This window comes from Oryzias latipes, chromosome 12, assembly GCF_053564925.1.
Source record: "Oryzias latipes strain Hd-rR chromosome 12, Olatipes_Hd-rR_3.1".
NCBI lineage: Eukaryota > Metazoa > Chordata > Actinopteri > Beloniformes > Adrianichthyidae > Oryzias > Oryzias latipes.
In genome coordinates, this window is record NC_136248.1 from 2,830,886 (window position 1) to 3,119,243 (window position 288,358).

General features: G+C 42.6%; 8 protein-coding genes across 29 annotated transcripts; 3 read left to right on the plus strand and 5 right to left on the minus strand.

The window, feature by feature from the left end:
- Positions 1-2,314: 2,314 nt before the first annotated feature.
- Positions 2,315-10,584, plus strand: txnl1 (thioredoxin-like 1). Its single transcript, XM_004075145.5, has 8 exons — positions 2,315-2,583; positions 3,763-3,859; positions 6,353-6,526; positions 7,327-7,449; positions 7,527-7,596; positions 7,680-7,852; positions 10,135-10,239; positions 10,310-10,584. The coding sequence occupies exons 1-8, from the start codon at positions 2,486-2,488 to the stop codon at positions 10,337-10,339; spliced, it is 870 nt and encodes a 289-aa protein (XP_004075193.1). The 5' UTR covers positions 2,315-2,485; the 3' UTR covers positions 10,340-10,584.
- A 10,479-nt stretch (positions 10,585-21,063) lies between these two features.
- On the minus strand, positions 21,064-98,943 carry rab27b (RAB27B, member RAS oncogene family). Of its 3 annotated transcripts, XM_023960639.2 has the most exons (7): positions 98,646-98,943; positions 73,029-73,134; positions 29,835-30,006; positions 26,611-26,699; positions 25,355-25,458; positions 25,004-25,127; positions 21,064-23,498 (listed from the first exon to the last, which is right to left on the minus strand). In XM_023960639.2, exons 3-7 carry the CDS (start codon positions 29,985-29,987, stop codon positions 23,312-23,314), a joined length of 657 nt encoding a protein of 218 aa, XP_023816407.1. In that variant the 5' UTR covers positions 29,988-30,006; positions 73,029-73,134; positions 98,646-98,943; the 3' UTR covers positions 21,064-23,311. The 3 variants fall into 3 exon arrangements, with proteins under 3 accessions (XP_023816407.1, XP_078811726.1, XP_011480417.1); XM_078955600.1 differs by lacking the exon at positions 73,029-73,134 and having other exon boundaries at positions 98,646-98,896; XM_011482115.4 differs by lacking the exons at positions 73,029-73,134; positions 98,646-98,943 and adding an exon at positions 48,800-48,960.
- Positions 98,944-104,171: 5,228 nt separating this feature from the next.
- brcc3 (BRCA1/BRCA2-containing complex, subunit 3) lies at positions 104,172-108,174 on the plus strand. The gene has a single exon (XM_004075144.4). It carries the CDS (start codon positions 106,874-106,876, stop codon positions 107,813-107,815), a length of 942 nt encoding a protein of 313 aa, XP_004075192.2. The 5' UTR covers positions 104,172-106,873; the 3' UTR covers positions 107,816-108,174.
- A 314-nt stretch (positions 108,175-108,488) lies between these two features.
- Positions 108,489-134,145, minus strand: cfap44 (cilia and flagella associated protein 44). Of its 14 annotated transcripts, none has more exons than XM_078955597.1 (35): positions 133,753-134,145; positions 133,583-133,663; positions 133,329-133,482; positions 131,861-132,023; positions 130,566-130,668; positions 130,262-130,475; positions 129,435-129,549; positions 128,314-128,478; positions 128,077-128,232; positions 127,937-127,984; positions 127,738-127,837; positions 127,573-127,667; positions 127,308-127,499; positions 124,593-124,703; positions 124,346-124,507; positions 124,132-124,278; positions 123,911-124,053; positions 122,867-123,146; positions 122,657-122,712; positions 121,178-121,340; positions 120,957-121,081; positions 120,183-120,379; positions 119,971-120,115; positions 118,768-118,921; positions 117,345-117,580; positions 117,048-117,258; positions 116,765-116,968; positions 113,020-113,215; positions 112,843-112,947; positions 111,548-111,678; positions 111,362-111,478; positions 110,270-110,471; positions 110,020-110,180; positions 109,794-109,928; positions 108,489-109,199 (listed from the first exon to the last, which is right to left on the minus strand). In XM_078955597.1, the coding sequence occupies exons 2-35, from the start codon at positions 133,638-133,640 to the stop codon at positions 108,960-108,962; spliced, it is 5,184 nt and encodes a 1,727-aa protein (XP_078811723.1). In that variant the 5' UTR covers positions 133,641-133,663; positions 133,753-134,145; the 3' UTR covers positions 108,489-108,959. The 14 variants fall into 14 exon arrangements, with proteins under 14 accessions (XP_078811723.1, XP_078811721.1, XP_078811722.1 ...); XM_078955595.1 differs by having other exon boundaries at positions 117,339-117,580; XM_078955596.1 differs by having other exon boundaries at positions 122,657-122,715.
- A 73-nt stretch (positions 134,146-134,218) lies between these two features.
- Positions 134,219-144,629, plus strand: pum3 (pumilio RNA-binding family member 3). 3 transcript variants are annotated; one of them, XM_004075143.5, is made up of 18 exons: positions 134,219-134,355; positions 136,111-136,199; positions 136,272-136,466; positions 136,571-136,739; positions 137,303-137,378; positions 137,483-137,576; positions 137,691-137,757; positions 138,767-138,941; positions 139,046-139,149; positions 139,336-139,414; positions 139,493-139,591; positions 140,106-140,159; positions 140,233-140,313; positions 140,438-140,580; positions 142,866-143,088; positions 143,158-143,245; positions 143,320-143,410; positions 144,034-144,629. In XM_004075143.5, exons 2-18 carry the CDS (start codon positions 136,133-136,135, stop codon positions 144,161-144,163), a joined length of 1,935 nt encoding a protein of 644 aa, XP_004075191.1. In that variant the 5' UTR covers positions 134,219-134,355; positions 136,111-136,132; the 3' UTR covers positions 144,164-144,629. The 3 variants fall into 3 exon arrangements, with proteins under 3 accessions (XP_004075191.1, XP_020563569.1, XP_078811725.1); XM_020707910.3 differs by having other exon boundaries at positions 134,303-134,351; XM_078955599.1 differs by lacking the exon at positions 134,219-134,355 and adding an exon at positions 134,878-134,919.
- Positions 144,630-146,222: 1,593 nt separating this feature from the next.
- Positions 146,223-159,773, minus strand: kcnv2a (potassium channel, subfamily V, member 2a). Its single transcript, XM_011482139.4, has 9 exons — positions 159,335-159,773; positions 158,909-159,046; positions 154,099-154,277; positions 153,859-154,030; positions 151,463-151,660; positions 148,955-149,209; positions 147,687-147,803; positions 147,481-147,606; positions 146,223-147,409 (listed from the first exon to the last, which is right to left on the minus strand). The coding sequence occupies exons 1-9, from the start codon at positions 159,470-159,472 to the stop codon at positions 147,065-147,067; spliced, it is 1,668 nt and encodes a 555-aa protein (XP_011480441.1). The 5' UTR covers positions 159,473-159,773; the 3' UTR covers positions 146,223-147,064.
- Positions 159,774-160,941: 1,168 nt separating this feature from the next.
- vldlr (very low density lipoprotein receptor) lies at positions 160,942-192,052 on the minus strand. 2 transcript variants are annotated; one of them, XM_004075142.3, is made up of 19 exons: positions 191,540-192,052; positions 187,322-187,441; positions 185,390-185,512; positions 184,014-184,136; positions 179,869-180,077; positions 177,374-177,536; positions 176,076-176,198; positions 175,736-175,858; positions 175,208-175,327; positions 173,872-173,997; positions 172,579-172,750; positions 172,276-172,500; positions 172,084-172,202; positions 171,722-171,861; positions 168,384-168,525; positions 167,812-167,961; positions 162,434-162,511; positions 161,991-162,160; positions 160,942-161,689 (listed from the first exon to the last, which is right to left on the minus strand). In XM_004075142.3, the coding sequence occupies exons 1-19, from the start codon at positions 191,619-191,621 to the stop codon at positions 161,654-161,656; spliced, it is 2,544 nt and encodes an 847-aa protein (XP_004075190.1). In that variant the 5' UTR covers positions 191,622-192,052; the 3' UTR covers positions 160,942-161,653. The 2 variants fall into 2 exon arrangements, with proteins under 2 accessions (XP_004075190.1, XP_011480414.1); XM_011482112.2 differs by having other exon boundaries at positions 176,076-176,201; positions 191,540-192,019.
- A 10,716-nt stretch (positions 192,053-202,768) lies between these two features.
- sh3bp2 (SH3-domain binding protein 2) lies at positions 202,769-227,364 on the minus strand. 4 transcript variants are annotated; one of them, XM_023960914.2, is made up of 13 exons: positions 227,232-227,364; positions 208,210-208,349; positions 208,032-208,134; positions 207,557-207,674; positions 207,401-207,468; positions 206,866-206,951; positions 206,700-206,780; positions 205,945-206,620; positions 205,209-205,332; positions 204,954-205,009; positions 204,641-204,716; positions 204,407-204,466; positions 202,769-204,324 (listed from the first exon to the last, which is right to left on the minus strand). In XM_023960914.2, exons 2-13 carry the CDS (start codon positions 208,343-208,345, stop codon positions 204,187-204,189), a joined length of 1,722 nt encoding a protein of 573 aa, XP_023816682.1. In that variant the 5' UTR covers positions 208,346-208,349; positions 227,232-227,364; the 3' UTR covers positions 202,769-204,186. The 4 variants fall into 4 exon arrangements, with proteins under 4 accessions (XP_023816682.1, XP_023816681.1, XP_023816679.1 ...); XM_023960913.1 differs by lacking the exon at positions 227,232-227,364 and adding an exon at positions 221,633-221,962 and having other exon boundaries at positions 205,209-205,329; XM_023960911.2 differs by lacking the exon at positions 227,232-227,364 and adding an exon at positions 221,633-221,962.
- Positions 227,365-288,358: the final 60,994 nt, after the last annotated feature.

Here is a 288,358-nt window from a genome sequence, read left to right on the forward strand (position 1 = left end):
GGTGCCACCGGGTTCTGTTTTAGGACCCCTTGTATTTGTCATGTTTAACCCTTGTGCTATCGTAGGCACTTTAACATTGGGAGTTGGGTCATCTAGACCCACTAGACAGTGCTCTGAACCTTTTTTCTTCAATGATTTATGATCTTCACTGGTGTCCATGGATTACGGGAAATCTTTCCACCTTTATCCACCTTTGTCATGGTAGGGAGAACACGTCAAGGAGGGGGTCATAGGATAGCGCAAGCGATATTAATGATATAGGTCAAAATGTGTCAGATGCATTTTTATGCCGATGACATAGTTATTTATTGCCTTGACTCATCCCTACTACTGCTGTTAAATCTCTCCAAAAACCTTTTGAGGCGGTTCAGCACATATTTCTCCAGCTAAAATTACTGGTTAATACAGAAAAAAATAAATGAATGTTGTTTTCAAACTCTAGAAAAACACCAAAGGTTTTCCCTACAGTTTCCACTCTGGAGAGAAATGAAATTGAGGAGGTCCATGTGTACAAATATCTGGGAATCTTGATCGACGTCGTCATTCAAGCCCCACATTAAGATATTAAGATCTTATGAGGAAACTGACATTGAAACTGAGTATTTTTATTCCGAAACAAGTGTTGTTTTTCTTTTGGGATTGAAAGGCGACTTGTCACCATACCTTTTTGATCCATTTTAGATTATGGAGACCTTTTAAATATGAATGCTACAGCTCAATGTTAGACGGATTCTGGGTATCACTCTGCTTTGAGGTTTGTAACAAACTGTAAGGCCTCGACTCATCATTGCAAAACCTGGAGTGGGATGGTCCTCTGTGTCCACCCAGAGGTTCACACACAGGTGCATTTTTTTTGACAAGTCTCTTCTTGGAATTTTGCCTTCCTGCATTTGTAGCTTGATCACGCTGAGGACTGTAGAATGATATGGACTGCGTTCCAATGACCGTCTTTTGCTTGCTGTTCCATCTGCTCGTACTGACCTGGGAAAAAAAGGCTTTTGTCTTTTCTGCCCCCTCCCCATGGAACACTCTACAAAATATCTGGAAATTAAAAGAGCTCATTCCTCTGAATATTTTTACATCCAGGCTGAGGATTGAGGAGAAAGTCACTTTTAACTGTACCTGTTTTACATAAGCTCTAATTTTTAGTTATTTTAGGTTTTAAATGTGTACATTTTATTGTAGATATAATTTATTTTTTTCCTCCTATAGCCAGGACTACCTTGAAAAAGAGATTTTTAATCTCAATGGGACATTTCCTGGGTAAATCAAGATTAAATAACGGTTGAATAAAAAACACAACATTCATCCATCAGACTTTATTCATGGTGGCATTTCATAAAATTGTTCAACAAATTTACAGACATTTTGTTTACAGTGCATGGAAAGACAATGGTTTTACAAACCCAAATTGTAGAAACAAAAATGTAGGATGTTTACATCCGATGGAGTGTTTCCATTTGGTAACCTCATGTAATTATGCTCTGGAAAAAATATCCTTCTTTGTGGGAAAATCTGTATTGCCCTTTAAGTGTTGTCCCTTTTTAAAGAAGTCAGTAGTGATGGTCTACATTTAGTCAGTGACGTGCACAAAGGGGGCTGCACAGTGGTAGAGTGGTTGGCACTCTCACAAAAAAGGCCCTAGTTCATATCCGAATTGGGTATTTACTGCGTGGAGTTAGCATGTTCTCTTTATGCATGCATGGGTTCTCCAGGCATTCAAGAATGGTTCTTAGGTTCTTTGATATTTCTAAAAAGAAATGCCTCCTAAGTACGTGTGAAGTTGTCTGTGTGGGCCTGCAGTGGACAGGCAAACACTAACCCCACCTTTACCTGACGCTCCAGCACCCCATTTACCCCAAACAGCAATAAGCTATAAATATTTAATGGATGGATGTTTACAGTGCTATCTTTTGGTAAAATAGGTCTTGTAAAAATAGTTTATTTGCAATTTATAAAATGACAATACTATGACGATCAGTTGCTAATTAAGAGGTTTCCAACAACTAAATATATTGATTTCTTTAAATGGGTGAAATCAAATCCAGTATTGGACCAGCCTAGATTATTTTACACAATTGTTTTAGCTGGAATGTGGTTGTAAAAAAATAAATAAATAAAAGAACAACAGCAACAGTGATTGCTTTATATCAACACGTTTTTTGTTAATTGTTTTTAGCAAATTACGTACGTTTTAGACTATCAAAATAGTTTTTGGCAATTGATTTTTTGATGACTTGTATTATTTCCACCGGCCGCTAGATGGCAGGACATACATTTTAATGGTAGCAGAAGAAGTACTTTCCCGTTGGTTATTGGCCAATCACAAGTCTCCATTCTGAAGCGTGCCGTTCACCACTCAGCAGCTAACCAGCTAATTTATTGACAGAAAGCTAAAAACAAAGCTGTTTATTCTATTTTGACCATTCATGCCTAGTTTATCACCTCGGAAAAACAAAATAGGAATTTAACCGCATCCGGCACCATGGTGGGTGTTAAAGTGATCGGAAGTGACCCGGACTTCCAGCCGGAGCTAGCGGCCGCCGGTTCCAGACTTGTCGTGGTAAAGTTTACAATGGCCGGGTAAGCTGACCGAACCAACCGTGGGGATGAAACGGTGGCGCAGTTCTGCCCGTTGTTTTACTGTAGAGATATTTCGAGCAGAATGGATGGCAGACCACTGTAGCGACGCGGCCCGTTCATTTTAATAGCAGATCATGAGCGCGTTCTAGTTAGCCAGCAGAAGCTAACTAAGCTAGCAGCCAGGCTTACAATGACACGGCAAATATCACAGGAATCGGTTCAGGCTCATTGACGTGTAATGAAACTGGACGAGTATCAAAATAAGTGGCGTCTGGTCGCTTGAAACAAATCGTTTTGTTTTTAACATATAAGAGATCAGTTTCTGCTAAGCGTATTATTTTACATTTTTTGGTAATAATATATACTATACTTAACCACTTGCTTTTGTCGTTTCACTCTGTGTTCTGCTGTGATATGTAGCTAAGTGTAAGAAAATAAAATAAATAAATTTGAGTAAAGCTTTGATTAAATCTGCTGCCTGACAAATGTTAGTTTATCAGACTCTACGGAAGCCGTGAGGAATTTCGTTTTTCCCATCCGCTGTATCATGAGAACCATTGACTGTATACGAGACCCCTTCGCGTACCGCACAGGAAGTAACTGCTTGTTCCATATAGCCAAAATCCCATAGACAGCTATAGAGAAACAAACAGATGGTATTCAGTCATTCTAATATCCTTTCTGAATCGGATGCCTTTTTTTTAACACCTTCTTGACGATTCTGTTTTTTTTCTTCACATTTTTTTTTATTGCGAGTAATTCCAGTTACACTCCAACCAATCAGATGCTTTAATAAAAGTAGGCGGTCTCATGTCAAATGTTTGGATACATTTGATCGACAGATTTTGTGTTGCCCCCTTTCAAGTGGTAGGGATGCAGACTTCCAATAAACTCACTCCTGATTGGTGAGAGTGGTTACCATAGAAACGAGGACTCAGACCAACCACTGTTCATTGATGGCACTGTACCAACGTGGCGATAAAATGGCTCCCGAATGGACTTTGTTTGGTTGGAGTTTGAAGTGAACCATAGTCTGTGGGTGACGGCCCACTCAGTCGGTCAGTCAGTCAGTCTAGTTCTGTGGTACAGTCAACGGTTTTCCCTCTGGGGTGTCACACAGGCGTTTGACAGCCCAAGAAATCAGGGCAGACCACTGACTCGCGCCTCTCTCCCTCCCAGGTGTCGGCCCTGCGTCAGAATATCTCCCGCTTTCAACGCGCTGAGCAACAAGTATCCTCACGTCGTCTTCCTTGAAGTGGACGTTCACGTGTGTCAGGTGAGTCAGGCTTTCCACCGCACCACCAAAAGGTCAAGTTTCACTTCTCACCAGTTGAGATCTGCCAGCTAAGTTATGCTGAAAAGATTTTCTTTTTAGCTTTAGTGCAACGTTGCCTTTCTGTTAGAAAAAATCGCCCAAAAATTAAAAATGAACTTGAAGGAGCAGCATTTCCAGAAGATAATACTGGTTGAATGTTATATTGCTGAATGAAAATGAGACTTAAAGGGTTAAATGGTAAAAAATAAATAAAGAAACGATCCAAGTTGACCATAAATGCAGTGTAAACATCACAACAATAAGAAAGATATTTTTATAAAAAAATGCCAGAGCCGGGTATCGAACCAGCGAGCTTCTGCACCAAGGATTTTCCATGTATTCCAATGAAGGCAGAAATCCTGGAATATCTGGAGGAGTTCAAGGGTTTGAATGAACCAAAAGTCACAGCTGGAAAAAGCTGAAAGAAATGAACATTTGAAAAGTTGAATGGTTAAAATAGATGAAACATTATAGGAGGAGTTAAGCGGCAAATATGGAGGAAAATACAAGAATAAAGAGAGAGAAACAGGAAAACGATTGGTTGGATGAATACTTTATAGCATTCAAACAATTACCTTTAAATTTACATTTCCACTTTGGTGTTATTTTCAAATTCTTCTATTTATCCTGCTGGTGTGCAAAAACCCTCATGTCTTGTTGGATATTTTCTTATTGATTTAGAGTAAAGGTGCACCAGGGTGACGCTGGACCCCTAAGAAGCAGACCATTTACTAAAAGTCACATGAGATTCCCCACAGAAACCCTGAAGACACTTCGTAAAACATCTCAAACTGTCAGTCATTGTGAGGGAATGATTCCCAACGTTTTTCTGCTCAGGAGGCAGATCTTGGCTCCAAAGAAATTGTCTGTTCCTGAGTCCGAGGCGGACGCCATTTTTCATGTCAGCTGATCTCCTTCAGCTGGACAGACTCTGGCAGAACAGTGTTGTTGTTGAAGCGAAGGAAACAGTGTGGAGTGCTGCGTGCTAAGCTCTTGAACAGCAGTTCATTAAGATAAATACCACTGGATGGATGCATCAGAGCTGCTGGGGCGGAGCGGACAGACAGGCACTTTAGTTTGTGGCCGTGTTTGTGCCGCTGCAGGAAAGCGTCCCGCTGGGGAGTCTTCAGAGCGTCTTCTGATACGACTGCACTCAGGCGTCCGTCTCTGCCTGTTTCCTAAGTTTGAACAAACATGATTCCTTTCTTTAAACGCAGCAGCTCAGAATGAAATCCTCTGACTAAAATACCTGTGGAAAACAATGAGAGACGTGCTTAGAGAACAGTAGACCAAACAGGAAATAAGAAGGAGCGGAGGTGAAAAGACGGACCAGAGCACCAAAATCATTTCGTTTGTTAAAATGAAGGATGTTTTTTCTCTACCATGTGATCAGCTGGAAAAGCTTCATTTATACATAAAAAAATGCTTTTCATGCTTTTAGCAGCTCAAAGATGAAAAGTAACAAACAAAAAATCACATCATTTACCCAGCTTTGTTCCCAGGAGTGAACAACGTGAGAGCGCAGGACGCTCTGTGCCTCCCATCCTGTGATGGAGGAAAACAGTTGGCATGAATGAACTTCAAATGAAAATGACAAAGAACTTAATGGGAGGATGACGGCCCAAAAGGTCTGTCAGCGTTAGGAGACTGTTCCTCCATTCCTCCTCTTCCTCTCATTCTCCAAGATCTAGTCAGAAGCTCCACTGCAACCGCGGTGATGAACCAGCAGGGGGCGCGGTGTTGCCAAACACAAAATCCCCCAGCGGCTGCGTCGCAAATGAATACAATTACAACGCAGTATTCTTTACTAACAAATAACAGTAACTACTAACTATCTAACTAATGAACTAACTATGTAGGTGTTGTAGAATGACTATGTGTGTGTGTGTGTCAGCGCGCTGCGTGTGTAGGAGGAAGGAGCGCACACACGTGTGTTGGGGGTGTGTGTTGAATCTTCTGCAGTGGACCGCTCTCTAGCTGCACGCGAGTTTCACCTGTGCTCTCTGGTACAGACATCTTCTCAGAATATTAGATATTGCCCAGTAATAAACAGACTGCAGACACTATGTCACCTTTCCGGCAGCCATGAAGCCTGACACCCATGAAAAACGCGTGGCAGGAGGCTCCGCCTTTATTTATGCAGACACATAACACTGCGCTGCACAAAATAGTTCCCAAACCAAACATGTAGTGATATTCATGGAAATCTAACAGTGCAGTTCATCTTTGGTGTTACGGAGGGAAGGAGAACAGTAATAACCCCCCTAACCCTAACCCTCTGGTAAATGCACCTCAAATATTTGGTGACCACATATCTAAAAAAACCTCTTCGGCACAGAAACGGGTGTTAAATTCTACGTTGGCCCTTTCACTCGACTGATCAGCTGTGGCAAAGAATGTCGTTATGAAAAAAAAAGGCAAAAGCAATCAAACCCTCATTTCTTTCTGTTTCAGGCGACAGCAGCAGCCAACAACATCTCAGCCACACCTACGTTCTTGTTCTTTAGGAACCGGGTTCGAGTGGATCAGTATCAGGGAGCAGACGCTGCAGGTCTGGAGGAGAAGATCAAGCAGCACACAGAGAACGACCCGGGAAACAACGAGGACTCCGACATTCCTAAGGGATATGTGAGCGCACTGTGACCACTTCACCTCGAAGAATGAATGTTTTTACGTGACATCTGAGTCCGGGAAAGGTTCTGCAGAACCTTTTGCAGAAATCTTGGGTTTGAGCAGAGCAGCTGAGAAAAGTTCCCTAAATATGTTCAGGATGGCCTGCAGGCTTCACAGAAATGTTGTTAAAGTCGTTTGCAGCCACTCATCTTCTGTCATGTTAATAGCGGACGATGTGTTCATGATCAAGTGTGTTGATCAAGTGTGTTGTAGTAGTCTGATCATGCACACTTCAAAGGTCATTGACCCCCTCATGCCATGGTCACTTACAAAAGAAATAAATATTCATCCATATTCTTGTTATTCTTTCTTCTGGATCGCTTTTTTCCCAAAAAAACAGACTATTTGTTACGTACCACTTTGCCCTCAGCCGTGACAGTGGATAATCACTTTTTAATGCACACCCAGCAGCCAATGAGAATGAGTATTCACCCGGACCGTGGTATAATGCCTTTGAACTGCTGCTGCTGCTGATTTCCTCCATCAGCTGTTTGCTCAATAGGATTGCAGTGATGTTTGTAAATGATGCCCCCCTCCTCAGGCCTGCAGTCGGACGCTGTGGTTGTCCTGAAACTGATGGACAAAATTGATCTGGCTAGGTGGAGTCAGAAGCTGATGGGTGACTCCGTCTGAATCCTGAGCTTTTAAGTGGAAGGGTTTATGATATCACGCACTTTTAAAATCTCAAAAGAGTCGCAGCCTGTCGTTTGCGGCCTCCTGCGACCTCCTGACCTCTTGCCTGCCGTGTTTTCCAGATGGACCTCATGCCTTTCGTGAGCAAAGCCGGCTGCGAGTGTCTGAACGAGAGCGACGACTGCGGCTTCGACAACTGCCTAATCAAGGACTCGTCCTACCTGGAGTCTGACTGTGATGAGCAGGTACACAGCCGACCCTTTGGCAGGTCTGTGCCGCGGGGGGACACGCGTGTGCGATAAGGCTCTTTCCTTTTGTGCAGCTGTTGATCACGATCGCCTTCAACCAGCCTGTGAAGCTCTTCTCCATGAAGCTGCAGTCCTCGGAGTTTGGTGAGGTTTCTCTGCTGCTCGTATCCAATCCAGCCTGAAATCAGGAATCAGAAATGACGTCCTGTGACTCCTCTCTGCCCCAGCTCAAGCCCCGAAGGTGGTGAAGATCTTCATCAACCTTCCTCAGTCTATGGGCTTTGATGATGCTGAGCGGAGTGAAGCTACTCAGACTCTGGAGCTGACTGAGGAAGACTACAAGGAGGACGGTCTGATTCCTCTGCGATACGTCAAGTTTCAGAATGTGCAGAGCGCTACGGTAAGAATACTGGACACTCTAGCAAGAGGGTTTTGTAACACAGGCAGCTGCATTTGGTTCCTCTGAGTAAAACTGGGTTTTAAAGACTTTACTTACAACTTGATGTTACATGAATGTTCCCTGCTGATGTCCCTGAGTTTGCTGCACGCTCTGCTGCCTTTTGTCTCTGGTTAAAGCAGATTAGATGTCTGTTTGGGTGGAGGAGCGTTTGAAAACACTGAGATGGGAGGATGTCAGTCCAAACTGAAAGCAGGATAACACACGACCAACACCTCTGCAGGAACAGTTACGAATCAGTGCTTGAGTAAATCTGTCACGCATAACGCCGCGTTAATACATGAAGGACTTTTCCTCATTAACCAGCTCGTATGTCATTCTAGCCACATAAAGGGGCGGGCAAACTACAGCCTGGGGGCCATTAACTATTTGATCTGGCCCCCCAAACTAGAATAGATTGTATTGATAGTTGGTTGAATGCTATAAAGTATTCAACCAACCATCGTTCTCCTGTTTCTCTTTCTTTATTCTAGTGTTTTCCTCCATATTTGTCGCTTAACTCCTCCTACAATGTTTCATCTATTTCAACCATTCAACTATTCAAATGTTCAGCTCTTTCAGCTTTTTCCAGCTGTGACTTTTGCTCCTTCAAATCCTTGAACTTTTCCAGGATTTCTGCCTCCATTGAAACACTGGGGAATCCTTGGTGCAGAAGCTCGCTGGTTCGATACCCGGCGCTGGCATTTTTCACAAACATGTCTTTTTTGTTATTGTGCTGTTTTCACTTTATTTATGGTTAACTTTGATTGTTTATTTATTATTTATTTGCCAGTTATTACCCTTTAAGTCTCATTTTCATTCAGTAATACAGTCTTTAATCTGCATTTTCTTCTGGAAATGCTGCTCCTTCCAGTCTGTAATAATGTTTTGTTATTTCGCTGTAATTCTGGTGATAGTGCACTTTTAGAAGGAGAAAGTTCTTCCTCATTGACGTTGTGTCTTTGACGTTTGTGTGTTTTCTGAGTCAGAAAGGGCATTTTTACGATCCTTCCAGCACCACCTGAACGCAGCGTTTCTTTAAGGGTGTATTCAGACCCAAAGGCAGAAAACCGTTTGTTCTGGACCCAGTCCACTTAATTTGTTCCGGACCGAGTCCAGGACCTCGCCTTTTGATCTGCATTCAGACCGCCGTCAAGCCGATTTTCCTTATAAACACGTGACTAAAGATCTCTTCACTTATTGGTCAGGAATTAGGAGGGCGGGGCAAAGCAACTAGAGGCAGAAATGATGGAAGTCCTGCACTTCTTAGTTCATTCAAACTTTACATTTCGCTCACAGCTTTTGACCGTCTGAATCAACGTCAGGCTCAACACTTTTTACACATTTTTTTGGGTTTGGTCGAGGCTGCAGGGCGGTTCCTGGTAAGAAGACAGCTAAGAGAGTACATTGATAAGTGTTTATGACAAATAGAAGTGACGAAGTGTGTCACATAAAACTTGTTTTAATGAGTCTGAATTCAGTGAGTCGCTGTGTCTCATTGTTGGGGCGTTGTTTTAAGAAAACTCTGTTAAGGAACTACCAGCTCTTAGGATGACGTCACAGCGGCGCGTGCCGCATAACGAGACACGGAAAAGCGTGTAAGAAGCGTTTTCAGCGACGTCAAAATAAATTTTGTAACAACGCTTTTCTACATCGCCCGTTTTGGTCCGGTTGTTCCGCTCAGAGGACGGATTCTATTCAGACTGAGGAATCTCAGAGCAAACCGAAGCTCAGTCCGATTACAAACGAACCAAGACCAATCCTGGTCCCAATCCAGGTCCACTTGGACGTATTCAGACTACAAAATTGAAAAAACAAACTCTGGTCACTCAAAGCGGACCAGATGGGTCCAGTCTGATGAAAACACCCCTTAGTTTGCGTTTTTTCTGCTGAGTCACATTAACCCATTGGTGCAATTGGCACCAAACTAAGACAAAAATCTGTTAAATGTTTTCAAATATTTATATTAATTTAGAATAAAGTTAAAGCATGTTTTTGTCCATAAATCTTCTTTGTCTTATGACATGGATGACCAGAACTGTGGTTTCTCTGTACGCCTACAGCCAACAACAAACCTGCATTTCTCGCCTGTTTCTGCAAATATTTGTCAGACTCCCATTAGGGGAATGTTGACGCTGATTCAGGCGTTTGCTGTCCTGCTTGTGGGGTTCTGTGTGTTGCAGAGACACTCATGACTAGTTCATGCATGTCAAAAAATGCCGTTTTTTCTTTCTGCGTTTAACCAGCTGTTTGTCAAGTCCAACCAGGGAGACGAGGAAACCACAAAGATCAACTACCTGACGTTCATTGGGACTCCTGTACAGGCCACCAACATGAATGACTTCAAACGGGTGAGAACCAGCAGCAGCTCCTCCCCCCCGTCTCTGCCACTGCATTAGTGACACTGTTGTTGCTCTGCAGGTCGTGGGGAAGAAAGGTGAGAGTCACTGAGCGGAAGAACCAAGGAAGAAAGGGAGAACGACGAGACGAGAGGAGCAGACGGCTGCAGTCCATCAGTGGAGTCCGTCTCTGCCAAAGCCGCCGCATACCAACCTGTCGACAAGACCACGCCCAGATCCTCCAGCGCTCCACCTCCGGCTCTCAGTGTCTCTCTGAAAACGTGCTCTATAAATCATTTATATTGTCATTCTGATGAAATCTCTGTAAATAAAACACAGTCCTTTTTTCAAAGGCAAGGCCTTCAAGTCTGCTTCATTCACTCAGCTCCTGCTGCTCATGCTATGCAGGAGCTGCATGCATGCAATGCATTGAGCATTTAAAATAGCCCCAAAACTAGACAACAATAAGAGGGAGTTGAGACTAAAGTCAAGTTCTTCCATATAACAAGTGAAGACGCTCTCACATGTGGACATCCAAAGACAGAAAGTCTGTTGTGTTAGCTTTAAAAGGTTTTGAAGGATTCATACAATCCTAATCAATAAACCCAGCTGGTTGCTGTAAAATTTCATAATGAAGTAAAGAAGATTCTCTGTTAATTTATCTTTTTGAGTCACTGTTAGAACAATAAAAATATGAGTGTAATAAAACAGGCTGAGGATTCAAAATACACCTGGTGCAAAAAGAAAAGATAAATGTCCTTAACCCTTGTCCTATCCTAGGCACTTTACCATTGGGAGTTGGGTCATCTAGACCCACTAGACAGTGCTCTGAACCTTTTTCTTCAATGATTTGTGATCTTCACTGGTGTCCATGGATTACATGAAATCTTTCCACCTTTATCCACCTTTGTCATGGTAGGGAGAACACGTCAATGGAAGGGGGGGGGGGGGGGGGTCATCTAAGATAGCACAAGGGTCAATGCATAGTAATGGCATATGTGTGTTGTGTCGTATGTCACGTGACTGCCAACCCAGTAATCTGTTTTAATCTCTTACCTTTTCAACTAATGTAGCACTAGAAGTTTTCAGTAAAAACTGTGAAAATGAGAGAATCAAGCTCTTAGAGGTGTTGTGGGTGGCTCTCAAAAGAGCCGTTGTGGGTCAGTCCTTGGACGACAGAAACTGGATTCTGGAGCTGCCATGGGTTTCTCCCTCTGCAGGAAAGTGGATCATGAAGGAGTCTCTCAGCTGGAGAGCGTCTCTGTTGACAGCAACCTATTTGATCTCGTGCAGCAGCTCGTCTTCAGTTACCACAGCCTCATCACTGCAGGTTTCTGACGTGCTTTGGACCTGATGAAGCTGTGCAGAACACCAGAACTTCCCCCTCTGCTCTGGATCTTCAGTCAGGTGCCAACACAGACCCCACTGTGCAGAGAGCAGGCATTCTTCACAAGCAGCCGGGCTGGGGACAGGTCGTAGGTAAAGATGCACCTCTATTGGGAAAGGAGGCGCCCAGGGAACGACGGCATCGGGTTTCTCTGCAGGGGGAAGGCCTCATCTGCCACAAAGACACCGGGAAGGAGATTGTTGTTTTCTCTGGGGATGGGGGACTCATTGGAGACAGACGATTGAGTGATCCACTGTGAAGCGTCTGACCAAAGGTGGATAAAGCCAGTGTCCCACCGTTGCTCGTCCTGCCCCAACATCCATCACCAACGAGCAACCAAAGCCACTAGAGGAGCTCCAGAAAAAGCTCCTTTGCTTTGGGGAGCCTCAGGACAACATGCTTGCTGTCCACTGCACCGCTGTCCACTGCACCGCTGTCCACTGCCCCACTGTCCACTGCCCCGCTGTCCACTGCCCCTCTGTCCACTGCCCCACTGTCCACTGCACCGCTGTCCACTGCACCGCTGTCCACTGCACCGCTGTCCACTGCCCCAGAGCAATTAAAACACACCAGACAAGAACTAACTAGTCTGGCTCCAGGGTGGGGAACTGTTAACTCTTATTGGGGGGAGTAAGTGGATCTAGTAATGAAAAGGTTTTTGTTTGAATCGCCCTTAGTCTGGCCCGTCCCCCAGGACCAGTTTGAGGGGGATCAACACCCGGCTACTGGCTCCTGGGATCACTCGGACACGCAAACCCCTCCACCACGATAAGGTGGCGATTCAGGGAGGGGGTATTTATCAGTCACTAGCCAATCCCTAACAAGTACTGTGGGGAAAGCGAATTATTTTTTATGGCGTTTCATGGCTGCCATTAATTGAACGAGCAGAAAGACACCTGAGCAAGTGTATTCAGGAACTGAGTGAGCGAACCTCACAACCCCGCAAGCGCAATGCCAACCGAATGTTTAACCACTGTTAGGGGGGGGGGGGGGGGTGTCTTGCCAGCACAGAGGTGCTGATGCTTTTATCTTCAGGCATTTAGATCATTGTAATGCCCTGCTCTGTGGTTTACCCAAAAAGTCTCTTCAACTTCTACAGAACTCAGCGGCACGAGTTCTGACGAGGACCAGAGGAACACATTACACCCATCATAAAATGGCTGCTGCATTGCCTTCCTGTGCATTTCAGAATTGATTTTAAAATTATTTCAATGATTTATAAATGTTTTTTAGGCCTTGTCATTTAAATGATATTCTTTTAAACTATGAGCCCTCGCTGACCCTGAGGTCCTCTGGTGCTGGACTCCTTGTTGTCCCTAAGCTGAGGACCAAAACTTATGGTGAGGCTTCGTTCCACCATCACGGTTCTCGTCTGTGGAAAAGTCTGCTGGAGAACCTCAGGGCCGCAGAGACTGTAGAGGTTTTTAAGAAAAGGCTCAAGACCCACCTATTTAATTCCTCTTTTAGTTGATCTTATCTACTTATTTATTCTACTAGTTTTAATAAATATTCTTTTATGTATTTAATTTCATTTTTTCATTTAGTCTTATTCTCAATTTTATGTTTTTGTTTACATCTTCTGTATTTATTTTAGCTCCTTATCCTGATTTTAGCCCCAGTGTTTCTTTCTTGTGGGGATCTTTTCTGCCAGGACTTGCCGGCTTGGTCGGTGGTTGTTGCCACAGTTGTTGCCCTTGCTGGGGCAGCTGGACTTTAACTCTGCAGCCTGTGAAGTGGACCCTTTGCTGTCCCGGTCTGGGGGGGGTCGGTGGAGATGCTCATACAGCCGAGCTGCTCCTGGTATGAAGAGACTCCCAAAAACTGTTTCCTGACAGCAGAGCCAAGCCGTACTTTTCTTTTAGAAGTAACTTTTATCAGTATTCATTTTGTGTGGGGGGGTCATGGCTCTTATGTTTTAACGGAGTGGGAAGGGTGAAGGGTGGGTTGAGTTTTTATTGTAATATTGTGTTTTTGGTATATTTTTTTGTTTTGTTTTTTTTGAATTGTAAAGCGCTACACGTTGCGCGTTGTATGAGAGGCGCTTTTTTAAAAATAAATAAAGTTTTATTGATTGAACAAACATTTTAACCATTTTTTTTTCATTTCATTTATTTATTTGTTCCTTTCATGAAAATTGATGTTCAAATGTTTACATGTTTCTCTTACATATTGAACATTTTCATGATTAGAAGGGAGCAGAATTGAAGAACACAATTCTTATGATTGTCTGCTCCCTTTTAAACATTACATTTACATTTCTCACACCATCACCTGTGCTCAGATTTCACAATATACAGTTCCACTACACAGTAAATACATTCCATTCATTTAATACATACATTCCAAAAATTCCATTCAACAGTCAACTTTGTACAAACTAATTTGTTTAGCTTTATACATCCGTTTAAATTGAATAATATTTTGTAATATTCTGTAAATAATAATATTTACAGAAAAAGTTAGTATCATCAGCAAATAAAACAAACTGTAACAACTTAGAAATATCACAAATATCATTTCTATATAAAATAAAAAGTTTAGGTCTACAATTGAGCCTTGTGGGAGTCCACAAATGATATTCATGAGATCAGACTTCTACTACTTCCTCCAAACTGCACATATTGTTGTCTGTTTTGTAAATAACTGGTGATCCAGTTCAGGGCGATTCCTCTAACCCCATATGAATATAATTTAGAAATCAAGATAGAATCATCTATGGTGTCAAAAGCCTTCTTTATTTATCCATAACTACAGTCCCTTGTGAAAGTATCTGACCCCCTTGAACGTTTCAACATTTTGACACATTTCAGGCTTCAACATAAAGATATAAAACTGTCGCTGTTCACAAACAAATCCATCCAACCTCACTGAGCTCCAGCTGTTTAGGAAGGAGGAATGGGCAAAAATCTCACAATGTGTAAAACTGATAGAGACAAACCCCAAGAGACTTACAGCTGGAATCACAGCAAAAAGTAGCGTTACAAAGTATTAACTTAAGGGGCTGAATATTTTTCACGCCCAACATTTCAGATTTAAAACAAAGCAAAAGCTTATATGTATTCAAAAAAACATTTTTCTAGTGATACAAGTATCACTAATAAACTGTAAATAGAAATATGCACAACACAAGGTGTTGTAAAAAAGGGTGGAACCATACATGATTTTTCTTCAACCCACTCCTTTTCAAGCAAACTATTTTTATCTGTCTATTTTAAACCCTAGTGTTTATTTTCATTCTGTCTTTAAAATGAAAAAATGAAAAATTAAAAGAATGACTTAAAACCTACAAGCTAATTTCAACAACCCAACATAAATTAAATAAACCCCTTTGAACCAAACAAAAAAAATAAAACAAAAATAAATACAAAAAAATTAAAAAACTATTTGAAAAACACAAAGGACCATGTAATTGATGGTCAGTGGTTCATCCACCACAGTGTACATGTTTAGGTGTTTTGGGGTCTTATGTGCACTTTTCATACATAAAGATTGTACCATTTTTCTTTATGTCATGAAAACAGTTTTTGGATCCAAAAGATATCATGTCATCGTTGGCTTCAATAAAGACTCCATATTTTCTAATAAATGTGTAGAAATGAGCAGATGAAGGACCAATTCTTTCGTGACAAATCACAGTGGCCAGGCGGTATTTCTGTTTGACATTATTGACCGGAATATTAATGAAGGCAGCCGGTGTCACATACCTTCTTTTCACACCCGCCTGAACATGTCTGGGCAGATACAAAGTTATCAAATCACAGTCTCCAAAAGATATTTGTCGTTTTACCTCTGCAAAGCACATGTTACACTGTTTACTTCCACAGACGTTTTTGACAGCTTCATTAAAAAGTGCAGTAAGGGAAACCTTTTCATCGGAATGCTGTGCTAGAAAGAACATGTTGTCTTGGTAGAAATGGTTTATTTCCGTCTCCTTGCATTTGCCACATGTGTTTTTACACGTTATCTCGAGATAGGTTTTAACTCCACAAATATGTACCCATTGCAGAAAAGGTTCCATAAAGTCAGCTACATCGCTCTCGTCCCCTACTTCAAAGCCTGGCATCAATTGACTTATTTCTGATAGAACTGGCAGAATATCTGACTCATCGAAGTACTCTCCTGGATTGTGAAGTGCTGTCAGGAACAATTCTGCACATAGAGGTGTTTGAGAGTACCTCTCCAAGTCTTCTCTGGGCATTGGAATAAGTTTCTCTCTAATTCTGTCAATGTTTAATGCTGCCTGGAAAGAGGAATTCAGCCAACAGTTGTTGAAAGAGTTGGAGAATTCACAAATTGTAGAAAAGAAAAACATCTGCAAATCCTGATTTCCACTTGAATTTGTGCTCCTCACTGATATTTCATGGAAAGGCCTTTCTTCCTGACCTTGTGTTGAATTGGTGGTCAAGATAGATATTTCAGGTGGAACACTTTCATCCTGACCTTGTCTTGACTTTGGACTTTCAACTGATATTTCAGGCAAAGGCTGTTCCTCCTGACGTTGACTTGAAATTGTGGGCAAGATCGATATTTCAGGCGGAAGGCTCTCATTCTGATCTTGTCCGGAATTTTCTGGTGATGCATTTGTAAACCTTTTCTTTAATTTTACAAACGGCATTTTCATTCTGCCAAAGATAGCAGAAAAGAAGCCTTTGCAAGAGGTAACTTTTCCAAAACAACCCATCGTTTCTTTAGAAAATCTCAACAGAAATCCTCAAACGTGTCAAAATTTTTATAATGTCAATGACACAGGATAAAGATTGTATATGTGGACTTATTCCAGACATTTAGGTGACATCAAGACACATTCCAGTGACGTCACATGACGCCATATTACATCATCATCATGTAATGTCACATCAACATGACATAATGATGTCACATGACATCCTCTAATGACATCATCATCACAGTAAAGATGATGTCACATCACATCATTATATGGGTGACATCATCATCCTGATGAAAATTTAAATTGTAATTTAATTGCAATTGTGTTTTGTTTTTTGAAAGATGTTTTAATTCTGAAAAGCACTTTTGGGTTCTCTAGTATGAAAAGTTCTTTATGAACAATGTTGGTTTGGATGTCACATATGTCATAAAGTTGACATCAATAACAGATCATGGTTTGTAGCATGCTATGCCTTCTGAACTGTTACATTTCTCAAACAACAAGAAATGAAGGAGAACCTTTGAAGAAAGGCCTGCCAGTGCCATAAAAACCTTCTTTGGGGATCTATTAAAAGATTTGAGGATCCGGCTTCACTTTGGATGGTGAAAAATCTCAATGTGACCTAAAGCCACCAAGAGCTTTGCTATTTCTCAAAATGTATTTCCAGATAACGAAAACGACTCCAATGAAGGATTTATGGGAACGGGAATTGACCTCAAAGGTCTTCAAAGAACCCTCTGTCATGACTTCTGATGTCACAGAACTCAATAGGAAGCATGTGACATTTCCATTATAATCTTTGTGATGTCATGAATATTTCAATTACAGATTTGAATGTGAGTTTAGAAGAAATTTAATCAGTTATCCATCAAAAAAATGTTAAGATTTAGTTGTGTTAAACTCAATTAAAGTTTTGAAAAAAATATTTTGACAGTAAGAAACCATGAGAAACTGCGGCATTGGAGTTGATTCACTTCAACTCTATTTTATTTACAAAGCTCAATATTCCAACAATAGTTGCCTCAATGGGCTTTATACCGGTAATTGTAGAAGAACATGAAATCAGTCATAAAATAGAATAGGTTATTACTAAACTGAACAGATTAATCTAAACTGGGCATCCCTGCCCTTACACCCTCCTTCTCAACAAGAAAGAAAAAAAAAGAAACCTCAGGGGTGTTCACATGAAGGAGGTTATGGTATCGTGGGGTCCTCTGGGAAGAGCTTGTCAGGCCACACAATGAATCCAGAGGAGCCAAGGTTTGAGTTTTCTCATTTATTTTGTACAAAAAAATACAATACAAAAAATAAACATTTTCCATCTTTCACCCAAAGAAACATAATCTATGTTATTTATAAAAATCCCAAAAATCTCCCTTAAAATGAAAAATACAAACTATGTCAGGTGAGTAACATGACCTGGTCTGCCGGTCACTGCTTCCGGATAAATAAAAGAAACTACTGATGACGCAGTATGAGCTTTGGGTAAGTGTATGCGTGAGAATTAGGATGACGGACAATCAATTTGTATGGTTTTTATGGAATTTATCCATGTAAGGGCCCTGTGGTCTGTCTCAAGTTCAAACTCTCTGCCAAGTAAGAAACAGCTCAAGCTGTCAAGTGCCCACTTAACCCTTGTGCTATCCTAGGCACTTTAACATTGGGAGTTGGGTCATCTAGACCCACTAGACAGTGCTCTGAACCTTTTTTCTTCAGTAATTTGTGATCTTCACTGGTGTCCATGGATTACATGAAATCTTCCACCTTTATCCACCTTTGTCATGGTAGGGAGAACATGTCAATGGAAGGGTGGGGTCAGATAGCACATAGTGCTAAGATAGCACAAGGGTTAATGGCGAGTCCTTCCTTTTCAACTGTGGACTACATGGTCTCTCTCGGTTGCAGTTTATGACTGAGGTACAGGACTGGTTGCTCTCCCCTTGGGTTTCCCTGTGCCAGGACTGCCAAGCCTGACTGCAGAAGCATCTACTTGAACCAGGAACCTTTGGTTGATGTCAGGACTCTTGAGCACAGGATATGAACACAGTTTAGATTTTAATGTTTGAAAGGCCATTTCACACTCATTTGTCCAGGTTACTGGGTTTTTCTGCCTTTTCTCTGTCAGGGCAGTGAGGGGAGCTGTTGGACAAACCGCTGGTACCAGCCAGCTAATCCCAAGAAGGGTTGTATCTATTTTTGGGTGCGTAGTTGAGGGCAGTTGCGGATAGCTTCAACCTTATCCACTTGTGGACGCACTTCACCACCTCCCAATAGATACCCCAGGTAGCGGCTTTCTTTCTGGGCCCACTCACATTTGGCAACATTTATGGTCAGACCGGCTTTTTGAAGTTTACCAAGGACAAGACACAGGTGTTCAAGGTGTTCCTCCCAGGTGTGACTGAAGATCACCGCGTCATTCAAATAGGCTGCACTACAGTGGTCACATCCCTGCAGCATCTCGTCCATCAGCCTTTGGAACGTGGCTGGTTCTCCACGCAGACCTAAGGGCATCACTGTAAACTGAAACAGTCCAGCAGGTGTTTTGAATGCTGTACATTGTTGACATGTGTTGGTGAGAGGTACTTGCCAGTAACCCTTGCACAGGGCGAGGGTGGTGATGAAATTGTCGACTCCCATCTTCTCCAGCAGATCATCAATTCTAGGCATTGGATATGCATCGAACTCTGAGATGGCGTTCAGTTTCCTGAAGTCGACGAAAATCCGCAATGAGCTGTCTTTCCTGGACACCATCACAACTGGACTGCACTATTCGGAGTTGGAAGGCTCGATGACACCTAGCTCCAACATCTTTGTCACCCCATTGTTCAGCCTTCCCACCAACTCCTGTGGTACTCGATAATGTAATTGCCGGATGGGTTGTCCATTTTTGAGTCGTATGGTATGTTCGATGAGTGTGGTTTTTCCTGGCTGTGCAGAAAAGAGAGATGGAACTTCATGAAATGAGTCAAGTAACTGTGTGGTCTTTTCAGGGGGTAAATGTGACAGAGATGGAGGGGTTGAGTTTGTCAGCGTTTCAAGGTCAGACTCCAATTCCATCTTCAGCAATCACATTTCTGACCAGCAAAGCCTTCTCTGAACAATGGCTAAGGCCTTCTCTCCACTCCTTGAGTAGGTGCACGTGGTAGGTTTGTTTCTCTTTCTTCTTGTCGGGATGGTGCACCTCATAGGTGACAGGCCCCATCCTGCGAATAATAGTGTACGGCCCTGGCCAGGAGTTTGCTGGAAGAAGAGGGGAGATGTAGCAGAACCTTCTGACCTGGTTGGAGTTTGCGATGACGGGCCTGCTGGCCGTACCACATCTTCCGGCTCATTTGAGCTTTTTGCTTGTCGGTTTCTGCCTCTTCCCTTTATCTTGCCAACCATTCTCTCATTTCCAGGACAAACTGGATCACACCCCTCTCTGCTGTCTCAGTTGGTCTGGCCTTCCAGCTCTTCTTCTCTTCTTCTTCCCAGCCATTAAGGAGTTCGAATGGGGAAAAACTTGTTGAAGCTTGAGGGGCTTCCCTGTAAGCAAACAACATATGGCAGCCAATGATCCTCATCCTTCCCCGTGTCACTCACAAACTTTTGGAGCATCCTTTTCAGGGTTTGGTTGAAACGTTCCACCAAGCCAATTGGTCTGTGGGTGGTATGGTGTTGCCTTGATTGCATAGATGCCAAGCTGCTGTTGTAGCAGTTTCAACCGGGAGGTGAAGTTGGTTCCCTGGTCTGTCAGATTCTCATCAGGTATTCCTACTCTGGAGAAAAACTGAATTAATGCCCTTATAACTGCAGAGGCTGTAATGGTGCGCAGTGGAAAAGCTTCTGGAAACCGTGTAGCATAATCACAGACCACTAGGATGTACTCATTACCACTGCTGCTCTTAGGTAAAGGTCCGACATTGTCCATGGCAATTCTCCTGGAAGGTATGGAAAATCGTGCAAGTTCCTGGGCGTCCATCTGGACAAACTAGAGTGGTCCACAAACACTGAAGCTGCTTACAAGAAGGGCATGAGTGGACTTTATTCTTGAGTAGACTCGAGTCCTTCAATGTTTGCAGCAGGATGCTCCACACGTTCTACCTTGTGCAATGGTGGAGCACTTAGCAGAGGGGGGCACTATAGAGGTTGCCCGGACTACGCTGACACTAGTACCAGGGTAGAATTACCTGTGTGGTTAAGAAACCTTGAATCCCTTTGTAAAAGGGTGCAAAGAGGTTTCCCTTTGTGAGGTGAGACACAATCCTGGATGAGGCACAGCCGCAATCTTTCCTCGGAACAACAAAATAGCAGCTGTACCAACCTCTGTTCGTCTCCACAGTCAGGACCACTAGTATTGCACCTTTAATCAACAGCAAGTTTATTTCCTCTCCCAGAAGGGGTGCCGTCGCCCTCTGGAGTGGTGGCAGGGCATGGCGTCATGCAGCCAGTCGTGCACGGCAAAGGGAGCTACCCTGCTGATTCTTTTTTTTTTTTTGGAAGACAAGCTGGATCTGCAATTCAATAATGTGTTGTTTCAGCAACATGAACTATGAATCGCCACAGAATTCACACACTTGAGAGAATTGTTTTTCTCTGTGAACAAGGTGTTTAGGCAAGATTAAAGGAACTCTAAGTGGACCTCTACTCCATTACAGTTTGCTGAATTCTGGACTTCTTTATTAAAGGACCCAGTCATGCAGATTTAAATGTGTTACTGAAGCCTTTTTAATGTTGTGTGGATGCAAAGACTCGTTTTAAAGTTGAAACACTGTTCTAAGAAAGGAAACCAACATCAATATTAATCCAACAAACATTTATTTGCAGCTCTGTATCCGGAACACTGAAAGCATCACGGCTCATTCCATCCTCAAAAGTGTCCAGCATGCTGACAGTGCAACACACACACACAGTCATCGACACACACGGTTAAAACAACTGAACAAGTGCATCTGCAGACATCAGAGGAAATCGCACAAAGAGGAGTTTTCAAAAATAAAAGCTCTTGGAGGTACTCTGCTCTTGTTTGCCTCTCCTCTGTGACCTAGGATTAGTTTTGCTTATAAATATTCAGCAGCTCATAAACTTCAAGCAGAAGAATTTCAACAGGCACAGCATAACTGCAAACAGTGTAAACTTTTAATTCAGAAGCTACGAGTAAGACTTGGTTTATGGAGCAGATCTCTGAGAAAAACCTCATCCAAAGCAGCTAAGTATCACACAGAAAATGGAAATGGATGCAGAAAATGATCGGCTCAAACATTTCAAGCAGATTTTAAGAAAAGGCAAAGCAAATTAGCATCAGTTAGCTTCAGAAGATTGTCGCAGTTAGGGGTATTGGTCTGTGGAAACTGCGTTAAACAGAAGCACTAAAACTGTTGCTCAAAGGCTTCTGTGAAACAAACATTTCTTCTCAGTTCCTACAGATAACAAGACTTGTAAATGTCAACGTTGGTCTCCACATCAAATGCACCTTTTCAGCATTTTCTGCCAGAAAATCTCTCTTCTCTTTTTACCTAAACCTAATCTCCATGAAAAGCAGGCAACAAGAGTTTGCAGCAGCCCAGACCTGCTTCGTTTAGCTAGGAGACTAAACCACCATGGCAAGAACTTTTAAACAGGAAGAGATTTTGGCGGCACTAGTTTGTTTTTTGCTGGAGTTCTGACATATTTGTCACCTTATGAGAAGGATTTCTAACATAATTACTGATGTTTTTGGGACCATCAGGATTTGGAGGGACTTTTGGATGGTCTCCTGCACCAGATGGCAACTCTAGCTTCAGTTGATGGCTGAGATTTTAACAGAGAGTAGATTAGAGGTAACTGTTGAGGTTGGCGGTACAAGTGTGTATGAACTGCAAAAATATGGCACTGTTGTTGTGAAAAACTTTTCATCTACCCGTTGAATCAAATTCCTAAATCTGAGGAAATCCTAGATATAAATGAAATAACAGGATGTGAAAAACAGAACACAAATTAAAGTCATGGCAAAAGAAAATTCTTTGATGCATCATTTTTATAAGGTTATTTTTCACAAAGTGTTCACTTGCAATAAAACAATGAACTGTCTTAATCTGAGAGGTCATGTGGTCGAGAGGCTAGAGAGTCAAAAAAAATCTTGTGGGGCTGGGACAGAGTCAATATAAAACTAATTAGCTTCATATTTAGTTTTAAAGTATTTCAAATAATTTCAAAAGTAAAGTTTACTCCACTGTTGGCTGTGGCGTTGCTCACTGAATGACGTTTAATTGCAGACTTTGTTAAATAATCCCCAAAAAAGAAAATATGAAGACTATATCAACAGTTAGTCTTAGAGAGAAAGTATAAACCAGGCAGAATTTTGCTTCAAAAGGCTCCTGCAGCTCCCACCCGGGTGTCAAATCCCTCCACCTCAACACCACAGCCACTTCAACAAAACACAGTTTGGCACAATGTTTGGCACACTCAGGAGCACAAGGTAACACGTGGTTCAGGTGATTCTTCACGGCCTTCTGGGAAGAGAAGCTTTCGGAGAAATAGACTGAAACTGCACAGAAACTGAAACGAACACTGAACTCTTCGCACCTCAAATAGACCCAAAAGCTTTGATTTTCCCTGGTTTTGAACATCTTATTAAAATGGTTAGCATCATGTAAATGTAGGTGTCAGTTTTGGTCCTTTGCAGCCAGTTTTTGTCCACAGAGAAAGAAAGCACAGATTGATTCCCAGCGTGCGTGTATCCAAAGAGGCATGTTCATTTATGACAGCAGTGAAGCCGTCCCATCCTCTTTTCAATTCCACAGCTTGATGCGGTAACAGCAGAAATGTCCACTAGAGGGAGCCAGAGCTGTTTCATTGTGGGGTCTGCAGACAGTTGTGGAGAATGGCGTATATAAAAAAAAAAAGAGCCAAAGAGTACGATAAATCCTTTCAGAAAAAAAACATACAAGGAGATGAAGAAACATGCAGTCACAAACTGGCAGACAAGGGCGAGTTAAAAAAAACAAAAGCTGTAAAGGATGTAACAATCGGACAGAGGAGAATCGACTGGTTGATGACTTAAAAAAGACTTAACATGCACATTTTTTCTCAATAGGCTGTGCATCACTGAGCTTAGTAGCCCCGTTTCCATTGGCTGAATCTGCAGGTGGTTTGTCGACACACTGCTCCATCCTCTTCATGACCAGATCCAACAGCGTTATCACCGCCTTGTCCACTTCTGCTCCTGTTGCAGCGCTGGTCTCAAAGTACGGGATCCTGTAAGGAACACAAGTTTAAATGGAGATCCTCTGCACACCAGAAGCACCTGTTAAAGCCTTTACTACTGAAATACAGTGAAAAATAAAGACGTTCCACCCACACTAATATTTTATTCACAACGAAACCAAAATGTACAAAGTTTCTTCAAACTGGGAAATATTCGAAAAAATGTTTTTACACTAACGGAACTCATTTTGAATGTGATGCCAGTTGTGGGTCTCAGACTGTTGCATGTATAAAGGACGTCCTAGAGAGGCAGAGTCCCATAGAAGTAAAGGAAGGCACAGGCTCTTCAGCCCGTAAAAAGGTGAGTGAAACAATAAAGAGAAAACGTTGTTATGTAATGTTAAATTGCAAAGACTTTGTAGATCTAATTATGCACATTATCAAAGACTTGGAGAAATCTCTGGATGCCAGCGACAAGGCTGAAGAGCCTGTGAAATAATCTACACACAGATTTGATACGTGATCTGCATGTAATATGAAGAATTCTGAAACTGGGTTATGTCAATTTTTTCGGATATAGTGTTATTTTTGATCATCCTCATGACTTTTTCCAATGAAAATATTCTGCACATATTTTTGATACTTGATCTGCATGTGCTATGCTGATTTATTGCATAATAATTAAGTAATTCATCTTTGTCATGTGATCTATTGATACTTAAGGATTCTTAATTGTTTCTGATAGAAGTTATGAACCGGATAATGATAAATGTTGTAATATTACGGTAGAACAGGGGTGAGAGTGTATAAATTTGCTTCCTTCCACTCCCTTTCAGGCAACCTTTGATTTAATGTCTAATTATCCTATGTTTGATACGTCTTTTTATGAATGTATGATTGTTTTGTTTTGTGCATTATTCTTGCATTGATTGCTTGAAATAAACCATTTCAAATCAAATCAGTGGCCTTTAGACAACACTACTGCGCATATTCAGTTGATACCATTAGTTACTTTGAAAACTTATGTCGGTAAATGTTTGAATTGTTTTGCTGATCTCCACATTGTAAACGTTGCAAAAACTCATCAAAATTAATTTTTTATTTGATTTGAATTTGTTTTAAAAAAACAAACAAAAGACAACGACATTTGACTGTTGCTGGCTTTAAAAAAAAACCTGTGACCTTCCACTGCCAGAACCTTCTCATTCCAGTTTCTAGTGACAGTCCTTTTGGGGGGGGTACCAACCCCGGTCCTCTGGATCTACCACCCTGACTGCTTTCCAGCTCTTCTTGATATTCTTGCTGCTGATTACCTGGACCAGACGTACTCAGTCGAGAGGAACATGAAAACACTTCAGTCAGCTAATCAGCAGCAAGAATTTCAGGGAGAGCTGGAAAGCAGGCGGGGGGGTAGATGACCGGATCTCTGGTTGGGCCGCTTTGGTCCTGTTGATGTTTCAGTGTAGCTGGGACCACAGACCTGGACTTCACCCATCAGCATCTGTGTGACAGGACGGACTACCACACAGGAAACCATGTAAGTCAGTTCCACTTACCCGTATTTATCTGCCAGCTCCTTGGCTTGTTTCTCCTGAACCTCCCGCTGGTCAGCCAGGTCCACCTTGTTCCCGACTAAAACAATGTCTGGGTTCTCACAGTAAGCATTAGCCTGAAGCTGGCCTGGAAGTAGAAGAAACAATTCCTGAGACCCATGCGAGTTTCAGAGGAAGCATTTAGTGATTACTTGAATTTATCCTACTCTATAGTCGCATTAAAGACTGATGACACAGTAAAATATCTTGAATATCACGGTATGGTTGTGTCAAGTCAAAATCTTCCTGAATTTTTCTGAGCCTAGTGACCATCAAGCACTTGTGTGTTCCTGACAGACACGTGCAGAAACCTACTCATCCAGTTTCTGACGTTGAGGAAGCTCTGCTGGCTGGTGAGATCAAACATCAGCAGGAACCCCATGGCATCCCTGAAGAATGCCGTAGTCAGGCTGCGGAACCTGCAGCATGAAGACACCAGAGCGAGGGGCAACAGAAACACAACACTGAGCCATGATGTTTGCATAAAAGGCAGCTGTTGATAACACTGCGTCATGCATTAACATCACAGAAACCAAAACACACACAAAAAAATAATCCTCACCTTGTAAAGAGAGCTCATTTTTATTTTATATGTTTACAAAAAACATAACGGGCATTTACAGGTTTCACTACCCCACTCTTCCCGCCCTACAGCCCTACAGCCATGTAGATGCCCCTGCACCCTTCTGTTGGCTTGAAATGTGTCAGTGGGTTGTTACAACCATTGTGCAATAATACGTTGCAAACTATTGGTCCTCTAAAGAGGCAAAACATAGTTCCTGGGACCTCATTCAACTTGTGACAAAAAAACTTCAAGCACAATGACAAAAAGTTGGGTCTATTGGGTCTGGAGCTGAAGCTAAGTGTTACTCCCATATTTGTGACATGTCTGAAGGCAGGCGAGGAAGTAAGCATCCCCCAAGAGTCAATATAGTAACGATTCCTGTGCACAAATGGTGAAGGCGTCACTGCAACCAGTGACAGCAAACAGTCAACACCCGGTTGCATATTGTTGGCACAGTTCGGCACAGATGGTGTGCTGTGAATCGGCCCTACATTTCTAAATCTGATAAACCCAGGAGACCCCAAGGAGGAAGTTCAATACACTGCAGGGGTGGTTACCAGAGCATTTACCTGCTGTGGTGTTTAAGAGGAGCAACAACACAATATCTTCTCTATTCATTTTAAAGGGCCCATATCATGCAAAAATCAGCTTTTAAGTGTTTAAGAAGGTTCATTGCTCCCAAAAAACAACCCGAAAGCGGTATTTTGGATCTATTCACGTATTTCTGAGCATTCCTCTACAACCCTGCTCTCTGAGCAGCAGCCCAGATTCCAGAAACCATCATTGTTGTAAAATGTAAACTGTGAGTTGGGTTAAAACAGATCTGCTCAGGCTCAGAACTCTGACAACAGGCCTTTCAACAGCTACCTAAATATGCATCATGGTCGTTACTTGAAGGCTGTGTTGGTAGGTGATCAAAACAACAACAGAGAAGTCATAGTAGCAGTAACATGACATGAAACCTGAAACCTGCTCCACATCCCTCAGAGTAGAAATGACAGCCCACCTCTCCTGTCCAGCTGTATCCCACAGCTGAAGATGAACCTTGAAGGTTTTTCCTGTTGTCGTCCCGTTGGGGTTGGATGCTGTGTAGACCTGTGCAGGGAAAACCATATTTATGCTTAGACGGGTTTTGTGGCCCTGTAATGGACTGGACACCAGTCCCCAGAATGTGATGCTTCTGTCTGGAGACGGCTGGAACAGAACCCGGCTGATCGGTAAAATTCTACCGTTTCAGATACCCAAATGCAGGCGTTTCTAAAAACTCAGAATGTAAGGCTGTACATGAAGAAAGCTTGACCAGAGTATCGCAGTTTTCAGTACAAGACCTTCTTCTTCAAAAAAAAAACCCTCCACATGTAGAGCAAAGATGGCGGCCACATCCCTTTTCATTCCAACCAGCTCCCTACTCAGGTTGGGGGGGGGGGGGACTCAAGGTCATTTAGCATCAGATTTGTCTCAAAGACTATAGACAGTCAGTTCAACAATTAACATTTTTGACACAAATAAAAAGTACGGGGGAGTTCCAAAACCAAAGAGAGACATTTTATAAATTGAATCAAACTTTAAAAAGTTTTAAAGTAGCCCAATGAATGCCAACACTAAAAGTGGGAATAAATAAATGAGATGGTCTGGAAGCCACTCACTACTTAAACACCAAAAGCTTCCTCATGAAGCCATTTTCAGGATTTTTTAAAATTCCAATAAAGCTGAAATTTTATTAAAATGCTTAAATCTTAAAGTCTTTAAAATATTAAGAACATGTATTTGTTCTGGAAGGAGATAGTGCAGCTTCACGTGAGCAGTCGGGGATACGCAGCCCTGGTCGCTCAACAATCCCCTCTCTAGGTTAGCTAAAGCTCCTTCCCCCCCATCCTCCACAGTGCCAGAAGGCAGCGGCTCCCTGAAGCAGTGAGCGGGGGCCCGACACCGTGCTCTGTACTAGTGGGGTAGTGTCTTTTTTTTACCTACACTCTAGCCAAAGTGAGCAGAGGGCAGATGCCTGTTTTTCTTTTGGCCACCAATGTCCTCTTTCCTCCATCAGATAATCCTCTTTTTCTCTTCTAAGCAAGTTTGTTGTACTTGATGCAATGACAATAAGTGGATACTAGATTCTAATATGTCGGTTGTCAGATGTTGTCTTCACTTTTCAATGTTTGTGTTGTGAAATCCAAGCCAGACTGGGGGAACTGGAGTGTCCGTGGAGGAGGCTGTGGTGAGGTTGGCCGTGTTTGTGTAGATCCGTCTGATGGTCTATACACTTCTGGATAACAACTTCTCAGTGAAGTTCATGAAAATGTTCAATATGTAAGAGAAACATGTAAAGATTTGAACATCAATTTTCATGAAAGGAACAAATAAATAAATGAATGAATGAATGAATGAATGAAAAAGTTATTAATATTTGGATTGAGCTGTGGGGGGCAGCAGTGGTGCACAGGTAGAGCATTGACCTCTAATCGGAGGATCACAGGTTTGGTTCCCGTCCTGCCCACCCAAGTGTGCTTTGGCAAGACCCCACATTGCTTCTGGTGGAGCTGTAAAGCACTTATAAGTATTCAGTGGTCCTTCGCTATATTACGTGACACTGTGATACTGTTAATGCAGAACTCATTAAATCCCAATTTAACCACAACCGTGATTGATGAAACCCTTTTGTTTTTCACTTCTTTTTCTTCTGTTTAATCTAAAGTGTTCTGCATTCACACTTCCAGTTAGCATGGCCACAACTTGAAACATATATTCAAAGACAAAGAAAAAAACCTACAGACTCAAGGCAAATAAAGTCTTGCACCCTGTCAATCATCCTCCAAAAAAGAAAAAAGAAATAAAACTCCTCCACCTCCCAGCCCAGAGGATTAGAGAAACTCCATATTTCTGCCCCAAACGATTTTAATGAGACTATCTGTCAACTTGTCAGGATGTGTCAGTGTCACATTTCCCGGATCCATGACAAGAAACCCCCCAGAGAAGCAAATGTTTTACTTTGTACTATTTTTATAACTGTGAGAAATTCAGTAAGTGTAGTACATAAAGGAACTTAAACTCTTTAGTACAAGTAACAGTTATCAGTTGGTTAGGATATCCAAATAAATCAACCCTTTTACACCGGCGAGACCTAAAATAACACTTTCTTTGACATCCTGTAAATCTTTTGACCGTTTATATGATCAATGTGAGCCAGCTGGTTCTGACACAGAAAAATTAGCTTTTCATTTCGGTGCAAAGCCGATATGGAAAGCCACTAACGTAAAATGCTGTATAATGGTGCAAAGCCGCTTTTCTCCACTTCCAAACCTGCTGGAGTTATGTTACTTGGAAAATGGTTTTAAACCTGGGCTTTAGCTCCATGTTTGCAGTCTTTCCACCACCGTAACTCTCCAACCGTTTAGACAGTTACCGTAATTCCAGAGGATTCTGAATCAGAGAAAAGCAGCTTCGCGCTGACGTGTAAGACTTTACGTTAGTAATGTCTTTAATATCTGTGCAAAGCCGATATGAAAAGTTTTCCTCTACATCAGAATCGGCTAATTCACGTTGATCGCATGAGCATGTTGAAGATACAAAAAGTATTGGCTCACCCATCTAAATGAGTGAGTAATCTTTCCAAAACCCTTAAAATGTCATCATTTTGTCAAAAATGTTGGAATGGATATTGGAGATTTTGACAGCGCCCCAATGTTGGTGAGTCGGCTTCCCTCCACAAGCTTTTCTCTTTTCAGATATTAGGCAAAGCCTCTATCTGCCAACAATGCAGTCGTCCATTTTTCAGTTTTAAATTTGGGAATTAACCAAACCTAACCTTTGACAATGAGTCACTGTCCACTCAGTCACAGGCAAGATAATTAGGACCTGGAGAGTACAAAAAACATTCTTCAGAAAAGAGTGCCACATCATCTGAAACTAATTAGTCAGCCGACCTTCTCCTAGATCACGTGTTTTGGATTATTTATCCCACTATAGATCAGGCTCATTTGATGTTAAAATATCAGTGATGTGACTCAGCACTACGCTGGGTTAAATGTGACCCACACCAGGAGTTTGTTCTGTCTAAGTGCAAACATGTCGAGACAAATGCCACTGTAACCATGGCAGCAAAACCTCCATCACCTGCCTTTAACGTGCATCACATGACAAGAAACCCAAGAAAATATGACACTTATACAGAAACAGGTGCAATATCATGCTGGAATGAATTGAAATGATGATACAAGTAGGCTGATGACTTACCACTCTTTTTTCCCTGAAGTCGATGCCGACTGTAGTGATGAACTTGGGGTTGAACTTGTTATCCGTGTATCGGTAAAGAAATGTGGTCTTCCCTACTCCGGAGTCCCCCAGGGCAAGGAGCTTTATAAGGTAGTCATAATCCCCGTCAGTCATTGTGATGACTGCAGTAAACCTGCAGAAACAGACGGAAAGGCCTGCTCACTCTCAGCTCAGATTGTAGTTTCCATCTGAGGGACTGTGAGAACTGTACCGACATTACACACTCCGACACACTGAGGAAAAAAGGTGGGAGCCGTGGGGCTGCTCAGACCACAACAAGACCGGGTAAATCATGGTGAGGGGAGAGCACAACAGACAGATGCCCCAGAGAGAACAAGAGGAGGAAAAACAGTCATTCACAAACTTTATCAGATCTGAATTCCACCCCAAAAAGTCAAATACTCTAACCATAAACCTTAGGTTTGTTTGTATTACAGGTCATCTTTTACTCTGAAAACCTTTTAAACATGTGACAAATCAACCAGCAACAAGCAGCAAAGACACACGTCATGCCCAAAACCCCTTTTAGCTTTTTTGGTGGTACATCACGAGTACAATTACATATGAAAGGTGCTTATATTGTACAGACGTAAGTAAACTATGAACAAAGTTAATATAGAAGAACAATTTCTAGCTACATTTGAGTCTATTATTGCTTTTGGCCAAAAATATTCCGAATCATAAGACTGCTAATTGAGTCAGCTGAGAGGATGCCTGTGTAACACTGGGCTTTGTTCCACAAGCTCTGCTTTCAGAAACCTCACCGCACCAAGACTGCACACGGAGTCTCACAAACAATGTCACTTAGTATTCCGGCTAAAGCAAAAGGATGGAGCTGACATTTAGCCCACAATTGCATCAATTAGCTGGAATGTTGTGACACTGTTTACAATGAGGCTTGTTTGGGCGTTTTTACAATTTCCGTGCAAGAGTTGCAGAACCTCTGTCATACTACTAGAACAAAGAACCATTTACAAAAATAAATAAATACATAATAAACTTCTTCACATTATTATAGGAATCTCAAACTTATCTCCCAAACTCAGTATAGCTTTTATGCGTTTGGAAAGTGCAAGAAATGTGAAACAACTCAGCCATCTCAAACAAACTCAGCTGATGTTATTTCAGATGACCTGGACGCTTTCCTCCCCCTCCTTACTCTTTTTTTTTCTTCCCGTCTTCCCTATGTAACGTAAAAAAATCAGTTACTAACTTGTACATCTGTAGCTTTATAGCAGCTGTTCCAGTGTTAGTTTCATACATGTTCTATTGATTTCAGTTACTAATGTATTCTTTATTTTTGCAATTTTCCTCGTTTTCTCACCGTAGCAGCATCTGTGTTTTCATTGACTATGAAATTGCTCAAATTGGATTTACAATAATAAATTGGCGTAATGGAAACACGAAAATTTTGAACTTGCATTTATCAAAAAATGTTTGTGTGCTTGGAGGAGGTTTTGGAGGCGTATTGAAACTGATATATTTCTCAACACTGTAATGGAAATAACTTTTTTTCCAATTAAATGAGTCAGGTGAGCACAGGTAGCCAGTTTGTAGACAGCAATGTAGAGCTGTGACGGTGTGGGATTTTTGATCACCACGGCGATGAAGCTGCAGGAGTCGCAGTGTCGCGGTTAACTGCACCCCCCGCCGCCGCCGCCGAACACAAAATCCCCCGGCGGCTGCGTCACAAATGAATACAATTCATAATTACAACACAGTATTCTTTGTTGACAAATAACAGTAACAACTAACTAATGAACTAACTATATAGGTGCTGTAGAATGAGTATTGTGTATAACGCTGAGGGTGTAGGAGGAAGGAGCACGTGCCACGCAAGACTGAGTGACAGCGCACACAAGTGTTGGGGGTGCGCGTTCAAGTTTGTTGTTACGGAGTGAAGGAGAACAGTAATCTTTATTAAACCGCTATTGAGCAGCAAGAGCGGCAGTTTAGCTCAGGCGGTCCAGTAGGTCGACCAACAACCGAAGGGTTGGCGGACTGATCCCCGCTCTCCCCAGCCAACTGTCGCCTCCAAGGGCGGCTAGTCTGCAGCCTACCGCTCCCCCAGGGGATGGGTCAGAATGCGGAGAAGAATTTCCCCATTGTGGGATAAATAAAGTATCTATCAATTATTAGCATTATTACTATTATTAAGAGTCGCAGTGTTGGGACTCTTGCGACCCCCCACACGGGTGTGCGCCACGCGGGCGGCCGTGTCGTGCACTCAAGCATGCTGCTTGTAAATGAAATGAATACAATGTAAATTCCCCCAGAAGCCATTGAAGTGTGAACACAGGACTTGCGGAAAAAATTAATTATTAGCAAAGATGAATGTGTTTATTATAGTTCAAATCCCACACCACATGCATAACTTTAAAAAAAACAAAAGAAAAAAAAAGAAGAACAAGCGGTGATGAGATGCGGTTATCGTTACACCCCTATAGCATTGGTGATTCTTGGTAGGAACTGGCGGTATTGGGTGCTGCACAGCGGGCACCACCAGGGGTCCCACAGCGTCACACAGATCAAAGGTTGAGCGTGTCGTGTGGAAAAATCACCAACCACCAAAAGGGCTTGATTTGTAGCCCCTCCCACGCGTAAGGAGCTCGCCGCGCCACAACCTGAAGAAGACGCTGACGACTCCTTTGATAGATGATGATGAGCGCTAGCGGAGTGGCAGAAATGTGAAAGGATCTGCTGTCAAAGTATTGGTCACATGTTTCTGAATGACTTATCACGTAAGTTGGTTTGTGTTTTTTCACATAATTAGGATTTAATGGAAACTGTGTCAATGTTAAATTGTGTTTCTCTAACGTTTCTTGAATATCGATAAAGTTTATCATGGAGCTAGCCACCAGCTTCTGTCTTATAACAGCTATTTCAATGATTTTAAGCTCGTTAGTTCTCCTTTTCCTACAATGACCATCTGTTTTTCTGCCTTGTAATAGATGATTCCGAGTTGGACCATCTTTCAGTGACTTTAACTCCTACATACAGATGTTCCAGTCTGTGTCTCTGCTGATCTGATGAAGGCAGAAGGTTCTGCTGCAGGATTCTTCCTCAGCTTCCATTTGGAGTGAGTTCTCCACTGTACCATCTCTGTGAAATAGCTCATGATTCTGGTTCTTTTTATAGAAATCTATTTCTCAAACTGTCACCCTGAGCTGACTTGCAGTCCAGAAAAATGGTTTGTGAAAGTTTGTGGAATGAGAAACACTGACAAACAGTCAAGTGACTGAAAAGCTGCATTAAATATAGATCAAATTCACTTCACATGTTGCTATTTTTTTAATTATTCAATGTTTTGGTTTTAAATTTGTTAAGTGGATTTGGGCTCATCTGAGAATTTCAGAAAAAGCTGTGAGTAAGAGTAGGGATGATCTTTTAGTGGGGCTTTTGCTTTTGTAGGCACTCATAAACAGTCTTTTTTTCTGTTTCTGATCTTAAGGCTCTTGTGCTTCTGTTGGATTGATTGATCCAGGATGAGCTCAAGTCTTGCAGTGTAAAAATCCCAATACTTTAATTTTGCTCCTTTGTTTTTTTATTTCTAGAACATCGAGGAAAACTGACTATATATAAAAAAAAAAGGTTTCGTGTTACTTGAACCGTTTATCACATGCTGAGAAAAAACAAAAATGCTAAGCTACGGGCAGAATTTTATGGCCCAGAGGTGCTACCTGCCCCGGCGTTGCTGCCCTCTTTGCCCCGCCCTCACTGGCTAAGTGGTTGATACATGCGTCTTACCCTCCCTCTCTGCCCCTGCCAGCCTGTTCAGAGCTGCATGTCATAAAAAACTATATATTTTTAGTCTTTGGAATGCTTCTGCCAGGATTTGAACTCACAACCTTCCAGTCTCAAGGTGGACACTGTTCACTGAGCTACAGGAAACAGCTAAAGGAAATCTTTGTTTTTGTGTTAACCACGCCCACTTTCCTATTATGTCATATTGTTTTGTTCATCTTGAGCAAACGATTTGTGTATTACATTTCTGCAATATTCCGGGAAAAATATGCGAGCAAGAAACTAACACCACTTTTGTGAGATCGCCACGTGAGCGAAATCTACAATTTCTAATTCCGACGTTTTATCCCCAGCAGCTTCCCAAAGATTCTCGAGTAGCTAGGAGGCAAAGATCCTAAAAGGAGTATAAATATGTGAAAGGCACTAACGTTTTTTTTTATTCAAGATGGCGGTCTCTTCTCAAAATCAGAGTTCAAGGAAACTTCGATTGTGTTTGTAGACTTGAGCTGATGGCTTCTGTGAAGATTCAATAGAAGTTTCCTTTTCCCATATCGGGAGAAAACAGGAAAATCTACAAATTTCACACTTTGCCACAAAATTGCCACCAAGCCGTAGGTCTAGGGGCCATCCCATAATAATAACAAAACTTCCTTTGGATGTCCTTGACACATAAGTTTTGGATGGTTTGTAGATCTTGATTTTTTTTTGCCCCCCATTCATTTTTTTGAAGGTTTTGTGATGTCATCATTTGTTTAGGGGTGGCCCAAAATTCATTTACATGTACTAGGCTATTACAGGTCTTCATGAACCCAAAGAGCATCAGTTTGACAATAAATGCTGCAATTTATTTATTTATTTGGCACCAATTAAGAGAAATTAACCAAAAGTGGATGCATACTACAATGAAAGTTTTCTTTTTCTGTTATTGATGAGTTAAGTTGGACTGACACGACAAGTGAAGGAAAGTAAAGAAAATGAAACAAGGTCATGAATTTACATTACATCTTAAAAATAGATGACCATGTCTGTGTTTCTATCACGATGCTGATCAGGAAGTCGTGTTTCTCTCTTCTTCCTCTCTGAATGCATCACATCATGATAAGAACAGAGCGTTTCAATCTGACTGATACCCAGCGGACAAACTGTACACAACTCATTTAGTCAGTCTTAAAACCTCTTCAAGGTACATTTCACTTCTTTCCAAATCCTTGTTGATTTTTCTTAAGCTAATAAAACATCACTAATGCCTCTTTGCAGCTTTACAAGCCAAGACAGAGTCATAAACAAAAGTGACTTCCTGTTCTACAGAAAACAAGTTAGCAAACTGCTTTGGCATCTGATAAAAAGCATCATTATGAGAGCGAACGCCAAGTTTTTCAAAGAAACCTTCCATATCATATGCGTGCAACAAACGAGCACTGACCACAGTCGTCTTCCTTCTGCATTTCATATCACTGTAAAGTGAACAGAAAATAAAAAGATCAATGCAACTATGAAAAATACATTTCGGAGCGATGTTCCTCACCGATCAGCATCTTCCGCTGGGTTGCTGCAGCAAGTAAAGGATCTTTGTGAGCAGATACCATCAGAGAAAGCATTGGTGGGTTTCACTCCAGTTTTTCTTCTTTTCCTCATGACGAGTTCTCAGAAACCAACATGTTTGCTGGTCTAATGAGAAGTTTCATGAGTAAGAGCAAAAGAGAACGTTTGTTTCATTTTCTCCATTCTTTAGTATTTTAAAGACCCACTTCTACTTTCAAAGCATTCCTGCTGGTCTATTAAATATAAATACATTAATAATAAACATAGTTTCTGATGAGTGGCAGGAATTCATCAGAAATTCACCTCCGAGTTGTGGGCGGGACTGTCGCCGTGGAGTGAGCGTGCTCTGACTTCCCATCATCCATCTGTTTCCACGCAGTCCTGCTAGCCTACAGCCCCTCACAACTCCAAGCTAACATTAGCGGTGCAACAAAAACGGCCAGCGATATCGGAGCGATCCAGACTCCGGGTCAGAGGAGGAAAACAGAGACGTTCATGGATCCGTTGGTCTGCGGGTGGATGCATCAGCATGGAGTGGAGCAGGGGGCTTGTGGCTCCGCCTAGCGTATTTTTTTTACGCCACACTAGCAATCTTTTTCAAACAGCATTTTTTACGTCTGCTCCCGATTCATGACTTGAATCAAGAAATACACAAGAATTCAGTTTTGAGCTTATTTTCTTTATAAATGTCCTCGATCATCAGAAAAATGCAACGAAAAAATGTTAAAAACAAAAAGCCCACCATTTTCATCAGAGTGTCTCTTTAAATGCTGGGAAACATTCCCGGAGTGGAATTATTTTGCCATTAAAATGTTAGGCTTGTCTTTTGCTAGTAGTTATGTTTTTACAAATATTAAGCTTTGATAAATAAGAAGGAATCGAAAAAGCTTCTAATCTCCTAAAAATCTGATTCCTATATTATCACTCAGTTAAAAAAAAGTATTGTTTTCCTGTTTCTCTTTCTTTATTATATTGTCTTCCTCCATATTTGCCGCTTAACTCCTCCTACAATGTTTCATCTATTTCAACCATTCAACTATTATAATGTTCAGCTCTTTCAGCTTTTTCCAGCTGTGACTTTTGCTCCTTCAAATCCTTGAACTTTTCCAGATATTCCAGGATTTCTGCCTCTATTGAAATAAATGGGGAATCCTTGGAGCAGAAGCTCGCTGGTTCGATACCCGGCTCTGGCATTTCTCACAGAAATGCCTTTTTTGTTACTGTGCTGTTTTCACTGTATTTATGTTCAACTTTGATCATTTCTTTATTTATTTTTTACCAATTATTACCCTCTAAGTTTCCTTTTCACTCAGCAATCCAGCCTTTAACCTGCATTTTCTTCTGAGCTCCTTCTAGGTATTGACCTTTTTTCTATCATTCAATCCAACAAACAAGAGCCCAGACGAGCTGTTTGGCAAAAGATCTATTTATTTATGGGCACAAGCTACAGACTGAGCTTTACTGCAGATTTCTTACATCATAACAGGAAACAAAGAGCTTCTCCATCCAATTACGATTTATTGCCTCGAGGCATTGGTACTACAAACAAAATTCTTCTAAATACAAGCTGTATTCCTTTTAATCATAGTCTAGGTTTGGATATCGAATGAACTGCAGCAGAATATTTTCTGATCCAAGTCAAAGAGAGCCGTCTCCTCTGAAGTTACAATCATTACACCATCCGCTTTGTTCGCCACTCAAGTGAGTAATGGCTGCAGCACACACCTCTGTGAAGCACACAACATCAATTCTGCCTTCCAGCGTTGGGTTGTATGAGCAGTTCGTCCCATGCATGAGCTGACGGCAATCATTTCCACCACCAGAGGAGTCGCCACCTCCACAGCCAAGGCATCAATTCACCCGACAGTGGAGTGGGATTTCCTCCGTTTTGGAAACACACAAACTGCTCATTTGCTCTACGCTCAGACTGATCAGTGCAGAAACAGATGATTGTGATGTAATTCAACAATTACCTTGGATGATGCAGGTTAAACACTCCAAGTTATCATAAGAGGCACTTGACCACCTCTGTGCCAACATTAAATGTTTATATCAGGCTGAAGACCTTTAAATATTCAGCAAAGGAAGGTTTAAGCCCTAAGAAGTCCAGGCTATAATTGGGCATTGTCTATTTTTGAGTTTCCTTTATAATTTCAACTTAAAATAAATCTGTCTTCAAATGGACTCTTTCTTCCTTCCAAAAAGGTTTCACCACTCATCCAAGTGGCTTCATCGGTCGAACCCACCTGAATGGATGAGAACATTTATCTATACCTTAAGCTCCATTTATCCTGCCTCACTTGGCATCTTTTGTTTCAGCACAACCTCACCCATGTGACTTTCTATTTGTGTCCTTGTCATAATGCAGTAACACACTGGACCTTAAACCACACAAAACAAAATCAAAATAGGAAAGTTAATGTATTTTTTCTGTGAAAAATCACAAAAACGTTTAAAGAACTTTTTAAACTTTAAATAAAAAAACTTGCATCTATAACATTTATATAAAAACAAGTAGAATCTTTGCAAACAAAAAGGTTGAAGGCAACCTTTTTAAATTAAAGGGTCTCCAGCATTTCTTTTGTACTGCATTTTGCACTACAGAGACACAACTGTGGTCCTCCCCAAAAACACGCTTTTAGCTGAAAACACATAACATTAAAGTATGTTCAACGTTTGGCAAACCAAAAAACACAACTTTTGAACCCAAACATTTTATGTATAACTACTAACAATGATGAGGGGAAGACATGATGACTGCTTTGCTCAGCAGGACAAAGGCTGATCCACACGCTTTACTTAAAAAGTGTGGTGGACATTCCTGGAACAAATGTGCATCGGGTCTGGAACATTTCTGACGGTTTTGGCCTCAGACTTTTTCTTTTTTAACTGTTCAAACAACTGATCTTTTTTTGTTTCGTCTGTTTTTTGGTTCTCGATCGATAACTGCCAACCTGGAAGAAGATTGAGAATAAATGATTCAATCTGCCTACACGTCCACAGGCCCTTCCATCAGCAGCAGTTAGCATTACAGACATAGAACCAAAAGTGACAGAGCCGCAAGCTCTAACTGCTGAGCGTGCGCATGCCAGTGCAGAACTACAGCTGAAGTTGTTCTGGCAGCAGACCAACATGTTCTGAAGATCCAGAGGACCTTCAGCAGCCTTGCTGTGCTCAGATACGAGTGGTTTTTCCACACCATCCTCTCCTTAATCTCACTGCAGGAAGCTGGCCAACATCTGCAATGACAGCTCACACAGCCGGAGCTGAAAGGTCGGCATGGATGCCGGAAAGCAGACAAACTGCTCTCAGAGTGACGGGCAGAGCCAATCTCTTCCTTTTGGAAACCGGCTGTGCAGTGAACTCCTGTCAAATCCAGGCTGCTTCAGGCTGATTTTTACATGTCTGAGTCTCACAGTGGTGGACAAAATAGTTGTTACCCCTCAGTTAAAGAAAGAAAGTCCACAATGTTCACTGAAATGACTTGAAACGTTCAAAAGTAACAATTAATTCAAATTTATTAAAAATTAAATAATCAAAATCAGCCTTTACTTTAGGGTTGTTGATTAAGAGAATTATTTAAAATAAAAAACTAATGAAATAGGGCTGGACAGAAATGATGGTACCTCCATTAAAGACTGAGAACTAATTGCCCAGGGGGTCATGATGAACTCAGGGATGTCCTTTAATTGACATCACAGCTGTTTTCAAACCCATAATCAGTCAGTCTGCCTATTTAAATGGAGACAAATAGTCACGTTGCTGTTTGGTGAAAAGGTGTGAACCACATTGAACATGGACAACAGAAAGCCGAGGAGAGAATTGTACCAGGACATTAGAAACAAAAATATAGACAAACATCATAAAGGTAAAGCCTATAAAACCATCTCTAAGCAGCTTGAAGATCCTGTGATGACAGTGGCACATATTCAGAAGTTTAAGACCCACGGGACAGTAGCCAACCTCCCTGGACGATGGAAGAGGAACATTGATGACAAATTGAGGAGACGGATAGTTGGAACTGTATCCAAAGAGCCCAGAACAACCTCCAAAGACATTAAAGGTGAACTCCTAGATCAAGGTACATCAGTGTCAGATCGCACCATTCATGGTTGTTTGAGCCAGAGTGGACTTCATGGGAGACGACCAAGGAGGACACCACTGTTGAAAGGAAATCATCAAAAAGACAGACTGGAATTTACCAAAATGCATTCTGGGAAAATGTCCTTTGGACAGATGAGACCAAACTGGAGCTTTTTGGTAAGAAACATCAGCTCCATGTTGGTAGACTCAAAAATGAAGCACCCAACCAAAAGAACACTGTCCCTACTGTGAAACATGGAGGAGGCTCAGTTCTGTTTTGGGGCTGCTTTGCTGCATCTGGAACAGGGGGTCTGGAAGTTGTGAAGGTCAAATGAAATCTCCAGATTATCAAGGCATTCTGGGTAGAAATGTGCTGCCTAGTGTCAAAAAAAGCTTGGTCTCAGTCTTGGGTCATGGGTCTTCCAACAGGACAATGATCCAAAACACACAGCCAAAAAACCCAAGAATGGCTCAGAGAAAAGCGTTGGACTATTCTGAAGTGTCTTTCTATGAGCCCACTCTAATCATCTTTTTCGAAGTATTTTGAAGTGGATGATGCTGTTTTTAGTCAAATAAAAAAGAACTGTCATCTTCTAGTTCCCAGTTTCTGCAGAGTGGCAGGAGTCGATTATAAACTCACCATTTTCCCATCATTCCTGTGTTTACACCTCTCCCCCTAGCTTACAGCCTCTCACACCCACAACCTGACATTAACGGTGCAAAAAAAATGGCAGCAGTATCAGAGCCATCCAGTCGTACAGTTTAGATCCAGATCAGACCAGGAAAACAAATACGTCCATGGATCTGTTGGTCTGACAGTGGATGATCAGAATGGAGCAGAGCAGGAAGCTTGTGTCCTGCCAATTATGAGAAGTACACATTAACTTTTTTAAAACAACAAACTGTTTCAATAATCTGGCATAACCAAGAGCATTATCCTCCCACTTAAAGCTTTAAGGGACCACCTAGAAAACAAAATGCAAAACCTGAACAAGAGAATTTGCTTTTTTAGACTGAAATGGCTGCAGATGAACCAAACAAAGTTGCCTTTTTGAACTTTTTTTGTATCTCTATTGAAAATAGACTGAGATCACAGAAGCAGAAGGAAGAAAATCATGAAAGTCTTAGGGCTTTTTCTAAAAGGAGTATATGGACAAACAAATAGTGTTTCCCATTTGAAGTTATTCTTCAAACTACCAAAGATAACAATTATAAACATTAAAATAAACCTTATTTTTAAAGTAAAACTTTGCCAAGAAGTCAGCAACATGGTGGGTGTTCCCTCCCCATGAGGACTGACTGGGGGTGAGTGGATTGTATTTGCTGCTTTGTGACTACAACGGTTGGTTTAGCAGCGACAAGCCGCTAACACCGCAGCAGAAAGGGTGATAAGAAGATGACTGACTCATGACAGACCCTCCATTTGTTGAATACATGTCTGAGCAGGAAAACAAACCGAAAAAACACCAGTCAGTCCCATTATGCTGGTCCAGGCGCTGGCAGTCATCACATTCCAGCTCCTCGGAAATAAATGAATCCTTTCAGGAGGAAGGAGCGTAATTTCATTACAGCCAACCTCATGAAACCTGATCAAATAGAAGCTGAACTACAGAATTCAAGCTAATGTGGAGAGACACAACCGAGCATTGTGTTGCATCCTTCCCTCATGACTCCAATAGTTGGGAAGCTTTTACCGGTACTTTGTTGGGGTTGCATCCTTTTAGATCCTTCATATAAAACATGAAGAATCATTACTCTTCTTTCAGATCATAGGCTGCATGTAGGACGGGAAACTAGGGATCGATTCCCAGGGGGGGCAGTTAGGTTCATCCAGTGTGGGTCCTTGGGCCAGACCTTTCACGCTGCTGCCCAACTATGGCCCAAGTCTGGGTTCCCCTGTGCCGGTCCCCAGCCCGGATAAAAAAAAGGGGCGTGTCAGGAAAGGCATCTGGTGTAAAAGTCTCAGCCAAGGCTGTGCAAAGCAGTGAAAGCTGATTGGCTGTGCCGACAGGTGAACTTTCTGCTTTCCTTTCATAGCACTTCATATCATTAAAACATTGATTCCTCATTTATTAAGTGATGGCTGAGAATGTGTCTGTCTCTGCAATTTAATCCAAGAAAACCATGATGTATTTTAGGCTTAAGCCATTAAAAGTTATTATTAATATTTTTAATTAGATTATTAAGAAAAACTCCAAAATGTATTTAACAAGTACAGTTGGAATGAATATTCCCTCTGCTTTTAAATTCTCACATTTTAGATCAACCGTAGAAGAAGATCTAACTCATTCCCCTCCTGATTTAACCAATGAGGTAAAAATGAGACATTTAACCATGAACCTCAACAACAAGCAGCAAAATAATGGTGGAAATCACCATCAAAGCAAAAATGGTCGAATAGCAAAGAATGATCCAAGTATGTATCTCAATTAATTTACTATATTTTAAGAAATACAGGTGAGTTCAAATGCAATTTTGTTCAATTATTTAAAATTTAATTCATCTCATTAATGAAGAAACATTTCACAACCAGTGACCTCAGGAGTTAGGAGACAAGCAAAACAGAAAATACAGGAACTTCTAGGCAGGAACTTCTAGGCAGGCCAATGGAGAGACGCGAAGACATATGATGATACAAAAGATGTGATAACTTATGTCATAACATTTATGGCTTCACTTATGAATCATGCAAAACTCTTGTTTATGCAAATCTACGTACAAATGTATTAATTTAATACAAACATTTTAAATCTACATAAGAAAAACTAATCATTGAATTTTATTCTAAATTGTATCCGATGACAAACTTGTGAATATTATTGATCCAGACATTTTGTAGTAATCTTAGCCCTGGTGAAGCGCAGTGAAGAAAAAAAAAAGGACAACTTAAGATTTGTTTTTGGTGTTTATTAAATTTTTTCTCTGTCTCTAAATTTCAATTTATATTGAATCATATGAAAAACATCTGAGAAAAACCTTTGGATTTTCCATGTCATGAGAATCTGATGCCTGTGCTGTGAAAACATGGAATGGGGGGGGGGGCACAGTTTGCAGATCTGCATGCCTGGATGCTTAAACAGTTTTTGCTTTTTAGCTTTTTTTTTTTAATAACTCCCAATACCGCTTAATTATCTTCCCACCTTGTCTTAAAAAGTCTCATGGCGTGTTCAGACCGGAAGAGTTTGTTGGGCAGGACCGACAGAGTCCACTTAACTTGGTCCTGATCAAGTCCAGAATGTTGCATTTGGTCTGGATTCCGACTGCCGTCAAGCGGCCTCTTGCGTTTTAAACCAAAGCTTGTAAACAAAACAGTTTGTAAAGATTTCTTCAGACATCGGTCAGGAATTATGAGGGCGGGGCAAAGGAGAAATGATCTAAGTCTTGTGCTTTGCAGTATTTGTCAGGATAGTTCATAGATTCACATTTACGAACACCTGCATCAACACTTTACTTTGGTACGGTGAAGGCGTGTTGTAAGGCGGTTACTCAGGAGACAACGGCCAAGAAGGTTCCCTGATGATGCTTATGACAAATTGATTTTCGGGAAAACAGCATGAGAAGCAATGTGTGTCACGTTACTAGTTGTTTTTATGAGCCTGTAATCTTCTGACCACAATATAATGAGTTGCTGTGTCTTATTGTTGCTTCAAGTTTCTCCGCGGCGCTCTGTTTACATTGTCATGCCCGGCTACGGTGGCCATTTTGGTTCAGTTGTTCCACCCCAAACACGGAGCCTATTCAGAATGAGGCACCTCCAAAGATGGGTCCAGGAGCAGTTCCTGGTCCCAGACTAGGGACAGAAAATGACAGAAAATGTGTTCCGGATCATCAGAGGAAACAGACTCTTGTACCACTACTTAGGTTCTTGAAATCGCTTTGCTAAGTCTGAAGGCTTAGATATGGTGGAAAGCGGTCTACAAAGCAGGACAAGATGATTCTAATCATAGAAACAGTCAGGTTAGAATGTGACGTTTTCTCTGTTCTGCTTCATTTATCCCTGTGAGTCTCCCTGTTCAGCTCTTCTCTCTTGTATTCGCAGGTTTTTCACTTTTGCCTGTGGCCAATCAAAAACATGATCTCATTTGTAATGGCTCCCTTTCATTGCTTATCATGTTGAAGGTTATCATGTGATCAGTCAGCTGACTGGGTTTGTGGTGCAGTTTGCCCCGGGACAGCAAAAGCCGACAACATCACGTTATGTGCAGGAGTGTTTGTGCAGATGTGTCCTGAAGCAGAGCAAACGCGTCACAGGCGACCTCGATGGAGTCATCAACGAAACTATACGCTGTGTTCTTTTGGGTCCTTTAAGTTTTTTCTTACAATTCATTTGAACAAAATAAAGCTATAAATATGAAGTCTTTGAACCACCAACGTAATCAGTTTGTGTGGCTGCAAAGAGCTGTACTGAGGCTATCTGCAGTATGGTATTACAGCATTCATCATAGCATGTTCATTACATGATGTTACGCATTAAAGGACCTTTTTTGTTTCATTTACAGCAAAGACATTCACATTTCTGCCACGCCACTAGCGTTCATCATCATTGATCAAAGGAGACATCGGCGTCTTCTTCAGGCCGTGGAGCGCCGAGCTCCTTACATGTGGGAGGGGCTACGGATGAAGCCATTTTGGGAAATGGTGGTTGGTGATTTTCCAGAGGATCTGTGGATCCAACAATTCCACATGACACGCTCAACTTTGGATGAGCTGTGGGACCTCTGGTGGCGTCCGCTGTGCAGCGCCCAAGACTGCCAGTTCCTACCAAGAAGGACATTGCTCCGGTTGTTGTTCACATGACTCATTTAATTAGTTGTATGATATAAAGCTTTGTTTTCCTGTTTCTCTTTCTTTATTATAGTATTCTACGGCATTTTTTGCACTTAAACCCCCCTACAATTTTTTAGCCAGTTTAACCATTCAACTATTCAAATGTTCAGCTCTTTCAGCTTTTTCCAGATCATCTTTTGGTCCTTCAAATCCTTGAAGTTTTCAAGTTATTCCTCCATTGAAATACATGGGGAATCTTTGGTTCTGAAGCTCGTTGGTTCGATACCCGGCACTGGCATTTTTCGCAAACAGATCTTTTTTGTCATCGTGCAGTTATCACTTTATTTATGGTCAACTTTGATCATTTCTTTCTTTAATTCTTTATTTATTTTTCCAATTATTACCCTTTAAGTTTCATTTTAATTTAGCAATACAGCATTCAGCCCTGGATTTTCCTCTGGAAACGTAGCTCCTACTGTGAAAAAAGTGTTTCCATTGCCGTTTTCCAAAATATGTAAATTTCTTTCTTATTTCTTTTTTTATTCTAAGTTGTCCTGTCCAACAGCTGGGCGGGCAGATTGTGTTGGACATATTTTACTTTAACAACAGGGGTTATTAATCTTCAGACAAACCAAAGGTATGTCTGAATAAACCCCTTTTGTAATTAAGGCCAAACTTTATTGATTTCAATAATGTTTGAAAATCTTTGGTGTTGGACCGGACGGAAAAGGAAAAAAGGGAAGAAGAGAGAGGGATGTTAGAGAGGGTGGGGGGTTAAGAGGGTGATAATAGGGGGGGAATAAGACCATGAAGCAGCATAGAGCAGCAAGTTTGCTGGTTGTTTATCATTACGGTACGGTTCAAATGTAGTACAAAAAGGGCGGGGCCTGTCCACACACACACTCAAATGTTATCAACACACCTGCTGGCTGCAAAAATGTCCACATGTCAACATGTACACAAAACAGATAGTGTTCACACACGCATACTTATGCCTTCAAACCAACTAGTGTGAAATATTTCATTCATTCAATCATGCAAACTATTAGTGCAATGGTGAGCTAACACCAGTGCTCCGGTGAGTGTTTATGTTCTTCTAAAATGGACGGTGGAACATAAAAAGAAGGAGGGAGAGTGCCCATCCATCCCCACACCAAGACCCCCGCCACAGCAGCAGCGGCAGCCGGAACCCCCCAACGCCACACGGCAGCAGGCAGGGAACAACCGCCCCCCGGGCGATCACATCTGCCACCCAGGCCAGGGCCAGCAGGACCGCCGCGAGGCCCCCAGAGCCAGAGAGCAGGGAGGCACGGGGGGAAAGAGAGCGCCGCCCCAGCCCAACCAGGAGAGCAGCCCCCCCGCCGCGCCGGCAGAGTCCAACGCAGGGCCCCACCCGAGAACGGCGCCCACAGCCCCAGACGAGCACCCCATCACCACCCAGGAGTTCTGGGCATCACCCCGCCCCAACCCCAGGACCCCCCAAGGGAGACCCGCTCCGCACTCCAGGCAGCCACCCACCCAGCCCACGGTTGGTCCAGGGAGGAGCAAGGCAGGGGCCAGCCGCCCCCATCCAAGAGGGGAGCACCCCGGGGAAAAAGGGGGCCCACCAGGGGTGTTGTAAACTTCAGGGGCAAGGAAACCCACCCCCCAGGCACATGGACACCCCCGGCTCAGGTGTAATGTGAACCCCCCCCCGCGCACGGAGAGAGTACCGCCCAGGGGAAACGGCCGCCGTTGCCAAGGGCCCCGTAACCCCCACCAGGGAAGGGGTAAGGGACAGATGGTCCCAGGTCCCACCTTCCTTGCAAAATGCGTGTGCGTGTATGTGTGTGTGCTTGTGTTGAAATGTATATTATTATATACATTTTATATTATATTATATATTATATTATATTTTGAGGGGGGAGGGGTGTGTGTACTAAGGGGGGTGCAGTTAAAATTGGCGGGTAGGGCACTGGGGGGAGCAGGGCCCCCCCCCAACCCCCCCCAGCACAGGCAAAGAGACCAACCCCCAAGCCAAGCCAGACAACCACTCCACCCCCCACCCCGCACCCCCACTCCCAAGCCCAGAGGACCACGCAGCGCCCCAGAAATATGTCAATTTCAATACGCCTCAAAAACCTCCTCTGCCAAGCACAAAAATATTTTTCGATAAATGCGAGTTCGGAAATTATCGCAAATCCAATAAGCGCCGTTTCACAGTCAACAGAAACAAAGCTATAGTTGATTTGTCAACTCTGACTCTGAAGGCAGAAAAACCTCCACCCAAGTCCCAGTGGCTTCACCTGTCCTGTAACCAAACCCGAAAGATGCTTTTTCTTGTCAATTGGCTTAACTTAAACACACTACTCATGTAGGTTTGTCACCAAAACTAGTATATTTTAAATCTGGCTGACATGCAGATACAAGATGAGGGTTCTAGGAGCTCCCAGAAGTATTTACAATCTGAAAGATAACACCGACCAACAAAGAAACTACTGAGTTGTAAACGTGGACTTTATTAAAGCTCTGCTGTTATACTTTAACCTGAGTTTTTGACTAAATGCCATTAGCCATGTTTGCTCACCTCAGGGAGCGGCGAGCTGCGGCCACAGCCGAGGCTCAGGACCGGGTTGGCTGCTTAGCAGGAGTCCAACTGACAATGCCGAGTGTCAAGAGGGGATGTGTTGGGTCACACCAGCAGCCATTACTCACCCGTTTAAATGCTTCTATTCTTTTTTTTTTTGTTGCCCTTTCCTCTGAGCTGGCTCTCTGGTATGAACAGTCGTCTAAGTATGACTTCCAAAAACAGACACTGTGCCTTCAGAAACCCAAAACTTGGTGCAAAAACCGTTATCTGAAGATTGTGGCCTGGTTCATCATCATCTGAATGTCCTCTTCCCTCATACATGCAAAGCAGCTTCTCACAAATTCCTTTTAAGCTTAAAACATTTAAAACTTGCTTACACCCCTGACTGTTTCTTGACATTAAGTGGTAACCCAAAGGCGATGGAATAACTACTACCAAAACTTCTACTTCAGCAATTCAAACCTGTACTGTGATGATCTTTCTCTCACTTTGACACCAGACTGATCTGACACAACAACTCGTTGTGGTTTCTGTGGGAGGAGTCTGTTTGTGGAGTAATTCAGACTGGTCTGTAGAACAGAGGAGATCTAATGAGGAACACAAAGATCTCAATTTCATGTTCTGAATCTATGTTCCCACCCCCATCTGTAGCTGTGAGCTGTGTATGTGGATCATCCCAGACACTACACTATTGTTTGATCAAGCAGGCGGGGATAAGATGGTTTATGAGCTTTAATGACAGGCAGGACTTCAATCAAAGCAGCTTTAGATCTAAATTTGTGTCTGGAACAGTGAGGGGGGCCTCTGGCTCCACAGCATTTTTACATTTCTAGCCCTCCAGCTCAGCCTTTCTATTCAAAAACTACGGGGTTGAACCTAAGAGAAGAACTGGGTGGGGTTCAGGTTCGATTCACAGTGTTTGTGTTTACTGCCAAACTATACGTCTACCTGCATGAGCACTAAGTACACAGACTCTGCTCATCTTCTCATAAATCACACCTTAGAGCAAGAGGGAGCAGCAAACCAATTAAAAATAAAGTTAATGCGTTAAAGTGCAACCAAACCAGCCCAATTCAAATGAGGAGAAAAGCTCTTTTGCAAAAGGTTCTTAGGTTTTGATTGATGTTTGTAACTACAAGTAATTTACTAGAAAGGGATGCTAGGAATGAATAAACAGGACAATTGAAGCGAAAGAACATCAAATAAAAACTTCTACAACTTGGACTCAAAAAGCTCTTCCTCATGCCGGCATGGCTGCTTGGGAAACTTGTGACTTGTGCTATTTTTACGAAAGCAATAAAAAAAAACCTCTGCTTCCAGCTGCAAACACTAAATGAGTGTGTTTTCTCAGAAATGTTACATATTCTTCGTTTTCGCATAGTTTTCCTAATTTTAAGTACAGCAGAGTTTTCTCTCCTTTTTTGTCTCCACTGTTGTCTAACACAATTTCCCTCTTTTAGTTTTGGGTTCACCACGTTACTGATATTTGCGTTTGGAAAAGGTCTGTGCAGTAATTATCTTTAGAACTTAGTTAACATTAGCTCTTGGTTTCATAAACTTCTTAAAGTTTTCCTGCACATTATTTAGGCTTTGTAATTATTAAAGACGGACCTTTCCAGTCACAATCCAGTCATGTAGGATTTGTCTGAACATCACGAGGCTGAACCGTGTGAGGGATCCAGACTCGACTGCGTGTGGACTCAACTTCCAGAACCTCCACAGACCGGCGTCCTCCTTCAGAACACACCTGTCTCCCTGCGTCCTCCTTCAGAACACACCTGTCTCCCTGCGTCCTCCTTCAGAACACACCTGTCTCCCTGCATCCTCCTTCAGAACACACCTGTCTCCCTGTGTCCTCCAGAACACACCTGTCTCCCTGCGTCCTCCTTCAGAACACACCTGTCTCCCTGCATCCTCCTTCAGAACAACCCTGTCTCCCTGCGTCCTCCTTCAGAACACACCTGTCTCCCTGCGTCCTCCTTCAGAACACACCTGTCTCCCTGCATCCTCCTTCAGAACAACCCTGTCTCCCTGCGTCCTCCTTCAGAACAACCCTGTCTCCCTGCGTCCTCCTTCAGAACACACCTGTCTCCCTGCATCCTCCTTCAGAACAACCCTGTCTCCCTGCGTCCTCCTTCAGAACACACCTGTCTCCCTGCACGCTCACACAGAAAGCCAGTCAGCCGCAGAACGAGACGGAAACAAACGGCGAGCGTCTTACCTCCGCGGCTCCTCAGCTGATTCAACTGTGAGAGTTTTCTGGGGGAAACCCGAGGCGAGCGAGCAGCTGACCAGTTAACACCCAGCGACCGGCCGGCCGGCTGACTGACTGAGAGCAGGGGGGGGGGCACCGACTGACTGCATGAATGACTGCTATTCAGTGAAGGCAACAGAGCAGAAAGCCACGCCCTTCACTCAGCTGCATGGATGCTCTACAAACGGAGTCACTTTTAACTAAAAAAGTGAAAACTTAATTTTCAAACTGAAAAACTTCACAACTAATGAATTCCAGTTATTTCAGGTTGAATTTAATTTAAAAACGAAAATCTATAAGCTCCTTTAAATCACTTTCTGCCCAGTTAGCAAACTCTTTTGTGATGGTTTCTCCCTGAAATCTTTTAATAACACAGTCCAACCAACACTCGGTAACTCATTACTCCTTAACCAAGTGTCACCTGAAATCCTCTCCATAATTTAGTTTAGTTTTGATTAGCTTTCTTATCTTATCATCAATATTATTACACAGCAGCCGGTTCGTGTCTTTCATCGCTACTTTTTTCTTTGCAGCTCGTCTCTGTTCCAGGAGGTAAAGATAGGATGGAAACCAGCTTGAAAACGTGCAAATGTACACACAACACGCATGTACACACGCACACACAAACAAACACAGCCTTATCAGTTTGTAGGAACAGCTTCTGGCTTTGTCCGTGTGAGACACAGTGAGCACATCTGTGTTTTTCTGTCTGTAACGATGCAAACACAAACCCTTGTTTCTGTGTTTTTGTTGTGTTGTTGCTTAAGAAATAACTATTGCACTAAAAGAGTTTTGGTGATTCCTTTGCTGCACAGCAGTGGCAGGTTACTGAAGCTCCTCCTACTGCTAGAGAAATCCAAAAGTTTAATTTAATTCAAATTATATAGATGTAAACTTTATCAACCCACAAGAGGGAATTCATATTTGGAGCAACTTCTTGTTAAACACTTCAGATTAGGAATCTACTGATGATCTTCCAGGGCCGATTATTGGGCGGTTATTTGTTATTTTGCAGTATATTTATCTTTTAATCTGACAGAACAACACTGAACGGCTTATTCTGGCTCTGGTGCAGCCGCTCCGTCTCCAGCATCATGTTATGCAAACCACACATTCAGTCCTCTGCCTGTCACGCTGCAAGCAACTAGAGCCGTCACTTTTTACACGTTACCAAAATGTCTTTTAACGCCATTAACTGCATGTTAAAAAAGTTATGATTGTCCCCGCCCACTATTTCTGAGAAAAACAGCACAAGTGCCTCAGCTGCTCTGTGGGTGGAGTTAGCACAGCCCCTCCCTCCTCTGTTTAGCGCCAACATGAACGGCCATTAAAGTCCCCCTCCGAGTAAAATCCTGTTTTTGGAGTTCTGGACATGTCCATGTGGCATTTGTCTCATGAAAGAGAACACATGTATTGGGAAATCATTACATTTTTGCATTTCTGACTATTTCTCCGCAAAGACGCTCGGCTTGAATTAATGAGCTCATGTGATGTCACAACAGCACATGCTCCCAGATGTGGCCCGTCCAGCGTGAACATCAGCTCAGGTGTGAGAGAAGAGAAGATATCACATTGCTGCATTCCCCCTAAGTATTTTAAGTGTGTCCAAGGCTGGATTTGGTTGTTGGCCGCCCGTATTTCAAATGAAACTTAAAGTTAAAGTTCCAAATGTGTTCTCCGCATTTGTGTTTTCTCTCTGACCGAGTTTGAAGGCTCGCTGTCTGCATTAACCAGAGAGGGTAAAAAAAAAATGAAAAAAGTAAAATCAGGGGATCTTTTTATTATTGCCTCCATGGTAATAAGAAAAATATCCTGAAGTTCAGGGGTCTGATCAGGCTGGCTCCCCATCCTGCAGTGGGTCCCTGTCTGGCAGCCAGCTTGCCTCCCGGGAGCCGCCATAGTGATCGGAATCGCTCCATGGGCCCTGGGACTGACTCTCCAGGTGTACCCACCTTCCCCCAACCGTAGGCGCGAGGGTACTGTTGGGCGATTTGGTTCAGACGGTTCAGGCAGGTCCCTAAATTGTGCTTCTTCTTTCTCTTTCGGCTTCTCCCATCAGGGGTCGCCACAGCGAATCATCCTTTTCCACCTCACTCTATCATGAACATCTTCTACCCTAACGTTAGCCAACTTCATGTCCTCTGTTAAGACATCCATGTATCTCCTCTTTGGCCGTCCTCTTGCCCTCCTGCCAGGCAGCTCCATCTCCAACATCCTTCTACCAATATATCCACTATCCCTCCTCTGAACATGTCCAAACCATCTCAGTCTGGCTTCTCTGACTTTGTCGCTAACACAGGCAACGTGAGCCGTCCCTCTGATGTACTCGTTCCTTATCCTGTCTAACCTGGTCACTCCTAAGGAGAACCTCAACATCTTCATCTCCGCTACCTCCATCTCAGCCTCTTGTCTCTGTCTCACTGCTACCGTCTCTAACCCATAGAGCAGAGCTGGTCTCACCACTGTCTTGTACACCTTTCCTTTGAGTCTTGCTGGCACTCTTCTGTCACACAACACTCCTGACACTTTCCTCCAACCGCTCCAACCTGCCTGCACTCGCCTCTTCACCTCTTTTCCACAATCCCCATCACACTGAACTGTTGACCCCAAGTACTTAAACTCCTGCACCTTCTTCACCTCAGTCCCCTGTAACCTAACGCTTCTACCTTGATCCCTCTCGTTCAGACACATGTATTCTGTCTTACTACGACTGACCTTCATACCTCTTCTTTCCAGAGCAAACCTCCACCTCTCTAGCTGTTCCTCCACCTGCTCTCTACTCTCACTGCAAATTACAATGTCATCCGCAAACATCATTGTCCAGGGAGATTCCTGTCTTACCTCGGTCCCTAAATTGTGCTGTCTCTCTGAAATCCCACCACTGCCAGACCTTCAGACCTCAGATCGTTTGTACCATCGACTTAACATTAAAATAGTCCCCCCCATCCGCACAAATCATGTTCAGTGTGAACGCATCTTCACCGAAACACGTAACCCTGATCTTAACTCTTCCTCTGGGTCCTTGCAGCCAAGAAAAAAGTTCAGCACTGATCAAACATATTTGGAAAATTACGTGCAAATAGTCACTTTCTACTGTCTTTCTGACATTTCATTTTATCTGCTGTTCAAATTAATTCAACAATCGGCATATACTAGCATTGAGGTAGCCTAAATTATTATGCCATTTAAAGCATTTTTCATGTTCTTATCAAAGTTCTTTTTGGTGTGTAATTTTATTAAACAGTGGGGTCTGGTTCACACATTCTACGGGTGTAACGGTACACTAAAATCTCAATTCAGTTCCGTTCAGAATTTCATAGGGGTCGGTTCGATACATTTTCTGTATTTTTGTGGTACAAAAAAGGCAGAAAAACATTCTTGCAAAATAAATCCATTGGTTTAAATAACAATAAAAAAATTAAGCTATGCAAGTGATCTGCTATATAAATTAATACAACTATTAGCTGTCAGGAACCAAAAACTTTTACTAAGAGCTGGAATCTGGATCAGAACTGGACCGTTGGATGGCTCCGAAACTGCTCGTCTTTTTTGTCGCACCGGTAACGTTATGTTGGGGATGTGAGGAGCAGTAAGCCAACAGGAAAGAGTGTAAACAGATGAATGATGGGGAAGGGGACAGGCGTCCACACCAACAGTCCCGTCCACAACTCGGAGGTGAATTTTAATGAAAACCTGCCACTCTGCAGAAACTATGTCCTGGAAAACGACACAGGTTTAGGTTTTTAGATTTTGGCTAAAAACAGCAGCATCAGGATTAAAAGACCACTGGGAACGCTTTTACAACAGAACAAAGATGACCGGAGTGGGACTTTTTCCATCACATGTTGCATTTCCACTTTTCCTAACCAGTCGTGTTGAACGCAGGTTGGGTGTTCATGCGGGTGGAACGCAGCTCCACTAAGTCGTACTACCAGCGGGACATTCTTGATCTGCAGTGCTTGACCCTCTTTTCAGATCTTAGTATAAAGCCCAACTTACTAACACAATCAATAAAACAAAAGCAAACACTCAGTGCAGCCCCCTGCAGCCTTAATTGTGTGCCTTGGTCTCTCCTTAATAGGTGAACAAAGAAGTTTTAAAGTGTAAAAATGTGTACATGAAAGACAAAAGTCCTGTAGTTGTTCTTCTGCGCTGATCTCAGGGATTTCTATTTGAATTCAAACTGCACCACAGGCTGTCTGTTTTCAAACCCAATCCGGTGGGACAGGAGCTTTGAGCGCCACATTGGATTTTTTTTTTTGTAAAGTGTACACAAGGTGGCAGCGCTGCTGCGAGACAGTCCTAATGTTTGCAATCCACACCGTTTCAGCAGGTTCACATGCGGCCTAAAGAGACCGAAAGAGGCCAAGACCTCAAAGCATCACGTTCTTGTCTGACACCAGCAAAAGCTAAGAGGCTGTGTGAATCAATGACTCTACAGTACAAATAACCAGACCATGTAAAGCCACCAATGCAACAAAAGAGGGCAGCTAAAGTACACAGGATTCAGTGGTTTTTTTTAGTTTCACATTTAGGTTTCAAGTCTCGACTCTCCACGTTTCGTCTCTCACAGATGGTTTGTGTTGTGAGATTTTGCTAGCTCAGTTTTTTTATTTTTTTAAATACCACAAAATCTCTTTTAACCCGTCCATCAGCCGACAGAAACCACACCTTCATGATCCATCATACCTTTTTCCTTTATTTCACATTCTGGAATTTGTATGTCGACATTTTTTATCTCTGTTCTAAGGAAAGGTTTGGTTTTTGTCCTGTGGGTCCAGACGACTTTCTGCTCCTTCAACATCTTTAAACCATTTAAGGCCTCTCTCTGCAGACTTTTTGTGATGACTTTTATTATTAAATGTTCTACAGAACACAAACATCAGGAAAATTCAGCCATCCTCTAAACCCATTTTGTCCCTTTTCAGCCTATCCTGGCCACTCGTGGGCGAAGGCAGGGGACAACCTGGACAGGTTGCCAGTCTGTTGCAGGGTCACAATCACAAACCAGTCACACCTAGGGACAATTTAGAGTAACTGACTACCCATTGAAGCATGTTTTTGGACAGTGGGAGGAAGCCAGAGTCCCTGGAGAAAAGCCACGCATGCACGGGGAGAACATGCAAACTCCACACAGAAAGTTCCCCCACTGGTGCTCTGGTTCAGGTCCCCCAGCCGGGACTTGAACTACGGGCCTTCTGGCTGTGAGGCAAGAGCGCTCACCACTGGATGAAAATTATCTGGAAAAATAACAGAAGATTGGAAGTCTGGATATTATTAGATTATTCTTGATCAATAGTCTAAAGCCAACAGAGCCGACCTTCATGATCCATCATGCAGAAGGGAGCGGTAACCACGATCTCATGCTGACTTTCAACAACAGGAAAGAAAAATCTAGAACTTTTAGGACAATTTTGAAACTTGTTAAGATTTTCAAACAATAAATATGTCAGTTTTCAATACTATAGCAGGTCTGATCTGGAAGAGGAAGCAGTCGTCTTTAACAGGCAGGACCGAGTGGAAAGCTGCTGGAAAAGCTCCTCCATGTCCAGACGGGGAGGAAGCACGCAGCTCCTGTTGGTGACATTTCCTCAGCGCTAAAGGCCAACTAACCACAACACAGACGGTTACCATGACAAACACGGTCTGTCAGGAGAAGCCCAGCATCTGTGTTTTTGTGGCCACGGCTGAAGACCTTTAAAACATTTGCTCTGTCAGAAACTGGAGATGTAACATAGATGATGTCTGAGCTGCAGGATTCTACAGTAAAGTGAGTATTTAAGAGCTGGAAGACTTTAAAAAGCAAGAAAGTTTATGTTTTCATGAACAATGTCTTCATTGAAGCTTATTTATATGAAGCAAATGATAAAAATCAAGTGAACGATGAACCGTTTGGGATCGACTCATCAAATTGGTTGAATTTAGATGAAATCAGAAAAGCTAACTGGAAGAGGAGATCTTTCCGTCGTTATCTCTTTATGCCGAGTGACGCAGCAAGTTTTCTTTTGAGCGTATGGAGTTGCGTGTCAGATCCATACGTTGGGGAATATATCCAACGTATGATTTTAAAAAGGATGTTTTGATACAGTTTAGCAGCCATTTCTCATTCATTTATAAAAGTCAACATTTTGTCAGTAATTGTCTAATTTTGTACAAATTTGATAGAAATAAAAAAAAGAGACAAGAAATTTGTTTTTGTTTTTTAAAGATTTAGAAAATGTAGCACATTATTTATGATGTGACTAAAACAGAACACGGATGGGTTGGTTTATCGTTACTTGGTTGGTTGGTGGCGTCATGGCATAACGCGTGAGTCATGGTGCACAACTTCACTGGTTCGATTGCATTTTTAACCAGCTCAGTGGCCTTGTGGAAGAGTGTCCGCCCTGTGATTGGAAGGAGTTCAAATCTAGGTCGATGCATACCAAAGACTAAAAATGGGACCCAATGGCTCCCTGCTTGACACTCAGGATTAAGGGGTTGGATTGGGGGGTTAAACCACCAAATGATTCCCGAGTGCGGCTGTGTCTGCAGCTCACCGCTCCCCCAGGGGAGGGCTCAAATGCAGTGAACAAATGTCACATACCTAGGTGTGTGACAGATAATTGGGACTTTAACTTTATTAAGAAAAAATACTTTTTCTGCTCACCATTAATCTTCTCGTCACCAAATCAAGTATTTTAGTGGAGGTTTTACATTCTTTTAAATTTCATTTATTTAAACAGACCCTTTTTTACAATAAACTCATTAATATTTTAACTCGTATAATATTTCTGCTTCTTCAAAAAACCCAGGTATGCCACCCTGTCCTGCCTGTAAGTGGAGGTTATGACAGTGAATCACTTCTCATTGTGTGTGAAGACAGCAGAACCAGCAGGATCCTGACATCCGCGCCTCTCCCCGCTCCACACGATGTGTTTAACAAGAAAACCCTCCGAGGACCCACCAAAGGCCACTGGACCCAACAATGGTTGCCAGGGCAACAAGAGCTCTCACATCACCGCGATCAATGCAGGCCTTCTGTTTTTGTCTACATCCTTACAGAGAGTTCACGTGGTTACTTGTCCGGGTTTACTTTGTCTTTTAAATAGAAAAAAGCAGCTGAAGTGGTGAAGTCAGGATAAAACAGAATCCAGCAGTTCCCAAAAATCCTAAAAATGAATTCCTAAAATACTGGACAGACCAGAGGTTCAAAATAAAGATGCACAGCTGACACAGAGGCCGAAGCGAAAGGGAGTCCGTACAAAGAATTATGCAGCTCCCAATATGGAGACACACAACGATCTCAGAACATCAATGACCGTGTGACCACATGTTTGACTCTGGCATTCACTCACACAACGACACAGACAGCTGTCGGTAAATAAGGCCATAACAAGGTCTTTGAAATCAGACTCTACAGTCGTAGATTTTGGGGGTAAAGTAGACTTTTTGAAAAGGAAATTAAAGAGAAAAAAGTGTTTCTTTTTACAACAAGCCTCTGCAACATTCAGTGCTTATGGGTTTACAGCTGTGGTGCAGAGGCAGAGCGTTCAACCTCTGATTGGAAGGAGGGTCTAAGGGCAGGTATGCCCAACTTCGTTTAGTCTGTTTAGTTTATCAATCATCTATTGAATTCTATGACTTTATGATTCATGTTTATTATACAGTTACCGGTATGAAGCCCATAGAGACGATTGTTATTGTAAATATTGGGCTATGTAAACAAAACTGGATTGAATTGAATTGGAAGTACAGACGTTTGGTCCCCAGCACCTTGGTCTACCATTTCTTTAAGAGTTCTTAGGCAAGACACTGAACCAAACATTAACCCTGATGGCTATAGGTTGGTGCCATTGGTGTGTGAATGTGCGTGTGAGTGGAAAAAAGCGCTATACAAGTATACATAGTTTACCAATTATTTCATATTTAGAAGTCCAGCCACACCCAACACCTCCACCCTGTCCTTAATTTTTAAGTCAGAGGATTTTCTGTATATTGCTGCTGAGGTGAACAAATATCTGATAGTGGCAGCCCAGTTGGGCCAGAATGTGAGGATGTACCACTCTAGTCCGTCTCACACAGTGGGGCTCACTGGGCAGGAGGAAATAGAGAAATTTAGAAAAGGCAGACGACCTTGATCAGTCTTAAATGGTAACATAAAATCCTTAGATCTAATTCCAGGAAACAGCCCATTTATGACAGAGTCAATGAATGAATAAACCTGTCAGTTTTCTCCTGCTGCTCAGTGAATCGACTTTATTTTGTTCAGGCTTTTCTCTCATTATTTCTCTTCACTGTGTGTATGCTCACGATGCTGGGTACAGCGGTCAACCATTGATTGACAGTTGTAGGTTCTGTTCTCACCTTGCCTACCCATGTGTTAAAATGCCCTTCGGAGAGACACTAAACCCCACATTGCACCTGGTGGTCATGGGTTGGCGGCACTGTAAGACAGCACACATCAGTGTTTGAATGTGTGTGTGGATGGGGCCGTGACTGTAAAGCAAGGTAGTCAAGTGCATCTAAGTAAGCGCCATTTAGGGCTGCACAACATGAGGGAAACCTGCAATGTGCGACACCGGTGATCAATATTGTGATGACAAAATCATTTGTGATACATGAACAAATACGGAGCAAAACCAAAAACAACAAATGCATAATTTCTATTTTACTGTAACAGTTTTATTTAAATAGAAGTAAACTTCCATGCCCAACTCTACACACCACCGCCGCCGCCCTCACCAGCCTCACCGCCCATCTTTGATCAAGGCTAGTCAAAGCTGTTTTTTGCTAATTATGCTAACTATGCAAATGTGGCTAAAAGTGCTAGCATTGCAATCAGCATCATCAACTCTCTCCGAAAAACACATTGCTCAAAATGCTAATTATGCTAACTAGCATAACTAGCATAGTTAGCATAGCTAGCATTGCGATCAGCATTATCAACTGAGTCAGAAAAACACATTACCTTAAATGCTAATTATGCTAACTAGCATAACTAGCATAGTTAGCATAGCTAGCATTCGATCAGCATTATCAACGGAGTCAGAAAAACACATTACCTTAAATGCTAATTATGCTAACTATGCTAGCTATGCTAATGTTGCTAAAAGTGCAAGCATTGCGATCAGAATCATCAACTGACTCAGAAAAACATTGTTTAAGATGCTAATTATGCTAGTTATGCTAACATAGCTAAAAGTGGTAGCTTAGCGATCAGCATCATCAACTGACTCAGAAAAACACATTGCTCCATTGGTGAGAGCTATAGGTCAGTAAAAAAACCAACCTTTTTCAAAATAGCGGCTTTCCTGTTGATTTCATCTCCATAGCAACCATTTTGTGTTTTGGTCACCTTGGGAGGAGGAATAGATTGACATCAGTTTCAGGCGAATCGGAAAAAGTAAACTTTTTGTTGTCCTTAGTAACAGTGGTTTTATGCTAACCACGCCCACATTCCTTATATGTCCATATCCAGTGTTTTTCAGTGTATTCAGTTTCAGGCATGAATGCATGCATTAAAATTTCACAGTATTCCATTGAAAAACATAGCAGTAGTAACAGTGGGCAACTTTGGTAGCTCGCCACGCGCACGTCGTTCAAAATCTACAAATTCTAATTCCAACATTTTTTCCACAGTAGCTTGCCATTGATACCCAAAAAGTTTCGAGACGATCGATGAAAATTCCAATGACAAGTGAATTGAATTCGGTGGTAGAGGTGTTTTTCATAGAAAATTCAAGATGGCGGCCTTTTCCCGAGGTCTAAGGTCAACAAAACTCCAGGGGTGACTGTAGATTTACGCTTGGGACATGTGAGTCAAATTTCGTGAAAATCGCTCGAAAAAAAGTTCATTTTTCCATATTGTGTAAAAACGCGAAAAACTCAAAATGGCAGATTTTGACACAAAATGGCCGCCAGACCATACGTTGTGTCGCCTACACGTAATGATTTCAAAACTTTGTTTGGATATACCGAACAAAGTTATCTGGTTTTGTTAGCCGATTTCTTAAAAAAAATCCGATTTTTTTTTTTTTTTGCCGAGCCAGCATTTTTTTTTGCGATATTTTTTTGTTTACCACGGCCACATTCCTATATCGATTTTGTCGTATGTGACATCGTTTTGTTCAGTGTGGGCCAGGGAATCGCATATTTCAGTTTCAGTACATTACGATAAAACATGTGCGAGCTAGCTAAAATCGCAACAGTTGCGAATTTGCCATGCGTACGCCTTTCAAAATCTACAACTTCTAATTCCAACATTTTGTCCACAGTAGCTTGCATTGATGCCCGAGAGGTTCCAAGAAGATAGATAAAAATCCGTAGGACGAGTTTTCGTTTATATCTGGTAGTAATGGTGCTTTTTTTTGAATATTCGAGATGGCTGCCTTTTCCCTAGGTCAAAGGTCAACGAAACTTACAACTGGTTATTGTAGAGTGAAGCTGGCGGCATGTGTGTGCGATTTCGTGAAAATCGCTCAAACAAAGGTGTCGTATTCCCATATCGTGGAAAAACACAAAAATCGCCAATTCTCAGAGTTCGCCACAAAATGGCCACCAGGCCGTAGGTGGTGTGGCCGTCCCATAATGATTTCAAAACTTCTTTGGGATATCCCCAACACGTGTGTTTGGGTTTCGCAACTGCCTTTTCAAGTACATTTTGTTCGGCCCCATTCGCGATTTTCGGCCCATTCCTTTTTTTGACGGGATCGCTGGCCGTGATGTCATCGTCTTCGGGGGGGTGACGTTGACTTTGTGGAAAATTCATTTTCAATTTATCCCAGGTGTGTGCACATTTTGGTGACTTTTCGAGCATGCGGCGGGGGTCACATTTTCGCTGAAAGGCGGTGAAGTCGTTCCAACTGTGAAAACAACATGGTCCTTGCAGTCAGTGACTGCTGCTGCGGGCCATAAAAATGCTGCAAGTTGTCTCAACAGGAGACAGATGAGAACTTGTATGTTGAGGAAACACACCAAAGTAGGTAGTGTGCACTTAGGATTTTTCTTTTTCTTTTTAGAAACAATGGTTTCTTTGTCTATGCTTGTATGTAAACATTAAAGCTAATCAATTGACCCATGAAGCATGTTTTTGGACTGTGGGAAGAAGCCAGAGATCCCAGAGAAAACGCACATGCATAAGGAGAACAAGCAAAGTCCACACAGAGAGAACCCAGCTAGGATTTGAACCAGGCCCTTCTCGCTGTGGCTAACCACTACACCACCACGCACCCTCTTTAAGCATCAGCTTTCCAAATTAAAAACGATAAAACAGGGACTCTTTTTTTTGGTTTGTGTGTGAAAGTGCCTCCAGGATAAAAAAACCCGCCTGCTGCCTTCTTACCTTTCTGAAATCTACCCCACCAAGAAGAGAAGATTGTAAGAGTTACAATAGAAAACTTTTCAAAGAAGGACAAACATTATTGCATTGACAATAAGTTGGAACACTTTATTAATTTAACTCTTCCTATTTTGAAGTTTATCCATTTTTTTCTTTTCTTTCTTCCCTTGTGTAGTTTATTTGACAGGGACCATGTACAAGATCGTTCATCAAAGAAAAGATGTGATGAGATCGAGTCGTCTTACTTCCGGGATGGAAAATGAGCAGCAAAAATAACTCATATTCAATAAGAAAATTGGTTATTTTGTGTGCTAAAGGTAACATATTATTATATAAACCAACTGTCTCAAAGAGAAGGAAACAGCCAGTTAATGCCACAGGTCCATAACTCAGTTCAGCACTATCAAAATGTAGTCTTCTGAATGTTGTTCCCTGCATGAAAAAATAAAGTATAGACGAAGACTTTGATTCATATGGATAAAACTTCAGTTTTATATTCAGAAAAGAGATTTATTTGCATGAGAAAACATTTTCCCCGTGTGGTTTTAAGGAGGATTTAGATTAAATCTTTTTGTGTGGATTACAGAGCAGCAAAGAAAAGGAGGAGAACATGCTCAAATGAATATGTCTTCTGGTCATTCCAGCTGTTCCATCTCTCTGCCAACCACATTTATTTAAGCATAAAGTCTCCCAGTTCTTTGGATTTAAAGGGTTTCTAAAAATATCGTAGCAATGCTCCGCGTCCTCTAGAAATAATCAAACTGAACCAAGAAAAGCTCACATTTCCTGTCCATCCGAGACAAAAACTATCCTAACCAGCACCGTGCATGGTGGGTGAAAGAAAATGTACGAGTCACTTCCTCCCTCTTCATGCACTGAGAAATACTTGTTACTTTTAACAAATAAGACTTTATGTAATATTACTCGCCTGTCATTTTGAAAATGATCTTTTTGTTGGAAAACAAGCAAAGGCTGGTTTTGGTGAGCGCGTGAGGATGACCACCTGTTGAAACATGGCTCAAGCTGCAGCACGACTACATACATGGCTGCTGTTGCATCCATACATTTTATAAAGATAATTCTTCAAAAGTAACACTACGGGTGTTTTTAAAATCCAGTTGTAGACAAACTCCTGATTTTCTTTTAAACCATCAGCAGCTTTAAATCTCGGTTTCCCCAAAGGAAATCAAACCTGACATCAACACCAGTGAAGAGCTTGTAGCTCCATCTTCATCACTGAGAACGTTGGAGTGTGATCCTTCCTGGGCTGTGAAGGACTTTGTCACTGTAATGCTGGTCTTAGGGTGTTGAATTATGAGCAGCTCACAGTTTAACATCAACGTACGGATGATGCTGTCCTGCGATGCCATTACGCCTTGCTCTAAACATTAGTAAGGTTCCCGCACTGGCTCCTGGCCACGCCCAAATGCTGCGTACAAGGACCGTGCACATGATACACGAGTAGCAGTGGGATGTCAACACAAACTACACTCTGATTAATTTACTAATTCTTTTACATTCAGGCTGCAGCGAGGACCTCCTGCTTGTCTCTCGAACGGCACAAACTGGCTCCCTGTGCAATACTGAGGATTTGGGGCGGGGTGAAAACTCCACGCGAAGGGCGTGCGTCTCGTCTACATCACCCTTACATGCTGTGTTCACTACAACCTGTCGCTACAGCATGCCTGTAGAAAAATGTGCATGAACCTTTTTTTGCTCTATAGCAGGGCTGGCCAGCCCTAGTCCCCGCCCCTTTTCCACTTCTCCCCGGATTGCTTGATGCTGATTACCAAAATCAGGCGTGTTCAGTCAATCAGGATGTGGAATTACTCGAGTCAGCTAATCAGCGACGAGCTGATCAGTGAGAGCTGAAAAACAGGCAGGGTTGTGGCTCTTGAGGACCAAGGTTGGCCTGCCCTGCTCTAACAGGCTCACCAAGCGAGTGTACCACCTGTGTGCTTCCTACAGGTGTGCCCATTTTTCCCTCACAGACAGCCCACATCCACCAGAAAGGGCAGTTGTGACAGGGGTGTTAGGCAGGGAGCCTATTAGTATCTGTTCGGCTGATAAGCAGCCCCTTGTGCGCCTGTTGCACGCTCATTACCGGACTCTTAGAAGAAATGATGCAGTGTGGCCTGCGTGGACATCCTACAGGCACTTGGGTATCACATGCACACCCAGTGCATGCTCCATTTGTGAGTGGTCAGTTAGGACCCAGTATTCGCACCTTGCCAACTACTACAGTGCTGCATTAGGCTACTGTACCACACCGTCATCCGTACATCGTGGGTACGTGCAATTTACAGTAACCTTACAAATACTTCATGATAGACGTACCACAATGGTGCAGTCCAATTTCATGATGTACCTTAAGGTGGTCGTATGAGCCCCAAGGGAACTTCCAGAGAGCAGGTCAGCTGCTGCTCTCTGAAATAAAAGCACTGAAGCAGCTAGTGGTGCTTCATTTTAAAAACAGGGAACGGATTTTCTCTCTATGCAAGCTTTTGTTCAAGAAAGAAAACTGCTTTTCTCTTGACTTTAAGTGCATCTTGTATTGGAGTTCTTTTTTTGCTCCGTTCAGCTCTGTACACACCAGGCATTTGACGGGCGTATAGCTCATGGTGTTCACACTGGACAGACCTAGGGGAACTACTCTTTTTCTATTTTCTACTTTTCACCAGCCAATGCCCACCACCTACAGTTGGAAAAGGCTTGGAGTGAAATGTCGAAGCAGTGCGGTTCATAGATGGCGTCCTTGCAATGATGGATATGGATTACCATCGTGTTGGTTTATCTTGATCTCAAAAACAAATACAGACTTTGCCAGGCTAGTTGCAATATCAGAGTTCACCAGATAAACCAAATCCACACGTTGGTACCAAATCAGAGTCCCCGATTGATCAAACTTTCACCTGCTTTAACCAGCAACACATGTTCAGTGGCCAGACATTTTGTAAGTAAAGCCCAAAAATCGTCATAAAAGCTAGCATAATAGCTACGTGTGAATGTGAAACATGATTGCAGAAGCTTACGCGGGTTTACAGAGACTTTTTATTGGAAGTACCCGCTAGATTGGGAGTTGCAGAGGGCGGTGTTAATTTATGTTTAAAATCGCAAGTTCATTTTTAAAAACGTAATTATGTTACACAATGTTATTTTTAAAATGAATCTAAATTTGATTGAGTGGTATTTCATTGTAAATCTATTCAAGGAAACTTAAATTGAAATCAAATGAATGCAGTGTTTTAGGCGTGACCTGTTTTATTTATATTTATTGATAAATATAACATTATAAATGAAAACCAGTATGGTTTTAGAGAAAACAGATCAACCTCATTGGCTACCATTGATGCTGTGGAGGAAATCACAAATGCTCTGGGCAAAAAGAAATATGCAGCTGGAATTGTTATTGACTTAAAAAAAAGCATTTGACTCTCAATCATGACATCCTACTTGACAAACTGGAAGTGTCTCGGATAAGAGGACTAGCGCTAATCATCAATTCTGGGCCCGCTGCTATTTAATACATACATAAATGATATATTCAATGTTTCAAAGCATATGAAACTCATTATTTGCTGATGACACAAACATATTCTCTTCTACAGACAATCATAGGGAATTTATTAATGCGGTGAACACAGAGTTAACCTAAATCAAATCTTTAAACCTAGATAAAACTAAAGTGATGTTTTTTGGTAACTACAACGCCAATACCGAGCTCTCAATTGAAATAAATAATGTCTCAATCGAAAGTGTTCCAGGAATCAAATTCTAAGGGGTTTTTATCGATGACAAACTAAGTTGGAAGCAACACAGACACATACAAACTAAAGTATCAAAAAGCATTTCAAATCATAAATAAATCTAAACATATATTAGAATACAACAGTAGATATTTATTGTACTGCTCCTTAATATTACCATATTTCACCTACTGTATAGAAATTTGGGGGAATAATTCTAAGAGTTCACTACATCCTTTTTAGTTCAAAAACGAGCAGTCAGAATATTACATAAAGCCGGCTATCTTGATCCTACAAACAATTCATCAATTTAGACGATTAAAACTGTATGACTTTGTGGATTTTTACACCAACAACTTCTATACAGAGCCAGTTGGAAATCGTTACCATTCAATATTCAGAAACCGTTCTTAGAAAATGAAGGAGGAACAGACTGAGGGGATGTAGGAACTTCAAGATCAAACTGATAAGAACCACAAAGAAAAGTTTCTGTGTGTCGGTGTGTGGCACTAAACTTTGGAACGGGTTCAGTAATGAGCTCAAACAATGTTCAGATATTCAAGAAAAGGTATAAAGAAACTCTGATCTCATGATATAAAAATAAGGGGAGTTAAGGATCAACAGATGTTTGAATAATTCCAAATACATGAACTTGATTGTGGTGAAATAATCAAAGCTCTTTTAATTACAATCAATGAGTTTTACATTGTGTAATGTGTTATAATGATTACTGAAATGTTTAAATTACAATAAAAAGCTATTGATTTTCTGTACTTGATCTGCAATGTGTAGCAATAAGTACTGGTTTATTGTCATCATGTGTTCTAATAATAATCAATAATTATTATATATAATGGTTACCGTTCCTGTTTACTGAAATCATGAATGAATGTTTTCTGAAGATCATCAATCATTACTAGACACTGGATTTTGTTACTTGAAAAGAATCTATCGGATCAGAACCGGATCAAAAGACCTATGTAAAACTATCAAACGAATTAACTCAGTGGGATTATATAAATTCACTTCTTCCTGCTCCTTTTCAAGCAATGAATCAAGCTCTACTTGACTTTAGTTAATAATCACTGTATTTAATTAAGCAAACGTGATTTAACTGATGTTTTTGTTTTGTTTTATCTAGTGTCTTTTTAATCTATGCATTTCATCATTTCTGTAATGAGTTTGATGAATATGTGTAAATGTTTTATTGCTTTGACTGCAATGCCTGAAATAAATCAATAAATCTAAATCAAATCAAATCGTTGGCTTTCAGAGAAACTGCTGTGATGGTTATCCACTTTTAGGGGGCTTTAAAATTTGCTACTGTTATCCTGATATTGAGTTGATTTAATCCTGTTTTCTGGAGAAAACGCACACCTGCACGAGAAGAACATACAAACTCCACACAGAGAGGTCCCAGTTGGGATTTGAAGCTCTCACTGTGCTAATTACTACATCACCGTGCAGCCCCAAATGAGCCAATACTTTATCCTGCAAGTACCATGTAAATACCCAGTAGATTCAACTAAAGTACTATGTAATTACCACTGACATTCCCATAATAGAAATTAAATCCAACGTAATTATCGTAATCTTACTCCAGATTTACACGGGTGCGTCTGCTGCGATTCTACGTTGCACCAGAGGTCTTAAGGCCGTCAGTTTACATCGTCTTTGTTGTCATCGACATCCAAAACTTTAGCAATCAGGACCCATGCCCTCTTCTTCCTCACAGTCGTTCTATGCATGTTTTGTGCCACAAATGATAATATGTTTTTGTACTTTCAAAATTAAACTTTTGTCGTCCATGGCGAAAATGCACACGGTTATCGGCGGCGTTAACGTGTGTAATCATGTGGTCCTGCCACCGTAATACATGTAATAAAATTTATAAAGTGTTGTTTTGAAAGTACAACGGAGGTTTTTATTTTGAAACCCACATTTGCTTCCTGTTTTTCAGCGTTTGCTGCCAAATTGACACGTTGACGGACTGGAAATGGAATTCCTGCGTAGAACTTGCGTTGCGTCGCAGAGGGCCGGTCTTCAGACGCAGACGTGATGGAGGCAATGTCAACTCTGATTGATTAATAAAGGTTTTATTTTTCTGTGTCAACGCAACACGGACGGTCCAGTGGAAGTCAGCCTTTTATCGGAGCATCACCGCCTCGGACTCACTTAAGGAAACACAGAGGACATTTCTTTCTGGCTTCTTCACCAACTGTTGATGTCATTTCTTCCAATTCATTTCCATCCACTCATCAATCCAAATGACACCATGTGACCTTTTTAGGTGGAACAAGATGCTTAAGGACGATGAAAGTAAGTGAGGAGAGGAAGTGCAGGCTGCTGGCACCAGGGCTTTTTAAAAATGGATGAGGGTTCAGCCTCAAGCAGAGAGCTTAGACATGTGAGCGTGAAACTCTGGCATTTAGAGCACAAAGACAGGAAGCGGTTTTGGAAGAAGCAGCTCAGGTGTTTCTGAAATAGATCTCATCGCCATCACACAGTTGCTTTATTTGCCTGAAGATTGCATGTCTCAAACTGCTGCTGATGGTTTTTACACATGTGAGAGAGAAAGAGGCGCCTCTGTTTCACGTTGAATAAATTCCAGTCAGCTGATTCTCAGAGAATGACTCACGGGTCCTCAAATGAGGAGGAAGAAAGACGACGGAGGAGAGAAAGTGGAGGAGGAGAATAAGGCAGACAGGCAGAGGGAAACGGAGACAGAGAGCACGGAGCAGGAAATGTGACAGAAGTGCCCGAGGGAGGGTGATGAAGAGGTGATGGGAGCAGGATGAGATGAGGTAAAACAGATGGAAGACAAATATGGAGTAAAAAGGCTCTCCAAGAGCGGGAACGGTACAGAGCTGCTGGATCCAGGCACTGAGAAGATGTAGAATAGAGTTGGGAATCGATGCTTTACTGGTGATGCTTCTGAGCTCCTGAATGACTTTTGAACCCGTTACAGATGTGCGGGGGGCCCCGCTCCAGGAGACCCTCCTTTGCCGTGCAGGGGCCGGCCTCGCTCCGGTGCAGCTGAGCAGCTGCTCCCTCCCAACATCTGCTGAGATCCCCTCAGACATGTTGATATGAGCAGAGACAGCAGGAGTGAAAGTCCAGAAAGACCATCAACAAGTGGAAAAATATCCACAAAGCTCATGTGCAAAAATCTTCTCCACCTTCTTCAACACGAGAGAGGAAAAACCTCAGACCTGATGGAGGAACCAGTCAAAGAATTTGAAGAATTTAGGTTCATAAAACAAATTAGGGCGACACGATATGAGGAAAACTCACAAATTGCGTTATTAGTGATCAATTTGCGATGACGATATAACTTGCGATAGATGAACAAATGACAAAACATTTTCATTTTACTGCAACAGGTGGGCATCTAACATCAGATCGGTCCGTCCCATTGGTCAAATGCGTGAATGGATTCCTTTGATTCGTTAAATACTTTATGCTGCCATAAGATTGTTTTCAACATTTATTGAAATTTACAACGACTTTTGCGATATGCTTATGGCACAACTTGACATAGCGTTAACGATAAATCTGCAATTTATTGTTGCAGGCCTAAAACAAGTAATCAAATTTTACAAGTTTATGGGGCCAAACCAAACCGAACAGCCCAGTTGGAATGAGAACAAACACCACTAACACTACATATACACTACCATCGTGGGATATTGCTTCACTTCACAGTTTTTGGGGATAGGGAGACAGCTGTATCGGGGTGAGACCTCATTTAGTGTTTTCTACAAACTTTTATGCCTCCACTTTCCAGGTTGTTATTGTAAATAAGAACATGTTCTTCATAGCTTACCTGGTTAAATAAAGGTTTAAAAATTGTCTCACTGTGGTCAGTGTGTCTTTGGGAGCCAAACCAAAATGTGACCACGTTAAAATATGGCCACCAATGACCTCTGACCTGAACCCCATTGAGCATGTCTGGGACCAGCTGAGGCAGAGACCGGATGATCGGACCCCACTCCCAAATGGCCTGGTAGAACTGCTTGTGACAGAATGGAAGGCCACAGAACCACATCATGAGTCTGGTGAGGAGGTGGAGACGCCGCTGTCAAGCCGTCACTGCAGCAAACGGTGGAAATATCTGCTATTGACACGGTCATTGTTTGTCATTTGGGTCCATCTTTATTATGGTCTTAATTTTGGGGGTAAGAAAGATCAACCCAAAGAAAAATGGTGTTTCTCCTGATTCTAATATCAGTAATATCAAAAGTAACTTTTACGCGTTTCATTAAAATTTCGACCTAGTAGGAAAAAACACTCCCTAAGTTATTGTGAGTAGCGTTTATTTGAAACTCCCCTTTGGCCCATGTTGTCCTTCTTTTAAACCGTCCAGGGACTGCAATAACTCTTCAAGATTGAATGCATAAATGGCACTGCCCTAGTTTCACATAAGAGAGCAGTGAGAGGGCTATGCTAAGACATCTGAGAGAAAAATAAGGAACAACCACAACCTGGAAACCAGAGAGGATTTCCTGTTAATTTGGAGGATTTATCTGCTTCCAAACCAACACCAGGTCTGTGTTTCTCTAACAAGCAGTTTCAGAGGAAATGATGCAGAACTGTAGTTTTGCGGCTGTGAAATAAGCTCCTGAACAACGATGTCCTCCTCCGGAGGCTCCAATAAAGAGGAGGCCCAATTCCTTTCCTGGAGCAGTGTTTTAAAGTAAACATCATTGGGACTAATGAGCGAGTGACGAGGGTGAGGAAATGAAGTAAAGGGAAGAGGGTGCCAACAGTCGCTGGAGCATGTGAAGAAAAAGATGAAAGAGAAGAAGAAAGATCAGGATGCAAAGAAATGTTTTTTCTGTGATTAGAAGAAAGAATTTTCCCTGAATTCCTTTTGTGTCTACAGGAACAAAAAGGTTTGAGTCAAAACAAACTTCAGTGGAATTTGTAGCAGAAGCCGACTTTTCCCCAGAGTCGGTGCAAAGTCTGCATCCTCTAGAAAATCATTTGATGTAAAAATGCCTAAAGGCTACTTTCAAAGCTCCACAAAGAGAGAATGTGTTGTTCTTCTAGGCTAGCTCAGTGGGGTTTCAACACAGATCGTGGTCATCCGTCACTGAAATTAAGCAGATTTTCGTCTCAGATTCACTTGGTTGAAGGAAGGACTGTGGTTTTTTCCAGCTAGAAATGGTCCACACAAGCATCAATCCGGTCCTTTGAATGGGTTGCGGATTTTCTGCACACAATCCTATTCTGTGTTGTAGAACGTGGATGGAGGTTTTTCCACAATACTGAGGCACCAGTTGACCTGCTGCCATAGAGCTTCATCTTTCCCAATCTTCCTGTTGTTTGTGATTCATGAGCTAACATTTTAAATGCATTCACATTGAAGCGTGTCGTCAGTGTGCAGGTTTGGCAACACGTGAACAGAGTCCTTAGAAAAGATGTGTTACTGTCTCTGCACAAACCACGACTGCACTTTCAGGACAACTGGTGCGTGATAATCCCACTTTTCAGGAGCGCATTAGGAGTTATCGGGAATTCAAAGGCCTCCGAAAAAACACCAAAAGGTTTAAGGAACAGCAAAAGTAAAAGAGTGTTTGTAAAGACTGTTTTCTCTCCAGTCAGTATTCCTGTTCTCCTGACAAAACTTTATCAACTGTCCATAAGCAGCTAACCTGCTATGAAATTACAGTATTGTTTATTGTTTCATGTCCCACTCTGATCATCTTTAAAATCTATTTTCAAAGTGTTCCTAGTGGTCTTTTAATGATGATGATGCCATTTTTAACCATAATGAAAAAAAAAAAATTTTGGGACACCACTACAGTTTATACAGATTAACATAGATTATATGCAATTATTACGTACATTTTACGCCATTGTGTGGGATTTTTGGGAGCTGTATACGCAAATTTGTGGCTTTCCACAACCGTTCCACGGATGTCTAACGGACTTTTCAAGCATGTACCACCGATGTATTTATTATATACTTTTATATCCCGTATACTGCACACGCATCACGTTCAAATTACGTAATCGACACACAAATCACTAACGAATTGCATATAAACAGCGCAATAATCAAGCTCGGTCCATGTTCTACATTGGTCTACGTGTTCTTTGCAGGGTTTATTCGTACTTCTTTGGTGGTTTTAACGTGGTTCATTCATGACACATCTGAAAATTTCATGTAAAGACGACAGCTTTTCTCTCTTTATCCACATTTGTTCACTTATGACCAGTTTTCATCCAGTAAATCTGCACAAATTGCACATAGTGGCTGTGTGTCATGGCATTACCAAGAGAGAAAGTGTAAAAACGTTCTTCTCTGTCTGAGAAAAGGTGTATAAAGTATGTGGTGTGGGGTTTAAATTAATACAGCATTAAATTAATTAAAAATTATTTTTAGAACGTAACCCCCGCGATCAATGAAGGAACACTGTAATGTTTCTAACATTTCGAGATGAGTTGTGTGAGAAAAACAGCAGATATGTAAAGAAAAACTTCAATCATTAAGCTTCTTCCTAGAAGAAAAAATGAAAAATTCCGCATCAATACCAGCCACTGTGCACATGTTTGGTATGAATTAGCATCAAAAAGGTAAAAGACTGGAACATACTCATTCAAACTAAAACGGAGAGGCAGTTTTTAAACCTTTAGGTCCAGCATGACTGTTTCTGAGGCGAAGAAAGCTTTTCTGTCGAAGAAAGACGTTTTAAATGATAAGCTAATGACCGCTTTGAATGGATCAAAATTAATTTGCTCAAAGCTTGGATTTTCAATGACTTTGGACAACCAAAGCGACATAAAGAGACTTCAGAGTCGACTCTTCATCCCTTCTGCAGGCCAAAGGAGCCGAGTGGGAGAGATGGCAGCAACAGATGCAGCATCGTGACCAATAACTCTACTCGCAACTCCTCACCTCTACTCCTCCTCCTCCTCCTCCTCTTCTTTGTCCCCCCCCCCCCTGTCTTAGCATTCCCTCTCCTCCCATTTCTGTCACCAGGCAACTAGCCTTTCCTGCCTCCCTCTGTTCCTTCTCTCTCATTCCTCCTCCTTGCAGCATTGGTTTGTGAGAGGCCAGGTTTACGTTGTGGCTCTCAGTCTCTGCTTTCACAATTACTGTTATTTTATAAGAAATGTCACATGGATTATTTTTCACCAATTAACAAAGATGTCATTTTAAAACAAAGACATGAAGAGTTTTACGACTTTATGTTGGTAAATGAAGAAGAAAATTAGCGGATTAGAAATATTCCTATTTATATTATTATACTTTCATAAGAAATGTGCAAACTTAGATGAGGCAGAACAGCAGTAAACTAATCTTCTGGGATCTAGAACCTGTCTATTAAATGCCGACTTTAAGGACTGCAGATCTGTAGCTCATTTGAAATGATTCAGCCTATCCTCCCATAACAACACAGCTGGAGTTGAGGTAAACGAAATGCATCGTGACCAATGACTAATCCCACATGTGGGCATGGTGGTGGTAGGGTCATGAAACTCTCCAGAGTCCAGACTTAAACCTTACAGCAAACACGTAAACATCAGTAAAAGTTTGGTTTTTACATCTACTTTGCTGCTAAAACTGGAGTGAAACACACCGGGCCCATCACAGAGGCACACTGATCCGTCTTTGGTTTGTCAGCGCTCCCAAATCGTTGGAACAGAGTCTACAGAACTTTTCAAATGAGAACTCCCAAAGCATCAAAGATTTACTGGGATGTTTTTTTTTCCAGCAAACTTTGCACCAAAAAGGCATGAAACACTAGTTTTGGTTTTCATCAAATTCAGACGTTCATGGATCCATTTGTCTGCAGGTGGATGATCAGAATAGATCAGAGCAGGGAGCTTGTGACCCATCCAACATCACCAACATCACAAATACAGTCTTTGATACAACATTTTTTTCCATTTGATTCTGATTCACAACGATTTTAATAAAGAAATACTCTGAAATGCAATTTTGAGCTTTATTGTCTTTAAATGTGTCCTCTACTATAAGAATAATACTGCAAGAACGTGTTTAAAACATTTTCATGGGAGTGGGTCTTTAAATTCAGCAAAATGAAAACGTATTTATGAAATTGTAACATATTTAATGAAAAACTAACATTTTTCAATTTTCTTTAAAAAAAACACAAGAAATTGCTTAAAAAAACGGAGTTATGATTAAAAGTTACTGAACATCGGAGTCATTAGGACAGGTTTAGAGAAAATAACTTTTTTGTAAAGAAAAACATTTAATAAGTTTACTTTTTCTATAAAACTACTTAAAAGATCTGACTTGTGTTTCCCTTGTGACCTGACCCTTTTTCTAACCAGTCTCCAACAGGACGTCCATGTCCATCTTTTTGGGTTTCTGTTTGATATAATAAATGGTCATCACCAGTAAAGTGAGTGTTTATTATGTCTGACTGGAACAAAACAATGACACAAAGACAAATTCATTTCCTAATAGAAGAATTAAAAAAGGATTGAACAGATTCTGTTAAAACGTCCCAAAAATCTTCCCGTCGTCTGTTGTCTCTTCAGCTGCCATGTTCTTTGCTGCAATGTGACCATTTAAAAATTATTACCTTAAGGCATTTTGCTTTGAAATAATTTATTTTTTATTGTAATAAAAGTTGTGTTTGGTGCAAACGGACATTCAGGGCAAGTCTGGAGAAGATATACAGCAGCCATCATGGTGGCTGGATAATAGGTGGAAGATTAATGTCTGGCATTCTTGTCTTGGGAGTGACTGAAGTGACAGAACAGTTTAAAGAAATACGAGAGCGAGGGATTTGTTTCCTTTCTAAATTTCAGAAGATAACCTGATGCTGTAAAAACCTGCTTCAATGAGGGCCATCATAGACACTTCTGGAAAGCTGCAATGGTCAAGCTTCCCCTACAGCATTCAGAGTCAGACATTAAGGTGGAACAAGTCCACATCAGGACGGAGCTGCAGGACTGAAAAGCCCAGCTGCAAAGCAGCAAAGAAAGTGGGTGAGGTAGAAACTTTACTGCTGCTAAAGTGTTTGCGAACACCAAGAAGCGGAAGAACCAAACTGGATTTTAAAGAGCCGATTGGTACATTTTTCTGTTACTGCAAAGACAAGAGCGAGACTGCAAAACTAAAGCCAGGAAATGCTGGATTTCTTACCAGAATCCCAAACACAAGTGAAACACAGCTGTCTCCACAGCGCGGTGAGATGCCGGGTCGTCAGGACGTCAGCAGGGGGCGCAAGAAGCTTCCATCCTGCGACAAACTGCAGAAGAGACAAAGAAGAAGTTACAAGAAGAAAAACAGAAGATCAAGACTTCATTCAGAGAATGGATTCCTTTGGGAATGAGCGGAAACACAGACTCACAACCTCCTTCCCTTCATCCATGAATCTCCTCCTCTTCCTCTGGTAGCTCCAACATCAACTTTCTTCCTCCAACAATCCACTTTGGTTCAACCTGTCGAACATGTCCTCAGAAGGCCTTAGCCTTTGGTTCTGCATCTCCTGGTGCTCCTGTCTTCCACTTGTCCTCTTCATCTTCCTCACCACCATCCTCTGCTGCCCGGCTTCCCTCTCCTCAGCTTTGCCTTTACAGTCACTGATCTTTCAGGTTACATTTGCACAAGATGTAATCAACTTGTGTGCTCTTTACACAACACACACACACCAATGTCATCCTATGCTTCTATTTTTTCTGGAACAATGTCTTGACCACTAACATCTCCATCCTTTTGCCAAAGTCTACCCCCATCTGTCCTTCTGCATTCCTGTTCTGAACACCAAACGTCTCCACTGCCTCGGTTTCCCTCACCCACATGTTCAACACCTCGGGGAACACTCAAACCCACCTGCCTTTGATGACGGCCATCATCAGGCTTCAGCAAAGTTTGATGAAGAGCTGAACCACAAAACATTTAGGACACCGTCACCAGAGGATCAGGATTGGGTAACACTGTGTTAGGCTAACCCAATCACCACTCTCTACCCTCTGGGCATATCCCGGATCACCTCATCCATCCATCCATCCATCCATCCGTCCAGTTCCTTAACCCGCTTTATCCCTTTCGGGGCCAGAGCCTAACCTGGCTACTGCTGGTCAAAGACGGAGTACACCCCGGACAGGTTGCCAGCCTATTGCAGGGCAACACAATCACACACCCACACACAATTGCACATGCACACCACACCCATTTAGTCACCAATTAACACGGAGCATGTTTTTGGACTGTGGGAGGAAGCCAGAATGCCTGCAGAAAACACACATGCACAAGGAGAACATGCAAACTCCACACAGAAAGGTCCCAGTTGGGATTTAAACCGGGGTCTTCACGCTGCGAGACCAGAGTGCTAACCACTGCACCACCGTGCAGCCCCCTCCTTATCCATCTGCCTCCAAAATTTCTCCTTCAGCATCACACCTTCATCTTCAGACTCATCACCCTATCAGTTCATGATCAAAAGTCTTATGGGAAATAAAGAAAGATGAAAGAAAGCATAGCGGTTTTGAGCACATATGACCACAGACTTGACAGACAGACATGATATTTCTGAGCACAAGCCTCACAGTATCTGTCAAAGTGTTTTTCTTCCTTTATTGTTTTTTTTGTTTTTTTTTTCATTTCAATGATGCGGGGGGCCACGCAGATGCTGTCATGTGCTGACATTGGTGGGCTGCATGCAGCTTGACAGCAGGAACACTAAACCAGGCGCCTGAGAAGCTGAATTATTCATAACAAACAAAGCAAAAACCTGAATGTTTCTATCATCTCTTTTCTTCCCATCTTTCCCTTTTTGGTCTCTTGAGTTGTTTAAACGTACAAAAATGTCATTGTGCACTTTACTGTACACAAATGTTGCAGCTTTATTGACAGTTACTGACAAAAGGGCAGCAGAAACGATGAAGACAGTTTATCAAATGATGGAGGGAAATCTCAGTCACAGTAAACGGTCAAAGCTTTTGTCAGACTTTCAGGTTCTGCAAAGGAGACAGTTTGACGGATGATGGATTCTGGGAAATCAGATGAGGCCTCCCTCCTCCAGATTACCCATGAATTTCTTAGAAAGCCAGCTGAAAGTAGCCCCCGCAACCGCATTACAGGCTGTCAGAGACAATGCGCACTCCCCTGTGTGTCATTTTGGTGAATAGCTTACAGACACTGGAGCATTCATTATTGATAGGCTGCAATTAGCTTCTAATCTGATGCTTCCTTTTGTGGCACCATGACGCCGCGTTGCACCCGAACAAACGAGGGCCGCACTCATTTGTCTGCAAGCCGGACGCAGTTCCGTTGAATTGCAGTGATCCATAAAGAGGACTGATGCCATCGCAGTGCAAACTGCAGAGGCGGGAGCAGATGTATTCCTGAGGCCGTTTGAAATCTCCGTCCTGGCACTTTCACGCCACACTAACTTCACTGATCACCTGTTACTACAGCGTGTGTGTAGGTGCTGCTTTGTGCACACAACGTTGGAACCTTTTACAGAAAGGTTTCCTTGAGGCAGTGATTACAGCAAAAAGAAAGATGAAAAGCTTGTATTTAATTAGCCTTTGCCCTTTTCATTTACTCGCTTGCACCTCCGACATCGTACAGCAGCAGAATTAGGCTGTGAGTGTTTTAAGCCCACACATTGTGTCGCGCTCCTTAATCTGACGCACAATTGGCAATAAAGACTCATTAGAGGCTTTATGTCTTTAACAGAATCTCCTTCACATTTGATGCAGCACAACAAAAGAGGAGCCTGGAACATAAACCTGCTACAGACATGAATACATTTATGAAGGCTTGATTGATTGATTCCAGCTGTGACCTTCTAACCATTCAGATAATGGAGAGTTTCCCATTAATCTTTTTCACACTCGATGCCCTTAGCCATCCTTCATTTCCTCTCGAGGAGCCAGACCTTCTTGTTCTTCTTGTAGGTGATCCAGAGATTTTCTAAATGCCTTTTAAAAGCGTATTACCATATTTTCCGGACTATAAGTCGCTGCGGAGTATAAGTCGCACCAGCCCAAAAATGCATTATAAAGTAGAAAAAAACACAGATAAGTCGCACTGGACTATAAGTCGCATTTTGACGGGAAATTTATTTGACAAAATCTGAGACCAAGATATAATTACTTGCACAAATTCTTATGACACAATCATAGCAGACTGTTTATCTCATAAATCCACAGTAATTCTTTCTCAAACTTATTTATTTATTCCTTTCATGAAGCATCATTGGCCAACTAATACTCTGTTTTCATCCTGTATTTGTAGAAACGGTTGTCATTTTTATTGCATTTCTGAATCTATGAAATCATTGGAAGATAGAATATTATGTTGTTAGCCTTCAAGATCTTACTGTAAAAAAGGTTTGCTGATTCTCTGAGTCACTTAACATACTCTTAACACTTAATATACCTCATACATCAAATTGACCCAGAAACATCATCTCTGTTCCTCACAAATGAACATAACAGGAGGGTTAACAATGTATTTATTTCAATTTATTTCTAAAATAAGTCGCTGCGGAGTATAAGTCGCACCCCTTGCCAAACTATGAAAAAAAGGGCGACTTATTGTCCGGAAAATACTGTATGTGTTCACTCCCCATCACTAAGCTATTTTCATCCCACCACCTCCAGCAAAGTCCCTTTTTTCCCACTTTTCTGTTTCTTCACACATTGGAATGTCTCTATATAGAACCAGGTCTCTAATTTTACTTAATTTGATGAAAAGAAATATACAAAAGGAGTCATAGTAGTAGGTTTAGGGGCTGTCATCTGGACTTAGTTTTAAAGTTAGAACACATTTCACCTGCCAATTCAGAATTGACAAAGCCTCTTGGATAAGAGGTGAAACCTCCTCTAACTGTAAACTAAGTCCAGATGACAGCCCCTAAACCTACTACTATGATGGAATCAACCTGGATGGATGAGTCTTCATACAATAGGAGTGTTTATTTATTTGAAAAATGCATGTAATAGTACTGATTAGGCCTGCACAATATACCGCAAATTTATCGTTATCGCAATATCCAGCTCTGCAATATGCATATCGCAAAAGACGGCGAATATCGCAATAAATCGCAAACCCAAAATGTGTTAAAACAATCTTCTAGCAGCTTGAAGCATTTAACGAATCAAATAAATCCCTTTATGCTTTGACCAATCAGATGGACGCCTTCCCATTGTTGACCAATCAGATGGAGGCCTATTATGTTTACCCTGGTCCTGAAGAGCCTCAACCCTGCCTGTTTTCCAGCTCTCCTTAACCAGCTTGCTGTTGATTGGCTGACTCAAGTGATTTCACATCCTGATTGACTGAACACACCTGATTTTGGTTATCATTATTGAGCAGTCTAGGGAGAATTGGAAAACAGACAGGGTTGAGGCTCTTGAGGACCAGGGTTAGCCACCCTGACGTTTGTCCCCCATGTCGATGAGGGTCATTTGGAGTATAATTTTTAAACTGTTGCAATGAAATGGGAATGTTGTTTTTGTTTATTTTTCTATTTGTTTATTTACCGCAAATTTATCGTTATCGCAATATTGATCACTAATATCGCATATCGCAAGTTTTCCTCATATCGTGCAGCCCTAGTACTGATTATTCTATTTTTAAATAGAATGATCTATTCTGTTTGGGTTTAGTAGCTTTCAACTGGTTAAACAGTTATGGACATAAAAGGCAACATTATGTACAGTTTGCATATCGTTCCTCAAAATACGTGAACATTGAATGTGGGCTTCCAAAAGGGTCAATCTGGGGTCTCATTCTTTTTCATTTATTTATAAATGACATTTCCATTGAAACCTGTTCTTTTTTGCTGTTGAAAATAATTTTCGTTCAGGAAAAAACTTAAAACATTTAATAGAAGATATAAAATGTTGGTTAATTAAGCCTTCATTGAATTTACAAAAGATTCAATGTATGGTTTTTGCTAATAAAACACAGGAGGAAGTAAAACTGTCTATTGATGGAGCAAAACTTTAAAAAGTTTGAGTTTAAATTTCAGATGAAAATTTGTCTTTGAAGCCTCGTATTGCGTATTTTAAAAGTAAAGTGCCTAAAACTATGTAGGCTTTAAATTATACTACGTATTTATCCTGTAATGTGCTAAGAATGTAATATTCTTTTTTTTGTGGCCTAAAAGAGTGGGCTAATAGATATAAAACCAATTTAATGCCATCACGTTTACTGCAGCAAGAAGCTATTCAAATAATTCATAATTCAAATATGTTATTAATTAAGTTAAAATGTTTCAAATGTGAGGATTTAGTAGAGCATCCAACTTTAATGGGGCCACGCCTGAAGTTAAAAACAGAGAGGTGCCAGAGAGTCTCCAAAAGGTAACGCTTTTACTTCAGATGAGGAAAATAACAGGCAGAAACATGATGTTGCTCGCATAACTTTAAGCAAAACTTTTTTTTTCTCATAAGTTTGGGATTCCCAACAAAGTTCTGAAACGTTTTTCAAATAAACTTTTATCTAAGACAATGTTTGTAAAGTAGAAACTTGAGGAATATGTTGTATGTGGTTAGTGTTGTGTCAGTGTTGTGATGATTGTATGTTTTGGTTATTTATCTTTGGTGGCCTGGAATCTACCCTCATGTTCTTGAAGATTGATCGGTCGAACGCGATCAACATAATGAGGTCTAAATGAAGTAAATAAGCTCAAGAGACAGTTGCTCTTGCTGCTTTAAACATTTTGGGCCGTAAGTCTGTTGTAAACAAGAGTTACTGAACCCGTAATGGGTAAAATATTATCAGTCCCTCTAAATACCATTATGCTTTTAGTAATCAAGATGACTAAAGAAGAATAAAGAAATTGTGCAAAAGCCCAAAGACCTGCTGCAGCTCTGAGACAGGGTCCAAAGGAAGGACCACTGCCAGGAGGCGCATGAAAGCTTTGAACGGATCTTGGCAGAAGAATCCATGAACCCCCTGTGATGGTTGGTAAGTGCAGCTCAACTGTGAAGGGAGGAACTGGGCAACGCTTTCTGGAGCTGGGGAGTGGACGCTGACGGCCTTTCTTGATCTGCAGCGACGAGCAGATTCATGACAGTTTAGATGAATGGAGGTGAACTGAAGGGGTTTTCTCCACAGGAGACTAAACACCACCAAGACACAAAAGCAGAAACACTTCGGTTCTATTCAGTGCAGTAATCTGTCTAAACGACAGTAACCCCCCCTGGATGCCTACAGATGTAAATTCACATCAAACCACTTCTGGTCTTCTATCCAAACGTTTTGCAAAGATTTGGTGAGGTGAAAGTGTTTTGAGACCCTGATGTTCTTCCAACTGTGAAGCAACCTGAAGCGTATTTGGTCAGATCAAGACAGGAATAGAATTGTTTTAAGCAATTTAGGATTATGTAAGTACTTAAATTAAGCGAGTTTGTTCTGGGAGTAAAGAGCCGTCTGAACTAGTTCAATTAGGTGGCTTTATGGGATGTTAATTTTGCAGGTGGGAGTTTTCTGCTGCATTACCCATTTTAATCTTTATCGTAAAGTCGTCACTCGTCCTCCAAGTGGTGGAATTTCACTTCGTTTTCAAACTAGACTTAATCTAAATCCTTTTTTATTGTTGCTTGTAGAATCTCCCCTGCTTCGCTTACATGTGGGTTTGGTTTGCTCTTCGACATGCAGCACAGAACAGCACTGAAAGGTAAAACACGTCAGTTCACATTTAAACATATATGTTTTTCTGAAGTGCTTCTACTTGACTCATTATTTGCATGCACCAATGGGTCTAAGGAACTAAAGCTGTAAAAGTTAGAATATTTTCCTCCCAGTGTCACATAAAGAAAACTCAAAGACGATGCTGAAGGACAGAACATCAGTTTATTAGGAATCCTCCCTCAGCAAACGCAAATGCAACGTGGAGACAGAAGCAGAATGAAATGTCAAGAAGGGAATAAAAAACATTATCAATACTTCAGCTCCATCACACCTGTGTGTGGCAAAAGTATCACAAAACTGGAACTAATTTGTTTTTTTTTTTTGAGTTTAACACAAACATATCAAAAGAGGACACGAAAACAGATTCCTGTTGAAATAATTATTTATGATTTTAAAGACAGAGATTAAGTCCCTGACAGCAGATTTCATGAACACGTGTTTCAAGCCGTCATGATCAGTTGATCTAAAAATGATCTCAGTTCTCTTGAAGATCAGTCAGACGCTTTCCTTTAATATTTTTTGTCTGCACCCAGACTCCATAACAAGAACTATAGCATTAAACAGTCGGAAGAAGATGAAGCAATATATCCTGCTTAAAAAAGATGCAAGTCTTCTGTCCCCAGTACTACTGATCATCTTCACATCCCGTCTACTGATCAGAGTTTCTGCTGTCAACTTGAACCAGGAAAAGTCAGCATCTTGCAGCAGAGACCGTTCCGAAGCTCTGCACCCCGGCTGTAGCACCTACCCACCCACCCATCCACCTACCCATCCACCCACCCATGACTGACGCAGCTTCTTAATAATTAAACGAAGGGAGACCCCGACCCCTTTTGATATGGAGAAGAAGCGACTGAGTGATTCTCAGAGAGTAAAGTTGGCCGTTTTTTCTGCCGACACGTTTGTTTGAGCCCTGGGTGGTATTCCAGAAGACGCGTTTAAACTACCCTGACTTTAACCCTGAACTCTGGCTGAAGTCTTACTCTGGGTATGTCTGTTCCAAAAGACCGGATATGAGTAATTACCCTCGACTTGGTAACCCTGGGTTAATGCACGTGCACGGCAAGTACATAAAGACATTCTCAATGGATCACTGATTTCAGGAGACACCATGGAAACGAGTGGTGAAAAAAAGGGAGCGCGACACTTCAGTGAGACGGAGTCTAAGATTTTAATAACGGCGTATGAAGATTATACGTGCATCAACAAAGTAACACGGCTGCATCATCAGCAAAAGAAAGAGTTTCTGCTTGTAGAAAAAGAACAGACAAAGTAAACGCACAAGTTTCTGATCTTATTTCCATTTTCCTTGTGACTCATATATATATATATATATATAAATTATCCAACTTAAATGAATTTATTCAATTGGTAACAAGTAGTTGAATTAAGTTTATTCAACCAAATTCCTTATGTCTATCGAACTCAATAATTGTTTTTACAACTCAAATTTACATATTTGACTAAATGTCATTTTACTCCAATTCAGTTAAATGTTTTTCCATCTTAATTTATTGTACTTCTTGAAGTTTGAGGAGGCCACAGATATTCTCCATTTTATAACATTAAATGACTGCTTCCTATTGCAAATCCACATTGAATCATTTATTCATTTAATATGACTCTGACTTTAACTGCAGTTCTTCCAACATTACTTTGCAGGAGGAGTGTTAAATAAACTCATCATCCTCTCCCTCATGGTGCAGAAAGAATTACACATAACAGGATAAAATAACTAGACAAAACACAGTAAAACAACTAAACACATTTGGTCAAAAACCCACACTTAAACCCAAATCCGTCCAGACAGGCAAATGGAATGGTATCCCACAATTCCTTGTGGTGCCGATCTAACAGCAGCACCAAAGTTACACCTACTTTATTGAATTAATTTGAATGAAAGCAAAATAACTGTCTGATAACTATGTGTTATTTTTAAACTGACTTAACCATACATACCATACATACATACCATATATACCATACATACATACGCTAAGGAAATTGATGTTTAATATATATATATATATATGCGCATATGCTAAGGAAATTGATGTTTAATATATATATATATATATATGCGCATATGCTAAGGAAATTGATGTTTAATATATATATATATATATATATATATATATATATATATATGCGCATATGCTAAGGAAATTGATGTTTAATATATATATATATATATGCGCATATGCTAAGGAAATTGATGTTTAATATATATATATATATATATATATATATATATATATATATATATATATGCGCATATGCTAAGGAAATTGATGTTTAATATATATATATATATATATGCGCATATGCTAAGGAAATTGATGTTTAATATATATATATATATATATATATATATATATATATATATATATATATATATATATATATATATATATATATATTAAACATGGGAGAGCTGTGGCACAACACTACAAAAATGATGCACTCAAAGATGAACCAAGTTTTCTTGGCATTTCTTAGTCCTGGAACATCTGATATTGTAGAGTCTCCTTCTATGAAAGCTGAAACGATCAGTGGAAGTGCAGAGGCGTCCGATCCACATCAGTCTCTGTCGTTTGCTTTATTTGTTGAAAGTGTGACGGCTGGCTGTCAGAAAAGAAGTGCTGATTTTCGTGCATATGAACCCGAGTGCAGTTCAGAAAAGTATGATTGCATACATTACTGACAAATGACAGAAGGACATGAACGCTTTCATTTAGGACTAGAACAGGATTTTTTTCTTAAAGAAAAGACCAGACTAGGATTTTGAAGAACTGATTACAGAAAATGTTTTACAATCTAATTTAAATTCCATCTTTTAATTTTTTCTCAAAGCGTTCCCAGTCATCTTTTAGTTATGATGTTGTTTTTTTGGGAAAAATCAAAAGCCGTTTGTTGTTTTCTAGGACATAGTTTCTGCAGAGCAGCAGGAGTTCGGTAGAAATTTACCCCTGAGTTGTGGACGAGATTATTGGCACAGAGTAAGCCCAGCCCTACTTCCCATCATGCCTTTGTTTACGGTCTCTCCCGCTAGCTTACAGCACCTCACACCCCAACATAAGATTAGCGGTGCATCAAAAAAGGCAGCGATATCGTAGCTATCCTGCTGTACAATCTAGATCCAGATTCCAGCTCAGACCAGGAAAACAAAGACGTTCATGGATCCGTTTGTCTGACAGTGGATGCATCAGAATGGAGCTGAGCAGGATGCTTGTGACCTGCTGTTGTAAGTTCTACTTCACGCCTACAAACTTTTGCCAATGTCATTTTTTTTAGCTTTTCATTCAAAGCAACTTGAATAAAGAAATACTCAGAAATGTTCTTTGTAAATGTCCTCCGTCATCAGAAAAATGCCAGAAAAACATGTTAAAAACACAATTTTATCAGAGTTGATCTTCAATGGAGCAAAACCTACAGTACTTTTTCTGTTCTTGACAGGTCTACAGGCTTACCTGAACACTGGAGTGCACAACACAAATTAACTTTGGTTCGCTTGAAATGTAGAATCTTGGTTCATTAACAAAAAATAATGATTTAATTGTGGAAGACTATCCTGAACCAAAGAACGATTGGGGCATTAAAAAGCTGCAGCTCAAATCAGCTGTAGGACCTTTTAAGATGGTTTGGTTCTCTGCTAAGAGAAAAAAAAAAGAGTGAAAGATAAACAAACCACATAATGATTATGATAATTAAGTTTAGTGTTGTTCCTCAGCTTTCCTAAGGAAACGGTCTACATGTAAATCCTTGACCCTCCATCCTACAGACACTGGCTCAGAATCACTTTCAAACATTCAAAGAAGTCTAGAAAAAGAATAAAAGAGTGGCTGTAGACTTTTGGACAGAAGTGTAAATCCAACAGGGTCTCAGAGAGGCTGTACATGAATCAACATTAACCTCCATCATTAAAACTGTGGAAGACAGAGAGGGGCTGCCCATCATGACACGTTGTAATCTTGGTATTTATGAGCGCGGATAAAAGTGGCAGCAGCGGGAAGAGAGTGTGCTGCCAGGCTCAACAGTTCTCATTACTCATCCGACGGGCCTGTCAGAGGAATTTCCAACTGAAAATTTTGTTTTTTCCCATTCTTTGTTTAAATGCTGTTTTTGGTGTTTTAACTTGTTCTTGTGGCATTTCTCTCATGATGGAGAACATCTATAAAGAACATTCTGATTAAAATTGCATTTCTGAGTATTTCTTTGTTCCAATTATTGTTAACCAGGAGCAGGGAAAGAAAAAGGCAGTTTGAAAAAGCAGGAACATCTTTGTTTCCCCCGGCTGAGCTGGAATCGGGATCTGAACTTTACAGCTGGATGGATCTGATGTTTGTCACCAATTTTGTTGCACCACTAATGTTGTGTTGGGGGTGTGAGGGGCTGTAAGCTAGCGGGAGAGTGTAAACACAGGGATGATGGGAAGAAGGGCTGGGCTTACTCTGTGGCAATAATCTCATCCACACCCTGAAATCCTGCTGCTCTGCAGAAACCGTCCTAGAAAACAACAAATGTTTTTTTTTCCTAAAAACGACATAACGTAAAGATCACAGGAAACGCTTTAAAAAAGGTTAACAGATGGTTGGGACACAGAGTTTTGGATTTGTCAAAATAACAGCATCATCATAATTAATAGAGCACTGGGAACGCATTGAGAATAAATCAAATGTTGATCGAAGTGGAATGTGGAATATTTTACTCTACTTGACTATGTAATGTATTAAACGATAATAAGTTGAACTGATCGACACAAACGACTACGATCTCCTTCTGAAGAAATTACATTTTTGAATTTTCTAGTGGAGTCAATCACCGGCCGGTATGGACGTCTTCTTGAGATCTGGGCCACCATCTTCAACACAGCAGAGTTTGGTGACACCGTCCTGAACATGCTCATGACCGACATTCATCCACTTTTCATGGTTTAAGGCAACGACTAAAGAAAGCTCAGACCTCCACTTGAACTGCAATCCTAACACACTTTATAAGAAAATGAAGCAACGGTACAATGACATCAAGGACAAGCTGACTGATGTGATTAAAAGGGATTCAACTGCACTCCACACTGACATTTGGACAATAAAAGCTGTAGAAGCATTCGTGGGTGTGGCATGTCGGTGTGTGGAGGACATTTGGGAAATGCAGTCCTTTATTTTGCCCACACTTTCCCTGGAGGACAGACTCACAGTTGCAGATATGATTTTGATTGGATTTAATTTGATTAAAAATGGTTTATTTCAAGAAATCAGAGCAAGAATAATGCACAAAACAATTCAATCAGCAGTTCTACATACAAAGACGTATCAAATTTAGGATTAAAAGACTTCAAGATGTTAAAAAAAAGTTATTGAAGTTGCAACTGAGCATGTCAAGACCCAATCCAATGAAAATTGTGTTTGCGGCATTTTTCTGACGATGGAGGACATAGATAATGAAAATTCAGCTGAAAATTGCATTTATGACCATTTCTTTAATTTTAATTATTGTGAATCAGGAACAGACGAAAAAAGCCATTTAACAGAAAAGTATTTGTGACTTAGAATAAACGCTGGGCAGAACGCTTTGAATACACATTAAAAGATGATCGCGACAAGCCACTGTGAGAAAAACAGGAGTTTTGTTTGCATTTTTGATATGAGGTGCCGTCAGACTCTTGATTATACAGTTAGGAATAAAGACAAAACATCTCGAGTACTAAAGCAGGGCTAGTAACTATAAGTTCATGTGTGGTATTTTTCAACCCCTTACAGCAGTTGGTTCTACGGAGCCCATGACCTGACATGGGTAAAATAAGAAATATCTCGTTCCCACAAAATTAAATCTTGTTCCCACAAATTAATATCTTGTTCCCGAAAAATAATATCTCGTTCCCACGCAATAATTATGTTGTGCAAACGAAATAATATCTTGTTCCCACAAAATAATACTCCGTTCCCACTTATTAATTAATTTGTGTGAACGAAATAATTATTCACATCATAAGTAATTCCTAAACATGGATGTGAGCAATATTTGGATTTACAGCAGATAACTTCACTTTTCTGTCTGTGTGTGTCTCATTACCTCGCATGGAAAACACGGAGGATGTTTAGAGATCAGATTTATTTATTTTAAAAAGCACAAAAGCATCTGTCATCAGGTCTCCTTGTCTGGATTCATTCACATCCCCACTCCATCCTGCTGCAAAAGTCGCTTTCTGCCGGTACTTCCCTGTCTCTGTGACCATTTAGAAAGAATAGAATTTTGTTTTTTTTTCAGTAAGGTTACAAAAAATTAAACAAACTGGAGGGAAACACGACTACCTGGGCAAATTTTCAGCTAATTTTGTTGAAAACTATTATTATTATAATGACTTTTATAACAACTTTTAGGAAAAGCAGCTGTAATTATTATTGCAAACACTACACGTAAGATCATGGAGAGGCTGTACATCGATAGAGACGACTATAAACTTTCTGATTTTTTGGTTGAAAAACGCCGCTTTAAACAAACCACCAGTTCAGTTGCTACGGTTACCAACAGTAGTTTAGGCCAATGCCGTCATATTTGGCTTTAATGACTAAAAATTGTTTTTTTAGTTGTACACCATCACTGTGGATTATGACTTTTTAATCCACACCCTGGAACCAATCAGATTCGAGTATTCACCTGGACCATGGTATAAAGGACAGCATTGAAATGGGAGGAGGTTTGAGTCACACTCCTGTTTAATGTAGGCTTTATGGTTAACTTTTTTTGAATATATATACACAAGTTTCTGACCAAAACACTCTTTTACTAAACCAGATAAAAACCAGGACAGAAGTTTCATAAAGAGTTGACCTTCTCTTTCATCAGCATTAACAGTTTAAATAGTTAAACTAGCAGGAAGTGCTGTTCTAAAATAAATCAAAATGTTTATAGAGAGGAAAGAACATGATAATACACCTAAAAGCTCAAAAAGTTGATTTTGCATGACATACTGTGGGCCCTTTAACTTATCATGATGGCAACTTTCCTTTAAAGTTACAGTGAAGTCTGCTGTGGGCTCTGTAGCGGTTGCCGTGACAATGCATCGCACCACGCAGCAAATAGTCCTTTTATTGCAAAAAAGTATTTTAAACCTAAAACAAGATACAAGTACAAAAAATTGATTGAATAGATATTTCTTTTGTGAATGACCATGATAAAATTGGAATAATGCCTCTCGAACGGTGTATTGGCAGAAATTACACGGACGATGCGGAAGCCGGAACCGTCCGACGTGTCGTCCGTTAATTTCTGATAATGCACAAGTGGGCGGGCATTAACCGTTATGTAAAGTCAGAGCAGCTCACAGCTGTCGAACAGGCTGCACATAAAAACCATGCAGGGCAGTCCTCTGGGACTCACCTCAACAATACAGTGTGAATGTAAGGAAGTGGAACCACTGACAGCTGTAAAGTCCACCTCCTTCAGACTGAAGGAGTCCCTCAAATAAGAAAAGAAAGGGTTCATCTCCATAAGATGTCTAGATCAGTGTTTTTCAACCTTTTTTGAGCCACGGCACACTTTAACCCTGACAAAAATCCCGCGGCACACCAGCATCCAAAAAAAAAATTAAAAAAAGCAGAAATTCATGGTCTGTATTGATCGACCATGAATTTCTCCACGGCGCACTTGACCATCTCCCACGGCACACTAGTGTGCCGCAGCACACTAGGCACACTGGTTGAAAAACACTGGTCTAGATAATCCCAAAGGATGTCCAGCACAATTTGTCATCCTAACGAATCCATTTTCCCTCTCTGCCCCTCTCCTGTCTGCCCGGCTGTAAGTTATAAACGCTGAGCGGCTGAGCCGAGTGAGGACCGTGAACTCAAACCGGTAACCTCGATGTGTCACAGCATCTTTACTCTGAGAGTGGAAGACAAACAATGACAAACAGAGATTTCAAATGTTCATGCATCACAGAATCTAAATGCCTTTTTTCTGCAAACCCACTCAAAGCACAAAGCACACATTGGTGATGTGTTAAGAATCTCCAGCCTGCTCCCAACAGCTGAATCTGTTTTGGTCAGAAGACACTGACCTAAGATTTGAACTACCAGAACAGACAGACAGAATCCTAAAATCATGGTGGAAACACGAGCAGTGGTGGGCTAAGAATTCTGAATGATAAAGCAAGCTTCCACAGCTGCTAAAGCCGTGGTCCCAACTGCCCCTACGGGTGGATACGGTCTGTCTGCAGGTGAAAAAACGGGAAGCACAAAAAGCCCGCGGGAGATATGGTCATAGACCGCTCAGTGAACCTGCAAAGCTGAAATATTCATGCACATTTTTTCTACGGGCATGCTGTGAGCGACAGGAAGGGAACATTTATACAACACGTAAGGGTGTCGTAGGTGAGTGACAAGCACGCAGTACGGATTTTTTACTTTTTTAATCCCCCTCAAATCCTGTGCACTGCTCAAGGAGTTCAAGAGATAACAGCCTGGCTGTTAAAAATGAGGAAATTAAGCATCACAGTGTAGTTTTGGTGGACATCCTACAGGCGTCCTACAGGTACTTGCCTTTCACGCACACACACCGTGCTTGCACCAAGTGAGTACCGTCTGTAAGGAGCCAGTACTAGCACCTCACTAACGACTAAAGCGTGGCATTAGGACACCATACGACACCATCACCTCAATAAGTGCACGAAACTTCAATTAGCCTTACGGATACTTTACAACAAACCTGCAACACGCACAACAAAGGTACGTTCTGTTTTTAGGGAGCTGCCAAATGGGAACTGCAAGACACACCTTAGAATCCAGCTGCTGCTCTCTACGACCCTCCATGTGTAACAGTTTCGGTTTCTTTGTGTTTTGTTCCTTGATTTCCTATTTTATTATGTAGTACTTCCTGTTCTGTTGTTGTTTCGAGTTTTGCCCTTCCCCATCAGTCCTGAGTGTTTCCACCTGTGTCTTGTTGCCTTGTATGTATTTAAGTCCTGTCCTTCCCTTCTTCCTGGCTGGTCCATAGTTTGTAATTGTCTCGCTCCCCCGTTTTCAGAGTTTTTCGAGTCTCGAGTTTTGCCTGCCTGTTGCAGTGGTTTTGTTTTGTAGTTTCCAGTTTTGTTATTAAACCTCCATTCCCTGCATCCTCCTGCCTCCTCTCCTCTCTGCGCCTGGGTACCTCCCATTCCCCCCGTATCATTATGGACCAGCCATATATGTACCCAGCAGAGAGTGACGTTGGGGGTTTTGGAGCATTCTGCCAGGAGGCAGACGAATAACGGCCGGACGAGTTCCTCTACCCGGGCATGAAGGACATGCGGCTCCTGGAGGCGTATTGCCAGGAGGCAGAGAGGACCAGATGCCCCTGGTCCCAGGTCTCCGGTTCCATTTTCGAGGGGAGTCGCCTAGCCTCAAGAGGAGGTCCCCATCAAAATCATGAGTCTAAAACCAGGGATGCGTTTTTTGGATTAAGTCATGAAAAGTTTCACTGATCCATCTCACTAATTCCAGTAAAATTAGCTGAACTTTTTAAAACTTCTGAAGCAAAAGAAAGAGCAAAATATGACCAAACAAGCAAAATGCTTGAGATTAATATATTTTTCAGATTATAAATCACTGCAGACTAAACTGATTGACTGAAAAGAGACAATAGACTTAATGTTGCTTGAGGAGTGAGTGATTTAAACTGTCACTTTTCTGTCTGAAGTGTACTTTTTATTTTCTGATGTATATTTTCTTCTGCTGGATACAGAGGAGAATGTTAATTAATGAAAATATTTTTGCATTTTTCAGCTTGCTCTTATTTCTCTCCGCTAAATTGTTTAAAGCAGAAGATAAATATGCAAGGATATTATATTCTTTCACTGCATAACTAAGAGGAAAAATAAATAAACACAATCAAATACAAGTATCACTGGAGTACAAGTCGCACTTTTGGGAGAAATGTATTTAACAAAATACTTGACCAAGAACGGCAACTTCATCTTGAAAAGCAAATTACTGAATAAATAACAATAACAGACTGAATGTATGCACACTGACGCTTATTCAACTTCATGAAACATAGGAGGAATCCTGAATATCATATGAACAATTATTTCTATAACAATAACAGAAACATGCTAACAGGGCATCTAAACTCTACATCATTTCAAATCACTTCTTCATCCTTTGTGTCACTTCAGAACAATTCCGCCAAGCCAGCCATAAAACTAGGCGATGCTGTAACGACTCAAGACCAGAGGAACCCAAACGCAGGAATGACTCGAAACCAAAAGTAGACGGTCACAGATTTACTCAGATTCACAGAAGTCAAACATCCAGTTGCAAACAAACAGGACTCTGCTACACTGAAAAACACAAAAACAGGAACTTACATACCTGACACATAATCAGAACTGAAAACAGCTGTGAAACCAGGTGAATGCACAGGGGGGGGGGCAGCTGCCAGCTGTGATCATCACAGATGCTTCTTGTTCTGCGGTGCTGTCAGTAACAAATACTGATACAGACGCCTACAATGTCCTCAAACGATCGTTGCTATTTATCAAAAGCATGTCAGTTGCACCCCTTAGCTAAACTATGCACAAAAAAAACGCAACTTGCACTCCAAAAAACAAAGTACAGCACATGTTAAAGTTCTAGTATAAAGCATTTTACTAGAAAAATACCCATTTAAAAGCATTGTAGTAAACATCTTTTCACGCTGTGAGTTTCTACTGTAGGAGAGCTTTACACACAACACAAAAGTTTCTGACATTTATAAGTTCATTTAAAAATGAGCACAGTTCATAAATGCAGCTGTATTTTAGGGTTAGGGTTAGGCACGTCTTTTAGCATCACACGAGTTGTGTGCTTCCCCACAGTCAAAGTGTCAGACAGCGTCTAATCATCACACTGCAGACGACTTGGTTTGGTTTTTGTAAGGATGAACATCAAACTGCCTAATTATCCATCATTATTGCTGTGAGGAAAGTCATTTCCTCTCTAGAAAAGCACTAGAGTTCTGTCTCACAACAACAATCCCAAACGATTGTGTACACAGGGTCAAGAACGACCCGTCCTCTTTACGGTGTGGGACAGTGAGACAGGCGGTCCTCATCTCAAAGTGGTTTCTATGGCTTCATGACAACACATGCAGATCAAGTGGCCTAAGTTCAGTCCTACGGTGCATTCAAACAGCTCTCACCGGTCATGTTTATTTGAGAAGGGGAAAGGTTCGCTGAAAATATTATGGCTTATGGCTTTTCTGGAAGTGACGGATGAATAAACGTACAGAATCCATGACATAAATCCTAAGGCCAGACTATCACCATGGTGACATTGATGGCCCAAATACCACAAACATGACTGTGGACAGTTTCATGCTGCAGCTGAATCATAGATAAATAAGAACAAGCAGAATGGACGTCTTCAGTGAATAATGAAAGCTAAATGTATAAATGATGGGAGAATCCATGACATTTTCCAAATAAAACTAATGTGGGCCTCAGCCAGGCTGAAATTGGGATCTCAGGAGTTTGTCAAAAAGCTGAAAGATCTTCTGAAAGATGTTTGGTGAGACTTGCAAACAAGGCAAAAGCCAACAGACTTCTACTCTTTTACGTTTCATGGAACCTGAAAAAACATAGGGAGAGGCTGAGCATGTGCAAAACAAAGTCTTAGTCCTAAACTTGATCTGGCATTTGTCTTTGTGCACTTTATTTTATAGCTTAAACTCCAATAGATCATCTTTTGATCTATAATTAAATCATACCCAGTGGTTTTTTTATTCTGATTATGCGGTTTTCTTTTGTTGTTTTTTTGCCAAAAATCACTAAACGTGTCGTTTTCAAGGACATAGTTTCTGCAGAACAGTTAAAAATTCACCTTTGAGTTGAGGCAGGACTGCTTGTTTGCAGTAAACCTGCCCCCACTTCCTTACACCCATGTCTTTACTAGCTCTCCCACCAGCTTACAACCCCTCAAACCCCCAGGCTAACATTAGCGGTGCAACAAAAATGGTGATCAATATCGTAGCTATCCAGGCGTACAGTTTAGCTCCAGATTCCAGCTCAGACCAGGAAAACAGACGTTCGTGGATCTGTTGGTCTGCTGGTGGATGATCAGAATGGAGCGTCTACGTCGCACATACAAGCTTCTGCAAACTGCATTTTTCTATTATTTGCTCCTGGTTCACAACAGTACGGTTCTCAGACAGGCAATTTGAAGTTGAAATAGAAAAACATGTTCAAAAACACCCATCTTCTGCTAACTGGCATGTGCAAATATGCAGCTCTGACAATTTCTTTTTCTCTTTTAAAGGATCTTTGCTGAGAACCTGGAACTATTTGAGGGTTATTTAATGAAAAAACCAGACTGTTCTTGGCTCAGACAGATTTCTGTTTGCCAGTGAATCTATGAGCTCAGAGAAAATCAGGTTGGTTTTTTTTTCTGGCCTGAGCCGGCTCTCGATCTTCAACTCAATATTATTCCTGCCAAGAAATCTCAGTGGAACGGAAAGTTAATTCTCCTGACAGCACGTCCTCTTGAGAGTCCACACGGGACTTTGAAAGGAGTGTGACTGCAGACGGTCGTCCTCATCCGTGTGGAAACTTTCTGTGTATTAATCCTCTTATGGAAGCTGAATCCTGCTGTTGCCGGTCAATACCTAGCAGGGGGTTAGCGGAGGATGGAGAGAGCCAAAAGGAAGAGGGCATACTGGCTAGAAAGGCCACCTTTAAGCCGAAAGGTCATGCAGAATTATCAGAGCAAAGCCGTGAGCACACGTGCAGCAGGTTTCCTCAGTTAAACCACAGCGGTCGGTGCCTTAGGTTTCACCAGTTTTACCATGGCAACTGCTGAATCATCTCCTGGGCCGCCATGATAACTGCAGATCAGTCCCAAAAGCACTGATGTAGAAATGACACTCAGCCTCTCCCCCCAAACAGAATCACAACCTATCGCAACACGGCTGGAATCAGGAAACCTTTAAATTCTAATTGAAATGTTTAGTGCTAAAAACATTTTGTGGTTCAGCAAACAACACAGAACCAGACACAAGGAAGGAAGGAAGAACGAAGAGAGCGGGCTTATCCTCAGGAGTTCCCACATTTCTATAAAACCTCTGAGACTTCATTAATTATCAGCTTTTCCAGCACAGTTCAAACCGCTTTGACACAAGCATCATCCAAACGTCTGATGATACCGATGCCTCCATCCTGCATATGATTGAAACGCTTTATGTTGTCGCTTTGAGCGACCGTAGTGGCTGTAGCTGTAGGGGTTACTAAGGTTTTAAAAATGAGCTAATAAGAATTGATGACTGCGCCGAGCTTCAACATGAACGCCTCTGAAGATGGTTTCAGCTGCATTTACTGCAAAAGCAGATCAAGGTGTTCCAGGTGTTGGCCAATTTTACCAGCTGTTTGAAAGTCTGTTTAAAGGAATGAACACAGGGGAGTGTGACGCCACTTGTTGGTTGGTTCTGGGCCCATTCAATGTCAAATAACATCAGTTACTTTTCTAAAATGGGGAAATTGAGGGAATATGTCGTCGTTGCATCCCTCTTTGGGGAGGAGGGAGGAAATGGGTACCAAGTACAGAAACAAGAGGGAAGAACATGTCAGCACATCGACCCTCAAGTGACACCCAAGGTAACAGCTGATCCTACCCCCACTTATGCTATGATTCTAACCTGGGAGGAGGGAGAACAGAAGTAACAAAGAATTTGAATAAACTGGGGGGTAAGTATTCCACACAGACGTTTATTAGGGTGAAACAAAAAACAAGGATACTAAAAACAAGGTCTGGGTTGATAAAGATCAATGAATTGATCCAAGCGTAGTAAATCAATGATCCATAAAAGTACAGATCGATCTTTTATACCTTTCCTTTTCCGTTGACCTAACGCATAACAGCAGCAAATCCAAAGTCTGCTAGCTTGATTCTAACTAATTCTAACGAGTTTTAAGCAAAGATTTGTGGTCTAAATTGTGGGGCGGCCGTGATGCAGCAGAAGGGCGGTCAACCCATTATCGTAAGGATGCAGGTTTGATTCCCGCCTTGCACACCCATGAGTCGATGCGTCCTTGGGCAAGACACTAACCCCACCTTGCCTCTGGTTGTAGGTGGGCGCCTGTGTTCGGCAGGGGAGCCGCCACCAGTGTGTGAATATGTGTGCAACTGTAAAGCGTTTTGAGCCTTGTAGGTAGAAAAGCACCATTTACGCCATTCAAATCACAGTTTTTTGCTATAATCTTCTAGAATAAAGTGTAATGCTATAGTGTGAGCTCCACCTAGTGGCCAAACTGAAACGCCCTCCAGGAGAGGCACAACATTTATTTTTGTACCATGTAGTCATTAACGTCGTCACAGTCACCAAAACACAACAACTACTCAAAATGCAACCAAAGATTAAATCTAACAGGGGAATTATGACCCTTGAAAATAAACAACTAATTATAGGCGGTCACAGGCTTCCACAGGCAGACAGCAGCGGCTGAAAAAGAAATTCCTCCCAGGAATTCAGCCGCCACTGGAGCAGGGGATTCTGGAAGCTTTTAAACTTCCCTCCCAGCCTGGCGATTGGTGGGATGAAAGCCTCAAATCAGCTCTACTGGAGGGGGGGCCAGCAGCAGTGGAGGGGCTGGACCTCTGCAGGAGCTGAAATTCACACAAATGCACACACACCAAACAAATGCAAATGCCTTCCCCTATCACAGCCCAACTTTTGTAGTATTGCTGCTTCGTGGGTTTTTTTTCAGCGCGACTTTGCATGTTTTTTTTTTTAGAAAGTGCAAAATTTCTGTGTCCTGCTTGGCAGATGATCTTGTCAATAAATCTCCTCCGTGCCGTGTCTCCTGTACAAATATGTGCAGCGTGTGACATTTGCATAAATCTGATTGCAATCAAATCTTTGTTTTCATTCTCCAATACTGGAAATATTTTTCTATAAAGGTTTAAACTTTGATTAAAGAGTAAAAAGTGTGAAAATGTTTGTCTGTCTGAGAAAACTCTATAAAGTGTGTAGTGAGGACTTTAACTGCCCTAAAACATCTATAATCCTATTTTGCAGATTTCACCTACAGCAGGTTATGTATGGAACAACTCAGACTGTACGAGGGACCACTGAATTCCCAGCTGTTCTCATTTCAGCTCAACATCTGTTAGAACCAAGTTCTCACTTTTAATTCCCAAATTTGACTAAAATCTAGAAATACAAAGCATTGCAGTTCCTCAAAAGGCACTAGGGGCTGGCTTCCAAAGCATTTCCCTAATACCTCTTATGCTAACGAAAACAATTTTACACCAAAAATAAAAATATTAACAGTCTAGTTTCAAAGACTGGTTCGTCTGCTTTCTTTTCCATTAATGACAGCATCTGGAGTCTTTTAGGCGACAGGAGTTATCATTTTGTCCTGTGTTTATACGTCTATTGTATCAACTTATCACAGGCGAAACTCTTCCACTCACTCAGCTACAGCTCTGTTGCCATGATAGTTTTTCCCCAATTGTTCTTTCCAGAATGCGTGGATGTAGATTTAAGGAAGAGACTGGCGTGAAAAGAAAAACAAAGATGTTTCCTTCAAAGTCTACAAATCTACAAAGTCAACAAGCTGCAGCAGCTACTTCTTTCAAAATCAAAGCCCAGAAACACGCCGACGTCTTAGTCCAGGATTGATAGAAAAGCAGAGGAAGAAGGAGCCTTTGTGTGGGCTCGCCTGTTTGAGCTTCTCAGACTCCTTCCATGGGTTATTCTCTGTAAGTGAGTCTCTTTTAGGGTCGTGGAAAACTGTGTTTTTCTGTTCTTTTCCCATCAGAAGGGATTTGAATGAGTATGTCGTCTCTGTTGAAAAGTCTGGAGTTTTCCTTCCACCAATGGTGTGTCCCATCTCCCCATGTACCCTTCAGGGGGAGCAGCAATCAACACATATTTATTTGATCACATTTATCTACAGTGTCTTAAAATTAGACTCAAAGATTCCATTTTTTATTCTTCCTGGCTTTGCCTGCTAATGTGAAAAGACAGTATCATTCAAACCTTAAAGTATTTCTGTAACGATTCATTTTAACAACAATTCTATGCATATCACTCATCTGTGGTTTACGGTTTGATTCCGTCTATATCAAGTCTTTTTGAACGATCCGATTCACCGACCTAAAGTGGATCCAGATCATCTTTATCCAAACTTCCACCAGTGTGACTCAGAGAGAAATTCCTGCTTCTGAACAGTGAGGTTTTCCAGATTCCTTGGGTTTCTTTAAGATAATCAAGTGTAGATGAAATATGGGTCCAAACAAACGAGTAAACTAGAATGAATGTCAAATCCATTCACATTTTAAAATGATTCGATGTGTCAGACAGACCGATCTGGTCGAATAACAGGAATAGAAATTGATTCTTCGATCAATTTGATTAATCGTCACACCGCTAGTTAAAAGTGAAAATATTTCAGACATTTTAACTTAAAATGCCTACTATCAGAAAAAACAACTTTGTTTAAATTTGTAGACCAAAAGATTTGGGTTCGGTTGATAAAATTGATAAATTGATCTGAATCGATCTCTACTTTAATGGATCAATAATCGATCCATTAAAGTAGAGAATCTTTTATGCCTTTCCTTTTCATTTAATACATAACAGCAGTAGAGCCAAAGTCTGCTAGCTTGATGCTAACGTATAATGGAATTTCCCATAGGACGGCTAATGCTAACGCTCGGTAGACCTAAACATACATTGCTGACTAAATAAACCGCTTTAAATTTTAAGGAAACATTTTTTAAAAATTAACCATTTGTGGTCTCAATCACTGTTTTTGGTCAAATCTTCTAGACTAAAGTGAAATGCTATAGCATGAGCGCCACCTAGTGGTTTAACTGAAAGCCCCCCAGGAGAAGCGAAACATGTATTTTTGTAACATGAGCGAGTTTGGAGCCTTTACAATGTTCTTCAAAAACACGCAACACTGCATGTTAACAATCTCATTAGATCATTATTTCACTCGTACATTTTACAGTATGTGAACTGTGTTCTATTAATATGAATACCTTCAAAACATATTTAGAATATTAATGCGTTTCTATACAAACATACCTAAATGTTTAAATTCAATCGTGTAAAGTCAAAATTGAATCGAGTTGATCGAAAGAATAGAAAAAAATGGGATTTGTATGAGCTTGTCGTCTCCACAGATTCTGAATCATCCGGGCTCTTGTGAATCGAATCCATTCTGGAATTTATTATTAATGATCTACAGCTCTACAAAAGATCCGGTGGAAAGGAGCTTAAACATCTCCAAATGTCTGAGTTCAAACAATATCCTGACTTAGGGAGTTTTCTTAGTTCATATCCAAAAGTCTAGAAACTTTCTTAGCTTCTGTGTTTCTCTTTTTCCTAAACGCCTTCAAAGATCTACCAAAGTTAATCTGAACACAACCAGAAGATATTTCTAAATAAATTCAAATTATTCTGGGTAAGGTTATTTTTGTGGAGCTTTGATCTGAGCCACTTTAGTCATTCAGAGCTTAGATTTCTAGAGGACCACATTACAACCTGGAGACAGAACTGCAGGAACATTTGTAAACTCCTAAAGTGACCAGCACATCAGTAAACAAGGTTTTTATGTGCTAAAACACAGAATAATTCAGGTTTAACCCTCCTCTCCAATCCTTAAGGTGCTTTTCCAGAATATTCCACATATCCTTATTATCCTAGATCAGAGGATCCAACAAATGAGTTTACAGGACTAAATAAGATCCAAATTTTATCATATAATGCGGATAAAGTTCGGATAATAAAGCTCAGTTCGTAACCCTTGTGTGAGCGTTGGGAGTTGGGTCATCTAGACCCACTAGACAGTGCTCTGAACCTTTTTTCTTCAATGATTTGTGATCTTCACTGGTGTCCATGGATTACATGAAATCTCTTCACCTTTATCCACCTTTGTCATGGTAGGGAGAACATGTCAATGGAAGGGGGGGGGGTCATCTGGACCCCACAAGACCGCACAAGCGTTAATGTTGGTTAATTCTTTTGGGTTGCAGATGAGCGATGTGTCACTGTGACCCGTTTCCAGACTGGCACCCTCTTTCCTGCTTTGGATTCATCTTATTATCCATTTTCAGTATTTTCCAGCCGAAGTGTGGAAGCACTGGCCAACCGTCCAATCATTAATATGATGTAGGAAGCAAAACACCAACAACAACAACAACAACAACAACAACAACAACAACAAAAAGACTTGAGTGTCAGCAGGCTTTTGTTAAGGGTTGTGGGCACCAAAGCCCCACAAGTACGGCAGCTCAGAGAGGACGGCAGCATGTGAGCTGATACCAGATCCCGGCCTGTGATGGGACAAAACTGTGCAAACCTGATTTCCATATGGAGGCGACCCAAATGCAAATGTGTTTCCAAGCAGCAGCAGTGTTTTTTTCATTTATTTATGTAGAAACTATGTTTAGTTTCCTTTTATAGGAAACTGGTCCAAATCCTGATCACAAAATCTACAGAATCCATGTTTGACTGATTTAACGGTGAGCTAATGTATGACCCTCATGTCATGTCCTACTAGGAAACATTGAATGAAGGAGACAGAATGATGAAAACATTGTTTCAGAGATAAGAAAAGTTTTTCCTGCTTATTTATTAAGACAAGTGAATCCTTCACTTGACTGTCTACAACATATCAGTAAAGAATTGCCCGATCCTTTTTGTCTTTTAGATCAGAAGTTCGGCAGAACCGCAGGTAGGACAAGGAGTGAGAAAGTTAGAGGTGCTGAGGATTCTCCTCCAGGAGAAGTTCTGCTGCAGCTTCTCCTCCAGACTCCCTCCGTCTCCCCCACCCTCACAAAGTTTGCAACTGTTGGAGCCAGCAGTCGCTCCGGAACCAGAACCGTTCCTGAGTCCCGTCAGCGTCCTCACGCGCTCAGCAGACCGCGTGCTCCCGCAGAAGCCGGAGCGCAGAGGAGGCGCGCCTCGCACGCGCCGCGGCTGCAGACTGTCCGGCAGCCCCGCGCCGGCCGGGCTATGACTCATCCCCGCCGCTGCTGCTGCTGCTGCTGCTGCTGCTGCTGCTGCTACGGGGAGCGCGGAGATCCGCCGCCGAACCTCCGAGCGCTGCGGACACGAACCCGCAACCGGCTTTCCTGCGAGACTCACCGCTTTGTGACGAGAAGAAGCCCCTCAGATGCGCTCAGGCGTCTGCTGCGTCTGCTGCCCGGACTCCTCTCCTCCGCCTCCGAGACGTCGCATCGCTCCCCCCGGTCCAGACCGGAGGCAGAGTCCGCTCACAGGCCCCCACACCGGGCTGAGACGGCGCGGGAGGGAGGGAGGGGGGTGCCGGCTGACGACAAGCGGGAGAGTCCCTCTGAGAGGCCGACCAGTCCGATGGACGCCGCTCTGCTTCCTCCGGGAGGGGGGGCGTGACGCCCGCGGTGCTTTTACGGACCTCACGGAGAGCGGGATTACCCTAATTTTCTCAATTTGGAGTCAGAGCACACTCAAACCAGATTTAAATTAAACATTGACACACTGTAGTTTTGGTTGTAATCCCCCTGAAACAGTTATCCATCTTTTTTGGTATTGTCCCAAAGTTAAGGTTTTTTAGCAGAAGATGTGTGATTTTATTAATGATAAAATTGATTCTTGTTTTGTCCTTTTTTGGAAAGATGTCTTGTTGGGTCTAATATCAAAAAATATGCAAAATTTGTTACTCATTTTGGCCAAATTCTATGTTCATAAAAGTAAAATTTATGGTAGAAGACCCTGTCTCACTGTATTCCTTTCTGAATTAAATCAGTATATCAACAGTATTCGAAATTCAGAGAAGCAAAAAGCAATCAGAACATTGTCTGTATGTGATAGATTCAGTATTTTCTCGTAGAGTTTAACCCCTTGGCTTATTTATTTCTATCTCTATTCTTGTTCTTCTGTTTGTTACAGACGTGTATTTGATATTTGCAGTTGTGTTTTTTATTGCATACCTAAAAGTACATCCTTGTAAAATGGCATAATGTGCAATAAAGTTTATTTAAAAAAAAAAGGAGTCAGAGCACACTGAGGAGGAGAGCGGAGTCACTGCATGAACAAAATGAGCTTTAAAGTCCTGACAAAGACATTACTGACATGAAATTCTCTCAAGACACAAAACAAACGACTGACTACAATGTATTCACTGGTAAAATGACTTCACTACCCTGAGCAAAATGTAGCACACTTGATTTCTCTAAGTATACTTGAGTATAAGTATAGTGTACTACAGACCATGGATGCATAGTGTAGAAAGTATACTATCTGAATAATTCTACAGAACATTTTACATTTACAATATATCGATCGAGACACTGCAGTCATCTGACATTGAGAAAAACCTTGTAAAGAAAATATTAGAATTACATTAAATATTTAAATTAGGTAATGTTTTCCTTTGGGTCTACTTTAAATGGGACTGATATGACTGGATGTCCACAGTGTAGTTGCAGCTCCTTCACCTGAACTCTAACTAACTGGATGTCAATTAAAGAATTTCCAAAACAAAGAGAAAACTTTTATTTAATTTTATTTATTTATTTTTTGCTAAAGCCAATAATGGTGCAGTATAGTAAGCATGTTTGCATCAGAAATGGCAGTTTACTAGTAATTCCCACAGTAAGTGAATGCACCAAAGGAAAAGAATTGCAGTTCCACGATACAAACTGAAGTCGAAAATGTTCTTCTGGGTCATAACGTCCTCCATATTTCTCCACTTTCAGTTTACCTGTAAGTTCAACAGGTGGAGGCTCAAAGCAACGGTTCTGACATTTAGCAATTTTTTTAATCATTTAGACGCAGCAGCAGATAAGACCCAAGAGTTTTATCATTTAAATAATTCACTTCACGCAAAAACAACAATTAGAAACAAAGTCCATGATAAATGCAATGCAAAAAAATAACACTAAGACTGTAATTAAGGATGAATCAGGAAACATCCATCTTGTCTGCATCTGCACAGCATGGTCAAAGCCTGCAGGAGGCCTTCAGTGGATGCTGCTCTTCTCAGTGACCTCATTTTAGATTCACTCATTCCTGCAACCTTGAGTGAAACAAGGAAACAGAAAAAATTTAAAAGCTCGGGAACCTGTTTCTTTGAAAAGAGCCATTGTCTCACGTTGGAAACTCCACCATGAACTCTGGTTAAATGTGTTGGAGCTCACAGCAAAAGGAAAAATAGAAAGATTCATGGAAATAAAGAACACCTATCCGGAATTTTAGTGTAAAATCACATTCAAATTTAAATTGCACCATCCTGGAAAAAGCGTGTGCTCAATGAGAAGATGTTTGTTTTATTATCCTGAACGACAAACTGCAGCATCAGTGGCTGTGCTCCTTTTTCTGAACATTCATTTGCTACTGCAGTTCAGGAGCAGGACCCACTGTCTGGATTCTCTAACTGTCCCTTCCATTGTTTCTGCAACTGAGCTCAGACCAGCCCAGTACAGAAAGATTACAGTCTGGTTTGCATGTTGTGCTGGAATCCTTTCCTCTCTGCAGCGGGTCAAGTGCTGGTTTGCTCAGCGTTCATCCTGAAGGGTTTGTTTCAGACAAAAGAAGTGTTGGGTTGGATTCTGTCAGAGCAGGAACCCGTGGAAGAAACTAACAAAGTGTTGCTTTTCTGCTTTGAATTGTTGATATTATTGCAAACATGGATCTTTTTTGGTGCGCAGAGATGAGTAAGGGTCATTGGCCTCCCAAGTGTGCATTATCAGAATTCTGCAAGTCCAGAATTACAGTTTGGATCAATTTCTTTCTCATAAAGCAGAGTGTTTGTTACGTGGTGCGTTGTCACGGTAACGTGACAACCCGCCACACCACTGCTGCAGTCAAGGTCTGGCGGTATAAAGCGATATATCAATGCTGAAGGTCATGATGGGTTAAATGAAGCATCAGTTCAGAGAGAAAGTTCACCCCTTACCGCTTGTTTTTGTCCAGAGAATGAAGCTAAAGTTTATTTTTAAAGAAGCTGGCGCAGTGATACAGAACATGTAAGCTATGTGACCGGAACTTATTTTTTAGGCGTGCATCATCACTGTGCATTGTCACTTTTTAATGCACACCCAGCAGCCAATGAGAATCGAGTATTTACTATTGGTCTAATAACTAAAATAGCACCTCATTGATGTGTTTACCTCCAGAAGAACTCACTGACAGTAAACAACGTGTGGAAAAACTTACTACTCAACCCCAATTAATCACTCAGTCAATTCTTATTGGCTCCCATGTTAGTTGTCATGGAAACCAGGCATCTCTGCAGGCATGTTATGTGTACGATGCTGCATTGTGAAGAGAAGCACAGCTCCGTGCTGGGAGTGTTCGTGCTGCAGATGTGGATCACAGGGAGAGTTAAAGAACTGCCTCATGTGTGACCTCGAGTGTCCAAACATCAAGGCGCCGTCAGGACTAAACCGCCTCATGCTGCCATAGAGACATGAGTGTGGATTCAGAATGGTGGGGGTTCTCTTTTTAATTAGTCAGGACTTACAGAAAGGGTTAAAGCAAAAAGAAAAGAGGAAGAAGAAGAAAGGATGCAGACATTCAGTAATGGTGGTTGAGGAATGCTGCAGAAGTAAAGGTGTCCTGCACAGCATGAACTCTGGACCTGCAGAGAGCCAGAACAGCCCAGGCTGGACGGCTGCTGGGTGTGTGGCTTTGTACAGCAATCTGGGAAGTTTATGTGTTTCATTTTTTTCCCGCCATCACAGTTTAGTGTCCAGAGTGACCGTACTGCTACAAATTACAGTCTGAACCGGTTCCAACAGCAAAGTGACGAAGGAAGTTCCTGTGAATTTTGGTGCAAACGGTGAATGATCTTGATTTTGTTTTCTTTGTAACCCAAAGAACTATCGTGGGTTTGAGGAAGCTCCTTAAGCGAGAGGCTCTCACTGACAGGTTACACAAACGGAACTCAAAAATCCTTTTCTCACGAAAGTTCATTTGGTTCCGGATCAGTGCTTATCTGGATCTGCTCAAGCTTCCTAAAGAGCCTGTTTTCCACAGACACAAGCCTAAGTCAGAACCACATTACTGCACCGTCCGACACGCCGTGGTCTGCAGAGAGGAAGAGGGTAGGACAGCTCTGGAAGAGGAAATAAACAAGGTCGTCGTTTATAACTTGGATGTCTACGTTGACCATCACACATGGTCAAAAGTCCACTCCATCTCATCTTCAGGCCAACTTTGTTCATGTAAAAATTCATTTCTATTCAATTTTATTTGTATAGCCCAAATTCCCAACAACAGTCGTCTGGATTGGCTCTGTAACGGTAATTGAAAGAGTAAAACATAAAATCAAAAGGATCATGAGTACATAGAACTCAATCAGAAAAAGCTAAATTGAACTAACTAAACGAAACTGGCATCCCTGCTCTTAGACCCCCCTTCGCGGTCAGGAAAAACTCCCAAAAAAAATGGATTCTGGAAAAACAAAGAAACCTCAGGGGTGCCCACATGAAGGAGGGATCCTCCCCCAGGACGGACAGGCGATGTACCAGAACTCATAGAGAAGAATTAACTTATCTAAATCTACAACTACATGGGTAACCCTTGTGCTATCCTAGGCACGTTGACATTGGGAGTGGGGTCATCTAGACCCACTAGACAGTGCTCTGAACCTTTTTTCTTCAATGATTTGTGATCTTCACTGGTGTCCATGGATTACATGAAATCTTTCCACCTTTATCCACCTTTGTCATGGTAGGGAGAACATGTCAATGCAAGGGTGGGGTCATCTAAGATACCACAAGGGTTAAAGTCCAGCAGATGAACTTCATCCAGACGGAGTTGGGGGGACAACCGGGGGCGCGAGACGAGCCGGAGGCAGGATCCACAGCCAAGTGTTTAACCCAGGTAAACCCCACAGTTCACCACAGATGTAATCGGTCTGAAGTGGTTCTTCACTGTGGCCGTCAAAAAAACTGGTTTCTGTGAAGAACAAGTTTTGTGAGCCAGAAGCTGGTGCTTAGATGGTGGGACACCAAAGAACTGAGGCTGGGTCAGGGTCTGACACAGAACCTGAACTGGAGCCATCTCCAGAGAAAAATGGGCTGTAGGTTCAAGAAGAGAGCACCTGCTTTCGGTGCTGACCACCAACAATTTGACTACAGTTGGTGGAAGAAGGAGAGGAGGCAGTGACTGCAAAGCAGTGTTCCAGGACAGCAGTGATGGAAGACATGAAAGTAGCTGGCGTTGGAGTAGAGCAAGCAGAAGACTGGGTTAGATGGAGGAAGCTGATTCGCTGTGGTGATCCCTGAAGAGGAAAACTGACTCATGCCAGAGACGATCCATCCATCCAGCCATCCGTCTTCTGAATCCCTCTCAGGGTCACAGGGTTGCTGGAGCCTGTCCCTGCTACAGTCAGGTGAGGTTCACCCTGAAAGGGTGACCAGTCTGTTGCAGGGGCCACAGATGGTCTTTGTAGGTGCCATGAATTAACTTGGGTTTTTGTTAGGGTGAATGAATTTTATTTTTTGTTTATGTTTTGATTATAGGCCATTGAGTAGGCAATCAGCTGGTGGGTCACATGTTTGTGGGCGGTGACATTAATTGATTTTAACTCGCCTGTGGTTTTTCCCTGTGTAAAATGGAAGGGGGGGGGGGGGGGGGGGGAGCTGGGTTGCCGTATTTTTTGTTGACTGCTTTCTAGGCTTTTTTTTCACTTTTGTGCTTTTTTTAATTCTTTGTTTGTTCTCTTTTTTTGATCACAATATAACAAGTGGATTAAAACTTCATAATACAAACGTCATTATGCTTCCTGGTTTTTGAGCGCGTCATTCAACCCGGACCCAGCATCAGCCTCTCAGCGACTGGTTGGTTTTGAAGTCGTAAAGAAAAAACGTCTCAACAGTCAGTGGTTCTGTTTAAAATCCTGCAGCTTTAGAGGATCCTTTGTCACCACAGTTATCACAAACTGAGGCAGCGATTGGACCTTATGACAAACTCTATGAGATTTCCTTTAGGCCTCTGACTTACCTGTGACATGAGTGGCAGTGACTTTGTGAGTCTGAGGCATTCAGCTTCAGAGATTTGGCACAAAAGATAAAATGAAAAAACTTGAAAAAGTTTACATGTAAACAAACCTGCAAGATGCCACTGATGGAACTGTATGAGGCAAGACATGATCAATAAATACAGAAATGTCACTTCTGCATAGCACCTATGCAGAAGTGACATTTCTGTATTTATTGATCATGTCTTGTTAAATGAATGTGTAACAGGTACAAAACTGTAAATGAAAATACACATATCATCGCTCCTTTTGTCTTGTTTTATTTGTCTATTTTAAACTCTTGTGTTTATTTTCATTTGTGTTTGAAATAGAGAAAATTGAATTGAATTGCAAACATTTTTGTAAAATCCAGTAGCAAGAAAGATGATTAGTTTCTTTAGTGATCCTCAATTCCCTCTTCTTCACACTCATCCTTTATCCTTTTCCTTTCACAGCTTTCTCCAGTATTTAGGTATATCTGGAATACACTGCAGAAACAGGCCCCCTTAGAAACAGTCTGACCCTATTGGCACATTTTATCTAAATAATCAGGAAAATCTGTCAATGAGGTCAGAAAAATGTATTTGCGCTTTCTCAGAATGTATTTTTTCCTGAATTGACTTCATTCAAAAATCTATGAAAGCATAAATTTCTAAAAGATTTTCACCTAGAAATAATGTTTCCAGAATTCTTGATACGTGTTTGCTGCCTTTGGACTTCCTTGACGCTGCAAACATTCACTTCTGGAATCTGTTGATCTCTTATCACACAAGTTTGAAACAACAAGATCAGCTTTGGTTTCGTTTGAGAAATGAGGGGAAAACAGCAGGAAGTGTTTGATCAGATGACGGGAAAAGCTGTTCTGTAAACAGCAGAAAAGTCGGAAATAAGAATAATTCAAACAAAATAGATCTAAGGGCACAAACTGCAGCTTCTGATGGGTAACAGTAGATGGGAAGGGACTGTTGCAGGGAATGGTTTTGTACAACCCGTGCCGCTGAGAGGCGTCGCTCACGGTGAGCAGCATTCCCCTTCCTCGAATGAAACCAAATTCCTTCCAACATTTTCCCACAAACTGAGTGTGTCAAAGGTCTCAAGCTTTGAGGCATCAGAACCAGCATCTGTTCCGCATTCAGGACCCACTCCAAACCTGCCGGGCCAGAAAAACCGGATCTGTGATCCATCTCCGATGGAATGCTGACTCTTGTTTCTTGCACACAGGTGTGGTCCAGGTATGAGGAGGACCGGAAGGAAACGTAGGGATTGGGTCCGTGGATTCCCTGGTCTAAGGACTTGGGTTTCAGGTGTTACCCCTCAGTGGGGTACCATACTGTGGCTTATGTTTCCAGTACCTCCTTGTCTGTAGATCCAACTAAGCAAAGTCAGGTTTGACACCATCAAACGACACGGACAAGAGGACCAGCGACCTGTTCCAGAGTTGGATTCAAACCAGGAAGTACGTAATGTTACAGTTCCAAAAATGACCGTTGCAGGCTGGTTGCAGAAGAAAGTGATGCCCCATTAAATCCGATGTTAAAAAAACAGATTTTACTCCCAAAATGAACCCGTTTACTTTCTGGTTTAGAGAACATTTTCAATGTACTTTGTTTTACTCTCTCTTAATGACAGCTGTGTTTGTGATGGTTGGGGTAGAGGTCCACTCAAGGTCCCATGAGATGGTGGACCCTAGGAACCTGTGTGAGTCTGTTAGGAGGACAGTGCTGTTGAGAATTGTGAGTGGGGTAGGGGGGTGGATGTAGGGTAGATGTTGTGGAGATAAAAGAAGCAGATGGTTTTGACACGTAGAGGAATAACAGTGATGATGTTGGTGAAAGGATGATGAGGTTGGAGCTACCAAAGAGGAGGTTCATGGACGTAGAGGAGGAGATGCAGGTGGATGGTATGAGTGAGTGGCATCAGCTGGTGGACTGGATCAGGTTTGTGCTCAAGTGGAGGAATTTCTGACCAATCAGCATCAACCTTCAAGTCCATGTCTGTGATTGGCTGGCTTTTGTGGCACATTTGTGAGGCAGCTTACTGCCAGAAGAGAGTTACATTTGTTTGCACATATTTATGAGGTTCAAGTGCAAAATAATTTTCTGAGCACACATTTTTTTTACAGATTTACGCCCAAAACAGAGAGTGTTGCGCTTGGAATAATTGACTTACTATTGATTTTTTTATTATTCAATATTATTATTATTGACTCATTGTTGGGCTTTTCTAAATAATTTAAATTACATGTCAAAGAGTTCTGTGTAATATTTATATATATATTTTTGCAAGAAGTTCTTACAAATGAAAGCTACTTAGATCCCACTAAGGGCAATGAAATCATTGTCATGTGGGCGCCGACGACCTCACCAAGATGGCGTCGCGCTCCGCCACCGTTGGCCAGGCTTCCCAAGTGGGCGTGTCTCCTCTAGCGATAAATCTCATTGGTCCTCCCTTCCAGCAGGGGGCGGTCACCGTCGTACCCGGAACCCGGAAGTGGTGGACGGGAGCTCCGCGGAAGCGTCGGAGCGCCATGGCGGTGAGTTCGGTGCACCTGGAGTCCGACGCCTTCCTGGTGTGCATGAACCACGCACTGAGCACGGAGAAGGAGGAGGTGATGGGTCTGTGCATCGGGGAGGTGGAGGAGGCGCGGATCGTCCACATCCACTCCGTCATCATCCTGCGCCGCTCGGACAAGCGGAAGGACCGGGTGGAGATCTCCCCGGAGCAGCTGTCGGCCGCCTCCACCGAGGCGGAGCGGCTGGCGGACCTGACCGGGAAGCCGATGCGGGTGGTGGGCTGGTACCACTCCCACCCGCACATCACCGTGTGGCCGTCCCACGTCGACGTGCGGACCCAGGCCATGTACCAGATGCTGGACCAGGGCTTCGTGGGCCTCATCTTCTCCTGTTTCATCGAGGACAAAAACACCCGGACGGGTCGAGTTCTGTACACCTGCTTCCAGTCCGCGCAGGCCCAGAAGGGCTCCGAGTACGAGCGCGTGGAGATCCCCGTGCACGTCGTGCCCCGCGAGGCCATCGGGAGGGTGTGCCTGGAGTCCGCCGTGGAGCTGCCGCGCATCCTGTGCCAGGAGGAGCAGGACACGTACCGGCGGATCCACGGGCTGGCGCACCTGGACCCCGTCACCAAGATCCACAACGGCTCGGTGTTCACCAAGAACCTGTGCAGCCAGATGTCAGCGGTGAGCGGGCCGCTGCTGCAGTGGCTGGAGGACCGGCTGGAGCACAACAGGCGGAGCATCGCAGACCTGCAGCGGGAGAAGGAGGCGCTGCTGCGGGAGCTGGCTGCTCTCTGAGCCGCTCCGGACGGACTGATCTTCTGCTGCTGCTCCTCCATCCTCGGGTCTGTCCCCCATCGTTTGGTCTCCCTTCCATCCTCGGGTCTTCTCTCAGCAGGAATGATTTCTCCTTCTTCCTTCTCAAAGTGCTCCTGGACAGACTTCAGGGTCCTCAGTTGAAATTCTAAGAATGATGAGGAACTACAGGAAGATGCTGCTGGATGAAGGTCACTTTGAGGAGCATCCTCCTCATGCTCATTCACAACAGTTGCAAAAAGCAAACATTTGTAGGTGAACAAATTCGTGGTTTTGGGTTAATTTGACTGTTTTTCTGGTTAAATGTTGTCTCCTGTTTATTAAATTGTACAAAGTTCAAATTCTCTTGAGTCTTGCTTTCGGAGCAGCAGGTCACCGTGGTAACGCAGGGTCACCTGCATCCAGGTACCTTCCTCACACAACAGCAGTCCAAACTGAAGGAACATGTTAAATGCATAGAACGTGTTTATTGAAATGCTGTTGTTTAATGTTCTTAGTTCCAAATTAAGATGTAATTGTGGGCCCAAAGTAGGAATAGAGCAGATGAATTAAAAACCAACGAGCTCAGTCTGCAAACAGGACAGAGTGGAGCTTCATCCCCTCAAACTCACAAAATGACATTTTTCTTTTTCATTTAGTTCAATCTGCTGCTGTCTTTCAGTGAGGCTTTGTTTTATTTTTTATTTACAATTTGTGGGATGTGATGGTATTGACAGGTTTTTATTTTCGTTTTAAAATCCTTTAAAACATTTGTTACCATGGCAACAGGTTAAAAAAGTCCCAGTGTTTGGACTAAAACCCATTTACTCAGCTGTTGCTCTGTCTATGGAGAGAAGCAGCCATCACAAAGATGGGGGGAGGGGGGCAAAATGGACTGTAAGAAAAAAAACTGGACTTCAGAACAGCAAGCAGAACCGTTAACACGTCGTTAACATAGAAAGGTCAGCAGTTCCAGGAATGACTAAACTCCTCCTGCAGAGGAAAAGGGGGAACATCTGTGAACCGTAACCTGAAAGGATGAAGCAAACGGCCGTGATGGAAGAGCAGAACAGCGGCTCAGACTGTGAGGAACCTGCAGGAGCTCCCTGAGGAGAGACGGGAGCAGCAGAAAAACCGCTTCCATGCATCAGTCATCGTGTCCCCTCAGGGGTCTTCCTCTGGTCGATGGAAGGGGGCCGTGCGCTGGCGCGAGCGGCGGCAGTCGGGTGGTCTCGGGCGGCAGCACGCAGCCTTCTTTGCTGGACAGAAGGTGGATCCTTCTCAAGAGCGCCTGGGCCTGCTGCTCCTGGGCCTGCACCAGCTCCTGAAGCTTCCGGATGTCCTCCCTGTCCTCCAGCCTCCTGTGGTCCTGGAACTGCAGCTTGTCCTGGAGGTCAGGACACAAAGTTCAGCTCGTCCCGTCGGATGAGGGTTTCTTTCCGTCAGAACCAGAACAATCTTCAATGGCAATTATTAAAATGTAGTTACGATAACTGGGAGGATTTTAGACTAAACTGTATCCTAACATTTATGATGAAGAGGATTATTTTTTTTTACCTCTAGGCTGTTCTTTGGTCCTTTATGATCCTTTTTTCAGACCAGCTTTTAATTAACTGGCCTTAATTTGGACCATTTTTACTGCCTTAACTTTAAGTGTTTGCACTTTAAAGGCACTTTGGGTTTAATCTTTGAAAAGTTATCCATAAATAAACCTGACTTACTTTTATCAGGACCTGGGGGTCTTTTCCCTAAACAGGAAGTTGAACCAAAATAACAAGCGTGTGTGTTTTTGTCTGCTGAATCAGAACAACCAGGAAGAAACAGCTGGAGCTCTCAGCCTTGCAGGTTCACTTGCCCTGCAGTGAAACTCTCAGGTGTGGATGAATGGAATCAGATTGAACATGTTCTGACTCCATCTGAGCTCCTCTTTGACTGTCCGCTATGCTGCTCTGGAAACTAAAGTCCAGGACGTGGCGGTTACCATGTTCTTCTGCCGGCTGCTGAGTTTGGACCGCAGCTCCTTCTTCTGGTCCGTGAGGTGGACCGTGCTGCGCAGGACCCCCGTGTTCTGCTCCGTCGCGTCCCACAGGGCGTGGCGTGCCTCCTCCACCTTTGCCTGAATGGTTTCAAACACAGCGGCGGTCTGTTTCTGCAGCTCCACATTTTCTCTGGTCACAGACGAAACGGCGTTCTCCACGCTGACATACTTTCCACCGTTTGAGCTCCTTTGCGTGCTCGGCCTCCAGCAGAAGTTTCTCCTCCTTCAGCTTGTCCAGCTTCTTCTGTCCAGACATTGAGAGCAAAGCCTCCACGTCCAACAGCCTCCCATACTTCAGCATCATCAGCTCGTTGCACTGCTTCTCCAGCTCTGCATCAACACAGGTTGCACAGGTCAATGGATCCGGTTTCCACTTCTTACCGAGGATCTGCACCGCAGGCTGTGGCGGTGCGTCTCACCCTGGAGCCTAACAGTCATCTCCTTGTTCTCACGGATGAGGCGGGAACGCTGCCGCTGAGCCTGGAGGAGCCGGCCCTCCTCTGCCTCCTTCTCCACCTGCAGCTGCTGGACCCGCCTCCTCAGCCTGTCCATCTCCGACTTGTCCAGAACCAGAGCCTCGCTCAGGTCTGACGGCACAGAGCCGTTAGAAAGAAACTGGATCTGGAAGAGGCGCAAAGGGAAAGAGAAAAAGGATCCCAAAGAACCCACGGCAGAAAAAAAAAAAGAGAAAAGGACAATAACAATCATTTTTCGTAAAACAAAGATTTCCTCTTGATATCTAAGTTTGGGTTTCTTTAGGAAATCTTTACATTGCAGAAATAACTGAAAAAGTTCCTTCATTTTATGTTCCCTGATGTTTGAATCCATCTCTCACCTGACACTTTTAAGTTCATTCGTTTCTGATGAGAATTTTTAAACATTTTAAAACTAAGACCAAAAAAAATGCAAGTGGAAAAGAATCTGATTGACTGCTTTTCAAGTCCAGAGGTTTTCCAAAGGACGTTCTGATTATCCGTCTTATAACTTTGAATGCGTTAGAAGCCCAGCGGAAGCCAGACTGACGGGTCAAAGACCCAGGAAGTACAGCTTCCTGCAGTGGTCATGCTGCACTTGCTGCACTGAGAATTGTTAGAAAAGGAGAATCAAAATCTTGTGCATGTTTCAGGATTCCACCTTGCTTTCATACAGAGCTACGTCATTTTTTACAACCGTTTTCGGGCTCTAAACACGCGGCCACTGAATACGCAATTCAAGTTAAACCAGGTCGAACGTTGACCAGTCAGGGACTCGAATTTGATGATAGACGACGTCCATTTTAATTTTTGGAAGTGACAACTATTTGAGAATTGATCATGGAGATGAAATATTTATATATTTCACATCAAGCCTCTTCCAGCTGTGGGTGGGGGACAAACAAAAAGAAGAAGAAGCCCCTCCCTGCTTGTCCAGTGTGAACTTTGTGGGCTAAATGCCAATTTAGTGGCTTCTTCAACTCGTGGCACACAGCTTTCGGTGATGGCTGTCACTCATCTGCAAACCTGCAGCCTTACCTGGTGCAGTCGGAAAGGAACCACAACCTCCACTTGCTTCATTTTCTGAAGTTTGTCTTTGTTTATTAGCTCAACCTCTTCCTCGATCCTCTGCTGACTGCTCTTCAGCACTTTCCCCTGCAAAGACGTTTAGGTCAGAAATGCAGACCCGGGGTGCTCCGAGACGCCACGCTGAGGTGGGACAACCTTCGTGATGAGGCCGTCACTCTCCTTCTTCAGAGCGTCAGCACTCTTTCCCGCCTCCACCAGCATTTCCTCCAGATCCCAGCGACGCTCACGGAGCTGCAGGATCTTCCTGAACAGGTCTGGATCGCAGCCTGAGACACCAAAACACACACGTTGACATAAAAGCAAGAACACTGGGAAGTCCAGCTGCCCTGAAGGCTTCAAACCTAGAAGATGAAGCCACTTCCAGGCCTGAAGGACAAACATTCCTGTTTGTTTTTTAAAAAAAAGCAGATTTATGAGTTTGAAGGATTTGACGGAAGGTTTCTGGACGACATCAGGACATTTCAGCAGGATCACACTTCTTGAAGACGAGAAGCTGCAGGGCTGGTTTTAGAGTCTCCCTGCTGTATAAACTACATTTTTTCCAATCTCTCAACCCCCGGTAGGTTGAAAGAAATTATGATTAAAACTTGCAGAGAGGGCCAGTGTTGGATTTTTGACTTTGAAATAAGCAGCTTCTATCTCTTTTTTTTTCTTCAAACAGCTTCCTGAGTAAGAGGCGATGCATAGAAAGCCTGTGTCTTTGTAAATAAAAAAAGAAAAAAAAAGAAGCGAGGGGTTGTACTAAAAAGAGAAATATCAAGCTTTACCACATTAAAGGTAAATTATTAGAGGAAATTATAAATTATCTAAAAAGGAGGTGTTAATGTGACAAAAAACTGAGCTGTGTCAGAACTGAAGTGGATTTTAAGGGAAAAAACCTAAAATGAAGGGAAAAAAAGCAGCAAACCAGAACTGAAAAATAGGCAAACTGAACATTGAACATCAAACATAATCCACATCACACATCAAACTCTGAAACACGACTTAAAGAACACGAAAACTGAACCCTGACGAGCTGAACTCCCACAGCTGGAGCATTGACAAACGGGACATTCTCCTGTGAAAGTTGCATGATGTAAAATAATTCTCTATCTTGGGACTTTGTTGTTCGGCTTCTAACGTTAGGGGTCGCCACAGCCAATCAGCTTCCTCTGATCCACACAGGCAGTTTGGCAGAGAGACGCCCTTCCTGACACGACCCCGATTATTGCCCGCCCCGGGATCAAACCTCCGTGCAGTCCTGCACCACAGCCAACTGAGCTGTCCAGCCTATTTTACTGCAGTATTGTATTCGTGTCGTGTTTCTTGTGTTTGGTTTGAACATAATGACCTAGTCAGAGCCTGATTCTTGCCTGAGATCTTATGTCTTTCCTGGTTTTGGAATTCATTTGTCCTGAGCTTCAGGTGCAAAAAGAGCGGCGAGGTTGAACCTGTTGGGCAGACTTTGTCATCAACAGAAGATCCGTCTTCCTCCTCCATGTCACTGTCAATGCAACCGTCCCAGTCCTCAAGAGAGTCGTCACTGTCCTCCTCACCTGCAAACAGACAGTTACAAGCTGATATTTCAACAATGCATCATGGGAGGTGTGAATCAAGACTGAGCTCACTGGGGCTTCCTGCTCGTTTTTCCTTCTTCTTGCGTGCGGCCTTCTTCTTAAAGATTTTGGTCAGTAAGTCTTCATAGTGATGGTTTTCTGCCACTGAAGCCTGGAAGTCAGCGGCCAGAGCCTCCTCGTCCTCCTGCAGCTCTTCTATGACGCGTCTCCTCTGTTTCAGCTGCTCACTGTAACCCTGCAGCTGAAACTGGGAGGAAACAGGAAGACGTGGTGGAGCATCAGGCATTCTGCTCGTGGATGATGAAGAACAAGAACAACTAACAATTTGAAATTTCTACATTGTTTAGACCAGGGGTGTCAAACATACGGCCTGCGATCCATGTCCGGCCTGCCAGATGGTTCAATCAATCAATGAGGATGTTTTTAAAAAAGCACGTTTCTAGTCCATTCCTGTGGTGAGTTATGATTTTTTTTTAAATCACCGAAATTTCCAATTCCTCCACTAGGGAGGAAAGAAAAGCAAAACAGGTGAAGCAGCTGATCTCTGCACGTACCAAAAGTGAAACTAACAGCTCTGCCTCTCTGGGTACCATGTAGTTGGTTCCCTGTGAGCCTCACCGCTGTTAGGCTGCTATAAGAATGATCAGTAGTGACACAATAATGAACAAGATGTCAAAAAGAAAAGAAAATAAGGTGGAGCTGAATGCAAAACCTGCATGTTTGGTATGTCATCAACAGAGAATATTCAGCGACACTATGAGACTCACCATAAAGAAACGTTTCAACTATTATCTGGACTGAAGAACTACCGTCTGCATTTACTGCAGCGTGACGTCAGTGATGGAGCAATGACAGACACCTGATTGCAGACAAGTTGGAGCAAACATCCAAACCATTTATTAAAAAATGCTGAAGGCTGCAGAAGTCTTGTTCCTCAAAAGCAGATGAGCTTTGCCAACGTGAGTCTGTCAAGGATTAGGATTACAGATACATCATCTCTGAGGAGACTTGGACGCCAAATGAGGAATCCAGTCATTTATTGCATTTCTATTGATGAAAGCACCGACATTACAGATATGTACAGCTGTGCATATCTTTTAGAGGTGTTGAAGAGACGTCACAGCGGAGTTTCTTGAGCTGATGGACACAACAACAGCTGATGACATAGGCAGCTCTCTAGTTACTGTGCTGGATGATGTTAGAGTGAACTGAATCCTGAGATCAATGGATGGCCGAAGTTTAACTCCAAATTCTTATGTTCATAAATGTTTACAACATTTTTTTTGTTATTGTGCTGTTTTCACTTTATTTACGTCAGGGGTGTCAAACTCATTTTGGTTCGGGGGCCACATTCAAGGAGTCTGGCCCCAAGTGGGCCGGACCAATAACAAAAGCAAAAAACAGCTATTTTTTTTTTTTTTTGACTGTTGCAAAAAATGCCTCAACCAACATAGTATCCTAATCACTTATTATTACACATTCATTCACCGAGGCCAATGGATGTTAAATAAAGTGCATTTCACTTTAAAAAAAATTGGTTTATTCAATATTCACAGACTTAATATTTTACATCTGACACTGAAGCAATCCCAATAATAAACTCAAGTGGGGCTTCGGGGAATAAATGAAATACTTTCCCTAAAATGTAAATGTGCAAATTAATGAAAAATTAAACTACATTAAACTTTTGTGAACATGAGAATTTGGAGTTAACCTCCTTTCTCTCCTGAAACTTCAGTCATCCATCAATATCAGGATTCAGATTCTGTGCAGAAACACATTTACTGTCATTCAAGTGTGGAAAACACCAAGAAATGTCCAAGAATCTTTTCCTGGTTGGCTGCCTGAAGTTTTTGGCATCACCTGCCTTCTTTCTGATCTTTGATGGGCGCCATCAGTGATCAGACTGACATCATGTGACCAGACTGACGTAACGTGACCAGTTCAGTCCAACATGGCGCAGTAACTAGAGAGCTGACTATGTCATCTGCTGTTGTTGTGTCCATCAACTCAAGAAACTCAGCTGTGACGTCTCTTCAACACCTCTAATAAATATTCACAGTTTTGCAATATCTGTATCTGTGCTTTCATTAATAGTGACCAAAAATGCAATAATTTAAATATTCCTTCATTTGGCGTCCAAGTCTCCTTAGAGATGTTGGATCTGTAATTGTAATCCTTGACAGACTTATGCTAGCAAAGGTCGACTGCTGTTTGGGCCACAATACTTATGTAGCCTTTAGCATTTTTCAATAAGTTCACCATCTGAAAATGGTATGGATGTTTGCTCCAACTTGTCTGCAATAAGGTAGCTAAGTGTCACTGCTCCATCACTGACGTCACGCTGCAGTAAATGCAGACGGTAGTTCTTCAGTCCAGATGATAGTTGGTAAATCGTCTCTTTTCTTAACTGCAAATGGTGAAACTTTTCTTTATTGTGAGTCTCACAGTGGTGCTGAATTTTATATTCTTTGAGCACTGCAACCTGTTGATGTCATAACAAGCATGCAGGTTTTGCATTCAGCTCTGTGAATAAATAAAACTCTGTCCATTTTTCCTGGAAAGCTCAGCACTCCACTTCAACTTTTTTTCTTTTTGACAACATTTTGGTCATTAGTGTGTCACTACTGATCATTCTTATAGCAACATAACAGCGGTGAGGCTCACAAGGAACCAAACTACATCTCACCCAGACACAGAGCTGTTAGGTTTCACTTTTGGCACATGCAGAGATGTGCAGTTTGACCTGTTTTGCTTTTGCTTTGCTCCCCCTAGTGGCGGAATTGCGCATTTCGGTTATTTCTTTAAAAAATCAAAACTTGCCACAGGAATGGACTACAAAACCTGCTTTCTTTTTTAAACATCCTTATAATTTTTACTCTTCATGGTTGGGCCAAATTGAACTATCTGGCGGGCCGGAAACGGCCTGCAGGCCGTATGTTTGACACCCCTAATTTATGTTCAACTTTGATCATTTCTTTATTTTATGCCAATTATGTAAGGGTTAATGGCCGACGAAGTATGCATTATCACCTTTTAACGCACGCCGTGGAAGCCTGAACCGTCCGACGCGCTTCTAGTCCTTAATTCTTGTTTTTTTTCCCAATATGGATCGCTTTTCTCACAAAAAGCGCCGCGTCGCGCCGCACCACCACTGCAGTCAAGATATATATATATATATATATATATATATATATATATACATATATATATATATATATATTTATATATGTTGATCTTTCCAATGGGTTGAATTCAGAGAGAAAGTTCACCTCTTACCGCTTGTTTTTGTCCACATGATGAAGCTAAAGGTTGTTTTAAAGAGTCCGGCGCAGTGATACTAAACATTTACGCTAGATGACCGGAACTTCTTTTTCCCCTGTGCGGTTATCCTGTGGTATATCACCTTTTAATGCACACTCAGCAGCCAATCAGAATCGAGTATTCATGGTATAAACCCTTTAAGTTTCATTTTCATTCAGCAGTACAGCATTCAACCCTGCCTTTTTCTTCTGGAAACGCAGCTCCTTCTAGTTTATTCTGTTTTTCGCTTTTGTGCGTCGTCTGTTTTCTTCACATTACAGGAAACATCTTTAGCTTTAATGTGAGTGCATCACAAAAGGAACTTTCTTAGTTATTCTTATCTACATCACAGAGGAACAAACACTCAAATATGAAAGGTTTTGAACTGTATGCATTATTAGCAGCTTGCTGCATCTGCTATTAATCTAGAGTTTGCTTAAATTCTAGTAGGCATGAACCCTGTCAAAGGATCAAAGCCGTGACGTTTTCCCACCTCGATGCTCCTCCTCTCCTCCACGATTCTGTTGAGCTTCTCCTGCAGGCTGGCCTCCCTCTCCTCAAAACTTCCAAGGATGACCGTCTCCTGGAAGAGTGTCAGCAGGTGGAGGTCGGCCTGCTTCAGGTGGATGTCCAGGCGCACCTTCTGTTGGCGCAGCAGGAGCAGCTCCGAGTCAAACCGGGAGATGGAGCTCTCCATCTGAACACCACAAATAAAAGGGAGGCGATGACGCACGCTGATTTTCTTTGCTCAGTCCTTTTTTTGGGAGGAGCATCACCTGCTGCAGCAGAGTGTCCTGTTGGTGCAGCCGTCTGATCTCCTCCTCCTGCTGCAGCTCCTTCTCTAACGGGGTCAGCTGCTCTTCCTCTCTGAGTTCAGAGGAAGCAGACAGACTGAGAGTCCTCTCATTTCTCTCCTGCTTGTCCTTCTCCTCTGCCTTCAGTGAACTGTCAGCTCCTGGTGGCACCTCCTGCTCAGTGCCCGCCCTCCTGAGGAGGAGAAAAGCCACAAAGTGAAATGCTGGAGACCGACTGGTCTTCTGAAGTGAGAACAGTGCAGTCCTCTGCACCCCTGCCTCGTCGGGGCTCTGTATCCATCCAAGGTGGCGCTGCTGCACTGCAGCTTCCTCTCTGGCATTTCCTCGGGTGACATGGACGGCAGAGGGGGCGGGCTGCGGCGCAGGTCGGTGCCGAGGCCGTGATGGATCTTCTGCAGCCGCTTGGCTTGAGCGGACAACCAAGAGACCAAGCGAATCTTGGCATCGCGAAGATTTGTGATCCGTCGGTTCATCTCAGACTTCTGCTGGATAATCTGAAGGAGAAACAGTTTTGTAATTACCGACACGTGAAATGCATGTATGAAAACGCCAGCTCTAACTTTACATCCCCAGATTGACTTATTATGCAATTATAATAGTAATAGTAATAGTAATATCAGTTACAGGTGCCCTTCTGTTACTCAAGAACACTGTCCAGAATTCAAATAATTCAAAAAGAGGCAGCAGTTTTTCCAACATGTTCTACGGAAACAAAACATTTATACCAAATGTGAGACATGAGAGAAAAACAGAAAAAAGCTCAGTTTGTGTTTGTAAAAATATTATAGTCAATAATTATAGTTGGTAAAAGAGAACTCCAAAAAACGCACGGTTTTCACATAAAAAATAAAATAAGTTGATTAGAATTAATTGATATTAAACTAATCTTTAATTAGAGAATGAAAAAAAAATGAATTGAATCCATGAAGTCATTTCTGTTTTTTTAAGTCAAAAATAACTTTATGTTTTTTTGTTAAAGTAGAAATTGATCACTTTATAATGAAATTCCGCCTTTGTTTAGTTTAAATAGTTTAGTGGTGCAAAAAGTGTTTTTGATATTTAGCAGAACAATAAATTGAGCTGCATCAAACATACAGATTCCTTGTTTTGTGTTCCTTCGTAGTCAAACATTCTGACTCCATTGGCAGATTCTCTTATTCAAAGGCAAACAAATCTGTCAAGAAAAGTCCTGAGCAAGAATTCTGATTTAAAGAAAAAAATTCTAGATTATTTTTCAGTTGAAAACTTCCCTGATAAGATTATTTCTCTTGCAGACAGAAAGTAAGACATGTTTTCTGGAAGGAAGGGTCTCAGTTTTTGCAGTGTGGCTGTGATGTCCATAACAGAAACCTGCTGTTACCGAGGAAACGTTTCTGTGTGACGTCTGAGTCTCTGCACCAGCTCTGTTAGAGTTTCACTGTCATTTAACAGTTTATAGAAATACATGGATAGAAATGTTCCATAGCAGACCTCACAGGTCTAATCCAGATTATGAAGTGACGTTAAATCATAAGGATTAGTCATCTATAGAAACAACGCCAAATGCTCCACCACTGATCAAAAGGACTTCACATCCATTTCAGGGCTAAATTGGAAAAAATTCTGTCATGTTTTAGTTTGTTCTTATTAAAAGATGGCAAAGGAGAACTCAATGAACTGAAATGAGTGGGAGGGTTTGTACTTTTTCCTCCCAGGCGTTCCACTCCTCCTTCTTCCCCTCAGCACACATGGTTGGTGGTTTGACCACGATGACGTCCCCAATGTTTTTTTTGGCTTCCTGAATTTCCAGGACATCCAGTGGATCCTCAAAGTCCTCCTGTGGTTTCTCTGCGTACCTGGGACAGCAGCAGCAGCAGCTTAGCCCAGCATTCAGCATCCAGCCTTCAGCCTTCAGCCTTCAGCCTTCAGCCTTCAGCATCCAGCATCCAGCATTCAGCATTCAGCATTCAGCATCCAGCATCCAGCATCCAGCATCCAGCATTCAGCATTCAGCATTCAGCATCCAGCATCCAGCATCCAGCATCCAGCATTCAGCATTCAGCATCCAGCATTCAGCATCCAGCATCCAGCATCCAGCATTCAGCATTCAGCATCCAGCATTCAGCATTCAGCATTCAGCCTCCAGCCTCCAGCCTCCAGCCTCCAGCATTCAGCATTCAGCATCCAGCATCCAGCATTCAGCATTCAGCATTCAGCATCCAGCATCCAGCATTCAGCATCCAGCATCCAGCATTCAGCATCCAGCATCCAGCATCCAGCATTCAGCATTCAGCATCCAGCATTCAGCATCCAGCATTCAGCCTCCAGCCTCCAGCCTCCAGCCTCCAGCCTCCAGCATTCAGCATTCAGCATTCAGCATCCAGCATCCAGCATTCAGCATTCAGCATTCAGCATTCAGCATCCAGCATCCAGCATTCAGCATTCAGCATCCAGCATCCAGCATTCAGCATCCAGCATTCAGCATTCAGCATCCAGCATCCAGCCTTCAGCATCCAGCATTCAGCATTCAGCATTCAGCATCCAGCATCCAGCATCCAGCATTCAGCATCCAGCATTCAGCATTCAGCATCCAGCATCCAGCCTTCAGCATCCAGCATCCAGCATCCAGCATCCAGCATTCAGCATTCAGCATCCAGCATCCAGCATCCAGCATTCAGCATCCAGCATCCAGCATTCAGCATCCAGCATCCAGCATCTAGCATTCAGCATCCAGCATTCAGCATCCAGCATCATGCATCCAGCATTCAGCATCCAGCATTCAGCATTCAGCATCCAGCATTCAGCATTCAGCATTCAGCATTCAGCATTCAGCATTCAGCATTCAGCATCCAGCATCCAGCATTCAGCATCCAGCATCCCTGTAACTGTACTGAGGAGTGCTCACAGTCTGGCCCATTCCTGCCTCCTCCTCTCCATGGTGGCTCGAACTCGCTCCGCTCTCTCTGCAACTTTTCTGAGTCTCACCGTGTCCTGACCTCTGCCCCTGACTCTTGGAGGGGGGGGCACAGGGGGGCGGGGCACTTGTTTCTCTGAGGAACGCACATCAGTCACACATCCGTGTTTGAACTGAGCGCTTTCTCAGCAACGATTTCTTACCTGCTGCCTCCTGGGTGGCTGCAGAGTCTGCAGGGTCTGCTTCCGGTTCCTCGCTGTCTGGAGGAGCTTCTGTGGCCGATGCTCTCCGATGTGGCCGATGCTCTGTGTTGGCTGACACGTGGTAGGTGGAGACCCTGATGCCGCTGCGGACGCCGACCACAGTAATGACGCTCAGAGCCTCAGAGGAACTCTTCGACCTGGCAGGAGGAGGGATGCGTTGACATTATTCTTCAGGTCACTCACAGGACACATCACTGAGCTGCATGTTCCAGCCCTGCAGCCCCACAGAAACTAGCGGCAGCTGTTGTCAGACATCCCTGTTTTCAGTCAAGAGTCAATGCAAAACAAAGTGGGACGAGGCAGAAACATTCTTTTGCACATTATTTTTGCTACAAGCTCACAGACTCCAACTTTTCAGACTGAGGGGCTGATGCAGCAACTAAACCTTCACTCGTACGTCTGCAGACACTGAACTGAGGACTGTCAAATACACACAATCTAAAAAAGCCTATTTGTCTGTGATGGAGATACCGTTTGCTCCAGAAACACTGTAGTTTATACATTGTCTGCTCCTCACGGTGCATGAGCAGCACAAGTGAAACATTCATTTTGCTTCAAATAAACATCCATTTACTTCCACTCTGGACTTTTTTAGGGGTTCCCCGTTTTTGTTAAGACCAACATGAACATGGAGATGTCATTAAGAGCTCAGACACACACAAATGACTGACAGAACAGAAGACGATGAATAATCAACACAATGACCGTGGGCACCATTCTTGTAGTTTTCTGAGAGCCATGCTGCAGCGCTCCTGCTCCTTCGCCATCTGCTGTCGGACCTTCATCACCCGCTCAGCAGTCATCCTCTTCGCCTTCTCATAAAGAAGCGGGTTCAACTCCTAGACGTGCACACAAACACACACAGCCTTTCTTTTACAGGTTTGTCATTTCTGCCTGTAAAAGAGACGAGCGGCAGCAGGTGGAGGCGCTCAGACCTCAGGCGTCAGGCGGACGCGCTCCGGCAGATGCTGGTTCTCCGCCAGCACCAGCTTAAACTTCTCCCGCAGCTCAGCCAGCTGGATCCTGGTTTGAGCCGCCTTTTGGTCGGCTTTTCGACGTAGAAGGTCCTGGTCCTGCTTCTGCTTAGCAGCCTCTAAGCTGAGAGGGGTCAGGAGAAGAAATACTGAGACGGACTTTTCAGATTCATTGTCTGTCTGGTTACAATATTTGAATTGCAGAGAAATCAAAGTTTAAGATGGGAATCTTTTCTTGATTAAACATTTCTGCTGGTACAGATTTAGACATTATTAAAGTCCCACTGGGATCATCTTTAGATCTATTGTAAAAGCCTTCCTAGTGCTCTTTTAATGATGATGATGCAGTTTTCAGACAAAGTTTTAAGAAACCTGTGTCGTTTCCTAGGACTTTTGTTTCTGCAGAGCGGCAGGAGTTCATTAGAAATTCACCTATGAGATGTGGGCAGGACTGTAGGCGTGGAACAAGTCCGTCTCCACTTCCCGTCACCCATAATTAAGAGCCATCCGCTTACACTTTCTCACGCTAGCCAGCCCTTCACACCCCAAATCTAAAATTAGCGGTGCAACATAAACATAACGGTTCCTCTAAATACGTCCAGTTCTGATCCAGATTCCAGCTCAGACCAGGAAAACAAAGACGTTCATGGATGTGTTTGTCTGACAGTGGATGATCAGAATGGAGCAGAGCAGGGAGCTTTATGCCCCGCCCATCGTCAAAAACACCATCTTTTTCAAACGGCATTTTTGTGAGCTCCTGATTCACAACGGGAAAAAAACAAAACCTCAAATGAAATGTTAAGCTTAATTTTCTTTATATATGTTCTCCATGATAAGAAAAATGCTACAAAAACACGCTAAAAACACCATTTTCAGTGGGTGTTTAACAAACTGTAACACTCAACATTAGATGAGAGTAATGACAAAACAAATAATCAGGGATCTCCTTCCTTCTTTTTATAGCATGTGCTTGTTTCTTTTTTTCTATTTACACAAAAAAAACCACAACACGACTCAATGATGTTTTCCAGTTACTTTGTTATATTTTAAATTAAAAAACATCCCCGTGGTTCAAACCACCGCCCAAAGACACCCAGTCCCTACATTATTATATATTTATACTGCGTTCTTTAGAGTTTCTCTGGCGTCTTTCAGGACAAAGCAGTCTCAAAGAAACTTCAGTAAAGTCTTAGCTTTTAGAAAAGAAAAAGGAAGCTCACATTTAAACTAAAGAGCTCTGTTAAAAAGTTTTCTGAAAAGTGGTGTTTTTTAAACCAGAGATGGTCTCACATAGGCTTGAAGTAAACCTTTAAATGCAAATTCAATTGTCTTTGTCTTTATCTTTCTGCTGGTTGTCTTGTTTCTAGAGGAGCTGTTCTGATCCAGACCGAAGGAACACGAGAACAGAAGAAAAGTGCACATCCGTTTATCCTGAATCACCTGAAGGCTTCTGGGTCTTGAATGTCAACAGCCGATGACTCTGTCTCCTGGTACGCCTGCTAATGAGAAAAAACAAGATTATCATCCACATAGAGCCACTATGAGCGGCTTTAAACAGAAAACATGCAAAATCTGTATCTGGCAAACCCAGCAAGCCCTTAAAAGTGTAAATATTCCTAAATCTTAGCATGCGAATGTCTTCAGCCTGACCCTGGGTGAGGGAATCCGGGCCCTCTGCCTCTGCAAGCCTCTCTGGGATTCCTCGGGAGGAACCCGGCTGAAGGAGAAAATGTTTCCGTCGTCTCCTGCCGTCAGCACAAAGAGATCATCAAAGCTGCAGCGGATGTGCCGTAAGTGTCCGTAATGGTTGTCGTGAACACTCAGGGCCCAGTAGGCCTGCATGTCGGCGGGGGCCAGGTCTCCGGGCCGCAGGGGGTAAACCCTGATGGTGCCTGAGTGCATGCCACACAGCAGCAGCTGCCTGCTGGAGCTGCAGAAACACAGACACAAATCCCCGATGACGCCCCATTCAAACATGAATAACCCCCAAAATGTCAACTCTGAGGTGTCTGGCTGATGTTAGATGGGAAACTACCATCAACAACAGCCAACCTGTGCAGGTGCAAAGGCCATGTCAGATGTTCAGGTGGGTGATGTTGCAAAACATCCAGCTAAAGATGTAGTTTCTTCAAAAAAAAAGCGGCGTGAGGATCACTGCCTCTAGTTGATTCGTTTGAATCTGTTGGTTCGATGATTTCCTTCAGTTTCCGTTCTTCTCAGCGTCGTGTTCCCACCACGTTTCTGGAAACGTCACAGCCTCTGTCTGGCCTTTGACCATGTTAAGGTTTTATCTTATTCGAGGTTAAAAAGGCCAAACAAATGTTCTGATTAGATTGTTGCTTCAAGCATCTACATAGATGCTTTGCGTAAATGCACACCACCTTGGATCAGCTGCAGATACCTTGAAGGTTGAGCTTCAACCAGGAAATGAATGATGACATCATTTATCTGTTACAACAGCAAAATCAAAAACCAATTTTTTTGCCTTTACATCAATATCTGCAGCCGTCACACTCCATTTCTGAACATTTCCATGCAAACAGCTTTTTACTTCCATGCAGGAAGGCCTAGAAGTGACAGACATTTAGGAAAAAAAGCAGCTTCATCCAACTTTGTCTCTAAAGTCCAGAGTGAGCGGAAGATCCTGCAGCGTGACTGAGACGGCACAAGCGGGTATTCGTTGGTTTTCTGTACCTGAAAGTCATGGAGCAGATCGGGTCATCGTCTGCACCACTGACAAGCAGGAAGTCAAACGGCTCATCCTGACGGCGGCACGGTTCTTCACTCTGGTCCTCAGAGAACTTGCAGTGATACAAGTAACCAGAGTCGAAGCCTCCCTGCAAAACAGCCATCTGAGTAAACCCCCCCAGAAAAACAACAGCCCGTCAAAACCTCAGAGGACTGAAGCTGAGCACCATGGAGAGCCAGAACTGGCCCGGCTCAGAATAGAAGCCGCACAGAAGAGGACCCGGAGGCTGTGGCTTCTCTCCTTCCTGCTTTTCCACCTCCTCTCTCCTTATCTTCATCCTCTCTGTCTGCGGTCTGGACGTGCCTGCCGGCCTCTGAAACACAACAGCTGAGCCATCGGACACAGAAGCTGCAGGAAAACGGCTCACGCTGATGCTGCACCTTCATTCTAGATGTGATGCTGCTGAAGCCGAAGCATCTGCGGGGCAGCTCAGGGAGGTGGAAGCTTTGAGGGGAGCGCTCGGCCTCCAGGTCCGGACTCTCGACCTCCAGCGCATGGCCGCTTCGACACAGGATGAGCAGCCTGCGCCCATTCTGAGGAAGCTGCCACACAAAAGCAGAAAGGCTCTTTACATGGAGAGGGGAATTTCCCGGCGGTGCCAGCTGTCAGATCTGGAATCACACGGACATGGGAGTCGGGGGACCACTCCAGGGCCTGCACCGGTCCGGGAACATGGATGAAACCCAGGGGATGGCACGCCTCCCCAACCGTGAAAAAGAACACCGTTTGGTCTTCGCTCTGAGGAAAAAGCAAGTGTCAGTCAAAACAAAAGGTAGACAAAAATGAGGGCGGGAGAACAAAAGCTTCAATATTAGCAACAGCATCAAGGAACGAGTTCCAATGAAACTTTTTTTTAAACTAAAAGAAATGAAAGGTTAAAAAAAAGCAGCTGCTGCGTCTCCTTCTGGATGGAGGAGCCTTCAGCCTTCAGTTTAGGCCTGAGGCCTCAAAACAGCTCTGGGGCCTCATTTATAAACGTTGCGTACGCACAAAAGAAGGCGTACGCCACTCTCTACGCAATAGTTGAGATTTATAAAAAGCAAACTTGACGGGAAAATTTGCGTTCCTTCACGCAAGCTCTGACCCAGGCGTACGCACAAAAACGGGTGAAATGAGAAACGGCGATGCCGTCGGCAGATGGAAGAAACACGTGAAAGTGAAAATGACAATACTGCCTCTCAGAAATAACATGAAGACTTCACAAAGCAAGTCTGACAATTAACAGCTACACCAACACCCGTTTGATCGATCAGCAGTGAAACAAACAAAAACAATCAAACGAAAATTACAACAGAAATTCAAATGAACACTTATTTGAAAAAAGAAAAATGAAATATGTTCTGCAATATTGGCATGTTGTGCAATTCATCCTCATAAATAATATAGTTAACAGAACGAAATAATGTACAAAACTGATATTCTCGTCAATGTCGTGTCCGTCTGGCGGAGCAGATAGGTGCGGGCGTGCGGATGGACAGACGTACTAATTGTCCACTGGGGAAAGTTGTTTTCATATTAAAACATTTCTTCATAAGCTATGGAATTATGGTATTCATGCATATGCCTTTAGTTAGTTTTATTTTTGAAAAAAACATTGTATGGCGTATGTCTCAAACATTCAGAAAGCAACAAGAAATTACATTTGCGCTGAACAATTTCCCATTTCCACATGGATTATTGCCGACATCTGTAGCTTGTCAGATGTAATTAAATGGATGGAAATAGAATGCCCCATCACAATGCGTAATGACGCACAATGGCTGATCTTGCGCTCTTAATAGAAGATGTGGCAAATGGAAGAATTCGGAGTGAACGCATCTTTAGACAGCAACAAGACTTGCTGGCAAACGAGGACGAGTGGCTTATGAGCCGGTTCTGACTTCCTCCAGCCGTCCTGTTGGACCTCTGCGGGCTTTTGGGCCCGGCGTTACAGAGGAGCACTCGGAGGAACCACGCGTGTCACCCGGTGCATCTGGCGCTCCGGTCCCCCCGGCGCATGCATCAAGCGCTCCGGTCCCCCCCCCCCCCCCCCCCGGCGCTCCGGTCCCCCCGGCGCATGCATCTAGCGCTCCGGTCCCCCCCCCCCCGATGGGGCGCTGTAGCCTCACAACCTCGGATGGTTGTGAGGCTACAGCATATGGCGTCTGCCACCGTTTGCCACTCAAGTGCCTTTTTGGCATTAGTAATGCCCACACTGTGCCCTCCAAACAACACTTTTCTCCTCTTTTCCACCTCGCCAACAATAACTTCTACTTCACATTGAGTGAAGATACGTTTTTTTGATTTCCTCTCCGTGTTTGGCATGGTTTCGCAATCAATGAATATTCATTTGTGGGCGTTTCACGGACTATTTATGGACAAATATGGGCGTGTCACGAAGCCGCAAAAAGCTGCGCTGCATTTAAAATCGGTTGTGATTTATTAAGGGAAAGATGCGTAGGATGTGCGTGCGCACGGTTTTATAAATCCGAATATTTCTTTGCGTACGCACGTCCTATGTTTCATCCGTACGCCACTTCTGACGCAAATCCTACGCAAAGTTTTATAAATGAGGCCCCTGGACTTTTGCGACTCCATTATAAAGTCATCTCAGTTTCAGTGCAAAGACTTTGAACATGTTAGAACGAGGAAAGTCCATCTACACTCACACACCAAGGCTTGGACTGGGGGGGTTAGGACATCCAATGGTTCCTCTGGAAGGGGGGTCACATGAGAAGGAGGGTCTAATATCTAATCCTAGTCCTTATTGCTGAAGCTTTAGACTTTGAAGCGGCTCTCAGGAGATGACGGCACTACGGTACTTTTATCACTATCTTTTTTCCTTCATTGCAGGCAATTGAAGTTATAGACTGACCAGCCAGGTGCCTCAATAACAGTTTGTGGTCTCACAGCAAACATTTGAAATGTTTGATTGACAGATTCTCCCAAGCCCGATTTCGGCTGGAAGGGGTGTGGACTTCCACGAAGCTCTCTGCTCATTGGTGAGAGTGGTTGCCATAGAAACGTTGAGTCAGACCAATCACTGCTTTCATGACGTCGTCTGGTTCTGATATGGAAGCGACTGTTTTGACTCCAGTTCTTTGGAGCTAGAAGTGGGATAATCACACTCACTCGGTCCAGTTCTCATATACAGTCTATGGTTTTAACAGGCCTCTAGGGCCTGGAGAAAATCTGGAGAAAAAAAAACCTCTGTCTCTGTCTTTCTATTTCTAAAAGAGAATCGTTAAGTAAATTCTGTGCAGCAGCTTCATCTGAATCCGTCCTTTAAGCCTCGTTTCCTGCAGAGATGCACGCTCTGCATTCCTGCCTGAAAGGCCGCTGAAAGCGTCTGCACAGTCTTACCCCCGTGGCGAGGATGTGTCCGTCTGGCTGGAATGCCACAGCGGTAACAGCCGCGCTGTGAGGTTTGAGGGCTTGTTTAAGATGCAGGCGGGTGTGTTCCTCAGCGCTAACTCCAGAGTCTGCACGCAGCTCCAACAGGCGCACCACCCCGTCTTCAAAGCCTGTCACCAGCAAGCCCCCCTTTTGGTTCACCTGAAACGATAAGCCACACCCACAGGCGTCGGTGTCAGATAGGAGCAAAGTGGCTCTGCAGCGTCAGACGTACGGTGAGTGGAGCCCAGCTGAGCGCCGTCCCCCCCTGGTTGAAGCAGCTGGAGGTCACTTCTCTTTTGGCCAGCAGGTCAAACACTCTGACGGAGCCTGGAACAGGTGTGTGCGTGAAACAAGCGTCTGTGTGAACGTTGGCAAGCATTTCTGAAGGTGGACTCACAATCCAGAGCTGTGGTGGCCATCAGGTGAGAAGTTTTTGACACATCCAGGCCTTTGATTGGGCCAGAAGGACAGGAGAGCAGGCGCCTGGGGTCAGCGGCCTGAAGGATGCAGAAAACACAAAGACGGAAAAACTCTGATGTGTTTCTAAAACATCCTCAGACACCGTTTTTTCTCAAAATTATCATTTTATGACTGACCGAGGGAGAGAAGGAAAGGTCCAGGTTCCATATACCTCCATTGGAATCCTGGAGAAGCAAGCAGAAGTCAGACTGGGACTGGGATGAGTCTGGATTAGGTAAAAGTAGGTTCTTGATCTGAGATGGTTCTGTATTTCAACCTGAGCAAACCAGACGGAGGATCCGGGCAGGGAGCTCTTGACCACAGAGGAGAGGCAGACGTGGCGCCCAACCACCAGCTCGTTGATGGGCTCCACTTCCAACCTGCTGCCGCCGCCGTCACATGTGAAGGAGCTGATCCTCTCAAAGTCCCAGCTCTGAGGAGAAGGATGCCTTTTCAGGTTTCAACTCCCCCCGCGCATGTAGATAGAAAACACTTCCCAGGCGGGTCACCGTACCCGGACCGCTCCATCAGAACCAAAGGTGAGCAGCTTCCCGCCCTCTAAGGCAAACGGCTGCGCCGTCCCGGAGTGACAGCTCCGACCATCTTTGCAGCAGATCTCCGCCTTGATGCTGTTTCCATCCCAGAGCAGGAGGTTCCCCCATTCTGTGCCTGACACCACCTGACAGGAAGCGGAGGAAACAGTGTTTACTTTCAAAATAAAAGGCACAAACGCCGTGTGAGCTGGGGTGTGTCTGTGTCCAAAAAAGAAAGACTTTCATACATAATGAATCAATTCTTTTTAGTTTCTGTAAACATTTTCAACAAACAGTCAAATGACATCTTAGGTTCTTCTGTTATCAGACACGGTTGTGTTTTTAATCCACATACCTGACATGTTTCACAGAAGAATCTAAAAAGTTAGTTAACAAGACAAATGTCTTTTGTTATGTATTGACCACACTCCTTTTATTGCATGTAGTTTGTTGGTTGGCAGGAAGCTGGCTCTTATTTTACAGTTAACATGACGGCAGGACAGACTGTTCTAGAAAAGGGGACATCTAATGGAAATGGAAGTAAATTGACATCCAACGGCAGATTCTGACTTTTCTTTTTAGTATATTTTATGAACCTTCACCTTTAATAAAAACGTCCCTGTACACTCAGTTTATCTGTATTTTATGGGTTTTGTTTGGTTTAAAATGTACTTTCCACATTTGTATTGTGTTTTTTGTACAAAGATGTCTTCTTTGGTTTCATTTTTCATTTGAAAGCTGTTTAACCAATAAAGTTAAAATAGTAGTTTTTGTGTTTATAAACTCTCCACTGTTTGATATTTTTCATATTGACTTCTAACTATATAAATACTCTTAACGTCTATTCTAGTCTTAAGTTTTTATTTTGCACAGAATTTACTGAATAAATTAAATCTTTATTAAGATTTATGTAAATGTAAAGCAGTATTTCATAAGCCTGGTATAAGACTTTTCAATGAGTCCATTGGGAGAAACTTTTGTGCTTCAAAAGTTTTACAAATTTTAATTTGGGGGGGACAACATGTCCACATTAGTGGAGGGCTTCAGTGTGTTTTGAACGTCACATTTTAGGCCACGTTAAGCTTAAAAGAATTTCCAAAACCTCTCCATCAGGAAGTTCCAGGACGCCTTCGATATCACTGGCCACAGAGTTCCCGAAATGTCCCGCCAGCTTTTCCAGTTTGAAACCGGTGAAGGTTGTGGACAGTTTCCAGAAGCTGGGAGAGAAAAGACAAGAAGGTCATCAGCGTGTGAACAGTGAGCAGGCCAGACGTGTTACCAGACGTGACCAGACCAACTTTGTCTGCAGATTTCTGATTCAACACGTTACTCCCATTTCAAAGATCCCAGGACATCAAGTTATCGGCTCTGCATCAGACCACGGTTGATTGGTCAGAAAAACAAGACACACGTCATTATTGATGAATTCTGTTTTCTGTATTGTGAAAAGCTGTCGCAGCCGTTACTGTGCTGCTGGACTAAAGAGTCGAGAACAGCAACACATGTTAAAGCGTTTTTCTGTGTGTTTTCTCAAGATTGTGAGCAGATAAAGGTATGAGCAGACATGGATGGTTTTATCTTCTGTACATTCTCATCGTACGTCCAGTTGAACACATTTCAAACCTTTTTAAAAAGCCTGACAGGCACTAGCAATGGCCTAAACCTAAAGAAATAGGCAAAAACTGTAAATATAAACTGCAGCAGCGCTAAAATGAACAGAATACCTTCAAATACCTACATTGAACTCAGTCTGGTAGAAGTTTCTTTCCTGATCAGAAGTTTTGTTTTGACTTCAGATCCTGGTGTGTGACTAAAACAGCAGCTAAACACAGCTAAACGTTTTTTCTCAGACATGAATGATAAAACTCCTGGTTAGACTTTAATAAATGTCAGATTAACCCCGTTTGGGTGAGTGAGCAGACTCTTTACTTGATGTGTCTGCATCCCGCCGTGGTGAGCAGCTCCTGGTCGTAGTGGGAGAAGCTGACTCGGTGCACCTCCTGCGACGTGGCCTGGAAGCTCTGCACCTCCTCTCGCCTCCAGTCCCACAGAGTCAGCAGGAAGTCCGGCTCGCCGCCCACACTGGCCAGCAAGCTGCCGTCGTGGTTGAAGCTGACGCAGCTGTACCTGTGCCGTGTGCCGCCTGAAGGCATGCACATTAAAAACGTCCCTGCCGGGGGGGGGGGGGGGGGGGGGGGGGGTTGCATTGCTCAGCATCACCCGGTGGTCTTACCTCTCAGTATGCGACCAGGCCTCAAAGAAGGATATTCATAAACGATGATGTCTGGAGACGTGCCTTTCTCTGCTACGGCAAAGAACTCTCTGCTAGGATGAACCTTACAAACACAAAGATAAACACATGAAGGTGCAATATGGTACAGTATATGCCCAAATCAAAGAATCCGAAACCCTTTGGAATGAATTTTAATCAGTAAAGTGTCGCTGGAAGTCTTGAGAGTTGTCTCCAAATCAAAGAAAGAAGAAGCTTTATTACAGACTCCAGGTCCGTTTCCCACAATAAACCCAAAACAAGTGAAAGACTTAAGGAAAAAAAAGTATAAAAATAATGACATCAAAGTATGAAAACAGTAAAACAACCAAGTATCATAAACTTAAAAAAGACTAAAGCTACTGCTGACTAAAATACGTAAAAGTTTAAAAAAGGCAACCATTAAAAAAACAGTTAAAAAAAAAAAAAAGTCGACCGTATCATTCATTCATTCATCTCCTGCCGTTTTATCCCTTTCGGGGTCACGGGGTTGCTGGTGCCTATCCCAGTGACTTGTGGGCAAAGGCAGGGGACGCCCTGGACAGGTCGCCAGTCTATCCCAGGGCTGCAATCACACACCCACTGACATTCACACCTAGGGACAATTGAGACTGACCAATGAACCTATGAAGCATGTTTTTGGACGGTGGGAGGAGGCCTGAGTCCCTGGAGAGAACCCACACATACACGGAGAGAACATGCAAACTCCACACAGAAAGGTTCCCCAATGAGGTTCTATTTCAGGTCCCACAGCCGGGCCTTTTTTTTGCTGTGAGGCAAGAGCGCTAACCACTGCGCCAGTGTGCAGCCACCATACCAGAATCTCCAAATAGCGGACAGCTATACCTTGCTGTACCTTAAATTGGTGAGAGCTAAGATGATTTTGTTAATTGAAATGTTAAGACGATATATAAAACCACAGATAAAATGTCTTAACAAAGCTTATTGCATTATTATCTCAAAAGCAAGCAGCAGAAAAGCAAAGAAGAAAAAAAGTATTTCTTTTTCGATTTTTAGTTCCAGATGACCCCACTCCCAACGTTAACGTGCCTTGGAGGCCCGTTGTGTTTTAATCTACATCTATGTTCAGAATTTTGGCCTTTGTTTTGTTGTCCAAGAGCTTCATCAATAAAGTTATTCTGGTTTGATTTAGTTAAAAGGAAAAGTTGATGTTTCAGCAGCTGCTGAACCTCCAAAGCTGAACATGTATGAACGCACAGGACGTTCCCTTCACTGAAAAAGCTCTGCTGCCTCCTTACCGCGATGGCCCCGATTCCTCCTCCACCGCTAGACCGTAAGAACCTCTGCTCCTGAGCGTGAACGTCCAGCAGGACCATCAGATTCCCCGCTATAAAGATCAGAGTGCTGTCATCCAGCACGCCCAGGTTGGCTCTGCGTCTGCTGTCGAAACCAAACGAGTGACTGAGCGCGGCTCAGGACCAAAACCTAGCAGAGGATGTCACCTACATTACTGCACACGTTTCTAAGGTCACCTGAGCTTTGCGTTGCCCCTGAGGGCAAAAGTACCAGATTTAGGGTTTAAACAACCACAACCAGTTGACAGACATCTGCCCAGAGAGCTACAGACACCACAGTTTGATGCAGTATCTCCATCCATCCATCCATCCATCCATCCATCCATCCATCCATCCATCCATCCATCCATCCATCCATCCTTTGGGTTCACAGGTTTGCTCGAGCCAACCCAGATATTGTTGGGCAAAGGCAGGAATCCCCCTTTATGGGTCACCAGTGCAACGCAGAGCCACACACACACACACACACACACACACACACACACACACACACACACACACACACACACACACACACACACACACACACACACACACACACACACACACACACACAGACCTAAGGACAATGTAGAGTCACCAACCAACCTATGAAGCGTGTCTTTGGACGGTGGGAGGAAGTCGGAGTACCCAGAGAAAACTCACACATGCACGAAAAGAACATGTGAACTCCACATAGAAAAGACCCAGCTGGGATTTGAACCTTGCAAGAGTGCTAACCACTGTCCCACTGTGCAGATCAAGCTTCTCCAAATCCAAATGTTAATGTCAACATGTTTGTTATTAACACACAGCGTTTGCACTGAAGTTCTGTTTTACAATATTAATGCAGCATATTCCTGAATGTTGTTCTTCTAATTATTGTATTAAAATGAAAAAGTATTTAGATTTACTATCTTGTTATAAAGTGTAACATAATAACAGTACTGTTTTATTTCATATGGAGTAGACCTAAAATGTACAGGTTTTACTGTGAACTAAATTTAGTATGAAATCCTGTAATTATATTTACAATAAAACTATTGAGTACAGAAAATCTCTGCTTTTAAAAAGGTAATGGCAAAATTATACATAAATTATAGAAAATTTAAATATGTACTCTACTGTCACAAAAACGGATACCATAAACAGCACAATATTTCTGTTCGATTAAAAAAATGGATCTAAATGACTAAATATTTACAATTTTACACACATTTTTGTAATGAATATAAAAAACTGCTAGAAAAATGTGTTTAAAGTGATTCTTTTTTTTTAACAATACATCTTTATGGGACAAAACTTTAACATTAAAAAGAGAAAAACTGTGTCCAAACGCAAAGCTGCCATAGGGTTAAAAAGTCTCAATCATACAACAAATCCAGCTGCCACACAGCTGGATTTGTGTGACTTCTATTAAATTGAAGGATACGAGAGGTGAAGCAGGTCCTCTGGGATGTCCAAGCCCGGACTGACGGACGCTCTGGAGCGCAGCTCTTCGTATTTGTAACTCATGTGTGCAGAGAGCTGCTGCTTTGCCTCCTCCTCGGCTTCCTGCTGCATCTCTGGGAGCTGTGGGGAGCTTCCTGTGGGCAATGAACCATCTGAGAGCAGACACACCTGAGCTGACCTCTCCAGAGAAAGACACCAAATGCTGGCATGACATCAGGCCCGCGCCTTCCTCACCTTTAGTGCTTTTCTGGGAGGCTGTTTCAGATGTTCCACCTGCGTTTGGATCCGACATCTCCAGTGTTCACGTCCTGCAAACTAAAGAGCGTTGCTGCTCCAGTTTTGTTTAACTTAATAACGCCAACATTATTTTGTAAAAGACACAACAAAGAGAAAATATAACTCACCAGTTTGTGTTCCCCATCCACAAAAACATACACACATGTCCAGGACTCTGAATAAAGATGAAAAGTTTTTTGCAGCAGTCTTCTCTGTCAGTTGAAAGCGTTACAGCGTTGCTAGGTAACACTTAAAGTCAAATCAACGCAAAGCATTGTGGATAATGCAGTTCAGAATGTTGTAGTATATACATTTTTACACTGGGGACATCCGACACTAAATTTATTGAAATTCAAAGCTCAAAAGTTATTAAAAGTGATTAAAATAAATTCACTTTTAAGATGTTAGGTCTAGTTTTAATTAAAAACCGTGTTTGAGTAACCATGGTAACCACGGTCTACACCACTCACCACCAAATGTAAATTAAGGAGGTTTTAAAAAGGAACAAGATACGTAAATGTATCTGCTACGTATTGAAAATATGTTTTGCTATTCTTATTGTCTATTTACGCATATTTTATCTCTTTAAGACGAACAAAAAGGCTCACTTTCCGACTGTCGCAACCACTCGCGCTTTACGACGCCAATACTTCAATCTGATTGGACGCTTTGGTGTCGTAAACCGTGGTGATTGCAGCACACATGTTGGGAAGCGTGTGTTCATCTGGTTTGTAAGTTTGATGATTTCTTTTTTTTTTTTTAAATATCTTTCGTTTATTCTTAAATGTTAGAATTCGCTTTTTGACTCTAGTTTTCACACTTAAATGAAGAATTTGGTCCAGAAGAACTTTAGCTCATTAGCCGCGGGTTAGCAAGACGAAGTAAACGGGCTGTTTTTAATGAATAAACATAAAACAAGGCGGCTAATAACACGTTTGAAGCTTTGGATGTGGTTTAACGGGATAATTGTAAATCAAACCGGCTGCAAAACCAGTTAAGGTCTCTGAAGACAGGTCAGAGTCCACATTAAGTTCATCAGAGGGACCAACATGGGTGTTTGGGGATTTTTAGGTGCAGAGACATTTCAAAACCAGTGTTTTCATGTTGGACGGAGGCGTAAAGGCGGTAGAAAAGTTTCAATACTTTGGCGTTTAGCTTATTTCCAGACTGAATTAGAGAATTTTAATCCTTAGTTTGTCATTTTCAGCAAGATGCTTCATAATATGTTCTATGTAATCACATTTGCAGTCTCCTGTTGGAACAGCTAAATGACTGACTACTCTAACTGCTAGAAGGTCAGTTCTGTTTCCATTTCAGTTCTGGAGGCCTATGAACTGATTGCCCAAAATAAGGATAAAGAGTAGCATGGAAACCTTTTGATGAAAACAAGTGTCTTAATAACACTAAACACTACAGGAGATCCACAAATGAAACCACCAACTCAAAACTAAGTTTTCATTCATTCCTTCATTTTCTAATCCGTTTGGTCCCTCTCGGGGTCACAGGGGAGGGGACATCCTGGACAGTCTGTCGCAGGGCCTCACATCACACACTCACACCTAGGGGCAATTTAGATTAACCAATTAACCTATGAAGCATGTTTTTGGACGGTGGGAGGAAGCTCGGGGAGAACATGCAAACTCCACAAAGGTCCCCCATTGGTGTTCTGGTTCAGGACTTGAACCAGGGCCTTCATGCTGTGAGGCAAGAGTGCTAACCACTGCACCACCGTGCAGCAAAGAAAACAACTAAGGATGTTCGGAAAGAACAAGGGAAGAGTATTGAAAGAACAAATGGACCATCTTGAAGCTCATCCTAGATTCCCGAGATTTATTGTCATCGGTAAACAAGACAAAATTTCAGTTTAAAAAAATGTAAAATTAATCAAGAAACAAACAGGCTAGAGGACAGGAGTCGAACGTCAGGCCTCGAGGGCTGGTGGCCTACGTGTTTTCCTACTGACCTGTCATTGAAGCTCCTTATTGGTAAACTAACTGATTCAGGTAACCAGCAGCATTTTTTTAAAAACCAGGAAATAGCCCGTGACTGGGTTTTGGACTCTATCCTGCAGGGAACGCTACGGCTTCAACTGCTTTGGGGAAAAAAGCTGTTCCAGAGTCTGCTTGTTTTAGATTTAATTACCTGAACCCCCATCCCAGTAATAGTGGAATAAAAAGTGCATTACCAAGGTGGGAGCCATCTTTTGCCATTGTTTTAGTCTTTTCCCGGATTCAGGCAGGATTAGCTGAGTCTAGACATGGTGGTCCTCGCTACATGGGCTAAGTCCCACCTGTTCTGGGCCGTGCAGCTGTCATTCGGAGACACGGACACCTGCAATTATGACGCTGTAAAAGTTGAGAAGCCAGTCCAGAGAAAGAAGAGCCTTTTTCACCTCAAAATACATCCGTCTGTTTATTTATTATTCTTCTCACCTGAGGCTTGTTTGAGTTTTCTGTTCATAATTATGTTCATGTTTTCTGTCTCAGTGTTTTCTGACCGCACATAAAAATGGAATCCAAAGCCAAGAAAGCCTTTTCTCCTAAAGGTGTGAAAAAGCTTGCCCAGAGAGGCAAAGGTAAGGCTTAAGCCCCGCCTCCCTTCAGAAGACGCCGTCTGCTTCGGTGCTGACGTTTCTCACTCTCTCCAGACTCCATAGGGAGCAAACTTGGAGGGAAACCAGGCGGTAAAAAGCCTTTCAAACCTCTCAAGAACGCAGAGAAGCCAAATGGAGCCAAAGATCGGGGAAACAAGCAGCACAAAGCCGCCTTCTCCAGAGGCGGCGGGGTGCAGCAGGGCAAGAGGAAGCTGCCCGCCTTCAAGAACCGAAAAGAGAAGGATGACGGTGAGGAGAAATCAGCAAAAATCTTGTGTTTGCTGCAGAAGGGTCGACGAGAAGTTACTAGTTCTGTAACGGTGGCGTTCTGGTGTGTTTGTGCGTGAAATCAGGCCCGGCGGCCAAACGGGCGAAGAAAGGGGAGCAGATGTCAGAGGAGGAGCTGAAGAAGAACAGGCTGCAGAGGAGGAAGGAGCTGAAGAGGAGCAGGCAGCAAGCATCCAGGAAGGAAATGTTTGAGGTCATCAATCAGTCCAAACAAGTGTGGGAGGACCTGAGGAGGTGTGTGGGACACAAACCCAGAGAGTCTGGAGTTAAGGTTCCTTTATTGCTGCAAACAACAAGCAGCTGCTAATAAATAAAGATCCAAAGTGACTTATTATGTAATAGAAGAAAGATAATTAGTTCATCAACTTTCCAAATCAATGCGGTCTATTCTTTATTTGGCCTTCAAACTTTGAGAAATTGGTTACAACGATGTAAAGATTGTGACTTTTGAAGCTGCAGATGGCGTTTTTACCGTGTTGTCCATCAGCTCAGGACGATTGGAGAGGAAGAGCAGCATCCGCTTCTGCTGCTCTTTGTGTTTTTAGCATCCAAAGGATTCCTGTTAATCTTAAAAGTCCCATTGAGCGAGTTTCCCACACGGAGAACATTTCCGCTCTCATCTCTGGGCTGCAGCGTCTGCGCCGACTGTTGATCTGAACCTTCAAGTCTCAAAGTTCACACCTTCGTCACAGCGATCACTCTGTAAAGCCCACAGAGCGCTGCAGCGCTTGGACCACCGGACATGAAACCACGCAGCTGCACAGCTGTTGCTTTACAGGGGTGTCTTGTGTCTACAGGAAAAAATGTGACGAGGAGGTGAAGAAGAAACTGATGAAGAAGCTCCACGATCTGATCCGCGGGAATACCAAGCAGGTGGATCTTCAGCTCTTCTAGGAACATCCGTTACTCCTTCATCCAAGCTGCTAATCTGACAAACATAGACGTAAGACGTGAACGGATCTCCTGTCTGTCTGCAGATGGCGTTTGCTCACGACTCCGTTCGGATCCTGCAATGTTTCCTTCAGTTCGGCAGCCACAAGCAGAGGCAGGAGGTGTTTGAAGACCTCAAAGGTAGAAGCCGCCTTTTCAAGTTCAACTCTGCTTTTGGTGTCGGTTGTCTTCTTGGTGCCGACGCGAACTTCCTCGACTCTCCTTTTAACCTCTTCGTTCTGTTGGCTCCTGCAGACGACGTCATTTCTCTGTGCAAGTCAAGCTACGGCCGACACGTGGTCAAGAAGCTGCTGATGTACGGGTGAGTCGGCTCAAAGTCCTCCTTTCAGAACACCGGTGTTCTCTGGGCCACCTCTGTCTTCCTTCCTTTGGGGGATAAATCCGCATTATCGGATATTATACCACGGTCCGGGGGAATTTTCAATCCTGATTGGCTGCTGGGTGTGCATTAAAAAGTGATAACGCACAGTGATAACCGCACGCCTAAAAAAAGAGGTTCCTGTTTTTCCTCATCTGGGTTGTGTCCGAATTCCTCCACGACTCACTATTTAGTGCGTTCAGCATTTTCTAGTGCTGTCTGAATCTATAATTCCAAAATCCAGTGTCCTGGAAAATTCCCAGAAGTCTCTATGTAAACCCAGTGTGCACCGATGCTCACTAGATCAGTGAATATAGACCACAATGCATTGCGTCATAACATTTTTTAACAAGAAAATGTATATAAATGTATTTTTTTAATAAACCATCAACGTTTTTATCTTCAGAAGACAGTGGATCATAAATAATCATCACAGATTAATTCGATTTTAACTTCATGAAATCAATAACGTCATATCCACCGTTAAAAAAAAAAAAGTAGTGAGCATGGTGTCCGAATTGCTTTAAAGTCCAGGGCACTACATAGTGCCACACCATATATTTTTTTAGTAGTTGGGGTCAGGGTGGGAATCGGACAACCTGCTGGACAAAAACAAACGGAAAGAAGTGAACTTTCTCTCTGAACTAATGCTTTGTTAAATACATCGTGATCATCAGCATAGATACCGCTTTCCTTTGCTGCGTCACGTACGCTTTTTGTTAAAAAAAAATGTATTTAACGCACGACGTGGAAGCCTGAACAACGCTGTGCGTTAATTCTGATAACACTTCTAAGGTCATTAACCTTTACGGGACATAAATAGACTAGGGACGTGTGACTAGATATTGGGTCTGCATGTTAACCTGTCTGATGGGGGCGAGAACATGGAAAGGTGCCTCTATGGACCGCGCTCTGTCTGAATGACCTCATTTACAGAGTACCTCTGTCTTAGGAACAAAGAGCTGGTTGCAGCCGTGATGCAGACCTTTAAGGGTCACGTGCGGCAGATGCTTCGACACTCTGCCGCCTCCACTGTCATCGAGTACGCCTACAACGACAAGGCCATGCTGGCACAGAGACTCATGCTTGCTGACGAGCTGTACGGGAACACCTACGCTATCTGCAAGGTGAAAACACAGAAAACCCCCACACTAGGCCTCCTTCACTCCTTTGTTTAACATTTGTGACCTACGTCAATGTTTGTTTTTTAAAGATCTGACCTGTTTTTCAGTCGTCGGAGCACAACACCATTGAGAAGGTGGTGAAGGCCAACGCCGACAAAGTGGCCAGCATCATGGATGACATGAAGCAGATCCTCCTGCCCATGGCCAGCAAGTGAGTTCACCCAAAAAGGAGAGAACTTCCCATCTGTGGAGTTCACAGAAAAAGATTTAATGTTTGGTCACATTCAGTCCCTGTAAGGGTCAGTGGTTCTGCAGGAAAATCCTCCAGAGCCACTTTTGTGTTGTTTTCCTCTGTTTGTCTTTGCTTAAAGCTGTGTGTGTTTGTCGTGTTTTTTAGGGAGCAGGTGATCAAACATTCGCTGGTGCACAAAGCCTTCCTGGATTTCTTCCTGTTTGCTCCCGACAAGCAGAGATCGGTAAGCGGCTCCCAGGATGCGGTTGTGCGCCTCTCAGCTCGCGCGTCTCACCCTTTTGCTGTGTTCGCTGTGATGCAGGAGATGATCGAGTCCATCAGGGAGTCGGTGGTCTACATGGCTCACACCCACGACGGCGCTCGAGTGGCCATGCACTGTCTGTGGCACGGCACGGCCAAGGTCTGAGAAAACCCTGACTTTTCAAGTCCCCCCTCCCATCATCCTCTGGTTTACCTGTGTTTTTTTTTTAGGACATAGTTTCTGCAGAGCGGCAGCAGTTGATGAGAAATTGTTGTGGGCGGGACTGTTGGTGCAGAGCGGGGAGCTTGTAGCTTGCCCAGCGTATTTTTTATGTCGCCAATAGAATCCATTTTTTTCAAATGGCTAGCAGCTGGCTACTGTTACAAACAAAACCCTCTAGTTCCTCTGTGTTTTGCTGTGTGACCATTTCAGTCAGAAAAGGTCATGTGGGCGGGGTTTCTTTAGCACACGTGACCTTTTATGAACCTTTAGTGCTACAGAGTCTAAAAAAAAATGATGGCTGCAGACAGAAACATGCAGATTCCATCATTCAGAACATTTGAGCTCATCTCAGAACATGAGTGGGTTTGCAAACACAGTGGGGGGAGTGTGATGGTCTGTCTGCTTTGGTTGGTTGTTAACTTTTTTTCCCCTATGTTTCTTGCTGTTCCAGGACAGGAAAGTCATCATCAAAACCATGAAGACGTACATGGTGAAGTTTGCCACAGTGAGTGTCCTCCTCATGCAGACCTGCAGCCTGAAAGCGTCGGGCTGCCATCAAAGCTGTCGTTTTCCCGCAGGGGGAGTTCGGTCACCTGGTTCTTCTGGCCCTCTTTGACTGTGTGGACGACACCAAGCTGATCAGACAAGCTGTTCTCTCTGTGAGTGCTCCAGCAGCTCTCCGGACGTCTGGGAGACGGCAGGATTGATAAAGAATTCCAGGGTGTTGTGTTCCCGTTCATTCTGACTGCATTTCAGACTAAAAAACTGTGTCCTCCTGTTCAGGAAGTCCTGTCATCGCTGAAGGAAGTCATCAGTAATAAACACGGGAAGAAGGTGCTGCTGTACCTGCTGAGCCACAGAAACCCCGCCCACCTGCTGCCGGAAATCATCAAGGTGTTGGAGCAAGGAGACGGGAACGCTCACAGGTGACGCCCTTCAGCCGCCGCTCTCACACGCCGGACTCTGACATCAGAGCCGGTCAGGCCGGGATTCGGCTTCACCTGCTCCACCTTTCAAAGAGCGGTCTGTAGAAGTGAGACAAACACCTGTTTCCTAGACGACCTGAGCTGTCAGGGACGAAGGTGTAGCCTCATCACCATCAGAGAGTAGCTTGTCTTTCATCATCTATGAGGGAAAAAATCCAGAAAATCACATTGTCTGATTTTTAAGGAATTTATTTGTAAATTATTTAAGTATTTGGTCCATAACAAAAGTTCAACTCAAAACTTTAATTATTGTTTGCAATGACAGCAGTAAAACATTTTCTGTGAGTCTGGTATTTTGGTCCATTCCTCCATGCAGATCTCCTCTAGAGCAGTGATGTTTTGGGGCTGTCGCTGGGTAATGTGGACTTTTAACTTCCTCCAAAGATTTTTTATGGGGTTGACATCTGGAGACGGGCTAGGACACTCAAGGACCTTGAAATGCTTCTTAAGAAGCCACTCATTGTTACCCGGGCAACGCGTTTCCTCTTCAGTGCTGATGGAAGGTTTTCACTCAGAATCTGACCATACATGGCTCCATTCATTCTTTCCCTTACACTGAGCAGTTTTCCTGGTCCCTTTGCTGAAAAACTGCCCCGCAGCATGATGCTTCCACCCCCATGCTTTACAGTAGGTCTGGTGTTCTTTGGATGGGACTCAGCATTCTTTCTCTTCCAAACATGACGAGTAAAAAAGTTCTATTGTGGTTCTATGGAGAGAAATTAGACTCAGTCGGATTTGTGCGTGCGTAATTCTTGATTTGTGCGTAAATTATGATTTGTGTATGCATATTCTTGCTTTGTGCGTGCGTAAATTAGGATTTGTGCATAAATTTGGATTTGTGCGTGATTTGTTACTCACATAATACGTTTTGTGTATAAGTTAAAAAAATATAAAATGAAAAAAAGACAAAATGCAATTTACGTATGCACAAATTAAGATTACAACAGCTTGAATCTACTCACACACACACATCTTTAAAAAAACACGCACAAATCCCTTGTCACGCACACACGAAGCCAAAGTTACGCACGGATCTACCCTGAGACTGTTTTCACGTCTCACAAATTCGTCCGTAAGTGCTGCGTTTAAATACCAGTGGAATGCTCGGTCATTAGAATTTTCCTATCAGCCTTCCCTTCTAAACGTATTTCCTTCAGTGGGTGTAGCAGGGCTTAAAAAAACTTTAAAGGAAAATAAAAATTATTATCTGAGAATATAACGTTCACTTTTAAACGCTAATATATATATTAAAAGTATATTATTCTCCGAGACACCGAATTGATACAAAATGCGTAACAGGAACGACCAGTAGGGGGCACTGTTTTTTTCTTCCGGAAGAAGTCAGTCAGAATGAGAGAGTCATGGGAAGAATGGCGGCCCATCTCGGTGGTCAGCGCCCCGAAGTAAGTAGCCTCTATGTTCAACACTAACATCTACTGTCTTCATGTACTGATTGAGTCATTGTCTGGATACGTTTAGAAGGGAAGGCTGATAGGAAAATTCTAATGACTGAGCATTCCACTGGTATTTAAACGCAGCACTTACGGACAAATTTGTGAGACGTGAAAACAGTCTCAGGGTAGATCCGTGCGTAACTTTGGCTTCGTGTGTGCGTAACAAGGGATTCGTGCGTGTTTTTTAAAGATGTGTGTGTGTAAGTAGTTTCAAACTGTTGTAATCTTAATTTGTGCAAACGTAAATTGCATTTTGTATTTTTTTCATTTTATATTTTTTTAACTTATACACAAAACGTATTATGTGAGTAACAAATCACGCACAAATCCAAATTTATGCACAAATCCTAATTTACGCACGCACAAAGCAAGAATATGCATACACAAATCCTAATTTATGCACAAATCAAGAATTACGCACGCACAAATCCGACTGAGTCTAATTTCTCTCCATATGGTTCCATCTGACCATAGGACATTCTCCCAATCCTCTTCTGGATCATCCAAATCCTCTCTAGCAGCCTGTAGACGGGCCTGCACATGTTCAAACCATTGTCCAACCAGTCCTCCTTTGTCCTGAATGTTTTGGTTGGTTGATCTTTTCCATGAGAACAGAAGCAGCAGCAGAAATGCAGAGTGTCAGGCGTTCTGTGAGGAGCGCCTGACACTCTGATCTTCATCTCTGCACTCCTCTCTTTAGGAACAAATAAGAGTTGAGGTCACCAGTCTGGGCCAGAGACGAGTTGAAGGTTTGATTCCTGTTCTCCTCAGTAAAAAAGATCCAGAGAAACGAAGGAAGGAGCTGCTGGAAGCCCTGTCGCCTCCCATCCTGGACTACCTCTGCGAAAACGCAGCTGACATGGTGAAGGACAAGGCCACCGGAGTCATCATCAGCGACATCCTGGGCTCAGCCTGCGGGGACCTGCGCCCCGCCATGACGGCGGTGGCTCAGCTGGCCAATCAGGAGCTGGTGCCGGGAGGCGTGGACGGAGAGGTGAGTGGTGCGCTGTGAAAGCGTCTCTTGACGAAGAGCAGATCTTCATCACGACCGCCGTTCCCGCAGCTCCACATGGCGGAGCATCCCGCAGGTCACCTGGTGCTGAAGTGGCTCATCCAGAAGGACGGCGAGCTGGCCCAGGCCGGCAGAGAAGGTACCGCCCACTCTTAGCGTAGGGACCCGTGGCTCCTCCTCCTGCCGCTGACGTCTTCTTCCCTCGTCCTGTAGAGCGCTTCGGCAGAATTCTGGTGGACACGGTTGGAGCAGAACGGTTGAAGAGCTGGGCCAAAGTGAACAGAGGAGCCATCGTGCTCTGCAGGTCAGTTCTGGAGGAGGCGTCTCCCTGAACCTTCTGGTTCCCTTTTTACGTCCGTCATTCAGTTCCTCACAGATTAGACCCTCAAGTCCTACTCTATCATCTGTTTTTAAAGCTGCTTTTCATTATGAAGATGCAGTTTTTAGCCCAAATCTAAAACCTGTGTGCCTTTCTAAGACTCACACACATTTGAAGAAAGAAATACTCAGAAATGCCATTTTTAGCCATATTCAGAAAATTACCACGAGAAAGTGTTAAAATCCCCCAAAAAGCACCACTTTCTTCAGAGCGGGTCTTTAATTTGAATCAATTCCAAGAGGTCAACGTAATGCAGAGGTCAGAGGTCAAACCCAACAACAGCCTCCATGCCAGTGCTAAGAATCCCCATAAAACTGGAAGCATTTTCATTTCAGTAGTGAGAGAAAATAAAAATCTTTTTCTTGAAACTTTTCCAAAGAGCAAAGAGTTTTCAGCTCAGCTGAAGAGGAGAACCGAGGAAGAACCGGACCTCAGTGTGTTTGTTCCTGAGGAGAACAGAACCATCCAAGACCGATGGAACATGTTCAGCTCTAGTTTGTGGTGTTTTTTGGGATTCTGCTGAGTCTGATTCTGCTCTGCTCCTCCAGCCTGCTGAACAGCTGTGAGCCGTCTGTGGCTGCAGAGGTGAAGACGGCGCTGCAGTCCATCACATCCCAGCTGCACAGCACCTGCAGCAACCAGGGGGTGCAAATCCTGCTGCAGAACCTGAACAAGTAGAGCCGCTCGGCCACGAGAGGACTGCTGACCAGAGCCGTGAGGAGGCTCGCTCTCTGAAACCCGTCCTCCAAACCTCCTCTGCAGTTCCACAGATTTTAAGGCTCTCTTCACCGTTTGGTTCCAGTCAGGAGGACGGGTCCTTCAAGGTTTGCAGAAGATGTTTCCGGCTCCAAAGACTGCAGAGAGCAGACTGACTTTTGTAAAGGAGGCCTGCAGGAGCAGGAGGCGCGTCCCGCATCAGCCCGACACGTGTCGGAGGAGCAACCAGGAACTTCAGGAGACCTCCTCGCCGCTCTGGCTGTGGGCGGAGTTTCTGCGTGGCTCCTTGTCACTGACTAGTTTCTCTGCTTCAGATATTGTAAGATTTTGTAATAATATCTGCTGAATAGTGTTTCTAAAAATAAAGTTGGTCTGGATCTTCACCTCCTGCTCAGGACTTCAGAGAGATGAAGTAAAAGTGATAAAAGTGTAAGCGGTTCAACTTCTTGTGGGAGGAACAGAAAATAAGTTTTTAGTTTAATTGAAAGTGAATTCAGTGAAACTTCAAGTTTACTTTTACGGAGGTGCAGTGAAGGCATCGTCCTTCCAGAGTGGATTTGTTCTCAAAGACGTCCCTGAGGCCAGAGGACGTTCAGCGTTCTGTCAGGCTCCACCTTTAGCCCGTTGCTCTTTTCAGAACCTCTCCAGCTCCGGCAGGTGAGACGTGTGGCCAACGCCGCCTTGTCCTAAAGCCCCTCCCCTAAAGGCTGGGCAGTTTGTACCGCCTCCTCAGTCTCATGTCAGGATGTTCTTTTTACGTGTTCTGACCGATCTCCCAGTTCCTGCAGTTGAAAAATTATTCCCTCTACATGATGCTGCCACCGCCATGCTTCACTGTCAGACCAGAGAATGTTTTCTCATGTCTGCCTCCCTGGATATTTTATTTTGTGTGGACGTTCGGACGAGCCTTGTCTTATTAAATCAAATCCCAGCGTATCAATATACTGTTCATTGACTGCCTGCCAGCTCCCTTAACTTCTCCAGAACCTGGATCACACCGAATCTCTGCCCTTCCCTGGCCTAGGCCCTCTTCATGGGTTACCTTCAAACCCCTCAATGACACCTGCCTCACAAACAATCACAACAAACCGATCCAGAACTCAGAACCTTTACGTCAGTGTGTTCATCCTGTGAGGAGGAGCTTGTGAACCGCTCTCTTCAGACAGAACCGTAATAAAAGATTTCCCCAGAATAAAAAGTCTGATTCTTTATTACCCCGCTCTGGAGTGGAGCTGTGAGGGAGTGGGATTTTTGATCACCGCTGTGATGAAGCAGCAAGAGTTTAGTGGGTCTAGATGACCCCACTCCCAATGTTAAAGTGCCTAAGATAGCACAAGGGTTAACAAGAACCAGAGAGAAGGAGCATATTATCCCAGTCACCTTTAGGATCGATTTTAAGATTCTTCTATTAGTTTATAAAAGTTTAAATGGAGCTGGACCCTCATTTTGATCTGATTTACTTTTAGCTTATGACCCTCCCAGAGCCCTCTGGTGGTCCCAAAGGTCAGAACTAAAACCCACGGCGAGGCCTCCTTTCAGCACCGTGGGCCCCGCCCCGCCCCGCCTGTGGAACAGCCTGAGGACGTGGGGGCTTCAGCCACCGTGGAGGTTAAGAAAAAACTTAAAACGCATCCTTTTAGTAAAGTATTTACATCGTTTTTACTTGTCCGCATGTTTTTGATTTGATAAAAAATTTAACTAATTCGACTTGTTTTGATTGTAATGGTGAGATGTGTATGTGTTGTGTTTTTAATTTATTAATTCATTTTTTTATTATTATTCGTATTGTTTTAACTATGTTCATTGTTTTAACTGCTATATTTTTATCTTTTTTTCTTCTTCTGGGAAACACTTTGAGCTGCTCTGTGGCATGAAAAGGGCTAAGGTGAATAAAGGTGAATTTGAGTTTGACTGCAGTTATTCTAAAGAAATGATCGGAGAAACAGGAGCCAGTGACTGAATACTTATTAAAGCGACATTTTTGAAAAATATATTCAATCCATTTACAAAAAGCTGCAGCTTCAGGAGGAAAAGACAAAGGTTTATTTTCAGACACAGCAGCGCTTAAGATTACGCGTCACAGAGGGACCTTGAACGCACCGCAACGCAATCCAGATGAAGAGGCTCACGTTCACAGGCTGTCCAGGTGCATGCTGGGATGTGTTGAACTACAGGATGCGGGGATCAATGTTCTTCATAGATTAGTCAAACACTTGATTTATAAGAAAATTGATGAAATGTTGATGTTTTTCTTAAATTTGTTCCTTTTTTGCAGCAGTTTTTTATGACACAATCAGATAAAACATGTCAAATGAATTTGCTCTCATATACATTTATAGATACGTTTTTAGCTAAGAAATAGGATGACTTTAGAAAAAATACTGTAAGAATTGACAGTCACACAATTGACACTTATTGAATAACTTTTTGTTCCATTTCACAGCATTTAGAACTTAATGTCTGTAAAAAGGTCGGAGCCAGATCTATGTTAATTTCTGTCTCTGTTCCGTAAAAAGTCTCATCAGGTCATTTGAATAAAATTAGATGGTTATACATAATAAGGTTCAGAATGAGTGCAGCGCAATTATTAATGCTACACTCACTAGTTAATAAATATGTTTTTAAGCCAACAGCTTCATTTAGATTGGAACTCAAAATTGAAGTCATACTTTTAGGAAGAAGAAAGAAGTATAAAAACCAGAATCTTCCTCAGTAGTGAGTGTGACTCCTAATGCTCCTCATCACTGAAGGTCTTGTGGAAATCTCTTCAAGTCCGCTTTTGATTGAGTGATAATTCTGAGGCAAATCCCTTCGACAAACACCCCCAGAGGAGCCAGAGGCCGCTGCTTCCTGTCCTCCATCTTACTCTCCAGGATGAAGAGGAGGACCCATCGTCACTCTGCGCGTTCTCACAGGACCCGTGGTGAGGCTTTCCGAGCCCGAGCAGCGAGCCTTGTGCTGGCTGTCACAGCAGCCTGCGAACCTTTTTGCCGCCCTCTTGATGAAGCGCACCTTCCCGCGGGCCTTGGTGACCGTGGCGTAGTCGTGGGACTTCAGTTTGCTGTAGTAGTCGGAGAACTTGTTGTAGAGGATGGAGATGGGCATGCCGTTGAGGATGATGCCGAAGGAGATGCACCCGAAGGCGAAGGCGCGGCCCAGGTTGGTCTCTGGGTACATGTCGCCGTAGCCCACTGTGGAAATGCTAACCTGGAGGAAGACACGGATGCTTTACGGAAGCTGGGGCCTTTGAGTGACACCCTGTGCAGCTGGGGACTTACAGCGGCCCACCACCAGGCGTGCGGCATGGAGGTGAAGTTGGTGTTGTAGGAGTCGTGCTCGGCGCTGTAGACCATGGCAGAAAACATGAAGATCCCCATGGCGATGAAGAGCAGCAGACAGCCCACCTGTGGAGACATTCGGCAGCGTTTCAGGACGAGCTCTTGCTCGAGTCTGACCGAGCGGCTCTGCTCAGCGTCACGCCGACCTGTTGGTAGCACTGCCTCAGGGTGAAGCCGAAGGCTCGGAGACCCGTGGAGTGCCGGGCCAGCTTCAGAATCCGGAAGATTCTCATCAGACGCATGATCCTCAGAACCTGACCCACCTGCACAGAGACACGCCTCCCTTCATGTCATCTTAGTGTTCACTCAGGGAAGTTCAGAAGTGTGTCTGCTCAGAAGGAATAACACCATCTCTTCATTGCTTCATAAAGATGCAGCAGAACTGAGGTTTTTTTTTGTCTTCAGAGGTCTAAAAGTCTTAATTTCTGCCAGTTAGCAGTGGATGCAGTTTATTTTTCAGACAAAATGTTTGATCTAAAAGAGAACAGCTTTATGAAACTAGATTTTCCACAATGTTGCTTCTCAGATCAGGATGAGTTTTAAGCCTTTAACATGAGAAATGTCACAGGCAACATGAAATAACAAAAGCGGAGAAAAGCAGCTTTGTGTCGACGTCCAACACTTTACGATAGTGATAGCTGCTGTCCCCAGCTTTACATTCGTTTGATGTTCCTGTCTGTCTTTATTCATCCTTATGTTCAAAACCTTCAGTTTTAAAGGTTTAAAAGTTTAGCTTTAGTGTGTTCAGTGAATGTTTATCTTGTTTAGCCCTCAACCTAAAGCGTGTTTTGGATGTAGGCCCCCTGTGCGACTGACTTTGACCCCCTATAGTACCATTTTATAAAATGAGGGACCCTGGGAGAATTTCAGGCAGGCAGCTCAGCAGTGCGTTTACTCCTCCCCACGGGCGGTTCAGCCCAATTAACTCACCTGTTCTGCGTCCTACTTAAGAACCAGGTGTGCGCTCCACGCCCCCCCCCCCCCCCCCTCCCCGGCTTCCACCTGTGAGTTCTGTTAAGTTTTCCATGGAGATCTTGTTTTAAAATATGAAAAGTAAAGCTTTCTCTACTGCATGAGTGGTCTGACTGAAATTCATGCGGCTTTTTGTGTGTGTGTGAAAATGACCAAATATAGATAGGAAACACAAAAGAATATTGTCAAATTCATATGTGTGCGGGTGGGGGTTACTCGCCCGGGAAGTAAGTTAGTGTAGAACCGCCACTGGTTGAAGAGTTTTGGTGGTTGAAAGAAAGTAAATTCTGGAGCTAAAGCTGCCAGGAGTCTGCTGAAAGAACGCTCCGGTGTTTTGACCAAACAGTGTGTGGTGAAGGTCCTTCCTGTTCTACTCTACACTGAACAAAGAAAAACAGAACTTTATAGTGATGGGAGCAAAAACCAGGATGAAGCTCTGGACCTTTCCAACGCGAGCCACGGCCTCAATGTCTCCTGAGTGCAGGTGAAAGTCCTCGTCCTCAAAGCACTCCAGGACCATTTGCAGGTAATGCGGCAGGATGGCCACCAGGTCCACGGTGTTCAGCACGCTGCGTCCGAAACACCGCAGGTCGGGCGTGGAAACCAGGCGCAGCAGGTACTCCAGGGTGAAGAAGCAGATGCAGAAGGTCTCCACGCTCTCGCCGTAGAAATGGCCACTGGGCTGACCTGAGGGAGTCTGCAGCACAGCACAGCCAGATGTTGGACCCAAACAAGCTCCTGTGACCTCAGAGTCTTCTCCCAAAGTCTTCAAACAATCACAAATATTCAGGAAACCAAACCAATGCCATCTGTATTCATTAATAAAGTTCATAGGGTCTGTATTAATAACTTGGTTATTAACACACCTGACATGTTTCGACGGACGTCCATGTCAGGTGTGTGAAGAAAACACAACCATGTCTGATAATAGAAGAACCCAAGAAGTCCATGACATCTGTAGTTTCTGTTCAACAGTCTGGAGACAAGTTCTTCAACAGTTTGAAATCTACGGTGGCCCTGAAGTGCCAATCACAGCAACAGGACACAGGATCACAACGACAATTAAAAAGAAAAACAAAGAATAAATACTTTATTTGAAACTTTAGGATGTTGTTGACTTTGAGTTTTTTCGGATGCGTCTTCGCACACTTACACAAGTTTAATGATTAGTATGGAGCATATCTTGGATAGTTTCATGCCAATTAACTTCAAGTTGAAATGTTTATAATTTCATTTTGATTTCTGGAAGTTACTTTTGTTTTCTGAAATTTGTCTTCTCTCTCGACAGAAACCGTAAAAGGAAGTTGTCGTGAAGTGATACCGGATCCGCTCCAGAATCACTGAGGTTCTTTGTGTGCCGGCCAAAAACCTGGACCCGTTTAGATCCAGAACCAAAACTACGCAGGAAAACAACAACATCCATACGTTTAAATTGCAAACAAATGATGACAAATCAGAAAAATCGGAGGATAAATTGAAGTACTAGTTGTGTAACATGACTAAAAATGTTAAACAATAGTATATTATTTGGTGTGCTGAAAATGTAAGTATAGACTATTGCTCTTGGTTGTTGTTTTATCTTTTTTAAGAGGTGGCCTTTAATAAGCTAAGCTTCTGCCTGCTGTCTGTATTATCTCCTGTTGCTATTCTTATTGGTTAAATCAGGGCTCAGCAACCTGAACGTCTCAAAGAGCCATTTGGATCAGTTTCCCATAGAAATAAAAGCACAGGGAGCCGCAACACTAGGGGTGTTAGAGAAATATCGCCTAATTTCGCCTAAATCTCGCAATAGTTCATTTGGCGATGCTTGTATTGATTCAAAATGCTGTCAGATATATTTAATTATTTATCAGCGCAATGTTTCCTTTGATCTTTTGTCCATTTTCCACAACCTTGAACAGACTTTTCTGTCTGTCAAACACCAGAGTTAAGATGAATGAGAAGATGGAAACAAACTCACTTTGATCCAGACTTCTATTTTTTTCCTTTAAATCCTGTAAACCCAATAAAGTATATTAATTTTATGGATGAGAACTATTTTTCATTAGGAAGCAGCTGTTAGTTTGTTGGAATCATAAGCGGTGAGTCTAAGCCCCGCCCCCACCTCTCTACCTGTTCACACCTCTGCAGCTCCAAGTTGTTTTCCCCCACGTGCAAAGTATTCAAGCCAGTGTTTCTTTTTCTTTGTTATAGTTTCTTTCACCACTTTTTGCTGCTTAATTGTTCAACTATTTTAACAATCCAACTATTCAAATGTTCTGCTCTTTCAGCCTTTTCCGGCTATGACTTTTGGTTCTTCAAATCTTTCAACTTTTCCAGGATTATATTGATTACATGTCCTGTACACCGTGCCTGGTTGGTGGCGTCATGGCATGATACGCGAGCTGTGGTGCACAACTTTGCTGGTTCATATAGTGCGGTTTTCATTTTATTTATGGTCAACTTTGAGCATTTCTTTATTTAATTTTTGTGCCAATTCTTACCCTTTGAGTTTCATTTTCATGCAGCAACATTGCATTCAACCTGCATTTTCTTCTTGAAATGAAGCTCTTTCTAGTTATTATTACTACTATCCACTATTTGCCATGTTGAAATGCATTTTATCATTAACATGTTTGAAGTAAAGAGTACAAATTACCAGTGTCCCATAACTTCTACCTTTTCTGGTTTCCTATTTTGATTTCTAGAAAAGACTTTGTTTTCCCGAAACGTTTCATTTAGATTTTGTTTCATTGTTTGGAATTCTGTTTAGATTTTTTAAAGTGTTGTGTTTTTTTTGGTTATTTTTCCTGCTTTAGTAATTCTCCTTCTATACTTTAACATCTTCACATTTCAGGACCATCATACAGACAGCAGCACGTTTGTCCACACCTGTGTTGATGACAACATCTTATACAAAACACCCACCACACACACACACACACACACACACACACACACACACACAGACCTTGTACTGCATCTCCTCCACAGTGTTTAGCGTCATGGCAACCAGCGAGACCAGCACGAAAAAGGACGAGGCCACGCCCATCAGCTTGGCAGGGATGGAAGAGAACGGCTTCTCCATCAGGTTCCAGATTCTCCTCCGGATCCGCCCGAAGGTCTTGTGGTCGAACTCTGCCTTGTTCTCCACCTCCAGCTGGAGAACCTGAGCCAGCATCAAACAGAGAACACTGAAAAACCCAGACGCAGTCGAGACGGTCTATTTGACATGAAACCTTAAAACCTAAAGGAGCCGATGTCAATCTGGGTCACGAAAAGCTGATTTTCTCTACATCTGTCAAGACTGCAGGGACTTTGGAATGAAGGTCACAGAGACATTAGTCAGTCAGAAGATTAATGACGGAATATTTGGAAACAGGTCATCTCCCTTTATTTAGAGGGACACGGAGTCATACAGGCCACAAAGAAGAAAAACATTATGTAAGTTCACAGAATTTCCGTCTTTTGTGTCTGTGTAAACTCATTCATGGAGGGTTAGGGTTCCATCACTCACTCACCGGTACACCTGGCCAACTGCTCGTTAATGCAAATTTCTAATCAGCCAATCACATGGCAGCAGCTCAATGCAAATAGACATGTAGACATGGTCCAGACGATCTGCTGCAGGTCAAACCAGCATCAGAATGAGGAAGAAAGGTGGTTGGAGTGACTCTGAACGTGGTTGTTGGTGCCAGACGGGTTGGTCTGAGGATTTCAGAAACTGCTGATCTACTGGGATTTTCACCCACAACCATCTCTAGGGTTTACAGAGAATGGTTACAAAAAGAGAAAATATCCAGAGAGCAGCAGTTCTGTGGGCAGAAATGCAGTGTTGATGCCAAACAGAGGAGAACGGCCAGACTGGTTCCAGCTGATAGAAAGACAACAGGAACTCAAAGAACCACTGGTTCCAACCGGGTTCTGTAAAAGATCATCTCTGATCAACACGTCCAACCTGGAGGCAGATGGACTACAGCAGCAGAAGACCACACCGGGTACCACTGCTGTCAGCTAAGAACAGGAAACTGAGGCTACAATTCACTCAGACTCACCAAAACTAGACCCTAGAAGATGGAAAAACGTTTTCTGGTCTGATGAGTCTCCATTTCTGCTGCCACATTCAGGTGGTTGGGTCAGAATTTGGCCTCAACAACATGAAATCATGAATCCATCCTGCCTTTTATCAACAGTTCAGGCTGGTGGTGGTGGTGTCATGGTGTGGGGATGTTTTCTTTGTACCAACTGAGCATGGTTCCAACACCACAGCCTACCTGAGTATTGCTGCTGACCATGTCCATCACTTTCTGACCACAGTGGACCATCTTCTGATGCTACTTCCAGCAGGATAGGGCTCCATGTTAGACAGCTGGAATCATCTCAGACTGGTTTCTAGAACATGATGATGATTTCTCTGGACTCAAACGGCCTCTACAGTCACCAGAACCCAATTAGAGAACCTTTGGGGTGTGGTGGAACGGGAGATCAGCATCATGGATGTTCAGCCGACAAATCTGCAGCAACTGATGCTGTCATGTCAACATGGACCAAAGTCTCTGAGGAATGTTTCCAGAACCTCACTGAATCTATTCCACCAAGGATTAAGGCGGTTCTGAAGGCGAAAGCGGTCCAACCTGGTACTAGTAAGGTGGATCTAAGACAGTGGCCGGTGAGAGTCGATGTCTACGTTACTCTGTTGAGTGAGGGTGGGTTTATCACCATGACATCTCTGGAGATGTCATGGTGCAGCGGTAGGGCGGTCGACCCATGATCATAAGATTGCAGGTTCGATTCCCGCCTTGCACGCCCATGAGTCGAAGTGTCCTTGGGCAAGACACTGAACCCCACCTTGCCTCTGGTGGTAGGCGGGCGCCTGTGTTTGGCAGCGGAGCCGCCACCAGTGTGTGAATGTGTGAGTGACTGGGTGAATGGGTCTGTGACTGTAAAGCGCTTTGTCCTTGTAGGAAGAAAGGCGCTATACAAGTATACGCCATTTACCATTTACCATGTCAAGGATCTTTCTGGTTAGTCTCCTTTTTCAAAGAGGGGTTAACGTTTCAGGACTCTTTTGGTTAAAGTCCAACACTCAACAGACAGTAAAGCTAGAAGCCCCACAGGAGCCTTTTGAGAGAAATATCTGGAGCCCAAAAGACTTCTCAAATCTTCAGCTGTGTGTGTTTTTTGGTTTATTTTTAAAAGACTGACAGAAAAAATATTCTATTCTGGTTGCAGGCTGCGGTGTCTCAGCTGCAGCCTCTTTCCTGACTGGTCTGAGGATGTTCAGCAGGTGCGTTTCAGGCAGGATGGGGAGTCCTCAGGAACCCTCCTTCAAATCTAAAAAGAGTCTGGTCCAGAGTGGGCCGTCACCTCTGCCATCAGCTCCTTCTGGATCTTCAGCTGCTCGTTCAGCTCGTCCTGCCTCTCCTCGAAGGAGATGCGGCAGCAGCGTTGGCTGTACTTGATCCGGACGCCCCAATAGTGGATCTCCTCCAGGAAGTGGTGAGGACACAGCTCGTCTTTGATGCACAGCACGCCCGTTCTGGCGGGGACGACAGAACCCGTGAGAACGCCATCAGCAAAGCTCCCTGTGCTCCACGGCGTGAATACCTGTAGAAGTTGAAGACGTTGTGGAAGATTCTGGGGTCTCGGTCGAAGAAGAACTCGTTGCTGTGAACGATGTAGTCGTCGCAGAGGTCCAGCTTCCTGCTGTGGTCCGTGTAGGTGGCCAAGCGGCCGATGCGGGTCTTTGGATACCTGGCAGCCAGCCTGTACGGCAGAAGGTAGAGCTGCAGGAATGTACAAAACACAGACATGTTTCTGTTAGAATGAGAAACTTTCAGATCTGCTGATGCTGGTGGCGTTCTATCAAACCAAAAGAGGGTCTTCAAACATCACTGGGACTTTCTTTTTAAAGAAAACATGCCGCTGTCCTTTCTGTCATCACCTGCAGGAGGCAGCACTTTCAGGTGGGAAGTTTGTGAATTTGTGAATTTAAAATGGATTCATTATTTTATTGATCAAATTAACATCTGGATTTTGTTGAAAGAAGAAAATGGCCAAAACATTGACAGAAAAAAACCCAAAAAAGTAAATAAAATCCCACTAAAATCCTCCTGTTTAAGAATAACAGTTTGAAAAGTTTAAGCTGCATTTCAAATCCACCCAAAAACCGAAGAAGATGAAAATTTTCTGAGGTAAATAAGGAACATTTCAAGTTTATCTGAAATAAATTGCAGTCCTTGTTTTTATGGCAGAGAGGAGAAATGCTGCACATACATTACAGCATGGAGTTTGTGTTCATTAATAACTTGAAATGAAAAATTCACCTTGAAGTCACAGACAAAAAAAAAAAAAACTGAATTCTGCAAAAAGGAGCACGATGATGGATGGAAACAAAAAAATAAAATTCTGAAGAAGACAATGGTTATGGTTATAAATAGATATTCCTAATTCAAAATTTGGATTTCAAATGAAAGGACAATAGTTCTGAATGAGCTTTTGAAGCTTTTTGGTCTAAGAAGCTCTGGGGTCGGATTTAAAGCTTCAGGTAGTCACCTGAAATGTTTTCCACTTCACAGGTGTGTCCTGTCAGGTAAGTGGGATTTCTTGCCTTATAAATGGGACCATCAGTTGTGTTGTGCAGGAGTCAGGGGGATAAACAGCTGATAGTCTTACTGAATAGACTGTTAGAATTTGGATTATGGCAAGAAAAAAGCAGCTAAGGACAGAAAAACGAGTGGCCATCATTACTTTAAGAAATGAAGGTCAGTCAGTCCCAAATCTTGGGAAAACTTTGAAAATGTCCCTAAGTGCAGTCACAAAAACCATCAAGTGCTCCAAAGAAACTGGCTCACATGCGGCCCCCCCCCAGGAAAGGAAGACCAAGAGTCACCTCTGCTGGGGAGGATAAGTTCATCCGAGTCAGCAGCCTCAGAAATGGCAGGTTAACAGCAGCTCAGATTAGAGAGCAGGTCAATGGCACACAGAGTTCTAGCAGCAGACACATCTCTACAACAACTGTTCAAAGGAGACTGTGTGGATCAGGCCTTCATGCTAGAATATCTGCTAGGAAACCACTGCTAAAGAAAGGCAACAAGCAGAAAAGACTTGTTTGGACTAAAGAACACGAGGAATGGACATTAGACCAGTGGAAATCTCTGCTTTGGTCTTCTTTCTCTTTCGGCTTCTCCCATCAGGGGTCGCCACAGCGAATCATCGTTTTCCACCTCACTCTATCATGAACATCTTCTACTCTAACGTTAGCCAACTTCATGTCCTCTGTTAAGACATCCATATATCTCCTCTTTGGCCGTCCTCTTGCCCTCCTGCCAGGCAGCTCCATCTCCAACATCCTTCTACCAATATATCCACTATCCCTCCTCTGAACATGTCCAAACCATCTCAGTCTGGCTTCTCTGACTTTGTCGCTAACACAGGCAACATGAGCCGTCCCTCTGATGTACTCGTTCCTTATCCTGTCTAACCTGGTCACTCCTAAGGAGAACCTCAACATCTTCATCTCTGCTACCTCCATCTCAGCCTCTTGTCTCTGTCTCACTGCTACCGTCTCTAACCCATAGAGCAGAGCTGGTCTCACCACTGTCTTGTACACCTTTCCTTTGAGTCTTGCTGACACTCTTCTGTCACACAACACTCCTGACACTTTCCTCCACCCGCTCCAACCTGCCTGCACTCGCCTCTTCACCTCTTTTCCACACTCCCCATCACACTGAACTGTTGACCCCAAGTACTTAAACTCCTGCACCTTCTTCACCTCAGCCCCCTGTAACCTAACGCTTCTACCTTGATCCCTCTCGTTCAGACACATGTATTCTGTCTTACTATGACTGACCTTCATACCTCTTCTTTCCAGAGCAAACCTCCACCTCTCTAGCTGTTCCTCCACCTGCTCTCTACTCTCACTGCAAATTACAATGTCATCCGCAAACATCATTGTCCAGGGAGATTCCTGTCTTACCTCGTCTGTCAGCCTGTCCATCAGCATAGCAAACAAAAAAGGACTCAAAGCTGATCCTTGGTGTAGTCCCACCTCCACCTTGAACTCCTCTGTCTGACCTGCAGCACATCTCACCACCGTCATACTTCTCTCATACATGTCCTGAACTACTCTGACATACTTTTCTGCCACTCCAGACGACCTCATACAGTACCACAGCTCCTCCCTCGGCACCCTGTCATACGCCTTCTCTAAATCTACCAACACACAATGCAGCTCCTTCTGACCTTCTCTGTACTTTTCCATCAACATTCTCAAAGCAAAAATGGCATCAGTGGTGCTCTTACGGGGCATGAAACCATACTGCTGCTCACAGATCTCCACCTTCTTCCTAAGCCTGGCTTCCACTACTCTTTCCCACAGCTTCATTGTGTGGCTCATCAACTTTATTCCTCTATAGTTGCTGCAGTTCTGCGTGTCACCCTTGTTCTTAAAGATCGGAACCAGAACGCTTCTCCTCCATTCCTCAGGCATCTTCTCACTCTCTAAAATCCTATTGAACAACCTTGTTAGAAATTCCACTGCTGTCTCTCCTAAGCACTTCCATACCTCCACAGGTACGTCATCAGGACCAACGACCTTTCCGCTCTTCATCCTTTTCAGAGCCTTCCTAACCTCATCCTTTCCAATCTCTGCTACTTCCTGCTCCACAACAACCACATCTTCCTCCCTTCTTTCCCTGTCATTTTCCACATTCATCAGCTCCTCAAAATACTCCTTCCATATTTTCTGTACACTCTCCTGGGTTGTTAGCACCTTTCCATCTCTGTCCTTAATCACCCTTATCTGTTGCACGTCCTTCCCATCTCTGTCTCTCTGTCTGGCTAGCCTGTACAAGTCCTTTTCTCCTTCCTTTGTGTCTAACCTGTCATATAGCTCATCGTAAGCTTTCTGTTTGGCCTTTGCCACCTCTCTCTTCACTCTACGCTGCGCTTCCTTGTACTCCTGTCTACCTTCCTCAGTCCTTTCTACATCTCTGAAATCTCTGCTTTGGTCTGATGAGTCCAAACGTGAGATTTTTGGTTCCAACCACCGTGTCTCTGTGTGACGCAGAAAAGGAGAACGGATGGACTCTACATGCCTGGTTCCCACCGTGAAGCATGGAGGAGGAGGTGTGATGGTGTGGGGGTGCTTTGCTGGTGATTCTGTTGGGGATTTATTCCAAATTGAAGGCATACTGAACCAGCGTGGCTACCACAGCATCTTGCAGAAGCTTCTATTCCATCTGGTTTGTGTTTACCGTAGTTGGACCATCATTTATTTTTTATCAGGACAATGACCCCAAACACACTTCCAGACTGTCTAAGGGCTATTTGACCAAGAAAGAGAGTGATGGGGGGGCTGGGCCAGATGACCTGGCCTCCACAGTCACCGGACCTGAACCCAATCCAGATGGTTTGGGGTGAGCTGGACCGCAGAGTGAAGGAAAAAGGGCCAACAAGTGCTAAGCATTCTGGGAACTCCTTCAAGACTGTTGGAAAACATTTCAGCTGACTTGAAGCTCATCAAGAGAATGCCAAGAGTGTGCAAAGCAGTGATCAAAGCAAAAAGTGGCTACTATGAAGAACCTAGAATATGACATTTTCAGTTGTTTCACACTATTTTGTTATGTATATAATTCCACATGTGTTAATTCATAGTTTTGATGCCTTTAGTGTGAATGTAAAATTTTCACGGTCATGAAAATAAAGAAAACTCTTTGAATGAGAAGGTGAGTCCAAACCTTTGGTCTGTACTGTACGTCTGCTTATCTACTGAATTAGAAGAAGCTCATGTTTGTCTTCACATTTAAAACTCACTCTTTGAAAAAAAAAAAAACCAAATTAAACCAGTTTAAATTGAATCAGTGCAGCTGATGAAATTGCGGGCAGATGATTGTGCTGCTCTGGACCTTTGTGCGCCCCCTTGTGGATGCAGTTGAACTTTTAGACCATGAAAATAAAATGCCCACATTTAAAAGGCATCTAAAAAACAAGAAATAGTCTCAGTTTGAAATCCACTTTCTGAAAACATTTCCTCCCCTAAAGGATAAAAGCCAGTTTTCTCATTAAAGGGAGACAGACGATCTGTGCGCTTAAACACTTTTAATCCAACTTAAACTGTTAAACTAAACTAGTGTGGCGGCCCATCAAACAAGACACAGACGTCATCTGATGGGGTTTTTTCATGGATCTCTTATTAATTGGAGATTTTAGCTCTTGACTGCACATTAGGGGTCCAGGTGACCCCACAAGAGTTACTAGTTACCTTTGAACAATCTATGCAACACTAGCAAGGTTAAAAACAGATCTGATTCTGAGGGTTTAAGAAGAACGACTCGCCGTGCAGGAGTTAGGTTGGATTCTGGGAACTCCAATCACACGTTTGTGTTAAAAAAAAAAAAAAAGCTGGCCCGGTTACCGTTCCTCCCACGTTGATGTTGAGGTTCAGGTGTTTGGTGGGAGAACGCAGGATGCGTGACGGCGACACGGGGAGCCGGTCGTCCACCTCCTCCCGCTCATACTCGGCATACAGGTCATAGATGTCTCTGCTCAGATCCTTCACAGGACACAGAAGGTCAACAGCGTAAATCTGCAGAGGGTTGGGACTCTTACTGCTACTTCTGCAAAGCTTATAATTTACTTGAAGAATGCCAGAAGTAACGCCACAAATGCACACAAGTCTTTGTTTTTGGGCATTTTTCCACCTTTTTTTCCCCTCTGAGATGTACTGAACATCAACATTTAATGACTGAACAGGAACAGACCTCGTCTTTAATAGTTTGTGCCTTCAGGTCTTTAAAAGTAGGAGAGTGGTCTGCAGAAACTGGAAGGGTCAGCTTCTCACCTGCATGGAGTTCCATGGTTTAACCAGGGTGCTGATCAGATCCAGGTGGAAGGCGGGTTCCTGCACCTCGGGGGCCTGGCTGCCAGGCTTGTAGCTTGAAAACAGACTCCTGCTGCGAGCTCTGAGGTGGGTCAGCATGGCGGTGGCTCTGTCTCCTGGTTACTTCAGCAGGAACATCTCCGCAGGTCCAAGCATCCTTGAGCGCACTGCAGCTCGGTGTCCAAAGCCTCTGACGTCACGCGTGTTCGCGGTCAGTCGTGAAGATGCCGTCCTCTGCTGCTCCACTGAGCCCTGATCTGCAGTTGTGTGATGGATTACGCCCTCAGAGTCCCACTGTTGGCATCGTCAGATTAAACAACATGTCTCTTCTACTTTGTCCAGAATAAAGACGCAGGAGGAAGCCTGAGCGTGCCGACCTGCTGCTGCGGCGGCGGCGGCTGGTTCAGATGGAGATGAGCCTGACAGACGTCTGCCTTAATCCAAGAGTGTGACATTTTATTCTGAGGATAACTGCAGCAGTCAGATAAATGGAGATTAATCCTGGTGGCAGCCACACGGGGATAATGAAAAGATGGAGATGACTTTTCTGAAGACAATACCTCATCATCCGTTTGTCTTGACCCACTTTTAGAAATCGGTTTGGAAGAAAGAAAATCCACCTCATTGAGAAAAGCTGAAAGTGTAAACCTGGTTACAGTTTCAGCTCAGACGTCAGTTTTCTACAGGCAGGGAAACCCGACGAAGAGAAGAGAAGCTCCACAGCCTGAAATCAAGTTAAGTGACACGGTGGCGTAGTGGTTGGCACTCTCGCCTCGTATTGAGAAGTCCCTGGTTCAAATCCCCACAGGGTCATTTCTGTTTTCTCTAGTTTCCTCCCACCGTCCAAAAACTTGCTTCATATGTTCATTGGTGATTCCAGATAAACCTGGATGTGTCGTAGAAAGGAGAGCTCTGGAAAGGTTTGCCAACTCAGCGGCCTTGTGGTAGAGTGTCCGCCCTTTTGAGGCTGGAGAGATCAAACCTACGGTCAAGTCTTTCCAAAGAGTGTAACCAAATGGGAAAACTAACAGGACTTTCACTTATTCTGGACCAACAGAGAATATGGATGCAAAACACAGACGCAGCTTTAGAGTCCCGCCTCCTTTAACCTGACTGTACGAATCCCTGTCCTGGATCCACTCGTGGAAGATCCGGAAGGTCTGGCTCATTTGTTCTCTGGATGGATTGACACAGATGGACCAGAACAGAACCGTTTAGGTTCATGTCTGACGGTTTCCTGTATTATTGGGTTTAGAAAACAACTAAAGTTGAATGCTCTGCAGAAAAAGAGCAGATTTCACTAGTTTTGGCCGATTTCCATATCAACACGTGATCTATACCTCAGCCTCGTCTTCATCACCAGCTGCTGGATCAACATTAAGGCTCTTCTTCAAACCAGAGTCCAGACATCAAGCCAAGTTACACATTTACGTCTCCAACCTTCAGCTGTGGCCATGACCCAATTCTAAAATAAGTGCAGGAACGTCCGTCTTCCCGATGCCGCATATAGATGACCTGGAAAACGTTTTCACTGTTTTTCCTTCATCTGCACACAAAAACACACCAGATTACTCTGAACATTACTGAATGTTTTAATTCCAAAGTGATTTGTGGATCAGTCTTCACAGATACAGAGCATCACATCCTCAGTGATCCTTCACTGTACAAGGCTATAAAAAGTTCACAGCAACAGCACACAAACATACAAAATAGTTTTAGCAAATCCATTTCATCCTTCTTAAATACATCTGATCTGAGGTACCCAGCCATAGCAAAAAAAACAGATTTCAAGTCAATGTATACAATCTCATTGACACAAGGAACACTGATCAAAGTGCATCGAGGAGCCCTGATGGACAGTCCTGTCTCTGGAGGACAAATATTTACACTTCTTACAAACGCTGCAGAGGAGTGATGATGATCTGCACACCAGGAGGTGGTGCTGCAGAGGAAAATATAAAAAAAGAAACAGAAATTCAAGCATGAGCATTCCCATCTGTTATGGAAGACAGAGCGAAGCTTTAGGCCTCTGCACTGCCCCACATGCAGACGGTCCTGAGAACTCTGATCCCTGCCCAGCAGACGGCGTGGGGACGCCGTCCTGCAGCTGTCAGTGCAGAGCCCGTCTGAGGAAAACCCAACCCCGACTCTCTGGAAAACAAACGCTGGCATCACTTCCTCTCCGCTGCACTTCAGAAGGCATGTGGTCGTACTGTAAGGGCTGTTGCTGCTACGGACAGCTGTTGGCACGGTAACAAGGAGGTGTAGGAGGGACGGGGATCAGGACGAGTCGTCTTCTGTGCTGACGATGGAAATCTGCAGACAGGATAGGAGAGTTCAGGTGGATCATCTCATCACGGCTAAACGTTGGCTGAGGAGGGGGCCGTGGGGGCCGCCTGGCAGAGGCTCGCCTCTCCTCCTCAGGATTAGATTAATCTGTATAATCTGAGAGGATGACTCTGGACAGCAAACAATGCAGTGCGGATTACCAAAGGCCAAAAGGTGAGGGAGACTGAGGTCATGGTCCTGCATCATCGGGAGATTACCACACAAAAACCAAGACCTCCATCGGAAGGAGGCTCAAGCTAAAGACCGTTCTGTCTGGGTTCTGGCTCACCGCAGGGTAAGTGTGTCCCACGTTGGCACCGTGCCGCGTTATGTCAATGTTCAGGTCTTCCTCTGTGGTCTTCAGGTAGACCGGGTTGTCGAAGTTCATGCTCTTCTGGTTCCTGAGCTGCCAGTTTCTCCACGTCAGGTAACCTGCAGCTCCAGCCACGGCCAGGAGCACTGCAGACACACAGGTGGAGTCAGACGATGCCAAGTAGAAGAACTGCAGCTTCTGCATCCTCAGTGGGCAAGATCCAAAACCCAGAAACACACCGATGAAACATGTTTAACAAAATGACCTTATCAAGAAAAACTAAAACTAAGTAAAGGAGGCAATAAACCCTAAAATGATCCGATCCTAGAATTTAGAAGAACCTCTGAAGCAGGAAATGAGTCCAGCTCTAGCTTTCAGAGGGTGGATGAGCAGAAGCTAAGGTTCAGCCGGGTACTCACAGACGGGCAGGATGGCCCAGGCGCCAGCAGACCCTCTGGCGGTGGAGTCCACCTGGATGGACGTGCTCCCATTAGCCTCTGAAAACACAGACGTCGACAGGTTCAAGTGAGGCGGCTTCAGGGCGTCGGTGCAGTCATAGCCTCAGCTACGCCTGCCGCGGATCACACCTGATGCCAGTTTTTCCTCAACCCAGGTTCAGCGGCCCCCTGATGTGCCATGAGAGCTCAAGGAAAGTAAAATTTAGAGCTGTGGGCGACAAACGTGGCATTCAGAAACCGCTGTGCGCTTTCAGCTTTGAGTATGGAACAGGATTTACCCAATAGTTTTATTGCGTGTGTGTGTGTGTGTATGTACACACATTTTTTCTATCTGCTTTTCTTTTAGCGGTTCATGGATTACATTTTCAGGCTCCCTGAAGTACTCGTGACAACAGCCAGTGAGGTCTGAGACAGATGGCAGTGTGGCTGGGAAGCCCATGAGGACTCAGTGATGAAGACGTTTAAAAAAAAAACAAAAAAAAACAAAAAAAAAACACACCGTCTGAGCTGGACAAAAGGTCAGAGTGAGACTGCCGGCCAGGAGAAGGCAGAGACGAATCCCAGCGCAAGGAAAGTGAGGCAGTACAGCGCAAGCTACATTTCCTTCAGATTCACTTTTACAGGAGATCCAACAGCACTGATTCTGGTTTGCGTGGCAAACGGCGCCGCGGTCCCGAGCAGCTAAAGCGCCACCTGGAGGTGAAACACCCGTCATTCAACGTCCAGAAGACAGACCATCACTGTCAGAACACAAAAACATGAGACCTTCATGAGATGAACGAAGGAGCCCTTAAAGCTACCTACCAGGATGCTGAACTTGGAGTCTTATTGTGGCAGAGCCAATAACCCCCCCTGCAAAGCCAGTGAACCAAATGCTCAGACGTGAAGCGGTGAAAATAGCCAAAGAGCCGCTCTCAGACAGCAACAACTAACAGACCAATTGGTGACATGGAGAGCGTAGTTTCAGAAAAAACGTCCAAAACGGCAAAATAAAATAAATTTGCTTTGCAGCTCGACTAGTCAACAGATTTTAGTGGACGTGCTCAACTTTTGGCTGATGTGACTTTTGAAGACTCAAAACTTTTTTTTTTGCAAGGCATTGCCAGGGACATTGACGGGAGAGGACATTTTATGGGTCACGTGAGAATATCCGGAAAATAAAAAAATGAATTGGAAGGACTTGGCTGGACAGACTGCACAGGTGTCTCCCTTTTCTTCCACCAGGAGTCACTGATGAGACGGAGCCAGAGCCGACTCAGACGTTTGGGGTCTGGGACGCCGCGGCAGCAGTAGAAGACTTCAACGCAGAGGTTCAGGAGAACACGGGTCACATGAACGAGAAGCAGCTCATCCAACATCCTCGGGTTTGGGATTTAAATTCATGCAGCCTCCTTTAAGACGTGTCAAAAAGTCAGACACAGATTTGAACCTGAATCTGAAGACCCAATTGTTCAAAGGAATGTTTTCATTCAAGATGCTCCAACTTTTCCGTCCAAAGTTAAAAACCGTTCAGGGAGACATTCCGTAAACTTGGAGGAAAGGAATCAGAGCTTAAACGTGCATTAAAGTGATGAAGACTAAAGGGGTTATGGAAATAAAGCAGAGCTCAAAGTGTTGCAACTGAGGAAACGGCTGAAGAGTCTCAGACTGCAGAGAATATTCACCAATTAGGTTTCATCAGTAAAGCATGACGGCCACATGAAGGCAACCAGCTGCACACGGATGAGGTTTGATCAGGACATCCAGTCCAACCCATCAGCTGATGAAGACTACAGCTTCATCATCGCTCCGTGTATCCAAATGGATAACTTTCAACTGTTTTTTGGGATTCTGTTTGGATGATAAAATGACTAAATCAATGGGTTTAGTAAGAATTACATTCACCCTTCAGCTACGTCAACATTGCATTATTCTTTAATTTATCCATCTTATTTCAATATTGAATGGCTGAGTACTTTTCCTACCCTTATGGAACAAAAAAAAACATTTTTACTTTTGCAAAAGGTCTTTGCTTCATTAACTACTTTGATTATAATAAAGACTTCCCTACTTTTCTAAATTAAAAATTTGAAACATGATCTAATCATTTATATGGATCAATTAAAGAATAATGCCATGTGAACAAAACTGAAGAGTGAACTTAGTTCATTTCTGTTACGATAACTCATGATAAAAAAAAAAAATTAAAAAAAACACCGGTTAACATTTCCTTTTACACCAGAGAAGACCAAACATTTCATCTTCCTTTTATTTACTCCACAGATCCAAATGTTCTCCAGGTAGAGATTTGTTTGTATTGCATAGTTATGGGTGTAAACCAACGTTTGGATGCAGGCAAAACACTCAAAGCTACACTTCACTATAGCCATTTAAATCGACATTGATGTCGTTGACTTTTGTCTTTTAGATTTTCTGCTTGGTTTCAATTGTGCGACCAGGTTAAAAGAAAAAAACAGACAGGTTTGTGTCACACCATCCCATCATTTTATTTTCTATGTTCAGATGATTATTGCTGCTCAAGAACGCCCTTTGCCTTTTCATTTGTTGATCTTGATTTATTCACACACAAACGGAAACAGAGTTTAGAAAAGATGAAAGGACAAAAAATACAACAAAAAAAGGGAAATCTGTTGTGAGCACAAGAAAATATTCTGAGACAAGACGATAAAGTATTTCAGGCCACAGAAAAACCAATAAAGTGGAGAACTGAAAGAAATTGAGGAAAGTCAGTAAACCTTCAAAGAAAACATCTCTGAATGAGTTTTGGAAACAAAGTGAGCTGGAGTTTGTTCAAACGGAAACGTCTCCAGCACTTTAACCTCGTTGGAGGCAGCTGCTGGAAAACGGGATAACAACGTCGACCTGCGAGGCCTTCAGCAGCAGCAGGGAGGCGGAGGAACGTTGAAAGGAACCTCGCCCTCCTAACTCACAAGCTGGTCGTTTGGCAGCCTGACAGACGCGCATCACTGATACATTACCCACAATGCCCTAAATGAGATCCACCACCTGAACTTCAGACGCACACACAGACCAGCCAGAGCAAAGCGCTGCTACAATACTGAGAAAGGGAACATTTACCCATGAGCCACTTCAAAGAAAAACCTTCAGGCTGACTTGACGGTCGGAGAGGACGGCATTAATGAGGAAACCTCATCCAAAGATCACAGGATGGAGTGGACTCTGCAGAGACCGGAGAAAGGTCGAGAATACCGACAGGCCGGAAAGGCAACCCTTTCCTCTGGAGCACAGTGGTGGGGAGCGTCGTCATGGAGACGCTCCGCTGCTTTGACTATGGCTGGCTCCGTCCGAGTCCAATTAGGAGAGTATGTGCGGAGAATTCAGCTGTCAGGTTCCCGTCTGAGCGCGCTCCAGTTTGAAAAGGCTAATCTGTGAGTGTAACAGACAAAGCTCTGAACGGCCCAAGACAGAAACAAAGAGCGCCAACGGCGTTTCCAAGCAACCTTTGCTCAGAAAGAAGGAGGCAGACAAAGTATCAGGGATGTAACGGCCTTCCGAGGACCAATTAGGCAGAACCTTAATCCAACATGTCACGGATAAACTAATATTTGCTCTTGGACTGTCATGTGGCCGGCGTTAAGAATCTTTAGGAGATTCAAAACAACGTGACGTAAAGTGAAACTCTTCAACTGACCGGAACTTCAGAGTTTTCTGTCAGTCACGGTTCAAAACAAAAAAGAGGGAAAAAAAATACTCAATGAAATTTTAAGAGGAGAATACATGGAGGGACAATCGTTAAACTAAACATTTAATCTCACAGAAAACCTACATGTTCTCTGTAGATGTAACACGTATGTCTATAGTTTAAGACAACAGGAGAACTGGTAAAGGCTCTTTTTGAGTTTTTCCCTTCAATCTAGTCCTCTGCATCCTCTCTAACGCCAGCTACCTTCATGTCTCCTCTTTGGTCTTCCTCTAGACCTCCTGCCTGGCAGCTTTAGGCTCAGCATCCTTCTTCCAATAGATGTAACGTCTTTTCTCTGGACGCGTCCCAGCCAGCTCAGTCTGGCTTCATCTCTAAAACCTCTAAAACGTGCCGTCCCTTTTGTGCAGAAACAACGGAGCAACATGGAACCATGTTGGAGTTCATGACGTTCTGTTCAATATTGTTAAGGCAAAGTGTGTTTTATTAAGCCAAATTTAATCATCAAGTATCGGGAAAGAATCACCTTCAAACATTCTCAAAAGATTTAGAGGAAAACTGAAATCGATCCATTTGGATGATGGTACCACACAGTTTTAGCCTAGATTTATTGCAAGTCATACATCGCTGTTGTATATTCATTAGCAAAAAGAATTTGAATAAATACTTTGATGGAATAATTTTAAATGCGATTGTAGTTTGATTTGCACCATTGGATCCCAAAGATTCTTTCAGAGAAAAATAATCTGAGGGATGAGTCATTTTTCAGTGGGAATCCGTCTTTTTTAAACCATTGGTACCGTTTGTACACTACGTTACAAAAAAAAGAAATGAATTTACTTTCTGCATGTTCTTGTAGAAAAGGATTAACATTTAGCTTTAAGCCCTTTTACCAGCCAATGAGAAATCGCTCCCCCTGTATGGCATCAAATAATAAGCAACCCAAGAGATATTCTGTTTCTATTCACACATTTCAATGCAACTATGGTCGATGGCCAATATTTGCCATACCGATACTCAAGTGTCTAGAACACAAAGTTTAGATTTCCTTTGTTTTTTAGAAATGTACAACTTTTACTGGACAATCCCATAGTACTTGACCTAACATACAGCAAAGGATCTCATAGGAACAAGGATCACTTTAAAACCATGTAAATATATCTGTAAGCATTCAGACCATTTCTTGAACATTGGCCATGACTATAAACCATAAGCTCCCATTGCCACGGATCCATTAGGAACATGTATCTCTATGAAAAATGACATTTACCTGAAAACAGCCAATTCCCGACTATGACTGTAAACATAAGCTTCCCAGTATTAGGAACAAGTATACATTTAAAAGATAAATGGCATCTGAAAACAGAAGATAATCTGTAGATTTTTTTTTATGTCACCCGATTATATACCCGATACCGGCACCAATGTATTGCCTATCCCTTGTTTATATAAAACCACGGAGAATACCAGAATGGACTTAGTTTAGGTAATTTACCATTTTCCCACATCTCACTATTTAAAACAACTACACGATTTTTTTCCCTGTCCTCTTAGGCCACTTTAGCTTAGAGGGTCCAGTAATCTGCGTTTCATGCACAGAACTTCTGAAGCCGTGCTTGGTGAATGTGCGCTACATGCATGTGATCTCATGATTAAATGTCAGACACGTCTGACTGACCTGGTCTGCAGCGGAAGCCGTCAGCTGCCAGCTCCTGTCCCTCCGGACACACACAGGTGTATTTGGGGGAGTGTTTGTTGACTTGTGGTGCAGGCAGACACATGAAGCTGCAGCCTCCATTTACCCCCCTCTCTGTGCACCAGTTGGTACCTGCAAGCAAAACCTCCCATTACCCGGACAGACAATTTGTAGTCAGGACATTTATAACAGCGCTCATGTAAAGGGTTTGGCTCATGGTTAGATCTTTTAGATTTGTAAGAAGACATTCTGAAGAACAAGTACAACAGTTTTTTGCTAAAAATAACTGTCACCTGCAGAAAAAATGACTTCTGCATCATAAAATGTAAAACAAACTGTAGAATCTGGTTAAACTAGAGATTCTCTTTGCTGCATTCTGATTAAATGAAAACAGCCTGATTCCTTGATAACAATGTTTGTGAAACTGATGCTTTTTAGCCTTTAAAGCATAAAAAAAGAAGAAAAACCACATTTAAAAACTGTTTCACACAGCAGAAAAGACAGACTTCTTTGTGAAATCATGTCTGGCTCCTTCTGCTTGAAATCCTTCTTACCCGATAACTGAATCAGCTCGTGGTACACGATGATGTCCTGAGGGTCGTTCAGATTGCTGGCCAACGTCACCACATCAGACCCCGAGAACTTGTTTGCACCGTAGATCGCCTGGTTTTCTCCATCTGTCCAGAAAACCCGGTCCTGCAGAAAAAGCATTAAAAACCGGTATTTGATGCTGCAGCCACATAAGTGACTAAAACGGACTCAAACAGGTTTTAGTCACTTAAATCATGGGACTAGCAGTGATTCTTGGATTTTCTGCTGCTGAAGTTCTGTACTTTAGAATCTGCTGAAACCAAGAAAAGAGCAGTTTAAACCCTAAACAAGTACACACGTGTGTACCACTGCTGTAAATACAGACAGGGTTTTACACCCCTGTGAGGGTCAATACCTCCTGATAGGTTTAACAGTATCATGTTTGTGCGTTTTGGTTTTACCTGCAAGAGAATAAATCCAGTCTCAGGCTACCATTAACAAGAAATATAAAAGTGGCTTGGATTTAAATGATCCGTTCACTAAAATGTAAAAAGAAATGACTTTACGGGGTCAAACCAGGTTCAGCTTAAACAACCAGATTGTAAAATTAAGAAAATATAAATGTCAAACTTTACCTGAAATAAAAAGAAAACCTAATATTCTGTTTCCAAATGAAAAATAAGGTTTGTAACAGATGTGTTGCATTTTAAACTTTTGTTTCGTTTCTCTCCCCTCTTTGCTCTCATTCCTTTTTATTGTTGATTTTGTTTTTTTCTGCTTACTGTAATTTTTTGTGGGGTGGGGCTTTGACCTCATTGGCTACAAGGACATAAATCCCATGAGTGGGAGGTTCTGGTGATTTCTGGTGTGTTTATGGGATGCCGTGTACCAAGCCTTGGGAGGACATCAACACTACTTTTAGAAACGTTAGAAGACCACTCTCACTACTGTACAGCCTTCCTTCGCCATCTGGCGGTTCTCCTTTTGTGGTCTGGGTGGATTTCTTTCCAGCACAACTTTGCGTGGCTTTTCCCTCTTTTATAGCACATTGTGTTCTGCATTAGGGCTGCAGGATATGAGGAAAACTAGCGATACGTGATATTAGTGATCAATATCGCGATGACTTACGGTACATGAACAAATAACCAAAACATTTCCATTTCACTGAACAGTTTAATTGAAATAAAAGCCAATTTATACTCCAAATGACTCGTTTACACTTTATGTAAGAGGCGACCATCTAACAAAAGAGCTCCAACATAAATAAAAGCGCTCCATCCGATTGGTCAACAACGTGAAGGCATCCATCAGATTGGTCAAATGGATAAGTTAATGGCAGACAAGGTATGCTTTATCCCTTTTTAACACACGCTGTGGAAGCCGGAACTAGGTGCGTTAAAAAGTGATAATGCACAATTTGAAGGCCATTAACCCGCCTATACAATGGTCAATTACAAAAAAATAGTAACCAGTTTGTAGTCCTTAATTCTTTTGTTCCAATTTGGATCACTTTTCTCACACCACCGCTGCAGTCAAGATTCGGCGATATAAAGCGATACGTAAATGCTGATCTTTCCGATGGGTTAAATAAAGCATCAGCTCAGAGAGAAAGTTCACCTCTGCTTGTTTTTGTCCAAATGATGAAACAAAAGGTTGTTTTAAAGAAGCCGGCGCAGTGATACAAAACATTTAAGCTAGGTGTACGGAACTACTTTTTTCACCGTGTGGTTATCCTGTGGTATATCACTTTTTAATGCACACCCAGCAGCCAATCAGAATCGAGTATTCACCCGGACCATGGTATAAATGGATTTATTTGATTCCTTAAATGTGTCAAGATGCCACAAGATTGTCTTAGCACATTTAAGGTTACCATTTATCGCAATTTTCACCGAGTTTTGGGATATGCGCATTGCACAGCTTGATAGAGAAAACGATAAATTTGAGATTTATTGTGCAGACCTGGTCTGCATCCTGATTGGCTGTTGATCTGAACCGCCACCAGGCTGCATCTTCTGGACAGACTCTGCACGTTTGTGGACTCGCAACAAGGTTTGAACTTTGAGAATTTAAACAAGAAAGAAAAGTGTTAAAATGTTCATGTCTGTCTGAAAAAAGTGGATTCAGTGAGGCAAGAAAACTAAAAACAAAGGTTGATATACAAAACATTAGCTGTTACAAATAAACATTTTTCATTTGGTTACACCTTCAGGTTTAAATTTTTGTTTTTTAATTCAAGCCATTTTTTTTCAAATATAGAAATGTTTTTCAAATTTTCAATAATTCCGTCAGATTTAATTGTGTATCATCGAGTTTTTAACGGTTCTCAGATATTCTTTTTTTCCTTCAAATGTACAACCTGGTTTTTCAGTTTAAGCTGATCCTGATTAGACTGAACGTAGCACTAAACCTGATCCCACAGGTCCAGTAAACTTTGAAGCTTCAGTCTTCATAAACTGGGAAAAAAAGAAGTCCCAAGGATTTAAATAAACAAAATAACTTACTATAATGAATGAACATTTTACATTTGAACTGGGCTAAATTTGGTCCAAGAAGAACATTGGTTCTTTTAGAGCTGCCCAACAGACATCCAGCCTCACTTCACTCTCAGACGTCTTTTATTTTAAAGCTTAACTAACATAAAAATATTGGCAAACTTTAATCATACTTTGTTTCCAAACATTGTTTTCTGGTGTGCAGACAAATGTTCAGGGGAGAGTGAAGGATTTTCAAAACGAGAAATCCACATCGACTCTAAAGAGTAGAATGAAGAAAAGGATCGACCAAATAGAAAATCATTTAGAAAAGTGCAGTAAGCCATATTCCGTTAACCAGCAATCATCTCAACTCCACACAAATAAGGATGTGCAGAGTCAGCAGGACTGAGCCTGTAATCCCAGAGGCTGGATGTTGATTTTTTTCCCTTTAGTCTGCAGTTTGCAGGAACAGCCGTTCATCACTGCAGTGCTGAGGGTTCTACAGAATGAATGGAGGCAGTGCTGCCTGCTGGACAGGGTTCTATGCCTTCTGCATTCATCAAGCAGAAATAAAGAGCCGTTCCTTCCTTACAGTCTACTGCAAAGAGTTTGATCATCAGCCTTTCACCACATTAGCGTCTTGCCGCGCCTGCATGTTGGTCTGGGAGAGACTGCAGTGCTGCAGAGGTGTGACCTCCTGCAGCCTGACTGCATGTCAGCAGCGTAAGCTTCTGCTGCAAATCAGACCATGTGACGCACAGACTGGGATCCAACACCAAGCCTTCACATCTTCTAGAAGCTCAGATTTCAATGGTTGCTACACAAAAACGATTCAAACTGGACACCCATGAGTATTATGACAAAAGACAGGGAGGGGTGGGTACCTCAAAAACTGTGAGAGCAAAGGGATGAGCCAGGTACTCTGGAGACTGGAGCACCTTCTTCCTGTTGTCTCCATTCAGGTCGACACTGCAGAGCATGTGCAGCTTTGAGTCCACCCAGTACAGTCTGCCTTTGATCAGATCTGGAAGGGCAGGAGATGAGTTTAGACAAAAGGACAGCAAAACTCCTAAAAGGAAAAAACGAGGAACTTCATTTTTGTCAAAGCGTCAGTTCTCGCCACTGCAAGAACCGTTGAAATTATATAGATTGGTAGTGAAACACAAGATCTAATGATGACAATGAGGAGGACATGAAACAGACTCATGAGAGGAAACAGAAAAAGTGCATCTAGCAGAATTTCTACCCAGAGTGATTCCATTGGGCCACTGGATATCCGTCTCCACCAGAACTTGTCTGTCGACTCCGTTCATGCCGGACTTCTCAATCTTGGCCGGCTCCCCCCAGTCGGACCAGTACAGAAACCTGGAGTAAGCACACACGACATCTACGAAACGGAACGGTTTGCATCGGTCACAAAGATGAGCTTCCTGCTCACCCGGACAATGGATCCACAGCAATGGAGGCGGGTTCTTTCAGGCCTTGGTTGAACAGAACTTTCTGTATGGTTCCGTTAAAATTGCTCACAGAAATGGTTTTGGTTCCCAGGTCGGTCCAGTAAAAATTCCTATAAATCCAGTCCACTGCGATTCCCACGGGAGTTTGGACGTTTTCGATCACCGTCTTGTGCGTCCCGACGTCTCCGCGTTTATCCAGGACGGTGCTGAAGAGAAAAGCCCGTTTGAGAGGGAAATACTTTCTCCGCGCCCAACAGGACGAAGGTCTGGTTTGTGCCACCAACCTGAATATGGCCTTTTGACCAAGATCAGCCCAGAAGATGGTCTGCTGGTTAAAGTCTGCGTCTAAAGCCACAGCGTTCCTCTGCTGCTTCACTATCTGAGTGTACTCTTTCCGCTCCAGGCCCAGACGACGGACATCACGGCGGTTGGTGAAGATCAGACAGGGCTCTTTACCTAAAGACAGCGGAGTTTATGGGGACAAACTTCCTAATAATTGTCTTAATATTCAGGGAAAGGTTTGCTGCTATATTCAGAATAACAGTCTTCAACACAGTTCGGTTCTAAACATTTAATCCATCCTGAAAGAAAAACACTTTAAATTTATTCAACTATGAACACATAGGGCCACAGATCAGCATTTAGGCTACGACTGTAGCAGAAGCACCATTAAAGAAATTATCAAAAAGCAGTTTGGGTTTTTTTTTGCCTCTAAAAACCAAAGTTTCATCGAGTTTCCTGATCATCTCATAACTGTAGACAGACTGAGGACTTAATGCAACAGCAGGCTGTAGGACTAAAGCCGGCTAAATTCACTCTTTAAGCCCCCATCCCCTAAAAAACAATATAGTGCAGAACAATCCAGTGCCCTGGATTTTAATGCAATCATGATCACTGCTTTTTTTTTTAATGCCAAATATGACGTCAAAAGACCAAAAACCTACACGTGAACATTTTACGAGGATGATGCATGTATACATCCACCGTGTTCTGACTAGGGATGTCCCATTCAGCATTTTTGGCCCTGATCCAGTCATTTGATTTTGATCATCTGCAGGAACCAAGTCCTGATCTGATACGAACACATTTAATAAAGACATTAACAGATCCAGGTTGTCCCCCTATTTTTATTTTATTAACATTCATTACTTCACAGAAGTGCCTTTTTTGAACCATCAAGTAAAAATAGTTCAACCATCAACTAATCCATTCCATTTGCAGCTCATTTGAATTAAGACAAACCGATAGAGACGCTTGCTGTCCGTTTTAAATCTTAAGACTCCAGAAGTCAGAATCTGAATCTCTTTCCTTCTTTACTAAACTTTTCTCCTGTTCAAACTGCTGACATATTCTACTGCATTTTACAGCAATAAAATGTTGTGATCCGCTCATGATGTGCACAGTTCTAGTCGAGTATTTAGCTGCAATAAGCTTCAAATATTTATATAGAACAGCTTTGTGACAAACAGGGCAGAAAAAACACTTTATAATTAAAATGTGCAAATAAATAAAATCAGACTAGCGACTGAATCAATTAGCCAGCAGCTCCGCCCCTTTTCTGACTATTGAGCACTCACCCACAGCCTTGCAGACGCCGGTGGTTGGATCCATCTGGTAGCCGTTGTGGCACTCACACTTGTACCCCCCCTTCAGGTTGATGCAGATCTGACTGCAAATGCCAGGATTCATGCACTCATTGATGTCTGCACACAAGAATGAAAGACGGCTGTCACAGACCTCTTTCGTCAGGTCTGATCCATGTTATGTAATCAATCGCCTCCAGCGCTGACCAGAACACTGAGACCACCACATGAGAATGAAAGCCTTGACTGCCCTTTCCCAGAATAGTTCTTTGTATGCGGCTGCTCTCCAATTTAAAACCTCAAACTGTTTTCCAGTGATTATACACCTGGGAAAAGATCCAGCGACTCCGTGGGGCAAACCAGCAGGTTTCATTCCAGATGGGATTAAACACCTTTAACATCCTAATCAGGGCTGGAGGGCAAACCTGGCATCAGAACAAAACCTTTGGATCAGAGCCTCCAGGAAAAAAAGCTGAAGGATTCTAGGTGTTTAGTTTAAAATAAGGAAAGTAAAAACAGCTGCATGACAGTTTGTTAATGTGAAGTAACTAAATCTGGCATCCTGACCCCAGTTAGAGTTAAAGACCCACTCCCATCATCTTTTGATCCAGTTTGAAAGCCTTCCCAGTGCTCTTTTAATTTTGCTTAGGTTATTTTTATTTTATTTTAAATTTAGGCTAAAAAAAAAAAAAACGGCATGTGTCGTTTGCCTCCGAGTTGTGGGCGGCACTGTAGGAGTGGAGCAACACTGCCCCCACTCCCCCCATCATCATCCCTGTGTTTACATGCTAGCTTACATGTAAGCAACCCAACAATAAAGGTGCAGCAAAAGTGGCGAGCAATACTGGACCCTACTGAACAGTTTGGAGTCATAGACCAACTAAAAGGAACACAAAGACGTTGATGGAGCCGTTTGTCGGCAAACGGATGAATTAGAATGGAGCGCAGCAGGGAGCTGGTGGTTCGCCCAGTGTTCTTCCTCACAAATGCATGATGTCACATTTTCATTTAATATGTGTATGTGTGTGTTTGCGTTTGTGTGGGGGTGGATTTCAATAATTCTCAATAGCTTACGCAAAAGAAGAAAACAAGTTTAAAAAACTCATTTCCTTCAATGTCTAGAGTAAAGACTTAGTCCTTTTTAACCAATAGAAACTTTAGTAGAAAAAGAATCCATCTTATTGGCTAGTTTAGGAGCAAACTCAAAAACGCTACAAAGTGCAATGATGAGCAGAAAGTTTCTACAAAACCCTTAGAGACCAGATTTCCCCTTTTTAAGTTGTTCATTCTCAGACTCCCTGCCGACAGAAGCATCTGGAAGTGGACGCACCTCCGCAGGTCTTGTGGTCGATGAGCTGGAGTCCAGGTGTGCAGTCACACTCGAAGCCGATCACCATGTCTTTGCAGATGTGAGAGCAGCCGCCGTTGTTCAGCAGACACTCATTCACATCTGAGGAAACACGACAAAAACCGTTCCTCAGTTTCAGGATGAAGCTGCCTGAAAGACTCAGTCACGTCACTCCGGGTCAAGGCTGACGATCGCCAGCAATTCAATCAAATAAAATAACTATAAACTCATACATTTAGTTACAATTATTCTTATCAGCTTAAATCTAATCGAACCAAACTGGAGTGATGTAGAAGATGCCATCTAAGCAAAATGACAGCATTTCATACACAAACTATAACTGAATATTGAGTCAAGTCCTGTTCTGACCAGGAATACATTAAAAACAAAAAGTGCTTTTAAGATCATTTAAATGAGAAAAAAAAATGAAAGGGACCGAGGCAACTTTGAGGAATTGGTTCTACTGACAGTTGGGTGTCGTGTTGTGTACATTCATCCAAGCGGACTCACTGCATTCCTTGATGGGTTCGTCGCTCCAGTCAGGACAGTCCCGGACTTTGTTGCACACTTTGCTCATATCAATGCATTCCCCACTGCGGCACTTGAATTTCTCTGGACCGCTGCACTGAGACACTGCAGACAAACAATGAAAAGGCCGTCGAAAAGGGCTTTGGACGTTTTCAGGAGACAAATGTCAACATTTGTCAAAAAAAAAAAAAAATCCTTTTGAACAGGACCTGGTACTTTGTACAACGATTTAGGAAGGTTAAACATCTAAACGCAAGAAAGTCATTCTCTGTCATCACTAGTGCTACCGTCAGAAAGCATGAACCAATCTGCATGCACGTACGGTTCTTGCAGTCGACTTCATCGGAACCGTCGGTGCAGTCTCTTATGCCGTTGCACTGCCTGCTGCCCGGGATGCAGCTTCCATCTTCACATTTGAACTGGTCCGGCCCACAGGTGCGAACAGCTGCTGAGACACAAACGGGCTGAACAGCATCCTCTGAACCAATCAGACGTTACAGAACTGGTTAAATGACACGTTAGTATTCAAAGACCAGTTCCAGTTTCTTCACAGGGTCTAGATCGTAGACTAAAAACAACGGACGAATCGAGAAAACGCCTGGCCTCTGGCTCACCATTGCTTCCTGATAAGGGTGCCGCCGTGTTGAACAGTGATCGTTCCGAGTTGCACTGAGTAACTGTATCTATGGCAACTACCGTCGCCAAACAGGAGTGAGCCCTTTGATCACTCCTGTTCCCCCTCCTCTTTCCACACCTCTACCCCTTAAACACTGCATTGTCTTTTACTATGAAATGTACAAATTGGAAATGAAATAAAAAAAAAGTTTTTGCACTTTGAAGAGGTGGTTTTTGTGGTGCATCGACATTTGGAATTAAATGAGTCACGTGACCAACAACTCTGCACAGGTAGACCGTTTGGATCCTTTTTCTTAACCCGCTGGGGCAGCACAGTTGCCGGAGCCCAAACCGGCTACTGTTGGGTGAAGGAGAAACAGCCTGGACAGGTCGCCCTGCCAGGTCCTGGCTTTACTGCCCGGCAGTGGAGCATGTTTGCAATTTATTAAAAAAAAAAAAAAAAAAAAAAAAAAGTTCAATTCTCATTCATTCCCTCCTGAACCAATGTGGGCCACAGAGACACGGAAACTGTTTTGGCAGCAGGAGTGGAGCTCACAATGCCAGAGACTGAATGAATTCATGAACGTGATTACAGGCGCTTTCCTTTATACAGTCACACGGGGAGAATTCAGGAGAATTGCACAAACCGTCAACAGAAAACCATTCCGACATTTGAATCTGCAAACTGTAATTTTGCACTTCATTTTTTAGAATTTTTCACTCTTGGTTCATCTGTGTTGAGCCAGAAAGACACGGGATAATCTTTGTTGATTTAAAGCTTTTAAATTAATTACAAAATACGGAAGTCTGTGGCCATTGGCTACTCAAACGCCTCAGATGTTTGACGTCAAACCCACATGCTTTCACTGAGGCATCTGGTCATTTTCATCCGTTTTAGTTTGAAGCCATTTAAAGCATTTTTAGTCAGACTTTTAGTCCCATGATGGGATACACATCCATTTCTATGGGGAGGGCGGTTTCCAACAGGGAAGAACAGGTACATACGACAGTTGGCTTCGTCGCTGCCGTCCTTGCAGTCAGGATCTCCGTCACACCGCCACTTTTTGTGGATGCATTCTCCAGAGAGGCACTGCATTTCACTTGAGGAGCATTTGGCTGGAGGTGTTGGGTGACGGCCGCACCGAGACAGAGACTCATCCGACTGATCCTTGAGGGGAAAAGTAAAACGAAATCTTCACTTTGTATTCATTTAAAACCCACTTTAGATGTACTTAAAACTAGAACTTCAAATTGAAAACATTCGGAATAAACGATGTCTGTTGAATTATAACTAACCAATTTGCAGGGCTGACAGTAGATTTTTGTTTATGCCAAAGTTATAATAAGTTATGTCAGCGTAAATCTATAATGGCACTAAATGCATTTTAGGGGTGTAACGATGAATTGATTTATCCAACCAGATTGGTCTGTCTGAATCAGGTTGTTAGAGTCAAATCTACCTTTACAAAATCATTTCAAAATGAAATATATTGATCTGATCTATAATTACCATTCGTATCGAGGTGCAGTAGATTAGTTTTGCTATAAAAAAAACTAAGTGCATCACAGCAGAAAACACAACAGCAAAAACGGATCAGTCCATCATTCCAGTCCAATGATTGGAAACACCTTTAATTTAGCAAAGTCATGTGACCATCCAGTGTCCAGAATGTTCTAATGTTCCCTTTGGATTCTTTGGATGTGGAAAAACAGTGGTGAACTTTAGGAAACTAACATGTGAATGGATTTGACATTCATTCTAGTTTGTTTGGACACATTTCATTTACATTTCATTCATTTTCTGATCCGTTTTTGTCCCTTTTGGGGTCACAGGGCTGCTGGAGCCTATCACGGCCACTTGCAGGAGAAAGCAGGGGACCTCCTGGACAGGTCGCCAGTCTGTCGCAGGGCCACAATCACACACCGATTAACCTATGAAGCATGTTTTTGGAAAGTGGGAGGAAGCCAGAGTCCCCGGAGAAAACCCACGCATGCACAGGGAGAACACGCAAACTCCACACAGAAAGGTCCCCCATTGATGTTCTGGTTCAGGTCCCCCAGCCGGGACTTGAACCAGGGGACTTCATGCTGTTAGGCTAGAGCACCAACTACTGCCCCACCGTGCAGCCCTTCAATTACACTTTATTATTTTAAAAAAACTACAAAAAAAATTTTTTTCAAATAAACAAAGAAAAAAAGTATTTTACGTTAATATTCCAAACTACTCAGCGTTTTATCAGGGCCTGTTTGGATGAACACAGAGCTGATATCCTGGAAATGGAAAATGTTTTTAGATCAGTGAAAATGGGTAATTTCCCACGGCACACCTGACCAGCACACCGGTTGAAAAACACCATCCTAAAAAACTTTATATATGCAGGAAATGTGCTTCCTTTCTCATTTTCTTTATTAATTTTAGTTCATCTTCACACTCATGTGCAATCTTCCCTTTTGAACAATCTTCCTTGCATTGTTGTTTTTCCAATGACTTCTTCAAATACACATCAATGTCTTTGCTGCATGTTTCACTTCTACCCTTGACTCATGTTGTATCTTGAACTATCACAATTGTGTTCAGAAAACTGTAGGAATCATTTATTGTTTTTGTTCCGTTGCAAACTAACCAACCTCCAGCTTGTACAGAAATACGCCTACTTGGTTTAATTAATCGAATGTCCCCGCACAACAAATCAAAGGTACTCTGCAGGTCGCACATGTTCAATGCGTTTGTTTACAGAAGGGAGTGAATTGGCAGATAACGTGAAAGGAGACCAGACATTTAGTAGCGATAAAACACTAAAACACAGACGATGAAATGATAAGATACAGTGCTGCCTGGTTCACAGTTTTAGTGGTAAGAGCATCAGTTTTAGCCCGCAACCGTTTTTGCACGTGTTAAAACACAGAGCCGCCAAGCTGATCTTCCAGCCGGTACAACGTACCTCCGCCAGATCTCATCCCGGTACAAAGTACCAGACTGTACCAGCTTACTTTCAGCCCTGCATTTATGACAAAAATCTGGTATACTGGAGTCAAACTAATGCCAGACGTCAACACCTTTATGCTTTAAAAAAAAAAAAAAAAAAAAAAAAAAAAACACAAAAAGATCAATATTCGGTTCAGGATGACACGATGATGTGGGTGACTCACTTGGATGAAAATGTAATCAGACGAAAAGGTTTAGCCTTTAATCAAGTAAGAGTCCATCAGAATGACATCAAGATCAGATGAAAGGAGTTTCCAACAGTTTCATCATCTCAAAGTGCCTCCTTCAGAATGATTAAGAGTGGGGATGTGAAAAGGGTTACGTCATCGTTGACGGCACCCAATGGACTGAAGACACAAGGAGCTCCCTTCTTTACGCAAAATGTTAAAAGTTACTGTTTAAAAAATAAGATCCTGAAGGATAAAAATGGCAAACACCAACCCTCATTTACACACCAGCCCGTTTGTTGATGCAGACGTGACTTAGATTGACGCCAATGGTTTGCTTTCCTCACCTGACAGTCCACATCGTCGTCACACACCCAGCTGGCAGGGATGCAGGAGGAGTTTCCACACTGGAACTCGCTGGGTCCACACGAGGACGGCGCACAGTCCACCTCATCCGAGCCGTCGCCACAGTCATCTTCACTGTTGCACACAAAGTTCTGGGAAATGCAGCGGCCACTGGTGCAGGTGAACTCACTGGGGGAACAGGTGATGTTACCTGAAGGACAAAGATTTCAAAAGCTTAAGACGGAACTATTGGACACAGAAAGGACTAATCTCCATTTACTACAGTGCTAAAGAACTGATGAGGCGTGACGTGGATCATGGAACCAAACATGTTCAGATTTCAGCATCTGAAATGCTCTGTAGAAAACTCATTCACTGTGGTACAGCGGTCAACACCTGATTGGAAGGATGCGTGCGTCCATGAGGCGTCCTTGGGCTACACCCCGAACCCCACATTACTCCTGCTGGTTGTAGGCCGACAGTGTTCAGCAGCGCTGCTGTCAGTGTGTGACTGAAAAGCACTTTGGGTCCAAGATGGTAGTACAGTGCTATACAAGTATACACTGTTTACTGTGTTGTGTAGGCTGCCCTAATGGAACAAGTATGTAGCGGATTACTTCACACAACTCCTGTAATGCTTTGCTGTGGCAGAACAGGCTGTGGTTGAGAAAAGTGCCACCTGCCCCTGTTGACCTACCCTAGCTATGGTCTTAATCAGTGCCGTAGTAGGTACCAAAAGTATTTGGCCTGCAATAACTGTTCCGGGTCCTTTGACTAATAACGATGTTGCACTACACGATTGGCTGTACATTGGTCTGATGACGTTTAAGATCGCGATTGGTCCGCAAGTTTACAAGCCAACACCACAATTCTTGAAACATTGATTGCGATTTTTACAAACTAAGTTTATTTTAACTCCTTTCAGCATATAATCTGTGGGGACGGGCAGAAAATTGGATTCAAATCATTTAGCATTTTAGTGCCAATTCTTTGTTTTTTGCTTGGTTGTTTCAATAACTTGAATACATGAAAAGCTGACTCATGCACTTTACCGTTTTGGTCTATCGTCATAAGAGTTTTTATTTCTAGTGACTTCATTTTTTCGTTTCTCTCCAACTGTCTTTAATCCGCTACAGATGCACATCAGAAATACACTAGGTGAAGCCAGCAGTACACCTGCCTCAAGGCAGGGGGCGCTGGCGATCCCAGAGAATGGGACACCGCGGCTAAGTAGAATCAGTGGTACCAAGTTGAGTGCAGCTGTTCACTTTAATTTTTCTTATTTTCTAAATTACATGTCTGAATGCAGGAGTTTGTGGAGACATTTCTGGCAGTGATTTCCATTGAGATGTAAAACTGAAGACTAGAAACACTTCTACAAACCGGTTATCCATGGACATGTCCAAATTCCTTCCCTAAAACTATATAGTGCGGGACCATCTAGTGCCCTGATATAAGCAGTTCAGACAACAGGCTCTACTTCTTTCCCTTATAAACTGCATATAGGACATTGTCAATTTCGTGAAATGAAAATCAAATCGACCATGTACGAATCCATTGTTCTGATGATTAAAACGGTTTAAAGAAAACAAAACAATGAATTTAAGTATCTTTTTTGTACAAAAATGGTTCTGGTCTATATTCCAATCTAGTGAGCATTGATGCACAGTCGTTTTTTGCAGAGACTTCGGGGAAATTTCTAGGGCACTAGACTTTGGAGTTTTAGATCTGGGCGACACTAGAAAATGGCGAATGCGCTATGTAGTGCACTATGTAGGGAGTAGTGAAGGAATTTGGACATAGCCTTTGAGTTTCTTCAGAGGGTGCGACACACAGACTTCATTAATGAATACAAGGAAGTCGATTACAACTGTGAAGCTTCAGTTAGGAGTGAGTTTACCTTTTTTTTGTTTGTGTTTTTTTTATTTTAAGTATAAAGGCGCTGATGTAGAGGGGGAATCTTTACGGTCCAAACAGACAGGTGAGCAGACAAGTTGTCACAACATTTTTAAACTTTTTCCCAGGTGAACCAAGGCACTCACGGTCAAAGAACTGGTAATGCAAATAAAAACATGAAAACGTAAAAGCTTCAGTATAAATTCACAAACCCAGCACCCGAGTTTCCAACTCCCCCAAGTAAACAACAATGTGAAGGTTGTTGAATGCCACGCTCCCTTTACTTTCTAGGACCAAAGCAAGCATTCCTCAACTGCACATCAACAAATGTGAGTTCATGCTCTAAACCAGTGGTCTCCAACCTTTTCAGGCCATAGACCGGATTAACATCGACAACATTTTAACGAACCGGTCCAAACGGGGCCCAAGTTGGTGTTTAATACATTTTAGCTCCGGTTTCTGAGAAAAACAAAATGTCCACATTAAAATGCTTCAAGAAATTTAGTTTAAAAATTAAACATTGGTAGTTTTTTTTTTTTGCAGATGACAAAGATTCAATAAAGGAAAACTAGATTTGTAGAAGTAGTTTCTGATTTGTAAAAAAATCCAATAAAAAAAACATTACGTTTTTTCCTCCATAGAATCCCATTTTGAACTAAGAACTCCACCGAGGCTCAGAGCAAAAAGATTTCCCATATTTAGTTTTGACACAAATCCTGATTCATTGTGGGTTTTTTTTTTGTTGTTTTTTTAAACACAAAGGAACATTTTCTGTGTTTGAAGTTTCTTAGCACCTGCCGGTCTAACCCTCCCTTAATCTCTCTTCTACAAGTTTCCTCAGATCAGAAACCTCTTCAGCAGGGCGGGAACTTTAATTTCAATCTTCATTCAATCAAATGAATAAATGTTTGGCTGGTTTCAACTTAGACTTTGAGGACGCTAACGTCAGCCACAACCGACTTTTAAGGTGTGATGGCTAAATAAAATGACAATCATAGTAAAGCTGGTGTATTCTAAATAAAATAGACGTGAATCCATTGTGTCTGCAACTCTAAGATCTGCGTATGTCAAACATCAGAGAATCAGTCGCCGCGTTTCAAGAGGAGCGGAGCGGCTTCTGGTCGGTGAGAACCGTCTCAAACTCCTGGTTTTGTCAGGAAATAGCAGCTTTATGTTACTTTGTTTTCTTCATCGACTCTTCTCCACAAAAAACAAAAAAACTTTCCAAATATGTTTTTTTTTTCTCATTAGCTTTTTAACTTTGGGGGGGTTTAACTTAGCGGTCCAAGCAGCTGCTTAAAGTCATGAGACGCGTCAAAACCGACTGATGTGGTGAAAAGAATTGCGTTGTTTTCCTAAATAAAACTTCCTTCTGTGTCAGAAAATAAAACGGAAATGATCAAAGCTAGCGTTTGCATTTATCATCTACCTGCGGCTCGGTACCAAGTGGTTCACGGGCCAGTACCGGTCCACGGCCCGGAGGTTGGGGAGCCCTGCTCTAAATCGTTCAGAGACTCCGTTGCCCTCTGAAGATCACATCAGGAGGGGCAGCGCAGCAGATGACAGAAAAATCCAAACCGAAACCTGAAGTACCAACGGTCCAATTATCAACAGTGAACATTTCAATCCAGACGAACGACGAAGACTTCTCCACTCATCTTCAGCACAACAGAACCTGTTAGATAAGCCTGAAGCATCTGAACCACCAGACCACTGATTTCGAGGAGACTTAAAAAAAAAAAAATGTTTGACAAAATTTCAACGGAAGATTGTCTCCCAAAGAGTAGGAAGATAAACAAAACCTTCCAAGTATTAGCAAACACTCATGCAGCAAAATGGACTATGGCAGGACTGCAGGATCTTCCACCCCGCCCCTTTTCCAGCTCTTTGGGCTGCAGATCATCAGGTGTGTTCAGCCAATCAGAATGAGGAGACACCAGAGTCACTAAGTCAGGAGAAAGCAGTGCAGAGAACTGGAAAAGAGGGCAGGGTGGTGGCGGTGGATCTCCAGGACCTGGATTGAGCAGTCCTGTCCTGCAGCATTTAGGATTCATGTAAAACGCTGGATTAAAGGCCGTTTTAATCCAGACCTCGACCTGAACAACAGATCCGTGAAAAGTTTATTTTAAAAAGTCACTTTGAACCAGAACAAACCACTGCCCCGTCCACAAAGCTTCCCCTCCTGAGGTGTCCAACCCTGAAAGGTTCAACGCAGAGGCAGAAAGTGAGCAAAGGAGGAGCTGCAACCTACCACAGTTGACCTCGTCGTCTCCGTTGTCGCAGTCCTTCTCTCCATCGCATTTCCAGGAGACGGGAATGCACTGAGTGGTGCCGGCTCCACAGCTAAACTCATTCACACGGCATGTCCTCATGTCTGCCCAAAACACACCACATGGCGGTTACTGACCATCTGACACACTTACAGTGCAAGCAGGTTCATTGTCTTCAATTTCATTAACATTTGATTTGAAAAAAAAAAAAAAAAGTGTAATTCTTCACTGAGATCTAAATAAATGATAGGAATAAGAAAACACGAGGGGTTAAAAGGATCCTTTAGCAGAATTGTAGAGGGAGAAACTAGTCCTCATGGCAGGATTACCAGGCAGCTGCAGAGATTTCGTCAGGTTTGGTTCCATGCTGCAGGTAAGAGGTTTGTCATTACAAAACAAAAGTGAGGGAAAGATCTGCAACAACATGAATGTTAATTTACACTTTGAAAACAAACTGTTATTCAGCAATATTACATCCTCTGATTTTATTTGGCTAGAAATCAATGAAAGAATCACCTGAAAGCAGAGGCCAGGCTGTGACATGAAATACACACGAGCCAAAACTCAGAGCTTTCCTTCATCAAGATTCAAGTCTGTGACTCACAAAGTGACCAAACCGTGCGAGAAAATAAAAGCTCCGTCATGTAGCTACACTTCCTGGTGGAGTTTTTGCTGTGCAGTCACGTGAAGAACAGCTGAGGCAATGACAGCAATGACATACCCGTGACAACAGCTAGGCTCACTGGCAGGTATGGCCCAATGCCAGCACAGGCAGTGCATTACGTGCACAAAGACAGCTGTGAGCATGAAAAGTCAGACAGCTGCCAACCAAAGAGGCAAAATATCAGATATCAGGGAGGAAGTTTTCAGCAAACAGCAGCAACACTTTACGAGGAGCCAACTGAAGGGTAGACGAGGGAAACTTCATGCTGCTTTATTAAATCCATTTTTGTACCAGGTTTACGCCTTCAGATACAGAAAATCGTTTTGATCTGGTGAGGATCAGTGACTGTTGGTCATCGAGACGGCAGCAGCAGCGGCCATTCGATCACTGTTCTTAACCGATGCAGATCTGCACGTCTCCAGCTGGGCTCAAACAGTGGAGTGAAGGTTTTATTTTTACCAGGAGGAGCAGTTGATAAAAAGTCCTCATCTACAACGATGACTTGGCTATCAACTACCAAGTACCCCCACTCTTCAAACCCCCCCCCCCCCCCCCCCGCCATAATGAAAAACACAAAATTTATCAGCTGTGCAGAGACCAAATGAGTAAAGCATCTATTTAAGAGAATGTCTAAAACCAAACAATGGACATGAACTTTAGGAAAAAAGAAACAAATAAAAAAATTCCACTTACGACAGATTTCCAAGCTCTCGTCAGATCCGTCCTCACAGTCTGGCTCGCCGTCACAATGCCACCGCTTCGGGACACACTGACCATTCCGACAAACAAAGTCCACCTCGGCGCAGGTCTTCTGAACTGCAGAACAGAAGTTTGGGAAATGGCTGATGAACGAAGGGAAAGATCAATGCTGGTGATAAAAGTCATAACCAATTCAATTTCTTTCATTCGTTTTCTATTCTGTTTTTCCCTTTCGGGGTCACGGGGGTTGCTGGAGCCTATCCAGGCCACTTGTGGGCGAAGGCAGGGGACAACCTGGACAGGTCACCAGTCTGTCGCAGGGTAGAATTCAATCCCTTTTTCTTTTGAAAATGCTCTTTGAATTCACTTTTGAATTCAAATGCACTACAAATGCCCGGTGTGTGAGGCTTTAAAGTTTTACACCCAACTGCTCATGTTTTCGTTTTACTTTGAGGCTAAACTAAAACAGTCCAGTTTTACGTTAAATATCTAAAAAAACTCCAAATAAAATTCAGGATGCTTCCACGTTTCTTTAGTATTCAATCATTTCCCTCAAACCCTCTTCTATAAGTAAATCAACCTTAAGCCACCTTAAATTTTTTACATTGACCCCCCCTCTTCACAGTGCAAACCCACCAGGATGAAACTAGGAGCTCTTCATTTCATTGCAGTGATTCTCATGTCAACACAGTCTAAATAAATAAATCTATCCTTGAGGAAAATAGTTTCTATCGATCAACTTCTCAGACATCTGGGGGTTTCTTCTCAACAGTGCTTTGCTGTTCACTCAACTACCTCCCTCCCTCCCTCCCCCTTATTCTTTCCTCCCAGTGACCCAGATAGATGAAACCATTGAACACGTTATTGCATCCATATTTAGCTCCCTTCCACGCCACCTTCTATTCACCAGGTCATCGTCCCCCAGAGGCTTCTGGGAAGACGTGTGGTTAGAGAAAAAAGTCACATTTGCGATGTTGACGGTACATAAAGCCAGCTGTGCCTTTTGAAAATGTACTTTAATACAGATATTTTAAAGATGTTGCAGTTTTGAGTACATCACAGCAGTGATGTAATAGGTTAGGTGTATGAAGCAACCGAACTGATTAGCAGTGACCTTTGATCCTGTGAAAATGGTGGAAAAACTGATCATGGGATGTGCGGCAACCTCCATTTAGACCGGTGGCCTTTTCTCCAAAGTGACAGAACAGAGGAAACTGTAAATTAATGCATCGTTGACTTACAAGGCAAACAGTGACTAACTCAAGATTTTACTAAACAGCAGCAGTGTTCATGTTTGACAGAAACCAGAGCCAATTAGCAAAAAGACTAAAATATGTAAATAAAAAAAAATGAAGTTCTTAAACCTTTTATTGCCTATATTTAATTTAAAAAAAAGACCTGCTAGTAACATCTAACATCAGCTACTGAACGCCATAGAAATAAGTTAAAAATTGCCATCATCATGTGTTGTAAAGCGTCTTTGTGTGCCATTTAAAGCGCTATACAAATAATATTTATTATCATTATCAAGAGTCGGATGCTTTAGACTGAAACTTTCTAAACATTAGCATACTGGTGTGTAGAAGAAGAAACATGCGATCCTCAAGGTCCTGAGAGTGGAAAGAGGACCCGCTAATGATTTAACTCCTATACTTTACATTTAAGCAACTGTAATAAAAGAGATTTCATTTCCATTTCTGAGATTTGCTAACATTTTAATTTTATAAAACTTTTGTGAAAGGAGGAATTTGTTTTGTAAAAAGCATTTGGAGCTTGGTTTAAGAAATTTGCGTAAAAAATAAATAAAATAAATAACAAAAAGGGAGACATGTCTATTTTTACTTTTCAGTTATGCTGTTGGGTCATCTCAGGTGGCACCAGTAGAATCTCTTCATCGTAGCGGTCAGCACAGCTGACGGCACTCACCGCATGATTTTTCGTCGCTGCCATCGGTGCAGTCGTCCTCTCCATCACACTGCCATATAGACGGGATGCAGCGGCCGTTTCCACACTGAAACTGATTGGTTTCACACTCCGTCTTTGTAGCTACAAAACAGAAAGACACAATTATGAAAACAGTTGACAAATTTCCTCCACCGTAGTTAGAGGCACTATATGAAGTCATTTCAATTAAAAAATAAAAATAAAAATATGTCTTTAGCTAAAGCTGTAAACAGCTTTTTAACTTTTTCTGCTGACAAACGGGGGTTCAAGACTTTACAGCAGCTTTAACAGAGTTTCATAGTTGAGATAAGTTCTGCTCCTTAAATAACAGCTCGCCCTTGACGGCGTGGCCCAGGCCGTCACATGAGGGTAAATGGAGCAGAGGTCAGGTAAGCTCCAAACTACCGAATACTTTAGGAGGAGGAGGAGGAGGAGATGCCCAACTTTGTCTAATAGTCATTAAAATACAGAATGAAAGCAGGAACTCTAACAGGAAATGCATGTTACTGTATTCCTCTTTTTATACGCCAATAGTTTGGCAGAAACTAATACTAATCTGATAAGTCAGCATTTGACTGTTACCATGAAAAACGTACAGCAATATTTCCAACAATCTGACTAGTTTGCATATTTTAATACTACAGGGAACAAAAAGACGTCAGTTCATTTAAAAAATGTCCGATCCACCTTATTGCAGACACATTACAGAATTTACTTTAACATCCCACTGAATGAGAGTCTGTTTTTTTGTTTAACCCTTTGTGCTATCTTAGATGACCCCACCCTTACATTGATGTGTTCTCCCTACCATGACAAAGGTGGATAAAGGTGGAAAGATTTCATGTAATCCATGGACACCAGTGAAGATCACAAATCATTGAAGAAAAAAGGTTCAGAGCACTGTTTGGTGGGTCTAGATGACCCAACTCCCAATGTTAAAGGGCCTAGGATAGCACAAGGGTTATGTACCCACAAACCAGACTGATATGGGCACCTTAGATGGCAGCACAGAAATGAATACAAAGCTACATTTACTTCACTATCAGATGAGAATAAAGATAACATTTGGATTTAAACAAACTCCTCCCAGACTTAATTTGCCGTTTTAGCTAGATTTAGGACGAGATATCTGCAGAAGAATATCTGCATTACTCAATATCATCGTGAACAAGATTGATTTAATTCAAGAAAACATTTTTCTTTAAATTGTCCAAAATAAGAGTTTAAACATTTTAGGAATTCACCTCCGAGTTGTAGGAGAACCGTTTGTGAGGAGAAAGCCCGTTGGTGTGCTCTCTCCCACTAGCTTACAGCCCGTCACACCCTCAAACTCACGTTAGCGGTGAGACAAAAATAGTGAGCAATATCAGATCTATCCAGCCGTACAGTTTAGATCCAGATTCCAGTTCAGACCAGGAAAACAGACGTTCATGGATCCATTTGTCTGGAGGTGGATGATCAGAATGGAGCAGATCAAGTGCTTGTGGCGCCGCCCGGCGTATTTTTTTTTACATTACATATAGGATGTTTTTCAAACTGTATTTTTCGTCTCCTCCTGATTCACAACAATTAAAAATGAAAACAAACTCAGAAATATTATTGTATGCTTAATTTTCTTTATGCATGTCCACAGTCATAAATTTTTTTTTTAAATAAATAAAACATGAACATGTTCATCAAAGTGGATCTTCAAACAGATTAGACGGATTCTGTGTAGGGAACTACGGAAGGCGTTTTTAATTCAACTCCATTTTCAAAGCTCTGCAATTGTGAAACTGGTCAGCAACACATTCCTAGAAAAGCACAAACCATCGGCGATCCAAGAACAAACCGCTGAATCCGAGCCGCATTCAACACGTTCAGATCTGCAGCCTCACACCCAAAATAATAGATTCATTGTGCGCTTTCTAAACGCCGTCACACCGGGGGTCACAGCAAGACGATTCTCCCCAGTAACAGAATGGTTGCTGCGCGCTCCGTCTGCCCACCACCCCACCCACTTGGAGAACCAAGCACACCCCCACACTGGCTTCCCTCCCATGGCTCAGGAACTAGGCCTTACATGGCATCACAGTAACCATAGCGGAGAGAAGAAGAAAAAAAATCCCTTTTAAATCCGGCTGCTGCTCTCAACAGCCAATATGTGTGGCATTATGCTTACATTGGCCGCACAATCCCAAATGGCATGAGAGTGTTGGGAGCTTTCTCCTTAAAGAGGGAGGTGGGAAGGGGGTGGCAACAGCACAACATATACTTTACATTCACTGCTTTACTGTAGGATGGTTGTCATTCCAGGTGACTCTACAACTAGAACAAGTAATCTGTGAAACACAACCGTATGTTTTCTTTACTACAGACAAAGATTGATGCAAAAAAAAAAAAAAACCATTCTGGGTGGGGGCACACGCTCCCTGCCCCGCCCCATTCGCATAGACAATTAGGCTGTGTCTGAATTCCCACCCTAACTCCAAAAAAAACAACTATGTAGTGCCCTGAATTTTTATAGAAATTTGGACAACATGCTCACTACTTTATGTCATCAAGAAGTTAAAATCTAATTAATGAGTGTTTTGCCATGATTATAAATGAATCTACTGTCTTCTAATGATGGTTTATTGACAAAAAAAAAACCCCAATATTTAAATACATTTTTTTTTGCAAAAAAAAATTCCGACGCAATGCATTGTGGTCTATATCCGCCGATCTAGCGAGCATCGATGCACACTGGTCTTTCGCAGGGACTTCTGGGAAATTTCCAGGGCACTTGATTTTGGAATTGTAGATTCGGAGAGCACTAGAAAATGGCGAACGCCCTATATAGTGCACTATGTAGGGGTTAGGGTGGGAATTCGGACACAGCCATAGATTTGTGTACGTCTCCATTTTCCTTATTATTGCTCCATTTTTGTTGCACCGCTCATGTTAGGTTGGGTGAGCGGGGCTGTAAGCTAGTGGGAGAACACAAAAATAGATGGGCGACTGAAGGCACATCTCAAAAACTCCTGCCACTCTGCAGAAACTATGTCCTAGAAAACGGCACAATCATGATTAATAAAAAAAAAGACCACTGGGAAGGCTTTGAAAATTGCTCAAAAGATCAGAGTGGGTCTGTCAAATATCAATGAAGCAACAGAGTCAGTACAGTTTTGACTAAAGACTCAACCAATAAAGCTTGTCCTCTAAAAATCCCGTTGGACAGTCAGTACAATCCCATCTATGAATACTGATATGCAAACTGTCATTAACTCAATTACCTTGACGTTAAACTCAAGACAATTTTTCCGTTATTGTCAAATTCTCAGCCCAGAATTAAAATATTAACAGGCTTTATGCTTGCTCCTCCAACAGCAGGTAATTAAGATTGTCCTGTCCGACAGCTGAGCAGGCAGATTAGATCTGAAGGCCTCTTGAGTTGGACATATTTTACTGTTACAATAGCAGTTTATGGATCTTCAGACAAAAGGAGTATATTTGTATAAACCACTTCTGTATTTGAGGCTAAGCTTTACTCATGATAGTTATATTTGTATGCATTTCTTGTATAATAATAAAAAAAGGTAAGAAGGATTTAAACTTGGCCAATCACCATCAGACCTGAATTGTGGACCCCTGCGTGATTGATTGGCCAAACCATCACTTCTCTATGATTATTACCACAGCTGGTGCTGCACAGTCCCGGTTTTGGAAAAATAAAAAGTCTTATTTCTAAACATTTCTCCTATTGGTGCCTTATTGGTTTCTACCGGTTTCCAGTCAGCCTTCACTTTAGGAACAAATAAATAAATGAGCGGCTTAGTAAAGTAGTGTTGGGAGAAAAACTACTCATTAAAAACTAACAAATCAGAGCAAGGAGACCCAAACACGGCAGTGTAATCTGGACTTTAACCTCATTTCCACAGACCTGGTTGAATACCTGCGACCATCAACTCCAGGTAGTACGGCCTCCCCATCCTTTAGCCCAACTCCAGGAATTAACCCCCCCCCCCAGAAAGAGCAAACCCGCTAACCTTTAACACACCAAAACGGAGCAGAGTTCGCGGGGTAAATGGTCTCATTTCCAGAGAAAGAGCGATTATTTCAAGGAGGCTCGTGGCGGGCTAGCAAGGTGCACTGACTGACGCCCGGTCCCTCAGGGAGCAGCGGACAGGTGCACGGCTCGGTGAGCTACCCGAGGACCGGCACACACGCGGAGACTCCTACCGTGAACGTGACCGCGGTGGTGGAGGCACAGCAGGATCAGGAGCACCGGCAGCAGCAGGACCCCCGCTGCGGACGTGACCATCTCTGAGTATGACGCTGGAGCGGCTAGCTGTGCGCTCGCGGGCTGCTCGTCTCGGTGGCTCGCGCCGGCCTGTTGGGTCTGTGGTCCGCCGGCTGGTTCACGTGCGAGCTGTCAGTCACACAGAACCGAGCTGAGCGGGGCTGAGCCGAACGGAACCAAGCAAGCAAACAAAAAAAACAAGCAGACGCCCTCGGAGCGGCTGCGCACTGCCACGCGCCCTTAAATGTCGTCCTACAACCACGCGCCGCGCGTGCGCCCGTTCTGTCTTCACGACCTACAACCGATTCCGTCCAGTCTGACGTCACTAAGTGGTTACCGGCTAGTTGGAATCAGTTCGTTAGTGTAACAGGGAGCCTGCGGCGGCTGGTTAGATTATTTCCCTACATTCTCTGCGCCCAAAGCAGATCGTTAACCCTTAACTACCCACAGCTGAGGCGGGATGTCGACCAAACGCTGATAAAAAATGTTCCAGCAGAAGTGAAAAGTGTTCAAGTACGACAAAATTAAACAGTTGAATGATTTAAGCAGCTAGGAACAGATTGATTTATTGTGTTAAAGTCGTTAAATCAAGCAAATAAATATAACAACTTTCCTAAACATTAAAAGCAATATAACTAGGTCAATAAATAACTCATAATAAGCCCCCTACTTATTTTTTAACCTTTTAGCAAAAAATTGGCTATTGGAGGCAACATTTTTCATCTATAGGGGGCAGTGGCTGCAAAATTGCATATTGTCTAGCCATGAAGAGCCACAAAAAAGACTTCTAATGGGCTTTTGACTTTCAAGTAACTCGCCATAAATAAGCTGATGCTGCTGATATTTTTGCCAACGTTTTACAAACGTGTTTTAAATTATTCAATTTCTCAGCCCTTCAAGTAAATAAACTGCATTTCTGATCAAATGGCATGCAGAACAGGGTGTCTTTTATTTTGAAAGGACATCATTTGAACCTCTGTCAAAACTTTCATATTTAGACAAAGAGGCTGTTTTGTCTTTATGCAAAAAATACTCCATTTCTTTCATTTACACCATACTATGAACAATAACACAAATGCAAAGCAGTGTCTTATTTTTCCTCAAAGGTCAAGTGGGACTTTGTGGCTGGACGGTTGTAAAATGCTGTATGGCGTATACTTATATAGTCTTTTCCTACCATAGAGGGACCCAAAGAGCATTACAGTCCCATTCGCCCATGCACACTCACATTCACACATTGATGGCGGCCAACTTATGACCACCAGGAGCAATGTGGGGTTCAGTGTCTTGCCCAAGGACTCTTTGACACATGGATGAAAACCAAACCTGTGATCTCACAATCAGAGGTTGACCACTCTACCTCTGCACCACCACCATGCGGGTTGTAGTCGGTGACAAATCAACCCAAATAGTCTTGAAGGTTGCAGACCGATGGCCATGTCATTTGTACCCAAATTGGGCTAAAGTCAGATTTTCCACTGGAGAGACCAAATAATGTGCCTCATCAAAGTTTTTATTTGACTCATCTGCCAACCATAAACGTCTCTGTAGGTGTCATGGATTGATCCATCGAAGATCATTTAAAGATAAAACAAATTCAAGCACACACTAAAAGACAAGAGAGAAAAACGAAAACTTTCTACAGACACAAAATGTAAACACTAGTAGATTATTTGGAAAAAAAACACAACATTTTAGAATGACAAAGATTGTTTCAGTGCATCAGTTTCTGTCCACTCTAAGGCAGAAGTGGGGGTGGGGGGGACTGACTCATTGGTTTACTACAAAGTTAATCTATGCAGTCTTGTGCTTTTTGATGACTAGCTCATAGAAAAACCCATGTATTCCTCACCAAACAGCAGTTACATAAAATGCTGCAGTGAGGAGCTGTTTCAGAGCAACCACCATGATGATGTTGGGTACCTTTTGATGCAACAGCACCCTCTGTGGCCACAATCTGTAACTACACATCTTTTTACAATATTTTATCATTTCAATTTGAGCAGAAATTAAGTAAGCTGTGATTTTTGGCACATTGAAATAAAGATAAAACTACACAAACATAAATATAAATGATTAACCTATATTTTGTTATGTTTTTTGCCTGTAGACGAAATACTTAGAAAGTTGTTGTTCTTGTAAATATAAACATTTCAGTTTAAAGGGGGGATTGGGCCCTTACGAATAAACGATTGATCTTCAAGGGAGTCCTTTATTAAAAGTTACTTACAAACACAGGGCAAAACCAAAAGAGAAAAAAAAATCATCAAACAATTCAGTTTTCTTTTACAGTATTACTTAACAGGCAGACACATCCAAATATATACAAGAATACCAACTTTTATAGTCACCCCGACTCTAAATATTCATCCCTACCTGAAATGACACTTCACAGTTAACAATTTGACACAAAACATTAACATTTAAAACAGACAATTTATCATAACCAAGTTGTGCTTTATATAAGTTGAAGGAGACAAAGGAAGGCTGTTCCAATTATTACCGAACCCCAAAGGTATTTTTCCAAAGACAGTTTTTTTATACTTGGGGACAAAAAAAATACCCTTTTCAAGTGTTTTTAAGTTATGATGTAAACTGCAGGGCACCTAGCAGTCGTAAATAAAAAGGGAGGCCAAAGAAGATACATTTAAAGATGAATAGTAACCGAATGAAGTTGGCCTTTATTTGCTATAGAGCCAACCCAAACGTTTATGCAATATGCAGTGGTGAGTCATAAAAGAGCAATGTAGAACAAAACAACATAAACTGTTGTAGGTCCCACCAGGTGAATGCAAACAGGCCAAGTTAATATTAAAACAAATACAATCTGGACAATTTAGCATAGGGAGTAACAATTGAGAGATACATCTTTTCCTGTGCAATGTGTGTCACGTTAAAAGTTGTTTCAATGAGCCTGTATTCAATCGATCACATTTCAATGAGTTGCTGTACCTTGTCTTTGGGCTTTTATGGCATTGTTTGAAAGAGAATTTTGTTAGGGAACTACAAGGTAGCTTTTAGGATGACGCCACAGCAGCGGCGTGACGAGACACAGAAAAGCATGTAAGAAGCATTTTAGCTGTGTTAAATAAAAGTTCTAACAAGTAAACAGTTGGACTCTTTTTTTTCTCTGTTTGATAACACGACAATGCTTGCTTTATATTTGTCCTTAGCTCATCTGTTCCTTCAGTCCTACTCTGTCTACGTCAGCCACGGTGGCCGTTTCGGTTCAGTTTTTCCGCTCTGAGGACGGACTGTATTCAGACTGAGAAATCTCAGAGTGAACCAAAGCTCAGTCTGATTGGAAACTCAGACCACCTCATAAGGTTGGTCTGAGAGTGATTCCTGGTCCCTGGACCATTGACTGTGAAAACAACGGACGAATCAAGTTGTGACGTCACACTTAGAAAATACTTGACCTCCGGCTCTCACAAAATGAGCCAAAATCCCTCAACTTTTTTTCCTGATACGGGCGCCGCCATGTTGAAACCAGTCGACAGTGATCGGTCTGAGTCGCTCTGAGTCATAGACATGTTGACTCTGATCGACCCCACCCATCATGATTTTTTCAATTTAGACAGGAAGGGATCATTGGTGGAAGCAACCACCAATTTTAATTGCACCCCTTCTTACAACATACACTATAGGCTTAACATCAACAAACACAAATACACTCACGTAGGTCCCTGTGGCGGACACGTTTGTGGGACCGTGTTCTGCTGTTGAGGAATGGAGGAATCTGTATCGCCTCGGTCCACCAATTGTAATGGAACCTCTTTAGTTCTCACACACACTCAGAGGGGGATGGTCACATTATTCCCTGTCTTCCGCCCTTCAGACTGGTGGGGGTGGGCCAGCAGCTACTGCTGGGGCATTGGTGGGGTCCCGGGGGTTCCTGCCCCCCTGACCTTGCGGCTCTTTTTCCACGTGGTGAGGGAATCCACAACATCTGAGTTGGGTGGTCCATTTACCCCGAGGAGCGGGTAGGGCCCCTTTTCTGGGCCCACTAGGGCACCCCAATTTTTCCAGCGTTGCTCACAGCAACCGGAGCCCGGTCCTTAGACTCACTGTCCCCTAGCCCTATCTGGGGCCTCTGTTGGTCGCCGGCGTCCGCCTTGCCAGTCGGGGCAGGTTGCCTGGGTGTGCAGTCAGGCTGGCCAAGGGTGGTCCCGGTCTGCCTCTTGGGGTGGGGGAGGGTTTGGGCTCCGGACTCCCAGGCGATGGTGTGCCTCTCATCTGGGTGTCTCTTGGGTTGGGGCATTGGGTCTGGGTTCCTCCCACACCTCAGCCGGATGGGCTGACGAGTCTTGTCCCTCGGCTCCATCTCTGTGGTGGGGGTCCGGTGTGGTTGTTCCCAGGTCTTGTCTGACGGCAGGGGCTCTTGGGTGCCTGGATCAGCCAGGCTGCTGCACTCTCGCCCGCTGACTCTCGGGTGTGGAGTGCTGGGCCTCCTGCCTTTCTTGGAGCATTCAATGTGATTAAGGTACACTCTAAGAAGCACTCATTCATTTGGCACAAACATGGCCACGGGTATTGTTTTTTTACACCCCTCTCCAAAATGATTGGTAATGCAAATCTTGTGTGTATCTGTCTGTGTGCATAAGTGAGTTACAGTTGGGTCTCCCTGTGGGATGAGTCTTTTATATATAAATAGACATAAAACCTAAATATGTTAGTGTGTGTATTTTTCAGCTGCTCCCCCACCCCTCTATCTCCCCCATCTTTAACCTCCCACTCTCTCCCTATCTCTTCTTTTTTTCCATCCGGTCCAACAAGGACTGCATATAAACAAAATTATTCTGAATAAATCTTAGCCTCAAATACAAAAGGGGTTTATACAAAGATCCATGAACCCCTATTGTAACATTAAAATCTGTCCAACACAAGAGGCTTTCAGCTCTGATCTTCCTTCTCAGCTGTTGGACAGGACAAGTTGGTCAATGGTCTGTACCAGAGTTTTCATGAGTTTCCAATGGAAACAAAGAATTTTAATCAAGCCAAATGAAGATGCACTTACACCGGAAACTGATGAATTGTTCTACAGAGCAGTTTTGACAAATGCGTAAAAAAAAGAGACATTAATCATGCTGACATCAACAAAGCTGTGTTCATATATAACAAGCAGAGGAAGACTGAGACGACCTTCCTCATTTGTTCTGTTTTCATATCCTTCTTTCTTTCTTTTTAAAGGAAATCAGGAGAGCAAACTTGGGTGTTGTTTGTTTTTCTTTGATTTGATCACCAAGCTTCTGAGGATCCTGCCTGGCTTTGGGCTGCCACGGTCCAGGAACTCTTATGGTTTCTTTAAATCAGCTTCATCTTCACTGATGGTGAAAATCTGGCCACAACCCTGAGGGCCTTGATGCCCCAGATTTGAACATTTCCTCAAAACACTCAGGCAGCATCATTATGTAAAATAAGATATTTCGATTTTTTTTCTTGCTGTTTTCACACTGACCCTTGGAGATGTCCTGACAACGTCATTGCATTTCTGCCACATGAAATCCCTGTCTGTAGGTCTGGCAGTGTTTAGAATCAGGAAACATAAAAAAAACCCTCCAGAAAATCTTCCCAGATTTGCGGCGTGTTTGTAGAAATTTTAGCCGTTCATTCATGAAACGAGGGAAGAAAATAAGCGCTGTGGTTCATCCCAAAGGTGTTTGATGTAGGTTAAGGTCAGAGCCTGGAGCCAGTCAAACTAATCCAACTCATCCTTCTGTGCCTGCAGAGACCCTGATTTTTACACTTGGCTCTGTCATGCTGCGATGGTAAAAACCACCCTTCCCTGACAGAAATGAGAAAGTGTGTGTGTTAGTCTGTGACTTTCTGTCACGGTGCCTGTCAGTTCACCTACCCCTCCCCAGCTCTCCTGCTCTGCTGATTGGAACCAGCTGACCTTTATCTCCTCATCATCCTGCCGGCCTTCATAAGGGAGGTCCTCATCAGTATCCAGCGCCAGTTCGTTATACTCACTCCGGTGCTTATGTCTGGCCTTTCAGTCTTTGCTAAAGTTATCAAGTTCCTTTTACTTACCTTCAGGTTCCTTCCATTGGTCACGCTGGTTCCTCGCTCCGTGCTGACTTCGGTGCTCCACGGTCCGACGCGTCCTGGCGTCGCCCCTCTCTGGCTCCACTGTCCTCAGCGTCATCAGCTCCAAGGACTTCAGGATCTTTTCCACAGAGGAACTGATTACCACGCTCTCCTAGAAACTTTATTTATCCTTGGAGAAATAAACCATTCCAAGCACTTGTCGTGAGTTACTTCCGGGTTTCAGCTACTGGGTCTGACACGTCTACGACATCATGACACTTTCTATGCATTTTCTGATTTTTCTTTGGACACAGGCCGTCTCCCTTTACCAGTCCATTCTCAGAAGATTAAAAACTGTCACTGTGGTGTACTTTGGCATTTTGTGCGGCCACAAACCTGCTCAGCCTTTTACGCTTGAATAAAAAGCTGAAATGCAGCGCTGAAGCCTAATGCCCGAAAAACAAAGCAAATAATGTGAAATGTGAGTTTTTTTTTTTTTTTTTTTTTTTTTTTTTTTTTTTTTTTTTTAAAACAGGAGTGCTCAGAGGAGACAGATTCCGAAAGTAAAACCAGTTTAGTATCTGATCAAAAGCGTTTCATGAGACGCTAACCTGGAAATATTCTGTTTTATTTCCTTAAAAACATCTATCTCTGAGTTCTAACTTCAAGTTTATTAAAGTCCCACTTTGATCATCTTTTGATCTGTTTCTAGTGCCTTCCCAGTGGTTTTTGATTATGATCATGCTGCTTTTAGCCAGAACCAGAAAATCTGTTGTTTTCTAGGACAGTTTCTGCAGGAGTTGATTAGAAATTCATATCTGAGTTGTAGGTGGAACTGATGGTGAACCCCCCCCCCCCCCCCCTTTTTGTCATCCATGCTAGCTTACAGCCCCTCACACCCCCAACCTCACGTCACTGGTGCAACACAAATAGCAATATCAAATCTATCCAGCTCAGACCAGGAAAACGAAGATGTTCATGGATCATGGAGGGTGGCTGAAGCTGCAGCAGCAGGTGAGGGTGGCTGAAGCTGCAGCAGCAGGTGAGGGGTGGCTGGATGTGGATGGATCAGCATGGAAACAGAGCCAGTGTGATTTCTACCATACAAATATCTTTTTCAAACTACATTTTTTTGTTTGCTCCTAATTCACAATGATAAAAAAAGGTGTAATTTTGAGCTTAAGTTTCATTATAAATGTCCTTAATCATCAGAAAAATGCCACAGGAAGACCAAAAACACAATTTATGGAGTGGATTTTTCAGTTTAGGTCAAATTAAACTTTTATTTTTGCTTTTGGCTTAAATATATACATATATGTCCTGAGTTTGTAGGCTCTGCTTTAAGCTAACGACTGAAGGTGAATAAATTAGGATCTTCTTGTCAACAATGCATTCTTACAGAACTTGTTTTTATTCCTGTTTGTAGTAGAACATGTTTAAACCAGAACTTGTCATAAACTTCATTTCTGCTTGCAGTGATAGTCCTCAGGATGGCGCTAAACATGCATGTGTTCCCCAAAACAAAAAGCTGTAAATAAGGGCAAACTCAGAAGGGCATCAGACGAAAATGTCAGAGAAAAGGAAGTCTGAATTAACTTTGGATTTGATTAAACTGATGTTCAGCTACAATGATCCAGGATTTTACATTATTGTCACTATAAGGATCAGGTTGGGCTTTTTGTATAATATCTTCTGAAATACTCTTCATGATGTATTTTTTCTATGAAATCTATGTATATTTATGCAGCTGAGCACTCAAGATTAGTTTGTGTTTTAAAGTTTTTCTTTGTCCCACAGTTCCATTGGATTCACTCACATTCAAAACTGGCTTTGAGGACTGACTGTCCAGCAGAAGCGAGATTCCTGCAGCCCACAGATATCAATCCCTCCTCGGTCTACAGTTATCTCAACAGAAAGCTGTGGGAGCTCACCACAGGCTGACGGCATGCTCTTCATCACGCTCAGATCTGGGTCAGGTTTGTGAGAATGCGTGCAGCTCGAGGGGAGCTTCTTTATCTCTGTGTGTCAGAAGAAAGCTGGCAAGCGGACAATTTTCCAGATGATCTTTTTTTCCAGTGAAGCACTAAGGAGAGCTGTGGTTTTCTTCTGCTCGTTTCTGCTCGTTTCTATGGACTAATTATTTCATATGGGTAAAAAAAGGCACGAGGGTTCATTTTTAGCTTCAAAAATAAGGAAGGAAACCCCATTTATAGAAATAATTAAAACAACAACAATGTTGTTTTAATTATTATGCATTATTACATGCAGATTGTTGACTTACACAGCAAACGAAATGAAATGCCAGAAAGAAAGTGACTATTTGCGTGTTTCCAAACACATGCAAACAGTGCTGAACTTTCTTCTTGGCTGCATGGACCCAGAGGAAGGGTCAAGTTTAGGATTAACCCTTGTGCTATCTTGTGGGGTCCAGATGACCCCACCCTTACATTGACATGTTCTCCCTACCATGACAAAGGTGGATAAAGGTGAAGAGGATTTCATGTAATCCATGGACACCAGTGAAGATCACAAATCATTGAAGAAAAATGGTTCAGAGCACTGTCTAGTGGGTCTACATGACCCAACTCCCAATGGTAAAGTGTCTAGGATAGCACAAGGGTTACGTGTTACGGTTAAGCTACGTTCACACCAAACGCGATTTGAGACCAGTTTCAGTGTTAAGCAGATGGTACAGACGTGATCTGAGGTCTTGTGGCGGGATTGGAGCGATGGGCGTGGTCCGAAGGTCTAGCAGTAACGTGACTTCTGCGTCGCAAATTCTACTCCTCTGAACAATCTGAACACTTTTAGAACTTTAACTTAAAGTTTCATCAGTTAAGTCTGAGGCCATGGTTCTGAACCGGTGAAAGGTAGTTTGCCCTCTGTGGGTGGGTGGAGTGCTCCTTTCTCCAGGTAGAGCGAACGAAAGAAAGAACGAGGTCCCAAATACAAGCGTCTGAAATGAGCTTCCTCCGTAGGGTGACTGGGCGCTCCCTTAGGGATAGGGGGAGGAGCTTGGTCACCCAGAGAGAGCTTGAGTAGAGCTGCTGCTCCTCCATATCAAGAGGACTCAGTTGCGGTGGCTCGGGCATATGATTTTGATGCCTTCTGGACGCCTCCTGGGGAGGTGTTCCCACTAGTCCCACTAGTGGGAGACCCAGGACACGCTGAAGAGACTACGTCAGGGTGGCCTGGGAGGAGCTGGAGGAAGTGGCCGGGGAGAGGGAAGTCTGGGCATCTTTGGTAAGACTGCTGCCCCCCACGACCGGGTCCCGGATGAGTGGAAGAAGATGGATGGATGGATGGATGGATGGATGGATGGACCGACTTCTATGAAATATCTAGGGCACTGGCCTCTGGAATTGTAGATCTGGACGGCTCTACAACATGGCCGATGCACTATAGAGTGCACTATGTTGTGAAGGAATTCAGACACAGTCCAAATTCCTCAGAGGAAAACAGATGACACATCCGTCACACACAGTGGCTTTTATCAAGCTGCCACGGCAGAGAGGAAATGAGCACATTACAGTTTGCTGCTTCTACATTGCTTAGACTCACCCAAACACGCTTGAATAAAAAAAAAATCTGTCAGTATTTCTAAACACTAATATTTTGTCTTATAAAGCCTTAATGGAAAAAAAAAAAAACGTGTGGCAAAATACCAGGTTGAGTGATATTTGACTGGACTATTTCACAGTAGGGGAACAATGTTAAAGGAGACACAAGCTCTGAGGCTTTTATTGTGAAGAAGAGCAAACAGAAGATCAGAAACAAACATATCAAACAGAAAATGCAAAGGAAGCACAGAAACATGTTCACATTTTTCCAGTTACTCTGCTTCACCATCTAGACCAGGGGTCTGCAAACAGAGGCTCGGGAGCCACATGTGGCTCTTTTGACACCCCCCCCCCCCCCCCCCCCCCATTGTGGCGATCTGGTTGTGGAAAATTGAAATGTTTTTAATTAGAAAAAGGAAGGAAGGAATTTTTGGACTACAAGGAGCATCAAGTGAAACTAACCAGTCAAATAAGTCAAACTTTCTAAGCCACAGTTCATGTCACTCCACCTGGCTCCTGAATACAGTAACCGTAGTGCTCCAACAATCCATCAAGCATTGTGGCTTTAAAGTTTACCAAAACGAAAACTTTGTGCACCGCATAACACAGAAAATCCATTTGAGGTCAGTGAGCACAGCCAGAGTTCATGCTTAAGGCACACTGTTTATGCAAAAAGCAAAACAAAAAAACAATGGAGGATTTGAAGTAATGGTTAGCAGTTATTTCAATTTATAAAGGTCTGACTGTGATGCAAAATGGTCAAACTGACTGGGTATTAGTTTTCTTCTATCACTGCTGTCATCAGACTACCTACTATTTACTGCATTGAGATGATCCAATGTGGTATAGGATGACTTTTATTTTGAAAAGACGTCTTGTAAACCTCTAAAAAGTTATAAACTATTTCTAAAAAAGTTATTTTTCTTTGTGTTTCTGTCAAAAACACAGTTTGATTTTTATTCATCCTGATAGAAACATTAACCTAAATACAAACGAGTGTTTTGTTTTAATAACGGTTGAAGTTTGTGTTGTTGTGTACATTTATACTGCATTGTCGTCAGAGAGAAGTGGACCTGAATGGCTCTGGAAGTGTTGAAGGTTGCAGACCCCTAATCTGCAGTGAAGCACGGTGGTGGCAGTGTCATAGTACAGGACGCCTCTGAGAAGCAGCACATTTTTTTTCAATTGTAAAATAATTTTTTTCAATTTGAGGCATTAACTACATTTTGTTTGTGAGCCAACAACCAAAATCATATTGGTAAATAAAATAAAATTGAAAAAGATTTTTTTTCCAGATGAAAAACAAATAAAAGAATTGTGTTTGAGTCCTGTGTGTGTTTTTTTTCCACTTAACTTTCATTGTTTTTCACACTTTCCGCTCTTCCGCCTGTATTCTGTCAGACAGTCGTGCAAAGCATTTCACTGCACATTATGCTATGTGTGTATGTGAGGAATAAAATGTGAATTTTTGGTCGGTTCTTTGGCTGAGTGGAGGGATGTGAGCTGACACTGAGGAGCACCACAACACGGCAAAGGCGCTAACATCTCAATCTTTCTGGTAAAAATAACAGCACATAGTGGTTTTATGGTATTCTTTATATAAGTTCAACTTATACTTTGTAAAAAAAAAGTATATTTACATTTTGTACAGAATTTTTTTTATATAATACTTACATAAAATGTACACATAAATATAACAAAATAATATATCATAGGTTAAAGTTAAGTGCTGAACAAAATTTCTTTCATGAAAAACAATGCAGAAGATCATTTCTGGCTCAGTTCTGGGTGAATTCATAACTGTTATCATTTAGTTTGGGTCTTTTTAGAATCCATTAGAACAGATCTACTTTTCTTCTCAAAAAATTTTATGATATGTCAGATTTTTATCAATTTGTTTTTTTATCTGATGCATTAATACACCAGAAAGAAAATATAAATCTATATTTGTGGACAATTGAACCTCAAAGTGTTTGTTTGAATGTTTGAAGATACACCCCTTTGTGTTTCTTCCTTCACCGTGTTTCTGAGGTCCTTGCTGTGGGACCGAAGGTCATTGCTGCAGGACTGAAGGTCATTGATGCAGGACTGATGGTCATTGCTGCAGGACTGAAGGTCATTGCTGCAGGACTGAAGGTCATTGATGCAGGACTGATGGTCATTGCTGCAGGACCGAAGGTCATTGCTGCAGGACTGAAGGTCATTGCTGCAGGACTGAAGGTCATTGATGCAGGACTGATGGTCATTGCTGCAGGACCGAAGGTCATTGCTGCAGGACTGAAGGTCATTGCTGCAGGAATGAAGGTCATTGCTGCAGGACCGAAGGTCCTTGCTGCAGGACTGAAGGTTCTTGCTGCAGGACCGAAGGTCCTTGCTGCAGGACTGAAGGTTCTTGCTGCAGGACCGAAGGTCATTGCTGCAGGAATGAAGGTTCTTGCTGCAGGACCGAAGGTCATTGCTGCAGGAATGAAGGTCATTGCTGCAGGACCGAAGGTCCTTGCTGCAGGACTGAAGGTCATTGCTGCAGGACTGATGGCTTTGGACAGTCAGTTAGTCGAGGAGGATGTGGAGCGATGGACTTACTGCTCTCATATTTCTGCTTCAATACTTGGCACCATCAAGCTGCACACATCATTTGATTTCTCACTTGTTTGATGCAAAAGTAGAGAGGTGTGGGGCTGTGGTTGACCTCAGTCCTCTAGTCCACAGCGCCCCCTTGTGGGCAGAACAGCCCTCCCTGCATTTTCTACAGATTACCAGCGTGTTCAGCAGAGGAGTGTGTAAAAAAACCCAAACTGATCAGAACTCTTTAAGTGAACGAGAGGCGTTTTGTTGACATTTATAGCTTTGTGGTTTGGTTTAAAAATGTTTCATAAGTTACTTTTATCATTGAAAAAAACACATCCATTTAAAAAAAAAGGGTGGCTTTGACGCCCCCCACAGAGTGACAGACGGACTGCGTGTGTTTCGGTTACATCCAGGCCCGCCGCACACGCTCAGAAGCTCAATGTCTTTGAATAGGGCTTCTGCAGGCAGAGGGAGCCATGGTGAGGAAGAGGATTGGAGTGGTAGTGTTCGATCAGAGCTGACAGGTTGGGGAAGGTCAATTCACTTTCCAGAAATGTGCAGCCGTTCTGTAAAAGATGTGTTCAGTTACTGTCCAAATAATTTAGACTTCAGGAGCTTTTATTGTGAAAACTCAGGTCAGGTCATTACTTCTTCAAAGAGCCTGTAGTTCCTGGCTTTGCCTATACTGGTGTCCCACACCACCAGCACCTAAATCATGGGGAGAAGAGCTCATTTAAACATTTAAATGAGAAACATTTAATTATTGCTTGTGCAAATGTATTTGCATTAAAAGCTTCTGTCACATAGAAAGTAAACTCTGCATTCTGCTGTGCACAGGAACAAACAGACTGACAATCGACAGTAAATTGGCTGTTTTCACACCTTTGATGTTTTAGTTCCTGAATTTCTGATTCCGTACAGCCCATCTTGTGGAGGAATGGGCTCATCTTTGAATAACCTGCAACCAGAAGGATCAAGACACATCACATGGTGCAGATCTTTTTATTTTATTTTATTTTAATGATGCATATCAAAAAGGGAGCCAATGCAGCAAATGTGTACTCTTTCTCCGACTCTTTCCCACTAAACTAGACTTCAGACAAGGCAGCAGAGCAGGCTGTAACCCAAAAAGCAGCAACACATGATGGAAGGAATATTGAATCCCATGATCTTTATCCACATGAAAATGTCTTACTTTTCCACAAAGCTGGTTTCAGTTGAATCGATGAACACAGAGTCTGGGAGCTGCACCTGCAGACAGAATGAAGCGGTTAGAAGCGGTGCTGACGGAGCAGCTCAGTGGTTTATAGAGACAGAGACGCGTTTAGAATGACAGCAGAAAGTCAAAAACACACGTGAAAGCTGTGAAATTATATCAGGACTGACTGCTGGGTGCGTCTGCCGCAGACACACCGTCTGCATACAGCTTTCTGCCAGTCGTCCAGCTTACGTTCTCATAGTCGTCATCAGAGTCGTCTCCTCCGCCGGGTTTGTCCCAGTCTCGTTTCGTCCTGAAGTCCGGAGGAACCTCCTCTCCCTGCGACCGGAAACTCTGGCCTTCCGGTGACAGTCTTCTGACAAGAAAACCCACCTTAGTGAGGCAGCTACTTCAAAAACACCCCTCTGTACTCGAGTACAGTTACTGTTGGATTATTGTACTTGAGTAGAGTTGAGTTTGATATTTTTACTTGAGTAGTTACTATTTGCTAATTGTACTCTGCTAGTTACTGTTTGCTAATTGTACTCCGGTAGCTAACGTTTGATAATTGCACTCGAGAAGTTACCATTTGATAATTGTACTTGAGTACAGTTACCGTTTGATAATTGTACTCAAATTGTTACTGTTTGATATTTGTACTCCAGTAGCTACCATTTTATAATTGTACTCGAGTTCAGTTGCCATTTGATATTTGTACTCTAGTAGTTACCGTTTGATATTTGCATTTGAGTACAGTTGAATTTGATATTTGTACTCCAGTTGTTACCATTTTATAATTGTACTTGAGTACAGTTGCCATTTGATGTTTGTACTCTAGTAGTTACCATTTGATAATTGTACTCGATTACAGTTACTGTTTGGTTTTGCAGTTACTGCTTCCACATCTGTTTTTAGCTTGTTGATGGGATGAAAGCTCCTATGGACAACTACAGCGATCAGACAGGTGGCGGTTCTGAGTCGGACTTACTGGAAGGGGGTTCCAAAGGGGGGCTTGAGTGCAGGCAGTGGGGGTTTGGTGGTGGGAGGGGGGGGGTTGGGCTTCCCAATTTTATTGTGAAGTCCCGTTTTGAGCAGGGGAGAGACGGAGGGTTTTCCAGGCAGGGAGGGGTTACTGGAAGAAAAACTGGGTCCCGCGGTGTTTGCAGATTGGGTTGGGGTTCCACTGGGTCTGCCCCGGAGACAGTGGCCTCCCTGGAACTGCCCCCCTCCGTGGGCGGGACCGTTCAGGCACAGCCTGGACTCCAGCTGGTTACAGATGGGCAGCGTGGCGGGCGACTGGATGGACAGTGCGGACTGGGGCCTCCGCTCTCTGCTGCCTCCCCCCCCGACAGAAGTCGCCCGGCTCTGAAGGGCCCTCTTTGCACTGGCCGGGGGAGGGGGAGGAGGGGGTGGTGAGCCAGACGGGGGCTTGTGCAGGTGAGGGGCAAAAGGTAGTGGAGGGGGTGGACCTCTCTCTGAGTCCTTGTGAGAAAATGGTGGAGGCGGGGAAGGCGGGGGCTTCTTGTGCAGGGTGCTGGGGGGGCCCGTGTTTTGCAGCGGTGGAGCCAGGTTTTTGTGGGAAGCTGAGAGGGCATCCTGATGGGGCAGGTAGCCTGCTGGCACTGGTGGGGGAGGGTAGGAAGGGGGGGGCCCTGTCGGTCGACCTGGACGAATTAAAAACCCCAATAAAACAGCTGCTCTTTTTTAAGAATTGAGATTAAAAGCTCCCACTGGCGGCCCTACCTGTGCTGGTCGGCGAGGTGTCTTCGTCTGGCTTTAGATAGTCTTCCTCATCTTCATCGTCGTCTTCATCATAGCCCCTGCCTGCACAATGACAGAATAAAACGGCAAGTCAGGACAGGAAACGGGGCGTTGGCGGCACGCCGGCCCGTCCTGCTGTGGACCTCACCGAAGTCTTCCGGGTCAAAGTTATGACTGAGGTCCATCGGCCGCTCGATGGTGCCGTAGAAGCTGTCCGCATCCGAGTCGGAGTCACTGTGGGGGCAGACATGGACACACGTCAGTGTGTCAGCCTTATTAGTAATATAAAGGTAATATATGTTATCATATACATAGACATTGACTCTGAATGGCTTAATGATAGTGTAAATAGTGTAATTGGTTCTAATCCTGAGCTTAGGGTTCCCTTTTGAACTGCAAAGGAAACTTGAAATGAGCTCCTAATAAAATCCCTGCTGGTTGTTGGAAACCTGCAGCTGCTGGGAGAATCATGAGACATTCAGGAATCATAAGAGTTTGCAGATGGAGCTTCAGAGAAGAAGATAGACAGGGCTGTAGGCAGGTTCCTGCTGGATGTTGACATGGCTACCATTCAGATTTAAGCATGCTTGATCAATAGGAGCTGCAGAATCTAAATGTTGTGTTACATAATGAGCTCCAAAAACAGTTGATTCAGTGCAGCTGAGCGAAGATGACAAAGTTACCTGGGGATCTGGGACTCTTTCCTGTCATTATAGTGATCGATTTCCCTACGCAGGTGCCTCATCCATTTCTGTTGGACGAAACATCAGAACACAAAAAGGTTTGTAAAAATGTGAAACTGAAAAAAACAGATTTTTGGATGGGGGGGCAGGTTTTACCCTTCTCTCGTTCTCGCTGGCAGCAGAGAAGTACCACGTCCGGTGTCTCTTACTGAAGTGAACCAGCTTGAAGGGAAAGACGTTGCTGGACGTTGTCTCTTCCGCTGCTCTCATCACTCTTTGGTGAAAAAAAAAAGGGTGACAAGATGAGAAAATGCTAGAAAACGGGAGTTTTTGTTGACATTTCAGTGACGTGATTCAGTTACAAGTCCTCTGTACTAAATTCTCCATTCCCCATACAGTTCAGCCTCAACAACAACAAAAAAAGGGTCAGGAGATGGAAGAAGACAGTAAGTCCATCACATGTCTGGTCAGCGTGTTCGTTTTGTGCGGGGCTGACCTAAACCCACTGGGAGAGGGATCAAGGATTGCATTCCCGGGCTTCATACCAGCATTCCTCCCACCCACTTGTTGAAATACTCAGACGTGGACGAGAAGGGAGTGTTTTCAGAGGATCATGGCCATACACACCTACCTGTTATAGCCGTTGAGAGAGAAGGCCCCCTGAGGCGCAGCAGAGGTGCTGCTCTTAAAGTAGTACACACAGCCTTTGTGGATGATGATGTACCTCAGAGGCCCTGCAAGGCATCATACATCCGTGTCACACAGGTCACACCAAGCCTCGTCACCCAGGCTCTAGCAGCAATGCTCACATTTCATCAGGCTGAACTGGCTGCCCCCCTTCTTGTGCAGGTATCCCGCGCTGGAAACTCCCCCCGGCATGGTGAGGAGGTTCTGAGCCCCGATGGCTCGCATTGGCATGGGCCAGCACACCTCTGGAGATGACATGGTTCTAAAGGACAGGAGAGAAAAAAAGAGTGAAAAAGGAGAAGTAAAGACAATCGTTTTCTGATCAAAGGGTTCCCAGTGGTCTTTTCACCGTGAAGATGCCATTTTTAGCCAAAATCTAAAAACCTTTGTCTGCAGAGCGGCACCAGAAATTCCCCTCTGAGTTGGTGAGGAGTAAGCCCGCCCCTGCTTCCCAATATCCTCCTGCTAGCTTACAGCCCCTTCACACCCCACACATAATAATAGCGGTGCAACAAAAATAGTGACCAATGTCGGAGCCATCTAGCCGTCCAGTTTAGATCCAGATTCTAGTTCAGACCAGGAAAACAAAGACATTCATGGATGTATTGGTCTGACAGAGGATGATCAGAATGGAGCAGAGCAGGGAGCTTTATGCCCACTGACTGTAGTTTCAACATCACAGCTTCAAGCTTTTTTTCCATCTGCTCCTGATTCACATCAATTTGATGGAAGAAATACTCAGAAATTCAATTTCAAGCTTACTTTTCTCAACATGTGTGTCATCCATCATGAGGAAAATGCTACAAGAACATGTTAAAAATACCCAAATCACATTTTTCATGCCAGTAGGTCTTTAAAATGAACACATGAGGTTTCAGAGGGAATCAAACTTGTATTCTTCAATTTCACGCTTGGCAGCCTCGTGAACGCTTTAAAACCTGAAGCATTGATTAAAAATATTCACATTCCAACTGAAAAAGTGTTTCCGTCTAAAGGGAACAGATGTTACATCCCCTGAAGCAGACGCAGACAGACGCCGCTGCCTCTTCTCCTCATTCTGAGCTGGACACCAAAGCCTTGAGGATGAGAAGAACATCTCTCCTCTGAGGCGGCTCAGGTGTTGCCTACCTCCCGCTCAGCCTCTTGGTAATGCTCTGAACGGCAGCGCTCTCCCTCAGCAGGTTGGCCGTGGAGGACACAACCGCGGACGCAAATGACGGCAGAGAGTCCATGACGGAGGACCGACAACCCTCATCCGAGCCGGACGGAGACCCTCACTCTCCTGATCCTTCAGTGTCTGGAGATGCTCCCCTTCTCTGCTCCTGTTGAGTCTTTATCTCCGTTTCCTCACAAACAAACCAAACGAACGCAGACAGCAGGCAACATGGACTTCAGCATGAGCACGCTCTGAGTTCAGACAGGAAACATTTAACAGAGCTCACTCCGTGCACGTGTGTGTGTGCATGTGTGTGTGTGTGTGTGTGCATGTGTGTGCGCAGCAAAAGGGTGAACACCCTTAATTAGGTTTTTCATCTTCTCATGTGTTTATGTGCAGCTTCCAGTCTATCAGCAGCATCTACTGACTTCAGGGTTGGTGTGCGAGTCCAGTGCAGCCTTTGGGAAAATTCCAAAGCAAATTCCCCTTTTCTGTCTTCCTCCCATAACATTTCCTTAAATAGCTTTAGAGGCATAAATGTGACTTTTTTTTATTTTAAAGCACATTATTGAGGCTTTTTTCAGGACTTTTAACTCAAAGAGAATCATCCTACAGGCTCCAAACCATCACTCACTGTTTGTTAGGAGAGTTCAGCACAATGATTTGATGAAGACCTCAGCAAACCCCCCCCCCCCCCCCCCAAAAAAAAAAAGGTCGCAGGACCCGTCAGCTTGTAATGCTTTCAGGATGATGGACAGATCAGTGCAAACAACAACTAAAAGTCTGACGAAGAACGAAAGACAAGAACTAGGAGTGACGCTCCGCCTCTGTCAACTGTGGAAAGTGAGTTTTCTGAAAGTGACTCTGAAGTTGTGCAGTTCTGAAATGCGTTAAGGTCAAATCACCGATTCTCGCTCCGTGCTGCTCAACCCTTTGAGGATGAGGATGAAGATGATGCACAACTCCAAAAATCTAGCTTTTACCACAACTCTGATTTGCTAAATTGTGTTTTTTTTGTGTGAATATCTGTTTAAAAAACACACCAAAAGTGAAAGTTGCTGTGTAAAAAGTTTGGATCTTTGTGGTTGTCATCACTTGAACTCTGTGATATTTGGTGTGACGGCTCGTTTGCAGGATTTCTGCTTGGCCTCCTTACAGCAGGTTCTGGCTCTAGAAAAACGGCTGCAGTCCTGCTAATCAACCTCTCACATGGATGAGGAGGGGCCCTGCTTGGGGTCTGAGGCTCCGGAGCCACATGTGGCCCTTTTACCCCTGTGGCTCTCTGGTTGAAGGAGAGATTTTTAATGTACAAAAGTAGCGAATGTTTCTGAACATAAGCCACGTTAAGCAGAACAAAACAGTCGTGCTTCATGAAACTCCTTCACAAACAGTTTAAGTACAGTGCGGCTCTCTCCATGAGGCCTTGACACCGGTAGCCATGATGCACCGCCAGTCCAACCAGCAGTGGTTGGTAGTTTACCAAAGTCGAACTGAAACATTTTGGAGGGTTTTTGAGTGCCGTGTGCCAAATAAAACTGGTATAACACATCCAGAATTTATAGAAAAATACAGAAAGTTCTATTAAAAAAAAATGTAAGTGCAATTCATGGTCCAAAAAATATTTGATGGCTAACTAAACTCTGATTTGATGGATTTGATTAATTAGGTTTACTAATTCATGGCTAAGGTGCTCCAAAAAAGAAACTCTCCATTATTTTTTTTACTGCTGGCAGCAGGAGGATCTGATGATCTAACGGGGGACAGAGTGTCTTTTGTTTCAGGAAATCACGCAGAGCTCTGCCAAAAAGTATGAACTATTTCATATTTGTTAAAAAATACTATTTAATCTTTATGATTTCTTCCTGACAAAAAAGAGCAATAGTTCCATATTTTTATCATAATAGTAAATAACTAAAAGGCTGTGGGGTAAATTTCTAAAGGGTGAAGTGAGGTCAGTGAGAAATTGACCTAAATGGCTCTTTAAGGGTTAAAGGTCTCAGATCCGTGGAGATGACTGTTCACAGAAATATAGCTTTTGACATTCTTATACATCCTCGTGATTATTGTAGTTTTTTTTTACATATATTATTGTTCCTAATATATTTATTCGTTATTGTTTATTAATATTCATTAAGAAAATTTGTAGCTACATTAACTGCCTTTTGGTGTGAACGTTTGCACAGTGGTGTAGTGGGTAGCGCTCCGGTTCAAATCCCAGCTGGGACCGTTCTGTGTGGAACTTGCATGTTCTCCTCATGCATGGATGGGTTCCTCGCAAAGCCCCCTGTAAAGCAGGTGATCTGTTTGTAAAAGGTCATGTCAACGCAGAGGTCAATGCATCGGGGCAGCAAGAGGGCCGCAGGGCGGAACAGTAAACTGTGAACTCAGAGTGATCGTGAGAACTTCAAGAGAGCCTTGATGTTGGATGTTCCTCTTTGAGGATGGACAAAGCAGATGGAGAGAGAAAATCCTCAGTAACTGGGCCTCATCTCACCCTTATCTCTCACCCTCACCAGACCAGACAGCGACTCCTGCTCGCTCAGCGTTTTCATGTTTTTCTTAGGAAGTCAGGAAAAGCTGCTTATCTCTGCTACTCTACACACCTCCAACCTGTGAACCCCATGACCTGAAGCTTCTGCAGCTGAGCTGCCAGTGAATCACATAAAACAGATGATTTCATTTTTTTGAGCAATTATTAATTTCCAGGCTGATTTTAACTCCACCCCCTTAGCAAAAAAGTAGTCTATTTCACTACAAGTATAAGTCTGAAGTCTGAAGAAGTATTCAGTTAGTGTACTTTCTACACTACTTGTACATTGTCTATAGTAAACTTCAAGAGCACTACTAAAGCTGGTGAAGACCCAAAAGTGTCCAGATGTCCCAGCCGCCTCTGTCTTTTAACCAAAGTTACTTCTGTTTTCATCTCTCAGGGTTTTGGTCGGCGTCTCAAAAGTTTTAGTCCTTCAGAATAAAACTCAACACAGCCAATAAAATTCCCTCAAACACGTCTGATCTTCAGTCTCAAAGAATGATTTTTCTCTTTTAGTAGGATTTATTTTTCGTTGTTAACTAAATAAGCATGTTTTAGGAAATGATGGATGATTAAAAAAAAATAGTAATAAATTACCAAACCTTTGATAGTTAATAATTTAATCCTTAGTAGTCCAGGGCCTTTTTGAGCTTTTTTATACTTCAAAAGCTTCAAAACTGTTTTTTAAGTGAAATTCTTTTTTGTTTTGGATATGTTTTCCACAAAAATTCCTTTTTAAACCTGAAACTGTCCAAAAAACTCAGTTCTGAGTATTAAAATGTTGTATTTTTTTATTTTAATGTTTTACTTTAAAGATCAAATATGTAGAGACTAAAGAAAATGTAAAAATTCCAAAACACATCCAAGACAATTGGGAAAAGTAGCAAAAAAGTTTTGAAAGAGCCAAGGGAATATTTATTCCAATGATTATGTCATAACTCTAACATTGTTGTGTTTTAGACCAAACATTTCAAAGTTAAAAAACCTTTTGAAACCAAAGGAAAAACAGTTTGATTCCATTTTGGTTAAGTTAGTCATTCATTGACAGAAAAAAATCCATAAAAGAAAGAAACCCTGAGTGATAAAGCATCCTTATATGTCTGTATGTAAGGAAATGGAGAAGCTGAGAAGTTAAAGCTGCATGTCATTGAAACAACATAAAAGGTTACCCCCCCCCCCCCCCCCCCACACACACACACAAATCTGTAAAGGGTCAGGTTCATCTTTTTGAATCTGTCTGATGAAAGGGTCCCATCTATATTCCCACTGTAGTTACAGTAGCTCAAACGCATCATTTCAGGGCGTTCAGCTGTGGAGCAGAAAGTGATCCACAGCAGACAGCAGCAGAAAAAGATGGGAAAGAAGAATAAAACAACAGGATGGAGTTTCAGCTTGAACCCAGCATTTGTCTGCCTCTTTTCCCGCTCTTCATCCTGGAGCTCCAGTGTTTGACAGGAAGCTGAGCGAGGAGCTGCCTGCATCCCGGCCTCATTCTCACCCGCTTCCGCCCAGGACTCACAAACAATGTCTGCTCTGAGCAGTTAAAGGGACTTTAAAGTCCAACTTTTCCGTCTTTTCTATTTTTTAAATCAACAGATGAATGGAGGGGAAGTCTCGGAGGAGGGGAAGGGGGGGGGGGGGCACAGAGTCCTTATCTCAGGAAAAGCTGCTTCAAATAGGAATGTGTTATGCAAGCTCCAAACGACCTCCCTGGGCTGCGCCCACATCCACTCTGAAAGCTTCGGCTACCCGGCTTTACTAACGAGAATCACGCTAAAGGAAGCAGCTGATGGCCGTGGCGGGTCGCTGGGTCCACCTTTGTCCTCCTCAGAGGTGGGCCACATGTCAGCGAGAGCCCTCAAAGGCCCAGAAACATCGGCTTCACGGCTCCTATCGCCGCCAGATGCATGAGGGGAGGTGAGACAGAGGTGGAAAACCCCGGGCAGATCCCCATCTCAGGGTGGTATTTCTGTTTTATGACCTCATCACACAAGAACGCCACGTTAAGCAGACACCATACATGTAGGTAAACAGATTCAGGTGCAGATGCAGCGTGCTGTAAAGAGGACGCCGTGTTGAACGATCGAAAGGAGGCTAAAAACACAAACTAAGGAAAACTAGCCAGTTTTGAAAGAATCTTCTTGCAAACAAGCTTAGATGTTTTAGAAACGCAGCTGACAGAAGGAAAAACGTGTAATATTAAAGGGTGAACTCATGAGAAGCTCCCTTTGATCATGTTTTCACAGCATTCCTAGTGGTCTTTTAATAATGATTATGGCGGTTTAGCCATAATGCAGATCTTCTGCAGATCTAGTAGTTCACTAGCTTACAGCCCCTCACACCCCCAACCTAACGTCACTGGTGCAACACAAATGGCAGAAATATCAGAGCCATCCATCCATCCAGTTCTGATCCAGATTCCAGCTCAGACCAGGGAAACAAAGACCTCCATGGATCTATTTGTCTGCAGGTGGATGATCAGAATGGAGCAGAGCAGGGAGTCTATTGCCCACCCTGCATATTTTTCACAATATGATTTTCATCTGATTCACAATGACTTAAATGATATCAAATACTCTGAAAATGCAAATTTGAGCTTAATCTTCTTAATATGTGTTCTCCGCTATCAGAAAAATGTTAAGAACACCAGAAACACCATTTTCATCAATTCCTTTATTTAACTTTTGTCTTAAGAAAAAACTAAAATAAAAACTTGCTGTTTGATTCAATGTATCTATAAAAACACCATCAGGAGGAAAGAGCCTTTGAAATGTCAGAACTGTGTTCTGTGCAGCCGCTGCAGATGCATGGATTTCCACAGATTGAGTAAAAGGAGGCCAACCAAAGCCCCCAAATATTGCTCTTGAAGCACAGACCTGATTATTCCGTGCAATGCCTCCTCTGAAGGGTTTGCAAATGCATCATAGAATGGTCAAAGCTAAACCACTGAGCTTCTGTTCATCACCCAGTAGTAAAGTGAGTCACATTTACCTGCTGCCCACTTCCTGTCAGTGTTTCAGACAGCAGGTGTGTTTTCTGGAGAACATGACTTCAGTGTGCAGCTGTTAACACAAAAATCTAAACAAGACTGAAGTCTGGACGGATTTCTGTGTTTAATCCAGGATTCTGTCCAAATGAGATTAATGAATCTCATGCAGAAACTCAAGCAGCAACTGGATTTCCTTCATTACAGGGCAGAGCATGCAGCAGCAGGTAGCTGCAGGTGAGGGTGGCAGAAGCTGCAGCAGCAGGTGAGGATGGCTGAAGCTGCAGCAGCAGAGGGTGAGGGTGGCTGAAGCTGCAGCAGCAGGTGAGGGTGGCTGAAGCTGCAGCAGCAGAGGGTGAGGGTGGCTGAAGCTGCAGCAGCAGGTGAGGGTGGCTGAAGCTGCAGCAGCAGGTGAGGGTGGCTGAAGCTGCAGCAGCAGAGGGTGAGGGTGGCTGAAGCTGCAGCAGCAGGTGAGGGTGGCTGAAGCTGCAGCAGCAGGTGAGGGTGGCTGAAGCTGCAGCAGCAGGTGAGGGTGGCTGTGGCTGAAGCTGCAGCAGCAGGTGAGGGTGGCTGAGGCTGCAGCAGCAGGTGAGGGTGGCTGAAGCTGCAGCAGCAGGTGAGGGTGGCTGAAGCTGCAGCAGCAGGTGAGGGTGGCTGAAGCTGCAGCAGCAGAGGGTGAGGGTGGCGGAAGCTGCAGCAGAGGGTGAGGGTGGCTGAAGCTGCAGCGGCAGGTGAGGGTGGCTGAAGCTGCAGCAGCAGCGGCAGAGGGTGAGGGTGGCTGAAGCTGCAGCGGCAGAGGGTGAGGGTGGCTGAAGCTGCAGCGGCAGGTGAGGGTGGCTGAAGCTGCAGCAGCAGAGGGTGAGGGTGGCGGAAGCTGCAGCAGCAGGTGAGGGTGGCTGAAGCTGCAGCAGCAGGTGAGGGTGGCTGTGGCTGAAGCTGCAGCAGCAGGTGAGGGTGGCTGAAGCTGCAGCAGCAGGTGAGGGTGGCTGTGGCTGAAGCTGCAGCAGCAGGTGAGGGTGGCTGAAGCTGCAGCAGCAGGTGAGGGTGGCTGAAGCTGCAGCAGCAGGTGAGGGTGGCTGTGGCTGAAGCTGCAGCAGCAGGTGAGGGTGGCTGAGGCTGCAGCAGCAGGTGAGGGTGGCTGAAGCTGCAGCAGCAGGTGAGGGTGGCTGAAGCTGCAGCAGCAGGTGAGGGTGGCTGAAGCTGCAGCAGCAGAGGGTGAGGGTGGCGGAAGCTGCAGCAGCAGGTGAGGGTGGCTGAAGCTGCAGCAGCAGGTGAGGGTGGCTGAGGCTGCAGCAGCAGGTGAGGGTGGTTGAAGCTGCAGCAGCAGGTGAGGGTGGCTGAGGCTGCAGCAGCAGGTGAGGGTGGCTGAAGCTGCAGCAGCAGGTGAGGGGGGTTGAAGCTGCAGCAGCAGGTGAAGTTGGGTTTCCACATCAATACCATCAAATCAATTTTCTTTAGATAGAAGCATTTTGACAACATTCCTCTTTTGGCAAATTATGTTACAGTTTAACTATAATCTACAAAGGAAGAAAAATAATTAAAAACATTTTTTATTGCTCCAAATATGACGTTTATATCATTTTTGCTACTTTGTATTTTTGGTTTCTATGACAACACAAACCTTTTCAACAGAACTTTGTATGAAAACAGCATTTGAGAAATCTGTTTTAAGTCAGGATCTGTGATCTGTTTGTCATTTTGGTTTTCAGGCAAAACCTTCTTTTTTGTCATCATACAAAAGAGCATTTGGATGAATTCCAGATAAATATATAGCAATTCACTGTGCAAAGTTTAGATTCACAGAAGTTCAAAGTAAATAGTGTGAGGCTGTGTGATGTTTGTTTGGCAGGCCACAAAAATCTTGCAGTGAGGTTTAATAACTTCTTTTAAACCAATAAATCTTGATTATCTTGTTGAAAATATCATATTTGTGGCAACATTTCTAAAGAAAGAAGGTGTTTTTACTTAACATACCATTTCTAAGCATAACTTTTATTGGTGAATGGATTTATTTCCAGAGAAGGACTTTCTCCATTTATGGAAACTGGAAAGTTTAATTTGACTTTCAACAAAAGCAGGACAGACGTTTGTTGGTAAATAATAATAAATAGATAAATAAAATGATTTTTAAGACAAAAAATTGTAACTCTAGTCTTTAAGATAACCATGATTTAAATATAAGGATGGTTGTGTTTTACTCCTTAAAATAGGAGGAAAAATTAGTTAAGCTACTTTGAAGATATGAAACTCTTTTTTTAAGGTATAATATTTCCACACATAAGAGCAAATTACCTAAATAAGAGTGTTTACACCTAATTTCAAGTAGTAATTTTGTCTTAAAAGGCAGGACATCAAAACGTATTTTAAGAACTCTTACAAGGACATTTTTTATTGGCCTTTTGTCACTTATAACAAAATTATCGTGTATTCTCTATTTCTGAACTTTTGAAAAGAACATTTATCCAGAGTAAGGAGTTCACCCCGGACAGGTTGTCAGTCCGTGTCAGGGGGAAGTTGGTATATTTTCTTGTTCGTAAACCGCAGTAAAATGTTGAACAGAAAGAGAAAATGATTGTGCGTTTCACAGCCACAAACACACATCTTAGATGAGATTATAGAGGGGAGAAATCAGGTCCTCTTTCTAACTGCTTCCTCCTGCACGCCGCCTCTTCCTGTGTCCAAATATGGCCGAGGCGCTCTACAGGAACTAGCCAACAGCTGCAGGAAAGGCTGCGCACAGAATTACAAGCACGCTCCAACCTTTTGTGAGTTTTCAACTGAAGCTCATTTGCACAGTCTCTGCATTTCCTGCCAGCAACAACTCAGCAGCATTGAAGCGATTAGAATCTGTAACAAGTGAGGCAGGAAGACTGAGCACAGAGGTTTGGCTTTTGGCATCCCCCCCCCCCAAGCAGGGGTCGTAAATGAGAGCAGGTTTCCTGTAAATACGGTTAACCTTTTCTCTTTTGTGTGAATCTCAGAAAATCCTGCAGAGGAATAGCTGTAGCAACAGCCAACGTGGTATAAGTGGGCCGTGAGAGAACCCTCCAACCCTCCCAGCCTGGGATTTGTGACTCCTCCAAATAAATAACTGCACTAAAATAAAAGCTGCTTCGGCTGTTCCCTTTAAATCCATACAACTTGCTGGATTGGCACATTTTCTGGTAATTTGCAACTTTCCTTCTGTCATGTTTTTCTGCCTTTTCGTCTTCCTGAAGTAGCTGAGACAGATGGTCCTCTGTCGGGATCCACGAGGAGCCATGAGAGCTTTCCTCAGTTTAGTACAGCCTTGACTTTAACATATATAGCCTAAATGAAACAATGTCAATTACTTTACCTATATTAGTTTAAATGTTGTTAGCCTATGTATCATGGGGGAAACAAACTGTGGAAACAAACTCTAAATTATAGATGAATGAGGGAATAAAAAAACCCGCTTTCTTTAGTTTGTCCCAGATGAAACCAACAAACATTTGACTGAAATGTTTCTTCATGACGTTTCTAAGAAAGTTTTGTGCATCACTTTGCACTGTAAAAGCTGCAGACTTGCATTGTAGGAAGTAAGTTTTTGCCATTCTTTCCTAAATTTGCCAACAAACAAACTGGAGCAGACAGTTTGATTGACAGGATCTGTTAAAGGGAAGGCCTGTGGGACCCCCCCACCTTCACCCCCCTTTATCCATCAGGGAAGCATTAAATGTAAGGATGACCCACGCAGGCTTTTTGGCCCCTCGAGTCCCAATCTGATACTTTTATAAAACATTAAAAAAGGAACACATTTAGTGAACACATCCAGGTTGTCCCTGGTTTTTATTTGATCAACCTTCTTTTCTGATCACGTGATTCAGATCTCCATCTAAAATTTCATAAAACCTATTGATGACTTTCTTTTAAAATCATTGTTGTAGCATAAATATGATAGTGACTAGCTCATATCAACAGAACCATTTATTAGTTTTGGTTGTTTTTGAGAGATTATTTTTTATTTTTATCACTTTTTCCCGCAGTTTGCACTTTGTGGCCGGCCCCTTGGCAGCCGTCTCTCTGTCACAACACTGAAAGAGCCGCTTTCAATAACAAGATATAAAAACCTCAATATTTTTTCTTTGAATCTTGCTAACTTTACTGAACTGTTTCTGTACCTCCAGCTTGAGCAGAAGTGCAGACAGCGCAGGTCATAATATTGACGGTAAATTAAATATCCGATCCCCGATCAGGGATGGAGCATCTAATCCCGATTAAGTCTGAAACTACGTGATCGAGCCCAATTTCTAATCATGTGACCGGATTGGGACATCCCAATTTAAAAGTGTGATGTGTCTGGTGAAGATTTGGTTACAATCTTTCAAACAAGGCCAGACCAACTTCGGTTTGAGGGGTAGCCCACTCTTGCGTCACACGTTTGGAAGTCGTGTAGCCTGAAGACGATCACCAACATTGGTGGTTGAAGGCGGGTAATGCTTTTACAAACGGCGGTTTGCACATCGCACAAATATCACACAATACAACAAAATAGAACGTTTGACTTACATTTAAATTTCTAAGGAACTTTCAGAAAGGAGGGATTGAATCAAGATGAGAAGACACTTTGACATTCCAACAACCGGTGAGGGTTGAGTACTTTAGTTTGATTTTTGGTCATGTTCTCTTTTTGCCGTTTTCCCTTTGACAGTTACTACAGGTTTTTGATGTAAATGATCCACAGCTGTCTTGATTTATGCCCATTATCCTCAGTCTGCTCAAGTGTCTGGTTTCAGTTTGTCATTGTCAGGTCACCTGTTCTGCGTTGTCACTCTTTGTTGTTTCATCAGTTTTTGCTATGTTTCATTTTATTTATTTCATGTTTTAGTTCCGGCCACCATGCCTGGTCTCCTACACCTCCAGTTTCTGACACAACCGTACAAATCTACAGATTTCAATCAAATTTAAGCAAGTTGTTTTACATTCCAAATGTGTCAAGATTTGTGTAATGCTTCCCTTCTCCTCTGATAAGGCGGGACCTGCACTGACCCGGGTTCGTTTGGACATCATGGGAGGAGAATGTGAGTAAAGTCAACAGAACTGAACTTGAGCAGTAAAAACTTTTTTCACTGTAATCAGCAAAGTAATTCACAGACCTGCATTCCAGAGGAGCCCTAACGTCGGCACCCTTTACTCCACAGAAGTAGAAATCCCTGGGCTTCTGGGTTCCTTCATGTTAGAGATGAGGGAGTGCGACAGCATGAGCTAGACTGAAGAAAGTACCATTCTTGCCGACTCTAATGTTGTTAATTTACATTGGTCATCAGAAGGATTTCTGAGCCCCAGAAAAAGATATCAATTGTGAAATTTGGGGGTGGCAGCACCATGCATACCTCCAAATGACCTGCAAAGATGCTTACAGAGAGCAGACTGAAGGTTTAACGGGGTCACCAGAAATCTGTGGGTAAACAAGACGATATGCACTTTCTACAAAGTTCTGCTTTTCGTTTTAGGAGACATTAAGCAAAAGTGGACTGTGAGAAGCTCACAGAGGAGTTGCAGGTTGCAGAGCCCTTTTCACCTGGAAGGCTAAAAAAGTCATCCCACGTCTGACAACAAAGGCACAAAACTCCGACCACGTTTACATGCATGTCAGATTCTGAACATTGCAATTTCCTGAACAACATGTTCACAGAAAGAGAGATTTTCCCAAATTAGGATTTTCTGAATGAAACACGCATGACGACACAGAGCTTTCCGTTAGCAGCTCCCACACCGACGACTGTCAAAGTCATTCATAGATCTTACTTCATGGCAATTTAAAGTCTGATCTTCTACTTTTAGATCTTGAACCATGAAGCTCATCAGCCCACAAATTCAAGTCCGGAGAGTTTGGAACGTTTGAAAAGGCAGAAAATGTTATTCATAGAGTACTCAGAGAATATGGAGAGAATTTCCACACCTCTTCTAAAGTTTGTTGTAATATTGTGCTATATAGATAACATTGAAAACTAAATTGTTATTGCGAATACAACATAACTAAAATGTTGATGTTTTATCTCATTCATGATATGATGTTCTATTTGAGGTCTAAAAATTAGCATGCGTGAACACAGTCAGACTGTTGGGCCAAGCTAAAATAAAGCGACGCAGTGCTTATTTTGAGAAAAGTTTCACATGTGTAAAAATGTGAGAAAACACAACTAAGTTCGGTTTGGCGTGAGAATCTGTAGGATTTTTTTGAATGTGACTCTTCGACCTCTGAGCTTTTGGAGTCCGTCTTAAAACCCCACAGAATCATTTCTGGTCGTTTAAATGAGCACTGATATAAAAAAAACAACAAAAGGATGTGAAAAAACTGTACTACCACTGTTAGCTTCCTCACTTCCTCCATATCCTCTTTCTGTGTTGCTTTAATGAGGCACCGTGGGATGCCACTTTCCTTCCAGCCTTCGCCGTCAGTGCAGCTGGCTCTTCAGTGGTTGTCACATGAAAAAAAGATTAGGTATGCAGCTATGGAGCAGCTCTAGAAATGGGAACAATGGCATCAATATGATGCAAAAGAGCTCTTGAACGAGCATTAACGTGTAATGAACTGGGATAGAGAATTTGTCTGCAGATATTTTTATCAAGTCAGATTGCATCAGTTCTTGAGAGATGACAAAAAAAGACAAAAACTCTCAGAAGAGTGAATATGTGCTTGAAGGTCGCGTTAACAAGCCCGTCAAACCCTGACGTGATTCTCCGGGATGACACACGTCCAAGTTAACCAGAAGAAACACTTCCACAGTCAAAGACGCCAAATGCAGGGATTTTTTCAACACTCTAAACCAGCCTAGGCCCAGACATTCATGGAGGAATAAGAAGATTGAGAAGAATTAAACAAAAAAAACCAGAAGAGGAAAAACTTACATGAACTCCCTTTGTTCTCGAAAACACATCCTGCTGCTCGGCTTGGAGCTCAGAGCGAAAGAGCTCTTCTTTCTCATCGAAGGAGCAGAGACGCCAGCAGACATGACTGTGACAGCACAGAGCAGTTTACCATCATAATGTTCCACAGAGTAATGGTGGACCGGCGTAAATTTAGAGGGGCTGGGACTAAAACCAGGGCAGTAAAGCCGAAGAGACTAAAGACAGGAGAACAGAGACAGGGGACTGAAGCCGCTGCAAATCTATTGACACAGGTACAGAGGAGGTGACAGAACGTCCGGCCCTGTCACTGAGGAAGCCTGTTGGCGCTCTGAACACTCGATACTCCACCAGACATTTCCTGAATGTGACTCTTCCTTCATGCAGGGCTTCTGATTGGCCGACAGTCTTGAGCAAGCTTTTTTTCTGCTTCCTCGCAGATAGAATAAGACTGACTGACAGATGCCGCCCACAAAGCTGCACGTCACAGACTCACAGGCAAAACCAGAGAATAAGGTTGGGGGAATTTCCGTCCAACAGTACTGGAACAACCCAGTGGTCGACTGCTCATACGGACAAGCACGCACACACACACACACACACACAAACACAGGTGTTTGTAAAGCTGCCCCTAAGAGAACAAAGTCCCGTCCTGTCTTGTGTTCAGGTTGTAAAGCCAAACGCCGACGCTAATGTCCACCTTTTCCTCCCATCTCAGATCTGAATATAACCACACACCTAAGAGTACGAGTCCCAGCAGCGTTGAAGCTTATACCAAAAGCTGTCCTAACAAACACTCCCACACACGCACACACACATCTGTACCGCAGACATAAACGTTTATAGAAATACAAACAGTTTAAGGACCAATGGGAGAACATTACACTACCACGACTTTCAGCACAGAAAGTGTTACAGTCTTGGATGGTATGTTTATTTTAAACTATGCAACACATTATGACTCTGGAATCTGGACTCCTATTTAAATCTTCCTAAACCAATCTGGTGCCAACACACAGTCAGACTTCTGACATGTCCAATGGGCTCAGCTCTGAACTGTTCACAGAAAGAAGCTACAAAAAGCAAACGTTGGAACTTTGGGTTTCCATTTCTTCTGGGATCCGTCTTCCTTTTAAGAGCCGTTCTGGTATAATCTGGGAACTTGAGTTCAAACTTTTCCACTGTTTGGGTTTTCAGCATTACTGGGTGAAAGTGCAGCAGCTTGACTCAAAAAGTGACCCACTTCAGCAGGAACACAGAGGAAACCAGTGGAGATAGCCATTAAAGTAAAGAGGTTTGAGGGCTGATGCAGAGCTAATGCTAAACTTTTAATTCGTTTTTTCATTTCAACACATAAACTGTGTTCTATAAATCCTTCCTAATCCTAAGGTTTTCCTTCCTACACTCACTGCGCATGCGCAGACCAAAATGATGTCATAATTGTCAGTTTTAGTGGACTGCCCATACATCTGTGGCCACTGTTTTTGGTGAATTCATGCTTCATGCAACCAATGCAGAACTACACCTGTTAATCTAACTCTGAACTTTTAGGCAACCTCACTACTTATCTTCTGGGACATGTAAGTTGTTTTCACATCGCACCATGAATCTGCTGCAGATCCGTGTCTACAGTTCCTCTCTGTCCGGTGAACATTTCAAAATCCGCGCTGTCTTTCAAACCGAACGCGGTGACCACAGCGCGGAATATGAATCAAACCTTGGCTGAGTGGTTCCGTTCCATCGCCATCTTAATAACTGAAAATGCAGAATTGCAAAAATGTACATGCATGCATTATGATTCTTGCTGAAACATATCAAAGATCTTCTGGATTTTTTTTATTTTTTTTTAATAGTCCACTCTGACGCCACTTCTCCTTTCAGCTCATTACTGACAGCCAATGACAGTCGCACACATAACACTCTTTACCTGCACATGACACCACTGGGTGGACAACATACTACATGACTACATCTTATTCTAACCATGAAACTGTCCTGCTCCCCCATGAATCTTTCCTACGCTGCTGTGTTTACGACCAAACATCAAAACAGTGCGTTTTTTCATACAGGTAGGATTATCTGATAAGGTAGGACATTTGGATGGTTGTATATATATATATAATTTTGTGCAATGGGGAGGTTGGACAGATCGTTCAAACAATCTGATTAATTATTTTTTCCAAATTTCTGTTATCGTGTGGTGTTTCAACCATTAATGTCATGTATAGAAAATCTTGTACAGAAAACCTAAATGAACGCTGAAGATAAAGTCACAGACGGGGATACGCAGTGCTGTAGAAACCATCAAACATTTCTGTTCCAACAGCTGTTAGGCAGTACCAAACACACAACAGAGTGTACGAGCATTATAAGCAGAAATGGGAAGGGCTGAATCAGTTGTTGAACTTGGAATGACCCCAAGGGCTTTGATGCATGCAGGAGTGTTTGGTTTCTCGTAGGTTGATCAAAGATGAGAAATCGATGAGCAATGCAGGCAATGGATGAACAATGAGCAATGGATTTGGAACTTAAGTCAATTTCAGTCAGGATTTGGAATGTTGTAAATTTGTGTAAAATTCCTACAATCAGTGATTACCACTGAGGCTTTGGCATTAATGAATAAAGTTTCACGGCTGCATTCAATTCTCCAAACTCCCCCAATTCTGGTTTATTCTAACTTTTTCAGCAGGATCTTGGACCTAAAACTCTGGAACATCACGAGTCTGGATTTTCAGGTCCCTTCTTGGCTGTTCCTCACTCAGGGTGCACAGTTTTTGATCTAAAATACGTCAAAATCTGTACACAATCTGAAACTCAGTAGTTGGGTTCTTTGTTAAGCTGTAAAAAATTGTGTATTGTCAAATGTAAGATCTCTTACAGTGAGCCCGTCACGTCATTTTAGTCACTGCAGGCCTCTTCCAGCAAGCGGCGTGCCTAAACTGAGTCAAAGCAAAACTCTGTCAACAAATAACCAAGAGACAGGTGGCTGCTCAAACTCTTATCTGATTTTTTCAATTACAAACAACCTCTACGACAGCTGTGATGTCACAGGAAGTCACAAGCAAATCTGCACATCATAAGTCATGCAGGGATTTATGAGATTAACACGTGTCTTCTTTAAAAATGGCACTTCCATTTATTCCGATAGAAACAAGATCCCAATGTAAGCTAAGCTGTAACAAAGCATCAAAATAGTAAAAAGTGATTATGTCTCAACCAGTTCCAGCTTCTATTCTTGACACCCCATAGATGATTAATGAGGAGCATGTGGTTACCGGACAGCAGTCAAATTCCTCAGTAAACACAAAAACAGCTGAACATTAAAGTGTTTTATTTTCCCCTTGTAGATAAATAAAAGTAAACGCAACAGGAAAACCATAAATGCCTCAAATCATGTTAAACTATACAAAAATCCACACATAGTTTGAGCTCAGGGGAACTCCCATTAAATACTGTTGCACTAAAGAAAGTATAAGTGATAGTTTTTATCAGCAGAACAATGAAACACCAGAAGGATCAGATACAGATAGACCACTGCATATTTATGATTTATCAGTGATGTCACAGTCACAGCAGCGAGGAGGCGCCATCAGATAACTCAAACATATGCATTCGTCATTGAAACCCACTGCACGCTTTGAAAAACTGATAAGATGAGAAATGTCAATGGCATTCAATAAGCCCTGAGCCAAATCCTAACCCCATCTTCAATCGAGTAACGAGTACAGCTTTGCAACAGAAGCAGGCTCAGAAATCGAATTTTATAAGTAAAATAATATAGGCGCAAAGATATAACAAATGATGCTAGTGAATCCACAAAATCAAAAACTAAAACCCAAATATAAGAGAAGTGGTCCTAAGAGAAAGCCCTGGGGGACATCCCAGAACAGTGGTGAGTGAGAAACGGATACATGCATCTCAGTCATGTAGCCTTTGAATCTACATTGTTCGTGTGGGTGAATGAAGTGTAACATGAGCAAAATAATAATAATTAAAAAAAAAGGAAAATAAATGTTTGTTTTCATCTGTTTTACTTGGCAACTTGTTTAGACCAACTCGTTTACAATCGTGCACTCAGAAACAAATTCTGCAGATTTACTTGAAAGTCACCTTGCGTCAAGCGATTGCACACTATTTTTGTTGTGTCATTGTTGTGAAGCATCAGCTACAGAATCGCACAAGGACAAGTATTCTTAGTGTTCTTCTCAAGAGTGTTGCATACTTCCTGCCTCAATCGCTGAGTAATGCAAAATAATAAATGTATTTAGTAACACTTATGCAAGCATTTTAAAAATATGTGAAAACTAAAAATAACAAAATACACTTTAGTACAAGGAATAACAGCCATAGTTCATTTGTAAATTCTCATTTGGTCTCTTTTCTCTTTTCTTGATACGGCATGTTCGTGTGGACTGAATACAAAAACTGTTTGTTTTAAAAAATAAAGTAAATTATTGTCTTTTAATAATTCTGGCCTTAAATGGAACGTTGAGGCTTCTAAGTTACAACACTCCCTAAAGTCCCACTCCGATCATCTTTTTATCCATCGTAAACGTGTTCTCAGTGGTCTTTAAGTCCTGCTGATGCCGTTTTTGCCCAAAAAGAACATATTTTTTTTCACCATTGAGATGTGGGCAGAACTGTTGTTGTGTGGAGCAACCCCGCCCCCACTTCCCATCCCCCGTCTGCTTGCACACTCTCCCGCTAGCTTACAGCCTTTCAAGCCCCCAACCTAACATTACCGGCGCCACAAAAAATGGTGAGCAACATCGGAGTGATCCAGCCGAACTGTGTTTGTTCCAGATACCAGCTTAGGCAAAGAAAACAGAGACAACATGGATCTATTTGTGGATCCATCAGAATGGAGCGGACCAGGGAACTCGTGACTCGCCCTGTGTTTTTTCTATGTAACAATTAGGATCTTTGCAAACTGCATTTTTTTTTCATCTGCTCCTGATTCATAACCGTTTGAATAAAGATATACTGAGTAATACAATTTTAGGCTTACTTTTCTTAATAAATGCCCTCCGTCATCTGAAAAATGCCCCAAGGACACTTAAAAAAAAAACCTCAACTTTCATTGGAGTGGGTCTTTAATGAGCATCATCATTGAATCCAAAAACAATAGTGAAAACATAGTGGAGTTGTAAACTTATTTACAGAGACATGGAAAGGTAAAAAGACGGCAAGATGTTTCTCTAATCCAGAAAAATATGATTTTTTAATTCAATTAAAATTCAAAACTTTTTTCAATTTCTAAAATCAGCTGAATAAAGTGATACTAACTCGTATTGCTGTCCAATCAAAAACGACAGAATAGAGAGATGAATGTGGAATTTTTCTTTAGCTAAAAATCTTCAAACATCCTCTTTGTTGCAGATCTAACCAACCTTTCACAGAAATAGAAATGTTACACACACCAGAAAAAGCTGTCTGAATGCTTTTTCTATCTTGACACCTTCAGCTCAGCACCACCACTCGCTTACTTTAGTGAACTTAATTAGCCTTACAAACCTCATTTAACTTCCGAAAAAAAAAAAAGAAAATAATAAAAATGTGTTTACATCAAATTAAAATACCAGTAAGTGTGAGAAAAACGTACCCATGGATTTCTGCATCAGCTGTGAAACTCCACTGTCAGTTTTTGTCTGTTGCCTGAGCCCCGCTGAGCTGCTCTTCAGCACACTTCACTTCCTGGCCTGACACAACTAGAGCGGCTGCTTTTAGTGTCCCCCCGCCCCCTTAAGCACACTAGACAACTTGGTTGCTTGGTTCTAGCAGGCTCGCGGTCAGACTGACGCAGCATGTTCAAAGAAAGTATAACAAGCAGAAGTCTCCCAGCCTCATCTGTAACAGTTTAACTCTTTCATGTCGTGCAGCTCTCTCTGGAAAAAGAGGAGGCTGAGCTGCCTTGCTCATTTCCAGGATGCTTCCTGCATAGAGAAGCAATCTGGCTGGAATTTGGGTTTCGAGCAGCTGTAATGGTTGGACTTCTGACACCATCACCAACACGTATTATGCTTGTATGACTGCAAACAGAACTTCAGTGTATCCTTTGTTCTCCTTTCTGGTGAAGCTATACCACTGAATGACTAATAAATAACTATGAGGGCTATTGCTGCACAACAAAAGCTGGAGATGGAGGATTGTGCAAAAAGCCTAAGACAAGACCTCCACGGCTGTGAGTGTTTGGACATGTGAATGGTTACATCACCACCTTGTTATGATATCAATAATCATGTGAGCATTTGCCGGCACCACATCATCAGTCTGTGACTTCATTTCTCAACATTTTCTCTGTCATTCATCTGGACACGTGTCACAATCCACTTCTTTGGGGTCTTTTGATGCAGCTTTTCTTTGGTTCTAGATTGTTGTTTACTGTGCTGGCTGCTGTGGCTCCTCATGTGGTGCCACTTTAGCTAAACTACGTGTTTTCTTGTCTAAATTCATGGCAGAAGGGTGTAAAAGAGGACGGCAGACTTGAGAGATCCACCCGAAGAGACTACTGGGAGCCCATGAATTGAAGGGATTGTGTTTAAAAAATGCTTTAGTTTTTCACATTTTTATGCAATCTTTTTGTTCAACCCATGAAATAAAAGCTGAAAGTCTGCATTTCAATGGCATCTGAGTTGTTTTATTTAAAATTCACTGTGGTAATGTACAGAAACCAAATTAGAAAGAATGTGTCTCTGTCCAAATATTTATGGTCCTGACTGTATACTGTCAGGTAGGGGGAGGTTGATGAAGGACTCAAAATACAGAGACAGGAGGCAGGTGGTTCTAAGTTGAAGGGGTTTAAATACTCATAAAAGAAAAAGCGCTGCTGAGCAGGGTAACCAAATATGACAAACTGTCAGGGGTAACAGGAAGACAGGGAATCAGCCGGTCAGGTAAATGATGGTATGGACCAGAACAAGATGAAGGCAGACACGAGAGTTAAATACAAGCAGAACTGACAAGATACAGGTGAAAACGATCAGGAGCGATTGGTACCACTGTGCGCACTACTACATACAGGAAACTGTCAAAATAAAACAGGAAACAGAACTCAAATCGTGACAGAACAAAACGGAAGCAAAAACCAAGGCAAAAAACCCAAACCCTGACATATACGGGATTGGCAGTCAGAAAGAACATTGTACCATGCTTTCTAAGGGGCAAACTGTTTTGTAGGAGGTAAGAGGTTCCTTCTAACAATCTGAAATTACTTTCATATCTAGAATGACTTTCCTCTCCCCCAGGTAACCATCTTCTAATACCAACACCCTGTCGCTACAGACTCGGATCCCCCACCTGAAAGTCCAGCACAATGCAGCATCAATAGGGGATACTTACTTCATTTGCAGACAAAAGCTTGAGGCAACATAGAGCATGGACAATGACATTTAGTTATATTTTACCTCACCTAAATTCATGAAAAGTAAAAATTCGAGAACAATTTTCACTTTAGTTCAAGATAAACTGATAAGTTAAACTTGAACTCCTTAGTGTTTAAAAATTTGTGTTTTTTCCACTTACCTTTTTTTGATTATTATTATTATTTGAGCAAAAAAAAAGTAATTGTTAAGTTCAATGGGAGTCCATTATTTCATGTTTTTCTCTGACTGACTGCAAACACGATGGATGTAATTTCAATAAAAATCTCTTAAAGTCAGACTTTCAATTAAATCAGGAAGTAATATATGATTAATTACTGCTAGTTAATTACTGATTAATTTTTTTGGGTGGGTCTGGTGTTTTTTAGATGACTTTTGGGATGGAAAACCATCACTATCTTGCAACGCTGGCAGAGGTTAATTGATGATTTAAAGCGTTTTTTAAAAAGTGGTCAAATAAAGCAAAGTTACGGAGCCCGTGTCCTGACATTAAGATATAAAAATATATCTTGTTCCCACAGATTAATATCTTGTTCCCACAGGTTATTATGTCGTTCGCACGAAATACTATTCCGTTCCCACAAGATACCATTCCGTTCCCACAAGATACTATTGCGTTCCCTCAAAATACTATTCCGTTCCCTCGAAATGATTAACTCGTGCGAACGCAATAATTATGTCGTTCGAACGCAATAATTAATCCGTTCGAACGCAATAATTATTCACGTCATAAGTCATTCAGGCAGATATGCTCTCTGTACGCCGGCAAAACTAAGCCGCTTTCAGCGGTAACTTCCGTGTCTCTGTGACCCATATTCGTTCAAAAAAGGAACATTAAAAACAAAAATGATCACTTTATTACTGTCTCAATGAATATAAGAAAAATATCAAAAGATTTATGATAACTAGGCTGCTTTGTCATACGATAGCTCCTGCTAGGCTACTACTAGCGCCGCCGCAGAGCTCTTTGATGTATGCCGGCATTTGGGCAACTGGCTGGTCTGTTGACAGACAGCTGATATTGTAGTTTAGGGTCGAATAGGAATAATAATATTCAGGACTTGTCTTTTATTAACTTTAGCAGTCAGTCGCTTTACATTCGAAGGCTATTATGCTACATGCTAACTGACTAGCCGATCATTTCCTGTTATTAATTTACGTCATAGATTTACAGCAGATACCTTCATATTTCTGTCTGTGTGTGTCTAATTACATTGCATTGAAGACACGGAGGATGTTTAGAGAGCAGATTTATTTATTTCAAAAAGCACAAAAGCATCCATCGTATTCACGTTCATTCACATGGTGATCTGGTACGCCCTCAGTCATCTTGCTGCAAAAGCCGCTTCCTGCCGCTACTTCCGTGTCTCTGTGAGCATTCAATAGGGGTAAAAATAAAAGCAAGAATGGTCGATTTGTTATTTTCACGATGAAAATCTGAAAAATATCATATTAAGCTGGCTGATTTGCCTAAAGCACTTACCTTTAGCTCGTAGGATAACAACAATAGCACTACGTCACGTTTCCCAGCGTGCTTTGCTGCCAATCACTGGCCAATCATTGGTCTTGTTGTTAGACCTTGGTCACAGGGACACGGTGATTGCATCTTCAATGCAATGTAATTAGACACACACAGACAGAAATGTGAAGGTATCTGCTGTAAATCTATGACCTAAATTAATAACAGGATCAATGATCGGCTAGTCAGTTAGCATGTATTATAGCCTTCGAATGTAAAGCGACTGACTGCTAAAGTTAATAAAAGACAAGTCCTGAATATTATTATTCCTATTCGACCCTAAACTACAATATCAGCTGTCTGACAACAGACCAGCCAGTTGCCCAAATGCTGGCATACATCAAAGAGCTCTGCGGCGGAGCTAGTAGTAGCCTAGCAGGAGCTATCGAATGACAAAGCAGCCTAGTTATCATAAATCTTTTGATATTTTTCTTATATTCATTGAGACAGTAATAAAGTGATCATTTTTGTTTTTAATGTTCCTTTTTTGAACGAATATGGGTCACAGAGACAGGAAGTTACCGCTGAAAGCGGCTTAGTTTTGCCGGCGTACAGAGAGCATATCCGCGTGTATGACTTATGACGTGAATAATTATTGCGTTCGAACGGATTAATTATTGCGTTCGAACGAGTTAATTATTTCGAGGGAACGTAATAGTATTTTGAGGGAACGCAATAGTATCTTGTGGGAACGGAATAGTATCTTGTGGGAACGGAATAGTATTTCGTGCGAACGACATAATAACCTGTGGGAACAAGATATTAATCTGTGGGAACAAGATATATTTTTATATCTTAATGTCAGGACACGGGCTCCGTACAAAGTGATCCGAGAGGCTATGAAGAGGAAAGGTATGAAGGTAACAATGTGTCTACATGGATGAGCTTGTAGATTTGATGTGAGAACTTGTAAAATAGAATGTGAAAACTTGCACACCAAAAATCTGCATCTGTGTGTAAAAATCTTCTGCTGTAAAGTCTGACAAACAAAATCGGAACCGACAAATTCCCATTAGCATGTGTTCATTTAGAGTTACATCCTCCAATCTGTGATTACAACTGCTCAAATGTGCTTCTGCGTGTGCTCTACAACTGAGCTCGGACGTCTGACACATTCCTTGCGAGAAACTTGTGTCAAAACTCATCTGTGTCCGATAGGAACGGGGGGGTTAGAGGAGGGGGGAGTCAACCAATCAGAGTGAAGGAATCAGAGAACTTGGTAAAGTTATAAAGGTCTTCACAGATTTGGACTTGCTGCTTCAATAACTGTTGTGATGAACGTTCAAATGTGACAAAAGTATCTCAATCATTTTGTATTAACGCAGAGAGTGAACTACAAATGCATTTCTAAAGAAGAAAGATTGTTTTTTCTGCTCTTTAATGAGGATGGTTCTCTTCCAGCTGTAAATGCAGACATGCAGCGAGACGGCTGCCAAGGGACCGTCAACAAAGTGCAACCTCAGTGAAAACATCATTCTGCAAAATCAATCTCTCAAAAATGAATAAATGTCTACAGTTATATGAGCTGGTAATGCAGACTTGTCAGCATATTCATGCTACAATGTATATTTTCCATTCCAATTCTGTCATGGCTAGTGGGACAAAACAGACCCAGACGCTGGAACCCGGAAGGAGACACAGGTGAGGTTTGAGGTAAGTGGAAATAGTTTAATTTTCAGTTCGTGGTTCTGTACGTTGTAGGCGAAGCAGTCGAATCCGAGGATGACCCACGACGAAGATGGAGGATATCTGTGGCTCGTGATGTCACTGGTGGATACGACCGTGGCTCGTGGCGTGACTGGAATACCGCCAGAGGCTCATGGCGCCTGGAGAATCAGCTAAGGTTCGTGGCGTGACCGGAGGAAATGACGAGGCTGAGATCCGGGAATGTAGATGACTCAGGCGACCACTCGTGGTAATGGATTCCTGGAGACAAGGTAAGAGCGAGACTTTAGGCAGAGTCTTGGAAACAATAGCTATGACTGTGACGACCATGCTATGCACCATCAGGGGCAACGAACTGGCGATGAATGCTGGTCCAGGATCTCCGTATGCAGTTTTTACATCTTTGTTCAGTTCTTTCTGTCTGTCCATCCACCCATCCATCCATCCATCCATCCATCCATCCATCCATCCATCCATCCATCCATCCATCCATCCATCCACCCATCCATCCATCCATCCATCCATACATTATCCATCCATCCATCCATCCACCCATCCATCATCCATCCATCATCCATCCATCCATCCATCCATCCATCCATCCATCCATCCATCCATCCATCCATCCATCATCCATCCATCCATCCATCCATCCATCATCCATCCATCATCCATTCATCCATCCATCCATCCATCCACCCATCCATCCATCCATCCATCCATCCATCCATCCATCCATCCATCATCCATCCATCCATCCATCATCCATCCATCATCCATCCATCCATCCATCCATCCATCCATCCATCCATCCATCCATCCATCCATCCACCCATCCATCCATCATCCATCCATCCATCCATCCATCCATCCATCCATCCATCCATCCATCCATCCATCCATCATCCATCCATCCATCCATCCATCCATCCATCCATCCATCCATCCACCCATCCATCCATCCATCCATCCATCCATCCATCCATCCATACATTATCCATCCATCCATCCATCCATCCATCCACCCATCCATCATCCATTCATCCATCCATCCATCCATCCATCCATCCATCCATCCATCCATCCACCCATCCATCATCCATCCATCCATCCATCCATCCATCCATCCATCATCCATCCATCATCCATCCATCCATCCATCCATCCATCCATCCATCCATCCATCATCCATCCATCCATCCATCCATCATCCATCCATCATCCATCCATCCATCCATCCATCCATCCATCCATCCATCCATCCATCCATCATCCATCCATCCATCCATCCATCCATCCATCCATCCATCCATCCATCCATTTTCCAAACCCATTTTGTCTCTGTCTGAGCCTAACCTGGCCACTCATGAGTTAAGGTAGGGTACACCTGGACAGGTCGTCAGTCTGATGCAGGGCCACAGTCACACACACTTGCAGTCACACCTAGGGTGAAATTTGCTTTTATGTAAAGGGTTTTGTGTTTCAACTGAATGAAAGGTGCTATACAAATAATAACGTTAGAAGTCTGAACTGTGTTATTTTATGTTTTGCACACAAGGTTTGGGTGATTTTCCACTGAAAAATAAAAGAATAAAAAATAACAGTGACCTGTTTATGTGTCATGGTGGCGCAGTGGTTAGCGCTCTTGTCTCATGGCAATAAGGCCCTGGTTCAAGTCCTGGCTGGGGGGCCTCAATCAGAACACCAGTGGGGGGACCTTTCTGTGTGGAGTGTGCATGTTCTCCCTGGCTTCATAGGAGAATTGGTTAATCTAAATTGTCCTTAGGTGAGAATGTGACAGACTGGTGAGGCTCCGGCAGCCCTGTGACTCCGAAAACGGGTTTAGATGAATGAATGTTTATGTCTATTTGAGCTTCAAAGGCTTCAAACACAATGAAGCTGAACCTGACATTTTTCATAATGTTAGCTATTGATCAAGTGCATGTATTTTAATGGTTGTCTGTTTTTTCATCTGCTGTCAGGAAGTGATGCTGAGTCCTGCGAACAGGCTAAGGACCATCACAGTGTTTATGCTTCACAGTCCACCTGCTTAGTAAAACAGCCAGAGGGTGACAGTGAAAGTGTAGTTAAAGCCACACAGGATGTTGATGTCTTCATGTGATAAACAGACAGAAGCATCAGGTTTAAGAACCACTGTTCTTGAAATGGCAGTTGTTTAACCTCTGCTTATATTTAGCTTCAGCCCTAAATTAAAGCTACATGTAAACATAGCATAGAGTCACAAAGCTGTTATTATGGATCCCAAAAAAAAAAAACCCTGCATTCTCCTGTATGAGAGTTACAGAAATAAATGCAACTCTCTAACGCAAAAGAGAAAATAAGCATTATAATGTAGTCTGTGTAAAGAAAAAAGAACATATAAAGCACTTTGACTTTAAAGTCCCACTTGGATCATTTTTGATCTATTGTCAAAGCATTCCCAGTGGTCTTTTAATCATGATTATGTGGTTTTTGGCCAAAATCAGAAATCTGTGTTGTTTCCTGGGACATACTTTCTGCAAAGCAGCAGAAGTTCATCACAAATTCACCTCTGGGTTGTGGGCGGGACAGTTGGGGGGATTTCTGGAACAAACCATCTGGATTGAGGTACAGTAGGTTTATTTGACTATAATAAAACGACCAATCACAGCAGACAGCACACATGATGACATCAGCAGAAACGGATCAGTCCGTCATTCCAGTCCAATGTGTGGACAGACTTTGAATAAAGTCATGTGACCATCCAGTGTCTAGAATGTTCTAAGAATGTTCCCTTTGGATTCTTTGGATGTGGGAAAACAACAGTGGAGAACTTTAGGAAACTAACATGTGAATGGATTTGACATTCATTCTAGTTTACTTGTTTGTTTGGACACAGATTTCATTTCCACCCCTCCTTCTGGGTCGGCTGCTGTTCAGCCACTGCAGCTCTAGATGGGGACCTGCATCACCACTTAGCTGTGGTGGAGCGGTCCCCGCCTGTGAAGCTGCATTTGGCTGTCTATGCGGCTGTTCCCGGAGGGGGAGGTTCCAATTATTAGCGTTTCCAGCATCCTCTTTTTGTGCTCAGCCTATTTCTCATTGTCCTTTGCCATCACTTAGGGGGTGGGAGGTGTGAAAGGAGTGGGGGGCTAGGTACGGGGAGGGGGGCCCCATTTATTTATTTATTTTTATTTTATTTATTTTTAAATCGTCAATGCTTGTTTTTATATTTTGTTGTGTTTTAATGTAAAGCACTTTGTGTTATATTTATATATGAAAAGTGCTTTATAAATAAAGTTTGATTTGATTTGATTTGACTTGATGATCTGGAAGAAATCCAAGAATCTGGAAAACTGTTCAGTAGCAGGAATTTCTGTCTGAGTCTCACTGCTGGATATTTGGATGAAGAGGATCTGGATCCATTTTAGGACAGAGAATCAAATAGTTTAATGTGAACCAAAATTGACCATGAAGTAATCAGCAACCACAAACTATAACTATGACTTCCCTCACTGACTGCCTTCTTGCAATAAAATCCTGGTTCACTACTAATTTCTTAGAACTAAACAACGACAAAACTGAACTTCTCCTGATCGGCACCAAATCCGTTATAAACAGCATCCAGAACTTCTCTATTCCCTTTGAAACCTCCTCCATTTCCCCCTCCCCTCAGGTTAAGAGTCTGAGTATCATCTTCGACAGCACCCTCTCCTTCACTTCTCACATCAATAACATCACCCGATCTGCCTATTTCCACCTTCGCAGCATCCCTCGTCTTCGCCCTTCCCTCAGTCCTCATTCCACAGCCGTTCTGGTTCACAGTCTTGTCTTCCCGCCTGGATTATTGCAACTCCCTTCTTTTTGGTTTACCACAAAAAACTCTACGTAAACTACAGTATGTTCAGAAGTCAGCTGCCAGAATTATCTCTCAAACGCCTTCCTCCCAACACGTCACACCTGTTCTGCAGCAGCTCCACTGACTACCAATCACACACCGGATTACATACAAAATACTTCTCCTGACTTTTAAATCCATCCACATCCTTGCTCCATCATATCTATCAGATCTTGTTCATGTGGCCATTCCCACCCGTACCCTCAGATCCTCCTCCTCCCTTCATCTGGATGTCCCCACTGCTCGCCTTGTCACTGCCGGGGGGCAGCTGAATGCTCTGCCCCCCGGCTCTGGAATTCTCTACCTCTGGAGCTCAGAAACATTGGGTCTCTCTCACAATTCGCCAAACAACTGAAAACTCATCTTTTCCAACTCGCCTATCCCCTCCGATAACTTCCTATTTCTGGCCTATTTATATGTATATTTTATTGTGCATTCGATTGCTTTTATCTTATTTTATTTTCATTTCTTTTATGAACGGCGACCTTGGGTTCCTTGAAAGGTGCCTAACAAATAAAATGTATTATTATTATTGTTGTTATATGCATGGAATTGTTGTTAAAATGAATCATTACACCCCTATTCGGAATGGGGCGGAGCAGGCAGCTTTGGCCCGCCCAGCGTTTGATTTACATCACAGCTAGAAACTTTTTTAAACAGCACATTTGAAGATGCTCTAAATTCACAAAGAAATACTCAGAATGGCAATTTTGATCTGAATTTTCTTCATATATGTTTTCCATCATCAACAAAAACACTAAAAACACAGAGGAGAATTTAAAAGGTTGTATATATTACAGGGTTTTTGAGAGTAAAGTTTAAATGTTCTCCTTTGTCACTGATTTCCTTTTTGAATGGCAGCTGGAACAAATACACACTGTGAAGCTTGACGTTACCTTTAGGATTTTTATGTATGAAGTATTACAGTTTCTGAGATGAACCATCAGTTTCATACACAGCAGTTTGGATGGATTTGCAGAGTTTTTAACACATGCAGCATTTTAATGTTCCAGCAGTTACTACTTATGTGGGGTATTTGGGGTGGGGTCTGTAATTGTGTTCAGTTTAACCTGTTTCCAGCTCATTGTTTCCTGGGTTTTCTTCTTTGCAGTTACTTTTCCTTCCACCTGGCATCTTATTGGCTACACCTGTGTTCACTTATGTCATCAGTCCTTCTGTGTATTTAATCTGTGCATTTCCTCCACTCTTTACGAGATTGCTTTGTTTGCCTCTCGAGTCTACTGTAACCTCAAGCCTTGAGTATCATTCAGTTCAGTTCAGTGCAGAATTAAAGAACTTTGCTTCTGCATTCCTGCATCCTGCGTTTGTGTCCGCAACAGGATCCTGACAACTTAAGTTTTCAACCCTTCAAAATAAGAGTTTATTCATCAGGCTTTGTGCTGCCAGCACACAATCATATCATCATCTTCTGTTGATTATTATTGTCTTGACCTTATGGATTTTTTATATAACATTATGCTTCTGTAAGTTTTAGCTTCCTGAAGTGTTGAAATTGTTATTGTTGCTTCATGAATTGAACTGTAACAGGTCAGCACAGCTTCAGCCATTCCGGGGAACTGCGTTCTGACTTTGGAAAATAAGCCAAAAATGTTTTCACGTTTGATTTCCTCCACTCCTATCTCGCCTTGTGTAGTTCTTGTGCTATCTTAGATGACCCCCCCCTCCTTGCATTGACGTGTTCTCCCTACCATGACAAAGGTGGATAAAGGTGAAAAGATTTCATGTAATCCATGGACACCAGTGAAGATCACAAATCATTGAAGACAAAAAGGTTCAGAGCACTGTCTAGTGCAGGTGTCGGCAACCTTTTTTACTCAAAGAGCCATTTGGGACCGCCCCTAATAAAAAAGAAAGCACCTGGAGCCACAACCTGTTTTAACATCATTATATATATTATGCATGTATATATTATATCAAGGGTGCTCATTACGTCGATCTTCAAGGACATGAGTGTAGATCGCGGGCCAGAAAAGATAAAAAAAAGTAAAAAAAATCCACCAGCCAATCAAAATCCTCACTGAGAAGTACGGGACTTGATTGACATGTAGATTGGCCAATCGGACATCCTCTGAAACATACATCACTGCAAATGCACATTGTGTTCTTAAAAGGATGATACCAAAAAAATAAAAATAAAATAAAGGATGATACCGCGGTTGCGTGTGGGCGGAGCTACCAGCTAGAGGTTATGGTCTGATCGCTACATGGAGCGATGTGTTTATCAATGCATGGTAGACACTGAGAAGGTAGAGAGATCAGGTTTATTATTTTGAAGAGTTCTACTTGGTAATCATGTTTCCATATTTGGGTTCATAAAATCATCCCAGAGAAAGCTGCGTCTCAATCTGACGCCCGTGTTTTTTCGAAGCCAAAGCCCCTCCTCCGCCTCTTTACCTGCTTTTCCTCTCTACCTGTTCACCTGTTCATATCCTCTGCAGCTGAGAGTTGTTTCCCCGCGCTCCTCAGTGAGTCCTACACAGAGAGCGCTAAATACGATAGTCGGGTCGCTCCAGCGCCGCACAAGGATGAAAGAGCCGGACGCAGGTTATAGCGGGTATAGAGCGGGTTAAGAAAATGAATGGAAAAAGGCGGCCCCCTGAAGAAATATTCAATATTGTACACATTTTAATATTAGTCTGAACTATCTTTTATCTAGAAAAATCTTTTATTTTGCTAAATCAGTCCAGTGCGAAAAAAAACATCAACAAAAGTTGTGTTGGGCGGTTTTTGGCTGGGTCTGGCGGTTTTCAGATGACTTTTGGGCTGGAAAACTGTGACTCTATCTGGCAACACCGGCGCAAACTCTCTGTTATCAGCGAGTTGCTCTCTGCCCCGCGGTACGTCAAGTTCCCGGCAGAAGATCCCTCCAGACCGCGTGTGTCCTTCTGCTATCAGCTCTGCAGTTCTCGCCCGATAAATACGAGCTCATTTAGGAAGATGGTTTTGGCGTGGGACGGAGCCAGCAGATGAACAAACTAAAATAAAATGTAATTATTATAAAATACTCATTATTTTCCAAAGTCACTGGGAGCCACAACAAAAGGATGAAAGAGCCACATGTGGCTCCGGAGCCATGGGTTGCCGACCCCTGGTCTAGTGGGTCTAGATGACCCAACTCCCAATGTTAAAGTGCCTAGGATAGAACAAAGGTTACACTCCCAGAATGCATCAGCCCCCCCACACACACATCTGCACACACACCCTTACAGAACTGGAAATGCGTATCAGACTTTTCAAAGTGATTGATTGTTGACCTATGTTGATGAGTTTTCTCATTTGGTTTAAAGACAAAATATTAAACTAAAAAGTATTGGAATGTAAACCCATTATATCCATACTATGGACACCCTATAAATGACTTGTAATGAAATACATTTATTTGAAGTTTAAAATGGTAAATGGCGTATACGTATAAAGCGCTTTTCTACCTTCTCTGAAGGCCCAAAGCGCTCTAGTCACAGACCCATTCACACACTGATGGCGGCTCCGCTGACGAACAATGGCGCCAACCTTCTACCTTGTTGAGGAAGGAAGTTTTTGTTTGTTGCTTTCATTAGAGATTATAGTGTGATTTGTTTCTATCGCTTTCTTTCTCAGAATGGCTCCTTATGGCTCAACCAAAAGTAGGGTTAAATCATGGCAGACCCATGATGGTCTTATAATAAAAGATGGAAGCCTGGGACCTAGGACCATCTGTCCCCTACCCCTTCCCTGGTGGGGGGTACGGGCCCCTTTTAAAACGGCGGCCGTGTCCCCGGGGTGCCGGCTTCCTGGGCCCGGCGGTGCTCTCTCCGCGCGGTGGGGGGGTTCACATTACATCTGAGCCGGGGGTGTTCGTGTCCCTGGGGGGTGGGTTCTGGTCCTTGCTCCTGAGTGCTGGGCCCCGCCAAATTTCCAACTGTGGCCGAGCCTGGTCGGGCCATATTTACAACACCCCTTGTGGGCCCTCTTTTTTCCCCGGGGTTCCCCCCTCCTGGGCGGGGGCGGCGGGCCCCCTGCCTCGCTCTTCCCTGGACCAACCGTGGGCCGGGCGGGTGGCTGCCTGGAGTGCGGAGCGGGTCTCCCTTGGGGGGTCCTGGCTCGTACCTGGGGTTGGGGCGGGGGGATGCCCGGAACTCCTGGGTGGTGGTGGGGTGCTCGTCTGGGGCTGTGGGCGTCCTTCTCCGGTGGGGCCCTGCGTTGGGTTCTCCCGGCGCGGCGGGGGGGCTGCTCTCCTGGTCGGGCTGGGGCGGCGCTCTCTTTCCCTCCGTGCCTCCCTGCTCTCTGGCTCTGGGGGCCTTGCGGCGGCCCTGCTGGCCCTGGCCTGGGTGGCGGGCTTGGTCGCCCGGGCGGCGGTTGTTCCCTGTCGGTTCCCGTGTGGCGTTGGGGGGATTCCGGCTGCCGCTGCTGGTGCGGTGGGGGTCTTGGGGTGGGGATGGCTGGGCACTCTCCCTCCTTCTTTTCACGTTCCACCATCCATTTTAGAAGAACATAAACACTCACCTGGGCACAGGTGTTAGCTCACCTTTGTACTAACAGTTTGCATGACTGAATGACTGAAATATTTCACATTAGTTGGATTTAAGGCATAAGTATGCGTGTGTGAACACTATCTGTTTTGTGTACATGTCGACAGGTGGACATTTTTGCAACTAACAGGTGTGTTTATAACATTTGAGTGTGTGTGTGGACAGGCTCCGCCCTTTTTGTACTACATTTGAACCTTACCGTAATGATTAACAACCAGTAAACTTGTTGCTTTATGCTGCTTCATGGTCTTACCCCCCTTCCCCTCCTATTATCACCCCCTACCCCCCCTCTCTCTAACGTCCCTCTCTCTTCTTCCCCTCTTTCCTTTTCCGTCCGGTCCAACACCAAAGATTTTCAGACATGTTTGAAATTAATAAAGTTTGGCCTCAATTACAAAAGGGGTTTATTCAGGCATACCTTTGGTTTGTCTGAAGATTAATAACCCCTCTTGTTAAAGTAAAATATGTCCAACCCAAGAGGCCCTCAGCTCTCATCTGACTGCCCAGTTGTTGGACAGGACAAGTTAAAAAAAAAAAAAAAAGATGGAAGCCTCCTGGCTGATAGCATGAAGTGAATGCAGGTCAGTAAGTCATCTACTCATTCAGCAGGGCAGTTTTGATTGGCAGCTGATTTTACACAATAGAAGAAAGAGGAACTAAATGGTGGACGAGAGTTCTCCGAACACAGCACAGAGTGTTCATATCACAGATGTTTTCACATGCTTCACAAAACAATAATCAGTTTTAGTCCGTTTTTCAAACCTTTGTGAACAAACTGATTTTACTAGAGTTTGAGTCAGAATTTAAAAGCATTTCATCCTGAAGTATCTTTGCAGGAATGTCTGTTTCATGGAAAAATGTGTTTACATTTTTATTTGAATAAAATTGAGCTAATTTGGTATTTCTTCCATCAAATGTGGTGAATCATGGACTGTAAATGAACAAGGAAATTTAGGAGTTTGATAAAAACATAAATGACAAAAACCATCACTATGACTTGTTGACTTGTTTGATTTCATTCGCTTACAGAGGGGCAAAGAAGTCAGCCACCAATTGTACAAGTTCTCCCACTTAAAAAATGAGAGAAGGCTGAAATTCTCATCATAGGTAAACCTGAACCATGACAGACAAAATGAGAGAGAAAAAATCCAGAAAATCGCTGAAGTCTGATTTTTAAAGAATTGATTTGTAAAATACTTTTGCCTTGCTATTGTTGACTTTTCAATTTTGGCCATTAATTGACATTTGTGAGGTTTTTGAGATTTTCAGTCCAAAAACATGCTTCACAGGTTAAACGGAGGATTCCGTTCTCACCTTTTAGGTGACAGTGTGGGTCTGTGTGTGTGACTGTTAACCTGTTATCCACTTGTCAACCAATCAGCATAAAGTGTTTGATTTCTGTTTTGACACCAAATTAAACACACATGGTTTTAAAAGGGAGCTGGATGTTCATGGCTTCATTTTCTATTTATTCCGTTTTTAAGGGAAGGGATTTTGTTTGGTAAACTATTATGAACGAGGACATTACTAATAATCAATGAAAATAACGTTTCCCTTTTTCTACACCCAGAACCTCTATCTATTGTTTACAGTCGGTCTATAAGTTCTATTTTAGCTCAGATGTTATACCTGATCAGACTGCTGTATGCCAGAGGAGATTAAAATACTTGTTTATAATTGGAAATAAAAATGCTCAACTTCTAGTTTCTCTGTCTGACAAAATGCGATCGATGTCACCTCCCCTTCCTCTCTGAAAGGGGAATTATGTGGGTACTTCTGTCACATCAAACAAACAAATTGTTGCCTGAAATAACTCTCAAAGACTTTTGCGGGGGAGTTACCTGGCAAGACATGATCTGCATGCTAAAATTTCCTCTTAAAAATAAGCAAAAAGAAGTTTCGAGGAAGGAGTAGGTGTAGGTGCAAACGCGTGGCAGGAATGTGGGAAGTGGGTGGTGTTCAGAGATACGGCAGGTGGGAGGGCAGATGAGGGTAGAAACTCACAGCCTTTCTCCCCGTCCAACAAGTGGGATGATGATCATTTCTTAGTTATTTTTGAGGCAACATATAGAGGATAAAGTTTGCAGAATGTGGTTTGTCTTTTCACAGATTAAAGCTGAAAAGTGCATGTGAGAATAACGGATGTGAGTAGTTTAGAAAGAAACGTATCTGGTACAGCCTGTAAAAATCAACCCTTTGTTTTTTCTTAAAATAAACAATAGGTTACATGATTCAATTATTGCTTTTTAAACGCCCACTCCAATGAAAAGTATGTTTATGGTCTTTTGAAAAAGTTCTAAATATTCCAAATACCTGTAGAAAGTAGAAGTTATTAGTGGGTTTTCACCTGAGAGCATTTAGATAGAAATCAGATTAAATTAAAGTGTGCAGCATCTCTGCTAAAGTGTCATTTTCTTCAGTTTGTTATGGTTTAATTGAAGCAAAAGACAAGAGAATTACAGAATCAGAAATGAAATGACAAAATCACACATATATTTTTTAAGGGCCTTTACATGATTTCTTAAGTCTTTCAGACTCAAAGCTACATGCATATCCATATATATTATCATATATAACTTTTGGCACACTAAAGAATTATGTCTTTGATGAAATACAAGTTATTTTTGCAGCCCTTTTTCCTACTTGGAAGTAAGAAAATCCAAACTCTGAGGCTCCGCCTTTCCCTCTTTGTGGGTGCCGCCCATTTCATGACGTCATCCTAGAGTCGGCCTCGGCAGCGTATCTGCGTTTCGCCCACGAAAACAAACGTCTGTGCATATTGTACGTATATAATGAAAACGTTTAGTCGATCATCGTTGGCGCCACGGAAAAAGTGGGTGTGTGTTAGCCTGGGGGCGGAGCTGGCAGCACAGACTCTTCCTGGGAGGGGTGGTTCTTCACTTTGTGATGTCACAATGTGAGGACCCACTCGTTTTCATGGATTATGAGGGGCTGGTGCTTAGAGAGCAGGGTTTAAGAGGAATACTCAGGAATGCTTTAACGGATTAAAATACCCCTTTGAGGTTGTTTTTTTGAGGAATGAACATTATAATACACTTAAAAACTCAAAAAGGTTTTTTTACATGATTTAGGCCCTTTAATCAAAAATAAGCATCTGTAACTAGAACCTCTGTACCTCCAGAGGCCACAAGATAATGTACTGTACATGAAAACTGTCTTTTGCTTGTTAGCAAAAAGGAGTCTGGTTAGTTCCAGTAAAAAATAAGAAATTCCCAAGTATTTTAAATTTACTAGGATACCTGAAAAATAATATGTGGGCATTTATGCAAATAGATTGCACATGCTCAGGATTTGCCGGTAGTCAGCAAAGAAGAAATGCACAAGAAATAAAGCAGCAGAGTTTGAGGATTTAAGGAGGAGAAGGAGGCAGTGATTGGTGTACTTACAACCATGAAAAGCAGCTTTTCATACTGGCTGATGTGCACCGACATGCAACTCTTCAAAACGGTGCAAAGCTGCATTTCTCCATGACAGAATCAGCTGGTTTGCTCTGGTTGCACAAACACTTCACAACTGCAAAGTGTTGAATATCGACAAATCTGATTTTCTTATAGAAGAAAAGAACAAGAGCTGCAGCGAAGAGGACGCAGATTGCTCACTCCTCTGAATTTATTCAATCAGAGAAAGTTGGTAGAGGGAAATCTGGCATGAAAAACATGTGTAAACACATAAAAACATACAGAAAATAACACCAAATTACATCAGTTTACAGGGTTAATGTGAAAGGATTCATGTACAGTGTGTTTTTTAACGAACCATTTAATCTTTTTATTTCAATGAATTAACTTTATTTAAATCATAAACGTTTGATAAACTACTACAAAAGCATCAAGTGCTCAAAAAAAGCCCCAATGTTTAATCCCACACTTAAACACATAAAGTCCAACATGAAATAACAATTACAATAGCAGTCGTGTGGGAATATCATTATAATCTCTGAGGAAAGAGGAAACACTCGATATGCAAATGAGCAGTTAAAAACGTGTTTTGATGAAAAACATACGAAATTATTTAACAAAAATCAATAAAATACAGAGAGATAAAATAACAGGATACACAGAAAAATAGTTCAAAACTGGTAATAAATAGTCGATTGATCGGAAAACAATTGCTCATTGCTTTGGACTGAATTTTTGCAAGTGAATATATGATTAGTTACAAGGTAAAGGTCATTTTTTATGACTGGATAAATGTTGATGGTAAACATTGATGAAGTCTGTTGGGTCAAAAATGAAATAGAATTGATTCAAGGAACTGTTCAAAAAATGTAAAGCTGCGGCAGATTGTGACATTCACGGGTTCTGCAAAAGACAACGGGAGCTCAGCAGAGAGCAAAAGTCAAGTTGGCAGCAAAAAGACTCACGAATGCGTAGATTCTGGGGCTCCAACAGTTTTTGTTTGTTATGAATGACCATCATCCTACGTCTACTGTCTCAAAATATGCATCAATAAAGCAGGAGCTGCACAACCCGAGTGTCCCAGTTTCCCCCCCAAAAAAGGAGGTGCAGTACAAGCAGACTCAGAGAACGCTACAGAGACAAACTGATGACCTGAAGGTCCCAAAAGAGCTACTCCACCACCTTGACTGTTACAAGAGGAAACCCTGTTGGTAAAAGTGGATAAAAGTAAATGTCTGAGCGTTGATTCCTTTGCATTGTTCTTACTTTTTAGCTCCAGATGTCATGGTATTCTTTATTTTTCTAAAGTCAGTGCAGCAGTGAGGATCTAGCGGCTTCCTCCTCCTATTGAAACACTTAACTCTTTTTGTTTTTATTGTGTTGCTTCATAAGTTTGTTTTGTGTTCTGAACTGTGACGGTATGAAGGAAAAGCTGAAGGCGTGTTATTGTGTTCTAAATTCTAAACTCTTTTGCATGACTTCCAGCAGAAGGTTTCATTTGTGGTTTCTAAAAAAAGGCAGATTTGCTTATTGACGGCCTTTTCTGTGGGAGGGGGGAGCCGGGCGTCTGCCTGAGTGTTTTTGTGGCTGTCTGTTTCCATTTGCAGGGAAGCAAAAAGAGCAGAAATGACGACTTCCTCCTGTGTGTGTTAGAGGAAGTGATGTCACAGGGACAAACCAATTAAAAGGTCTTTTTACTTGCTTTGAAACCAGAAAATGTGCCAAAGTGATGCAGAAAACAATTCTAGGCCACAAAATCCTCTCCAGAAGCTAAGGACTTCAACCAGACCTGATGTTAGCTCTCGGAACATTGAAGATCCACAAACCTTTCTTGAAATTATGTGAGAATGTGCTTGAAAAGCAACGAGAAAAGTTGGGATAATACAGGAAAAGAAGCAACGGCGTTGGATTTTTTATAAAGAGTGATGTCAGAACTGAAGGACACCTGAGCCTTTGTGTCTTTGCAGGATTCAGAGAGCAGAGAAAGAGCGTGAAAGAAATACAAAATTGTAATTTGTCATTAAAATAATAATTACTTGTCCAACTTCTAAACCATCTGATCCCCCTTCAAGGGGGCCAGACTCGCTAGAGTCTATCCTCGCCACTGTTGGACATAGATGGGGTTCACCATGGATAGTTCGCCATCACCAGACAGGAAAGACACAAAAATCTAAACACAGTCACATTCACACCTGCGGACAATTTGGAGACAATAATTAAACTATGAAGCAAGTCTTTGAACTGTGGGAGGAAAACAAAGAAAACCCACGAGGAGAACATGCAAACTCCACACAAAAGGGTCCCAGCCGGGATCATCCTTAGAGGCTTCACTTGCAATCTGGTAATCCTATTACTTCAGGCTGGAAAAGCATGTTGGCCTGGACCGAGTCCGCTTAATTTGGTCCAGATTGAGTCCTAAACCTTGCCCTGGGTCTGTATTCAGACTGGCTCTCAAGCATTCAAGCAGCACATTTCTGCTTTGAACCAAAGCTTGTAAACAAAAGCATGTGAATGAAGATCTCCTCAGTCATTTCCCAGGGATTACGAGGGCGGGGCAAAGCAGAGACTGTAAAGCAATGAGAGAAAGAAAAATGGAAGTCCTAAGCTTTGCAATCATTGTTTTGGATAGTTCCTCACTCAAACTTTATTTTTTGCTGACCAATTTTGAAGGTCTGTATCAGCTACAACACTTTTTATTTGCTGCTTTGGTACGATGGAGGCGTGCTGAATGCCGGTTACTGCGGATACGTTGGCTATGACGGTACACTGAGAAGTGTTTATGACGTGTAGTTTGCCAGAAAAAGTGTGAGAAGCAATGTGTACCATGTTAAAAGTTGTTTAAATGAGCCTGAATTCATCTGAACACATTCGAATGAGTTGCTGTGTCTCATCATCATGTTTGCTAAGTTCCTACTCTGTTTAAATCCTGCAATGCCCGCCTACGGTGGCCGTTTTGGTCCAGTTGTTTCGCTCCGAGCACAGAGCCCATTCCGACTGAGGAATCTCAGAGCAAACCGGAACTCAGTCCAATTGGAAACCAACCGAGACCACCTCGAAAGATGGGTCAGAGAGCCGTTCCTGGTCCCGGATAGGGTCCACTTTGGTGTATTTAGACTGAAAATTTGTTCTGGAATCCACTTTAAGAGAACCAAATGTGTCCGGTCTGAATCCACCCTTAAGGCCTGTTCACACCGGGACGAATTTCGCCGGCGATTTTCGCCGACGTTTAACGCCTCGTGACTAAACAAAGGGCACCAATGTGAGTGTGCACACCGAGGCGAAAAAACGCCAAGCGCCAAAGCGTCAAAAAAAAAAAACGCCTCGGGTTCGGTTTTTTTTTTTCGACGCGTCGCGTCGAAACCTATTCGACCAATGAGAACGGCGCTTTTGCACACGTGTCTGGAGCTTCTGAAGTTACAGTAAAACACAACTTGGGGGCGCTCAAACACAAAACTGCCTTGCTGAGAACACATACCAGCGAAGAAGTTAGACGCCAAGTAGCGTCTACACTGCCGCGAAGAAATAATGACGGACATTCTAAAACATCCCCGAACCAAGTACCAGTTGGAGCTACTGGTGCTTGAAATATTCATGTTTTCTTTGTATGATTCTGACAAGCGCGTAAATACTTGCTCTCTTCTTCTGAGTGAAAAGCGACTTTAAGAATCGTAAAGTTGCGCAGCGCCACCTTGTGTACAGGAGTATTTCTGTTTACATTAAGCGCCATCTAATGTCAGGGAAGGAAATTGCATGTTCGCTCGGCTCATCGTCAGCGAAAATCGCCTGGGTGTGAACACAAAAGACGTGGCGAAAAACGCTGGCGAATAACGCCTGGCGAATATTCGTCCCGGTGTGTACGGGCCTTTAGAGTCGCCTGAAAAACAGTAAATGTTTCAATGAGGAGAGATGGAACAAAATGACGCTTGACTTTATCGTTTTGGTGCTTCAGTGTTTACACTGAGTAAAGTTATACAATTGATAGTTCATAGTTAGTCAGATCAATGCATTTGATAACTTTGATAACTAGAAAGAGAATTATGCGTGAGAATGAGGGGGAATATGTCATTTTAGGGGTCACAGTAGCTGCATTTCCACTGAATATAAAACTCCATGAGTTGGATTTGCGACAATAAATTTGTCTGATGGAAACACAACACTTTCATTAAAAAACGCTTTTGCGGTTGGAGGTGGTGGTTTTTGAGGCGTCTCAAAATTGACCCATTTCTCAAAACTGCAATGGAAACCCTATTTTCAAATTAAATGAGTCACATGACCAACAACTGGATGGTGATGCGTTTCTTGGTAGGAAGTGGCTGCCTTGGGTGCAGTGGGCGCCACCAGAGGTCCCACAGTGTCACACAGCTCATCAGAAGTTAAGTTTGTCATGTGGAACTGTTGGATCCACAGCCATTTCCCAAAGTGGCTTCATCTGAAGCCACTCCCACATGTAAGGAGCTCGCCGCTCCATGGCCTGAAGAAGACGGCGATAGATAATTGTGATTATTGATAGATGATGATGAGTGTTGGTGTCGTTGCAGAAATTTAAATGTATCTGCTGTCAATGAAAGTATTTTTTACATCTGTCGCCATGTTCTTGAATGACTTATTACATAATTATCATTTAATGGAAACAGTGTTTTTTCTTCTAACTATAACTACTGAGACACAATGTCTCTCAGAGCGTGCGCTGCACTGCATGGGCACCTCTGCTAGTGGTTTCAAATCAAAAGCCTTTGATGCATCTTCATCCACTGTTTCCTCTTCATGGGATTCCAAATTGGACCTTTTGATGCAACTGGATGACAAAAAAGTTCCTCAACATAATATTTTTAGGGGTGTTAGAAAAATGGGTCCTGCAGTATATCGCGATTGTTCATTTGGCGATACTTGAATCGATTTAAAATGCTGTCATGACGATATTTATTTAATTATTTCTGAGTGTCCTTCAGCGTCTGGTTTTTGTTTTCCACTTTACTCTCTGACCGCTAGTTGGCAGCAAAGCACAGAGCCTCTTTGAGCAGCTCTACTCTGCACAAAACAACAGGAAGACCTCAGCTAGAGGCAGCTTTTTTCGTTGTTATGAGACATGAACTACTTAGCTTTTACTTGGAATGGGTATTGAACTGAAACTCTGTGCCATGTTGCTGCCAGCAAAATATAAAAACACGGATTTTTGGTGCTTTTTAGAGGCCCAGATAAGAACGAGTGAAGCACTGCAGCTGCACAGCGGCTAATAGGCTAATGCACTTGGCATCAACCAAAATGCAATTGGCAAAGCGGGCCAAAGTTCTGCAGAACCTCCCAGCAATAGATTCTAGTTTAGCGACCTGATAGATCAGAGTGATGTGTGCAACGCTCTGTCATGCTGCCTCATCATCACATTATTTTTGAAACATCATTCAGGCTCCTGAACCGTTGAAAAGTACTGGAGAAGCTACATTTAGCAATATTATTTCCCCAATCATACTTTTACAACCTTGTTGCTTACGGCACATTCATTCCATATTTTTTCATATACTGAAATATATTTTGTGGTGGAAATCAGACAATGTTGACTCTTACCTTTCTATATTTTAAGTTACCAAACTAAAATACAGTTGCAGTGCTTAACATTGTGATCATTAAATAAACTAAATTTGACAATTTTATTACAATGAAAGACGCATTGAAGTTCAGGTAGAGTTTTTTCTAAGTCATAGTTTTTTTAAAAAGAGAAAAAATGTGTTCAGGATACGTATCGTATCAGGGGGCGCGTTTGGGGATACGTAGAGGCAACTGCATTTTAAAAACAAAGTTGAATGATAAGTTTGTTTGCTTGTTCAAGCATATATAATGCAGAGTTCTACCACAAAACAAACAAACCAAAAAAACTTTTCTGTGTGTCACAAAGACAGTATAGGAGGTTAGTGTAGAGGATGTCGCCGGTCCCCCATCAGTGACTGCAACAAGCCATCTTCCCACGTGTTACATCTAAGCTTCCTCCCCCGCATCTTGCAGAGAGGAACACATGGCGCTATAATTGTCGCCGACAGGAAGCAGGCTCAACCACAGCGGCGATCTGAACCGACTCTCGCTCGACTGTCTTTCTTTGTGAGGCTGACTCATTTCTTCCTTTCTCGTGTTTTCTTCTGCATCCCTCTTTCTGTTCTCTGCACCTCAGTAACTTTCAGTTGTCAGAAAATGTTTCTCCCTGCTTTTGCTCATTGCATCTTTGAGTCTTTGCTGCTTTCTCTGTGTAAATTCTGAGGATCTGTTAGCCTGAAGTTCCCCTGATGTCCTTCAGTGTGCATCTATCAAACTGCCTCAAACTGCTTTGTTTGTCCTCGGTAAAACAATCATCTAGGTCCAAAGCTAGATGAACATATTAGAAATAAATAAGGATAATTTGGGTTTAAATAATTTAATAATCACTGTTTATCTTTATTTTGATACGAAAAGATCTTTAGAATGGGAATAAACAAAAATGTTTTAGCAATACAAAAGATGTGAATGAAATAAGTCCATAATTTGGTGCTTAGGCTCTAGGAATGACGTCTTGCTGATGGGATGGACTCAAACCGTAGATAAATAAACCCCAGAGTTTTGACGTAGATGGTGGATGAGGAGCAGTCCATGACAAAGCATTGTTCCAGGTGGAGGAAAGGGTGGAGGAGGGTCAGAAAGCCAGAAAGTCTTATTTCATCCTTTAGAAAAATAAGACACATATTTGTGTTTATGTTATGTGCCACAAAACAGGCAGACGGCTGGTTCTAATTGCAGCAGGTTTGTTAGCACAGCTAAAAGTCCACAAAGCTAAATCAGGGTCAGGCAGGCAGAGGTCAATAACGAGCATGGGAACATCAGAGGGGAAACGAGAGTAGTCAGGATCCAGGAGAGATTCGGGTTAGGCGGCATGAAAACGGAGTCAGAGACGAGACAGGGTCAGGAAATCAGAAGATCAGCTCTGGATATGATGCTCGTACGTATTGTTGCTGTAGCCACTTTTTGCATTGATTATGAAATTGTGCAAATTGGATTTGCGATATTGAATTCGCCTGAAGGATCACAACGATTTCGAAAAAACTAGCATTTATCGAAATAATGTCTTTGTGCTTGGAGAAGGTACAATTGCTTATCGTGGTTTACTTTATTGTTCAAATATTTAAGAAATAAAAATGATTAAAAAAATGCAACTAGAGGCTTGTGAATACTTAGGATAGCACAAGGGTTAAAATGAAACCTTCAGACGTAGTGGTCGTCACGTGCGTGGTGGGTCTGTCAGAGCTGATTGAGCGGGGAATTGTGGGATACCTTTAATTGCTCTGGTCGAAATGGGGTTGAGCACGCGTTTTTCTTTTGTCTATGTTCCCTCTCATGTGGCTGTTTTGCGTTGTTTCACCCTTAGTTATGTCATCCTGTAGTATTTGTTCTCTTTTTTAATTTTGCATCATGAGTGTGAGGAGGGAGGAGGATGATGACGACAGTGCGATAAACAATGTAGCTCACTTCAAAATAAAAGCTTAATAAGTCTTTTATTACGTTTATGAGCCTCTTTTATCGCGGCGTTGTCACTACGTTGTAGAAATGAATCACTGAATGATTGTATGGTCCTGTGAAGACTGCGCCCTGGGCAACGGCCCATTTCATCCATATGTAAAACCTGCACCAGTGATAGAAATTTGAATATATCTGTTCACATCCGTTGCCATGTTTTTGATTTATTGCTTGAGTTTATTTGTGTTTATTCACAATATTATGGTTTAATGCATACAGTGTCATTGCAAAAGTGTCTTTTTGACATTTCTAGAATTTCAATAAAGTTCCACGCATATGGAAACACAACTTATTATGATAAATAAAGTGAACGATTTGTTTTTTTTGCATGAATAAAATATAAACATAAAGAGAAAATCTTTTGAAATATAAAATCGTTTATTATGTTTTGACAGAGATTTGCTTGAAAAAGACACCCTGTACCACTTAGGATAATCTCAATGCAGCAAATGCAGTAGTAGGTAGTGCTGTGTAAGTATTCAGCATTTAAGAAACTATATTTGATTTATTTTATCTTTGTTGGTGTACCTCAGGCAAACGTTTGTAAATCTAACAAACTTAAATGAAATCAGAGTTAATTAAGTGTAGTAATCAGGAGATGTCCCCCTAGTGCCCTACTCGCCAATTTTAACTGCACCCCCCTTAGTACACACACCCCTCCCCCTTCAATATATACATTCCAACATAAAGACACACACATGCACACACCCACCCTCTCATACACACATACACGCACACACATTTTGCAAGGAAGGTGGGACCTGGGTCCATCTGTCCCCTACCCCTTCCCTGGTGGGGGGTGCGGGCCCCTTGGCGATGGCGGCCGTGTCCCTTGGGTGCCGGCTCCCTGGGCCCGGCGGTGCTCTCTCTGCATGGTGGGGGGGGTCATATTACACCTGAGCCGGGGGTGTTCGTGTCCCTGGGGGGTGGGTCCTGGTCCTTGCCCCTGAGCGCTGGGCCCCGCCAAACTTCCAACATGGCCGAGCCTGGTCGGGCCACATTTATAACACCCCTTGTGGTCCACCCCCTTGTGGGTCCTGGCTCCCGTACTAGCCAGGACCCACCGGGCCGGGTGGGCTCTTCCGGCGCGGCGGGGGGGGCTGCTTTCCTGGCTGGGCTGGGGCGGCGCTCTCTTTCCCTCCGCGCCTCCCTGCTCTCTGGCTCTGGGGGCCTCGCGGCGGTCCTGCTGGCCCTGGCCTGGGTGGTGGTCTTGGTCGCCCGGGGGGCGGTCGTTCCTTGCCTGTTCCCGTGTGGCGTTGGGGGTATTCCGGCTGCCGCTGCTGCTGTGGCGGGGGTCTGGGTGTGGGGGTGGCTGGGCGCTCCTCCTCCTTCTTTTCACATTCCACCATCCATTTTAGAAGAACATAAACACTCACCTGAGCACAGGTGTTAGCTCACCATTGCACTAATAGTTTGCATGACTGAATGAATGAAAGATTTCACACTAGTTGGTTGAAAGGCATAAGTATGCGTTCGTGAACACTATCTGTTTTGTGTATATGTTGACATGTGAACATTTTTTTGCAGCTAGCAGGTGTGTTGATAATATTTGAGTGTGTGTGAACAGGCCCCGCCCTTTTTGTACTACATTTGAACTGTACCATAATGATAAACAACCAGTAAACCTGTCTGCTTTATGCCTCTTCATGGTCTTACCCCCCCCTCTCACTATCAACCCCCCCCCCACCCCCCCACCCCCCCCCCCACCCCTCTGACATCCCTCCCTCTTCTTCCCTTCTTTCCTTTTCCGTCCGGTCCAACACCAAAGATTTTCAATCATGGTTGAAGTGAATAAAAGTTTGGCCTCAATTACAAAAGGGGTTTGTTCAGTCATACCTTTGGTTTGTCTGAAGATTAATAACCCCTCTTGTTAAAGTAAAATATGTCCAACACAAGAGGCCCTCAGCTCTCATCTGCCTGCCTAGCTGTTGGACAGGACAAGTTTAAAAAAAAAAAGAGTTAATTAAGTGATTTTTTTGGACCAGAAGGTGCAATAATGGGGGAGAAACGATCACCGTCATCATTATCATCAGCAGCAGCATCAGACAGAAGATCCCTCTGTGATATAAGAAGATTGACAGTAAGTTACCAGATTTGTTGTTGAACCATGCAAAGCAAAGATCAGTCTGTGACAGAAACTACAGTTCAAATGCGGGAAAAGTTATTTCTGCATCAGACCTGTATGCATCTGTTGACTATAGTTTTATGTGAGGCAGGCAGAAGTTTATGACCAAGTTTTAGAAAGTGGTGAAAAGCTGGCATGTATGTTTGAGTCAGGATGTGTGAGAAGGATGGTAGAGGTCGGCTGGGTGGAGATGTAGAGCTGGGTGTCATCTGCATAGATTTGAAAATAAATAGGATTTTAGGAAAAATATCGGGCTGGATTGTAGCACAGTCTCATAGTGAGAGGACCCTGGTTCATTTCCCAGCTGGGACCTATCTGTTGGAGTTTGCATGTTTTTCCTGTGCATGCTGGGTTTTCTCTGGGCACTCTGGCTTTCTCCCACAGTCCAAAAACATTATTCATAGGTTAATTGGTTACTCTGTCCCTGGGTGTGCATGTGTGTGTGCCCTGTGACTGGCGACATGTCCAGGTTGTACCCCTTCTTCGCCCAACAGGGGCCAGAACAGGCTCCAACAACCCTGTGACCCTGAAGGGGATACAGCGGGTTAAGAAAATAGATGGACGGGGGAAAAACTATAAAGGAGAAGGAGTAAAAAGAAGAGAAAGATCATCATTTCAGAAACAGATCCTTGTGTCATGCCAGAGGTTACAGGAAGAAGGAGTTCAGGCATAATGTGAATAAGCTGGATCTGGCTGGATAATTAAGATTCAAGTAAAAAACCAAATCAATAAAAGTAACATTAAATGTCAGAAATGTCAATAGCAAGAGTATCTGTGACTGTCTGCTTTTTCAGCTGCAGGCTAAGACAAAAAAGAAGAAAAAAAAGACAGAAGGTCCTGGACAGGATTGTGTTTCTGGGTTGAAAGTCAGCAAATTTTCAGAAGACTGTTGCTTTTTCATCACTGAACAATGACACCACCTAGTAGTGAACTGAAAGGACTACAGTGAAGCCGCAGCGCCTTCAGAAAGATGCAGAAACCCAAAATTCCTTTCGTGCCTTTGAAAAGCCAGGCATTCTGCTGACATCTAGTGTCTACAGAAAGAAAATGAAGCTCACATCTGAAGTCTTCTACCTCTGCTGATTCACAGCAGTAATTCAGAAGGTTTATAAGAAGTCATAAGGTCACAACCCTCAACTTTCCAGTTCAAATACCAGATGCTAAAAAGCCAAACTAAAGAGAACAGAAGCTCTTTAGGTCTGCAGATGACAATCTCTGGGTAAAAGTTTGGAGGAGAACACCAACCATGAAAGAACTTCCCTGTGGTTCTGTGTGGAGTTTGCATCTTCTCCTGGTGCACGTGTGGGTTTTTTCCGGGCAGTCTGGGATAGGCTCCGGCAACCCAATGACCCCAAAAGGGATTCCGTTGTTTGGTAAATTAATGGGTGAATTCGTTTTGTGGTGAAAGCAAAATTGTTGACAAAACAAAGAAAAGTAGAAAACAGCCAATCTTTGTAAACATTTTTATAGAGTAAACTGCAGTATGCAAATATCTACGCACACACACGTAGAGTGTGAGCTGGAGTGGAGGGGATTATGATGGGGAAGCAAATGTCATCTTAGCAACTTTCTGCTTTGCTCGTCCATGCTCTCACTCCAGGAAGCTCATCTGTGGCAACATAATGTGCTTCATGTGCACATATGTCAAATTATAAAAAGTCTGGAATATAAAAACACATGTTCAAACAGCCCAAATTGGAGTTTGAATATTTTGACGTTGTTTTGCTTTTGTTTGTTTATTAACACTTACCAGCCACTGTCTTAGATCCACCTTACTAGTACCAGGTTGGACTGGTTTCGCCTTCAGAACTGCCTTAATCCTTGATGGGATAGATTCAGTGAGGTTCTGGAAACATTCCTCAGAGACTTTGGTCCGTGTTGACATGACAGTATCACTCAGTTTCTGCAGATTTGTCGGCTGAACATCCATGATGCTGGTCTCCCGTTCCACCACATCCCAAAGATACTCTATTGGGTTCTGGTGACTGTGGAGGCCGTTTGAGTCCAGAGAACTCATTGTCATGTTTAAGAAACCAGTCTGAGATGATCCCAGACCAGCGCCTTATCCGGCTAGAAGTAGCCTTCAGAAAAAAAGAAAAAGAAAGTGCTGCCTAGGTGTGCGAAATTTGTTCTCCGCATTTGACCCATCCCCTGGGGCAGCGGTGAGCTGCAGACGAGCCGCTCCTGGGAGGCAGTAGCGTTAAGGGTCTTGTCCAAGGACCCCCACTTGATATAGTAATTGCCCCCAGTACCATTGTTTACTCCCCTCCGGGAATTGAACCAACCGAGCTACCCAGCCGCCAATAGAAGTGTACACTGTGGTCAGAAAGGGATGGACGTGGTCAGCAGCAACACCCAGGTAGGCTGCAGCATTGGAACCATGCCCTAGGGGCCCAAAGTGTGCCAAGAAAATATCCCCCACACCATGACACCACCACCTCCAGCCTGAACCGTTGATAAAAGGCAGGATCCATGCTTTCATGTTGTTGATGTTAAATTCTGACCCAACCATCTGAATGTTGCAGCAGAAATGGAGACTCATCAGACCAGAAAACGTTTTTCCATCTTCTATTTTCCAGTTTTGGTGAGTCTGTGTGAATTGTAGCCTCAGTTTCCTGTTCTTAGCTGACAGCAGTGGTACCCGGTGTGGTCTTCTGCTGCTGTAGTCCATCTGCCTCCAGGTTGGACGTGTTGATCAGAGATGATCTTTTACAGAACCCGGTTGGAACCAGTGGTTCTTTGAGTTCCTGTTGTCTTTCTATCAGCTGGAACCAGTCTGGCCGTTCTCCTCTGACCTCTGGCATCAACACGGCATTTCTGCCCACAGAACTGCTGCTCTTTGGATATTTTCTCTTTTTCTGACAACTGTCTGTGAACATCCCAGATGGTTGTGGGTGAAAATCCCAGTAGATCAGCAGTTTCTGAAATCCTCAGACCAACCCGTCTGGCACCAACAACCATGTTCAGAGTCACTTCAACCACCTTTCTTCCTCATTCTGATGCTGGTTTGACCTGCAGCAGATCGTCTGGACCATGTCTACACGTCTGCAACCACATATCTACATGCCTAAATGCATTGAGCTGCAGCCATGTGATTGGCTGATTAGAAATTTGCATTAACGAGCTGGTGGACAGGTACCTAACCTAATAAAGTGGCCAGTAAGCGTATGTGACTTGAAATTACTTTACTTTCCTCAGATCAAGTGGGATGTGTTTCTGCTGAAGGAGCTTCTGAGGAGTTTCTAGACCTTTTATTTAATTTTCAAAATCAGTTAAGGTGAACAACAACATGACAAGGTTCCCTTTTTTTGTGTATGTTATTTTTAGACTTGGAAATGATTTTTCTTCCAATAATGTTTTTTCCACTTCCCACAGAGCACCTGATAAAACATTTGGAGTATCATTGATGTCACAAAGGCTGCCGGCACTATTTGGAAGAGTTTTTTAAAGCCTTGGCCTTTAGCAAAGACATTTTAATGTCCCACTTGTTCATCTTTTGATTTACTTTTAAAACATTCTCAGTGGTATTTTAATTATGATTCTGCAGTTTTTAGCCCAATTCCTGTGTATTTTTCTAGGACATAGTTTCTGCATAGCGGCAGGAGTTCATTTGAAATTCATTTCTGAGTTGTGGACAAGGTTGATGGGGTGGAGTAAGCATGCACTTATTTCCCTTCAGCCCTTTGTTTACACTCTCTCCTGTAGCTTACAGTCCCTCAAACCCACAACTTAACGTTGCCAGTGCGACAAAAATGACGAGCAGTATGGGATCTATCCAGTCGTCCAGTTCTGATCCAGATTCCAGCTCAGACGAGGAAAACAAAGACGTTCATGGATCTATTTGTCTGACAGCGGATGCATCAGAATGGAGTGGAGCAGGGAGCTTGTGGCTTCCTGATTGCAGTTTGTACATAACAACAACGTGCAATTTCATACAGCATTTTATACTTCTGATTCATAACAGTGTGAATATATGTATATATGTATAAAGTATATATAAATGCCCCTCTCACTCCCCACGGTGGTTTCTCCTCCAAGCTCGGGTCCTCTACCAGAGGCCTGGGAGCTTGAGGGTCCTGCTGTATCTTAGCTGTTCCTAGCACTGCGCTTTTCTGGACTGAGAGGTCTGAGGTCTTTCCAGGTATCTGTTGTAGCCACTCCCCCTAGCTTGGGGGTTACTGCCCCGAGTACTCCTATTACCACAGGCACCACTGTCACCTTTACTTTACTCTGAGTCCCTGGTATTTCTCCAGTTTCTCATGTTCCTTCTTCCTGATGTTCCCATCGCTTGGCACTGCCACATCCACCACAACGGCTTTCCTCTGAACAGGTTTTCCAGAAACCCTACCTTATCTGCTGCTGATTACCTTGATCAGGTGTCTTTAGCCAATAAGGAGCTTCAATGGCAGGTTGGTTGGAAAACATGTTGGACACCGGGCCTCGAGGCCTGGATTTGGGGACCCCTGACATACACCCATGCATCCAGATGAAGCACAACTGTCTATTTTAATTCAACTCTAGTTCTTTACAGATTTTGAAAATATTCTTTTTCTGTTTTATTATTAATATTAATATTATTTAATACCAGCTGTTTTTATCTCATACCTTTGATCTAAAACCAAATGTATGTTTTTCCTTTCAGAGAAAAGGACAGTTAATTATTTTCTATTGTGTAAAAGTAGTGCAGCGGCTCACCGCCTCCCGTGAATCACGTGCCTTTTATTTGTTTTTTTCTTTTCCTTCCGTCGTGTTTCCACTCTTTTTTTTAACCACACTCGTTGTTTTCCTCATCAGATTTTTACAGCGTTTGCTCCAACTTCTCAGGAAATGAAACGACGCACAAGCAGAGAGTCCAACTGGATGAAAATAGAAGCACTGTGGAGCCAGCATAGCATCAAATAAAACGGGAAAACCAAATAAAATGCACCAAGAAAAGATGGTGTTTCCTCTTGTGAAACTTTAACATGCCGACTTTATTCTAATAAAACCCCACTAGAGAGTTAGCAAATGAACCTTCTGCCTGCTCTAAGATGTTCTGCTTTAAATACGGTTGAAATGAGACAAATGTCAAGTTGCTATCCACTTGTCTGTCTTTGTAAATCCCAACACGTGCTGTCTATTTAAGATCTGAAGTGATGAAAATCATGTGTTGGTATTTTTGACATTAAACAAACTTTATGATAGTGTTTTCACAGACTCACTATAGGGAGTTTAAAATAGACCTTTCTGGACATGCAATTTTGCAGATTTGAGGGTAATTATTGCCAAGATGAGGAAATTCAATATGTTCATCTGTAGTGAAGCTGCAGCACAAGAAGACAAGAAGTTTGTTTGTGTGACAAATTACTTTGGGGAGACTTTCTAAATATGACAACACTATCTGAGCAAACACACAGAATATTAAGAGTTACAGCAGGCCTCGTCATTGTCACGTGTGTCATGAAAACAGGAGTCTTTGCTGTTATGACGCTTAAGAACTGCAATAATAACTTTAGGATTAAGATGTCTGTTAAACCAAAACCTCTGTGGCTGAATTCCTTTGTGCATTTCTATACCGTGCAGCTCCACAATCTGTCAGCAGGACAAAGGTGGATTTGGTTAAAAGCGGTTTCTGTTCCTTTTAGTGTTTTTTTCCATTGAAACAATAATTCAATTTCAACTAGAAACAACTGCTTTTCCAAAGGAAATTGCAGGGTTCAATGCTATATTGCTGAATCAAAATAAAACTTGAATTGGCACAAAAAATTAAATAAAGAAATGATCAAACTTGAGCATAAATACAGTGAAAACAGCACAATAACAAAAAAGATGTGTTTGTGAAAAATGCCAGAGCAGGGTATTGAACCAGCGAGCCTCTGCACCAAGGATTCCCTGTTTGTTTCAATGGAGGCAAAAATCCTGGAAATCCTGGAATATCTTGAAAAGTTCAAGGATCTGAAGGACCAAAAGTCACAGCTGGAAGAAGGTGAAAGAGCTGAACATTTGAATAGTTGAATGGTTGAAATAGATGAAAAATTGTAGGAGGAGTTAATTAAGCGGCAAAAAATGGAGGAAGATGCTAGAATACAGTCCCTGACAAAAGTCTTGTCGCTTATCCATTTTGTAGAAACAAAATCGTATAACCTCACTTTTAATGAATCTATTGGTTTTAAAAATGCCTCATATGAAAGCTAAAACCCTCCCAAATTATGTTCAATATACTAAAATAAAAATGCTTCATTGAAGGAAGATTGATCATTTAATGAACACAGAAGAAAGAGAAAGGAAAACAATGAGTTGAATCATATAGCATTTAACCAACTATGCCAATTTCTTTATTTTTTTAATGGTTTCCACAACAACAAAAACAAAAGATCTTGCACAAGTCGTTTAACCCTTATGCTATCCTCTGTCAGTCTGTGGCTACATCAGTAGCTTACCATGACTAAGGAGTGAATGAATAATGGACACACTGTAAGCGCTTTGAGCGTCTGGAAAAGCACAGATAAATCCAATCCATTATTATTATTATAGAACCTTAAAAAACAAAAAAAAGGAAAAGGAAAAAACAAAATTACTTTTCAAAATTACCTCACAACCACAAGTCTCTCAGTCCAGAAGGTATTTTTGATATATTTTAAATGTATACATTTTTTAATTGATATGGATAAAAGGAGTTTGCATTCTTCAGTTTGCCGGATAATAAATTCCACATGCAGAACAAAAATACTATTCCTTATTGCATTAGTTCTGACCACTTTGTTTTTAAACATATCTTTACCCCGAAAAACCCTAATTATTAACTTTAATTTCAAACAAACTCAGTATTTGCTTTGAAATCCTGCACGTTCAAGGATGTGCATTTAGCGCGTTCTTGAACAGCAGCTGTAACGCTACAGACACACCGGGCGCGTGACGCATGTCCACAACACGCACAAAGGGGGGGGAGGGGAGAAACTAAACAAACTAAGTCATCTATGACTAACTAGTATAAATAAATAAATAAATAAAAATAAAGCAGTGAATTCATGAAATCTACCACACAAGTTCAATCTCCCATATAAACCAAATTAATCAATTTAAAACAAACAAGACAACGTTCATAATGAAAAACTTCATCTTTGTAAATGTTCGCCCTGGTCTTCTTCCTGATTGTCAACTGTGAAGTGAGAATTAAAAGCAAAACAAAGTAAAGAAACTGTTTTACTCTTAAAGCAAAATAAAAATTTGAGCAACTGTTACTAAAAAAATTAAAACATAACTAAACCGTAATTGACACAGAATTCTTAAGATTTGCATTGTTGGCCCTGCTGACCCTGGCCTGGGTGGCGGTCTTGGTCGCCCGAGGGGCGGTTGTTCCCTGCCTGCTGCCGTGTGCCGTTGGGGGGTTCCGGCTGCCGCTGCTGCTGTGGCGGGGGTCTCGGTGTGGGGATGGCTGGGCACTCTCCTTCCTTCTTTTCACGTTCCACCATCCATTTTAGAAAAACATAAACACTCACCGGAGCACAGGTGTTAGCTCACCTTTGCACTAATAGTTTGCATGATTGAATGACTGAAATATTTCACACTAGTTGGTTTAAAGGCATAAGTATGCTTGTGTGAACACTATCTGTTTTGTGTACATGTTGACTTGTGGACATTTTTTTCAGCCAGCAGATGTGTTGATAACATTTGAGTGTGTGTGAACAGGCCCCGCCCTTTTTGTACTACACTTGAACCTTACCGTAATGATAAACAACCAGTAAACTTGTTGCTTTATGCTGCTTCATGGTCTTACCCCCCCCCCCCCCCCCCTCTTATTATCACCCTCTTACCCCCCCCCTCTCTCTAACATCCCTCTCTCTTCTTCCCTTCTTTCCTTTTCTGTCCGGTCCAACACCAAGATTTTCAAACATGATTGAAATTAATAAAGTTTGGCCTCAATTACAAAAGGGGTTTATTCAGACATACTTCTGGTTTGTCTGAAGATTAATAACCCCTCTTGTTAAAGTAAAATATGTCCAACCCAAGAGGCCCTCAGTTCTCATCTGTCTGCCCAGCTGTTGGACAGGACAAGTAAAAGAAAAAAATAAAGATTTGCATTGTTACCGTTTTGATTTCTGACATATTTTTGGCTCAACTTCCTCAGCAAAGAGCTCACCCCAAACCAGAATCCTCACATTGACCTCAGCCGGCATGTTCAAAGTCACAGTGAGGTTACCACAGGTCAGCATGCCCAACGGTTCCCCACAGGCAGGCGAGGCGGGCTTCGAGCTGCACACCATGTAAGGTCACTCACTTCCTTCCCTAGAAAGAAAGGGCCTCTGGGTTGCTGGCAGGGAGTGCCAGCTGCTCAGCAGTCTGTAATTACTGTAGGTTGGAATTCCAGCACAACCCATGGCAGTGTTGGTACAGATGGAGAAAAAGGACTGCAGCCATGTTTTAATTTAGAGCTTAAACACACATTTTTGAACATGTAATCACATGTTTAGTTGTGTGCTGGAGGGTCGTGTTCATGAGCGCGCGCCCTTCTCAATTTAAAGGACTCCGACGATGTTTGCCCTTGTTAGCAAAATCGTTATTTCAGATATTTTATTCAGATAATAAATGAAACCAGACATAGTTCCTAATCCCACACTGGTCCTGGTGGCCTGTTGGTGCCGGTGCAATGCAGATTTGCCCCCATGTGTGCAGACTGTGTGAGAGAACGGGTGAGTGGGACTGTAAATGTAAAGCGAAAGGTAGAGAATCACCATTTTCCATTTAATGATTAATTTCCAATAAATGGTTATTCACAGAGAAGTGGGATAGAATCTGCCGACAGCTTCTCACAGCTCAGCGTGTTGTCAAAAACAGTTGGTGGTCAATGTCAATCATAATGCCAATGTTATGAGGACAGTGCCTGCTGGTTCTTCAGATTGTTTGGGATCGCACAGAAAGCACGGGACATAGACCGGCAGAGCCACAGCTGAGTCAGACTGTGAGCTCCCCAAACTGACCCACAAGTAGCTTCAGCTCACTGAACAAGACTTTTTGAAAAGCTGAGATGGTCTAATCTAGCAATTGAGAAAAAGGATTCGATTGCTGTCTCATATCACAGAAAATTAGCAACAGGTGTGGTGGAGAGCGTCCTGTCATCCTGCATCATCCTGTGGCACGGCAGAGGAAAGGTCTGCACAGGGTAGTCAGAGCTGCACAGAGGACTGTGGGTTGCAGCTTTCAGACCACCACAGGCATTTACGCGGCCTGTTGCAGGAAATGCGCCTTTTGAAATTCCACTCACCCCTTATACACTCAGCTCCCCTCGGGCAGGAGCCTACGGGGCATTAAGTGCAGGACCACCAGACTGAGGAATAGCTTATGCCCAGAAGCTGTGAGACTGATGAACTCTGGAGGATCCTTGTAGCCCCCATTGCCCCGTCCCCCTTCCCTTTTCTACATTACCCCTTCCATGGGCAAACACACATTGACAACAGCGTCTTATAGATATTTATATGTAGCGGCTGCGGGCTTATGAGCCGCTAGAGAGGCTGCGGCAGGTCCTGTTTGCGACGCACTCCACAAAAAATATGACCAAAAAAATCCACTTTATGTGTGTGTCGTGATTTATTCCACTTCTTCCTTGGCACAGATGAAACATATGATATCATCCATCAAAGCAGAGATCATAAAAAACAAGTACAAAAGCAATCAACTACGAAAGATTTCCGGAGCTGTGCACCCTCTATGTATCAAACCAACACAAGTGACAGATGACGTCTTAACTTATCACGTAACAAATGAGAATTATAAATAATCATGATCATGGTGACTACATTATTTTTAGCATTTTTTGTATTCATATTTATGTATTTTCCACAGATTTTTGATAAATTTGTGCAAAATTCCATAAGAACTGTGCAATACTCAATGGGAACTGTACTAATTTTAAGTTACTTGTATCACATCTTTTTCTTACCACTTTGCACTGTGATCTGGTGTTTTGTTCTGCATGTGTTTGATGATTTTTGATGCTGTTTCACCTTTTCTTTCTGTGCAGACTGACTGTAGCTCCTCCCAGCGGATCCGCATCCTCACCTGATCTCTGCAAAGGAATGCACGGAAGAACCAGAAGCTCCAGCCGAGGAAAGCTCCTCCTCTAGGGGAACCTAACCCTCCACTGACCCCCTTTGAAGCTGTCTGCATTTAGCTGATTTAGCATGCTCCTTATTTAAATAAACTGCTTTCTGTATTCCATGTTGGTTTGTTTTGTATGCTCACCCTGTGTTTGTCAGCTCAGATGGCTCTCTTGGTTTTGTGGTTTTCCTTTGGTGAGGTTGTTTTTTATTAAATCATTAGGCTTTTTGACTCATGTCTGAGCATCTTTCCCTGCATCTGGGTCCCTGCCAACCCGCCCGTGACACCCGAATCAGATTCGCTGTGGTGAAATAAAAGAATCCTTGAACCGCAGCCTTGACACACTGCCTGATCAAAGTCATGTGATGCCCTTTGCTGAGGAATCATGGGTAAAAGTGCACTAATGATAAACAACATTTTTAATGTCTGACACAGCATCTCCATGAAAAACGGGTCAACTCATGGACATAACCAAACATGTGACATCCATGCATGTGAATGCCAGGACCTACAAAGTTAAGTTTAACTGAAGAATTGTTAGAATTTTGATACAAACTGTATCTTTGAAGAGATCAGTAAAGCAGGAGAAAACAGGAACTAAGGGGACGGATGCAAACTCTGACCGCAGAGCAACTGTCAAAGGAGAAATAAATTAGTATCACAACTCCACTATTATATGTTATGATCATGTCTGAAAATAAAAAAGACTCATCGTGTTGAGAGTTAAAGTGTGCCCTTCTGCTGAATGTGAAAGTTCATCTCCAGGTTCAATGCTGACTGTGCATCTTCATGGTGATGGAAGCAAGTCCAAAAGTAAGCAGCACCTTTCTGTGTGAGCACAGATTCTGGATGTACAAAGAGCCTCTGGCATCTTATACAAATCCACTGACTGTTTTTTTTTCTTTTTGTTGAAAGCACAAAATAAAAGCATTTTCTACACAAATCAAAGTCTGTGCGACCAAACAAAAGGTTTCAATGCCACATTGCTGTGGCTGGATTTCACAAAGACTCCTCTCATGTCACTGCACTGCACTGCTTTAGTCAGCATTTAAGACTTGTTATCATTTTAACTTTTTTTTTTCCAAAGCCCCACACTTTCTGTAAACTGTTACCACAACCACAATACCGACAATGTTGGCACATAATGTAAATAACAGTTGTGGAAGAACTCAGGAATGGTCTATTCAAGCCTCCAAAAAAATGTTGTTTTTACTTTAAAGTCAAAAAGTAAAAACAAGAAATTACTGTGTTTTATCTTTATTTGTCCGACTCCTGAATGCGCATTCTATGAATGACTCTTGTCTACATAAAACTACTTGTTGGCTCAATTGATCAACAAGTATATGACAAAGCTGGACAGCCAAAGGTGTCTCACACTCAGAGGTTTTCATAGTTTATTGAAGCTCAGATGAGTGAATGGAGGAGAGTCAGGTGAGGATATCCTGCAGCAAACGACTGAACCAATGCATGTTCAGAAACTGGAGGGTCTCCTGGAGGGTGCCCTGAGAGACGCCTCATGAGTTCCAGCAGTTTACCGAAGAGCACATTTTGCCTGTGTCCCATATTTGGCACTAATCTAAGCAGCTTTTCAACAGGATCAAGCCTCCATGCACACATTCGAATGTATGAAATAAGATGGAATCTCTTCAAAACAGCAGGTAGACGGCGGGGCAGTCTCTCCCTCACACCCAGACCAGTCAAACACACCCCAACCATAGAGTAATTCCATGATTCTGAACAGAGAAGGTGAGGCCTTAAGCCTTAGGTCAAGCAGTGCCTTGAATGTTCACCCCCCAACACAACAATGTTCAGAAAGTTGGCGTGACAAAGAAAAATGGGAGTTTTGTTGACTCCACCAACCTGCCTTCAAAAAAAAACAATATAAATTACACTCCTAATAATGAACTAATTTGAGCTCCAATAAATGATTGATTACAGCTACAGCTGAATTGATGCTGCGGCAGGAGAGCGGCGTGACTGGAGGTTCGGCAACGGCTCATAACGTGGCTGGAGGTTCGGCGAGGCTCGTGAAGCGTTCCTCAGCTGGATGAAACTCCGAGAAGAGGTAGGCAACTTCGGGTGAAGTTCTGCTTGGGGTAGTCACGGATTCGGACATCCACACGTGAGAATGAGGTTCCTGGAGACAAGGCAAACGTACGTAAGGCAGGAGCATGAGGTACATAACAAGGACTATGAGAGGACCAGACTAACACCATATGGGGCAACGAACTGGCGATGAATTCTGGTCCTGGCGCTCCTTTAAGTAGGTCTGGCGGGTTGATGAGATGAGTGGACGCAGCTGGAATGAATCAGTGGCCAAGCAGAGAGGGGAGGGGGAGGATAGCTGACAGAGGCACCATGACACCGTGAGCTTTGGCTTGCTTCAGTGATATTTCTTGCTTTGGTTTGTGTTCTGTTTCCGGTTGTCCCTTCACTTCACAACACTTTAAAACACACGTGTAAAGAGACATTGTTTCTTAGCTTGTTCTTTTTTTGTCCATGAAAATTACCTGTCATTTTCCAGACTTGACCTGCAGGCAGGTTGTTGGTTCTGCTGTAGAAATGTAATCGCGAAAAACAAATAACTGACTGGAAAAGATCAAGTGCAATAATGAGAGAACATCAACTTAAAATGAGGAAAACAGCTGTTTTGTGAATGGTTGTAAATCTGCGCTACAGGAGCAACAAACTGCACTGGTTCTGAAAATGTCAGGGGCTTCCATGGGTTTTAGCTTCCAGTCGATCTAAGACAGTGACAGCTCTTAACCCTTGTGCTATCTTAGATGACCCCACCCTTCCATTGATGTGTTCTCCCTACTATGACAAAGGTGGATAAAGGTGGAAAGATTTCATGTAATCCATGGACACCAGTGAAGATCACAAATCATTGAAGAAAAAAGGTTCAGAGCACTGTCTAGTGGGTCTAGATGACCCAACTCCCAACGTTAAAGTGCCTAGGATAGCACAAGGGTTAAAGTACTAAGTGATGCTTTCAGCTTTCACCCTCGTCTCTTAACCTTTGCCACTTGGACGTCTTAGTAATGCGCAAACACTTTTTCAGCTTTCTTTATTTGTAAACAATCAATAGCATGCTCAAACAGTAAGAAGCTGTTTAAATCCAACATCCACCAGGTAAACTGAAGTCAAAGACTTCAACTTTCTTTCTACTTTTTCTTTAGAGTATTTGTACAAGTTTGACCTAAAACTGAAACTTTTCTTATTTATTTTTGGTGAGCTTTACCAAAAATAACCTTGACTGTCCAGCTGACCTCAGACTGATCTTGATTTCTCCAAAGACAAATGATCTTCTGAACTTTTTTGTCACTTTGATCAAAAGTGTGAAGCTGTTTTCAGCTAAGTAAGCGCCATAGGATCTCTTAGATCTGCCTGAAGCTGCTTGGATCTGGGATTTTCAGATCTTATGATGACTGCGGGTATTCAATAATGTGAACCTTATCCAGTTCAGTCACAAACTAAACTAAAGTTGTGAAAAAAGTCATTGACACAGCAAATGAATGTTGTCCTTCGAGGGGCAAATAAACTTCATTTTTCTCAAAAACTTAACGACAGAAGAAATATTGCTTAACATGTTTGGGAAAGTGGAGTCAGTCTTGGTTCTCCTCATCTGAAACAAATGACTTGGCATACAGCAGCTTCAGCCTTTCGTCCTCCTCTTCCTAGGAACTGACTGGAAACCATAAACGCAGGAGCCCACTCACCTTGGTTTCTGAGGGCTGCTCTGCAGCCGTCAACTCATTCTGTCACTCACTGCGACACCAATGTTTTGATCGGGAAAACTGCAGCTGAAACATGTAGGCGACATGACGATGAGCAAAGCTAAACAGCGTCTACGTTAAACTAAGAAAATAAAGTCAGGCGTGAAGACCGTCCATCTCTAGAGCTTGAAGCTGGTGCATGAAACATAATCAGGACTTAACCACAAAAATAACGAGCTTTTAAAGCCGCTGGCCACATGCTGCAAAAAAACTGGGTGATCTCACTTTTTCAGCACATTTGCCATTTTAAAATATTTTTTAACACCCTCATAGCGGTCAACTATGAATACAGACATTACATATGAACCGAGTTTATTAGTCTTTCATGAAGTAGTGGGGTCAGGGGCTGGAAACAAACACCCTGTAAATATTAGGCAGGTTCAGAGTCCCACTGGAAAAAGTAAACCTCATGTTAGAACTGAGGGTTTACTGGGAGTGAGGGCATGAGGCAAAAGTCCAAACATAAATGTTTAATGAGGAAAAAACGGTCATAATATCAAACGTATTGTTTGTGTGGCTTAGTTCATTTATAAAGTGATGTGCCCACTTTTATCCAGTAAGAAACGTCAATCCTTCAGGAAACCTAGACTACTCAAAAAAATGTTAAGGATATCGATATTTTCATGAGTGCTTTTCCTACATGGTCAAAATATTTTTGAAATCTGACCTGACAGGGGCCTGAAGGTTACCATACATCAATAAACATCCACAAAATGCATTTTCTATCAAGAATTTGAAAGCCGTGGGTGGGTTGGGGCAGGCCTGTGCCCTGGGCGCCTCCTGTCGGCTTGGCCGGGGCTGATTGGGGTTGGGGAGCTTCTGGTTGGCGGGGGTCGTCTGATGGGAACCAGAGCTCCCATTGGGGACCAGGTTGCCTAGAGCTGGGCCATTCAGTGGGATCAAGGTACACTATAAGAAGCACACATTCATTTAACCCACCTGCTCATTCACTTTGGCACAAATTTGGGCATGGGTGTTGTATTTTTACATCCCTCTTCAAAAATATTGGTAATGCGAACCTTGTGTGTAGCTGTCAGAGTGCATAAGTCTTGTGAGATAAAGCTTCCATCATTAATGTATGAATATACTACTTGTTAATAGTTGTGCGCAGACTTTTTGTTCATGTGTGAACTAAGTGTCACGATTCCTGTCAGTTCGACTCCCCCTCCCACAGCTCTCCTGCTCTTCTGATTGGAACCAGCTGACCTGCATCTTCTCATCACCCTGCCGGTCTTCATAAGGGAGGGTCTCACTAGAATTCAACGCCAGTTCGTTATACTCACTCCGGTGCTTATGCCTGGCCTTTCAGTCTTTGCGCTAGTTACCAAGTTCATGTTACTTACCTCGGCTTATACCTACCTTCAGGTTTTCATCCATTGGTCACGCTGGTTCCCTGCTCCACGCTGTTTACGCCGTCCTCGGCGTCCACGCCTCGCCTCAAGCTTGTCCCGCCGTCCTCGGCGCCCACGCCTCGCTCCCTCTGGTTCCAAGGTCCGATGAGTCCTCGCGTCTCCTCTCTCTCTGGCGCCGCTGTCCTCAGCGATATCAGCCCCAAGGACTTCTGGATCACTCCACGAAGGAACTGATTATCACATTCAACTAGTAACTTTATTTTACTCTGGTAAAATAAACTATTGTCAAGCACTTCCTTGTAGTGAGTTACTTCCGGGTTTCAGCATCTAGGTCTGCTACGTCTACGACGTCATGACACTAAGTCATGCAATTTACTTATGAAACTCTGCTTTCTTCCATCTGGTCCAACAAGGAATACATACAAATATAATCATCTTAAATAAAGCTTAGCCTCAAATATGGAAGGGGTTTATCCAAATATACTCTCTGTTTGTCTGAAGAGCCATAAACCCTTATTTTTACACTAAATCTGTCCAAAACAAAAGATCTTCAGCTCTGATCTGCTTACTCAGCTGTTGGACAGGACAAGTAAAAAAAAAGGATTTGAAATCCATAATCAGGAAAAAGATGTTGGGATCTTATGAATCTAGATTTTGACAGAAGAAAAAATTAACAATCCTGTTGACACTGTTTGTGCCAACCACATGTAAAACTCTTCTGTTTCATGTAAAGTGTGTATTTCTTTAGGAAATGAATCTGATTTGGTCTCATTTAAAGATTTCTTTGGCTCTCTGGCTCTTTTCTTTTTCTCACAACAATCTGGGTCACCGCAAACAAGGGGCTTTCCAGTGGCAGCTTCAGCTGCTTACATGGCAGGTTTGGTGAACAATGTAGGGAAACCTGTGGGTGACGCGGATCGAACCACAGTGAGACTCTGCAAGTCACCACAAAGATGCTGTTTATGTCACAAGGTCTCTTGGTTAGTCAATGGAAGTAAACCATACTGGGTCAGTTTCTGCAGAGTCACAACCAAATTGCCGGTTCAACACATGTTCACAATGGTTCCTTTAGGTGGCTTTGTGCATTTTCAATGCATTATTTAACATGTGAATACATTTTCTCCAAAATACGAATCTTCCTATATCTGACAACATATTGAAGTTTCAAACCCCTCCTTCAAAAAGGTTTACAGCTGTGCATGGAGGCCGGAATGTTCCTATTTCTCCTATTTTCATCTTTCATTTGGTTTTGACGTCATTTCTCATTTGTTCTCTTCTCTTCAGATCATCTCCAACTGTCAGCTGTCTGGTCTCATCAGAGTCTGACCGCTACATGACCACAGCCTGCCATCCTCACAGACAAAAACACCCCATGCAGCCCCACCCAGAGAAAAAATAACCAAGAAAACACATGCAGGCAAGTGAGGGGAAGTAGGCTGCTGTTAGCCCAAAATACTCTCAGCTCATAGAAATAGCCACAGACATTATAAAGAAGTGTCATTTGACCAACATCTGCATGACCCGTAGGTGAAGAAAACACCCAAATAAAATTCCCTTGTGGTAATGACACTGCTGCATATTCTAATGTTAGAACTGAATTCAACAGCTGCTTTTTCCATGCAGCTTGTTCAACACAAAGAGCAAAACATCCAGGATAGCAAGAAAGCAGCCAACATCATCAAAAACATGGGATGTGCATGAACTGTGTTATTCAGAAGCCTCCTTTGTGGCAAAGCCTCTGTGGTTTTTGGCAGTGGTGCACACTACAGCCGTCCTTAAATGGTGAGTGTTTAACCAAACCCAAGTTTTCCAGCAAACACTCTTTGCAGACTCGTGCGAGGCTGTAGCTGGAGCAAACTGAACTGCCTCTCTGGTACCTCCACTCATGGCGGTCGCCGTTACCTTCTCCACTTCTGTCCATAACCCTCCTGCTAAAGCCTCTATTGATGCCAAGGTGCATCAGAGTGCAGCTTTGACATAAACTTACAGGAAAATTATTCATCTTTATGTTTTTTGGCGTCTAAGTTGACTGGACAGCTACAGCTAAAGTGATCAGTGAGACCGGGAGGCAAGATGTAAGGAGAACTGAATGAGGTTAACGTTAACCCTTGTGCTATCTTAGATGACCCCACCCTTACAGTGATGTGTTCTCCCTACCATGACAAAGGTGGATAAAGGTGGAGAGGATTTCATGTAATCCATAGAAACCAGTGAAGATCACACATCCACAATTATCACAAAAATGCATGTGAGATTGCAGAGGGACTGTACATCAATACAGACTATATGTCATGGTGGAGGTAGGCTCGAGAGCCGGTTGGACCCAGACGCAGAGGCAGAGGCATGAGGATCAGGGCTAGTGGGTTTAATTCACAAAAAAACAAACAAAGCGCTGCAGAGCAGGATGTCAGAACAAAAACAAATACTCACTGTGGCGTGGCGTGACGAGGAACATGGCATGACATGAACACCAGACAGGAATAATGGACCAACACCGGAGGAAGGCAGAGACAAGACTTATATACAGACAGGGCAGACAAGACACAGGTGAACATGATTAGGGCAGATGGGGACCAAAGGAAGTAAAACTCAAGAAACATGACAAGACAGGAAACCTTTCAAAATAAAACAGGAAACAGAACCAAACAAGACAGGACAAGAACTAAAGCGTAAAACAAGACACAACAAACTGAAACCATGACAGTACCCCCCCCTCAAGGAACCGCTCCGAGGTTCCAAAAAGTCACTTGAGGGGGGGATGCCCGGAGGACAAACTTCGACGGGCAACATAGTTCAAAGAGTCCGGAGGACGGCCGGGGGTTCGCGCCGTCCGGCGAGGCAGGTCCGGAGGACGGCCGGGGGTTCGCGCCGTCCGGCGAGGCAGGTCCGGAGGACGGCCGGGGGGCCGAGTCGTCGGGCATGGAGTCGGGCATGGAGTCGGGCATGGAGTCGGGCATGGAGTCGGGCCAGCAGTCAGGCTCTGGCGGGTCGGGCCAGCAGTCAGGCTCTGGCGGGTCGGGCCAGCAGTCAGGCTCTGGCGGGTCGGGCCAGCAGTCAGGCTCTGGCGGGTCGGGCCAGCAGTCAGGCTCTGGCGGGTCGGGCGTGGAGCCGGCTGGAGGGTCAGGCATGCCCTTGGAAGCGGGGACCTGTCGGGGTGCAGGCGGCACCCCCCTGGGATCCGGGACGGGTCGGGGCGCAGGCGGCACCCCCCTGGGAGATGGGACGGGTCGGGGCGCAGGCGGCACCCCCCTGGGAGCCGGGACGGGTCGGGGCGCAGGCGGCACCCCCCTGGGAGCCGGGACGGGTGGGGGTGCGTCCGGGACCACCACTGAACGTGGTTGTGGTGCATCCGGGACCACCACCGGAACATGACGGGGATGGGGTGCATCCGGCACCACCACTAGAAAGGAATATGGTGCGTGCCGGTGCGTTTTTAATTAATTTGTTACATTTTGTGTTTTAAGGATATATGCATAGTCTTTTTATTAAAGGGTAGGGAGAGGGGGAAAGTGTGTGCGGGGGGGGGGGAGGGGTAGAAGAAAAGTAAATAAAGAAGGAGGAGGAGAAAGTGAGGGGATACAGGTGCCGAGTTGCTAATTTGAATAGATTATTATTTTAAGATGTGAAACATTTATGGTAGATCTGCAGGGGGGCAATTATTACATCCAAACGTGAAATTCTAACACTAAGGCTACGTTCACACTGCAGGGTTTAATGATCAATTCTGATATTTTGAAAAAATCAGATTTTTTTGCAAGGCCGTTCACATTTCCAATTAAATCCGAACTTTAGTGATCTCCAGTGTGACCGTGAAATGACCCAGAAGTGACCCGCGTGCGCAGAAGAGTACTCAACGGTGAACGACGTCACTCGTTGTTTGCGGAAGTTGCTAACGTTAGCAATGGATGTCAACAACAGTGTTGTCAACAGCGGAGCTCTTTTGCATTATTACATTTAATTTCACGAAGGAGCCAGCACAATTACAATCTTCTCATTTTAAGAAGGCATTGGAGCCAGGATCATCTGTACCCACTGTGTGGGTAATAAGAGAGAGAAGAGCGCGTGCAGCGCAGTAGAGAATGAGGGGGCAGTGGGGGCGCGCATTCATGTTGTGTGTTATGGAGGAAGGACAGAATAAAGGCTGTTGACTCTTTAATAACCCGCTCTGGAAAATCTCAGGGTCAGAACGGGGAAGTGAACCCCAGAGGAGGATCCGCCTTCGGTCCCCCGCGCTTCTGACCACGGTCGGAAAGGGAGAAAGAAAAAAAAGTCATCGCGGGGAAGGTTCAACACCACGCTCTGCCATTTAGCTGGAAATATTTTCAAAAACCGCCCGGTTGCGATAAGAGCCCTCAAGTTTGGCCTGAATAGAGCTGTCACCCCAAGTATCTGTGACTTCGCTTCCCTTCCACTGACTGGTCTCAGCAGCATCGTCCGCCATGGTTGATGTTTATGTTCTCGTTTCCGCCTACTTCAATGCAGAATTATGACGTTTGTATCGTATCAATGACGTACGGGTCGGATTCATGTGGAGCCCACCACCACCCAGCCAGAGCCTCGTCACCGCAGGCCAGCCCTGGCGCCCAACCCTAGCAGCCAGAAAATCACGACGAAACCACAGCTCCACCCCTACCTCCCCTCACACTACACTACCCTCTACAGTCCCCCCTCACCCAACACGTTCTTCAACCCTTCCTCCCTTACCCCCCCCCCCCGCTGCCTTTCCCGCTCTGCAAAAGGGAGGGTGAGCCCCAGTGGGTGCTGGCGAAGTAGCCCCCAGGCCTGTCGGCACACATGCACTCTCTCACACACACACATTCTTCTGGTTGCCCCCGCCACTACACAGTAACCCCCTCCAGCCCACCAACCCCCTAGCACCACACCCCCGGCCACCGTCTTGGCTGACAGTGTCCCCACACGCCAGGCCACCTGTGTATTGTGGTGTGGGGGTGAAGTGTGTGTGCTGCAGGTAAAATGGTAGGTCTCCAGAGGGGTAGCGGGCCCTGCTGCTGTCAAGCAGCAGAGCCCCCCCACCCCGGGGTCTCTCTGTGTAAGTGTGTGTTTGCTGTGTGTGTGGTGCCAACATGCAGTGTGTGGTGTCTACAGTGAGAGTTAAAATTGGGGGGCGAACCAGTGAGAGATGAACCCGGATGTTTCACTGTGCCCCCCTCCAGCAGATCATCCCCAATAGATGAATCAAGGTGTCTAATATGCGAGTAAAAGTGGAATGGAGGGCATGTGACGACGAGGCCCCAAAGAGAGTCACCCCCGGTCAGCCCCGCCAGCTTATCCCAACCGTCCATTTCCCAGAGCCCTTTGTGCATGTGTGCGAATTTTGTTTGGGTGGGAGCGGGAAGCACCAGGAAGATGGGCACAACCGGGGGAAGAAGCCTCCCCCAGAGCGACTGGCCCCCCAGCCAGCCGCAGTAGGCGCCTCACTTCCCAGGATGACCGGGAAACCAGAAGGCGGCCCGCCAGCCGCAGGCAGAGACCGGGACAGCGCCGGCGCAGAAAGACAGTCAGCAAGGAAGGGGCCCAGCAGGAGGCATAGCATGTTACAAACCATGATCTGTTATTGATGTCAACCTTATGACATATGTGACATTCAAACAAACTTTGAATGAAGAACCTTTCATACTAAAGAACCCCAAAGTGCTTTTCAGAATTAAAACATCTGTCAAAAAACAAAACACAATTGCAATTAAATTAAAATTAAATTTTTTCATCAGAATGATGATATCACCAAGATAATGATGTGATGTGACATCATCATTATGTCATGTTGATGTGACATTACATGATGATGATGTAATACGGAATCATGTGAAGTCACTGGAATGGGTCTTGATGTCACCTAAATCTCTGGAATAAGTCCACATATACAATCTTTATCCTGTGTCATTGACATTATAAAGGTCTTGACACGTTTGATGATTTTTGTCAAGATTTTACAAAGAAACGATGGGTTGTTTTGGAAAAGTTACCTCTTGCAAAGGCTTCTTTTCTGCTATCTTTGGCAGAATGAAAATGCCGTTTGTAAAATTAAAGAAAAGATTTACAAATGTATCACCAGAAAATTCCGGACAAGATCAGAATGAGAGCCTTCCGCCTGAAATATCGATCTTGCCCACAAATTCAAGTCAACGTCAGGAGGAACAGCCTTTGCCTGAAATATTAGTTGAAAGTCCAAAGTCAAGACAAGGTCAGGATGAAAGTGTTCCACCTGAAATATCTATCTTGACCACCAATTCAACACAAGGTCAGGAAGAAAGGCCTTTCCATGAAATATCAGTGAGGAGCACAAATTCAATTGAAAATCAGGATTTGCAGATGTTTTTCTTTTCTACAATTTGTGAATTCTCCAACTCTTTCAACAACTGTTGGCTGAATTCCTCATTCCAGGCAGCATTAAACATTGACAGAATTAGAGAGAAACTTATTCCAATGCCCAGAGAAGACTTGGAGAGGTACTCTCAAACACCTTTATGTGCAGAATTGTTCCTGACAGCACTTCACAATCCAGGAGAGTACTTCGATGAGTCAGATATTCTGCCAGTTCTATCAGAAATAAGTCAATTGATGCCAGGCTTTGAAGTAGGGGACGAGAGCGATGTAGCTGACTTTATGGAACCTTTTCTGCAATGGGTACATATTTGTGGAGTTAAAACCTATCTCGAGATAACGTGTAAAAACACATGTGGCAAATGCAAGGAGACGGAAATAAACCATTTCTACCAAGACAACATGTTCTTTCTAGCACAGCATTCCGATGAAAAGGTTTCCCTTACTGCACTTTTTAATGAAGCTGTCAAAAACGTCTGTGGAAGTAAACAGTGTAACATGTGCTTTGCAGAGGTAAAACGACAAATATCTTTTGGAGACTGTGATTTGATAACTTTGTATCTGCCCAGACATGTTCAGGCGGGTGTGAAAAGAAGGTATGTGACACCGGCTGCCTTCATTAATATTCCGGTCAATAATGTCAAACAGAAATACCGCCTGGCCACTGTGATTTGTCACGAAAGAATTGGTCCTTCATCTGCTCATTTCTACACATTTATTAGAAAATATGGAGTCTTTATTGAAGCCAACGATGACATGATATCTTTTGGATCCAAAAACTGTTTTCATGACATAAAGAAAAATGGTACAATCTTTATGTATGAAAAGTGCACATAAGACCCCAAAACACCTAAACATGTACACTGTGGTGGATGAACCACTGACCATCAATTACATGGTCCTTTGTGTTTTTCAGATAGTTTTTTAATTTTTTTATATTTATTTTTGTTTTATTTTTTTTGTTTGGTTCAAAGGGGTTTATTTAATTTATGTTGGGTTGTTGAAATTAGCTTGTAGGTTTTAAGTCATTCTTTTAATTTTTCATTTTTTCATTTTAAAGACAGAATGAAAATAAACACTAGGGTTTAAAATAGACAGATAAAAATAGTTTGCTTGAAAAGGAGTGGGTTGAAGAAAAATCATGTATGGTTCCACCCTTTTTTACAACACCTTGTGTTGTGCATATTTCTATTTACAGTTTATTAGTGATCCTTGTATCACTAGAAAAATGTTTTTTTGAATACATATAAGCTTTTGCTTTGTTTTAAATCTGAAATGTTGGGCGTTAAAAATATTGAGCCACTTAAGTTAACACTTTGTAACGCTACTTTTTGCTGTGATTCCAGCTGTAAGTCTCTTGGGGTTTGTCTCTATCAGTTTTACACATCGTCAGATTTTGCCCATTCCTCCTTCCTAAACAGCTGGAGCTCAGTGAGGTTGGATGGATTTGTTTGTGAACAGCGACAGTTTTATATTTTTATATTGAAGCCCGCGGCAATAACCACCGACCAAGCCGGCAAGTCCTGGCAGAAAAGATCCCCACAAGAAACACTGAGGCTTAAATCATGATAAATAGCTAAAATAAATACAGAAGATGTAAACAAAAACATAAAATTGAGAATAAGACTAAATGAATAAAATGAAATTAAATACATAAAAGAATATATATTAAAACTAGTAGAATAAATAAACAGATAAGATCAACTAAAAGAGGAATTAAATAGGTGGGTCTTCAGCCTTTTCTTAAAAACCTCTACAGTCTCTGCGGCCCTCAGGTTCTCCAGCAGACTTTTCCACAGACGAGAACCGTGATGGTGGAACGAAGCCTCACCATAAGTTTTGGTCCTCACCTTAGGGACAACAAGGAGTCCAGCACCAGAGGACCTCAGGGTCAGCGAGGGCTCATAGTTTAAAACAGTGTTTTTCAACCAGTGTGCCGCGGCACACTAGTGTGCCGTGGGAGATGGTCAAGTGTGCCGTGGGAAATTGCCCTCATTAATCATTAACTGATCTAAAAACATTTCCCATCTCCAGGAAATCAGCTGTTTGTTCATCCAAACAGGCCCTGATAAAACACTGAGTAGTTAGGAATATAAACTATCTTAAAATTACTTTTTCTTTGTGTTTATTTAATTCTATTAAAGACATTTTGATAAGAATGACGTTACCGCGATTTACCTGCAGCTATGACAGTTTGCGGAAAAGTCCCGTCCCTTTAACTGTCTCCACCAATCATTCTTGAAGGCTTAATCACATGTCATCAGTCTGACCAATCAGAAGTGGTTAAAGTCTTCACTTCCTTGTTCTTAATTCTGCTGTTAAAGTCGCTCAGTTCTAACAAAAATACCAGCTAAAGCTCTTCTTTAGCGGTGTAGCTTTCCACAGAGTCCGGTGTCAGACCGTGAAACAAGTGGACAATACAATGAAGCTCAGAGACGCGAGTCTTTCTGCAAGTTTTCGGCAGTTTTCAAACTACATCTCCCATGATGCATTGGCTTAAAGCGCCAGTGTCCCAGCACACAATGAGTTATCCTTGTGAAACGCCTTGAAACCACAACAAACAAACAGTTTCTAAATTTTCCAATTTAACTTTCATTTCATCTCTTAGAAAAAACAGCCGCAAAAAAAAAAAAAAAAAAAAAAAACAGCCGCAACCTCCTGCTTTTCCGGCCACAATTATCACAAAAATGCACGTGAGATTGCGGGGGGGGGGGGGGGGGGGGGCTGTCGATCAATACAGACCATGAATTTCTGTTTTTTTTTTTTTTGGATGCTGGTGTGCCGCGGGATTTTTGTCAAGGTTAAAGTGTGCCGTGGCTCAAAAAAGGTTGAAAAACACTGGTTTAAAAGAATATCATTTAATTGACAAGGCCCTAAAAAACATTTATAAACCATTAAAAGAATAAAAATTAAAATCTGGTTATTTACTGTTTCAAAAGTGTCACTAAGATCCAGCATCAGTTTCTGAGAGTCAAAATGTAATCTAAGATCATTAACGATCTTTAAAAGAGCCGTCTCTGTACTGTGGTTTGTCCTTAAACCAGACTGATATTTTTCTAGAATTGTTTGAGTATTTAAAAACTCATATAGTTGATTAAGCTGCTTCCCTTTGTGGACTTGTCCAAACCTCTAAACCTTTCTCAGTATGTTAACTGTAAAAAAAGATTATGATTTTCTTGCAGTTAGAAACCCTGAAAAAGTCCTGCACCGTTACCAAACTCTGCTAAAAGAATTTTGACGGACAAAAAGCACGACCCTCGGGCCAATAATGTGTTTTTTGGAATGCTGTTGAGAACTTAAAACAAATTTCATTGTGATGACATTTTGTATGCTGCAGAAGTGTATCATTAAAGATTGTTGTTTTCACTGCTGTCTTGTTTCTCTTTAAACTTGCCTCATGTTACAAGAAGTAATCACGCCAGAATATGTTTATACAATGCAGTTACTTTACCCTTACCAACAATTTAGCATTGTCTCATTTGGTGAGGTCAGAAGACCAAGTGTGTATGTACACTGTACGGGAAGGTAATACGTGAAGATACCCAGCATACCACTGAAAGTACCATGTAGTTGAGTGGAAATAGGGCTGACTTTCTTTTACAGCCCAGTTTCATTGTACTTAAGGGGTAAGTACCAAGTAATATTCAAGTGAACATACCCAGTATTTAGTACTGAAAGTACCATGTAGTTGAGTGGAAATAGGGCTGACTTTCTTTTACAGTCCAGTTTCAGTGTACTTAAGGGGTAGTTTCTGTGGTAAATTTGTGGTAAATACTATGAAACAAGCGAGTGCAGACTTAAATTCAAGGTGCTTTTTTTGTACTTACCTTGTTCATACATGTGGTAAGTACCATAAAAGACACCTTTGCAAAACATGTAAATACACAGTAAGAATATTATAAATACCCAGTATGTACCACATATGTATGAACCAAATAGTACCGAATAAATACACGGTAAGTACCATGTAAGTACAGAGTAGACACAAAAAGTACCATTTAGTACCCAGTAAATTCCATCAAAAGTACTATGTAAGTACCCTGAAAGTACCCAGTAGTTACACAATAAGTACCATGTAAGTACCACTTAAGTACACTGTAAGTACTGTACTGTAAAAGAAAGCGTTACCCACAAAACAATAACTCACATCACAAAACAATAACTCACCACACAACACAATAACTCACAACACAACACAATAACTCACTACACATAACAATAACTCACCACACAACACAATAACTCACTACACAACACAAAACTCACTACACAACACAATAACTTACAACACAACACAATAACTCACTACACAACACAATAACTCACCACACAACACAATAACTCACTACACAACACAATAACTCACCACACAACAAAATAACTCACAACACAAAACAATAACTCACCACACAACACAGTAACTCACCACACAACACAATAACTCACCACACAACAAAATAACTCACAACACAAAACAATAACTCACCACACAACACAGTAACTCACCACACAAAACAATAACTCACCACACAACACAATAAGTCACTACACAACACAATAACTCACCACACAACACAATAACTCACTACACAACACAATAACTTACAACACAACACAATAACTCACTACACAACACAATAACTCACAACACAAAACAATAACTCACCACACAAAACAATAACTCACCACACAATACAATAAGTCACCACACAACACAATAACTCACTACACAATACAATAACTCACCACACAACACAATAACTCACTACACAACACAATAACTTACAACACAACACAATAACTCACTACACAACACAATAACTCACAACACAAAACAATAACTCACCACACAAAACAATAACTCACCACACAATACAATAAGTCACCACACAACACAATAACTCACTACACAATACAATAAGTCACCACACAACACAATAACTCACTACACAGTACAATAACTTACAACACAACACAATAACTCACCACACAACACAATAACTCACAACACAAAATAATAAATCACCACACAATACAAAAAATCACCACCTAAAACAATAACTCACCACACAACACAATAACTCACCACACAACACAATAACTCACAACACAAAACAATAACTCACCACACAACACAATAACTCACCACACAACACAATAACTTACAACACAAAACAATAACTCACTACACAACACAATAACTCACAACACAATAACCCACTACACAACACAATAACTCACAACACAAAACAATAACTCACAACACAATAACTCGCTACACGACACAATAACTCACAACACAAAACAATAAGTCACCACACAAAACAATTAGGCACAACACAATAACTCACCACACAACACAATAAATCACCACCTAAAACAATAACTCACCACACAACACAATAACTCACCACACAACACAATAACACACTACACAACACAATAACTTACAACACAAAACAATAACTCACTACACAACACAATAACTCACAACACAATAACCCGCTACACAACACAATAACTCACAACACAAAACAATAACTCACAACACAATAACTCGCTACACAACACAATAACTCACAACACAAAACAATAAGTCACCACACAAAACAATTACACACAACACAATAACTCACCACACAACACAATAACTCATTACACCACACAATAACTAACAACAAAAAACTAAAACCCACCCCACAAAACAATAACTCACCACACAACACAATAACTCACAACACAAAACATTAACTCACCACACAATACAATAACTCACTACACAACACAATAACTCACCACACAACACAATAACTCACAACACAAAACAATAACTCACCACACAAAAACAATAACTCACATCACAAAACAATAACCCACCACACTACACAATTACTCACTACACAACAGAAACTCAGTAAACAAAACAATAACTCACCACACAACACAATAACTCACTACACAACACAATAACTCACAACACAAAAAAATAACTCACCAAACAACACAATAACTCACTACACAACACAATAACTTACAACACAAAACAATAACTCACCACACAACACAATAAATCACCACCTAAAACAATAACTCACCACACAACACAATAACTCACCACACAACACAATAATTTACAACACAAAACAATAACTCACTACACAACACAATAACTCACAACACAATAACCCACTACACAACAGAATAACTCACAACACAAAACAATAACTCACAACACAATAACTCGCTACACAACACAATAACTCATTACACCACACAATAACTAACAACAAAAAACTATAACCCACCCCACAAAACAATAACTCACTACACAACACAATAACTCACAACACAATAACCCACTACACAACACAATAACTCACCACACAAAACAATTACGCACAACACAATAACTCACCACACAACACAATAACTCATTACACCACACAATAACTAACAACAAAAAACTATAACCCACCCCACAAAACAATAACTCACCACACAACACAATAACTCACCACACAATACAATAACTCACTACACAACACAATAACTCACCACACAACACAATAACTCACAACACAAAACAATAACTCACCACACAAAAACAATAACTCACATCACAAAACAATAACCCACCACACTACACAATTACTCACTACACAACAGAAACTCAGTACACAAATCAATAACTCACCACACAACACAATAACTCACTACACAACACAATAACTCACAACACAAAAAAATAACTCACCAAACAACACAATAACTCACTACACAACACAATAACTTACAACACAAAACAATAACTCACCACACAACACAATAAATCACCACCTAAAACAATAACTCACCACACAACACAATAACTCACCACACAACACAATAACCCACTACACAACACAATAACTTACAACACAAAACAATAACTCACTACACAACACAATAACTCACAACACAATAACCCACTACACAACACAATAACTCACAACACAAAACAATAACTCACAACACATTAACTCGCTACACAACACAATAACTCACAACACAAAACAATAAGTCACCACACAAAACAATTACGCACAACACAATAACTCACCACACAACACAATAACTCATTACACCACACAATAACTAACAACAAAAAACTATAACCCACCCCACAAAACAATAACTCACCACACAACACAATAACTCACAACACAAAACAATAACTCACCACACAATACAATAACTCACTACACAACACAATAACTCACCACACAACACAATAACTCACAACACAAAACAATAACTCACCACACAAAAACAATAACTCACATCACAAAACAATAACCCACCACACTACACAATTACTCACTACACAACAGAAACTCAGTACACAACACAATAACTCACAACACAAAACAATAACTCACCACACAACACAATAACTCACTACACAACACAATAACTCACTACACAACACAATAACTTGCCACACAAAACAATAACTCACCACACAATACAATAACTCACCACACAACAAAATAACTCACCACACAAAACAATAACTCACCACAGAACACAATAACTCACCACACAACACAATAACTTACCACACAACACAATAACTCACCACACAAAACAATAACTCACCACACAACACAATAACTCACCACACAACACAATAACTCACTACACAACACAATAACTTACCACACTACACAATTACTCACTACACAACAAAACTCAGTACACAACACAATAACTCACTACACAACACAATAACTCACAACACAAAACAATAACACCACACAAAACAATAACTCACCACACAATACAATAAGTCACCACACAACACAATAACTCACTACACAATACAATAACTCACCACACAACACAATAACTCACTACACAACACAATAACTTACAACACAACACAATAACTCACTACACAACACAATAACTCACAACACAAAACAATAACTCACCACACAAAACAATAACTCACCACACAATACAATAAGTCACCACACAACACAATAACTCACTACACAATACAATAAGTCACCACACAACACAATAACTCACTACACAGTACAATAACTTACAACACAACACAATAACTCACCACACAACACAATAACTCACAACACAAAATAATAAATCACCACACAATACAAAAAATCACCACCTAAAACAATAACTCACCACACAACACAATAACTCACCACACAACACAATAACTCACAACACAAAACAATAACTCACCACACAACACAATAACTCACCACACAACACAATAACTTACAACACAAAACAATAACTCACTACACAACACAATAACTCACAACACAATAACCCACTACACAACACAATAACTCACAACACAAAACAATAACTCACAACACAATAACTCGCTACACGACACAATAACTCACAACACAAAACAATAAGTCACCACACAAAACAATTAGGCACAACACAATAACTCACCACACAACACAATAAATCACCACCTAAAACAATAACTCACCACACAACACAATAACTCACCACACAACACAATAACACACTACACAACACAATAACTTACAACACAAAACAATAACTCACTACACAACACAATAACTCACAACACAATAACCCGCTACACAACACAATAACTCACAACACAAAACAATAACTCACAACACAATAACTCGCTACACAACACAATAACTCACAACACAAAACAATAAGTCACCACACAAAACAATTACACACAACACAATAACTTACAACACAACACAATAACTCATTACACCACACAATAACTAACAACAAAAAACTAAAACCCACCCCACAAAACAATAACTCACCACACAACACAATAACTCACAACACAAAACATTAACTCACCACACAATACAATAACTCACTACACAACACAATAACTCACCACACAACACAATAACTCACAACACAAAACAATAACTCACCACACAAAAACAATAACTCACATCACAAAACAATAACCCACCACACTACACAATTACTCACTACACAACAGAAACTCAGTAAACAAAACAATAACTCACCACACAACACAATAACTCACTACACAACACAATAACTCACAACACAAAAAAATAACTCACCAAACAACACAATAACTCACTACACAACACAATAACTTACAACACAAAACAATAACTCACCACACAACACAATAAATCACCACCTAAAACAATAACTCACCACACAACACAATAACTCACCACACAACACAATAATTTACAACACAAAACAATAACTCACTACACAACACAATAACTCACAACACAATAACCCACTACACAACAGAATAACTCACAACACAAAACAATAACTCACAACACAATAACTCGCTACACAACACAATAACTCATTACACCACACAATAACTAACAACAAAAAACTATAACCCACCCCACAAAACAATAACTCACTACACAACACAATAACTCACAACACAATAACCCACTACACAACACAATAACTCACCACACAAAACAATTACGCACAACACAATAACTCACCACACAACACAATAACTCATTACACCACACAATAACTAACAACAAAAACCTATAACCCACCCCACAAAACAATAACTCACCACACAACACAATAACTCACCACACAATACAATAACTCACTACACAACACAATAACTCACCACACAACACAATAACTCACAACACAAAACAATAACTCACCACACAAAAACAATAACTCACATCACAAAACAATAACCCACCACACTACACAATTACTCACTACACAACAGAAACTCAGTACACAAATCAATAACTCACCACACAACACAATAACTCACTACACAACACAATAACTCACAACACAAAAAAATAACTCACCAAACAACACAATAACTCACTACACAACACAATAACTTACAACACAAAACAATAACTCACCACACAACACAATAAATCACCACCTAAAACAATAACTCACCACACAACACAATAACTCACCACACAACACAATAACCCACTACACAACACAATAACTTACAACACAAAACAATAACTCACTACACAACACAATAACTCACAACACAATAACCCACTACACAACACAATAACTCACAACACAAAACAATAACTCACAACACATTAACTCGCTACACAACACAATAACTCACAACACAAAACAATAAGTCACCACACAAAACAATTACGCACAACACAATAACTCACCACACAACACAATAACTCATTACACCACACAATAACTAACAACAAAAAACTATAACCCACCCCACAAAACAATAACTCACCACACAACACAATAACTCACAACACAAAACAATAACTCACCACACAATACAATAACTCACTACACAACACAATAACTCACCACACAACACAATAACTCACAACACAAAACAATAACTCACCACACAAAAACAATAACTCACATCACAAAACAATAACCCACCACACTACACAATTACTCACTACACAACAGAAACTCAGTACACAACACAATAACTCACAACACAAAACAATAACTCACCACACAACACAATAACTCACTACACAACACAATAACTCACTACACAACACAATAACTTGCCACACAAAACAATAACTCACCACACAATACAATAACTCACCACATAACAAAATAACTCACCACACAAAACAATAACTCACCACAGAACACAATAACTCACCACACAACACAATAACTTACCACACAACACAATAACTCACCACACAAAACAATAACTCACCACACAACACAATAACTCACCACACAACACAATAACTCACTACACAACACAATAACTTACCACACTACGCAATTACTCACTACACAACAAAAACTCAGTACACAACACAATAACTTACAACACAAAACAAAAACTCACCACACAACACAATAACCCACTACACAACACAATAACTTGCCACACAAAACAATAACTCACCACACAACAAAATAACTCACCACACAAAACAATAACTCACCACAGAACACAATAACTCACCACAGAACACAATAACTCACCACACAACACAATAACTTACCACACAACACAATAACTTACCACACAAGACAATAACTCACCACACAAAACAATAACTCACCACACAACACAATAACTCACCACGTAACACAATAACTCACTACACAACACAATAACTTACCACACAAAATAATTACCCACTTCACAACACAATAACTTACAACACAAAACAATAACTCACTACACAACACAATAACTCACCACACAACACAATAACCCACTACACAACACAATAACTCACAACACAAAACAATAACTCACAACACAATAACTCACTACACAACACAATAAACCACAACACAAAACAATAAGTCACCACACAAAACAATTACTCACAACACAATAACTCACCACACAACACAATAACCCACTACACAACACAATAACTTACAACACAAAACAATAACTCACTACACAACACAATAACTCACAACACAATAACCCACTACACAACACAATAAATCACAACACAAAACAATAACTCACAACACAATAACTCGCTACACAACACAATAACTCACAACACAAAACAATAAGTCACCACACAAAACAATTACGCACAACACAATAACTCACCACACAACACAATAACTCATTACACCACACAATAACTAACAACAAAAAACTATAACCCACCCCACATAACAATAACTCACCACACAACACAATAACTCACAACACAAAACAATAACTCACCACACAATACAATAACTCACTACACAACACAATAACTCATCACACAACACAATAACTCACAACACAAAACAATAACTCACCACACAAAAACAATAACTCACATCACAAAACAATAACCCACCACACTACACAATTACTCACTACACAACAGAAACTCAGTACACAACACAATAACTCACAACACAAAACAATAACTCACCACACAACACAATAACTCACTACACAACACAATAACTCACTACACAACACAATAACTTGCCACACAAAACAATAACTCACCACACAATACAATAACTCACCACACAACAAAATAACTCACCACACAAAACAATAACTCACCACAGAACACAATAACTCACCACACAACACAATAACTTACCACACAACACAATAACTCACCACACAAAACAATAACTCACCACACAACACAATAACTCACCACACAACACAATAACTCACTACACAACACAATAACTTACCACACTACACAATTACTCACTACACAACAAAAACTCAGTACACAACACAATAAATTACAACACAAAACAAAAACTCACCACACAACACAATAACTCACTACACAACACAATAACTTGCCACACAAAACAATAACTCACCACACAACAAAATAACTCACCACACAAAACAATAACTCACCACAGAACACAATAACTCACCACAGAACACAATAACTCACCACACAACACAATAACTTACCACACAACACAATAACTTACCACACAAGACAATAACTCACCACACAAAACAATAACTCACCACACAACACAATAACTCACCACACAACACAATAACTCACTACACAACACAATAACTTACCACACAAAATAATTACTCACTTCACAACACAATAACTTACAACACAAAACAATAACTCACTACACAACACAATAACTCACCACACAACACAATAACCCACTACACAACACAATAAGTCACCACACAAAACAATTACTCACAACACAATAACTCACCACACAACACAATAACCCACTACACAACACAATAACTTACAACACAAAACAATAACTCACTACACAACACAATAACTCACAACACAATAACCCACTACACAACACAATAACTCACAACACAAAACAATAACTCACAACACAAAACAATAAGTCACCACACAAAACAATTACGCACAACACAATAACTCACCACACAACACAATAACTCATTACACCACACAATAACTAACAACAAAAAACTATAACCCACCCCACAAAACAATAACTCACCACACAACACAATAACTCACAACACAAAACAATAACTCACCACACAATACAATAACTCACTACACAACACAATAACTCACCACACAACACAATAACTCACAACACAAAACAATAACTCA

Coding starts and splice junctions, on each gene's coding strand:
- pum3 (XM_004075143.5), top strand. CDS start 136,133: ATGGAATCCAAAGCCAAGAAAGCCTTTTCTCCTAAAGGTGTGAAAAAG. Junction 137,758..138,766: donor AAGAAGCTGCTGATGTACGG/GTGAGTCGGCTC, acceptor CCTCTGTCTTAG/GAACAAAGAGCTGGTTGCAG. Junction 140,581..142,865: donor GGAGACGGGAACGCTCACAG/GTGACGCCCTTC, acceptor TGTTCTCCTCAG/TAAAAAAGATCCAGAGAAAC.
- kcnv2a (XM_011482139.4), bottom strand. CDS start 159,472: ATGCTGACCCACCTCAGAGCTCGCAGCAGGAGTCTGTTTTCAAGCTAC. Junction 147,804..148,954: donor CCGTGGCTCGCGTTGGAAAG/GTCCAGAGCTTC, acceptor GTCTCTGTGCAG/GTGGGTCAGGTTCTGAGGAT. Junction 147,607..147,686: donor TGAGGCAGTGCTACCAACAG/GTCGGCGTGACG, acceptor ATGTCTCCACAG/GTGGGCTGTCTGCTGCTCTT.
- rab27b (XM_023960639.2), bottom strand. CDS start 29,987: ATGACTGACGGGGATTATGACTACCTTATAAAGCTCCTTGCCCTGGGG. Junction 26,700..29,834: donor ACTTCAGGGAAAAAAGAGTG/GTAAGTCATCAG, acceptor TTCCCTGCACAG/GTCTACACAGCATCCAACCC. Junction 23,499..25,003: donor GAGCTGGCAGATAAATACGG/GTAAGTGGAACT, acceptor TGTTCCTTACAG/GATCCCGTACTTTGAGACCA.
- vldlr (XM_011482112.2), bottom strand. CDS start 191,621: ATGGTCACGTCCGCAGCGGGGGTCCTGCTGCTGCCGGTGCTCCTGATC. Junction 185,513..187,321: donor CAGCGACGAAAAATCATGCG/GTGAGTGCCGTC, acceptor TCTGTTCTGCAG/TTCAGAAGACCTGCGCCGAG. Junction 176,202..177,373: donor CAGCGACGAAGCCAACTGTC/GTATGTACCTGT, acceptor TTTGTGTCTCAG/CAGCTGTTCGCACCTGTGGG.
- txnl1 (XM_004075145.5), top strand. CDS start 2,486: ATGGTGGGTGTTAAAGTGATCGGAAGTGACCCGGACTTCCAGCCGGAG. Junction 2,584..3,762: donor GTAAAGTTTACAATGGCCGG/GTAAGCTGACCG, acceptor TCTCCCTCCCAG/GTGTCGGCCCTGCGTCAGAA. Junction 7,450..7,526: donor AGTCTGACTGTGATGAGCAG/GTACACAGCCGA, acceptor CCTTTTGTGCAG/CTGTTGATCACGATCGCCTT.
- brcc3 (XM_004075144.4), top strand. CDS start 106,874: ATGGCGTCGCGCTCCGCCACCGTTGGCCAGGCTTCCCAAGTGGGCGTG.
- sh3bp2 (XM_023960911.2), bottom strand. CDS start 221,736: ATGTCTGCTGGCGTCTCTGCTCCTTCGATGAGAAAGAAGAGCTCTTTC. Junction 206,781..206,865: donor CTTTGACCCGGAAGACTTCG/GTGAGGTCCACA, acceptor GTCATTGTGCAG/GCAGGGGCTATGATGAAGAC. Junction 205,333..205,944: donor CCCTTTGGAACCCCCTTCCA/GTAAGTCCGACT, acceptor TTTTCTTGTCAG/AAGACTGTCACCGGAAGGCC.
- cfap44 (XM_020707903.3), bottom strand. CDS start 133,640: ATGTCGGATCCAAACGCAGGTGGAACATCTGAAACAGCCTCCCAGAAA. Junction 133,501..133,582: donor CTCCCAGAAAAGCACTAAAG/GTGAGGAAGGCG, acceptor GTCTGCTCTCAG/ATGGTTCATTGCCCACAGGA. Junction 127,985..128,076: donor CCTCCGTCTGGTTTGCTCAG/GTTGAAATACAG, acceptor TTGCTTCTCCAG/GATTCCAATGGAGGTATATG.